This window comes from Oryx dammah, unplaced genomic scaffold (assembly GCF_014754425.2).
Source record: "Oryx dammah isolate SB20612 unplaced genomic scaffold, SCBI_Odam_1.1 HiC_scaffold_25, whole genome shotgun sequence".
In the NCBI taxonomy this organism is placed as follows: Eukaryota; Metazoa; Chordata; class Mammalia; order Artiodactyla; family Bovidae; genus Oryx; species Oryx dammah.
In genome coordinates this window covers 25661091-25912686 of record NW_024070209.1, presented here as the reverse complement: position 1 = coordinate 25912686, position 251596 = coordinate 25661091, and the positions used below count along the sequence as shown (strand labels likewise).

Genomic DNA, 251596 nt, shown 5'->3' with positions numbered 1-251596 from the left:
ATATATATATATATATATATATATATATATATATATGCGTGCATGCCAAATCACTTGAGTCGTCTCTGACTGTTTGTGATCCCATGGCCTGCAGTCCACCAGGCTCCTCTGTCCATGGGCTTCTCCAGGAAAGAATACTGGGGTGGGTTGCCAGGCCCTCCTCCAGGGGATCTTCACGACCCAGGCATCAAACCTTCCTCTCTTATGTCTCCTGCATTGGCGGCGAGTTACCACTAGTGCCACCTGGGAAGCCTGTATGTATATATACATGTATATTCACATATATATGTGTACATAGATATACTGTTCTATATAGACATATATACACATATAGCCCGCCAGGCTCCTCTGTCCAAGGGATTCTCCAGGCAAGAACACTGGGGTGGGTTGCTATACCCTTCTCCAATATATATACACATATATAACCAAATCACTTTGCTGTACACCTGCAACTAACACACTATTGTAAACTAACTATACTTCAATAAAAATGTCACAGGGATGTAATGTACAGCCTATAGCTAATAACACTGTAATAACTTTGTATGGTGACAGATGGAAACTAGACTTATCTATCAAATTAAAAATAAAAAAAGAATGCCATGAGTCTTGAATGTTAGTGAAATCACAGACCTGAAAGCAGGGTCAGCACAGGCCTGAGCATTTGCTTCCTGGCCCTCTGCAGTCCTTACACTCAGAGCAGGAGCTTATGTTTGATAGAAGCTTGCATAAAGCATAACCTCCCAGGTTTGGGACATCTGAAAGACCTTACAACGTGAGCCAGTCCAAGGGAAGCTGGAGACGTTTCTGACTCCCATACCGGGACAAAGAGGTGCAATGCCCCTCGGCACTGCCCTGCAGGGGTGTTGCAATGGCCACAAATCATGAGATATAGATCCAGTAGACCCTGATCCTGATCTCACTGCAACTGCAGACAAGCAGGTGAGTGTTTCCCAATCAGACACCTCTTCCCCTCACCTCATACGGAGGGTTGGTCACATTTTCCCTTTGGGGCCCACTAGATCGGCTTGGAATTTGTCAGAGTGTGTGGCTGCTGGAAGCGGACCTGCCAGACAGATATTTCTATCTAGTAGGTAAGCCTGCCATCTAGTGTCCATGCTTGGGTAGTGCAGGGGCAGATGTGCTTTCTTCGCGCTATGAGCTGCACTCAGTTCACCTCAGTTCAGTCACTCAGTCGTGTCCGACTCTTTGCGACCTCATAGACTGCAGCACGCCAGGCGTCCCTGTCCATCACCCACTCCCAGAGCTTACTCAAACTCATGTCCATTGAGTCAGTGATGCCATCCAACCATCTCATCCTCTGTCGTCCCCTTCTCCTCCCGCCTTCAATCTTTCCCAGCAACATGGTCTTTTCCAATGAGTCAGTTCTTTCCATCAGGTGATCAAAGTATTGGAACTTCAGCACCAGACCTTCCAATGAATATTCAGGACTGATTTCCTTTAGGATTGACTGGTTGGATCTCCTTGCAGTCCAAGGAACTCTCAAGAGTCTTCTCCAACACCACAGTTCAAAAGCATCAATTCTTTGGCACTCAGATTTCTTTATAGTCCAACTCTCACATCCATACATGACTACTAGAAAAACCATAGATTTGACTAGATGGACCTTTGTTGCCTAAGTAGTGTCTCTGCTTTTAAATATGCTGTCTAGGTTGATCATAGCTTTTCTTCCAAGGAGCAAGTGTCTTTTAATTTCATGGCTGCAGTCACCATCTGCAGTGATTTTGGAGCCCCCCAAAATAAAGTCTGTCACTGTTTCCCCATCTATTTCCCATGAAGTGATGGGACCAGATGCCATAGTCTTAGTTTTCAGAATGTTGAGTTTTAAGCCAACTTTTTCATTCTCCTCTTTCACTTTCATCAAGAAGCTCTTTAGTTCCTCTTCGCTTTCTGCCATAAAGGTGGTGTCATCTGCATATCTGAGGTTATTGATAATTCTCCCAGCAATCTTGATTCCAGCTTGTGCATTTCACATGATGTATTCTGATTCCAGCCCAGCATTTCTCATGATGTACTCTGCATATAAGTTAAATAAGCAGGGTGACAATATACAGCCTTGACGTACTCCTTTCCTGGTTTGGAACCAGTCTGTTGTTCCATGTCCAATTCTAATTGTTGCTTCTTGACCTGCATACAGATTTCTTAGGTGGCAGGTCAGGTGGTCTGGTATTTCCATCTCTTTAAGAATTTTCCACAGTTTGTTGTGATCCACACAGTCAAATGCTTTGGCATAGTCAATAAAACAGAAGTAGATATTTTTTTGGAACTCTCTTGCTTTTTGTATGATCCAACGGATGTTGGCAATTTGATCTCTGGTTCCTCTGCCTTTTCTAAATCCAGCTTGAATGTCTGGAAGTTCATGGTTCACATACTGTTGAAGCCTGGTTTGGAGAATTTTGAGCTTTACTTTGCTAGTGTGTGAGATGAGTGCAATTCTGTAGTAGTTTGAGCATTCTTTGGCATTGCCTTTTTTTGGGATTGGAATGAAAACTGACCTTTTCCATTCCTGTGGCCACTGCTGAGTTTTCCAAATTTGATCACCTCCACTAACTTTGTTCGTAGTGTTGCTTCCTCAAGCCCACTTGACTTCACACTCCAGGATGTCTGGCTCTAAGTGAGTTGATCACACCATCATGGTTGTCTGGATCATGAAGCATCTTTTTTGTATAGTTCTTTCGTGTATTCTTGCCACCTCTTCTTAATAGCTTCTGCTCTGTTAGGTACATACCATTTCTGTCCTTTATTGTGCCCATCTTTGCATAAAATGTTCCCTTAGTATCTCTAATTTTCTTGAAGAGATCTAGCCAGAAGCATATTCTTTGGCTGCTCTCCAAGAGGGCACACCACTCTGCTTTCAAAGTGGATTTGATTTTTTAGAAACAACTGAAAGTCACACTAAGCCAAACGGTTATTGGTGGGAATATAAAGAATAACACAGATTTTTCTCTGTGGTTTGTAACCACCTAAAGGCAAGTGACTATTATGAACATACATATATAAGATAAAATATATTTTTATATGTAAGAATATATATATATTTAATTAGTATCTTAAGAGAATTAAAATTCTCCATTTAAAAACCCAACAGTGTATACCACGAACTCCTCCTTGGGTATGTTTTTCTGTAGAATTTAAAATATATCCCTTAGGGATGAATGTTGGTGCCATTTTTTTTCCATGCAGGCTCAACTTCTAAAAGAAAAGAATAGTCCGTTTGTTTTATTTAACAGCTGAGGAGGGAGCTGTCTATACAACTTGATGGATCCCAGGCGCCCCTTATATCCTGCCTTCTCAGAGCTGAGTATTAAACCCAGAATTGGGTTCTGCCTCCAGGACCATTCATTCTGGAGCTTTCTTCAGAAGACTTCTGATGAGGGAAAGGGCTAATGGAGGGACACAAGGCAGGAGACCAGCTCTGTTCCTATTTCTCAAAGAAGATGTGGAGCCCAGTGTCTGTATCAGGTGAGGAAAAGGGCCCAGAGTCTGTCTGAGGACACAGAGAGAGAAACAGAAAATTAAGCATCAGAGACTCAGACATCTGGTCCCTGGGGCCAGTGATTGAATGCTACTGCTCCCTCGAGGAGCAGGAGAGCCAAAGCCCCAGACTGAGCCTGACTGGGGTGGAAGATGCTAAAGAGAGCCCTCCCCAAACCAGCAAGGCCAATCCCTGGTGGTCAGGTCTTGGGTTTTGAAAGTCCTTGAGCTCCCTGTGTCCTGGGAAAAGGCCCCCCTGCAATTCCTAGAGCCCCCTTTCCCTGGAGTACAAGGTAAACCCATGTCCTTGAATACTTGCTGACTTCAACATTATCAGAGCTCAAAGGGTCCCTTCGGTGGGAATGAGGTTGGAATTCAGCCCCGAGCACCAGAGAGTCAGAAGAGTTAACTGACCTTTTTCTATATGAAACAAGGCCAGGAAAATAGGACACTCACTTGGCCCTGAGCACTTGGCAATTCCATTATTGCTTTTGGTCAGCCATATTCTGGAGCTAGAAGAGTCCCAGCTAATAAAAGGAACAAAATAATTTTAAAAAATCACTAATACTCCAAATGAAATAATGGGTCTAGGTAGCAATCATCAGTGGATTCTAAGACCATCAAGGGAAAGGATGATGGAAACTTTGTGGACTGATACTACCTAAACCCCCTGATCAATCTTGGTGTCATTAAAAGTTGAAACAACCAGATTCTACATGCCTCATAGTATTAGCACCAGATTATGAAGCTGAAGCTCCAGGACTTTGGCCACCTCATGCGAAGAGTTGACTCATTGGAAAAGACTCTGATGCTGGGAGGGATTGGGGGCAGGAGGAGAAGGGGACGACCGAGGATGAGATGGCTGGATGGCATCACTGACTCGATGGACACGAGTCTGAGTGAACTCTGGGAGATGGTGATGGACAGGGAGGCCTGGCGTGCTGCGATTCATGGGGTCGCAAAGAGTCGGACACGACTGAGCGACTGAACTGATGAAGTATTTGTGCCTAAAAATATTGATATTGAATCTAATTTAGGACCTGGAGATAACTACCAGCTTATAGGAAATACGGAGGATAGAGGAACATATTACTTGATCCCACAAGAAAGCAATCAGATGAATACAGAACACAAGACAAATTACCTGGTTCCTCCTCAAATCAGTGTGAAGGTGGACTGCTTTAGAATAAAAGAAACCAAAAAGACATGGTCATGTGCAATATCTGGATTTTGAAAAAGCCAGCTCTAAAAGGATGTCTGAGGTAAGCAAGAAATTTGAATATGGACTGGGTTTAGATGAGAGTGAGAACTGTTGTTAATTTTGTTAGGTAATTACGACACTGTGGAATAGGAAAACTCTTATAATTGGAGATACAAACTGCAATATTTCAGGTGAAATGACAAGCTATCTAATACTTGCTTTGAAGCACTCTAGCAGGAAAAAATGGGAGGGGTAGGTGAAACAAGATTATAAAAATGTTGATAATTATTGAAGTAGGGTGATGGAGGTTCTTTTTATTCTACTTTTGAGTATGTTTAGAAACTTCCATAGTAAATGCACACACGCACACACACACACACACAGACACACACAAACTGTGGTGCCCTTAACCCCTAAGCAGATCTCAGTTCATACTGTATTATGTAAAATTCAGCTGCAGCTTGGGGTCTGAGAAGAACAGACTTACACAAAATAGGTAAGGAATACCCATAGAGAATTCTGTGAGACTCTTCCTTCAAACATTTGGATTTGCAAATATGACTTAAAACAACACGACGGCACTGCATGCCTATTAGAATGGCCAAAACCCAAAGCACTGACATCCTCAAAGGCTGGCAAGGATGTGGAACAACAGGTACACTCATTCATTGCTGGTGGGGATGCCAAATGGTATAGCCACACTGTATGATACTATAATGATGGATACAAGTCACTATACATTAGCCCAAACCCACAGAATATATTATACCAAGAGTGAGCCCTAATGTACACTATGGCCTTGGGGTAATAGTGATGTGTCAGTGTAGATTACTCAACCGCAACCAATGCACCACCCTGGTGGGGGATGTTGATAATGGGAACCTTATGTATGTGTGAGAGAAGGTGACATACAGGAAATGCCTGCACCTTTTGCTCAACTTTGCTGTGAACTTAAAACTGCTCTAAAATATAAAGTCTATTAAAAAAAAAGACAATTGAAATGATCTTTTTAAAAATATTCTATAGTCTCCACAATGGACAGAAAATTTCTATGTAAGAAGAATCTAAACCTCAATTTCTTGGCAATTTGGGGGACTGGCTACTAAGGTAAACAAAATAACCAGTATCTCCTACAGACAAACATGCAAAGATGTCTACTGGGCACATCAACAAGCCACAACACAGGGGACCACACAAACATATGTGCTGACACACCCCAGGCACAAAGGACACACACGTATACCACAGTCTAGCCACCCGGATGTGGGTAAATGTCCAGATACTCACAGGACACGAGAACATACTGCCTCCCACACAATGCTGAAATATAAATCCAAATCCAAACAAACACATTTAATAGTACTGAATATTAATGCATGGCTGGATAGAGAGGAAAATCTTTGGACATGAAAACAAAACTCTGACACCCTAGTACTCCTGGAAGATCTTTTTTAACTTGAGGGAAAGTTTAAAGTTGTGTCTCCCAAAAAAAAGGAAATGTCAAAAGAAAAAAGACAGCGCTTGACTTTCCTGTGCTTCATTCTTCTCACATCACACATTTCTTCTGGGAAATCTAACCCAAAGCCTCATTCAGTACCTGTGTACTAACCACTCCCAATTCTCCCTCTAGCTCACACCTCTCTCTAAGCGTCAGACCTGTATTTCCAACTGCTCATTGAACAGTGCTTCTTGAAAATTAAGGTACAGGCTAAGTTTATTTCTCTCTCATATGATAATTCAGAGGTGGATGGCCCAGAGCAAGTTAGATGGCTCTGCCATCTTCAACATATCTCTGCCCAAGGTGGCTATTTCACTTGGTATCTTTCAGCCAGTGGAAATGAGAAAGGAGTCAAGAGTGTTCATGCCCAATCCTTCTAAGAGCAAGACACACATCACTTCTCACATCCTATTGATCAAGGTGTGGTCACATGGCTGCTTTCTGCAAGGGAAGCTAGCAAGTAAAGTCTCTAGCTGAGTGGCCATGTCCAGCTAACACTAATCCTTGCAGAAGAAAGAAAGATATCAGGGGATAATCAAATCCGATATAAATAGAAGTCAGCTTCTCATCTTCTTGGGGCTTCCCACGTGGCTCAGTGGTAAAGAATCTACCTGCCAATGCAGGAGACACAAGAGGTGTGGGTTCGACCCCTGGGTCTGGAAGATGCCCTGGAGAAGGAAATGGCAACCCACTCCAGTACTCTTGCCTGGAAAATCCCACGGACAGAGGAGCCTGGGGGGCTGCAGCACATGGGTTAGCAGAAGAGTTGGGTGCGACTGAGTGACAAGCACACCTGCATCATCCCCGTGGCCCCTCTCCTACGTATATCTGTTTTTCTCCTTTGATCTTCAGATTGATAAATGACCCAACATTTATCCAACCATCCAAGTAGGTTTCCCAGATTAAATACAGGATTCCCAGTTAAATCTGAATTTCCATTAAACAAGAAGTTTTTAGTTATCAATATGTACCAATGTTCCATGCATTTTTATTTGCTAAAGCCAGCAGCTCTAAACCCAAACCTGAAGCCTTGAAGCCATTCTGAATTCCTCTCTTCATTGCCCATTTTCAGTTGTCTTCCAAGTGCTGCTAATTCTCTTCTATGTTTCTCAATCTGTCTCTTCCACCTACACTGTGCCTGCCATCACTTCCTCTCTCAAAGATTTCTGTATGTACTGCTTCCTTCATGGCCTTCCAATTTCCAGGCTTGCCCGCATCTAATTCAGGCTTTGCACAACAGGGAAACTGGTCTTTCTAAAAGGTAAACTTGACCACATCACTCCCCTGTTTAAAATTCTTCCATTCCAAGGAAGGTGAGTGAATGAGGAATCAACTACAATGTCGAGTCAAACGGACCCTGTGAGGTTCATGTCCTGGAAAGTGGAAAGAGCATGGCAGACTACTGGGAACTTAGAAAAGAAGAGGGTCTCAGGTCTCATGATAAAGCAACTATCCTATTGAAAATGAACATTTCAGCAGAACTGACACCAGACTGGAGCGGAAACTCCAGGGAAAGTGCCGCTTCCCTGTGCAATTCCAGGGAGGCTTGTCTGTGCAACCACAGATGTAATATTTTCTGACACACTGATATGGAAACACTGGATTTGATACTTGCTTTTAAGATTACAGAATTAAAATCTCCTTCATTCCTCTAAAAAATATTCTTCCATTCCATTGCTCCCCATAGCTTTCAGGATAAACTTATTAGCCAGGCTGATAAAAGTCCTGACCCTCTGGCTTCTCTCTCTCTACTCCCATATCTCTCAGCATATAATCCATCAATAGTCCTGAGAGAAGCTCTAGCTGCATCAAGTCTCTGGGAACCCTGTAAGACAGCCACTTGCCCCTTTTGATCATGTATCTTCTCCATCCAGCAAGAGTTTCTAACTCCTACTGCCATCCCCATGCACCCTACTCTTTGCCTTTCTAAATCTTACTCATTCTGAAAAATCCAACTAAAATGTCACTTTCCTCTTACTTATTGTTTTAAGCACATAAGTTTGCTCCCATACCTCTTGACACACACTGTATTGTAAGAGTTGACTTATCTGCATGTTTTTCCCAACGACATTTTAAGTTCCTTCAGGATGAGGACTGTGTCTTATTTTGATACATTCAGCAACTGATCAGCACTGCTGCTAAGTCGCTTCAGTCATGTCCGACTCTGTGTGACCCCAGAGACAGCAGCCCACCAGGCTCCCCCATCCCTGGGATCCTCCAGGCAAGAACACTGGAGTGGGTTGCCATCTCCTTCTCCAGTGCATGAAAGCAAAAAGTGAAAGGGAAGTCGCTCAGTCGTGTCCGACTCTTCGCGACCCCATGGACTGCAGCCTACCAGGCTCCTCCGTCCATGGGATTTGCCAGGCAAGAGTACTGGAGTGGGGTGCCATTTCCTTCTCCACTGATCAGCTCTAGTAAACAATAAATATTTATTAGTTAAATAAATATTTATTTGGCTTAAAATGGCCTTGCTCCCATTCCCTGCTGATCCAGCAGGGCTCAGTTGGACAAACTTCATTTCCAGATGTGAGCTCTTCTGTGCCAGTCCTAAGCTTGTTGTATCTTTGTCTGCACTGAAACTCTGCGCTTTGATTTCCCTGGCTCATCTGTGATGAAAAAGCTTCTTGTCCACTCCATTACGCTCCGACCGAACGGATGCTGGAATAAGGAAATGACACCTTACCGAGTGAGGCGCTGGCCAGTGCCCCTCCCGAGCTGAGTTTCAGATCATGATTCCAGCTGACATCAGGCAGCTGTTAGATGAGAGTTTTTCTCCTGCCCTCCCAACCCCCACGATCTGCCCCCAGCCCTCCCTCCTCCCTGGGGAAATCACTTCTCTTTTTTTTCATTTTGGGCCACATCAGTGTTTAGCAGGAGCAGGCAGCCGTGCCTTGTTGGAGCTGTGATCTAACACCAGCTGACAGGTGGGTTTCGGGGGTGTCTCTGGGGCCGTGGCCTGTTTCGTGGATTTACCACTCTAAACTCAATTACAGGAGACTTTCACGCTCCACAGGCAATTCCAGTCCCTTTTTAATAAAAACTCTGGTGAGTAAATAAGTCATGATGATGATAGGGGCCTGCCATTTAATATTCATTGAAGTACACGTGTTTGGAAATTGGAAGCAGAGTTTAATCCATTTTCATATTTATATCAACATGCAGCTTTAGAAAGGATCCCTCCTTTCCTCCAGCAATCTTGTCTATTTCTTGTTTGGAACGATAAAGGTAAACTGGACATCAATTTTGCTTTTTAAAAGAAATTAGAAATATCTGAAGTTATAATTAGGAAAGAGTGAGCTTCAGATCTGTTCATCTTTGACTCAGAACTAATTCCTGCTTTTCATGTGAACTCGTGGGAGAGGTAGGTAATAGATAAATCAAAGATGTTACCATTTGTGGCAGCTAGATTTTTTTGGATTTAACTTTGCTATGGGGGCTCAGGGATTAGAGCCAGCCTAAGGAAGGCAAAAGCACCCCACTTTATGTAAAAGTAAGATTCAGAAAATCACACTGTTCGTGGTTACCAATAAAGGTTATGGGACTGTTCATCAGGAGGGAGATTGAAAGCTGGGGAGAAAGAGTTAACAGTGAAGGGTGTGGGGCACTGTGGTGCTGCCCCCTCCTCACGCCTGCTTTTTTTTTTTTTTTTTAATGTGGATGAATGTTTAAGTATGGTGCTGTGGTTGAAGGCAACTCTTTTAATAATGCAACACATAGCTTCCTGAGGGGACAGCAGTTGATTTGGAAACTGAATATGGTGCACTCTAAATTCTCCTCCTCGAGGAGGGCTGACTAACTGATAAGTGCCATGAGCGAGCATGGGGACTCATTCTGTCAAATCAGCTTGCTGCAAAGGCCCCGTGCGGAACCCGCTCCAGTCTCTGGGAGCTAATACGAGCAGACACTTGTGACATTAGACAGTGCAGCAGGCCTGGCATAAAGGGAAAGTTCACCATCCGCTGACAAGGTGGTCTTTAGATGACAAGGATAAAGAAATCAGTGCAAATTTGTTAATGTAACAACTTGGAAAAGTATGCTTAAAAAAAAAAATCCCACCCTTATGGAGAGAGGATCAAAAGGAAAAGAAGGCAAGTGTAGTACTTGAAGCTTTTCTTGGGCTTTCTGCACCTTCAGGGCCATTGGCTTTTCTCTTGGTCCTTCTTCTAGGCTGGGGTACCTTCAGTTGAGCGAGTCTTAAGCTTCGTCATTCTATGAGCTGTTCTGAGTTGTTGTTGTTCAGCCTCTCAGTCGTGTCCAGCTCTTTGCGACCCCATGGACTGCAGCATGCCAGGCTTCCCTGTCCTTCACTACCTCCTGGAGTTTGCACAGATTAATGTCCATTGAGTCAGTGATGCTATCTAACAATCTCACCTTCTCCCATCCCCTTCTCCTCTTGCCCTCAATCTTTCCCAGCATCAGGGTCTTTTCCAGTGAGTCAGTTCTTTGCCTCAGATGGCCAAAGTAACAGAGCTTCAGTATCAGTCCTTCCAATGAATGTTCAGGGTTAATTTCCCTTAGGATTGACTGGTTGGATCTCCTTGCAGTCTGAGGGACTCTCAAGACTCTTCTCCAGCACCACCATTCAAAAGCATCAATTCTTCAGCGTTCAGCCTTCTTTATGGTTCAACTCTCACATCCATATGTGACTACTGGAAAAATCATAGTTTTGACTACACAGACCTTTGTCGGCAAAGTGATGCCTCTGCTTTTTAATATCCTAGGTATGTCTTCCAAGGAGCAAGCATCTTTTAATTTCATAGCTGCAGTCACCGTCTAAGAAAATAAAATCTATCACAGCTTACACTTTTCCCCCATCTATTTGCCATGAAGTTATGGGACCGGATGCCATGATCTTAGTTTTTGAATGTTGAGTTTTTAAGCCAGCTTTTTCAGTCTCCTTTTTCACCCTCATCAAGAGGCTCTTTAGTTCCTCTTCACTTTCTGCCATTAGAGTAGTGTCATCTGCATATCTGAGGTTGTTGATATTTCTCCTGGCAATCTTGTCCCAGCTTGTGATTCATCCAGCCCAGCATTTCGCATGATGTACTCTGCATATAAGTTAAATAAGCGGGGTGACGATATATCTCCTTGTCATATTCCTTTCCCAATTTGGAACTAGTCAGTTGTTCCATGTCCAGTTCTAACTGTTGCTTCTTGACCCAGATACATGTTCTCAGGAGACATGTTTAGTAAGATGGTCTGGTATTCCCATCTCTTTAGGAATTTTCCAGTTTGTTGTGATCCACACAGTTGCATCAAGCAGGGGCTCACTGCAGTGGCTTCTCTTGCTGCAGAGCACAGGTTCTAGGCACACAGGTTTCAGGAGTTTCCATGAGTGGGCTCAGTAGTTGCAGTTCCAGCGCTCTAGAACACAAGCTGAATAGTTGTGGCGCATAGGCTTAGTTGCTCCTTGGCATGTAGGATCTTCCCAGACCAGGGATTGAACCCATGTCTCCTGCATTGGTAGGTGGATTCTTTACCACTGAGCTACCAAGGAAACCTCAAAACAGCACGTTATCAAGTGGGATTGGCAGGAGGCAGAACTGTGCACGGTTAAAACACAGACACTACAGTTGAACAGAAGTGAAGTGAAGTGAAGTCGCAGTCGTGCCCGACTCTTTGCGAGACCTGGGTTTAAATCTATCAAACAAGTTATTTACTGTCTCTAAGCCTCAGTGTCCTCAACTGTGAAGTGGGGGCAATAGAGATATTTACCTTCTAGGCTTGCTACATGAATTAAACGAGGTGATGTCTGGCTGATGCATATATCCTAACAGAGGCGCTAATGTCTGTCAACAAATAATGACTTAGTTATTCTATTCTCAACTCCTCCACTCATTAAGAGACCCCGGGGCCTCCCAGGTTGGAGTAGAAGTTCGGCAATGGGAATCAGCACCTGTGGGCTTTACAGCACCCTTTGTGCTTGACTGAGAAGTTTGCTGATGGACATATGATGTGTTTACTGATATCACCACACATCCCTGTGCAGTGGCATGGTTCTTCTGTGAAAAACAACAGTAGCACACTTTTCCTACCCGCCTCTGGATTACTATGAGATCAGATCCCTGTTCTCGTGTCCATAGATTTTCTTAAGGTAAAAAGGCTTATAGCTTTTTTCCCCCCCGACTCTTAAACTTTTTATTTACAAGCTGATTAACAAGCAATGTTCTGATAGTTTCAGGTCAAAAGCGAAGGGACTCAGCCATATATATCCATGTATCCATTCTCCTCAAAACTGTTCTCCCATCCAGGCTGCCATATAACACTGAGCAGAGTTCCAGCTGCTATACAGTAGTCCTTGTATGTTATCCAGGCTTATAGCTCTTTCAGAAATAATTTATTGGATGCTATGGTCCAGGCTGTGTACTGGGTCTTACTTGTAATACCTTATTTTAATACTCACTATCAGGTGAATATTATTATACCTATTTTAGAGATGAGGAAACTGAAGCCTGGGAGGCCAGGCATTGCTAATTCCCCCAAGGTCTCATAGCTAATAAGAGCTAAGAATCAACTCCAAAGGTCTTAGAACCACTGTGCTTTAAAAACTGATTCCATTAAAATACATTTTAAGTTTGAGACTAGTATTGGCCATATACAATTCATCTCTCTACCAGGTTATACAGTTATCTTTCTTTTTTAAAAAAAATACTATTTTTTCTTTAAAAAATTAATTTATTTACTTTAGGACATGCCATGGGGCATGTGGATTTAGTTCCCCAATCAAGGATCCAACTGGCACCCCCTGCATTGGGAATCAGAGTCCTAACCACTGGACCACCAGGGAAGTCCCATACAGACTTCTTTCTGATATTATAAAATCCTTAACATGGACAGTGGCCACCAGTTAAATGAATAAAGATGAAGCATTGGGTAGAAAATAGAATGATCAACACAGAATCCACCCTCTTAACCGGATGATTATCTATAGGCACTGGCTAGTTGATTCCCTTTCCCTGTGACCCACGTGTATTTGCAATGATTATTATTATGATTAGCATATGTTTGAGGACACTAACTGCAGAAAGTCCAGTCACCTGTCTTAATTGAGCTCTACCTCCTGATTGTTCCTGGATGGCAAACTGACATGCACAGCCAGCAGCCTCATGGACTTCTGAAGTTGAGCAAGGTCTGTCAGAGGGGAAAATCCATATTAATGATATGCTATAAAACACTTTTTGTTAGTTACATATATTCCTTTACTTTCATTTCCCAAGAATAGCTCAGCTGTCAAAGCATTTCCAAGATTTCCATAGATTCGGCAAATACTGTGCGATCGAATTATTGCTCTGAGAGAAGCTACAATTAAAACACATTAATCACTGTAACAAAGGACCCTTATTGAGGCTGACAAAGATGGTGAAATCTGATGAATAATTGGTCTGGTTAATCTTTTAAAAATGAATTAAACTGCTAACAAGTTAAATCACTGTGATATTCAAAATAAGCCTCCAGGGTGAGCAGAGAATAGGAATATTATCATCACTTTTAAAAGGTATTTTCTTCCTCATTCTCCTCTCTGGGTTTGCGCTGGAGGTCCTGGATGAGAGCAGTGGGATCCAGAGGAGCAGCTGGGGAGAATGAGGCTGACCAGGCTTTCTCCTCCTGTGATTTTTCAATGTATCTAGGGAAGTCATACAGTGGATGGAAAAGGAACCTTGCATCGTGACCTTTAAATCTGATTCAGAACTAAGACGGCACCTGCTCCCCAGCCATTCCCCATGACCTCTGACTTCCGACTTCTCTCCCGCTGTACGCCGACCAACCATGACAACAGGGTCACTCTTGTATAACTTCCCCTTTTGCCCTTCCCTCTGGTCAGATGGCTTATTCTTCCATACAACCTTTTCATCTTGCATTGCAATTACTGTGACAGATTTGCTGTACTCAGAAATAAACTGAGATGGGCAAACATGAACTAATAAATCATTGGAAATGGACAGCAGGGGACAATAATCCTTTGGGATCTAGTCTTCACTTTGGCTGAGCCTCCATAGCCTTTGGGGATTTTAGTGATGCTGTGATGTATGGTCCAGGCCCACTTCAGGAAGAACTTATTTCTCCAGCTGCTGGGAGTGCTGCTGGAATTTGGCCCTCAGTTATTGGCCTTGAGTGAGAAAACTGCCCCTCCAAGGTCATGCTTCCTTCCAGGGACAGCTGGCAACTATTAATTCTGATCAAGGTGGTGGCATAAAGACCAGCCTGACTTGGGACAACTCCAAGGGTCATCCTGATGCCAGGGTTCCCTGTGGGGTTGGCTAAGGCCTTTGTTGGGAGAGTATCACAGCCCGATTTCTCCCTTATCCAATCCTAATTCTTCTTCTCCCTTCTGTAAGGACTAATCACAAGAGGACTCCCTAATAAATAAACTGACTGCCAAGCTGCTTCTCAGAATCTGCTTCCTAGAGGCCCCAACCATAAGAGAAGAGGTTACACTTGTGAGATGGAGGTCTCTGATGACTTCCCCCAAGGTCTCTCAGCTAATAAGAGCCAAGAATCAACTCTAATGGTGTTAGAACCACTGTGCTTTACAAACTAATTCCATAAATTCCATTTTAAGTTTGAGACTAGTATTGGCCATATACAATTCATCTCTCTACCAGGGTCTACAGTCATCTTTATTTTTTTTTAATGTTATTCTTTCTTTTTAAAAATGAATTTATTTATTAATTTATGGCTATTGATTTACAACTAATGATGACTATTAACCCAATAAAAGCAGGCGGGAAAAATAAATCAGGCAAGTTCCCAAATCAGCTGCCTCCGAGTTCTATACTGCTCCTCCAGCAAGAGTATTCCTACCAACAGGTGCTATAGGAGATGTCAAGGATCATTTTAAAAGTTCTACTAATTCCCTTCCAATGAAAAAGTCTATTGTGAGGATGCTAAGTCTTTCGTGACTTTTCATAGGAATAAACAAGACTGAACCCGGAAGAACTTTGGCTGGAATTACTGAAGAACACTGAAATCTTTAGAGATTAAATCAGGCTATGGTATATAAGTGTGAGGGTAAAGCGTCTGCTTGCATTGTGGGCGAACCTGGGTTCGATCCTTGGATCGGGAAGATCCCCTGGAGAAGGAAATGGCAACCCACTCCAGTATTCTTGCCTGGAAAATCCCATGAATGGAGAAGCCTGGTAGGCTATAGTCCATGGGGTCTCAGAGTTGGACACGACTGAGTGACTTCACTTTGTTCTATTTTTACACTCAAGATTGCTTTTTAAAATTTTGTTTTATAGCTATGCAACACAGTCATGTGGTTTCAAAGTCAAATCTGCAAAGCAATGTGTACTCAAAGAATTCTAACTGAAAGTCGGTCATGACTGAGTGACTAACAGTTACTACTGTTAATTTCCTGGCTGTTAAATCCAATTATCTTTTTTCAGTTTTTATTTAATCCTATTTCATCCTCTCCCTCTCCCCTAAGAAACATGTTCAGGTGTTTCCTTTGTTGTGGCCTATATCTTTTTAAAAATCTTTCTTCTTTTCACTCTCTCTTTCTCCCTTTTCACTCTCTCTTTCTCTTCACTCAGTTATCTATTGTGCTTATTATTCTCTTTTGTGTTTTCCTAATTTAGCCTTTATTTCTGAAATAAAAATTTCCCTTTAATTTGAAATTTTTCCTGGGTTTATCACCTCATTTCCAAAATTTTCTGATTTTGGAATTTTGGATTCTAAATTGTCATTCTTTTATATCTTCTATCAGTTTTGAATTTTTCTTTTAGCTTGTTTGAAATATTAGGACCTGTTTTTCATTCATCTCATGAGCATATTTTTCTAAGTAGCTTTAGTTTGGAGGTGAAAAGGGGAGCCTGGTGGGCTATAGCCCATGGGATTGCAAAGAGTTGGGTATAACTGAGCAACTAACACCCTTTATTTTTAAAAAGTAAGATAAACTGTGGGCTTCCCTTGTAGCTCAGTCGGTAAGGAATCTGCCTGCAGTGCAGGAGACCCGAATTCGATCCCTGGATTGGGAAGGTCCCCTGGAGAAGGAAATGGCCACCCACTCCAGTATCCTTGCCTGGAAAATCTCATGGATAGAGGAGCCTGGTGTGCTGCAGTTCATGGGGTTGCAAAGAGTCGGGCATGACTGAGCGACTAACAGTTACTACTGTTAATTTCCTGGCTGTTAAATCCAATTATCTTTTTTCAGTTTTTATCTTACATGAGCTCTATTTACTCTCAGACATCATTGAGCACTTCCTCTTTCCTGAATGCTCTCCTTTGCTAGTTTGCTTTCTTCGGTTTCTCGTTCCTCAGCCAACCACAGAAATTTGCTGTTCTAGGGATTCCATCATTGACCCTGGTCCATTCTCATATTGTGTGCCTCCCTGGGTGATCCCATTCACTGCCTCAGTTTCCACTACCACTCAAATGTTAATCACTTCCTATTTACTACTTACTTATTTACTTATCTGGGTTTCCCAGGTAGTGCTAGTGGTAAAGAACCTGCCTGCCGATGCAGAAGACATAAGAGATGCAGGTTTGATCCCTGGGCTGGAAAATTTCCACCTCTCCTTATTAAAAAATGAACTTAAGACATCTCACTAAGATATATAGTGAAAAAATTAAAGGAGAAAATCTAGGCAAAGGGTAGAGGTGGAGGGGGGAGGTGCTAAAAATAAGGTTGAACAGAAAATCTGGCTCTAAGATTTCCTGCAGCCAGTGCAAAAAGGAAAACAGAATAACATGTGTTTCACTATTTGGTCAATAGTAGTACAGAATTTACAGTTCTGAGACACAAGCATTTGGTCCCCTAAAGTCCTCATAAAGGGGACATTGCCCTGGGTTATGGTATGTTCTTACAATGTATTAGTATAGTAAGTACAACAATGTTTTTCTACAAGTTGCTTTTTTTTTTTAATGCCTCTCAATATTGATGAATTTGATTTTTTTTAAAGTAAACATATGGAGGCCAAAACAATATAGTCCAGGTACTCTGGTCTGTGATAACCAAGGCTAGTTTTTCAAATATTTTAACAACAGACTTCTTTGTTAGAAAGGAAATCTGATTTGGAGTACCAACATTTAAAACCAATTCGGTTGGAACAGTTCTGATTGAAAGAGAAAGCAGAGACCCATTCCCTCCATCTTCTGTCTACCCCCTCCTGCCTGACAGCCTCTAAGGTTCAGCAGAACAACTTCTGGAAGCCACCATCCTGACTTAGATTCAGGGGTAAATTCATCTTGAATGAAGAGCTTTAGACAGTTCTCTGTAATTCCACCCTGAGGCTAAACTTTGGATCAGCATTGACTAAGAACATGGGGCAACAATTATTCATCAATATACTAAGCAAATTAGCATGACTATTTTGGAAGACAGTTTGGCAATATTTTTAAAAAGTAGCAATAAGTCATAGTGAGTTCAAGGTTATATTCCTAAATATATGTAAGTATTCTAAGTTGCAATTTAAGGACAGATTCACATGATGAAAAGATTGGCCAAGTTGAAGACAGGATCAGGATTCTCTTAGGCAGTGGTTCTCAAACTTAAGTTGGTATCAGAGTCACCTGGAGGCTTGTTAAAACAGACTGATACCCTCCACCTACAGAATTTCTGACTTAGTAGGTCTGAGAAGGAGTCTGAAAATTTGTGTATCTCACAAATTCCTGGGTGATGCTGATACTGCTAGTCTGGGTACCACCCTTTGAGAACTACTGTTCTTAAAGAAACCTAGGGAAACCTCCAAGGTGGCTCTGCAGAGTATCTAGCTGACATGTATGTAATGTCCTCAAAATGTAATTTTGAGGGGACTTCCAGTGGTTAAGAATCTGCCTGCCAATGCAGATTCAGTCCCTGGTCTGGCAGGATCCCATAGGCTTCGAAGCAACTAATCTCGTGCGCCACGAATACTGAGCCCACGCTCTGAAGCCGCAGCTACTAAGGCCCTCGTGTCCCAGAGCCTGTGCTCCGCGACGAGAGAAGCCCCTGCAATGAGAAGCCTGAGCACCACAATGAAGAGGAGCCCCTGCTCGCCACAGCTTGAGAAAGTCCACACATAGCAATGAAGACCAGCAGCGCCTATGTATATATGCATGTATATATGTAAAATTTTTGAATACAATCTAACTCCTGTATAGAGCTATCAGGGCATTCATCCAAACTGTATTGTGCTATACAGAATGATCCAATTGTAGTCTTTCCTCCAAATAATAACCAGGTACCCGTAAGCTTTATTAAATTATCTACTATGAAGCTTCCCTTTTAAGGAAAAGGAAGAGATCAATATTTCCCAGAATTTCTGGCAAGAATTCCCTAAGGCACATATTAAAATATAGGTTCACAGGCCCCTACCCAGGTATTGTTTGAAAATCAATTTTTGAGAAATAAAAAATATTGAAGAAAAACTCCATTCTATCCTCCTCTTAGGTTCTGTGGCTAGGCCTAAGAACTAAACTGACCTAAGACAGATTAACAGGAGGAACGCATACATATTTTATTTAATATTTTTTATGTGCACACAGGAGTTTTTATAAGTAAAATGAAGACTCACAGAAGCAGTTAGAACTGAAATCTTATACACCTTTTAAACAAATAAATGATACATTTGTGGAGAGATGACAAGACAAAGAGGTTTGGGGTATGGCCAGTAAATTGTGGGAGAGTGACTAGGAAGTATATGAGAGAAACTAATGGAAGACCAGAGTTATCTTAGTAGCTTGTTTGTATAGATGCATTTCGGCACTGGCTCCCTGTCTCCTGGGATAAGAATGTCCTCTTCTTGGTACAGGGAGGACATCTCTCTCAAGAGTGATGTTATGACTTGCTTGTAGATACAAAGGGAGTGGTCAGAGAGCCCTTCCTGCATCTGCTCTTTTTTCAAGTGACTCCAGCTCAAAATAATCAATATGCCAAAGTGGAAGATTCAAGGGTGGTGTGTTCTGAAACCTTTCAGTAAACTTGCAATTCTAGATGATTACAGGGAGGGAAAGAGAAAAAGAACAGCCCCTGATTTCCAGGAAAAGACGACACAGTGGGCTCAACGTCTGACGCACAGATCTGCTACTGCTAGCCCATACTGTTCTCTTGTCAAACATAAACATCCTGCAGAATGTCCACTTCAGACAAGGTCACTATTCGACATGAAGCACCATCTCTCCCAGTCTCCTGGCTAACATGATTGACTGTCCCTATAGTGAAGTCGCTCAGTCATGTCCAACTCTTTGCGACCCCATAGACTGTGGCCTACCAGGCTTCTCCATCCATGGTATTTTCCAGGCAAGAATACTGGAGTGGGTTACCATTTCCTTCTCCAGGGGATCTTTCTGACCCAGGGATCGAACCTGGATCTCTCGCGTTGGAGGCAGGCGCTTTAACCTCTAAGCCACCAGGGAAGCGATAAGATTTATTGAGATGCCCCATTACAGAACTGCCCCACTTTCTAACAGCACCTGATCCAGAGTGAGCCCCTGCTTCCTTAGGCCCTCCCCCAAATTACCCAACCACAGCTTAAATCCAAACCAAATAAGGTTTTTAGTTTTCATTTGCTGTGCCGTGTGTCTTGAAGGATTTTAGTTTCCCAACCAGGGATGGAACGTGGGTCCCAGCAGTAAAAGTCCCAAGTCCTAACCACAGGACCACCAGGGAATTCCCTCAAATAGGTTCTTTTCAACACCCTCTTACTGAGACATCTTCACTGCAATGATAAACCCAACTTCTTCAACTACAATACAGGCGTGTTTCTGTCGTGTTAGGCTGAAAGGCTTTGATAAATTACAAAGCCTCTTCAGTAGGTCTAACTTCTAAATAATTGCTGTGGTATCTGTTGGATTTTAATAAAACATGCTACCTTCATATTAAGCCATTTTTATTACTTTTCTTTTGACAAGGATTTTATTATTCATGAAAGTTAATTTGGAATGTTCAATTACACAGTTGTGTCCCATGCATATGAATTCAACTTGCACATGCACATTTGTCTCAAGAATAAGTTTGTAGGACTTTCTTGGCGATCCAGTGGTTAAGAATCTGCCTGCCAATGCAGGGGACACAGGTTCAATCCCTGGTCCAGGAAGATTCCAAAGGCCGGAGCAGCTTAGCCCATGTGCCACTACTGCTGAAGGCCAGGCACCTAGAGCCCGTGCTCTGCAGCAAGAGAAGCCACGGCAGTGAGAAGCCTGCTCGCTGTAACTAGAGAGGAGCCCCCGCTCCCCACAGCTAGAGAACAGCCTGTGCAGCAACGAACGCCCAGCACAGCCAAAAAGAAATAAAGATTATTGAAAAAAATTTTTCTGATCATCTACAAGTGAAGAAATGCTGACAAATCTGGCTATACTGACTATTGAGTGGTAATGTGCAAAGAAGAGCCATTTTGATACTCATTGACAAAGACACAGAAGTTATATTTCAAAATCAGAAACTATAATATTAGCATTAATTCAGCTACAGACCAATAAGTAGATATAAGTTTTTCCTCTTTTGCAAGAAAAATACTTATCAAATTTTAAGTGCTATTTTATTATCTTTTTCTTTTTTGCATAATATATTTTTGTTTCATTTAAAGTTTTACAGGCATGATTATACACATGATAATTCAATATAAGGTTTTCACTTTGTACACTTTTCACTGGCCGTTTTTCCTGTGTGTGTGTGTCTATTGAGGTACAATTAATATATAACATTCATTTTAGGTGTACAACATGACTTAATACATGTATATATTTCTAAATGGTCACCACAGAAAGTCTAGTTAACATCTGGCCCCCATACAGAGTCACAAAAATCTTGTTCATGTGATGAATTTTATTATTCCTTTGTTTCATCTACAGTTATTACTGAATAATTGTGTTGAATACAGAAGGGAGTATTTAACAAGAACCTCTCTGAGTATCCAACATATGAGGGGTCTGCAGACCAGGCCCTCTGTTTTGGAATCTCAGCCTGGATTGCACTTTCTCTTCCTGGGTAACCTTTACTCATTCTCGGGCCTCAGCAAAAATGTTCTGGAAAAAAACAACTTTAAACCTTCCCCAAGTTAGGAGTTTTTGTATTTTCCCCTCTGAAGCTATATTTCCTTTTTCATATTGTCAGTGCTTGTTTCACTGTTTTTGACTTCAGTTAGCTTGTGAGCACCATAAGGACAGGGCTTGTATTTTTCCTGTTTGCTCAATAAATGTTTGCTGAGTGCATTAAATAATGAATCCCCCTCCCCTGACGCCTAAGGAAACAGAGCAAATAAGTAATTGGCCTGAGCTACTCAGCAAGTCTTTTGGTAGAATTCCCAAAGCAGGAAGTTTCTAAATAGAAAGTTTTCTAGGAGGAATTCCCACAACCAACTTGTGAGACTCAAAACGAACCACCTTCGGTTTTACCTTTCCTCTATTCTTCCAGTCCCTGCCTTTACCTATGCTTTAATTTCACAGAAGTTCCCCAGGAAAATTCAATGTAAAGATAAGAAGATATGTCTAAAAACAAAGAGAATATCAAGAGGAATAGGACTTGAGGGAAGGAAGACCAGGTATGTCCTCCATTCAGAATAGATCTGTGGGGAGCAAGTACTTCTCTCCTTTAACCCATGACCCTGGCAGGTATAACCTATTCAGAATTCGGAGGGGTGAAGGAGCAGAAAACTTGGGTCTCCAACAGCTGAGGCAAAACCCAGAGGAAAGAGAATAAGACTGATTCCTGGGGAGGGGATCAGGGAGCCTTTAGTTTTCCTGAGGATCCACTGCTAGCCGAGGCCAGCAGATACCAGGGGGCCGGGCAGCCTGGCTGAGGAAAGCCTTGCGTCCCCCTCTCTTTAACAGTTAAATTCAGGGTAGTAAGCACTCACAAGTGACTCATGCTCCCGAGAGCCCTTGGACCACTGTGTTCAGGATTGACACCCAATCCTCAGGATGGCTAACAGGGGACCTTGAGCAGTGCTGCAGCTTTGACCACCAGAGTTGCTCCAGGTATGATATGAGTACCCAGGGTTGATAGGAATGTCAAGTGTAAATAACTGAGTCTGCTTCCCCAGCAGAGAAACTCAGTATTCTGCACAGAGAATTGCTCTACTGATTAAAATGTATATTTTGAGGCAAAAAAAGATTCCCTACATTACAGTCAGACTGAGAACTTGCATGTCAGGCTGAAGCCTGATACAAATTAAACAAATGGGTAACAAACCCTTCTGGAGAGGAGCTTATAATGGAAACCCTGATGGGATATAATTATTATGATCTGGATTTTGATCACTACATTCTATTGAAGACACCTCTGGTATACAGCAGTTATGTAAAATACCTGTACACTGTTGTCACGTGGCATTTTAGAAAAGCATTAAGTAAAGTTGATTTTTAAGAGTCTCAAAAATCACAGTAATGATTAAATGAGGACGCTAACACTGTTTTCTCTTTGCTACAAAGGAATTCAAGAGAGGCAAGGGGAGGTGACTGGTGGGGATCTACTTAAGTCCTGTCTGTTTTTCCTTCTCTTCTAAGAGGTTCTCAGCCTTCAGAGTCTATTTTGAAGGTCTAATTTAAGGACTGATACACAAGTGTAGCCTGACAGAATTTTTCCAAATAATTAAACTTCACATATACTTATGGATGGCTTGTGGTGAAAGTGAAAGTTGCTCAGTCCAACTCTTTGCAACTCCATGGACTATACAGTCCATGGAATTCTCCAGGCCAGAATACTGGAGTGGGTAGACTTTCCATTCTCCAGGGTCTCTTCCCAACCCAGGGATCAAACCCAGGCTTCCCATATTGCACACAGATTCTTTACCAGCTGAGCCAAAAGGGAAGCCCAAGAATACTGGAGTGGGTAGCCTCTCCTTTCTCCGGTGGATCTTCCCGACCTAGGAATCAAACCAGGGTCTCCTGAATTGCAGGCGGTTCTTTACCAACTAAGCTACCAGGAAGGCTTGTGGTACATACGATATAAATCACAGTTCCTGCTCTCAAGGAATCTACCATCTAGTGGAAGAGAGAGAATCCAGATGCATGAAGCACCAACATGCAAAGCTATGCATTTTAGATACCATGGGGCCTTAAGGCTCCTTATTTAGTTGGGAGGTTAGAAAAAGCCTCTGAATAGTAAGGGCTTAAACAATAGACAAAATCTTCAAGAAGAGACAAAGGTGAGGAGTGTTTGGAGCATGGCAGGCAGAGGGGACAGTAAGAACTATGGTGTGGAGGCCCTAAAGTTCTGATGTGGGCAAAGCACTAGACAAGAGAAGTCCAGTGGGTGATAGGCATTAGCATAAGGTCAGCCCAGAGCAAAAGAATGGAAGAAGACCCCATGGGTGTCATGGTGAAGACTTGGAACAATAAGACTACTTTATGCATTGAAGATCTGTTAGATCAGGAAGAAGTCCCATCCGAGTCTAGCATCTCCAGTAAAAGCAAACCTGATAATGTCCCTCAGTGACAGAACTGCCCCTTTAAAAAAGAGCAGTTATGATTCAGATGCTTTTTATAGATTCTAAATCCATTTACACTTACCTTTCCTTCCTCTCTTAAGCAAAGAATACTATCCTGAGTCCAGCTTCAGATGTCTAACCTCAAGCTAAGTCTGATTGAGAAGTTTGCAGATAAGAATCAAGAAACTAGAAATAACCTCAAAATACACTCTTAGAATGAGGCCATGCAGCTTCTGCAGTTTTCTTGTCCTTTTCTATTCTGGGCCTCAGTAGGAGGCAAGCTGGGGACCTGAGACTAGAAAGGATTGACTGGTGTTAGGGAGCTGAATATGAAGGATAACTGAGTTCCATGTCTTGGTAATAAGGGAAAACTGAGTTCAGAAGTATAAAAAGTGCCACTACCCATTTTCTTATTCCAGGGTCCTTAATCTTTGTGAAAAGAATGAGTTTTCATTTTCTGAAAGCTTTGAGTTTTCTGTACATCTGTACACATCTATACATCAAGTTTCTATAGAGAGCACACGTGGGGCTCTCCTCTCCCAGGTGGGAGTCCAAAGAAAGAGAAGCTTGGTAGAAATATTCATCTTTGAAATTCCTGAAAGACTGCATTCCACTCACTGGTTTAGTACGACAGATACACTTCACCAAGGCTAAATTCCTCTGCCTGGAGACGCAGCACGCTGCCACAGCATCGCTGTCCATGGTGCTGACCAACCAGTGTTTCGCTTTGCTTAGTCGCTCAGTTGTCTCTGGCTCTTTGCAATCCCATGGACTGCAGCGTGCCAGGCTTCTCTGTCCATGGGATTCTTCCGGCAAGAATACTGGAGTGGGTTGCCATTTCCTTCTCCAGGGGATCTTCCCAACCCAAAGACTGAACCCAGGTGTCCTGCATTGCAGGTAGATTCTTTACTGTCTGAGCCGTAAGTAGACATAACTGTTTCTCTTATTTCTGAGACACTGATGATGATGAGTTGAAGGTCCTTCTGTACACTATGTTGAAATGGTCATAGTTGTATTTATCTTCTATTTTAAGGGCAATTTTAGTTTTTACAATGTTGCAGAACAAAATTATGGCTTATATTTCAATGTAGTATTTACATACACTGCAAGTTCTACCATGTTTCAGTTGATGATAAAAGATCCCCCTGTGGAAGGCAAATTGGCTATCCACTCGCCCCTCATACCTCTCTAGTTAAAACTCTACCTGGCTTTGAAAGTACTCTACAACCTGGTCACAATACTTGCCTAGCCCGATCTCCTTTCAGCATACACTCTCAAACAGCAGAGAGCAATTGCCTTTTCACTCCTCACACGTGACTATCAATCTCCTCTAGTTCTCAGTTCATTCTGATTCCCTGGCTGTAATTCCCCTCTGAATTTCCTTCTTTCTCATAAAAACTCTACCCAGATTTCAAGGTTCAGCTCCTACACTGCCTCCTCCATGGAATCTTCTTTGATAATCTAATTACCTCCTTCTTCCTCTTCTCCAGGCTTCCCTGGTAGCTGAGACAGTAAAGAATACACCTGCAATGCAGGAGACCTGGGTTGTGAAGTTCCCCTGGAGAAAGGAATGGCTACCCACTCCAGTATTCTGGCCTGGAGAATTCCCTGGACAGAAGAGCCTGGCAGGCTACAGTCCACGGGGTTGCAAAGAATCAGGCATGACCAGGCGACTTTCACTTTCCTCTTCTCCGAATTCCTTCAGAATTTGTTATTTGAAAAATTTGGTATTTCATCTTGGATCATAGCACATTTAGAAGGGAACCTCAACTTTAGTTGTGCCTATGCCAATGTAGTACAATGAAATGGGCATGTGTTTTAGTATCAGACAGTTCTCAATCTCAATTCTAACTCTCTCATTCCCTAGCTTGAGTTGAGGTACTTAACCTTTTAAAACCTCATTTCTTCTTCACCCATGAAGAAAAATGTTTAACCTATATATCATGAAATTATATATGCTTTATAAATTATTTGGCACACAATAGGCTCTCAATAAGTGAGTTTTTACTCTCTTCTTCCTCCCCACTGTAGCCATCACACTACCTAGCACAATGTTGAACATATGGTAAACGTGATTTTACTGAAATCATACAAAATTCAGTTTGTCTACTCAAACTTCCTGTGAAGTCTAGCTGCAAGATACCGGTCATCTCTCATCAAGCACATTTTGGACAGAGAAGTGTCCACAAAACTTGAGAGAGCAGACATCAGAGAGACCATTAGAGGAGATGTTAAATTATGTGGCTCTTGAAATAGCTACTGTGATGGTTAATTTTACGTGTCAATTTGACTGGGCTGAAGGATTCCCAGATAGCTGGTTAGATATTTCTAGGTCTGTTTGTGAGTATTTCCAGATGAGATTTCCAGATGATGAATGGGTAGACTGAGTAAAGAAATTGATTTCATCAGCGTAGGTGGGAATGATCCATTCCATTAAGGGCCTGAATAGAACAAAAAATGTGGAAGAAGGGCAAAGTAGCTCTCTATCTGAGCTGGGACATTCATCTTTTCCTGCCCTTGTACATCAGCATTCCTGGTTCTCAAGCCTTCAGACTCATACTGAATTATCCCACTAGTTTCCCTGGTCCTCTAGCTTGTGCATGGCAGATTTGGGGAATTCTTGCCTTCCATAATCCTGTGAGCCAAATCCTATAATATTGTCTCCTTTGTTGTTGTTGCTGACTTGTTACTTCCCAGGCAAGAATATACATATGTATATTCCTGTGGACACCGAAGCCTGACAGGCTACAATCTGTGGGGTCACAAAGAGTCAGACACAACTTAGTAACTAAACGACTATATGTATATGTATATATATATACACCCTATTGGTTATTTCTTTGGAGAGCCCTAACACAGTCATGTTCTCAGTCAACGTCTGATGACTGAGTGCAAAACTTATAGACGTGGGCACTGAAGAAGGATACGTGTAGTTGTGAAAAATCTGACTCCTGCACAACCTGTGCCCAAAACTCTTTAAAATTCAAAGTACAGTGTTGGAGGAAATTTCCACTCTCTACAATTCCCAAATTTTGACATTTTTTCCCCCTGACATTTTTATTTTCTCTTATCAGAAAGGGTAGAATTTCTTTTGAAAAAGAGAAGAAAAAGAAGATACATAGAATATCCATTTTAAGTGTTATTTTTGTTCTTGAAAAGGCTTCTCATAGACTTTAAAAGAAAGCTTTTTTCCTTCAGAGATTTATTTTGATAGAATTATCTGAGCCTTGTCAGGGAGAACAAAATTTTTGGGAGCCTACCATACCAGTAAAATGCCAAATTATATGCTGTAAGTTTTTTATTATCTCTGGGTCCAGTCAAAGAGAGAAAAGATTTTGAATCCAGAACTATTAGCATTTGGAGACAAAAGAGAGCCTTCACTGCAGCTGATACCCTGGGGCTTATTCCCTAGCCCTACAGACTCCATCCCTCAGGTGGGAAGATGCTGTATCCCCATCACACACACACACACACACACACACACACACACACACACACTCCTTTTCTGGAAATCCAAGGAGTTTAAAACAGGATCAATTTCCTTAGCAACTTCTTTGAAAAGCTTTAAGTTAACTTTATAATGAATATCAGATGAGCATACACACACACAACACACCCCTCAAAGTAACATTTTACTGAGGGCATTAAATCCACACTAGTTTATCGTGATCACAAAGAAGTAGCAGAATGCAGTGGGAAGAGTTTAGACTTTAAAACCAGACACACTTGGCTGTGAATCCCAGTTCTACTATTGTCTGGCTCTGCTACCCTAAGCAAATCACCCAACCTCTCTGAGCCTCAGTTTCTTTATTCGTAAAGAGGAGATAATAATAACACCTATGGTTAGAATTTAAAAATTATGTATGTAAAATGCCTTAGGTGTTGGCTTGCCTGTAGTAGGCACTCCATAAGTGGTATGCTGTTACTATAAATGAAACCTGGACTACAACATCTGAGAGACAAACTACACATGTTGGAGGCATCACAGGCAGGCTAGTTTGAGTGGAAAGAGGCACCAACAGAGAGCAAGTTGGTGAAGCTGTGAAAACAAGCAGGGGCCACATCAGAGAGGAGCTCATGTGACCAGAAGAAGGACTTTGGATTTTTGTTCTCAGTGTGATGGAGAAGCCATAAAGAGTTTTGATTAGGGGAATAAAATTACTCAATTATGTTTTTAAAATATTTCTTTGGTTGCGATGTAGAAAACAGACTGTGGCTGAGTGGTTAGCAGACTACTTTAGTAGTCTAGGTGAGAGCTGATAACTGTGAGAGGTGATGAGGCAGATGGCAGCGAGTGTTTGGACGTGCAATATGACACGATGGTGGAGCTGACAGAGCTTGCTGATAGGCTGGAGGCAAAAATATGATAGAGGGGAGGAAAAATATGATATTTAGGATTTTGCACTGAGGAATTAGAAGAATGGAATAGCTGTGAGACAGGGAAGACTGTGGGAGAAGCAATTTGGGTCAGAGAGAATAGGGCATGAAGCGTTCTGTTTTAGACGTGTGAAGTTTCTAATATCTAGTAAACATCAAGGGGGAATTGGAGACTGGACCTCAGAGGAGAGGTGAGATATGAATTTGGGTGTCATCATTCTAAAGATTGGTATACAGAGCCACAAGACTGGAGGAGATTGACAAGGTAGAGACAGAAGGAATCTGAGGCCCAGGACACTGCTTTGTTTAGAGGCTGGAAAAAGGAGGAAATCCAATAAAATAACACTTTGCAGGGAGAGTCACCCCTGGATTTGGCTACTCAACCATACTGGTAAGTGAAATGGTGGGAACAAAACCTGATATGAATAAGTTCCAGAATGAATGGAGTAAAGGGAAAAAAAAATAGTATAGGCAACTCTTCAGGAATTTTACTGTAAAGGGGAAAAAAAAAAAGAGAGAAGCTGGAGGGAGAGGTAGAGTCTTGAGGGTTTTTTTTTTTCCAAGATGAAAAATATACTAGAATGCATGCTGATGGGAATCATTTAGTAGAGAGGGGAAATTAACGGCACAGGAAAAAGAAGAGAAAATTTCAGGATTGAAGTCCTTGAGTAGGTCAGAGGAGGTGAGATCTGAAGAAAAGTGGGAGGGTTGTCCTTAGACACAGTGGATTGTAAGAGGAAAGAAAGCCAAGTTTATGGGCAGAGATTCAGGAGGCTGGCAGAATAATTGTCTTGCATATTCCTGAACAAGGCCTGGGCCAAAGCACATTGCTGGAGAGTACCCTATACTGGGCATTCTACAGTGTGATATTCCACAGCACAACACAGGGAAAGGTAATTTTGTTTTTCTCCTGTTTCCCTCCCATCGACCTCTCCTGGTTGTCTAACCAGACTCCAGCATGGACACTGCATGCTAATGAGACAACATTTGGTCCAATCCCAGGCCTTTCTTTCTGAATAATTAATCTGGCACTTTACCAGCACCTACAGCCTTGGTTTTTTTCTGATGATTAAATAAAAGGCCAAGGCTCTTAACAACAGTAGACAGGCTCTTCGGTGTGGTTTGGCTCCATGTCACATTAACCCACTAGGAAGTTTGGAACAATCTGATGAAAGGAGCACCCCTGCCCCTTTTCAGCCCTCCCCCAAACCGTAGCTCAGACAGCAGGGGTTCAGCTGAGTCTTTCCGGAAAGATGGAGGAGGATAGGCTGTCCTGCCAATTCCAACTGCACACACCCACTTCCAGCATCACCTGGGTACTCTGGCTTTCCTGAGTCCCTTCCAACCACTCAAGGGCCCTGTTTTTGCTTGCTTTCTGGCAATTCTCATGTCTGGCTCCTCTCCATACACTAGTCTTCTATTTCTCCTGAATGTGATCAATGTCGGCTTAAGTTCCCCAGACTATGTGACTCAAGCCCTAAATTCAAAATAAAAGAAAGTCTTCTTCCTATTGAGACGTGTAAAAAAACCCCTAACAATAACAGGTTTCTCTCAATTCAAGTTTGAAAATGCCCAGCAGAAGCCCCACCTTTTAAATAAGCTTTGAGATTTCTTCAAAGATGACAGAGAGGTGGAAGAGAAAGAGGATCGGGTAGCAACTGGGTTTTGTGAAGCCCTGCTGGCACTGCAGAGCCTCCTGAATTCACGAGGGGCATCAAAGGCACTGAGATGGCAGAGATCGTTGTGGCAGGAGCAACTGGAAAATGTCCTGGGACTGAAACACAGATAGATTAACATCACCCCAGTGGACACTAATGACTTGCACTTTGAAATGCCAGAGGCTCATACTGCCAGTTAAGACAAGGGAAAAACACATTTCTGGTCTCCAAAGACCTTAGATCTTTCCAAACTCTGCAGGCAAATGCAGCCGTCATGAATTTCTGCAGCTGGGCAGCCCCATCGTGCTGCTAGGGGAATCATTGCCAGAGTTGCTATGGGCAGGGTAGTCAGCAAAGCTGAATAAAACAATCACTGAAAACCTCTCAGAGGTGAAGTTTAGTAATGATTCAATTTATAATTCAATGCAATCAAGCCTACGGCATTTCCAAATACCATGCTTATTTTAGCGGTCCCAGGTAAAACATGATTTCCTCTGAAGGTTCACAGGCTTGACAAAAGGGTTTCCAAACAAGTTTTATGATTTACCATCGGCAGATAATTAGAATGTCTTTTCAATCACTTGCATCCGGATAAAGTAATTTTGTCCCAGCATGGGCATTTCTAGGAAGCAAACAAAAGTCAAAAACGAAAGAGCTTGCTGGAAGCTTTCTTAAAAAGAAAATCTTTCAAGAACTGCTCTCAGCTGCAGGAAGGGAACGTTCCCACACTAATGTGATTAGCAAAATAAATGGGGGCTTTGAACAGTGTAGATCAACAAAAGAATATCTGGTGTGACTCAAGGAAGGAAATCTCTGGTTATACATCTAAAACTGCAAATGGGTAGGGACCGATAAAATGAAATGTCCGTCTCATGAATTCAGCCCTAAGTGAGTCTAAAATTCACAGGTTTCTAAAGTCAATTTAGCATTTCCAAATCTGGCAACAAATAACTTTCTGATGCCCTGTACTAGGTGCCACAAGCAAGGGGAGATGAAAAAGTGGACCTGAGATCTAAATTTCTCATCCAGTTGAGAAGGCCAGACTAACAGAATGAAAGGGGCACGATCAAATGCCAAATTGTGCGATACTGATTTTAAGTTGAATATAAGTTCAGAAATAAGAGAAATCAGTGTTGGCTGGGGCAGAAGAGTTCCTGGGGGGCAGAGTAGCAAAAGACCCCAAATGAACCTAGACATATTCTTCTATTGGCCTGCCTGCCATTGTTGCCACTGCTGCTGGGTCTCTGCCTTGTGATTACTGTTTTAAAACAGTGTAGGGTAGTGGTTAGATACACACTGGCTTTGGAACCCACTTGCCTGAGTTTCAAACCTGACTCAACCACTTACTATTATAGCTCTGTGAGTGAGTGACAGATAGTGAGATAGGCTCAGCTGTGGGACAGTTGCTCAGTCATGTGGGATTCTCCAGGTAAGAATACTGGAGTGGGTGGTCATTTCCTTCTAAAAACAGCTGTGTGATCTTGGGCAAATTAGCTTTTCTATGCCTCAGTTTCTCATTTATAAAATGTAGTTACTAATAGATCCCATCTTACAGAACCGTTAAGAATGTTGAATGAGTTAAAGTATGTATTTCACACAATGAATTTAAAATTTGTGCGCATCAGAATTACTTGGGGAGTTTATGTAAAATATGGAGTCTGTAGAAGCTAAAGAAATTAAGCTCCCTAGTGCAGTTAATTATATTTGGGAAGATGGTGGGAGAAGTGTATGGAGATTTCTCTTCTTTGAGTGTCTTATGTACAAGCCACTTGATCAGCAGACTATTTCACCTTTGTTCTAGGGTGTTTCTCTTCAACTTCTTACACTATTTTGCTGTGGAGTATTTTTGGTGTGTTAGTTTCAATTTGGATTATATCTGATTTTTTTTTAAAATTTCATTTTTTGACTTCTTCCCTTTTGTTGAAACTTTGGAGTATAGCTTGGTTATGTTTTAATCTTAGGGCATTATCTTTAATTTCAGGGCATTATCTTTTTTTAATGTAATGAAATTATAATCAACAAAATGAAAAATGAGAACACAGAGAATGAATTAAACATTAAATATAATTTAAAAAGTCAAGTTATTGATGCTTACAGGAAGCATTCTATTAAAGAATTAAACCTTAAACTATCGTGGATAATGATCCCATCCAAACTCAGTATGTATTAAGTGGGCCTTTTTCCAGTGCAACAGCAAAAAACCTCTTTCAAACCAGCTTAAGGACAAAGGTGATTTATTGACTCATGTACCTGGGAAGTCCAGGGGTACATGTGGCTTCAAGCACAACTGGATACAGAAACACCAATGAAGTCATCAGATTTCTCTCCAGACCTTGGCTCTGCTTCTCTGTGTTGTTCTCATTCTCTCCTTCTACATACAGGTGGCTTTGTAGGGCAGGGAGAATGACCACCAGCAATTACTGCTTCCCATTTTCATGGCTGATAACTCTAGGATAAGATGTCTTTCCTACCATTTGCAGTTAGTAAATTCAATGAATTATGCCAATTGCCTTAGTTTGGGTCCCTGTCACTATAGCCCAAAGGATGGGATTCTCTCATATTCTAGGCTTGGCTCATGTGCAGATCCGTTTACCACTAGTGGGGGTGATATTGGAAATCAGAAGTTTGAATGTAGGGGAAAAACAACAACAAAAAATTCTGCCAGTCTCTTCCTTCTAAACATGCAGTGATACACAAGTATCTTTCTTCCCACATATAATTTAAAAAAGTACTTTAATTTAACATCATTCAACTGTTCCACACTTAACTGAAAACACACAACTCACTCTCCAGTGGGAGACAACCCCAGGACACACACTATTTCTACATCTTGCTTGCTGTACCACATTTCCAGGCGATCTTCATTCTTCCTGATCAGGCCTGGAAAGCAAAATGGGTAGCCAAGAACAACAACCATGTCAATATCTTTGCACCTTAATGCAATGAAAAATCCATAAATTCTCTACTAAGCACAAGTTAACTCTAGTAGTTTCCCTCTTCAAATTAAGCTGAAGTTATTAGAAGGTTGGTTGCATAAAAGTGTCCAACTTGCAAAAGAAATTATTTTCAAACCTTTAGACACATGCTAAAACAAAATTTCTCAGTACCTCTTGCTCTTAGAAATTATATTTTCTAGTTCCTTAAAAACAAACAAAAACAGTTATACAAAAAATTTAAGAGACCCATGTTACATTTTAGGAATTACCAATGACTGTTTAATAAAGACTTTCTAAAGTTCATGTTCAGCTAATACGAGGATGGTAACTGTTTTCTGTCTTGAAGGGACTCAGTTGTAGAGTACATTGAAATGACAGTTATGTTTGACCACTATGCTATATTGATTTATCCAGACACTATCCGCCCTCTGGGAAACACATAAACTTTCAGCCGTCACACATGGTAACACTGGGAAAATATCAGCAATAACCCCTTGTTGCCAGTGGTGGTTATTTCTTATAGTAAGTGACCCTGCATCTGTCTTCCTGGTTTATATGCTTATGAAAGAACTGTTGTTTGACAGAACTGTTGCTGAAGGGTGTAACAATGACAAATTGGACCTCCACTTATAATGAGAATCTCAGGCTGTGTGCAAATAAAGGTCTGAGCAGAATATTTTTTGAATAATTGGGAATTACATAAATGAATAAATTTGGCTATGAAGAATGTAGTCACAGATGGATTTAGCCCTTGATTCATCAGACAAGTTGCCTTAAGAGAAAATACGATAACTAAACATTAAACCTGCTGGTTAAAATATGTTAAGGCTTTTAACCAAAACAGGCTTTTAAACTCAAGGCAATCACTTGTTTCTTTGCTCATGCTAGTTTGGATGTATTTGCGTGAAAATTGAAGGTGTCTCCAAAAAGGCCAACAAACAATCATGAATGATCAGTTCCATTTTTTGATTCTTTTTGATTCCTCATAAATTGTATGAGGCCGAGAAAAGGTTAATTTGACCTAAGTGAAAGGAGATTAATGTCCACTGCCTTGTAAATTTTCCATTCAAAGCATTGAGTACCATACTTTTAGCTCAGAATTTTGAAGACACATTTTTTTTTTAAACTTTGGTCTTAAATGAAAATCTCTGTCTTAGATTGTATTGGCAACAATCTCAGATATTTCATATTTTGTGTAAAATGACTTAGCAACAACAGGTAGTGTTGGTGTTGGAGCAACTATTTGTTGGAGAAGTCAATCAACTCTTGTTCCCGTGAACAAATCTCCAGCTCAAGAGGTACAGCCTGATACATTTGTCTGTCTCCTGTTGTTTACCTTGCATTTATATTGACATGATTGAGTACAGTGCTTCTCAAACTCCAACTCATGATACAGGTGAATAACGAAATCAAAATATAACCAGAATTTAAGATCTTTTTCTTTATGAACACAATATCATCTACAAAGTAGAGAGAATAGTAAAATGAACTCCCATACACCCATCACCCAGTTTTAACAATAGCAAGATGTTCACACCTGCTTCTTATGTCCTGTTGTTCCAACTTTTACTCCTTGGGAGGTATTTTCGAGAAAATTCCAAACAGAATGTTAATTTACTTCTACATACGTCAGCATGTGGCTTCCCAGATGGCGCTAGTGGTAAAGAAGCTGCCTGCCAATGTAGGAGACGAAAGAGACATGGGTTCAATCCTTGGGTCGGGAAGATCCCCTGGAGGAGGGCATGGCAACCCACTCCAGTATTCTTGCCTGGAGAATCCTGTGGACAGAGGAGCCTGGCGGGCTTCAGTATATGGGGTGGCAAAGAGTCAGGCACGACTGAAGTGACTTAACATGCATGCATGTCAGCATGCTATCTTTAAAATACATATAAATATTTTCTTACATAAAAACAGAGTCCATTAATACACTAAAAAAAGCAACAATTCTTGAATTACGGAGTAGACCTCAAGTGTCTGAAAAATGTCTTCTTATAGCTAGTTTGAATTAGGATCAATCAGGATTTAAAAAAATAAAATAGAGGGATTCCCTGGTGGCCAGTGATTAAGACATTGTCTTCCAATGCAGGAAGAGGCTGATCCCTCCTTGAGGAGCTAAGATCCCACATGGCTCATGGCCAAAAAAACAAACCATAAAACGGAAGCCATACAGAAACAGATTCAATAAGACTTTTAAAATGTCCCACATCAAAAAACAACAAAATTTAAAAAATGAAACAGAAGAAGATAGATTAGTAGATATCTAACAGCATCACATGTATCAAGGTTAGTTATTATTTTATGAAATTTTTTGGTTATATATGTATTAGGGTCATTTATAAAATGAATTTTCTTATCATTGGTCATAGCCACAGAAGCATAAACACTGTTGGTTTAGTGATCCTCTCCTTTATTCAGCAGGCTCTGGGCAGACCTCTGTGTCCAAAAACATTCTGTGCAGTTTAAAGAGGGGTGTATGTACAGAAAGGAGAGCTCTTTATTTTTGCTCTTTCCCCTGCCTAGAAGTCCTCTCGCCACCGGTCTACTACTTCACATCCCACCCAGGCTCCAAGGGCTGAAACGTCGTTCCCACTACGAATCCTCCTTCTGTTCTCCTGCCTGGCTGTCATCTGGCTTGCCTCTTCTTCATTCTCCTCACCATGCTGCCTAATGTGGTGGTTATTTATGTATAGTATGTGTTTTATCATCTCCTATAAGTTAAGCTCATCACGTGTAGGACGGATAATTTCTTTGCCTGAGATGTAAATTGCCCCGTGATCTGCTTACACTAAGCATTTCACTGAATAAACTGAGACAGTAATTTGGGACAATGGCTATAGATTATTAGGCAGTAAAGATGCTGGTGTCAAAAACTGGACCCCAAGGAGATACTGGAGAAGAACCCACATTCATGAGGTTTAGACTTGATTACAAAAAGCAACAATAATTTTTCACAGTTTCCTATGCAAGTTCTAACATTCCCCAAAAATCCTGGGAGGAAAGAATAGATATCACCAGTTTTACACTTTTTTTTTTTTTTACACACACACACAAAACAAACAGTTAAGTAATTTTTCAAACTGTTAAGATTCTGTTCCAAGGCAATTCTATTAACTGGGGATGGGGACCCCTAATATTTTTTCCTTACATTTTATTTTTAATTAGAGGATAATTACAATACTGTGATGATTTCTGCCATACATCAACATGAATCGGCTGGTCATAGGTATACATATGTCCCCTCCCTTTGGGACCTCCCTCCCATCTCCCACCCCATCCCACCCCTTTAGGTTATCACAAAGCACCAGAGGCTTTGCGTTTGCTGCGTCATACAGCAAATTTCCACTGGCCATCTATTTTCTATATGGTAATGTATATGTTTCAATGCTACTCTCTCAAATCATCTCATCCTCTAACTAACAGTCAAATGCATTTTATAGTTCAGAATAAGCTAAGGGAGAAAACGAGGATGATCCACCTGGACTTCTCTTCCACAGCTTCTAGAGACTAAAGAAATCTGAGAATGATTTGGGAAGTCTGAACTGGTAAACAAGGAAAAATCCCTCATTCTCACTTACACACAGCATGTATGCACATATCTTGAGTGCATTAACAACTATTCATGCTTCAGATCTCCACTTAAAGATCCCTTTTAAAGGAAATGTTTAAAATTCCCAAATGAGGCACATTCTCTCAAGGAAACGTTTCTTTCTTCAGCACCCGTTTCAGTGTGTAACTCCTTGACTGTGATTATTTAACACCTGCCTTGCCTCTTAGAATGTAATCTCCGTAACTGTAGGAACCATGCCTGCTTTTGCCCATTCTATATTTTCTAGCACTTAACTTGCTGCCTCACAGAACTTAGGTATTTGTTAAAGAGTGGATACATTCATGATTGAATAGGTGAATGCTTAGACAAATTTCATCAGTATTGCCTCACACTTCAAGAGGATGACTCGCACAAGAATAGATGGAGAGAATGCTGGTTGCGGACTAAGGGTTTTAGAGCTAAAAGCAAGTAGAAGAGAATATCCATTTATTTTCACCACTACCTCTACCAGCCTCCCTGATTCTGCAGCCATATGCCTTGTCTTTCCTTCTGTGACAATGGCTGGACTGTCTGCATTCTTACCTAAAGTCGACCCCTTCACTTTTGTATTGGATTCCATCCCATCTTGGATAGTCAATGTACTTTCTCCCTCTTCTATATTAGCAATTTTTCACACCTTACTGGCGCACTGCCCAGTAGAATTTTCTATGATGATGAAAATGATAGCTAATGTGTGACTATTGAGTACTTGAATGTGGTTAATTACTATGAAACTTAATTTTAAAATTTTTGATTTAAAATCTTAAAATCTTTAATTTAAAATTTAATTTAAATCTTCATTCCCCCATCCTTCATGTATTCTTAAACTCACTTCAAACAATCGTTTGACTCAACATGTTACAAAAATAGCTCTTCTAAACATCACCACGGACCTCTGAGTTGAGAAATCCTATGGTCAATGATGAGTGCTCGTTTTACCAGAACAGCCACGTTTTACATGGCTGATAATTCCCATGATTGGAAGACTTCTCTCTGTTATTTGTGAACTCATCACTCAGTTCTTCTTCTACTTCTCTGGCTATTCTCTCTCAGTCTCCTGTGCTGGATTTTCATCTTTGCATTCTCTAAATACTGAAATGTCACAAGTCTCAGACCTTTGACGGCATCTTTTATCTATCCATATTTTCTTCCTAGGTGCTTTCATCCATTTCTATGGCTTCAAATATTAGATACAGAATTTAGACTCCAAGTGTATCTCTAGCTCTGAACTCCAGACTTATATGTCAAACAGCCAAACCCCTACTCAAACTTGACATTTAGATGTCTAACAGGCACCTCAAGAAGATTACTTTTAATATTAAAAAAATTAATTTGATTGATTGGAGAATACTTTACAATATTGTGATGGTTTTGCCATACATCAACATGAATTGGCCACAGGTATACATGTGTTCCCCCTCCTCCTGAACCCCCCTCCCATCTCCCCCTCCACTCTATCCCTCTGGGTTGTCCCAGAGGATGGCTTTGGGTGCCCTGCTCCATGCATCAAACTTGTACTGGTCATCTATTTTACATATGGTAATGTACATGTCTCAATGTTGTTCTCTCAAATCATCCCACCCTCGCCTTCTCCCACTGAGTCCAAAAGTCTATTCTTTACATGTGTCTCCTTTGCTGCCCTGCAGATAGAATCATTGGTACCGTCTTTCCAAATTCCATATATATGTGTTAATATACAGTATTTGTCTTTCTCTTTCTGACTTACTTCAACTCTGATTTCAACTTTTAAACCTGTTTTTCCCTCAGTCCTCTCCTTCTTAATCAGTGTCATCTCCATCTTTCTAATTATTCAGGCCAAAAATATTGGGGTCGTTTTTGACTTACATCCCACAGTCAATCCATCAGTAAAGCCTCTTGGTTCCATTATTTAAATAGAGTGAGAATTTGACTCTTATTATCTGACCTGCCAACCCCCTAGTTCAAGCCACTACCACCTCTACTTAGTATTATTGCAAGAGCCTCCTCACTGGTCTCCCTTTCATTTATCCTTATTCCCTTAAAATCACCTTTTCAAACAGCAATGTGTGTGATCCTTTAAAAATGCAAATGGATTCATATCACAACATACTAAACTTTCCAAGGTTTCCTACCTCATTCTGAATAAAAACCAAAGTCCGTATAGCCACTTACAACACTCTGCATGATCAGGGCCCCAGCTGCCTCTCAGATCCTCAAGCCCACCATCCCCTCCACTACCTCTTTGCTCTTTCTTCTCATCCTCACTAGCCTCACTGTTCTCCGAGGGGGTTAAGCATACCACCCTTAATTCCTTTACCCATATTTATTTGACATCACAGTTTCCCTCTGTCTTCCAAAACTAAACTTTGGAGCAAATCAAATCAAAGTCCAAACTTGCTCTCTATTGTTCTCTGCTATATCCGCATCTCAAATAGTGTCTGGCACTGAATATATGTTCAATGAGTGAGTAAATAAACCTTATGCTAATGCCTAGTAGCATCAGTTCAGTTCAGTCACTCAGTCGTGTCCGACTCTGCAACTCCATGGACTGCAGGACACCAGGCCTTCCTGTCCATCACAAAATCCCAGAGTTTACCCAAACTCATGTCCATTGAGTCAGTGATGCCCTCTAACCATCTCATCCTCTGTCATCCCCTTCTCCTGCCCTCAATCTTTCCCAGCATCAAGGTCTTTTCAAATGAGTCAGCTCTTCACATCAGGTGGCCAAAGTATTGGAGTTTCAGCTTCAGCATCAGTCCTTCCAATGAACACCCAGGACTGAATTCCTCTAGGATGGACTGGTTGGATCTCGTAGTAGTCCAAGGGACTCTCAAGAGTCTTCTCCAACACCACAGCTCAAAAACAATTCTTGGCCACTCAGCTTTCATTATAGTCCAACTCTCATATCCATACATGACCACTGGAAAAACCATAGCCTTGACTAGACGGACCTTAGTCAGCAAAGTAATGTCTCTGCTTTTGAATATGCTGTCTAGGTTGGTCATAACCTTCCTTTCAAGGAGTAAGCATCTTTTAATTTCATGGCTGCAATCACCATCTGCAGTGATTTTGGAGCCCCCCAAAATAAAGTCTGACACTGTTTCCACTGTTTCCCCATCTATTTCCCAAGAAGTGATGGGACCAGATGTCATGATCTTAGTTTTCTGAATGTTGAGTTTTAAGCCAACTTTTTCACTCTCCTCTTTCATTTTCATCAAGAGGCTCTTTAGTTCTTCTTCACTTTCTGCCATAATGGTGGTGTCATCTGCATATCTGAGGTTATTGATATTTGTCTCGGCAATCTTGATTCCAGCTTGTGCTTCATCCAGCCTAGCATTTCTCATGATGGACTCTGCATATGTTAAATAAGCAGGGTGACAATATACAGCCTTGATGTACTCCTTTTCCTATTTGGAACCAGTCTGTTGTTCCATGTCCAGTAATAACTGTTGCTTCCTGGCCTGCATACAGATTTCTCAAGAGGCAGGTCAGGTGCTCTGGTATTCCCATCTCTCTCAGAATTTTCTAGTTTCTTGTGATCCACAGAGTCAAAGGCTTTGGCATAGTCAATAAAGCAGAAATAGATGTTTTTCTGGAACCCTCTTGCTTTTTCAATGATCCAGCGGATGTTGGCAATTTGATCTTTGGTTCCTTTGCCTTTTCTAAAACCAGCTTGAACATCTGGAAGTTTATGGTTCACGTATTGCTGAAGCCTGGCTTGGAGAATTTTGAGCATTACTTTACTAGCATGTGAGATGAGTGCAATTGTGTGGTAGTTTGAGCATTCTTTGGCATCGCCTTTCTTTGGGATTGGAATGAAAACTGACCTTTTCCAGTCCTGTGGCCACTGCTGAGTTTTCCAAATCTGTTGGCATATTGAGAGCAGCACTCTCATGCCGGGAGCCGCCATGGGAGATCCCACCCATGACAAAGTCATGTGGAAGAGAACTGTTAAGCAAGGCTTCAGAACTCAAGGGGCTCCCTAGGCTTTCTTGAGCATCTACCCCAAAACCAGAATCTGTCTGTTTTACTGTTTCATGACTTTCACCAACCCCTCTGACATTAACAGGGGGCTAACCCTGACCACTTTTCTCTGAAGAAAATCAACTTAGGGTTTTAGCTAATAAGTCTCCTGGACATGAGAAGAATATTTCAAATCAAACCCCCTCTGTTAGCATTCTAGCTTGCTCGGCAGGTATATCCAGACCCTTACAGCTATGCATGTGATTATTTCCAGCCTCCCAACTGTGAGAGGCACGGAAAGCCTAAAACATAGAGCCTTTGAAAGAGTTAAAAGTTATTAGAGTAGTGCTAGTGCTGATGTAGGATTTCATTATTGGGCCAATGCTTGTTGCTAAGTTTCCATATCTCTTATCCACTGTGTACCTGGGAATGCATTAGTTAACATAGTGAGAATGCTAGAAAAACAAGTGTAGCCTTGAATTTAACCATATCAAACTTTTGAGCTAATTGGTTCTTTCTTATAACTCATTGCACCTTTGCTCTGTGAAAAACGTAACTCTGTTTGGTATTTTCTGAGGCTGACATAGATTAGAAATATAAAGGAAAAACACTTTCAGGGAAAACAAGTTTTTTGGTTGAGCAGCCTTTATCAAAAGAGGGTCATAAAATGTTCACAGGCCTCCAAGGCCAGAAGATACTGTACACAACATCTTTTGTGGAAAAGGTATGCAGAAAAATAATGGTTTCGATAAAGGCAATACTGCTGGAATGTTGGGCTGACTCTGTATGACCTTGCATCTTTCATCTCCTCTATGTACAAAAAAGGTATATAAGTACCATTTAAAAATGCTATGGCTCTCGCTCATCAAAGCAGCTTGATCTCCTCGTGTCAATCATTTTCCTCCTCTTACTCTCTCTTTCAGGCTAGTTCCCATCTGGAGTACAGAGATCCGCCGTGTCTACTTATTTGTCTGGGTTTCTAAGACCTGAACGGGAAGGCGCCCTGCGCCTTCACTCCCTCGGGAGACCGGGAGGGCACCTGTGGCCTCACGTAGACGGTGAAAGTCTCTTGTCTTGAGACTTTATTTTCTGTATAAACCAAGGAACTCCAGCCTCTTTTCTTCTCTCCTCTAGTTTCTTATCTACAACATTCTTGTCTATCTCTCTCTCTCTCTCTCTCTCTCTCAATCAATCGCCGACGCCGTTTCTCCTTCCGGTTTCCCTGGATCCTGCGGGGGCTGGACCCCGGCGCTCTCACAGCATCATCTTTTAGGATTTGAAATAGCTCAACTGGAATTCCATCACCTCCACTAGCTTTGTTTGTAGTGAGGCTTCCTAAGGCCCACTTGACTTCACATTCCAGTGTAGTATAACCCGGAGTAAATCATTTAACTTTTTCGTTTTTGGATCTTCTTGTTCTCACCTCTCAAAGGAGAAATGAGCTCGAATACCTCCAACACATTTATTCAATGATTAATGCTTCACTTCAGGTAGGCGCTTCTACTACTGGAAAGGGTCACACAGTTCCTGCTTTCAAGGAGCTCGAGTGCTGAAGGGAAATGATCCTTCAGGGCTCCCGGAGAAAATTTCTGAGCATTCAGTTGGGGATGCTTAGAACGCAGCTAGGTGAAGAGGGTGCTGGAGAGCTGGTTACACCTGAACCTAGTTCTTGGCTTCCCAAATATTCCTATTTCCCCAACAGATACTGAAAAGGGCAAAACTTTGCTGAGAAAGCTATTCCGAATTGTGTTGGAAAATACATAACTTTACTGTCACCTAAGTGTTTTTACAAACTAAGATGGCATGATAGCATAGTACTGTTTTAAAAGAGTTGTTTGAGTGGAAACCTTTGGGTAACTTAGAAACTTGTAACCAAAGTTTACATATACAATACACAAAATATTAAGTTGATATATGTGCGCAGGGGACCCTTCAAGGTCGTAAGGCCGGGAGACTCTTCTTTCCCCAGATTTGGCGCAGGACTCTTTTTTTTTTTTTTTCCTTCCAAGACTCAATTATACTGTTATCTTACCTCCGATGCTAGTGCATTTACTGAAGGAAGGGGCGGGTGGGAGTTGGGGAATATAATACGTTCACTTCCAGCACAGTGCAAAAGTTCTTAACGTTTTCCTGTCCCACACTTGGGGAGTATAGAACGTTCCTTTCGGTAGGCGCGGCAACCTGTGCTTGGAGCCGTAACAGACGGCCGCAAAATCCGCAGCGTGCAGATAATTGTCCCACACTCCTGGATCTTCATAATCGGCCCGTCAGGAGAATTCCGGGGGTTTCTGGCTAGTTGGCCCAGCCGCAAGCCCTTGCGCTAACCTGGGCGGAGTCGACCTTTTACGACTCTACCAACTGAAAAGTGTAGGGGTGGAGGGACTGAACATGCCGACATGAAGGAAAAAGGACCCAAAGAGACGCCCCCTAAAACTATAAATCAATTTATTTTATTGTATAAATATCTCATGGGGACGGTGTGTCCTGGGAGAAGCAAGGTCTCCCATCTCCTGATTTATAACAACAGATGCTTCCCCCTACGTCTAGCACGCCCAGTCGTTGGTCTCTTCCGCGCCGGGCAACCTAGCGGTCACGTGCCCCTCCTGTCCTTCTCGCTCGGCGTGCATCCTGCTTTGGGGACGACCGAGCCATGGCAGCTCTGCTGAGACCGGCCCGCTGGCTCCTCCGCGCCGCAGCGGCCCCATACCTCCCACTCTCCCTGCGCCTCCTCTCGGGCGGCCCGGGCCGGCCTCACGCCGCTCTCTGTCTGCGCGCCGCTCGAGCCAGGCCTGTTGCCGGGTGAGTTCCCGGCCGCTTCCCCCCGCCTTCCTGTATGCAGCTCTGCCGTCCCCCCGGGTCCTCCCCGGGGCGAGGGGCCCGGTCCTGCCTGTACTCTGTCCACACCCTTCTCTCGGCTCCTGGGCCTGGCGTCCCCGGGCCTCCGACCACACTCCCCATCCCGGAGGGGCGGAGTTTGGGTGGCGGGCTTGATCGCCTTCCGAAGGTCACGGGCACGGCATGCTTCCGGCATGGGTCCTAACTTTCGCTGTCTCGCACTTGGTCTGTTTGCTCTCGGGCTACGGACAGCCTAGGAAGTGGAGGGGGGCTTTGAAGGCTGCTGCGGAGAGTCAGGTGTTACTATTTAATCATTGAGTAGGTTGGTTGCTTTCCCACGTGCAAGCCGTATTGCACCAGCTAGGACTTAGGTTTCGAGAGCTTTGTTTTTGGGAGGGAGGGTATGTTGGGAATTTTGGGTGAGCTAGGGATAGCTTAAAGGTGGAAGTTTAATTATGACCCCTTAGGGGTTTTGCCTGCGTTTCGAGTGGTGTTTACCTCAGTGTTTACGAGGATGTGAGTTGGGTTGGGAGTTGTCACGGTACTTCAAACCCATACATCTCAAACTGGATTCATCACTTTACTGTACACCGGAAACTAATACACCCTTGTAAGTCAACTATATTTCAATTTAGAAAATTAAAAAAATATGTATCAAACTGGATTCATCTTTCCTATTGTATCTGTTCCTCTTGTGTTTCCTGTTTTAGTGAAGTTTGCTATTTCTATCAGTTTTCTAAAAGATTTTTCATTCACATTTCCTTGACACCTCCCTGTCCCCAACTCTGCTGCTGCTGCTAAGTCGCTTCAGTCGTGTGCGACCCCATAGACGGCACCCCACCAGGCTCCGTCGTCCCTGGGATTCTCCAGGCAAGAACACTGGAGTGGGTTGCCATTTCCTTCTCCAATGCATGACAGTGAAAAGTGAAAGTAAAGTCGTTCAGTCGTGTCCGACTCTATGCGACCCCATGGACTGCAGCCCACCAGGTTCCTCCGTCCATGGGATTTTCCAGGCAAGAGCACTGGAGTGGGGTGCCATTGCCTTCTCCGGTCCCCACCTCTACCCCTGTGTATTGATCGCAGAAATGATGTCCTATTAGGTCTGCTTCGTTTGGAATAATTCCCCACCTTCTCCCCACATTATTCTGTAGTTCCCATGATAATTTGATCATGTCATTGTCCTGCTTAGAATGGGACATGGTGGTGGCTCCCTGGTGGTGGTTCCAGGGTAAGGTGCTTCGTGACCTGGAGATGCCTGTGGAGCTGCCCTTCTTGTGAGTTCATTCCCATGGCATCCAGACTCTGCTTCAGAGTCCTTGACAGCAGGGCTTCTGAAACTATAATGAGTGCAGGAATTCTCGGGGGGTCTTGTGAAAGTGTGGATTCTGGTTTTGTAGGTATAGATAGGCAGGAGACAGATTCCGCCTTTTTAACAAGCCCCCGGATGATAAAGGTGCTGCTGACCTGGGAACCAGCAAGGCTTTGATGGGCCACGTTGCACCTTTTCTTGCCTCTGATGGTGATTTCACTCTTGAAATATGTCTCCTCTGTTAAATCTCTGTTGCTGGCTTCTCACTATTGACCACTCCCTTGTGCGGAATTACTAAAGCTTCAGTTAACACTATTGAGTTTTTTCCCACCAGCATCGCAGACTTCATTGTAAGCTCCTTGAAAGCAGGGGCTTTTTTTTTTTTGTCTTACTCTTTTTGTTTCCCCTCTTGTTTTTAACTTTGTGGCATATAGTAGATGTCAAATGTTTGTTGAGTAAATCAATGAAAATCTTAGACATTGAGGAAGGAATATTTGTGAGAGGCAGAGGAATTTGAAGGGGTACTCCCATTCACATAATCCATTGGATTGCCACAAATTCACCTTGATCTTGATTTCCAGGAATGTCTGAGAAGGACAGATGAGTATTATTGAGTGAAATTATAGAATTTTTTCATCAGTCCTTACGTGCTTATCAGAGGAAGGGTAAGCATTGCGCTAAATCAGTTTGGGTGGCAGGTCTGGATTGAGCATTATCTTAAAGGTGAAGAGCACATATTGCCTTATGACAGACTGTTGTGACTTCTAAAATCTAAAGGAGAGAAAAGTTTTCCTTGTTTACCTCGCATTAAAAAATACTTTTTCAGCAAATGTCAAAAGTCTGTCTTGGTTCCTTGGAGTTGCGATTCAGCCTCTACTTTTATCAGTTACAGAGGACAATGATAGGCATGTGTATGGCTTATTATATTGGTGTATGTGCTGTCCATAAGAGAGGAAAGTAATAATGTGGCATTTCAGAGACCAGAGAGTCGTGTTTGAAATGTTTGCAGTATGTTTGGCGGGAGTCATTTGTTTGGCGGTAGGGTATTGCTCGTGTTCAAGAGGACACTGGTAATGAGTAGTCAGTGTTAACAGAGGAAGAAATTGGGAGGTTGTACTTTTATCCTTTGTTTCTGTGGGGTGGTGGGATGTAGTGGAAGTTGACACTGCAAAGGCCAATCAGTTGATTAGAAAGTTGGTTGGAAGCCATTGGAGGGTTTTGAGAGGTACAGGTCTAGACTCTGGGAGAGGTAGGGACTGGGAATGGATAGACCAGTGAGGAACAACGTTTATGCTGCAGATCAGGGTTAATGGGGCCTCAACTAGGTGGTGCAGAACTGAGAAGGTAGATTTCTTTTCTGAAAGAATAGGAGCTTGGCAAGGATGTTAGAGTTAGGGAGAATTGAGTTGGAGATGAGGGTAAAGGATAATACCTTTGGTGTAGATCTTTACTATTGTCAAATTGTGTGTGTGTGACTATATGCCATATACATTTCATCTTCTGTGCATTGTTTTATTACAAATTAGGAAACTGAGGCTTAGAAGGGTGAAGTAATTTATCTAGAATCTCCACAGCTGGGATTCATCCCCAGATGCTGTGATTCTCAGTTCCCAAATGTTCTGAATATGTTGTGGTTTAGGTACTGAAGGGATTACTTATGGACATAGAAAGATTTTTTTAAAAGGCAGTACCTAATACATTATAAATTGAGGAATTAAAGGCGATCACAAGTAAGCACATGATAAGATCTCAGAATGTAAACTCTGGAGGAAATATGGAGAATAATCTAATCTATCCCACTCTTTTATAGATTCTGCAGAGTATCTTGCTCCACATCACATCGTAGGTCCCAGCCTGGTTAACTGATTTATCACTTATCAAAGCTGAGACAAAGGAGACCTCCCTCTGGACTGGAGGAGCCAGAGATAGAGGGGACATCTGGGTAGGTGGATAGGAATGGCATTGGCGTTTCAAGCCAGGAGGCTGTTATCAAGTGTAGAAGGGCTGCAAGTGACTTTTTTATTCTAAAATTCTGTGACTTACCATAAAACATAAAGCAGTGTTTGGGGGAACAGCTTAACTGGGCAAGACTTTCTGGAGAAATGAGGTCTTGCAAAATTCAGGGAGAAAATAGTGCAGGGAGAAAGTTCATTGTGACAGCTTTACAAAAGATTTTTTTAAAAGATCAGTCAGATAAATTGAGTTGTTGTTCAGTCACTAAATTGTGTCCAACTCTTTTTGACCCCATGAACTGCAGCACACCAGGCTTCCCTGTCCTTCATTATCATCCAGAGCTCGTTCAAACTCATGTCCATCGAGTCGGTGATGCCATCCAACCATCTCATCCTCTGTTGTTCTCTTCTCCTCCTGCCCTCAATCTTTCCCAGCATCAAGGTCTTTTCCGATAAGTCTGCTCTTCACATCAGGTGGTCAAAGTATTGGAGCTTCACTTCAGCATCAGTCCTTCCAGTGAACATTCAGGGTTGATTTCCTTTAGGATCGACTAGTTTGATCTCCTTGCTATAACTTAATTTTGTTTTCAGCAAGAATGTTAGAAAAATAAAGAGCTTGATGCAGTAGTTATTTCAGAATATTTACTTAAGTAAATAAAGCTGCAGAAATAGATCTTTGTCTACTTGGTATCCAGAAACATTGAATACCAATGGAACATTCTGTTCCTAACAGAAGTGCGACATTTTGGGAAACATTGTGTTATCTCTGTCTTTTTACATTGATTCCTGTTTGGTAAATGCTATTATCTCTGAGATTTTACAGGCTTAGAGTTGTGATAACTTGGCCAAAGTTACACGTCTTAGAAATGGCAGAGCCTGAATTCAGGTCAGTCTGTAGGACTCAAGCCCATGCTTTTAAAGCTGGTGTTTCCACTATGCCATGAAGGCTTCTGTTTTTGTCTCTAAAATTGATACATAATAGGCAGAAGATAAATTAAGTCTCTCAGAGTACATCATGAGAAACGCTGGACTGGAAGAAACACAAGCTGGAATCAAGATTGCTGGGAGAAATATCAATAACCTCAGTTATGCAGATGACACCACCCTTATGGCAGAAAATGAACTAAAAAGCCTCTTGACAAAAGTGAAAGTGGAGAGTGAAAACGTTGGCTTAAAGCTCAACATTCAGAAAACGAAAATCATGGCATCCGGTCCCATCACTTCATGGGAAATAGATGGGGAAACAATGGAAACAGTGTCAGGCTTTTTTTGAGGGGGGGCTCCAAAATCACTGCAGATGGTGATTGCAGCCATGAAATTAAAAGACGCTTACTCCTTGGAAGAAAAGTTATGACTAACCTAGATAGCATACTGAATACCAGAGACATTACTTTGCCTACAAAGGTCCATCTAGTCAAGGCTATGGTTTTTCCTATGGTCATGTATGGATGTGAGAATTGGACTGTGAAGAAGGCTGAGCGCCAAAGAATTGATGCTTTTGAACTGTGTTGTTGGAGAAGACTCTTGAGAGTCCCTTGGACTGTAAGGAGATCCAACCAATCCATTCTGAAGATCAGCCCTGGGATTTCTTTGGAAGGAATGATGCTAAAGCTGAAACTCCAGTACTTTGGCCACCTCATGCGAAGAGTTGACCCATTGGAAAAGACTCTGATGCTGGGAGGGGCAGGAGGAGAAGGGGATGACAGAGGATGAGATGGCTGGATGGCGTCACTGACTCGATGGATGTGAGTCTGAGTGAACTCCGGGAGTTGGTGATGGACTGGGAGGCCTGGTGTGCTGCGATTCATGGGGTCGCAAAGAGTCGGACATGACTGAGTGACTGAACTGAACTGAACTGAGGGTACTTTTATTAATACCTGAATTTTTCTCTCTTACATGGGAGTGAGAATTAACAAATTGTACTGGCAAGACTGGTTGCCTGGAATATGTAGTGAAATTAGGTGGGGGTGTCAGCTGTATGTACTTCTTTCCCATCTCCACTGCCCACCCTAAGTTTCTGTCCATCTCTCACCTGGACTACTGTAACAGCATCCTAAAATGGTATCTGTTTATTCTCACTGCCTTCTAATTTATTCTCCACCCCACAGCTAGACTGATCTTTTCAAAACAGACGTAGATCATGCCACAACCCCTGCTTACAAACCTTCAGTAGGGTTCTGATACAGTTTTGTACTTGAGATGACATCTGTACCTAGAATAATATCCAGACCCCTTATTTTCACAGTCCTCCATGTCTAGCCCAGCCTGCCTCTCCAGTATCATTCCATCTATTGTTCACTTGCTTGGTCTGCCAACTATTCTCGTTTGCTGAGAATACTCATCCTCTCTGTCTAGGCCAGCCTGCCTCTCCAGTATTATTCTATCTGTTGTTCACTTGCTTGGTCTGCCACTATTCTCGTTTGCTGAGAATACTCATCCTCTCCTATCTGTATGGCTGTTTTTTTTCATCCTTGGTTTAGAAATTTGAGTGTCATCTTGGTACATTTAATCCAAAGTAGAACTGTGCTGTTATTCTTTCATGAAAGTCCCTTGTTTATTTCTTTAGTAGAACTTAACACAATTGGTGAGTTTTTTTTTTTTTTTTTAAGTTTAATTGATTATCACGTTTATTAATACTTACTTGGCTTCCCCGGTGGCTCAGACAATAAAGAATCCGTCTGCAATCAGGAGACTGGGGTTCGATCCCTGTCCACACAAAACCTGCACACAAATGTTTACAGTAGCTTTGTTCGTGAAAGTGAAAGTTGTACCCAACTCTGGGACTGTAGCCGGCCAGGGTTCTCTGTCCTTAGGACTTTCCAGGCAAGAATCCTGGAGTTGGGTAGCCATTCCCTTCTCGGGGGGATCTTCCTGACCCAGGGATCAAACCCTGGTCTGAACCACCTGTCTGAACCACCAGGGAAGCCCAATATAGTGGCCCCAAATTGAAAGCAACTTAATGTGCCCTTCTGTAGGTGAACTGATAAACAAGTGGTGGTATAGCCGTACAAGGAAATGTTACTCAGCACCAAAAAGAAATGAACTATCAAGCCATGAAAACACACGGAGGAACCTTAAATGTATGTTGCTAGGTGAAAGAGGCCAATCTGGAAAAGACTATCCACTGTATGGCGTTTCAGAAAAGGCAAAACAGGACAAGTGAAAAGTGGCTGCTTGCTTGTTGAGGAGGAGGGGGAGAGAATGAACAGCTTAGACACAGGGCAGTTTTAATACAGTGAAACTATTTTGTGGTTCTGTAATGCATGTCATGTATTTGTGAAAACCCATAGCATGGATATGTACACACACAGAGTGAACCCTGTTGTAAACTATTGGTCATCATTTGTAACAAATGTATCACACTAATACAGAATGCTAATAGAGGAAATCGGTTGAGGGGAAAGAGGATATGGGAAAGAGGATATAATATATGGTAACTCTGTACTTTCTGAACAGTTTTTCTGTAAACTTAAAAATGCTGTGAAAAAGTAAGATATTTTAAAAAGTGACAGCCTTAATAAAGGAGTCCAATGGAAGCCTATGTGTAATGGGCTAATAGTTATCAGTCTAATAATAATCTAGCCCTTGTACATTTTTGAAATATGGTTGCTCAACTATAAAATCATTATGTTTTTGCACTAAAGGGTCAAAAATCACTAGCAGCAATTATTAAAAAACAGGCAAAAAAAAACCCTGAGAATTACTTTTTAAGTGCCAGATTTTGTCAGAAAATTCAGGGGTAACCTGGATGTTAGTAGTGAGTGCTGGAATCTCAGGAGGGAACCTGAGAAGTTTAACTTAAAAAATAGAAAGGAGCCATATATGACATGAGTGGCATGATGAAATACTTTTCCCTTATGTGTTTATGTCACTGGGTCCTCAGGATTTGGGAGCAGTGCATTTCAGCTGGTGCAGGCCTGATGTATAGGTTCCTGCCTTGCCATGGACCCAGCTTAATCCCTGCACGTGTTCTTTCCTTTCTGTTACAACATACCTGTTCTAGACTGCATGCATTCCCAGTTGCACAGTCATGTCTGACTCTTTGCGACCCCATGACGGACTGCCAGGCTTCTCTCCATGGGATTTTCCAGGCAGGAATACTGGAGTGGGTTACCATTCCTCCTCCAGGGTATCTTCCCAGCCCAGGGATCAAACCTGTGTCTCTTGCATCTTCTGCATTGCATATAGGTTCTTTACCACTGCACCACCTGGAAGCCCTAGCTACAAAATTCTTTTTCTTTCAGGGTGTGTTCAAGTGAATTTAAAAATAAATTGTGACTCAAATAAAAAAAGGTAGAAAATGCAGTCCTACGAGGAAACACTGGAGAATCCTTTTGAAGAGTGAAGAATCCTTCGGTTTAAATATGTAACCCTTCTCCCCAGTTTATTTTATAGCAGAGTCATATTTTGACTTAACTAAATAAAGCTAAACACACTTACATGTGAAAGAGATTTGACAGCATTAGAGATTTGTGAGAAAAAAAATAGCTTTAGAACGTTCGGTCTGCTGTGCTGGTTTATTAACATCTGTTTTCTGCCTGAATTTTGTTTGTTCGATGTTACATGTTAAAACTGCATTTTGAGTAGAGGTTTTATTTTTATGCTCCTCCACAGTTTATCAGGTTTGGCTTGTATAAAAAAAAAATTGACAAATACTACACTTCACTACAATTTTTAAAAACTGTTTATTTTTATTTATTTGGCTGTTCCAGATCTTAGTTGCAGCACTCTGGGTCTTTAGTTGTGACATGTGGGGTCTAGTTCCCTGACCAGGGATCGAACCCAGGCCCCCTGCCTTGGGAGCACGAAGTGTTTGCCACTGGACCACCAGGGAAAGCCCCAATTTTTAAAAGATTTATTTTTATTTATTTGGCTACTTGGGGCACACAGACAGGGTCTTCGATCTTAGTTGCAGCATGTGGGATCTAGTTCCCCTGACCAGGGAGCGAACCTAGGTTCCCTGCTTTGGGAACAGAGTCTTAGCCACTGAGCCAGCAAGGAAGTCCCTTCACTATGATTTTGAAATCTCTCTTATTTAGCTTTCATTGGTGAGCAGTATTTTATACTCATCTGAACCTGACACATTGTTCTGAGTGATTTAAAATATTTTGTGTTTGCCTAACTTGGTGATAGGTTATTAATAACTGATCTCGTAGAAGGGATAAATACATGTAGCAATATGTAGCAGTGTATCTTCTGTGGTTCATAGGTAAAAGCCCTAGTATTCAGTTCATTTAACTAACTTTAATCAATTGGCCATCTACAAGTGCTGATCATTAGATTTCCTAATTAAGCAAGATGACATTGTTTTTAGTTAGTATTCTGATTTTTTCCGTTGTTTTCCAGTCTGCTGTTTTACATTGGTGGAATCATTGATGGCCAGAGTGGTTGTGTTTTGTCCCGGGTCCTGGTGGTAGAATTTCTAGTCGGGTATTGATTACGGCCTCTGTGTTTTGCATAAACTTGTGAAACTACTGGTGTTACTTTCTTTAATGTAACATTAAGTTTTGTGATTGGTTTTTCAGGTTAGTAGCATAAGAAGTCAACAATTTTATTTTTAAACTCATGAGTATGTATTTACTTTGGTAATTGACTGTTCAGTTCAGATGCTCAGTCGTGTCTGACTCTTTGCAACCCCATGGACTGGAGCATGCTAGGCTTCCCTGTCCATCACCCACTCCCAGAGCTTGCTCAGATTCATGTCCATCGAGTTGGTGATGCCATCCAACCATCTCATCCTCTAATTGACTCTGGTTAAAAAAAAAAAAAAAGTGACATGTTAAAAAAACGTGATTGTCATCGTAAGGGCTTTCTTGAATTAATAAGTAGAGTGTTTTTACATTATTACTTAGTTAATATATACTTAGTGTGTATTCTTTAGTTATACTTACTGGCTACTTCTGAAAAGTCTAAGATATTTGGGAGTAAATGTGTAAATCTCTGCAAATTAGATGATTTTATGTGAGATTGGAATGTATAGGAAGTTCAGATTTAAAGATACATGACAGGGCTTCCTTCACACATAAGGATTATTTCTGTTTCATGTTTGTAAATCAGGTACAGCCTGTATTTCTACAGTGTGAAATACCTCTGATTTCATGTTTTGGCCTGCATGTTAGACCTGCTTTATTAAAATAAATGGTTTAAGGGTTGTTTGCTTTTTGTAAACATATACGCTAGTCTGACCTTTATTAACTTTTTTTTTTTACTTAAATGTTTCAGATTTATTTAGAAGGATGGGGAATACTTTTGTCATTAATGATCCTTTAAAAAACTACATATTTGGAAATGGGTCTTATTAATAATTCAATATCTACACCTAGAAAATGTTCAAAGAGTGCTTTAGAATTCTTCAGAATTTTAGGTATATTTTAGATCTCTTGTTCATTTGTAGAGTTAGAAAAGCTTTATAGCATAATCTTCATTTTTCTTCATTAACTTGGTTTTGGATAAGGGAGATTTAAAAACATACCATATTATTGTCTTAGTTTGAGATGATTCCATGTGGGAGGTTATCAAGAGACATTGTGAGACAGTTATTCAAGAGGTTACTTTGCATGCAATTTATGTGCTTGTGATTTTATTTAAAGCAAAGGTCAAAACTTTCTTCCCTACCAATTTATACTTCTGGACATTTTTGCTATTATGCTATGAATTTAGGTATTTAGTAACTAATAAAGAAGCTTTGTATAAATTTTACTCACAAAGATGACCTGTGTGGACAGTAGTTGACATAGTTCATTACCAATTATGTTTCATTTTGTAGAGGTCTACTGAGCCAAGCTAGGCTACATTCCATTGCTGCTGAAAAAAAGAATTATCTTCAGGAGGAGCCCACCTCTTCTCATAGAAGGAATGCCAGCCAATTTGATTGGGCTTTAATGAGGCTAGATAATTCTGTCCGAAGAACTGGCCGAATCCCTAAGACTCTTCTACAAAAAGTCTTTGATAACACCTGTCATTCAGGTATTTCAAGATTTTCTATTCAAAGAGTTGAACTTAAATTCTGGTTTGATAAGCTCATTACAGAGCACATTATTTGGTACTTTAAATTTCGTCATTTCTATGTGTGATTTTATGTTACGGTTGTTTTTTTTTTTTTTTTTCAACTCAACAGAGCAAAGTTTTGAGTGAAGCATTTTGTTTTGCATGTTTATTTCAAAATCAGCAAATAAAAATAGTCTTTTCCCACAGTTTATAAAAGAATCCCTTTCAGTGGTAAATTTTCTTGGAAGATACTAGTTTTTATCTTCTCTTGCATAGTGTCTGCTTTCCCTAAGATGGTCATGTATGAAAATTTCCAGAAAGACTGAAGACTGATAATCATTATTTCACTTTCATTTTCACTTAGCTGTTAACATTCAAGTCACTTATGCAGCTTTGATAATCTGATAGAAACTTATAGGCCCTCAAGTCCCCTCCCCCCAACCCCCCCAAAAAAACCGGACCACACAGGCTCACACAAAATCCTGCATTCAAGCCACACGTATAATTTTGTGTATAGTTTTGAGACCATTCACCAGCTTCCCAAAGCTCATCCATGATTTCAGTCACGTTAAGAATCTAATGATGCGGAATACCAAAGAAGTATCAGTAATAACTGGCATTTAAAGACAGTTTTTATCATTTTCTGCCTTTGATTTATTGATTTACATGGCTATCACAGCAGTCAATTTTAGAACATTTCCATCACCCCCAAAAGAAACCTCCACACCCCTAAACATCAGCCCTCAAACCTGCATCCCTTCTAGCCCTAGACCACTGCTAGTGTACTTTCTTAAAGGTTTGCTTATTCTGGATACTTGATATGAACAGAATCTTGGCAATAAGTGGTTTATTTTTGTTTTGAAATCAGCTTTTAGGGACATGTGGCTTAAGGGAGAAGGAAGTTAGTGTTCGTAAGGGATTGTAAACCTAAATTGAATATTCATGGATTTTAATTGGGCTGCTTTGTACTGTTTGCATAAGATATTGAGAACCATAGCCTTTCAGTTGCAAGAAGTAGTGCATATAAATTAGCTCTTTTGTATTTATGTACTCTGTAGTCTTGTAGATCGTATAGATCTCTAACCTTATCCCTAAGAAAGCAGACCACTTTTTAAAACTTTTGCTGACATTTTAAATACCTGATGATTGAGATAGGATTTTTCTGATTTATTAGGACCCTTTTAGTATTATCTTTAGTGAGGCAGGAAATTTTTAAGTATTTACAGATTTCAGTTTAGGTTTATCTGTTTGATACTGGGTACTGTGTTAAATATTAACCATTAACCTGTTTTCATAGGTAGCCCAGGTGGTAATCAAGCCTTGCTTCTACTGCGCAGCTGTGGGTCTCTCTTGCCTGAACTAAAGCTCTCTGAGAGAACAGAATTTGCTCATAAGATATGGGATGAACTTCAGAAATTGGGTATGATTGTTTGAATATATGATATGTATAAAGGGTGTGGATTTTTTTTCTTGTAGTAAAAAAGAATTTCTTTGCATAAATGTCATTCAGTTTTATGGAGGGGTTTACTTGATTCATATTTTTTGTGTGTGATATGACTTATTTGGTGAGTTACAGTGACATCTAGGGGCATTAAGAATAAAGTAATTCTTCCTAACAAGTAATACTTTACAGGTAAGTTAAAAAGAACAAAATAGAAAGACATTTGGTCTGTCAAAGTTACAAATGCACATACTGTTTGACCAAGTAGTTCTGTTTGTTAAAATTATTGACATATCAAGCATTTCAGTGTTTTAATATGTCTTATTTTTAGAAAATGTCTTTTGAGGTATACTTGGTTTACAAATTATTTTAACTTCAGGTATACAGCATAGACCATTTGTTAGCATTTGGGTAGATATACTCACATGTGCAAAAGGATATTCTTCATTGTAGCTTGTTTGCAGTGGTAAGAATTTGGAACCAACTCTAATGTCCCTCACTAGGGGCATTGGTTAAATAAATCAGAGTGCCCATAAAATGGAATATGGTGCAACCATAAAAAGAAAAAATGGAGTTCTTCATATACTAATGTGGGGTGTTCTCCAAAATATAGGTAAAATTAAGATGCAGAACACCGTGTATAGTTGGCTACTATTCTGAAGAAAAATGTTTACATGTGTCTGTGCATATAATAAAATGTTTCTGGAAGGGTAGTATACACTAGCTATAATTTTTACTCTACTTTTTTCTTTTAAACTATAGTTGATTACTCTTGGCTTCCCACGTGGCTCAGTGGTAAAGAATCCGCCTGGCAATGTAGGAAATGTGGATTTGATCCCTGGGTGGGGATCCCCTGGAGGAGGAAATGGCAACCTACTTCAGTATTCTTGCCTGGGAATTCCAATATCTTTTTATACTTTTTCAATTTGGGACTGTGAACATAGTACCTATTCAAAAAATAAAATAGTGTAAAAGATAATTTGATAAAATTCAATGTTCATTCCTGATTTAAGAAAATCTTCACAAACTATATATGTCTGTATGTTAGTCACATAATTTAAAGATGCATGTTGAACTAGAAGTATTTGTGAGAATGGGTTATATTCTCAAATAGAAAAGAGCCCTTACACTGTAGTCACGACATTTAATACTTCAATAGAAAGACATGTAGTGTTTTCTAATTTAACTTTTCACAAATACTTTTCCTCTACACTGTATATCCTTTGTGAGAGTAAAATTCATAGTATCTTTTTCTCTTTGCCAGTAGACCAGTGCTTTGAACTTACTATACTTGTTAAATAGTTGTTGAATTAATATTGTTAGAAACCTGGTAGGTTGCAACTGTGACTTGTTCGCAGACTTTTAAAGCTGTAAGAGATTTTTTTTTTGCCTTGTCACACAGCATGTGGCATCTTAGTTCCTCAACCAGGGATAGAGCCTACCAGGGATAGAGCCTATGCCTGTTGCCTTGGAGTACAGCATCTTAACCACGGCATCACCAGGGAAGTCCCAAGCTATAAGAGACTTTTTAAGCTTAGATAACATGTCCAGAGTTACAAAATGAGCTTTGAAAGAGCTGAGACTGGAACTGAGTTTTCTAGAGTAAAGGGGATTCTGGAGGAAACACTGGAAATGATAGGCTCTCATTTCAATGCCACATGTTAATTTTTTTTTTTTAATTTAAATTTTTTAAAATAAAATTACTTCTGATGTATTCTTGGCCCCATTCTCTTAATATGTCTCCTTAAGTTTTTTTGTTCAAGTTGTTTCATCTCTTTTAGAGTGTTATTTGTTTCTTACTCTTATACTTTTCAAGCTATAATTTAAATCCCTCCAATCTAGAGTTTTACTTGCAGTCCCAATTTGTGTTTCATCAGTTGCCTGCATTAGAGTTGTCAATTTGTCTTTTTAATATTAATAAATACTCTTCTCTTGGCGGCTGATGATCTTATTCATATTTGAATCTTCATCATGAACCTTCCAGTGTTTTGCATATGTTGGGTACTAAAGTAATAATAGTTGAAATTACAGAAAATGAACTTCAAAAAAATTTAAATTTTACTTCATTAAATAGTGAGACTTTAACATGGTTCAATTTTGAAAAGCTCAGTAAAGTTTATAGTGAAAGGCTTGGACCGATGTTCCCCAGGCACCCAGGTCCACTCTTGTCAGTCAGTCAAATCTTAACTTAAAAAAAATTCTCTAAGATAATAATCACATTTTGGAAAAGGGTAGATGTAATTTTTTTTAAAATAAAACTATTTTCTTACAAAGGCTATTTATTTGAAACTGCAAAAAAACTTTGATTACTAGAGCTCTGATTTAGAGACAAAGGTAGGGATAAAAACTGCTCTGCACAAAAAAGCACAAACATGTTTTTAAGTATAAGTATTAGGGCAGGTCCACATTTAATACAATTACATAATCTTGATGAAGGGAACTATATAATGACATTCAAGTCTCTCTGTTTTTCTTGAGTAGTAGAATGCCAACCTAATAAACCTAACTGCACATAAAAGCCCTGTGAGATGACAGAAAAGTGTCAGACCTTTACTGTGGGCAAGTACAAGGTAATACATGGAGGAGAAAATAATTGTCCAGATTACACCAATGGATGAGTGAGTGCTAATCTAGCAAGAAACCTGGCTTCTATCTAAAATAGTAATGTTTTAGAATATTCTTTTGAGTTTGACCAAAGTAAGTTGAGGTTAATTTGTAAAATTATTACATAATGAGATTGAACAAGAACATGATATTGTGACATTAAAAGTAATGGGCAGTACAGCCAGAGCCAAGAGATAGAATTAAAGGTACACAGGTACATGGTAAGACACATAAGGACAAGCTGTTTTATAGCTTTTTATTATTAAAGTAGGATGCTTTAGGATGTTGTCCTGAGTTTTTAGTGTTAATTTTAGACAGTTAAAGACTTTCTCAATTCACTCTATGAAAGATAACAGTATTTATTTTTTAAAAAAATTCTCTTTGAGAACTGACCCATGAAATTAACTAGACATAACAGTAAATATGGGGATAACATTTTTAATGAAATTCACAGAAATATTTTTGTCATCTGCAGAACTATGTTATTGTGACAGAAATAAAAAAATGAAACCTAGTAGAGTTATGTTAACTTTTAACTTGACCATAAAATCTTCCTGAAAAACCACAGTAGATGTCAGTTACCTGGATTTTGAGCAGTATTCTCAGCTTTTCCAATATACTAGAGGAAATATTTTTTCTAGAGGAATATTAGAGGAAAATGCACACTAGGGGAAGCAATTTCTGACTGGAAGGGAATACTATGCTTCATAAGTAAGAGACCTTTTAATGCTTGAGTAGATGGTTGCATGTAACTGTCCATTAATTCAGTAGTTACTCTTGTATACTTAGTTTGCTCTGTTCTGACAGAATTTCTACATAGATGAGTCTAAATATGGGGTAAAATTCTAAAATTCTGAATTGATCATTTTATCCTTGTTACATTTAAGTGCACATATTTTAGTTGTGATAAAGGGTATGACTTTACTCTTCTAAAAATTTTATATAAATTTCACTTGTAGGAACTGTGTATGATGTAAGTCACTATAATGCTTTGCTTAAAGTCTACCTTCAAAATGACCATAAATTTTCACCAACTGACTTCTTGGCAAAAATGGAAAAAGGAAACATTCAACCAAATAGAGTAAGTAGTTGCTATTACAGGTGTGTTTATTGGTCATATCAACTTTTGTTTTTAACCAAGAAAAAAAATTATTAAAAAGTATTTACTGGCCCATTTCTTTGACAGGTGACGTACCAAAGGTTGATTGCTGCTTATTGTAATATGGGAGATATTGAAGGTGCCAGGTATGTAGTTTTATAAATGTATGTTTAAGCAAACAAATATGTAAGTCTTGTAGACCTAGAATATAGTCACTTAAAAAAAAAATTTTTACTTAGTAAGAAAATTGTTTCAGAAGGATTTTATCCTAGCGAATTTGGTCATATGACTTAGATAAAATACTAAATTATGTAAAAGGGGAAAGATAATTGAAAATTACTATTTTAATTAAAAGTATAATTTACTGGAGCAAAAGTTTAAAATTGTTGGGTTAAAAACTGGTTTTACTTTTTTTGTTCATTAAATTGCTGTTTCCAAAAACAAATGTTGATAACCATTTACATTGTATTCATTTATAAAACTGATAATATTCTCTTTATTTCACAAATGTTTTATATAAAATCAGTTGTGACATTGTTCATGTATAGTTTATTCCTACTTTTAGATGGAGGGTTTAGGAAATAAGGAATAAACTGAAATATACAATCTCATTTTTTAATGAAATGAATCTTGTTAAACTTTATGCTTTTTGAAGGTTAATTAGTAGTACAGAAATCAGATTTTTAAAATTTACCCTCTGTCTTTAACAAGTGTACTTGAAAACTATTGATACAACTTCAGGGAATGGGATTTTTGTATGCACATGTTGTAAAAAGTGTTTTTCACGTATTTCCAAGAAGTATTTTTATTTCTCTTTTCTTATAGCACGATTCTTGGGTTCATGAAAACTAAGGATCTTCCAGTCACAGAGGCAGTTTTCAGTGCTCTTGTCACAGGGCATGCAAGATCTGGGTAATGCTCAACCTAGGGATTTCCTCCCAAGTGAGGTTTAATTTATAGGAAGCTATTGTAGAAAATTCTTAAAACTATGTTTAACTCTCAAAAAACTCTTTTGAGTCTATGTGGTAGAATATGCACATCTTAATATAAGTTATTCTTAAATTATCTGTTTCATTAAATTTTTATTTGAAGGTTTTCAGTTTTAAAAACTGAACTTGATCCAAAGTAACTGACTTTGTAAAGTTTATTAACTGTTTTGCTAGTGCCCTAGAAAATATTTTTATTTTTGAAGAATATTTTACTAAATGTTATTCTTTCCTAAGAAGATAAATTTGAGGCATAACATACCCAGTGGAAGAGGGCACATTATTTAATGTCTGTAATTATTGTATAATTTGGTTTCTCTTTTGGAAAAGTTACCTATAAAAATTTGAGATGTTAAGGATCTTTATTATTTTGGAAACCTATTACTAGTTTAATATGTATTTTTAATACATGTTAATACATATACATTTTTATAATATATATCTAATATGTATTTTTCCTTTTTTGATGTTATGCTTCTAAATGTTTGTACTTAAGAATTTTTAATAAGTAGAGGAAATATATTCTAGATTAAATGGTATGACATTTGGCAGTATTATAGTAATCTGTTCTATTTTCTTTGAATTAATGTACAGAGATATGGAGAATGCAGAAAATATTCTCATAGTAATGAAAGAGGCTGGAATTGAGCCTGGTCCAGACACATACCTAGCACTGTTGAATGCATATGCCGAGAAGGGTGATATTGACCATGTTAAACAGGTGTGACTTACATAAATAAACATACTTTTAAATCATTTGTATAAACTCTTCAATTTTGTGCGATATGGGAAAGTGTAGTATATATCTGTTTTTAATGATATCTCTTATAGGCAGTCTTGAAGGAGAATTCTTACTATAGTTCAGTACTTTGCTGCTGATGTAACAATTATTGCTGAAACAGAATATTTTCTGTTTTACAAAAGAAGTCTTAAACCTTGAGATGGTGTGTGTCCTCAGTCTCTCAGTCATTTCTGACTCTTTGTAACCCCATGGACTGTAGCCTGATAGGCTCCTCTGTCCATGGGATTTTCCAGGCAAGAATACTAGAGCGAGTTGTCATTTCCTACTCTAGGGGATCTTCCCGACCCAGGGATTAAACCCATGCTTCTCTGAGTCTGCTGCATTGGCAGGCAGGTTCTTTACCACTGTACCATATATATAAATTTTAAAAATCTTGGTATTTTAATTTATTTAGATTTAATTTAAAAAATTTTGCATCTCACTTGTTCTTTTAATTTCTGGACCTACCTTTAGACCCTGGAGAAAGTGGAGAAGTCTGATCTTTACCTTATGGATCGTGATTTATTGCAAATTATCTTGAGCTTCAGTAAAGCTGGGTATCCTCAATATGTCCCAGAAATTTTGGAAAAAATTACATATGAAAGAAGATATATTCCAGGTAGTTTTAAAGTTTTTATTTTCATACTTTTTCTAAAAATAAAATTACTTTTACATGACGGAATGGACATTCTCTAGCAATAGGGTATTGTGGTAGATGAACATAGGATTCTTTTAAAGCTTTAATAAACTGAAAAAATTGAGTTAATGAACACATGGGAATATTTTGATTTGGAAGTATTTGTTATTTAGGCAGATAAATCCTTTTTGGTATTTACAGTTCATAAGTTTGTCTTTGATGTTGATATCAATGGGAAAACAGTCACAGATTTTGTTTAAGTCAGTAACAAAAGATGTCTTTGTTTTCTTTCCAGATACAATGAACCTCATTTTGCTTTTAGTCACTGAAAAATTGGAAGATACGGCCTTGCAGATTTTATTAGCATGTCCTATATCAAGGGAAAGCAGTCTGAATGACTTTGGCAGTTTCTTTTTACGACATTGTGTGACTATGAATACGGTATTCAAATAGTCCATTTTTACTTTGTAGACAGTGTAATCGGCAGTGAAATAAGATTGTTTAAAATAGAAGAACATACTATGAGACTAGATCAACTATTAATATAAATGTTAAGAAAACTTTGTTTTGGGGTTGGAAGAGTTTTGGGAACAAAGAGGATGAGGGGTTCACATTTTTCTTTTGTCTCAAAAGCAGAATATTTGCAGAAGGTCAAATGGTAGGATATTTGCAGATTAAACTGATGTGTAGTGTCTTTCTTTTCTAGCCTGCAGAGAAGCTTAAAGACTACTGTAAGAAGTTAAAGGAAGCCCAGCTGCACACATCGCCTTTGCAGTTCACACTCCATTGTGCTTTAGTGGCTCAAAAATTCGGTACTATATTCTCATAATTAGAACTCACATGAGTAAGTTTTGCTGAGGTAGCTTTGATATATTTTATGGTATCTCTTTCAGATTTGGCAAAAGTTCTGATGAAGGCTTTGAAGGAAGAAGGTTTTCCTATTAGAACTCATTATTTTTGGCCGTTGCTAGTTGGACATCAGAAAGAGAAAAATGTTCAAGGTTTGGTTTTACCTTTTACAGATATAGTGGTTCAGATGTTTCTGTACCCATTTAATTGAATTATTTGACAAAATATACTTATTAAACCTTATGAGGAAATAGAATTGGTTTAAGTCATGGTAAAGTATTAGGTAAAAGCTTAAAAGACAAACAGAATGGATTTCTTTGATCTTAATTTCATTTCTTATTTCATCTCTAATCTTGGTATTCAAACTTGTGATTGTGGCTTTAAATAGTTGATCATTTTTAAGTTCTTCAAAACATTCTTTAGTTCTTGATTTTACATACATATAGTGTTTGAAATTAGTTTAACTTTATTAAAGTCAAAGTTAATGTACCGTACAACCAGACCATTTTCTTTCTGGACCAGTCTGTTTTTCCTTTACTGAGCTGTTACAATAATAGGAAAGGCAAGAGAACTTTTATTGCAAAATAAGTGCTCATGGCCTGACAGCCTACTGATTGAAGGACAGAAATGTTCATTCTTTCAGGTTCTTAAGTACGTTTAAGCATTTAGCATACTTTTCCCTGTACACATGGGATGTCTATAGGATATGAATAAGAATTGAACAAATATTAAATTTTAGAGTACAGTATCTAATTCCTTGGTTTGCATTATTGGTAATTCAGAAAGAGTAGTCTCATAAAAAGATGCTTTTAACAGAAGTACTTCCCCCTTGGGGAAACAAAAAATGGTCTTTTTCATTTTATCTTGCTGTATAATGTGCTTTAGAATGAGATGCAGGGTTGTTAGTATGACATTGGGTGACAAACAAAATGCACAAACAACAAAAAAGTGCTTTTAGCAGACTTTCATATTGCAATTTTGTTTTAAATATATAGCTGTCTTCTGGTTTAAAGGAAATAGTGAAACAAGTATTCCCTAATTGTTTCTGGCTCTAAAAGTATCTAAATCCTTTTTAGAAAAATCTTTGGGAAAACAATGTGTTAGTTGATTAACTCTTTGTGTATCCTCCAGTTCTGAAAGCTCCAAGAGGTATCCTTTAACCTAGTATTTTTGAACCACAGAAAATCTACATCATTCCATGAAAATCCTTGGGCATATGAGTATTGTCCACTGTACACAGATAAGAATATAGTTGAGTACTCCCACTGAAACCTTTGTTTGTTCATCAGGTCAATTTTTTTTCCTCAACCTATCAGAGTATCTAGACTTGAATTGTTTACCACATTTTACTACTTAGTAAACATGAAAGAATTCAGATAATTTCTTTCCATAGTTGTATCTCAGACTAGTAGAGAAGTGGACTCTTATCTCCTGGCCCTCTTTTCTTAGACTCTTAGGATCAAAGGTACCTTTTTGAAAGTTCACATTGTATTAATGAAGGAACTGCGAGCCCAGAGAGAGTCAGTGAATGGTCTTAGGTTCTACATGTAGTTGTCAGTAGTGCTTGGATTAGAACACACTTTCTGTCCTCCTATTTTAAATACTCATTGTTAATACCTTAACAACTCCATATTCAGACATTGATGAATATACTGTATTTGTTTTCTAAAAATTCTTAGCTATTGGTTAAAAATTAGGTATTGATTTTTGAATTAAGGACATTTTTAAAAAGTGGTACCAAGTTATTTTAATCAATGAAGATTTTTAACTGGAAAAATAAGAAAACTGAGGAAGTTAGCCTGAGACTACAAGAGATTGTCAGCTGGTTTATAGTTTTTAAAAACTCATTTCTCCCTTGCAAGTAGTCCTGAAAATAAAGTATGTATTCTACAGACTTTTCTTCATGTAACAGGTCAATGACTGTATATATTTTATATATTTATATAATATAATATAATATATATACAAATATATATAATATATATAATTATATATATTATTATTTATATTTATATTTTATATATATTTTTTTTCGTTCAATTCACTCGCTCGTTGGGTCCAACTGCAGCATGCTAGGTTTCCCAGTCCATCACCAACTCCCAGATCTTGCTCAAACTCATGTCCGTCAAGTTGGTGATGCCATCCAACCGTCTCAGCCTCCATTGTCCCCTTCTCCTCCTGCCCTCAGTCTTTCCCAACATCACAGTCTTTCTAGTGAGTCAGTTCTTTGCATCAGTTGGCCAAAGTATTAGAGCTTTAGTTCCTCCAATGAATATTCAGGACTGATTTCTTTTAGAATTGACTAGTTTGATCTCCTTGCAGTCCAAGGGACTCTAAAGAGTCTTGCAGCACCACAGTTGAAAAGCATCAATTCTCCAGCACCCTGTAAGTTAAAGAAGTAACATTCTTACTAGTGCAGTGACTTTATCTTTTGGGGAATGTCATATGTAAACTGGTAGAAATAAAATAGAAGACAGTAATGGCTGCAGAGATGAGGATGTAGAGGAGTATTTTTCATGAGGAGAAAATAAAACTATTTAGGAAATCAAAGAAAGGTATTCAGAGCTCAGATCAGACTGAACCAAGTTTTCAACTGTAGCGTGATCAAATGTTTATTGAATAGAATTTTTCTGGCTGCAAATTTGGCCATCACCAAGCCCTAAAAAAGATTCTTATAACGACTTCCTCATGGCTTATCTTGCTGGTGTTCTCTGTGGCGCAAATGGAAAAATCCTCTCTTAGAATTTTAGTGGACTGGCCCAAGTGAGAGGAAATAATGCAGAATGATTAAGATCTACATGCCGTGGTATATTTTTAGAAACCTGAAAATAAGAATATAAAAGAGGTAAAATATGAAAGGAAAGGCTGGTATGAAAGCTTAAATACCAGTTGAGTAAAATGGTTGAGTAGGAGGTACTTTTTATTTTTCTTAGTAAAATGTTTTTTATTGAAAATCTAAACAAACAAATAGAAATGCATCTATGTGTGGTTTCATTGGAAGCAATTTACCTTTTTCCCCCAAATGGCTTACAATAAGTTTTTTTAATTTGAACAAAATCTGTACTTTAGTTAACAATACTGTATCACACATTAATTTCCTGTTTTTTTTTTTTTTTAATTTTTAAAAAACATAGTATTTTCTCTATATTCTCAGAATTGGATTAGAAGCTTCAAGCCTTGTTCAGTTTTTTTGGTTTTAAAGATCACTAAGGTAATAAATTTTCTAGACTTTTAGCAGTAAATACTTGATGCCAAAATACGTGGAACTATATCAAAGTTTTGAGTGAATATAAATTAGAAAGCTAGCTTTCTATTCATACTAAGTCAAACAAGTAGAATAAAAAAGAATCCTTATTTTAGGTGGTACTTTTTAAAAAATAAATTCCCTCCTTGTAAAGTGAGTTCTCTGGGTAGAGTCTAAAATCATGTGGCGTAAACAGCCCTAGTCAGTGGGATTTGTTCAGAAAACTCATGTATCTTTCCCAGTAGTTTGTAGTACTTTAATTCCTTTAAAACTTTTGAATGGCGACTTCCCTTTCGCTTTATAAACTATATTGTGCTTACATTTGAAATGCTGTGCACTAGATCATTTAGATTTTCTAAGGTCACAGAGGTTTGGGGCCCTTTTTATCTAGGTTAATATATGAATATTTTTTAAAAATGTGGATTGTATTTTTGAGGAAGATATATGTAGGTATGTCAGATCATTCACCTTTCTTTCTTCTTATTGAGAAGTGTTTGCATCTTCCTGTCCGACTATAGTTACTGAAGTGAATATCCTTGACTGAACTCATCTGAGCAATGATGGGAATCCAGGTTTTCATAAAACTGCTTTAGTTTCAGTTGGAAAGATACATAAGTTAAAAAATGGTACCAATGCAGGTCATCTAAACAGGCAGAATGCTCTCTTCCTGACCTGAAAAGCATTATTAGAAGATTGGAGAATTAAGAGATTAAAATATATTTGAGGCATTGATGATGAGAAGTGTTTGTGTATAGGACTCTTCTTTCTGTAGTCAGTTTGTTGACCTGTTTGCAAGAAAATGAAATAGTTATGCTATTAGAGTATTTTAAGACAGCTAAAAAAATTTTAGTTGTTGTTACTATTAACATTTGTTTAGTATTTTTAGGGTTTCACACAGATTTTAGTTTCAGTGACCACCCTGAGAAGTAAATATGGAGCTTTATTATCATTCCTGAGTCCAAAAGGACTTGATCTTAGGTCCTTCTGATTGGAGGGGAAAGTGTAGGTTTTTCCTTTTTTGTAGTGTTTCAAGCACCTACCTGCAGTTAGGAAACAATGTTTCTATTTTAGGACATGTCTTTGACCTTGAAGAAAATGCTTACTTTAACATTTTTGTTAAAATAAAGATTATTGGACTTCTGGAGGCATTTCCAACTTTATTTAAGTAGAGAAATCTATACTCTTCCCCCGAGTAGGCTTCTTAATATAGAACTTTATATACTGATCAACTGAGTTGCAATACTGGGATTCTTTTTGTTCAGTCTGTTTTTTCAGTTGTCCTCCATCTTCCTGTAGGCCTAGACCCCAAGACTTTGTCCCATACCTGTGAGTAATGTTTGCAGTTTTGATACTTTGCTTCCATCCATTTAATAGGCTTGGACTCTTACAGGTCAGAAAATTGTTCTGTTTATTGAGTGCCTTGATGTATTGCCTTTCTTATTACATGGATAGTAGGTAGCAGGATCAAGTCAAATGTTAAATGTTAAATTGTTGTTATGTGTTAAAATGTCTAGAAGGCACAGTTTGGGTATGTTGCCATTTCTAGTGTGTAAGCTTAGAAATTATGGCCCCGTAAAGTGGAGTTTTTCTGAATGTTGAGCTCAAAGCCAACTTTCTCACTCTCCTCTTTCACTTTCATCGAGAGGCTCTTTAGTTCCTCTTCACTTTCTGCCATAAGGGTGGTATCATCTGCATATCTGAGGTTTTTGATATTTCTCCCAGCACTCTTAATTCCAGCTTGTGCTTCTTCCAGCCCAGCATTTCTCATGATGTACTCTTCATATAAGTTAAATAAGCAAGGTGACAATATACAGCCTTGACTTATTCCTTTTCCTTTTTGAAACCACTCTGTTGTTCCATGTCCAGTTCTAGCTGTTGCTTCCTGACCTGCATACAGATTTCTCAAGAGGCATGTCAGGTGGTCTGGTATTCCCATCTCTTTGAGAATTTTCCACAGTTTATTGTGATCCACACAGTCAAAGGCTTTGGCATAGTCAAGAAAGAAGAAATAGAAAACTAAGATGGCATCTGGTCCCATCACTTCATGGGAAATAGATGGGGAAATAGTGGAAACAGTGTCAGACTTTATTTTGGGGGGCTCCAAATCACTGCAGATGGTGATTGCAGCCATGAAATTAAAAGACACTTACTCCTTGGAAGGAAAGTTATGACCAACCTAGATAGCATATTCAAAAGCAGAGACATTACTTTGCCAACAAAGGTCCGTCTAGTCAAGGCTCTGGTTTTTCCAGTAGTCATGTATGGATGTGACAGTTGGACTGTGAAGAAAGCTGAGCACTGAAGAATTGATGCTTTTGAACTGTGGTTTTGGAGAAGACTCTTGAGAGTCCCTTGGATTGCAAGGAGATCCGATCAGTCCATCCTAAAGGAGATCAGTCCTGGGTATTCATTGGAAGAACTGATGCTAAAGCTGAAACTCCCAATACTTTGGCCACCTCATGCAAAGGGTTGACTCATTGGAAAAGACCTGATGCTGGGAGGGATTGGGGGCAGGAGGAGAAGGGGATGACAGAGGATGAGATGGTAGATGGCATCACCGACTCGATGGACATGAGTTTGGGTAAACTTTGGGAATTGATGGTGGACAGGGAGGCCTGGCGTGCTGCGATTCATGGGGTCGCAAAGAGTCGGACATGACTGAGCAAGTGAACTGAACTGAAAGTGGAGTTACTCACATTTACTCTGCCATTAAGTGCCAGAACCAGAGTTGAAAGCTAAGTCTCTTTAAACTGCAAACCTTGCTTTTTTGTTTTGTCACTTCACTGTAATGTCGTACCTGAAATTTAGAAATTTACTTTAACTGTGCTCATGAAAGTAGTCATTACTAGCCAGAAGATACATTGAGGACATTAGATTAGCACAGGTCTATTACTAGTAATTGAAAAGCAGCTATGTACTGTGCCAAGTGCTTAGTAATTTTTGTGTATGAAGAAGAGCCCAGTGTGACTTGCCATTTTTATGATAGATATAAAGGTTATTAGTACAATTCTCAGAGAGTTGTTGGAGGAATAGCTTCCGATTTTTCTTGCAGTTATTTAGGCTTGTGTGTGCTGTAGGGACCAACTTGACATGCGTGTTCTCTTTATATGTAAGCACATGCTTTGTCTTTTGGGGTTTTTTTCCCTGTGTTATTTTTACATCTTGAAAAATACATCTAATTAAGGTTTTGAAAATACTGGGTAATTTTAAATATAATGAATTGTTTAAAAGGTTTTGATCCATAATCTGAATTTTATCTAAAAAATGTGCAATATTCGTAATGTAGTCAGACTTGTCTTCTGACTTGCAATTCTGTATTCAGTGAGAATTTATAGTCAAGTTTTTGTACTAGAATCTATTACATAAGAAACTTAAAGAAATATAGCTTTTATGTAGATAATACCATAGATCAAAAGCAGGGATTTTTTTTTAGGGGAAGTTTTAATAATGTGAAAGTAATGAAGCTAAAGAAGTAAATTCTAAAGAGAAGTAAATTCTAAAGAAGTAAATTCTAAAAACAAATGAGGTCTTTCTTAAACTTGCTTCTGTCAAAGCAGGTAGCACCTGAGTAGTTTGACAATATTCTAGAGCTAATTGGTCTAATTTAAAGAAATCAGTTTGTACTATTTGAAGCTAACCATAGCTTTTGAAAACATGAACTGTCCTTTTGAGAAGTTAATAAAAGATGTTTTTATGAATGGGGGAAATGAAAGAACGAACAATTTACTAGATTCTTACAGTGTAAAATACAATGAGACTAGCTCATTAGAATCAATTATTCTTTCTTGTGTTATTAAATAAGAATTCACAAGGTAGTTATTAATACAATAAGGGAATTCTTTACATACGTGCTTAACTCTAAAACTTTTGTCTCAAACAGATCTCCTCTCACCCCACTCCTCTAATCCCTTGTCTCTGATATTTATTCATGTCAAGTTTTATTTTATAGATCCATCAATGCTGTGTGATAGCAGTGATGTTTTATGATCTCTGTTCAGTTGGGATACTGGAAATTATTAAGCACCTGGCTTAATTGTTTTCATTTTTCTTATAAATTCTGGAGTATTTCCTTACTGTTTACTCCTGAATTAATAGGGAGAGATGAAGGAAGGAGTAGTTTAATTTTTTTCATTTAGCGTGTTATTACCCAGTTTTGTTCTCTGTCAGACAAACAAAATGCCGAGTACTTTTCCTACATTACAATTCAAATAGATGAACTGAACTTTTCATCTTTTGTTAATGTATTCTAAGTCTTCATCTCTGTGTTCTTAAATTTGATCTTACAGGTGTAGTGGAAGTCCTCAAAGGAATGCATGAAATAGGAGTAACTCCTGATCAGGAGACCTACGTTAATTACGTGTTTCCGTGCTTTGATAGTATAAAGTCAGTTCGTGCTGTTTTGCAGGTGAGCACAGTGTGGCTTTAATTTCATAACTGAAGAGAGCATCTTCCCTCCCTAGTGTTTTGTGGTAACCAAGGGAAAAAGTCACTGAGCTGAGGACTAAAATGATTATGTTGGTATATAACTTTCTAAAGCTTTGTGAAAATATTGATGAGTGTAACACCTGTAAAGTTGTTAAACTTTAAAATAATTTTAAAAGGGAAAGTAACATTTGTCTTGTGTTGAAGAGAGAACGTGCCAATATCACACAAAATTTAAATAAAACAATTTCACTCTTCACCCCGCTCTACAATGTAACTGTACCTATGTTTTGAGTAGTACTTTTCACTTCTCTATGAATTTTCATAATAAACTCTTAATAAATTTACTATTCCGTTTTTTTTTTTGAATAATTTTTTGTTTGACCCCAAAGCTTTATTTTCCTACCAGACACATCCCTGTCCTCACCAGAATAAGCAAGACATTCATAAAAGGGCCTATGAAAAATTAACTTGGATAGTGCACTGGCTCAGCAAATGGTTGCACTTTGATTTTCAGAATAAAGCACTAGGCAATTAGGAACAACTCTGTAGAGTACCACATACTTGAAGAAGTAGTATTTTGCTCAGAAGACCTGTTTCTTAGGTGGTTATTCACATAATGCCTTTATTTTTCTATGTTGTTAGAGTATCTTTTCTTTTAAATAATTTCATAATTACATTCCTCTTAAAGATACAATTTATGTCTTGAGTGTCTTTAGCTTTCTTCCCTGAGTCCTTAACAGTGTATTTTGAGACTATGCTATCCATATTTATCTGTTAAAAAAATGGATTAAAAAAGGTAATTTCCTCACATATTCTTATTTCCCCAAAACTTATTCTTCTCACTTGGCACCTTTACATTATAGTATGTAATTCCACAAATTATTTTTTATGATTAAATGTCTTATTGTATATTATACCAAAATATATCTTTATTTCTTATTATTGACTAGTTGATTTTTAATATTGTGCTGTTATTATAAAGTGGTTCAGGGAATATGTTCAGCTGAATTTCAGCTCATTTACTTAAATTATTAAATATGATATTGAGACAAGTAATTACCATTTGGAGTTAAGTAAAAATAAATTTGACCTGTACCTCATTATATGCCTTAAAATATCATTTTGGATCAATACATTCTTTGTTTTGGATTAGTACTGTTGTAAATGAGAGAGCAGTTCTAATGTCTTCAGTAGTGAACTCTCCCTAGAAGGAAGGCACTCTAATAGTAACAGATTATATGAATTTGAAGATAAACATTTAATTTAGGATGTTGAAACTCCATCTCATAGCTTTTGCTATAGTTTGTTTATTCAGTTTATTTGTATTTTAGAAAATGATCTTTTAAAATGAAAGGTTATTAGAGTTTCTGATATGAAGAAATTTGAATATTTTTAGCTGAGGTATATTATCATTGAAATATGCTTTATCCCTAGGAAAATGGATGTCCACATGATGATAATGTATTTTCTCAAGCTGAATTGAGAAGTAAAGCAGTAAATGGAGACTTAGATTATATTTTATCATTTCGTAAGTATGCAACATAAGTAGTAGACTTGGCAGGTGTTAATTTCTGTGACTTTTGAGAGCATACAGGGTAGTCCATGCCCTCACTCTCTGCCTCGGGTAGTTCAGAGTAATTTCCGTGAAAGGGAGGAAGTTTTTGTAAGTTTAAAAAAATTATCCTTATAAGACGGTTTATGAATTGAAATTTATAAATAATTTGGAAGTAGTTTTAAAATTTAAAGGACCTTGGAAGTAGCATGGTGTAAGGTTGGAATGGGGACCTGAAAGGCTTGGATCTTATTTATGATGAACTGCTGATTATGGGATCAGAAACAAATCTCTCTACCATTCTTTTGTTTCAGTTTCATGAAATGGGATTGTATTGCTTGTCTCTCTACCTTGTGGGAGTTACGAAAATCCTATGAGATGTGGTTTCTGAAAGTGTTTTCTAAACTAATGCTATTATGGCCCTAGGTTATGTGAAGCTAGCTCCCAGTCCTCATTAATGAAACACAGCAAATGTTTACTAAACACTTATAAATGATAGAGTGCTTTACAGTGTTCATCACATATTAATAAATTCATCCACTGATAGATGAAGAGAGGCTTAGAAAGATTATATGATTTGGCCAAAGTTGGTGACTGAGTCAGACCAAGATCGTCTAACTTTAACCTTATTTATTATTTTTTTTTTTACTATCAGACATTTTAATTTTAATAAATTAGAGATTTTTTAATTAAAAATTTTTTAACATTATCTGTGGCATTAATTTGACAGTTTCAGGTCTTGTGAAAAGACACCATTTAAAAACAAACATATGAACGTCAGTATCTATCTAGCCCACTAAAATGTTAAAAGCTAAGCTTTGATTAACATGTATTCAAATTGTATAAATGGAAGCTTTGTGAAAACCAGATTGTTGGTACATATCACCTGTGTCTACATTATTTAAAATAGAGCCTCTAATTCAAAATATGCACAAATTGGATTTATTTATTTTATTGTATTATTGTAAAGGGAAAGGTGAAATGTCAGTATGAAAAATGGTGATTGTTAGAGGTGTAGTTATTTGAGTGTAAGGTTGGGTATTAATGCAGGCTGCTATCCGAGTGTATTGATTTTGCCTCCCACTCTATATAATATATAGATTTTTCATACTGACAAGTTGAAAACAGAGAAGCATTAATAGGAATCTGGGCACATAAGGTGAATACAAGAGAGATGCCTTTCCCTTTATCATACCATCCATTCCACTTCATTGTCAACCTCTTGATTTGTTTTAGACTTGTTTGTTGCTACGGAAACTAGATGTTTTCAGTCAGCAGCTTTCCAGCTGGCTGAAATGTTTCTGGTGACCTTTTTAATTAATAAAAGCTTGATAATATTCTGTAAAATACTAATTTGAATAGTTTAGAAATAAGTTTTCAAGAGGTTGTTTATTAAATGTGAAAAAGAAAATTGCCATGAACTTAAAGACAGAAGATTTCAGCTCACTCCCATCAGTGTCCTCCCTTACCCTTGAATTACAGGTCTTTGAAGAGCAGTTAGTTCTGTAATTGCTGGTATTTGCTTGTAGGCTGCTTATAGAGAGGCACTTTAGGTTACTACAAGGAATGGCAAGTAGTAGCGAAAAGTAAATGGATTGTCTTTTTTTTTAATTAGGGTGTAATTGACATAAAAGTTTCAGGCATATAATAGAGTAATTCAGTATTTGTATGTATTGGAAAGTGATCACCAAAATGAGTCTAGTTACCATCCATCCCCATACATAGTTATGAAATTTTTTTTTTTCTTGTGATGAGGACTTAAGATCTTCTCTTAGCAACTTTCACATACGAAATACATTATTATCAACTTTAGTCACCATGCTGTATATCCCAACCCCCTGACTTATGAAATAGCTAATCTTGATCAAGTTTGTGGAACAGTAAGAACCATTTCTCCATTTGAGTTTGTAGGCATGGAAATTAATGTGATCAAGCGAAATTCATGGTTACCAGAAAGCATGTGGTGCATCCACTTTAAAATTCCTGGAGCGACTAAATTCAGGTCATTTCAGAGACAGGTTTTAGAGCTAATGTCACATGAAACCTCTGAGAAACTTAGGCTTCCTGTTCAAGGATCTGACAGTTGGTCTCAAGTAATTCTGCTTATGTGTGTAGGTTAAATTTTTTTTCATATTTAGGGAGATGAACAAATATTATTAAAACCTATGATGACTTTTCCCATGAATTTTTTAAAAAACTTAACCAGGTATCTAAAATGTATTTATTAATTCTGTCTTCAGAATTTGCCTCCACAGTGGGTTCCTACCTATTATAATTCTGTCCCTGTTTAATCTGTTAGTAGCTAGCTACTTTACATATGTACTGAAAAGATGAAAACAATTACTTATAACATGGCACCATTTTATATACTTATTTTATATAAAATAACTTCAGGAGATGCTCACCATGATTCTGTCCCATGCTTGTTATGACAAGGGTTATGTGGGGCATCAGGTCTTATGCATTAAAGCTTGATTCTTACACTAAGGCAAATTAGGCTTAGACTGTCAGCATTGAAACATGCAAGGTTTCACTGAAACATGACTGTTAAATGCCAAAATGAATAGTAGAGGAAATAAAATCATCAGAAAAGTGAAAGATCGATATAAATCAGTTATTTAACAGAGATCAAGAGGTTATTATGACTTTAGCTTGTCACTCTTGCGTGAATGCAGATTATAGATCATAGTGAAAAGTAGAATGAGGAAATGTGAATGGTTCAACCTAATCCTACACAACTCTCAGGAAAGAGCCTCCCCTCCCCCGCGCATCTTCTGTTTTTAAAAGGTAGTTACACTCTCTCCCTTCGTAATGCCATGTTGTCCAATAACATACAGCCTTGGTATATGTACCAGGCTGACTTTGAGTACGCTGTTAGATTAGTTAATGTAGTTATACAGAAGAATATTTATAAATTCATTAGTTGTATAAATTTATGTAAATGAAGTAAAATGTTTTTAAAAGAAAGCTTATATTGCCAATATGTATTATTGTAATTTTCTAATTAACTTTGTATCAAAAATTTTCCATTTTTAAAATAATACTTCCCAAATGAAAACTGAACTGATATTGGTATAAATGTCTTTCCAAATATATTGATAATGCAAGTTTTGGTTTTTGTCTGGAATTTTATGATGATAATTTTCTTTTGCAGTGGAATCAAATACATTGCCTTTCTCATTTTCTTCATTGAGAGGCAGCCTCATTCTAGGCTTTAGGAGGTAAGACCTTATATGATCTTTGTCTAAATATGGACTGATTTCTTCTGTCTTTTTGACCTACTATTCGAGGAAAGAAGCAGATACTCTTATCTTACAATATGTTAGTTACCTGAAATAACCTTATCTGTTTTTTGTTTGTTGGTTTGGATCTGTTTTATTCTTACTAAGTAGTTGAATTGAGTTTAGGCTGCCTTTTATATCAAACATTTCCAAGAAATGCATACTGATCTGGTAAAGGTCTTGTTTGGAAAAAGAAGGCACTCTGAAAATGGCAAGTAGAAGGTATAGACAAATTCGCATATATATTTGATTTATGCTTTGAGTATTTAATTACAAGATGACTTTTTTTTTTTTAACTGTAGGTCTTTGTTGGTTATCTATTTTAAATATAGCGGTTTGTACATATCATTCTCAAACTCCCCATCTATTTCTCCCTCCCCTCTCCCCTGCTGGTAACCAACCATAAATTCATTCTCTGTGAGTCTGTTTCTGTTTTGTAAATAAGTTCATTTGTATCTGTTTTTTTTTACATTTCACATACAAGCAAGATCATATGATACTTGTTTTTCTCTGACTTCACTTAGTATAATCTCCAGGTCCATCCATGTTGCCGCAGATGGCAATATTTCATTCTGTTTAGTGGCTTAAGTAATATTTCATTGTATGTATGTGTGTGTTTAGACACGTACCACATCTTTATCCATTCATCTGTCGATGGACATGTAGGTTGCTTCTGGTTTGTGGTGGGCTGGGAAGTTAGATAACCAAAGTCATCGTAGTTTGGAAAAATGAAAGCCTCTAAATAAAGGCATACTATATCTTATTATTTTTTATTTTTTGCTCTTATTTTGTGACAAAGATTTTGTGATAGCTGTTTTGATTATTAGAACATAAGCTCCATGTTTGGTTTATTGCCCTATGTTCAGCACATAGATATTAATACCTGGCACATAATCAACACTGTTGATTTAATTACCGAGGCCTTATTTATTCTGTGTTTCTGCCTCTGTTTTTGAGCAATCCCTTTTATTCAGCAAGTATTTATTGTTGAGATTGGAGACATTGATTAGGATCAGATTGTAAAATATATATTTTTTTTTGATTGTAAAATATTTTAAAAAACATGAAGGAGCTTGTCTTTTATTCTGAAGAAAGTAGACTAACTTATACTGTGCAGAGCTTTGGCTAAGGCAAAGATACATCTAGAATGTATTTGAATCTCAGACATTATATTTTTCATTTTGGGTTTTTTATTTTTTCAATTTATGCCATGTCTCCTTAATATATTCGTGCTTCTTTCTTCCCTCTTCTCTGTATGGAGATATTAATGACAGCTGTCCTTGCCTACTAATTTTCTTAAATTTTTGTTCTTACTATGCATCATACATTTGTGCTTGTTTACAATTTCTGACTGGATGCTTAGTTGTGAATTTTATGGTGGGGAATTTTTTTTTTTCAATTCCTCTAAGTATTTTTGAGCTTTGTTCTGAGATGATCTTGAATTAAGTTACTTGAAACAGTTTTCTTAGTGCATGCATGCTTCTATGCTTTGTGTGTGTGTGTGCACGCACTCTGTCGTGTCATACTCTTTTTGACCCCACAGACTGTAGCCCATTAGGCTGCTCTGTTCATGGCATTTTCCAGGCAAAAATACTGGTGTAGGTTGCTGTTTCTTCCTCCTGAGGATCTTCCTAACCCAGGGATCCAACCCACGTCTCTAGCATTCTATGCTTTGTAGGTAGGATTTGTGCAGCTTTTAGACTAGTATTGCCTGAAGTTGCTCAGTCGTGTCCGACTCTTTGCGACCCCATGGACTGTAGGCTACCAGGCTCCTCCCTCCGTGGGATTCTCCAGGCAAAAGTACTGAAGCGGGTTGCCATTTAGACTAGTATTTTTCCCACTAAATGAGTTGAGCCCTGCTATTAAGGTAGTATCTCCCTGATCCTGATACTTTACCTGCTAACCCGTGTATTTTGAGATCATTGGAAATGTGAACTATTCCAGTCCATGTGTGAGTTCTAAGAATCTAGCAACTTTGGAATTGACTGACTGAAAGCCATTCTGAAAACAGAACTGATGGATATCACCAGTAGAGCCCTGCAGCTCCTTAAGGATTAGCATGTAAGAGATTCACTTAAAGTTAGAGTTATTCTTTAGTGGAAATAATTACTCATATTTAACAGAAATGTAGTGAATTATAGAACAGTAAGTGAGATACCCTAGTCATTTTAGCTAGTCCCCTAAGGGACATCATCTTTCAGGATTTGAAATAGCTCAACTGGAATGCCATCACCTCCACTAGCTTTGTTCCTAGTGATGCTTTCTAAGGCCCACTTGACTTCACATTCCAGGATGTCTGGCTCTAGGTGAGTTATCACACCATCGTGATTATCTGGGTCGTGAAGCTCTTTTTTGTACAGTTCTTCCGTGTATTCTTGCCGCCTCTTCTTAATATCTTCTGCTTCTGTTAGGTCCAGACCATTTCTGTCCTTTATCGAGCCCGTCTTTGGATGAAACGTTCCCTTGGTATCTCTAATTTTCTTGAAGAGATCTCTAGTCTCTCCCATTCCGTTGTTTTCCTGTTTCTTTGATCACTGAGGAAGGCTTTCTTATCTCTCCTTGCTCTTCTTTGGAACTCTGTATTCAGATGCTTATATCTTTCCTTTTCTCCTTTGCTTTTTGCTTCTCTTCTTTTCACAGCTATTTGTAAGGCTTCCCCAGACAGCCATTTTGCTTTTTTTGCATTTCTTTTCCATGGGGATGGTCTTGATCCCCTGTCTCCTGTACAGTGTCACAAATCTCATTCCATAGTTCATCAGGCACTCTATCTATCAGCTCTAGTCCCTTAAATCTATTTCTTACTTCCACTGTATAATCATCAGGGATTTGATTTAGGTCATACCTGACTGGTCTAGTGGTTTTCCCCACTTTCTTCAATTTAACTCTGAATTTGAAAATAAGGAGTTCATGATCTGAGCCACAGTCAGCAACATTCAGAAAACGAAGATCATGGCATCTGGTCCCATCACTTCATGGGAAATAGATGGGGAAACAGTGGCAGACTTTATTTTTTGGGGCTCCAGAATCACTGCAGATGGTGATTGCAGCCATGAAATTAAAAGATGCTTACTCTTTGGAAGGAAAGTTATGACCAACCTAGATAGCATAGTAAAAAGCAGAGATATTACTTTGCCAACAGAGGTCCGTCTAGTCAAGGCTATAGTTTTTCCAGTGGTTATGTATGGATGTGAGAGTTGGACTGTGAAGAAAGCTGAGTGCCAAAGAATTGATGCTTTTGAACTGTGGTGTTGGAGAAGACTCTTGAGAGTCCCTTGGACTGCAAGGAGATCCAACCAGTCCATCCTAAAGGAGATCAGTCTTGTGTATTCATTGGAAGGACTGATGCTGAAGCTGAAACTCCAATACTTTGGCCACCTCATGTGAAGTGTTGACTCATTGGAAAAGACCCTGATTCTGGGAGGGATTCGGGGCAGGAGGAGAAGGGGACGACAGAGGATGAGATGGCTGGATGGCATCACCGACTCAATGGACATGAGTTTGGGTGAACTCCGGGAGTTGGTGATGGACCAGGGAGGCCGGGTATGCTGCGATTCATGGGGTTGCAAAGAGTCGGACACGACTGAGCGACTGAACTGAACTGAAGGAAAATATGGATGTGCAATTCCCTATTGGAATACAGTGTTTGGAACAGTTATCTCCCTTTAGTATAACCTGCCCTAGTGGCAGAACCCTTGGTCCAAGTGGCAGTAGTTCCTTCAATGTGTTCTGTCACCTGTTTGGGCACAGATTGATTTTTTGATGCCATCCCACAGTATTTCGGAAAGACCAACACTTCTGTACATATATTCTTAGAGTAGTGTTTAAGTAGCAAGCTAGTATTTCTGTAAGTTGATAAGCTCAGGAGATGGTCATTGAATACCAGTCAAGTGTAATGCATTCCCAAAGTTTCCCAATATATAAACTAAATTGTCTGTTAACCTATGAATGTGAAGTCACCTATATAAAAATGTTTAAAATTCAGTACTGCTTATTAGTTAGGGATTATTCAAGGTTATTAGGGAGTTTTTACTATTACTTTTTTTTTTTTAACTACTTTTAAAGTATTTTAAAGGATATTTACTTCTGACTGATAAAGTTAGTGAATTCTTCTGTCAAATCCAAGGCAAGAGGATGTTTAGTATAAGACTTTCTTTCCTCTTAACAATACCCCTAATTGAACAAAGTTCAAATGAGAAACAAGGCCGCGTATATTTTCTATATTACTGAAAACTCTACCACCAAAAATATTGAGTTCCTTCTGAGAGACAAAATGTCATTGAAGATAGTTCAAACTTCTGTTGACAATGCAACATACCAAAAACAAATGTTTCAGAGCATTGAAACATGTATATTACCGTATGTAAAATAGATGACCAGTGTAAGTTCAATGCACGAAGCTGGGCAGTCAAAGCCAGTGCTCTGGGACAACCCAGAGGGATGGGGTGGGGAGGGCAGAGGGTGGGGGTGGTTAGGATGGGGGGGCACATGTGCACCCATGGCTGGTTCATGTTGATGTGTGGCAAAAACCACCGGAATATTGTCATTATCCTCCAAATAAGAGAAATTATTATTATTTTTTAAAGAATTGCCTGGGAGGCATTTAAGGCTTTATAGTCCATAGATAGAGTTCTGTGATATAAGGAGAGATTTTCTGACCTGGTGGCAACAGTTTGAGCTTGAGAAATGGGACTCTGCACCACTGAACAGTGGGGCCTTTCACATGTTAAAAAAAAATCAAGTTTCTGACATTGCTGCTGCTGCTGCTGCTAAGTTGCTCCAGTCGTGTCCGACTCTGTGCGACCCCATAGACAGCAGCCCACCAGGCTCAGCAGCCCACCAGGCTCCGCCGTCCCTGGGATTCTCCAACTGAAGTCAACCAAGTTAAGTGCCAGATGTTAAGTTCCTTTTTTCAGTCAGCCAATGAGGCTCCCACTCATGATGTTTTTACAAGGAGAAGGAAAATACTTCATGAACTATAGTTTGTGAGTACTCAGGAAATCTAACTCTTTTTAGTGTGTGCTTAGGTCTAGACTGCGAGATAATAGGTAATTCAAGGATGAACAGGAATCTTCTTGCCTTCAACTTGTTAATTAGTTACAGACCAGAAAGTAAGAAAGCAATTGCAAACTAGTCTTGATACTTATGAACGTGTAGAGGAGAAGATGCTATCTCCTAATGGATAAAGAAGATGCAGTGTATACGCACACATACACACACACATGAATATTACTCAGCCATAAAAAAGAATGAAACTGTGCCATTTGCAGCAACATGGATAGACCTAGAGATTATCATGCTACGTATGTGAAGTAAGTTAGAAAGACACTTAGATGTGGAATCTAAAATATGTTATAAATGAACTTATTTACAAAACAGAAACAGACTTCAGTCGCTCAGTCATGTCCGACTCTTTGCGACCCCATGAACCGCAGCACGCCAGGCCTCCCTGTCCATCACCAACTCCCGGAGTTCACCCAAACCCATGTCCACTGAGTCAGTGATGCCATCCAACCATCTCATCCTCTGTCATCCCCTTCTCCTCTTGCCCTCAATCTTTCCCAGTGTCAGGGTCTTTTCAAATGAGTCAGCTCTTCGCGTCAGGTGACCAGAGTGTTGGGAGTTTCAGCTTCAACATCAGTCCTTCCAGTGAACACCCAGGACTGATCTCCTTTAGGATGGACTGGTTTGATCTCCTTGCAGTCCAAAGGACTCTCAACAGTCTTTTCCAACACCACAGTTCAAAAGCGTCAATTCTTCAGCACTCAGCTTTGTTTATAGTCCAACTCTCACATCTGTATATGATCACTGGAAAAACCATAGCCTTGACTAGATGGACCTTTGTTGGCAAAGTAATGTCTCTGCTTTTTAATATGCTGTCTAGGTTGGTCATAACTTTTCTCCCAAGGAGCAAGCGTCTTTTAATTTCATGGCTGCAGTCACCATCTGCAGTGATTTTTGGAGCCCCCCAAAATAAAGTCAGCCACTGTTTCCACTGTTTGCCCATCTAGTTCCCATGAAGTGATGGGACCAGATGCCATGATCTTCGTTTTCTGAATGTTGAGCTTTAAGCCAACTTTTTCACTCTCCTCTTTCACTTTCACCAAGAGGCTCTTTAGTTCTTCACTTTCTATCATAAGGGTGTTAAGATTTACCAAAGGGGAAAAGGGGGGGAGGAATAAATTAGGAGTTTGGGAGTAGCAGATTGTAACTACTGTAACTACTGTATAAACAGTAAGGTCCTACTGTATAGCACAGGGAACTATATTCAGTATCCTGTGATAAACTGTAATGAAAAAGACTATGTGTACAATGTAGGGCTTTGTAAACATTTTTCTCCACTTACAAAATACAGGTTCATTTTTTTAAAAACTTTTTCTGAATGTATTTTAGTAGGAGGAATGATTTTATCATAAGGCAGAGGATTCTAGCAGGGCATGGAACACATTTTATTTTTTGTTTTGAAATAATTTTAGAGTCACAGAAAGTTGCAAGGGTAAGACATAAATGGCCTATATACACTGTACCCATTTTTCCCCAGTGGTTGCATCTTATATAACTACAGTGCATTACCAAAACTGGAAATTTTACATTCATACAATGTATGTGTGTAGTTCTGACAGTTTATCACATACATAGACATGAGTAACCATTACTGCAGTGAAGATATAGAACTATGCCATCACTACAAATTCCCCACCTCCCTGCCATTACCTCTTTAGCTTCCATTGACCATCCTTAATCTGTGACAACCACTGATTTGTTCTCAGTTTTTATAATTTTAGTTTGCAAAAGGTACATAAATGGAAAAAAAGTTACATAAATCATATATTGAGATTGGCCTTTTTCCAGTCAGTGTGTTGCCCCCAGATCCATCCTCGTTGTCGTGTGTCAGTAGTTCATTTGGAATGTTTTTAAAGTAAAAACAAGTGCCTTCTTAACTCACTTCTTAACTTACCAAAACAGTTCACTCTAAACTGCTCAATCTCAAGTTTAAAGAGGCCTGTGAATTTTTGTGGGTGCTGATTTTAAGAGGTCTGTAAGTTTTGTGGGTATTTTTACAGTGTAAGTATAATATACATAATTATAGTAAATATATACATTATATTTGCATTGTAATATTATCATTAAAACACATAACTAATCTTCTGAAAGTAGATTCCATGTTTGAATTAAATATACAAAGCTTATAGACATTAAGTTTACAAAGCTTACAAATAGCCTAAGACTTAGTGTTCATTGGTTACCCAGTTTTGTAAATAATTTTTCCTTTAAACAGCCACAATGTGAGTGAGCTATTCTATTTGCTTTCCTGAAATAATTTCAGATTTATAGCAAATTATAAGAGTAGTACAGAGATCTTTTACATACCCCATTTATTAACTTTTAGCATTTTGTGAAATTATTATACTTTCCGTTTATTTACACACACGCGCGCGCACACACACACACACACACACACATAAATAAATGTTAATTTTTTGGAGCTGTTTGGGCTTAGGTTGCATATGTCATGATGCATATGTCAGTATATGATTCCATCAGTTCAGTTCAGTTCAGTCGCTCAGTCGTGTCCAACTCTTTGTGACCCCATGAATCGCAGCACGCCAGGCCTCCCTGTCCATCACCATCTCCCGGAGTTCAGTCAGACTCATGCCCATTGAGTCCGTGATGCCATCCAGCCATCTCATCCTCTGTCGTCCCCTTCTCCTCCTGCCCCCAATCCCCCCCAACATCAGAATCTTTTCCAGTGAGTCAACTCTTCGCATGAGGTGGCCAAAGTATTGGAGTTTCAGCTTTAGCATCATTCCTTCCAAAGAAATCCCAGGGTTGATCTTCAGAATGGACTGGTTGGATCTCCTTGCAGTCCAAGGGACTCTCAAGAGTCTTCTCCAACACCACAGTTCAAAAGCATCAATTCTTTGGCGCTCAGCCTTCTTCACAGTCCAACTCTCACATCCATACATGACCACAGGAAAAACAATAGCCTTGACTAGACGGACCTCAGTCGGCAAAGTAATGTCTCTGCTTTTGAATATACTATCTAGGTTGGTCATAACTTTTCTTCCAAGGAGTAAGCGTCTTTTAATTTCATGGCTGCAATCACCATCTGCAGTGATTTTGGAGCCCAAAAAGATAAAGTCTGATACTGTTTCTACTGTTTCCCCATCTATTTCCCATGAATTGATGGGACCAGATGCCATGATCTTCGTTTTCTGAATGTTGAGCTTTAAGCCAACTTTTTCACTCTCCTCTTTCACTTTCATCAAGAGGCTTTTTAGCTCCTCTTCACTTTCTGCCATAAGGGTGGTGTCATCTGCATATCTGAGGTTATTGATATTTCTCCCAGCAATCTTGATTCCAGCTTGTGTTTCTTCCAGTCCAGCGTTTCTCATGATGTACTCTGCATAGAAATTAAATAAGCAGGGTGACAATATACAGCCTTGACGTACTCCTTTTCCTCTTTGGAACCAGTCTGTTGTTCCATGTCCAGTTCTAACTGTTGCTTCCTGACCTGCATACAGATTTCTCAAGAGGCAGGTTAGGTCGTCTGGTATTCCCATCTCTCTCAGAATTTTCCAGTTTATTGTGATCCACACAGTCAAAGGCTTTGGCATAGTCAATAAAGCAGAAATAGATGTTTTTCTGGAACTCTCTTGCTTTTTCCATGATCCAGCGGATGTTGGCAATTATAATTCCATAGAACAAGGATATTCCCTTACACAACCAGGTGGTTCAATGGTAAAGAATCCACCTGCCAGTGCAGGAGATGGAAGAGACATGGGTTTGATCTCTGGGTCGGGAAGATGCCCTGGAGAAGGAAATGGCAACCCATTCCAGTATTCTTGCCTGGAGAATCCCATGGACAGAGGAGCATGGCAGGCTACAGTTGATGGGGTCACAGAGAGTCAGACACGTGTATAAGCACATACAGATACACACAATTCCACAGAACAAGGATTTTCCCTTATACAGCCACATCACAGTTGACAAACTCAGGATATTTAACATTGATGGCATATTTTTATCTAACAGAGCTCATATTACCAGTTCTGTCAAGTATTTTCACTCTTTTTTTGGAGAAGCCCATATTTTCCTCCCGCCTGTACAGAACCCCTGGTGGCTCAGATGTAAAGCATCTGCCTGCAATGAGGGAGAGCTGGGTTCAGTCCCTGGGTTGGGAAGATTCCCCTGGAGGAGGAAATGGCAATCCACTCCAGTACTCTTGCCTGGAAAATTCCATGGATGGAGGAGTGTGGTAAGGTACAGACAATGGGCAAAGAGTTGGATACGACTGAGCGACTTCACTCACTATACAGAATCCAGTCAAGGAATAGATGTTAGTCATCTTTTCTCTTTAATTTTCTCTAATCTGGAACAGTTCTTCAGCCTTTGTCTTTTATGACATATAACAGATTTGGAGAATACAGGCCAGTTATTTTCTAGAATGTTCCTCATGATGGTTCCTCATGTGTAACTTCATGTTACGTTTCTGACTGGAATACCACAGGAATGTTGTTCTGTTTTTCTCAGGGAATCAAATCTAAAATGTGTCAGCACCTCATTAGTGATGTTAAGGTTGATCACTCAGTGAAGATATTGGTTCATTTTCTCCACTGTGTTGTTACTGTCTTTACCATTAAAAGTAATAAGCAGTCTCAGGCAGATCCTTTGAGACCATGCAGATACCCTGTTCCATCAAACTGGGACCCCAAGGTTTAGAGATGGTTCTTAGTGATTTGTGTCCAAAGCACTCTTTATTTTGAGGGTTCAAAATAAGTCAATCAATCTTTCTAAATTATCTTGCCCTGAAAATTAACTTTGATTTTGGAAACTTTTTTTTTTTAAGGCTTTGATCTGTATGTATTGCATATAATGATTGCTAGTGTATTTTAATGTTTTTTAAACCTCTGGGTTTATTTTTAATCCTTTGCTGCCCCCTGCAGGTCTATGAATATAAATCTTTGGAGCAAGGTAAGTATTCCTAATACTGCAAATCATAGTGTGATAGGTAAAAAGCAAGTTATAATAGCTTTATACATTTATCATGCATCACTATAAGTTAATGAATTTAGAATCTTGAATTGGTACTTTTAGTTTTAAAACTACCTTCCTGGATCATGAAATTTATTGTTGAAGTGACCTTGAGTTAGTCCTAAATTCTTAAGTTTTCAACTTCTCTAAAAAATAACTGTTAACATTATGGCAGTGATCATACATATTTAATTATTATTTTTAAAAATATATGCATGTTATAGATGTTAAACATGTTTGTGTAAGTGTACCTATCTATACGTGCTAAGTTGCTTCAGTCGTGTCCGACTCTTTGTGACCCTGTGGACTGTAGCCTGCTAGGCTCCTCTGTCCAAGAGATTCTCTAGGCAAGAATACTGGAGTGGGTTGCCATGCCCTCCTCCAGGGGATCTTCCTGGCCTAGGGATCAAACCTGTGTCTCTTATGTCTCCTGCACTGGCAGGTGTGTTCTTTACCACTAGCGCCACTTAGGAAGCATCAAGTGTATACATCAATATGTATATCTATATGTGAATGATAAACAGATCCGTTTTTAAACTACTGTCTTTTTAAGAAATTAACTGCTTTTATGCAGGAAGTACAACAATCCTTATGTTGAATTACAAGATATCTGCCTGTAATGCAGGAGGTGTAAGTTTGATCCCTGGGTTGGGAAGGTCCCCTGGAGAAGGAAATGGCAACCCACTCCAGTTTTCTTCCCTGGAAAATCCCATGGACAGAGGATTCTGGTTGGGCTAAGGTCCATGGGGTCGCAAAAGAGTCAGACATGACTTGGCAAATAAACAGCACTATCAAAATGCACATTATTGATGGGAATTCCCATTTTAAATATTTCTTAAAATCTTATTTTCATTCCCTTCTGTTTTTAGTATTAAACTGCCATTCATGCTATGTAAGTCAGTTAGGTGGTTAAGATATTTATAAGTAATATTTTTGGCTATAAAGACTTTTTCATTGGCTTATTAAATGTGTCTTTGTTCAAAATTAGGTTTTAATGTGGCTGTCATGTCTAATGTATGGCTACAACTTCTGGTAGAATTTATTGTCTATCTTCTACACGTCTGGGTTGGTTAAAAAAAAATTGTAGATAGGATTGTTTTGCTTTGCTTTTTAATAGTTTCTACCTTAACTATCCTTTGGATTGTTCTTACCACCTCATGCTTTCATTGTTGAATGAAGTGGCATATGATCAGGTTTACCTAATTTTCCATATTAGAAAATATATAGTTAAAGAAGTAACTGTAGTTTGAGTTGTTAATACTTATGCTCTGGCCAGACACTATCTTGAAGAAAGAAATGGCAACCCACTCCAGTATTCTTGCCTAGAGAATCCCCTGGACAGAGGAGCTTGGTGGCTACAGTCCATGGGGTCACAAAGAGTCGGACACGGCTTAGCAACGGAGCAGACACTATCTAAAGAGCGAATAAGTTCAGTCGTAGTATACACGTGAAGTAATTGAGAATTTGTAGCTCATATCACTTCAGAAACCTATGCTTCCTTTCTTACTGTCTCCAGGCTGTTGATATATAGTCTAATACTGTGTTCAAAAGTTACACGTCAGTATTGTAGGTTTTTGTCATCAAATACGTTTGGATTTTTTTAATTGAAATTTTGTGGGTAGAATTAATATTGAGTAAGTCTTTTAATTTCTGTGTATTCAGTTGATAAGAATCAATGAGAACAAACATATTACAACTTTTGACCTCTTTTTGTTTTAAGTAAGTAAGCGTTAGTTGCTCAGCCCTGTCTGACTCTTTGCGACCCTGTGGACTGCAGCCTGCCAGGCTCCTCTGTCCATGGAATTCCCTAGGAAACAATTCCTGGAGTGAGTTGCTATTCCCTTTTCTCCAGGGAATCTTCCTGACCCAGGGATTGAACCCAGGTCTTCTGCATAGCAGGCGGATTCTTTATCATCTGAGCCACCAGGAAAGCCCCCATTTTGTTTTAATGCCATTAAAATGACTGGCAAAATGTTGAAAAACTTTAAAAAAAAGATTATTTAGTGTTTCAGGATATTTTACTTTCTTACTGCTGTAAAACTTCATTTAAAAGGAGGAAACTGGTTGAATTTCAGCAAGACCAAAAACAGTACAATGGCAAATAACATTGGTTGATGCTTCCTGTAAGCTGTTTTCTACAGGGACAGTTTATTTAAAACAATATATAACTAGAACAGTTTAGAGGTTTTCTTAGTGATGTATCATGAAATACTGCAGTTTTCCTTCATCATGGGTTTGTTTTGTTTTTAAAAGACTAACCTGTTATTTAAAAACGAAACAATCTCCTTGGCAAGTCGGGGTGGTGTTGAATTACTGTGACATAGAGTAATACCTTACTGGGGAGAGGCTTTATTATTTCAAGAATTCAATTTCAGATTGTGTTTGTTCTAGTTTGCTTCTGTTGCTGCAATGCACGCATTTTCTGTCTTACCAGATAACAGAACTGTTGTACAAGGATGGACGTTATTGCCAGGAGCCTCCAGGACCAACGGGTACCGTTTCAATTTCGATGATTGTAACTTATCCACAAATCCATTCTTCTGTGTAATGATGGGCTAGAAGGATTACAGCAGTAAACATTTTGTTTTTGAAAGTGAAATTTGAAAACATTTGTTTATAAATGTTTACATTGATAACCGCATCATTTTGAGATCTATGAGGTGTTTGATATTACCATAATTGTTTTTCTAAAGACAGGGTTGGGAGGGTTTTTCTTTTCAGATATTGAGGAAATGCTTGATAGCATCCATCAAAATAGCCTTAAAAATCAGTAATCTGTAGTGTTTATGTGATTTTAATGTTCTGCAGGTATAATTTAGACATATAAAATAGTAAAGAGGTCTTGTAGATTTTTCCACTATTTATTACCCAAAATACATTATTTTGACATTTAATGATTTTTGTTTTCATGTAATAAAGCCTAGCATATGTGGTTTTCTGTTAAAACACACACACACACACACCCCCCACACCACACCCCCACACCTCCCCCCACCCATATGGTATCTTTCTTGAAAGTTCGTATTTTACTATCCTATGTATTAACACATGGCCCTATACATTTTATGCTTGGATGCGTAGGAAAATTACTGTTGTTACGAAACATCTTTGTTAATCTCGGTTTTTCATTGGCTGATAGGCAGCTCTACACTGGCATATTACATCTTATTAAAATTATTTAACTTTCTATACTCAACATTTACCAATCCTCTAATTTTATGTTTCCCTAAATATTGCCCACAAAAAAACTAATATAGAAATATATACGAGGCATTTATTTATTCTCACTATTTGTGATTTGGATAGGAAAGGGGTAAGGCCTTGGGCAGGACCACTTCTGTCACAGAGTGGTAGAAAAAAATAGATTGAAGTAAGATTCAGTACCGAAAAGCTGTCACTTGGTCTGAAAATAATTAATATTCCTTTCACTCACCAGTTAGATGTGTGCTCCCAAACCACATAATCTCTATGCCTCAGTGATCATTGTTGCCATTTCAGAGCCTCTCATCAGGGTGACATCTCACACCAAAATGATTTCTTATAAATTAATCTTGATAACATGACAGTCTCAGTAATTTTAGTGGAATGCTTTCTCTTGTTTTTTTCCACAGAAGCTGTTGGCTATTTTCTTTATAACTTGATTGACAGCATGAGTGACTCAGAGGTACAGGCCAAGGAGGAGCGTTTGAGACAATACTTCCATCAGCTGAAGGAGATGGTACCATTTCATTTTTTGCCATATAATGCCTGTCCTGTCTGACATGTATCTATTAGATTTGAAATTGCTGCTTTTAAGTACAACCAGACCACTTCTCAATGACATACATGAGTTGGAGACTTAAATTATGTCCGAGATAATTTCTGTTAGACAAATTTCAGTTTGGTTGTCTAAAACTTTTTTTTTTCCTTTTCCTCCCTACCCTTTGCACAGAATGTAAAAATTCCTGAAAATATCTACAGAGGCATTCGTAATCTACTGGATAGCTACCATGTTCCTGAATTGATTAAGGTGTGTGTGAAATAATAATCAACTTCTTAAAATGCTTAATTTATATATAGAGGCATGTCAAAGTTTTATTTAAATATATTGCTTTTGGCCAAAGTTTATTTAAATGATAGCCTTTAAAACAAGGCTTTTTATTGATTATTGGTGAATGCTGTTTATATATTGAAGAATGTATTTTAAAGTGTTTTTTATAGTGGTTATAAAGTCTGAAGAGAATTTCAGGAATATTTTGGGAAATGGAAAAATAAAAAGAAATGAGACTTCCAAAATTTGCTTTTGACATTTGCTAGTATATTTTCCATATGTTTTCTAATCCTAATTTAAATCCTGATTTTAGGATGTTAATATGTTGGTTGAAAGAGAGAAGACAGACTCTAGAAAAGTAAGTATGTTTTTTGAGTAGATTCTCCATGCTGTAATAACCTCATTTAATGAGAGTTCTAGATTATGTCCTTTTAAAACCGGTGGTTCCTAACATTTTTGCCTCTAGCATAGTTCTAAGAAGTTGGTCAAAGCCATTTACCAGAAATTATATCTAAGAACTCTGCATAGAATATCAGGAGCTTTATAAACCCCTCGAGTCCATCCCAGATCCCACATTAATATCCTTGATAGCATTTATGACATTTCGGAAAGGGCAGTTTAAAGAGAAGAGTGACAAAGGGTGCATTTTCTTTGTAGTAAATTTCTTTTTTTCTTTTTTGTTCCCATTTCTACTTCTCAGCCTTCATCATCTGATTTGGAGTCTAAACTTGAAAAGCTAAAAGCTGAAAATCAACCTATAGGTGATATCCTAAAGCAGCTCATATTAATGCTATGTTCAGAAGAGGTAATGTTTGTTTAAATACTTTAAATGTGCTATTAAGGTAAAAAATTCTTCACAGATAAAAGTAAGCAAAGCCCAATATGAAATTTATTATTTTTACAATTGATTATTATACATCATGTCTGCGAAGAATGCAATTAAATGAGAGGTTAACTAACTTCAGCTACACCTTGAATGGCATGTTTTCGGGTTGCCGTAGTTTGTTTACGATAATCTGCAAAGTGAATGATAGTAACAGCCGTGATAGGTTTATCATACATGCCAAATGTCCTTTCAAGCCATGGCTCCGGTCTCTCATATCTAGATTGTCAAGCAACTGATACATGCAGTAGTCATTTGCAAGTCAAATATTACTAGGTTGTTAATGCAGGGATTGAAATTCCATTTTCCTGCTGGAAAAAAGCTCTTTCTGAGATAAAGGGTCTCTTGCCTTTTTTCAGCAGGCGTCCAGCTGTACTTCGTGTTCATTTTAGTGTGTGTCTGCAATTGGGGTATATCACTAGACTTTTTCAGTTTCTAGTTCAGTGTCATTTGGTCATATGCCTGTGTTTTTAGGGGAAAAAATACAGCTGACTTTAAGGTTATAATATGGCACTATTAAATTCTAAAATATTTCCTGCACATTACAGACTGTGAGGAACTTGGCAGTGATATATATTTCTGTGCATGGAAATTGGACTCACTTGGTACATATTTAATCTGGAAGTCTTTTTTCATAATACAGTACCCAAACTTAAAACATCAAATTTAGCATAGTGATCAGTTTTGCCGCGCAGATAACAAATCTTTTGAATCCTTCATATATATCTTTCCTGCTTTTTAGAAGGTGGATTAAAAATATCAGGGAGCAAGATGAAGTTAATAATGTGTATCCATTTATTTTAAAAGTAGTGTTAACTTTTTCTACACTCTGAACATGGAAACTAGAAATTTTACACTTTGATATTAATTTCTTACTTCTTTTTCATTTCCTTCCTTTATTTTAGAACATGCAAAAAGCTCTTGAATTGAAGGCAAAATATGAATCAGATATGGTTGTCGGTGGCTATGCAGCTTTAATAAATTTGTGCTGTCGACATGATAATGCAGAAGATGCATTGAACCTGAAACGAGAATTGTGAGTACCCTGGCACTGAAACAAATCATCAGCATTTATGCTGCTATACAGTCCTTGGTGGCTCATGTAGAGTGAATACCACTCTGATATAATGTAAAATTTAAAAATTCTCTTTTGTGAGTGCTTTTGAAATTTCATACTGTAATACTCTTTGATTAATTATGGCTTGTTTCAGCAAGAAGTCTTTGTTTAAGTGTGATAAGACATTCTATTCCTTGAAGCCAAGGTTTTTTCCTCTTGATTATAGAACTGCATATCACAACAGTGATGTAACTATGATATAAGGCTTGTTAAATATTCCCCTTTCTGTACTGTAGTGTAAACAGAATTCTGTCCGTTTCTCAGGTATCCTTGGCTTCCCACTGATAGATTTACCAAATAAAAACGTCTCTTGGGAGTATTTCAGTATTTGCAACAAAGTGAGAATCACCTAAGTGCCGTGAAACAGAAGCGTTCCTTACTTGTATTGTTTGCAGATGGAAAGATGTAGTATACATGTAGTATTACATTTTTACTTCTTAGAATATAATTGCATGTAGGTTTGTATATGGCCCCCAAAACAAACCTGAACTAAAAGGTAGAAGCCAGTGTTAATAAAAACGCAGATTCTGAGATTTTTGGAAAAGTGATCAAGTAGATAACTGCACTGCTATTAACAGTTAAACAACTTCTAACATTATATAAATATGGCTTTAATTTTTAGTGACCGTTTAGATTCTTCTGCTGTCCTTGACACCGGCAAGTATGTAAGACTCGTTAAAGTATTGGGAAAACATGGCAAGCTCCAAGGTAAGCATCAGCACATAAAGGAAATGTGTGATGCAAGTATCTTGCCACTGGAATAACATGTGAATTGATATTAATGGTATATCATGTCCATCCTGCAAAGTGCTTGAACACTTTGCATACAAATTTGCATGTGAATCCAACCAGAGCTGCATGGACAGTGTAGGCCATTAGTTTTAATGGATTGGCAAGCTTGTCATTTACATTTGCACAGCTCAGTGCTTTTTGCATTTCTGAAGCTAGTTTTTATTAGCATTGCTGTTTGGGTTGAGTTTGAAGATCATGACTTATGGCACAATTTGCCTATATGCCTGCACTAATGGCTTTGTTTTTGCTTAAGAACACTGGAAGGCTGAGCATAAATCCTGTAAATATAACCTTTATTTAAGAATATGAATTTTGCAGGTGTCTTTGTCTTCACTTCTAATAACATTAACAAAATGTATACTTCAATAAGATTTCACATAGAAGTTTGCAGGGAGAGCCTAACTGATTATATAGTTGATGTGTATCCTCTAACTTTCTTACAGTTGGGATAATGCTAAGCCTAATATAATTATACTTAATAATTTATTCTTAACTGTTTATTTCTTAACTTTCTCATTAGGCTTTATTTTGAAACTATAAAAAAAAAACTCCCTGTCTTCCTTTTATTCCTAGAGAAGATTTTTTGTTTTTAAATCATTATAGTGAAAAATGTATGTATAAAGTATTTGACTTGATTGTAGAATTTTTCCCTAGGAAATTTTTCTAACACAGACAATCCTTTATGAAGATTAGCCTGCTTTTTAAAATCACTTTCTATAAAGCGGTCAAAACATTTTGTCTGTGCAATAATTAATAACAACATTATAAAAATGCACTTATTCCATATCCTAAAATGTTTGTTTCTGCCTTCCTAATGAAGCTTAATGAATCTAATGTATTAACATGCAGTCTTTTGGAAAGCTTTCATTGGCTCTGCTTGGCTAATTAGTATCGACATAGCAAACAGGCCCTATCGGTATCAGACCATTAGTCTGGCTGTATATACAGTGTAAACACATCTTTATTATCTGGCCTCCTGACAAGCCATCTGCTGAAGAAACAATGGTGTGATTTAGCAGATGTTAGCTCTGAACGATAAAAGCATCCATTTAGGAGGATCTTACAGCTATAGGGCAGACCGTACAGGGTTATGTGGTGCAGAGTGGGCACACAGTCCCTATCTATAATTTGTAGTCAAAGTTGCAGGGAAATGATAAAACCATGCTATTGTGGATTTATAATTGTAGTCTCGTTTAGAAATGCAAGTAGTAATTAACTTGAAATCGGCATTATACACTAGAATTTACATTCCTGCTGGGCTTGAAATGCTGTTTTAATAGCAGTTTGTTTTCCCTACATGAAATTACCTAAGGGTCTTTTGTGCTACTTCATTGTAGATGCTATTAACATTCTAAAGGAGATGAAAGAGAAGGATGTTCTTGTCAAAGATGCAACAGTGTTGTCCTTTTTCCACATCCTAAATGGCGCAGCTTTACGAGGCGAAACCGAAACCGTGAAACAGTTGCATGAAGCCATCGTGACCCTAGGGTTAGCGAAACCGTCTACCACCTTAAGTTCCCCACTGGTCACCCTGTGTCTGGAAAAGTAAGTGAATTGAGTTTTCAGGGTTTAATGTTGGCATCGAAATAATGGATCTAATCATACAGGGATTACATTTCGTAAGTTTTCTGCGATGCTGCGGAAGCCTTATTTGCCACAGAATAAGAGAATGTCTGTGGTGTAGGTGACCTTTAAAATTGCCAACCACCCTGTGGTCCTATGGATTACTTCTCGGTGGAATGACCTTTGTTGGTTTTTTGGGTTTTTTTTTTTTTTTTGGGTGGGGTATGTGATGATACTACATGGAACCAAATCTAGTTTTCCCCAGTTTTGAGCCTTATAAGTGTTAATTATAATAAATGTAAGAAAGGATTCTCTGGGGCTTTTGGTCATGCTTCCTCACTGTTGTTCATGTTGTGATGTGGCAGTGTCTCTTGAGGGATCCTTTTTTCCATGTAGTGTTTTAACTGCGTACACCAACACAGGAGTCACTGGAGCTTTGCTAAGTTATTGTAGAAGATGTCTCTGTGTCTTGTGGCAAGAAGATGAATTTTGTTAATAGGGTAAGGTTTATTGAGTTTGAAAATGTCTGTATTTGGAATGTTCATGTTAGTGCCCAATTTAAGGTGTTTTTTTCAAGTGTAAATCATAAAGTCAACCTACGTTCTAGTACAGAGTGAAACATTTTAGTAAGATCATAAAGCATCCTTTATTACCTTCTTTTCCTCTAGCATTTGTTTTTCTTTTCTGTTTTTAAAAATTTCTCAGATTTTACCCCTTTGCCATTCCCTTCCATGACTTAGCACAGTTTTCTAATCTGCTTATTTTGTGATTGAGGTTTTCTCATTTAGTTTGGATGTTGCTGTATCAATGCCAGGAGAAAAGTAAATGATAAATCTTAGTGTATTCATATTCTTCCCAAATTTCTGGTAGTTTTCCTTTATTTGCTAAGAGCACAATTAATTGAATATAATGAATGATTTAATATTGAATTGAAGGTGTGGAATAAAAAACATCTAATATGTTATGTTTATACATATGTATATATGTGCACACACGTTCGTACACAAATGTTTTGTGAAATAATTTCTTTGACATCCAGTCAAAAAACAGTTTATCAACTTCGCTATTTGGCTAAGTCTTTAACCTCCACAATCTCAGCATTACATCTTTTTAAAGAATAGTGATTCAAACAGTTACTGTGTTACTGAGTTCTCGTGTTCACAGCCAACTTTATATAGAAATCCTGTAATTAATATGCTTCCTCCAAGAATTTTTTTGATGATCTCAAAAGACCCATCTCTGCAGATTGCATGTGGAGCTCTGCATAGGGGTTTGAAAGAAATGGGCCCAGTGCCCAGAAGAATTAGACCCTCCTCCATCAGTGGGCAAAAATAAAATAATTAACAATGAAAATGAGGCCATGGTAGAGAAGTATCTTACAAACAGAAATACCGTGAGACAGAAGATGAAAAGTTTTCCCAGAAAGGTCTGCAGATGGGGCTCATGAACCAAGGAGAACTTCCCCCAAAGGAAAATGGAAAAAGCTTGGGATTCAGATGTTAACGTGGAGCATACTTTGTGCTTCTGATTTAATAGTACAGAGATTTGTTTGTCTCAGTTAAATTTGACTGTCCCTGTTAATTGGGCTAAAGAAATGTAAATTAGTACCTTTTATGATTTTTTTTTTTTTACTGCTTTCAGATATAAAGAGAAATTGTTACCTTCTATTTTTATTTGCCTAACTTTTTTGTTTTTTTTTGCTGTCTGTGCTTTGCAGAGGCTTTTTCCCTGACAAGATCTTTCAGTTTCATCTGTCATGATAAAAACTTTCTGTCGACTCTTTAAGAGTTAGAAAGAAGAAATTAAGGAGATAAAGGAAATTTCATGTTTTGCAGAGAACAGTAGTAGCACTCCTAGTTGGGGCTAAGTTGCAGGAAAACATGGATTTTGAAACTTATTTTCAATTGTTTTCTCCCAAATGATGGAAGATAGCTAATTATTCAGAATCATGACAAGTGCAGTACTAGGATTAACTACACTGGCCTCCCCAAAGTCTACATATATTTGACTTGATTAAATATGTTTGGTCTTCAATAATATCATGTAACTGGCCTCAGCAGGTATAAGCTCATCTGGATAATGAGCCTTTCATTCAAACTTGAGGTCAAATTAAGAGAAACATTTCAAAGCATGGTACAAAATCTTAATCCTTTCCTTTTTGGAAAATCATTGCCAGACTGTGAAGAAGGCTGTCACTTACATACTGTAATTCTGGAACAAATCTGTGAGGTTGAATTCCTTAGAAAGGTGATCTTTAAGATTCAGTAGATTTTAATTTTGAACTGATTTTTCCAGCATCAGGTAAAAAACACAGGAGAAATTTAATTGTATCTGTTTGTTACTGGATAGTGTATAAAATCCTTATTGTTATGAAAAATAATACATTTTGTTTTATTCGTTTGCTCAGGGAAATCCAAAATAACGACAGGTTTGCAAAATTTTGAAGTTGTTTAATCTGATTTGTATTATCAAAATAATGCTTGTACCGAACAGAAAAGAAACATGGTAAATTGAACAAAATTTTCATGTGTTTCGTTTACATTGGGGTTCTATAAGCCACATGTCTACATGTAGTCCACATGAACGTTAAACATTTTCCTTTGTAACTACTTAAAAAATATTTTTTTAATTGAAATCATGCTGGGTTCAGAAAGATGACCTGGATGCTCCATATTAAGAAAGAAAGAAAAATGTTTTAAAGTAGGTTAAAAGAGCTTTTGATTAGTCTTTATGCTATGGTAAAGGAAATAAAATTAATGAAATCTGGCCATTAGTTTTAAAAGCCTAAGAATTTGTATGATGCAGTTTCAGATTCACTTCTTGTATAGCTGATCCATTTTGGTTTCATTGCATATGAAAAATATTTGAAGCTGTTTAACTGGATTATTTAGTGCAAATGATCAAAGAAACTTTAATTTCTGCTTTCCATTAAGGATTTTTCTATGCTGATTTGTGCTATAAGCTGTAGATACCCACATGCATTTCATTTAAGTGAATCATGGACTTTGTGCATATAATCCTGCCAGAATTCTTGCCATGTTAATCTTGAGTTCTTCATAAAGGTCACAGTTTCTGTAAGATGAACCTATGCCAGTACATTTTAAAACTCACACACTGTAACACTTCAGTGTGTTGCAGAAGTGGAAATGTACTTTTTTAAGATGGTGGTTATTCTGTCATATACACTCCCCTTTAATTTTGGCATCTTCATTTGTACTGGATACTTTTATTATTTATGGGAATGCTTGCCTTCTAGAGTAAAACTCTTCATGTGCTGAAAGGAAATTAAGGAGGTTTGGCTCTTTTACTCCATTATTGCAATTAAGAATTTAGCGTCATCCGTGCCAAAGGACAAAAGTGGTTCATTTGCCCTAGGGGAACAGGACAGTGATAAGATGATTTTTCGTCAAGGATCATTGGGTCGTAATTAAGTTACATTCATGGCTATTGCTTTTTGAAGGATGATTGGTAAATGACAGGCTTCATGTGCTTAGCACGGACAGTGTTCAGTAGGGTTTTTTCTCCCTCTGTCAGAAAATCCTGTTGAGCCTGATAATGTAAATGTGGCATTTTATTCTGAACAAAAGAGCAGGGAAATGAGCTATCTTGTCTAATCATTCAGTTGTTTAACACCGACTTCCAGTTTAGACTCAATTGGCTGGAAAGCACTTGACATGTGAAGTTAGTGCTGTTCCGAACGCATGTTTGAGTAAATTTTAAAGTAAGTGACAGCTAAATTGTACCTAGGGAAATTACAAAGCCTTCAACACAGTTAATTTTTTGGGGAGGATTAGTTGTAATTGCAACACCAGTCTCCTTGAAGATTCCTCATTTATAGATGATGAACAGAAAAAAAAAAAAAACATTTAGTTCTTTCAGGGACTGGTTCTCTTAACAGAATAATTTTCGCAAAGTCTGTGGTTTCTCCTGGAATGATTTCTTTCCACACTGAACATCTGCTTAAGATTTATAGAATAGTCGGTGTTAAGAGTGTTAAGGTGTTTTTTCCCCCCGCTCCCTTGTTTTGAACTTTTTTCTCCCCAATGACCTTCTTTTCTCTAGTGATTTCAGATTTTGAGAGCTTTTCAGTTCGTAAGCTCTTAAGGTAAATTGCCACTTCACCAGCACTTTATGCATAATGTTGAAGTACTTTATTCCAATTAAAAAATCAATATTTGTCATTTAAAATTTTGATTAAATTAAGTATGCTCTCTGAATTGGAAGTTATGGGTAAGCAGACTAAGTTTAAAGCTATCGATAGGTAAATAGATAGTTATCACTGATTGTTCTTGTTCTAACAGTTCAAGTTTGTATGAGACACATTTGTGAATTTTAGTTTATTTATAAAGAAATTTGATTTAGGAGGGATTCCTTTTCTGGTATCATTATAAAATCTTTCTTCTATTCTGCTTTTATTTCATCGGCTTGTAGAATTTTGATTAAAGTCATATTGAGTTAATTTGCATCAGTCACAAATACTTTTAAATGATTGTTTACTTTTTATTAGCATATATTTTATTTATGAAGATTACCTTATGTATATCATTGAAATACTTTGAGGGGTGTCTAGTCATTGAAAATAAATATCATAGTGGATTTTTCTTAGAGATAATAGTATGTTAGAGTTGGTTTTCACCTAGTATTATTTGAGGTTTCTGAAAGCAGTGGCTAAATTTTTATTTCTATTTAGAGTAGAGTTTTAAATCAGTTCTCGTGTTTTAAAGCATACAGAGGAAATCTAAGTTGTTTTAGGGTATAGAATTACACTGATTACTTAAATCTTCTCCCACGTTTTGGGTGTAAAGCAGTTTCAGCCTTTTTCCGTTTGATATTTTGCTGCACTTACTGATGGAATCCTGCCTAATACAAGTAGTAGTCATGTGATGGTTTTCTCTGCTGGTGTGAAACATTTGAGATGATGAACCTACTAAGCTCAAGTTCATAGAACCTCACATTAGAGTATTCGAACTAAGAGGAGACCCAAAGATCCTTGAGTTCAACTGTTGTGATAATCTACTTTTTATCACCACTTCTTGAAATGTGTCACATTGTTGTAGCCAAGCTGTGTGTAGTACTTATCAATTAGGATTGAAATTTAAAAGTCCTATGAGTATACAACTATTTTAGCAGTGTCAGTTTTAGATACTTTCTCATATTTTTAATTTCCATAACCAGAATTTTCAGGCTTAAATAGGAAAGATTAATGATGACATCAAATTATATGAGGAATGGACATTTTTGTCTCTTTCTTAAAGTTACATGATCCAGCCAAATGCAAGTCAGAATGTAAATAGGAAATGAAAAGAAATGACTAGTCATTAATTATTTCTATCTATGAAATGTTTCATTACAGATTTTTAATTCATTTTGTTGGTAACCTGGGATCAGTGACATTGTTATTTAAAATTACTAACAAATATATATGAATTATTTCCATTTTGCTATCCTTGTCTTTTCTGTTGTTGTTCTGAGCCTGTGTAATCTTCAGAAGCATATATTTGGAGACCAAAGACTATTAGCGTTTCTGTTTGATTGACCGAACAGTTATTCATTCATTTATTGAAAGCTTTGACCTAATGTAGGGAAAATATAATTGAGATACAATACTATTCTAGTTTGGGAATTGACCTGAAAAACCAAATCATCCTGCCTTTTAAAAATCTGTTATGTGTTAGTTTTTCTTTTGAAAATATTTTGGTAGTTTTTTCCTTAAATGGAATTGTAGAAAGGTAATAACTGAATTTGTATCTGAAGCAAAGGAAAATACTGATTATATAAATCTTTATATCATATGTGGTAGCTTCTGTAGCATTTCCCTTGTATGACAGTAATCTAGCCTGCAACATCTACTTGCAGTTTTGAAATTAACCTGTAATTTAGTCTTCACCCCAAATGACAAAAATTCAAATGACTCTGTGGGGTACCAGAAGATGCACTGTAAACAGGGCTCAGTAAGGGGATGAGGTGGAGTTCCATTCCGATCGGCTCATTTTCACCGTGTCAGTATTATTGCAGTAAAATTAACGCTTCTTCATGGTATTGTACTTTTTAGTACAGTTTAAAATCTTAATCTGGATAAAATAGTAATTCAATCTAGGGCAACATAACATTTGTATAATGAACCAAAATGTTAGGGCTTCAGCGGAAAATTTTAAAAGGCTTTTCTTCCTTTCAAAAACTGTTGCACGTATGAGAGAAATATGTTTTCTCCACAAAGATTATCACTAGCTATACTTTTTGGTCCATACCTGTAATCATTTGTTTTTTTGTTTGTTTTCTAAGTACATTTCATACTTTCTTTTAAAAAATCTTTTAAATTTATTATTCCAAATTATATCACTGTATTAGGCTAAAGGAACAACATTGCTTTTTAATAGGGCATAATGTATAATTAGATGTACTCTGAAAGGGGGAGTCCAGTGACCTGATGGCAGTGCCTTCCCAGTGGCCTTAGGCTAATCAGTCAGTCTTTAGAGGCCTTGATTTCCTCATCTACTTAAAAATAAAGGAAAGTGGCAGGTAGACGTGGATCACATTATCTAAACAGCTTTCCCAAGGCCTTAATAACTTCTTATACTGTTGTTTCCCAAAGGATAAAATAGGTTTTGAGGACCCACAGAATATATTTCCATACTCTTATTTAATAAATAACTTAATGAAAATATCTTTTTACTTTAATAAATTACATACACACCTACTATGAGTCCTGAAGTTATTTCCTCCTTATCTGGAGAGGCAACAGTTTGAAAATTATGATGAGAAAGGTGAACGTGCTTGAAAAGTTCTTAATGACCATTGATGCACATTTAGTAAAGTTTCCCAAATCTGAAATTATTGAGAACCATAAACTGAAGTGGTTGGAAAAAATATTTGACTGTAGCCCTTGTTTGTAGAAATAATGCATTCTTATAGCAACTTCTAAATAATATGAGGAAATGTCTTCGTCTTTTGGACTCTTTAAAAAGTGCCGTTTAGCAAGTGAAATAATAAAAGATGAAGCAGAGGAAGCAAGGAGCCACCAATGATGTCTGTACTCTGAACATTGATTTCTATATAAGGATTATTTCTTGTTCATTTGTTTGTTTTTTCCATTTTGGCTTTGGGGTAGTCTACTTAAGTAAAAGCTGCCTGTGTACTTTTTGACTGGTCATTGTGTATCTCTCAGATTAATTAGATATATTTTTTCATTGTTAATATTTTGTTGTTTCCAAGGGATGACTTACCTGCTGCTCTTGAAAGCACCATTGACTGCTATGAAAAGTATAAAATCCTGCCAAGGATTCATGATGTCTTGTGTAAGCTGATAGAGAAAGGCGAGACTGAGCTAATTCAGAAAGGTTAGTCACCTTCTAATATCTTAGGGTTGTTAGTCATTTTTTTCCTCCTCTTTCTTGCTTGTGTAATCTTAATGTGTTGCTGTGAGGAGAAAATTTAACAGGAAGACAAGCACATCCAGAGAAACTTTTGTTGCACTTCTAAGTTGAAGAGGAAAATATCAGGTAAATTTTTTTAATATTACAGATGTCCTTGTTTTTAGTAACTGTTCATTTTGAAAAGTTGCCCTTTGTTATTTTTTTTGCTCCACTTCTTGATGATCTGCCTTTGTGGGGATTTTCATCCTTAATCTCACCAGTTCTCTTTGAAACTAGTCATAAGTGCTTAATGTCATAAATATATGCTGTTAGGTAAAGAATGTGACAGAAAATTGTTTCATATAGCTATAAGCTTTAAGTTATTCTGAATATTTATTTTAAAGGTTTCTGATATTCAGAATTCTTCAAGTGATACTGTGTTACTCTCTATTTTTTCTTCTAATATATTTTCTTCTTTCCTCTCTAGCAATGGACTTTGTGAGCCAAGAACAGGGTGAAATGACTATGCTCTATGATCTCTTCTTTGCCTTCCTACAAACAGGAAATTACAAAGAGGCCAAGAAGATCATTGAGGTATGATGTTAACTACAGTATTCTAATTGTACAGCTATTTAGACTCTTAATTAGAATATGTTTTAAAATTTTAACCTTTAATTACACTTTTTTTGATTCATGTTAATATAATTCAGTCCCAATAATGTGGGGTTGTGGGGGAGACTCGGCCAGCTTCTTTATTGTATGTAATTACAGTTCAGAAAAGGCAGCCTGGTTGTATATTGAATTTGTTTCTTCACTTTGTTAAATTCACTGTTATATATCAAAATGACATTTGCATATTAAATCTTGGATTGTGGAACAATTAAATTAAACTGGCATTCCTGGGTGTAAAGTTGCTAATCCTCTTTGCCAAGGAATTCTTTGTTCTTAAAAGCAGTGGAATTTAATTTGCTGCAGACCATGCTCAGATTTATTTGTAATGCTTGTCTACAAGTTAATCAGCCAAACAAGTGCTGTCTGCAACTGTTTGGCATTTAATTTAAAATTTCTTCTTTTTTTTTTCACTATGGTAAGCAGCTTATGGGAAATGGTAGGTGACAAACCTGGGCTATTTAGGATTAGTATGTTTTATCTAGGCTTGATTGAAATTTTGCTTACTGAAATTGATAAGTCAAAGGGCAACTATGAAGTCTGTCCAAATTGTGATTAATTTCACTATTAAAACAGTCCTGTGTCCCCTAAAAAATCATTTCATAGAAGATGGACACATCATCTTAGATATTGCTTAATGTGTGTAAAATAAACTTGTAAATATATCAGTCATCATGTTTCTCTCAGATATACCTTACTGCTTGCTACCCATGTCTTTTCCCAAAAGTGCCCATGATGGATGAGACATAGAGGTAGTATTTGGCCTCCTTGCTTTTATGTTGATGACTGCATATAATGGATTTGAAAATACAGGCACACAACCCAGAAAATTATTAGTTTCTCTTGACATTTTTCAAAGAAGAGAAACGTCTAGCATGAAAAAGGACTGTGAAATTAATTCAGAACTTTTCTTCTTTTTGCCTCTTTAATCCAGTCTGTCCTTCTAGCAGAGGGAAATAGGGTGTACTGTCTCAGACAGGTGCCTTTGTAGCTCAAGTAGTTCATTTGTATTTTCTGGGAAATGGTATAAATTCTCTCACTTGAAAGCACACAGCATAGGTATCTGAAAATGAGGGAAGCTGTCGGCCTGTTGAGTTCTGCTACTCTGTATCCATGTTATCAATATAGTAAGGCACCAATCAGAGCAAAAATAAAACTCAGGTATTCAGACAATAGCGATTAGAGGTTCTACAGCAGGAAAGCAGGTGCCTCTCTTTGTGTAATAAGCAAGACATAATAGGAGCAATAGGCTTAAGAGAGGGTTCTCCTTTTGTCGTCTACTTCCTATTGTGATAAAGAACAAGTTACTAAACCTTGTTAAGCTTCCTCATCTATAATATGGAATATAGTATCTTTCTTTAAGATTCAGTCACATAATTTAGTATATAAAGCAGCTTGCATGTTTCTTAGATTATGGTAGTAATCAATAATATTAGTTCTCTTTGCCCCTAAAAGGTAGAGACTCTGTTGTCTTCTTCACCTCACGTAATTCACAAAATTATGCTTAGGGTAAGGTACATTCTTGTCACGTGAATAGGCAAGAGAAGGAGGCTGCCTCTTAATTACTTAAGGTTTTGCCAGTGTACAACAGTTAATTGAGTGTAATCATTTAGGAATGGCTGTATACTGATGGCAGAATTTTTATAGTGGAAGTGTATAGAACTGCTTAAAGGATAAAGAATAGCTTTGCAGAACCCTTCTGCAGTACCCTAGGGTAGGACGGCAAGGTGTGCAATATATGGAAATATTTGAGGCACATTTTTAACTGCTTATTTTGTATTAGAGTATAGCCAGTCAACAAACAGTGTTATCAGAGTTTCAGATGAACAGCAAAGGGACTCAGCCATATGTATACACATACATATATCCATTCTCCCTCAAATTCCCCCTCCCATCCAGGCTGCCACTTAACAGTGGCAGAGTTCCATGTGGTATTCAGTAGGTCCTTGCTGGTTATCCATTTAAATATGGTTGTGTGTACATGTCCATCCCAAATTCCCTAACTGTCCCTTTTCCTCATTCTTCCCCCAGCCCCAACAGCAACCATACGCTTGTTCTTGAAGTCTGTTTGTTTTGTGAGTTCATGTATACCATTTCTTTTTCGACTCCACATATAAGGGATGTCAGACAACGTCCCTCCTCCTCTGGCTGGCCGACTTCACTCAGTATGGCACTCTCTAGGCCCATCCATGTTGCTGCAAATGGCATTTTCCATTCTCTTTAATCACTGAGTGATATTCCGTGTATATACATACGTTCCACATCTCCTCTGTCCGTTCCTCTGCCGATGGCCGTTTAGCTTGCTTCCATGTCTTAGCTATTGTAAGCAGTGCTGCAAGGAGCACCAGGTGCATGTATCCTTTCGGATCGTGTTTTTCTTCAGGTACATACCCAGGAGTGGGATTGCAGGGTTATTTGGTAACTCAGTTTTTATCTTTCTAAGGAACCTCCACACTGTTTTTCATAGTTACTGTACCAGTTTATATTCTCACCAGCAGTGTAGGAGGGGGAACACTATATTTTGATTGTTAAAATTCAAGGCCTGGAGTTCTCCTTTGTGATTTTGTAAGGATTATTGAAAATCTTAAAAGTAATGAATATTAATAAACGAGGACAGTACCAGCATATGAAAGAACATAAAAAATACTGAACAACATTTTTATCATTCCCCAAAATGCAACAGTGTGTTATCCAAGGGTAGATTCACTAGGGTTGAATTTCCAAAGTAAAATATGCAATAAAGCTTCTTTGTATCCTAACCACTGTGGGAGATAAGATAAACCAGTCATAAAAATGCTCTCATTAAATTAGAAGACCAAGACAAGATTTGGTGTGTTATATGACCTGTGTTTTTAAAATGAGTTGGTTTGCATATATCATAAATGTATCATGTTTTAACATAGTTTTATATTTCTAACCATCATTTATTGCAGAAGAGTGGAATTATAGCTGGTATTTTGCTGTATACTTTTCTGTATTTTCTTGAGTTTTCAGTAATGAAGATATATATATATATTCTTATTCTATATATATTGAGAAAGAGTATTGTTTTCCTCTACAAGAAAGGCTAAGGGAGAGAAAAGTAAATCAGACCTAGATTGATTCTCAAGGAATTAATGTGAAGCTTCTTGAACACAAGATTAATACATGAAGATAACATCTGTATTAGACTGACAATTGTTAACTGCTGTAAGAAAAATATAAATGGTTTTGCGAGTTCAAGAGAAACTTTTTCTTAATGTAGGAAATTAGGTGACTTTACTGATAATGGGGTTTAGGATTGATGGATATGGTAGTACTTTTCACATTTGTGAGTTTGATGGGGTTGGAAGTGTGTTAAAGGTATTAGAGGTAGAGCAAAGAAGTAGAAAAGGGAAACCTCTAAATAGTTCCTTTTCTCCTCCAACTTCATTGAGATAGTAGTAACACTTAACAGTGTATAACTTTAAGGTGTACACCCTGTTGATTTTGATATGCTTACATACTACAAAATGATTACCATAGTAGTGTTATTTAACAGCTCCGTTACCTCATGTAATAATTACCCTTTCTGTGATGAGAACATTTAAGATCTGTTCTTGGCAACATTCAAATATATGAGAGTGTGTGTGTACATAAGCTGTATTATTAGGTTTAATTGCGATGTTGTGCGTTAGATCCGCAGAACCTATTCATTTTAGAACTGGGAGTTTGTACTGTTTGACCAGCATCTCCCTGTTCCCCCCACCCCCAAGACCCTGGCAACCACCATTTCATGCCCTGGTTTTAGGAGTTTGGGTTTTTTAGATTTCGCATATAAGTGACAATCATAAAGTCCTCCCCCTTTTCTGACTTACTTTCCTCCGCATGATGCCTTCATGGCCGGCCGTGTTGTCGCAAGTGGCAGGACTTCTGTGTGCACGAGTGTATGTGTGTGTCATGTGTCTGACTTAAGTCTTATAATTTTCAATGTACAGATCTATCATAGCCTTGGTGAAATTTATTCCTAGGGTTGTTTTTTTTTTAAATCATTTTGATAATCTTATGAATTAGGATTGTTTCAATTTTTTTTTCAGATATTTTGTTCCTAGTGGATAGCAGTCAAACTGACTTCTTTATGTTGATTTTGTATCCTGCAACTTTATTGAATCCATTGATCAGTTCTAATAGTTTTTTTGGTGGAATCTTTAGTATTTTCTACATATAAGATCTTGTCATCTGCAAATAAAGCCAGTTTTATTTTTTTTCCTGACTTCCTAAATAAATCTTTCATCCTGGGGTATAGGATTTAAAAGAAATACCTTGTAAGGGTAGGTTGTTCCCAGAGACCCTTCAGTATCTGAATAAGCAGGCTGGAGTTCATTCAGAAGACAGTCAACTCTCAGCAATGTTAGAAAGAAGTTTATACTAGCAGAAAGATGTGTGATAGATGAAAGGAGATTTGGGACACTAAGATTAATAGGATTTGAATTAGGATAGTGGTTGTGGGGATTTTCAGGACACTTTACTCAGTCATTTTAAATGATATGTAATAGTAGATATCTCAGTACTAGTGCCCTTAATTAGCAGAAAGTATGGTGGAGACTGGGAAAGACTTGAAGGCAGGAGGAGAAGGGGACAACAGAGGATGAGATGGTTGGATGGCATCACTGACTTGATGGACATGAGTTTGAGCAAGCTCTGGGAGTTGGTGATGGACAGGGAAGCCCAGCGTGCTGCAGTCTGCGGGGTTGCAAAGAGTTGGACACATCTGAGCTACTGAACTGACTTATGGTGAATTAAGGGCTTCTCAGGTGGCTCAGTGGTAAAGAATCTGTCTGCCAAGCAGGAGACACGGGAAGATCCACTGGAGAATGAAATGACAATCCACTCCTGTATTCTTGCCTGGGAAATCCCGTGGACAGAGGAGCCTGGTGGGCTATGGTCCATAGGATCGCAAAGAGTTGGACATGACTGAGCAACCAAACAACAGTGATGAATTAACAGAGGCATAAGATCATCTAAGCTCTGACTTGAGATACTTTGAGCTCTAACTTAGATCTGACAACAGCACCTCCCATTATGAACCTTTATAAAGTTGGCATTGGCAGATTTCGTAACTTAAAACTAGGTCAAGTCCTTTAACTAAGGTGGTTGATAAAATTTGCGTGGCTTCTCAGTGTGATCAATTTCCCCTCCATTTCTCTCTTCCCTTCCTTCAGTAAACAGTTATGGATCACATCTTACAGTCTGTCCTAAAGATAGACTTTAGAAAGATGAAAGTGCAATAATTGTTTTATTGTAACAGAACATGCTATAAAAGTATCTATTTCAAGACTAGATAGATTTTTTTGAGGAAGTTATGTTTGGGCTGAAAACTAAAGGGTGAACTAGTACTCTTGCCTGGAAAAATCCCATGGATGAAGGAGCCTGGTGGGCTGCAGTCCATGGGGTCGCTAGGAGTCAGACATGACTGAGCGACTTTACTTTCACTTTTCCTGTCATGCATTGGAGAAGGAAATGGCAACCCACTCCAGTGTTCTTGCCTGGAGAATCCCAGGGACAGGGGAGCCTGGTGGGCTGCCGTCTATGGGGTCGCACAGAGTCAGACACGACTGAAGCGACTTAGCAGCAGCAGCAGCAGGAGCAAGGCACATAATGAGTGGAAGCAAAAACATCTCACTCAGAGGACACTCCCTGTGCAAAGGCCCCAGAGCAGGACAGGACTTCTTTTCTTTATTCTTGTTCTTTCTCTTAAGGCTCTATCAGACAACACTGCTAAGACCACATCTAGAGTGTCTGGGACAGTGTTAAACACTGCATGTTAGCTTTATGCTCTGCTTTCTCTGTGATGTTCTTTCTTGTGTTGAAGTCAGACCCTTTTCTCTCGTCTTCAGTCTCGTCCTCTTGTTCCTTCCAGTATTCTTCTGGCACATTCTGGAATGAAATGTGCAACTGGGGAAGTGTTCACAAATATTTTTGTAAATGTATATAATAATATCAGATAAATACACTGTGTTGTATTTTGTCTTCCCAGTGATGGTGGTCAACCTGATTGTTTCCCCTGTGTATGCTGTGTTGTGCTTAGTCATTTCATTTGTGTCCAATTCTTTGCAGCCTCCATGGACTGTAGCCCATGAGGTTCCTCTGTCCATGGGGATTCTCCAAGCAAGAATACTGGAGTGGGTTGCCATTCCCTTCTCCAGGGGATCCTCTCAACCCAGGGATCACAGGTCTCCCACATTGCAGGTGGATTCTTTACTGTCTTGAACCACCAGGGAAGCCCATGAATACTGGAGTGGGTAGCCTATCCCTTCTCTAGGGGATCTTCCTAACCCAGGAATCAAACTGGGGTCTCCTGCATTGCAGGCGGATTCTTTACCAGCTGAGCTACCAGGGAAACCCTCCGCCGGTGTATAGATTCAAGTAAAGCTTAACATGTGTTACTGTTTAAAATACACCAAGTTTATTAAGACTCACTATCAGTGCCACTACTTATCTAGTCATCTTTATAGGTTTTCTGTCCTTTATTCAATGCATATTTCTTTTGTATATACTTGAAATTGAATCATAAAGCTTACATAATACTTTCTTCACCCTACATCACTGTCTCTGCATTCTCTGAATGTCAGTAAGAACTGTTCTAAAGCATTAATGACTACATTGTTCTTTTGTATAAGATTATTTGCCCATTCCTCTTTTGAGAACATTTTTCACTATTGTAAGTAGTCATCATAATTCACATCTTTACCTCCTAGCATATTTGTTTTTCAGATTATTTACTTAGGATCATTTCTCAGAAGTGGATCATATGTCATTATTACCATTTTTAAGGCCCCTGATGCATAAAGACAAAAATTTTGTGTGTTGATAGATGATACCTCTTTCATGGCTCACAGTAGCAAAGATTGGACTAAAACCCAGGCCTCCTGAGTTCTAGTATTTTAGTCCCATACTTCTTTTGCTACATATTATGATAAAAGGGTGGTATTTCTTTGTTTAGAGAAAATGACTTCATTTTAGTCAAGTTCATTCACCTCCCAGGAAAGAAGTGTTGTGGGTCATTTAAATAAATTAACACTGTTTAGATAATTCATTTTATGTTTTTAAGATTGCAGCTTAAGTCCAGGGAGAGATGGTACAAACAAGTACAGAAAGTTAAATAATGACATGAAATGTTAAATAACTATATTCAGAGTTTCTGTAGAGAATTATATCAGTTTTATTCTTAACCCTTTGAGCAGCTCAGTAATTACAAACACAAAGATGAGTAAGAGTCTACTTTAAACTTGCTTAGCATTTCTTTCTCTAACCTCGTCTCTTGCGGTTCAAACCTAGATTACAAGCTAAGCAGTATAACCAATATTAGTAACATTTTAATACTTCTGAAATGATTTTCATGTACATCTTCGTGTGAGCCTCACAGAACAACTCTGAGAGTAATTAGGGTGGTGAAACTTCAGTTCAGGGTGTGAGTGTGGTTGTCATGGATTTGGAAATTACATCCTGATTTCAGATTTTCTGTTGGTTCCCTTACACCATTTCTGCCTCTGCTTCCATGATCACTCTTTTTTAAAAATTGAGATAAGCTATAATGTTTCATTAAGTTTAAGGTGTTGGAACTATTGATTTGATATATTTATATATTCAATATAGGGCTTTCCTGATGGCTCAGATGGTACAGAATCTGCCTTCTATGCAGGAGACTTGGGTACGATCCCTGGGTCAGGAAAATCCCTTGGACTAGGGAATGACAACCCACTCCAGTATTCTTTCCTGGGGAATTCTATGGACAGAGAAGCCTAGTGGGCTACAGTCCATGGGATCTCAAAGAATCAGACACGAATGAGCAACTGACACTTCACTTTCACTTTCTTTTTCATGTATTCAATTCAGCCTCCATGATCTCTCAACCTTTAATATCTGAACCACCAAAACAACTTAAAATTTCTCCAGAATTTCTCTTTCTTGAATTTTCCCTCTCTCTTTCTCTGCTATTACTCTTCCGTAACATTTCAGCCAGAGTAAATTTGCTATCTTCTCAGGGGGCATATCACTTCTTTTTATGACTTTGCCTTTAGGACTAAAATTTTGGATTATAGCAGTCTCCCAACCTTTGTTCCTCCTCTTTGTTCTTTAACAGATCAGATTCAGGGCTTTATTCTAATTTGCCTTCCTTAATAAGCCAAAATGGATCTCATGTATAAAGAAGGGATTTTAGAGCTAGCTCACCCACTGTGTGCGTGCGCGTGCTCAGTCGTGTTCGACTTTTGCAACCACATGGATTGCAGCCCGCCAGGCTCCTCTGTCCATGGGATTTCCCAGGCAAGAATACTGGAGTGGGCTGCCATTTCCTTCTCCAGTTCCCCCACTTCTGTCCCCCAAATTTCAGGAGATGTCAGTTCTCGTGCCGGTTCATACTCCCTCTCTCCCACAAGTTACTTAGCATCTTCTGTAACAGTGGGATCATATTTAGTTAATGATACTTAGACTGTTAGTTTGACTTGCTCAGCCATATTTTCCTCCTTACTAGACATGGTCTTGAAGTCTGTCTCTGGAGAGTGTAGAGAAAGGGCAGATGTTGGAAGGTTTAATAATTACTGTGATGCCCTTTTACTCCTTGCTGTTCTGGCTCTGGGGATAGACAGCTGGGTTCTCACTGTTCTTGTTTGTCCCATCCTCCTTGTGCATTTGATTTTCCTCCTACTACTTCAGCTAGAGGACGTGAAGCCAGAGTGGTGGTTTTCCGTTTTCCATTTCTAGCAGTAATGGAAACAAAACTCAGAACAGGTAAAAATCACTATTTTAGTTAAATTTAAAATGATTTCCTTTGAGGTGCAGTTTGAAGTAGAAGAATCTTCATCTGTTTTCACTTCACAATGATAATTATTAATATTATACTTGATATCTGTTTCTACTAATATACATAGAAGCCTGTTATGATAACAGCAAATTTATATCAGTGATGTAATGAAGTTAATGAAAATTATTTTTTAAATTGGGATTACTTTTTTCTAATACAAGTGAATCTAGTTCTGAATTGCAGCTGCACAAAGTGTGTTTTGAAGCACAGTAACCCAGGTGGAAACAAACATGCTGTTTGTTTGTTTGTTTTAATTATAATAATTACTTTATCCTGTCTATTAAATAGATTGTACATAGGAAAAACAGGAAAAATTAGAGATGAGTTTATTGTTTTAATTAAGCATTAACTGGTTTTGGGTAAGTTATATTTAGCATCCCAGTTAGAATTCTTTTCTCCATGTTTTTGTTACATTTTCTTTTCTTTTTTTTTTTGTTTTTTGCTTTCAACTTACAGTGTTTAAAATTCAATAAGATGTTAAGAGATAAGCCAGAAATGTAGACTGTTACAGAAGCCTAGGAGATTTAGTTAATCTGACCTAGATGTTCTTTTGATGATTGAGATTCATTTGGGAAAACAATCCTTAATTTCATAATGAAGCATAGGAATATCTGCCATATAAGTCAGTTGTCCTGCCAGTGACAGGCAGATTAATCGGCCACAAAAAGGAAGAGTTTACCTTGAAAGTTGTGCTATTTAGATCATTGCTATTTGGATGAGCAGTAATATTGAAAGTTGTAAGTGAATGTAGCCCTTACATTTTGCCATGTTCTAAAGAGGATTATCTAGTGTTTTTTTCAAGGGCTTTCTGTGTACATTTGATGTTGGCTTCATTTTCATTGTAATGCACGTGAAACAGAACAGATAATGTGAGAACATCCTTGAGTAGAAATTGGATGCGAAAGTAAATATTAGTGCTATTTGAGAATATATATATATATCTCAGCAGTTAATTTATTCCACATTTATTTCTTGTAACCCAGAATCTGGGTACTTGCACGGTTAGAATGAGAACACTTAATTTACAAACTTCTATACCAGTCTTTTTCTTGTTCTACCAAAGCCCTGAGATGTTGGTTCTTGCATCAGCTTTTAATTTAACATTGTACGATATTATTTTAAGAAATAAAACATAATGAGAACTTAGAAATGAGAGATCAGATTTGAGGATTGCTTGGTGTAGTCTACAAAACTGAGTGAAGAAAGCAGTAAAGGTGTGTCCTCTGGACTGGAGCTGCCCGGGTGCGTTGTTTTCTTGTCATAATGCTGTGATCATGTATTAAATAATGTAGTGTTTCCATAGGGAAGCCCTCGTAGATGGTGAAGATGCTGTAGGTAGAGGGACAGGTCCTTGAGACTAAATATGAAGCGATTTGTCTTTTATTCAGTGTCCAAAATTGTAAAATAATTGTTTTGAAACCAGAATTATTGACTAATTATTAGTTATTCCTAATTTGAGGCTATAACATACATCTCAATTATTGAAATAAGCTAAGACTATGAGCTGAGTACTTGGATTGTTTTTAGTACCTAGCTCTTGAAACATTTAGTTTTCGATGCTAGGCAAGCATGTGTGGTAATCAGAATACTTTCATCACTAAGTTTTACAAGGCATGTCTCTTTAAAAGCCATTGGTTTATCATTGTGATAATTATTAAGTCTATGTAATGTATTAATTTTTGCTTTCTGAGTCTATTGGGATCTCTGTAAAGTGTGTGTATGTGTGTCTAATTTGATATATTTTGGAGTTGATTTAGTCCATCATTTCAAGGTTTCTTTCTCTTTCAGCTACAGAATGCTTAGCTGTTTTTAATAATTATAGATTTATGGAATTCAAATTGACCTACAGAGTAGCATTTTGAAATAACCCGAATCTTCTAGACATTGGTTAAGTATAGGTTGTTCTAATCCTAAAGGTCCTTGATAACTGCGGGATTAAGTTATAGATTTCTTTTAGTATATACATTTGGGAAGGAGGCAGCCAGGATCATTGGAAGGAAAACTATCCTTGAGGGGAAATTAACATTTGGCTAAAGCCTTACCTTGTGTGCTGTATGATTGATTGTTTTATTTTACAGACTCCAGGCATTAGAGCTCGGCCTACAAGACTTCAGTGGTTCTGTGATAGATGTATTGCAAATAATCAGGTTTGTGTTTAATTTCTGGTCTCCCTCACCCAAAACTGTGAGTAGAAAGCAAGTGTCCTCCATGTCCTGTGAACATTTGGGGATTTCATGAGATGCAGCTTTGGTTACCTTGGTTGTTTTCCAAATAAGCAATCACTTAATTCTGGTTCCTGAGGTCTACAGAATCCCTATAAATAATAACATGGGCTCTGAAAATTTCAGCTGGCTTCATTCTGCTTGTTGGTTTGAGCAGGGCTCATGTTCCCTTGGCAGCTGAAATCTGCTTCAGTCGTTAGTGGCCAGAGGAGATGCTTGAGGGGAGCCCAGTGGAGTTTCTACTTTACTCCAGCCCAGATGCCTCTCACATCGTGCCAAGAAAAAGCCACAGGGAAAGAGGAGTATGAAGTTGGGGTGGAAGAATATTCCTGTTAACAGATATAGATGTACTCACTGAGTCCTCCACCCTCAGTATCTTTGAATTTTCCAAAATGCTCCTCCGTGGAGGTTTTCTCAACTAGAGAATCATTCATATGTATTCTTGTCTCCAAAGAATGCTTTAGCTCTTTAGTTTGAAATTGTTTTTAATTGTGATAAAATACATACAGCATCACATTTATCATTTTAATTATTCTTAGCATATACAGTTAGTGGCATTAGGTACAGTTGCATTCTTGTGTTCAGTCCTTCAACCTTTGAAGTAAAGTTAGCCTGCCCTTTGGGTAAAGCTGATTTGAAGGATTATTCAACTGTGACTTGTCAACTATAAAAATATATCCTTTATACAATCTGGATCCCTCTGTTAATCTTATTTTTAAGGTTGAAACTCTAGAAAAATTAGTGGAGCTGACACAGAAGCTATTTGAATGTGATAGAGACCAGCTATACTACAGTCTGCTAAAACTATATAGTAAGTAATATGACTCTTTCTCATGCTTTTATTTTGAGACATTTATTCTGTGGAAAGCAGTGCCTGGAAAGGAACATTAGGCCCTGAGGAAGCTCCTGGGGGTTGTCACTTGTCTTCCACAGAGGCTCAATGAGAGGCCAAATTGAATTTATATCACAAAATGTTGTGTTGTTTCACTAGACATCCTACAGTCTTCCCTGACATTCTTCCTGCAATAATGAGAAAGTGAGAAAATTCTTCATCAGAGCCACAGAATTTAATGGGAGTTTTTGAGGAGAAACTATTCTTTTTTTCTTTTAAATTCTTTAGTAAATTGATCAGTCAGTTCTATAAGTAATCATTGACATATTCATGTGTCTAGATATTTTTCCAGAAAAATGCATATTTATATACAGACTCATTGTAAACAATTACTTTTCAAAATGTGATTGTATTGTAAGATAGTTTTGACTCAGTTCTATATTACCAAGCTTTTTTTGCACTTTATCACCCACCAATGACTATATTGAACAGATACATTAGAATTTACTCTAGTCTCCTACTGCTAAACGTGTGAATAGGTTTTAGTTTTCCATCCTATAAAACACTACATTAGTTATCTTTATACCTTAATCTTTGTTCACAACCTTAATTGTTTCCCTAAGCTGAATTTGTATTTGCGCTAAGGGTTAAAAGTGATTTCTGAAACTTGTGGTCTCTGTTGTTAAACAGTTCTCTAGTACGTTTATGCAAGTTTACACATCTGGAACTGTGCAGTCTCTTAAGGTATTTTGTAGAGAGGAACAGTGGAACAGTCGGTGACCTTTCTTCCTTCCTTTCGTACATAAGATATTTGATCTCGATATATTCTTCTTTTTCCTTTACCAAACATAGCAGTGAATAAGTTGATTCATTTGTCTTTTTGAACTTGTATTTATTATCCTTGGAAGCTTTGTCTTACATCTTGATGGTATGTATTAAATATGCTATAAATTTTACATTTCATTCATCGGTTACATTGACATACAGTTCACATGTAATTCTTAGAACTTTTCACTTGAATGATGATCAAATTCTGGCACCCAGTGCTAAGGTTGTTGTTGAATGTATAGAATTTTAAAACTTGGGTTTTAGGCATTTAATCCTTAATTAGTGGATTATTACCTGTACTAAAGTGCTAATTCTCCCCACTCCCCCTGCTTTTTCTTACTTTGAGAGAATTCTTTCTTTCTTAAGTTCTAATTTTTTGCAAACTAAAAATACAGAAGTGATACATCTAAATGGGTTTTCAATCTTTAAAGTCATCCCCGTAGAAGACTTTCATTCAGAAATATCTCTGAAGTCCACAGTGCTAGCATTGAGGTCGGCACTGCAGATAGAAAATGGTGTTCTTCAAAAGAGTTAGACCTGAACCAGGACTGACAATACCTTGGGGTGAAAGAACAGCTGCAAGGATACATGAGGTACATCCAAGGAAGGATGAGAGGCAGCCAGCTTTACAGACTTTTTCCTTCTGGAGCTGACCTTTTGCTATTGTTTTTCTAAAAAGGAAGAAAAGGAAAAACAAGTTTTAAGTTCATCTTAAAATTTCCTTTAGGGATAAGCAGGAACTCTTACAAATAAACTGAGGTTTATTACCATTTTCTTTAATCTCCTCTGTCTATTCTGATGGACACCGCCTCCCAGCTCTGTATTTGAGCCAGTAGTCTGAGAAACTCTCCTCTGCTCAGCCGAGGAACCTCTGAGGGTAAGATAGCATGCCAGCAGCCTCTCATGGGACTGGAAGCCAGAGGAATCACCATAGGGAAGTATATACTTTTTAACCCAGTTTCTGTCATGTTATGAATCAATAATGTGGTTGTGGTAACCCTCAACCTTCCCTTTCTGAAGAAAAAGCAAGCTGTTTCCTCCTGCGTGTGCCCCGCCCCGCCCCGCCCCCCGCCGCCGCCCTTTTTGCCCTCTAACTTGGGCCACTACTTAAATACGTTGAATAATTTATAAAGCACAATTTATTTGAAAAGGAACATGTAGTATGGAATGATATACGGAATGTGGCCCTGTAACACATGAAAAGTCCAGACTGGATTTCTGAGAAAATAGTTTGTTCAGTGTATTGGAATTTTTTATGAACTCAATCTTTTTCATAATATAATTTTAGCCCTTGAAGGGAGTTCATTTAATTATTTCGGGCTATTTGTTAAAGGGCAGTTTTGCTTGTTTATTTTAAAACAGTGCCTTTCACACACACATACACACTTACTTTGTTGTGAATTACAGCATACTGCAGAAGCATGCACAAGACAGAGATACACTGCTCCATGGTTTTGTGACACCCAGCCTCCATATAGCTATGATGGAGAGTAAGGAATAAAAAACGTAACTCTTTTCATTCCTTTAAATACTAGCTCTACTAAACCAGCTTTCCTTTTCTACTTAATAATATGATGTTCATAGGTGATCTGTTATAGGAATCTGCCATAATTCAAACTTTAGTTCTCTCCTTTCTAATATATTTTGACTTTACTGTGATAGTCTCGTGAAATTAGCTCCTAAGCCCTGCAACAAACATTACGTGAATGAAACAACTCCCTCACCAGCATATATATTATTATTTTAACGTTACTAATAAGGAATATTCTGTTATTTCTAAAGGACAGTTTTTTCTCCTTCTTACAGTTTTACTATATTCAAAACACTTCAGTTTCTTTACATATACAAAGAAGAGAATTTATTCTTTGTATATGTAAAGTACTCTTGCCAAAACTTGAGCTGCCTTACAGTCATAATTTTGCAATAAAAGTTCTTTGAATCTATTTTTAAAGCCCTGACATTTAAAACATGAACATTTATGGGACTTCCCCAGCGGTCCACTGGCTGTGACTCCATGCTTCCACTGAAGGGGACCTGGGTTTGATCCCTATTCAGGCAACTAAGATCCCACGTGCTGCATGGCACAACTGAGGGTAGAAAGAAAACAGGAAAACCACCCTGAGTATTTATCCTAAGGTGTTATTTACGTGCTATTATCTTTACCTGTGACCATTGACATTTCTTTTTCATGCTGTATGGTCTTCCCTCCTCCATTATTACACACACACAACATGAATGTATTCTAAATTACTGAAGGGTCGAGCCACTATAGTAGTATACAAAGCAAAACATCAAATGTTGTGTCCACATAATACCTGAGTTAACGTGTCCGTGGCCATCCTTCCAAATCATGGATACATTTGTATCCATGTATTTTTTTGCATATACACCTATTATTATTTTGATTGTTTAATGCTCTACATGTTTTGTGTGCTGTGTTCTGTGCCTTATTTTATTAATATGAAATAAATTCATAGGAAAAGATACATGCTTGCTTTTTCTCCCTTTAGTTAACCAGTTTTAAATGCTGCTATCCCTGGAACCTCCTAAGTTGATCATTAAACATTTTTTTAATGAGTTTATGAACTTTTTGGTACATTGATGTTTCATTTCCTTGCAGTCATTATTCTTTTTGGTGCCCAAATTGTCCCATCTTTGGCCACTAGGAACCTCTTTACATCAGCTCCCTGTGTCATTTGACATACTGCATTAGTCTTTGTTGTTATATATATATAACAACCTGCATTAGGTTGTTATATTTAGGCCAAACAAGACCATCCTGGCTTATGTGGCATAATTCCTGTCCAAACCTTATTTTAGAGAGGAATGATATTTAGAGACCATAATCAGGTGATTGACACATGGGAAATTTAGAAATTACCCCATCCTGTCAGTAATACATAAAAACTTGACAACTTTATAATTAAAACTCTGAACTCTAGAAATCTTTGTCTCTTAGTTTAACACTATAGGAGCCATGTGTGAAGTGCCAACTCTTGTTACATGCTAACAGATGGCCCCACAGTGAAGTCCCACAGCTATGTTCCTGTAAAATTCACTGATAGTGTCAAAAATTCCTTGGTTTTTATAGTTTAAGAGTTCCCAGATCATTTAGTACATCAGTGCTCTTGTTCTTTAAAGAAGGAACCATGAGTTCCAGGAACGTGAAGGAATTACTGAGGCAGTGTCCATTCCCTGGTTACAGCCAAGTCTGTGGGCTGTTTGATTTTTCGGATAACAAGTATGATTGTTGTTGTTTTGGTTAAAGGAATTTAAAGCCCCCAGGGTATATTATGAAAGGCTTAGCCTTTCTGTGTCTTGGTGAGAGCATGGCTACAGATTTTGGCAATGACCAGTTTGATTGCCTCAAATTTTTGTTCTGTATTCTGTGATCCAGGTACATTTCCAAGATAGAAATTGCGTATATCTCAGTTTCATGCTGGCTAGTTCTCACCTGTGTTTTGAAATATTTTCTTGTTGTAAGCTGTTAGTCCATTTGAACAGGTGCCTCTCTGTTGTATCCTGTTCTACCGAAGTGAATTATCTTCCCATACTCCTTCCAGTCTGAAAGCATGGTACCTCATCCATCTCTTCACTATCTGAAATAATAATTATTAGCTTAAAAAAGTGCCTTGGTGGTTCTGTTCCCAATGGGTGGAACCTCTGCCTGTGTCCTCCACAGTCCATAGTACCCTTTGGCATGAAACAGAAGTGGTCCACCTTTCCCTTTCTACAGAATTAAAGATTTGGGGGCTTGGGTTTTTGTTTTTATTTAATTAAATAAAATGTATTTGATAACCTTTATGTATATAAAGTTTTATATATTAACATACTTGAAAAATTACTGTTGAATTTTACATTACATGAAAACATTTTAATGAAGGAAAAGCATAATTAGCTTATGAGAATCTTGCTTTGAAAATTGATTGTAAATTTAGTAAGGATTTTATGTTAGTTAGGCTGATTTTATTATCAAAGTATATAGAAAATCACTCTGAACTTTAGGTTAATTTCTACTGTTTGGTTCACCTCTTAGTATATTCTGTATGAAAATTGGGCTGCCATCTATGTATGACTCCTAGGAAATTTTCTACTTGTTTTCTTTTTCTTTATTGCACGTTTCTGATGGAGTGTGAATGTGTTTCGTTTTTGTTCTTTGAGTTTTTTTACTTTGAAGAGTCCATTATCAAAAAGGTTGTTAGCTTTTCAATTTTAGGGTGGGAGGAAGTCTAGGAAAATTTCATGTGTTTTGGTATTTTGATACTTTTGAGAAACAAACATTCTTATGTTTTCTGGAACATTCGTGTCCTGAAACAAACCCTCTTCCTGGAGCTGGCCGTACACCACTGAGATATTTCTGATTCATATTTTCAAAAGGCCGCTTTTAAAACAATATTTCTTTATGTGTAACAGGCGTATTGAACTAGTGCCATAAGTTTTTCATATTTTGCTCTAACTTTTCACAGGCAGAAACTTAAATGACTTGCTCGTTTTTCAAAATTCATAGAATGTTTAAAAATGAAGTCTTGATTCTTAAGTTTTTGCTATTTGTGAAGACCAGGTTATCACACAGAAGAAACTAGATACTTTGTTATGAAGGAAATCTGCTGGTTTCTTTCTGATAACCTTCCTCTCCCCCTGTAATCTTACTTAAGTCTGTTGACATTATGAGAAACATATTACACACTAACATAGAAGTTCTTAAGGTCAACAGAAGAGACAGAATTCTCCCTATTTAACTAAGCAGAAAAAATTTGTTGATTTGTCACTTTTGACAAAGATCATACATTTGTACATTTTCAATCACTGTAGCTGTGTACTGGACTATATATGTGCATCCTGTCATCTTTCCAGAGTCTACTGCTCATAGTTGAGAAGTTTTTAATGAAGTGTGGTTTTTCTTTTCTTGTGTTTTAATAGGTAAGGACTTTCTATGGTTGAAACTTCAAAAGGTACAAAAGGTATACAGAAAGAAGTCTTCTCACTTTTGGTCCACAATTACCCTGGTCCTTTCCCTGGAGGCAGTGTTTGGAATACTTGCTTCAGCAGCAAATAAAAAGTTTTAAATATTTTCATGGATTCTGTTTAGTATGTTCATTAGTTTCTATTTATTTTTACAGAAGTAAATGGTGACTGGCAAAAAGCTGATGCTGTCTGGAATAAAATGCAAGAAGAAAATATTATTCCTCGTGAGAAGACATTAAGGTTATTAGCAGAAATCCTTAGGAACAGTAATCAAGAGGTTCCATTTGATGTACCCGAGGTAATTTGTTTTTAACTATAAATATAACAGATTTCTGTTGTCGTTATAAATTTAGGTTATAGATTAACCCAGCTTTACATTGAAAAGGTTGCTGTATTTACCACTTTTTTAACTCAATAATTTTATTTTTAAGTTGTGGTATGAGGAAGAAAAGGATTGCCCAACTTCATTACCCTCACCTGTAGAAGTTAATCTTCAGCGAGAGCTATTGAATGCCTGCCGCAGGAGGAGAAACAAAGGTAAACGTGTACACTAGGATCTCCTTTTTGACAACAACGTGGGATCTGAGCCCAGCAAATTAGTAGTGATTTAGGAAGAGATGGAACTTAAATTGTATATATTCATTATTTTCTTTCATTTAAGTTAACAAAGACATTTTGGTACAGTTGGGAAAATTTAAATGTCGACTCAGTAGTAGGTAATTAAGGAATCACTCTCATGTTTATATTAGAGAGAATAACAGCTTATGATTTATAGATGTCCTTGAATTTTGAGATCATTAATGAAGTATTGAGAAATGAAAAAACTGAAGATTTCTGTAATTCATTTTAAAATACTTAAGCCTTAAGCTGTAAAATATTTAAGTCAGGAGCCATGTGTTTAAAGGTTAAACAGATCAGGAAACATGTTGCTTATTAGATGTAGGCAGTGGGTATATGGTGGGGGTCATTATACTATTCCTTATATTTTTCTGTACACTTGAAATTTTTCATAATGAAAATTAAAGTAGATGTCATTTTATCAAAAATTATACTTTGAATATAACATGATCATGAATTTTTTGACAAATGTATTTGTTACATGTTTTGATTTTACGTGAAAGCAAAAAACGATTAGGACTTTAAGCTAACATCTCAAGGTTGTAGGCTGGATATGAGACCCGTTTCTTGCTCTTCCCTATTTTCAGTGCTAATATTTCCAGAAGGTGTGCCTACCTCTATTAAGACTACTTTAAAATTTCTATGACTGTCTTGAACCCTCTGATACAAGCTTGCCTTTCACATTCTAGATGTTTTCATTTTGACTTCATTGTACTCTTCCCAGATCATACACTGCTTCCATTTCTTCGCTTAAGTTTTCTCCGTAGAATGCTTGTTATCTCTAATTTCTCCAGTTTTTATGTAGATCTCCAAGTATGCTTTATGATAATTTAACCTTTATGCAGCAGATTTGATTTCATTCTAGTATTGACAGTTTTGAGTTCTCTTCCATAGAAAGCCATCAGTTTAGAAATTTATAGAACCTCTTAACTTTTTTTTTCCAAGAGGGTATTAAACTTTTTATTGATCACACGTGATAATAGATGATACACAAGCTTCATTCTCATCTATAACTTCATTGGTACCATAATTCAATTTAAATATATTGCATAGGATATGCCAACAATCATTAATAACCAGAAAACTCCATGACTTTGCCTGGGTGGCCCTTTTAACAGTGAACTCCAGGTTACAACAAAGTAACTACACCAAGGTTCTGAAGACAGTAGCTTCTCCACCAAAGCAGGTTGTAAATAAATTTCAAATGGAACCTGACATCACCCTGAAGGAACTCTAACTTCACACTGTTGGAGTAGTTTACCAAAATGGCTTCAGAGTAGACTAACTTTACATAGCACCTTAAAAAAAAAAAAAAAAGACATTTATTCAGCAGTATGAGCAGACTGTTGCATTTAGCAGTCAACGGCATGGGTGCAAAAAAAAAATCTACATTAAAAACCCTTTGTTGAAAAAAAAAAAAACCCGTTGTTGGAATGCTTTACACTTTCCACAGAACAGAAACTAAAATAATCTGTTATATAATTAGTCACAAATATAGTCCTTGAGTTTTTTGCCCATACACATGAGTCTAAAACATGTCTTCTTTGTAGCAGCTAGGCCCTGCCACCACTGTGCTTAGCTGAGTTCACAAATCTGTTGTAACCTGTAGCTTCCCTGTCATTTCTCTGGCTCTCCTCTCCTGCTAAGCTTTGTTTCCTGGCAGTAATTAGAACCTTCTGCCACTGCCATAGCTCCTGCTGCTGCTAGAACCACCATAGCCACCTCGATTTTGTGGTTTGGCAAAGTATTGGCCTCCACCACCATATGGGCCAGAAGTTTTGCCTCCAAAGTTTCCTCCTTTCATGGGTCCAAAATTTTAAGATTGATTGTTGTAATTGCCAAAATCACTGTAGCTTCCGCCACCTCCAGAATTGCTTCCATCATTACCAAATCCATTGTAACCATCCCCACTGCCACCATATCCGCCACCACGATTGGCTGCACCAAAGCCACCTTGGCCACTGAAGTTTCCTCCACGACCGCCATCAAAGTTTCCAGAACCACTTCGACCTCTCAGGCTGGATGAAGCACTAGCCATCTCTTGGTTAGAGAGGGCTTTTCTCACTTCACAGTAGTGGCCATTCACAGTGTGGTATTTCTAAATGACCGATCTTATCTACGGAGTCATGGTCATCAAAGGTTACAAAAGCAAAGCCTCTCTTTTTGCCACTGCTTCAGTCAGTCATGATTTCAGTCATTTCCGTTTTCCCATACCGTTCAGAATAACCCCTCAGGCGATGTTCTTCAGTGTCCTCTTTAATGCCGCCAACAAAAATCTTTTTCACAGTTTAGTGGGCACCAGGTCTTTGAGAATCTTCTCTTGAGACGGCCCCCTGGTTCCACAACTCTTTGTCCCCCTTGTGTGGCCTTGCATTCATGGCCGCGTCCACCTCCTCCACCGCGCTGTATGTGACAAACCCGAAGCCTCTGGAGCGCTTGGGGTTTGGATCCCTCATTAGCACAATCTGTGAGCGTGCCCCATTGCTCAGGATGCCTCAGAGCTCAGTCCTCCGATGAAGCGCTTCCGCAGCCGTTCGGGCTCTCAGGGAGACTCTGACCTAGACGTGACGGCAGTGGAGACGGGGGGACGTCAACGATGCTTTCTGGGCGCCGTCCACGGGCAGAAAGGAGTAACCTAAGGAACATATCTCCCTCTTAATTTCTTAACTAGAAATTTTGTGACAGATTTTGTGACACAGAGACACAGTGTCTGAAGTAGGAATTAAGCTAAACTTTTAAGCTTTCTCAATCCTGCAGAATAACTTTATTCTTTCTGAGTTACTTTCTTTTGCTGCGTATTCAGTCTAATACATCCTTGAGTCTTTCGCCATGTATCTCTTAAACCTAAAGTTCATTATTATCAATACTGTTTAAATATTCTAATAAAATTTTGATTTAACTGAAATGAATGTACAGTTAGTGTATACTTCCTATTTTAAGATTCCAAAACTCCATATATTGCCTTTTTTTAGTTGTTGTTTTTATTTAAGTAAAAACATCTAACCAGTTAACTAAATATAATGGATTATAAATATAAAGATATAGCCCTGCTGTAGTTTTAATTTACCATATGCATTTATCTACTTGGTTTCATTCTGTTAATTCAAGAGGTTTTAGTTGCTTCTGTGTAGAAATGCTTGGCAAAATGTGAGTACTTTGAAAACTGAATTCAAGACTACAATTTTAGAAAACAACTAGTAAGCTTTTCTATATTACGTTGTTGATCTTAAATACTCAGACTGTACTTACTGTAAATATTCCCTTAGCAAAGTAGTGAACCTGTTGTATATGCTTGTTGGGATGTAGCCAGTAATTATAATACATCATAATTTCTAAGCTTCCTTTAAAGAAAAATATATTCATTATATACTGAATGATAGAGTCTGTCTTTTAGTTAAGATGCAAATATTAGTGTCATATCTTTTTTTCTTGTTTTCTCAGAATTTAACTTGAAAGGTTAAGTTTTTGGTATTGCCTCTTCAGTTTAATTGAAGGGCTAGTTCATGCTCCCATAACTTGTAAACACAAGCATAATTTCTGCTTGGGTTTTCTTTTTTTTCCTGCTTGTTTAGAAACGTCTAAAGGAGCGCAGAATATTCTTCTGAGCTTTAATATCATGTTCATTCTTAGTTATGTGTTCTGTATTTCTTTACATGGAGCTTTATATCCATAAAAGGTCTTGAGTGATAGTTCAGTTATGCCCCACCTTTTTTGTGACTTGTTTATACAAAACAGAGTGTGGATTATAGTTTCAGTTGGATGTTTATAGCCAGGCAATTTTATTTCAGAAAAGTAAATGACTGAAAAGTGTAGTTACTTCTCTTTTGGTAACATCTTTTCATTCACTGACAGTTATTGTGAACAAGTGAAATAAAACTGTTAATCAGTCAAACAAATGTTGCTTAGTTTACTTGTTAGATATCTGTATGTTTGAAAATTGTATGTTTTTGTATAAGTCCTGTCGTAGCCAAATAATTTGATCTCCTAATTTTAGAATTATAGGCTATATTCACTTTAATGCTATTGTGTTGAAATGTTAACCATAGTAACCACCCACTTATAGATTAAAGATTGCTTTAAAATGAATCTTTTGCTCCCCTCAATCTAAATTATACCCCTGGTTTATTTGGACTTTAACACACATTTTACGGTTTATTTTGAAACTGAGATCTTTTGACAAACAAATTCAGAAGAGCTGTGCTCTGTTTTTATTGGCATGAAAATAATTTATTGACTTTAGAGAGCTAGTATGAAAAAATCATTGTAAAAGGAAGCCCTTTCTATTACCATCTGCTGAAATTAAGTAGTAGTTTCCAAAACTGTCCCTTACTTTTTTAAAGATTAGAACAGTGATGCCATCTGCTTTCTTGGTCAGTATGTATCTCTGTAGACTGGTATACTGGGTGAATATTAAAAGAAGCAGAAATATGAGGGGTTGGGGCTTTGCTTCAGGGGTTTTCCCCCTCCTTTTTGCCATTTCAGAATAATGTCATCTCATTTTTTGTTTTCCTTCATAGATGCATTTAATATTTTCCTGACAGCAAAAAAGCAAAACATTGTGTTTGACAATGAGGCTTATGCCAGGCTTATAAACTTACTTTTGATGAAGGATAACTCTACGCAAGCAATGCAAGTGAAAGATTTGTAAGTATCAGTTCATTTATTAAACTTCACACTCAAAAAAGAAAAACCTATCATTAGGATTTTTCTAATGATGTATTATAGTAACAGTTGCTTAATTGTCTTCAACTACCCATAGAAATTATATGAAATGGTTTTCTAATTTTAAGGGGGTTTTTAAACTATAAAAGATAAAACTTTTCTTTGTCTTGCACACTGCAGTATATTTTATTTTACCTTATAGAATCTCACAACTCATGTATGTTGTTCATATACAGAAAAGTAGTTTGGTTTTTTTGGGGGGTTTCTGTTTTGTTTTATAGGTGTCTGTTTTATTTCTTGTTTAGCAGCTTGATCTGTGTACCTTTTATGGTGGAGGCAGCCTAATATGTGAAGGCATCAAGGGTTTTGAACTTAGGCAAGCCTTTGAATCGTACTTGAAAGCCCTTTGGAAAATTTGTTCCTATCTCTGAACCTCAGTTTTTCTTCTCTGTAATGAAATGATAATAAATCTTACATTAATTGTTTCTTCTAGGCATTGAAAGACATAGGATAAAGCAGGAAAAAATATATGGTACTCAGCACATTTTAAATACCTTTCTCTGTCCCTTCTTGTTTTGTAACCTGTTTTGTGGTGTTGTAAGTGGTAATGGTTTTCTCTCTCTGACTAGTTCCCTAGAGTAAAATACTTTTAAAATCAGAACAAAAGTAAAGCTTTCTTCCCTGATGTGTTAGTTAACTGACTCAGTTGTCTTATTCCCAAGGAGTTAACTTCAGAAGTTAAGTAAATAATCAGAAAGGGCCTAGAAAGGAGTGGATCAAGGTTACCTGCCCTGGAATGTAGACCTGTCCTGTTAATGAGTCAATAGCTTTATTTTTCAATGGCAAAAGTCAATGTTTTCCTAGTATATTGTAAGTTTTGAAATGATGTTTCCTGGCTAATTTTTGGCCTTCAAAATTTTTAAGTTGCAGCACTTTTGGAATATCAGAATCCTGAATAGAAGACGGTTGTTTGCCATTCTTGGAGTTAACTGGAAAACCTGATGTTAACATTAGTGTTATGTTAAAGTTATGCACCGTAGGGCCATATTTACTATTTATATTTTGATACATTTTGAAAAATATGTTGTGTGTGATTGTACTTGTCTATGGAAATATATCTATATCTCTGTATATACACACATGCCGTGTATATATATATTCATAATATGTACATATAAGTGCTATGTATATGGATATATCCATATATATCTATGATCTTGAATCATTTGTATATCTTGATATTGAATAGTCACACTAAGACTTAAGTTTAGATTCTGAATGAATTATGTCTCATTTGTGTGTTTATTCAGTTGCTGTTAATAATTAAATTATCTATCAGGAATACTCAGTATATGCTCAATTAGTGACTTGAAAAATTTGACATTGAACAGCATCCTGTCATCTACAACCATTGAAGTCATCCAGGAGATGCAGATTTTTTTCCCACTTTTCTCAAAAAAGTATTGACTAAACACTATGCTCAATTATCAAAGATATTTTTGAGGCAACAGGGATTTGGGAGGAAGGGACAGCAGGAAAAAAAGAGGGACATTTTGTGTTGAGAATTGGATATTGAGAATTTTGTGTTGAGATTATCTGAGGAGATGGAAACAAAACTTTTTCAAAAGTCTTTTAATCGTGAGGTTGGCCACAAGGACCAATACTTCCCCAAAGCACAGATTATAATTCTTTCATTTTAATTTGGCTTCTTCTTGAATGGTGAACCTCACATTCTGGTAGCACAGGTTCCTCTCCACCCACCCTAGAAGTTCTGACTCACCTGATCTAGGGTAGGGCCTAAGAATCTGCATTTTACTAGACATCTCAGCTGATTCAAGAATCTTGTGTCTTAAACATTTTGATCGCATACCGTTCTCAGCTCCACTACTGTATGATATGTAAGTATGTTATAAAACATATTCCAAAATTAGAAATTTTTCAGAGGATAAGATTTAAAAATAGAAGCAAGCGTTTTCTTGCCTCACCCTAGAGCATTCTCACAGTGTGCATACCTCTTATTGAAGTCCCCTGGTCTAGAGTCGTTTTTCAAATTGTATTTGTAACCAGTTAGTAGGTGATGAATTTTATTCAGTGTGGCAGAATCAACAGCTTTTTTAATCAATAGAAAATCAAAGCACTGCATGTAGTAAAGATACTTTGTGAACGTTTGCCCTCTGTTATATGTGTGTATGTATATTAGTGTGCTGGTTTGTAGTGTTAACACATCATTGTTTACTATGTCTGACGGAGAATCTCCATCAAACAAGTGTGAAAGCTGTTTACCTAGAAGGTGGTTATAAGCACAACCCATCTATTTCCACTTACGTCCACAGCCTGTAAAATGTAGGTTTATCTTCTTTCCTCCCGTCCCTCTCTCGATTTTCACGAAGCCTTGGTGTACTTCTGAGGTCACTTTCATCTTCGCTGTGTTACGTTTGGGTAGTGTTTTGTAGATGGCTTCCCCATGTAGTTGTGTGAGCCAAAGAGAATCCTAGGTGCACAGTTTTCGAATGCCCAGAGGCACTTAATCTAGGAATCTCCGCACATCCTTTTCCTTGAGCCAATAAGATGTTGTATCTAACTATGAATAATTGTAAGAATTGTATCTTGGGTTAGACTTGCATTGGGTAATATTGAAAATACCTCTGGACTGGGAATTCAGAAGTGGAAGTTAGAGTTCCAGTTCTCTGTTACCAAGGGAATGTCCTGTAACTTCCCTCGATTGGTTTCCTGGTTTATTACCAACATTCCACTAGGTCATCTTTTCCACTTCCAGCGCTGCATCAGTGATCAAAATGAAAAATAATTGTTGCTTTTTTTTTTAGAGCCATCATTATTTTAATATGATATGACCAAATGAGCCACTGTAGCAAGTGGCTGTACCTCTAGGATTTTTCTGGCACTATTACTCTCACTTTACTCCATAAATAGCAGTCTGTTATAGTTACCTACATGATGCCACTTGTTCATTCTTAAGAGCAGTTGTTTCCCCTTTGAACTAATGCAGTCATTGTTTTTGCTATACCTTTGCTGTCTCTAATGTGTTACAGATTCACTTGACTACTTAGTAATGAGATTTCTTCAGTTTTATTAAGAAGGTTATTTAACCTTCCCAACAAGTAATGAAAGCTCAAAAGTAACAAATGCCTTTAAAAGTTTTGAAAGAATGATGTTCTTTCATTTTTCGTTAGAAATGCATTTCTTCATCTTTCAAAAAAAATTTAGGTATAGTGAATTTTTTCAGAGGAGAACTAGTTATTCATAAAACAGTAAGGGTTATATAAATTGTTATTTTAAATCTTTGTTAACACTGAACTGTATAGTTATGAAATTTGAGAATCATGTGATAACTCTGCTTTATCTTTGGAGACTAGCACTTTTCTTTTGTTCCTACTAGCTTATTTATTCTGTCTAAAAATAATGTTAAATCAATCACTGATGCTTTTTACTGGATTGGCCAGTTTTTGTTATACAGAGTAAGATAAATTCTGATCACTGCCTAATGCCCCATGGGCATGTTATGTAAGTACAATCCATAGACCAGTCATTGCTTTGAAATCTCTAAGATGAAACTTTCCCTGTCATATTATCTTCTTTGGTTAAGACAGATTAACTTTGCAGTTGATTGTAAGTTAAAAGATTGATACCCCTTTCTCTCTGTGATTTTTTTTTTTCCTTTATTTTGGCAGCTCTAAAAATGAAAATATCTAGAATTCTGTGCTGTCCAATCCAGTAGCCACTAGCTATAACTGCCCACTTAAATTTAAATTACTAAAATTAAATATAATTGAAGTTTCCATTTCTCCACCACAGTAGCCAGGTAGCCACCATGTAGCTTGTGGCTACCCTACTGGGCGACATGAATAAAAAATATTCTCATCATCACAGTAAGTTTGATCTGACATCTCTGTACTAGATTTTTTCCCAAAAGGAAAGATCAAAATTAAGAATCAGAAGTAAGCTTCTCTTATTTTATTGTATTAGTGAATCCATCGCAAAGTTACCAGTACCCTTTGTAGTTTTTCTCCCTTGTCGGTTTGAAACATTTTGGTTGTGATTGGTCAGTTTCTATATGTAAAACGTGTATGTATTCAGCATATAATAGACCTGGGGAGAGTTTTCTTCCTGTTTATCCCCAATTTCAAATTTGTATTGAATGCATACCTTCTTGAGATAGGAAGAAATTATTAAAAGAAAAATATTCTGTGTTTTGAGATTTTCAAAAGGTTTGACATCAAGTGTGGTGTCAGAAGTTTTGTTACCTTGTGGTTTTAATGAATTTTAGTTAATATTTTCAAGTAAGTATCATATAATACATGTAATAATGTGGGCATAAGAAGTGAGGTTAATTTTAATAGTGTTTCCTTGTTTATTTAATCATGCTAGAGATTGAGAACGTAAATCCTTTATTTTCTGCAGTTTATAGTCTCATGCACGAGTTGTTGACTTAAGAGCTTTGACAGATGGGACAAAGGAAACAAGTCGAACTGAGCAGTGGGTGCTTTGGTGGGATTAAGAGGATCGTCGGGGGAATAAGAAAATCCTGCACCCGGGAACTGCAGGGGGGATCCCCAGAGGCTGGAAGTGACTGAGAGGATGGGCGCATCACGGTGTTTGGGAGGATTTTCTTGGGATTGATGAGAATAATTTAGCAGTGACCCTGCTTTTCTCGCAATCTGCTCAGCTTAGATGTTCATGTGGGCAGGCCAAGGTTGTTAGCAGCCAGACCATCACTGAGCTTGAGAATGCGAATGGCAGCAATTGCTTTTGCTCCTTCTGACCTTTGGAGATTTCCTAATCAGGAGATGAACCCCAGGGGCATTAAGGATGCTGAAATTTCAATACAGGTGATGCACAGTGTAGCAAAAGGTCATCTCTGGCTAGGGTTTTTTTTTCCTTCTTTTTAATAAATCATTGTAGGTTTTAGTCATAAGCAAGTTTTTGCTCTTGGGTTTTAAAAAGTTGGGGGATTACAAATTTAAGGCCGGGACAAGATTGTGTGAAATTTTACATTTTACTGTAACCGTGGTTTTAGTTCTACAGTAGGTTCACCTTTAGAAACTATGTGTGTAAATGACAGAAATTTGAAAATTAATCAACTGAATGAGATAGTGTTAGTAATAGGCTTTAGTTTATATTTAAAATATAAAGTGCTGAAAATAAATGCTCATTTTTGTTGCTGAAAGACTAGTTTTACATTTTATAAATTACGGTGAGTTGTAGGGAAAAAAAGGAAAAAGTATCCCGCTTAGGATACAGCAGAACAATGCAGGGCATGCAGTTATTTTAGTCATCTAATATGTCAGCATTCAAGAATCTGAACCGATTGTTTAAAAAAAATCTTGTACTTTGTTTCTTTTGTTGCTCATTTCCAACTTTGTCATCTGTCAGAATGCAAAAAAAAAATTATCCTTCTATAACCATTGACAGGATAACACAAAAGCTGTCTCCAGGTCGATATTTTGCAGCAATATTTTTAACATACGAACAGTAGTTTTTATAATTTCACCTTGGTGCTCAACCATTTATTATCGTATCAGAAGCATGTCAGTAATTCCTTTCTAAATGTCTGCTTCTTTTAGCGCTGAGACCCACATCAAGGGCTTCACACTGAACGATGCTGCCAACAGCCTCCTCATCATAACGCAAGTTAGGCGGGATTATTTGAAAGGTATGTCACAATGCTTGACCTTTACGTCACATTAATGCCTCTGCAGATTTTTCTTGTAACGCCCTTCGAATACTTGGATAAAGGAGTCCATTTAGCAAATTACCTGCTTATCAAGAGCCTTTTGTGGTAGCTGAGAGACGTAAATTACTGTACATGCATTTATAATACAGCTTGAATATGAATGTACTTGTCATTTGACCACTTAGTCCAGTTTCCATTCCATTTAACACAAGATGGGTTTTCTTAAGATGAATCACAGCTCTTCAGACATGCAAAATTTGTGTTCCAGAACGAGGGAAAGTACAGGCTTTCAAGTGCGTTAAAATTCACAGCACAAGTCATTTTTTGCTTTGGAAATTAACATACTTTAGAGCATCTGAAACAATTCCCAGCAGTTGTTTCTTGCATATTGTGTTGGTTGTGTGTGAGATAGCAAATGAGTTAAATTGAGTGTTAAATGTGTGGGATTGTGCACCAAATGATTATAATATTGATTTTTAAAACTTAATCTAATACTTTTTTAATAGTTCATAATACCAACAGCAGTAAGATACCATGTTTATTTGGAACTTGGAGTTTTTAAATGAATATTAAGAGGATAACACCAGAGAAATTGGAGATGACTTTGGGGAGAATTGGGACATGGGGCCGTTTGCTTGGCAGAGGCTGTTTATGGGTTTGCAGAGGGATGGATACGGATGGGATGGGCTTATGAATGAGCTCCCAAGGGGGAAGAATGATGATTCTCTTAAATTTGGATAAGCATCTGTTCATATTTAATTTTACATTTGAATTTTAGTCAATACAGTAACACCACAGTTTTTGCCAATGTAACAAAACCTACTTAGGAACTCTTTAAGGAAGGTTGAAACAGCTTTTTAACTGTTGAATATGTATATTACCTAGTTTTTTCTTCAGTCTGTGAGAATGGTATTCCTCACTTGCATGCTTATAATAGAATTTCACATCTCTGAAAGTTGCTGTCTAATTGTGCACCTTTAATGTTACCTGTAATGCCTAGAGGTATTAGACTATGGATGTCTTCCTAGTTAGTGACGAATGAGTATGTAAGTGATGATTTCTGCCTTCGCAGAATTGCTGCTTCAGTATTCTATAGGCAGGACCAGCACATTAAACAGCCCAGGCTTTAGTCATAACAGAGTGTTGCAAGGTTTGCTATTAAAACTTTAAAAGCTTTCATTTTCAGTAGCAAAGGCTTTTGGGCAAGTTGCTTTTTAAATGCAGAAATGATAAGTTTTTTCTACTTCTTATATTTTTATTTTATTTTTTGGCCATTACACCCAGCATGTGGACTCTTAAGTTCCCAAACAGGGATCGAACTCCATGCCTGCTGCAGTGGGAGTGTGGAGTCTTAACCACTGGACCACCAGGGAAGTCCCTGATAAACAGTTTTAAAACATCAAAAAATTAAATTTGCTCCTCATATCAATAAGCTCATTTTTGTAAAACGCTTATATTTCTGTAGACATGGAGATGATGTCAAGATGGTGGCAAGAAGGTGTTGGCATTATCCATATTACCCTATTTGTGCTCTATGGCTGATTAGAGCTCCCAATTAAAAAAAAAAAAATTTCAGGTTTGTTTTTCTCAGTTCCATCTAAAGCAGGAAGAAAAAGCCAATTCGGTTCTTAATCTAATTTAACTAGCTTATGATGTTGTGGAATATTAATAGCTGATACATCACAACTTGGCCATATAATGCGTATTCCTCGGGTGGACGGTGTGGGTGGGAACCACTTTTGATGTCTCATAAGTCATGAATTGTAGGCAAATTCATATGGGAATATGATTTCAGTTCCAAGGTCCCCTGCTTCCTTTGGGTAGACATAAGGTGATCTGTTTTCGATCCTTCACTCTCTGACAAACACGTGCACCTGTAGATGCAAGCTCCAGTGTGGTTAAGTTCTTGGGTTGGTGTCTAACAGTATGACCTTAAAAAAATGAAGGAAATTATTTAAATTGTCTGTACCTTAGTTTCCCTTATATAAATTTGGTACCTCAGAAGGTTAGTTGTGTGACTGCTTAATCTGTGTCTGGAGTGTAGAAAGTGCTCAACACACGTAGTAAAAGCTTGATAAATGCTAGTTACTATCTTCAACATGATTATCTTAACTGTTATTTGATCTACTTGTAGGAAGATCCTTCTTAGCTGACAGTATTGCTGGCTAATATGAATATTCCAAAGTTGATTATCTGTGTATGACCACCAGTTAAGAAGATTTTATCAAGCCTATTTTCTATAGATAAAAATTTTTATTTCTGTATGTTCATATGTAAAATTTTACGGAATATACCTTTTAACCTTTTTTTCCCTTTTCCCCATTTAAGAATCACTCGTTTAAAGTATAGATTTGGAGTAATAATAAATTTTTTATTCAGTAATACTAAATTCGTGATGTCTTTTTCGTATCACTTATAGCGTGTTTAATTATTACCCTTTCCCTGTTCTTCTGTTAATGATGGACTGTTCTTATTTGGAAAGCTGCTTTGAGAGTCTTAGTTTTGTGTAGGTTGCATTGCCTTAATTGCTAGAGAGCCATGAAGTTTTCTTTGGTAGCAGTGATTGTTAAGTATTTCATGTTCCCTCCAGTCCACCACTGTATTTAGTTTAATGATTTTGCTACTCTGGCACTTAAGTCAGTAACTCAGAAGGATATTCCATATTTATCCATAATCAAATACTTGTAAGTTTGATATTAAAAAAACAAACTCCCGTGGAGAGTCTTTCTGGGAACCTGATGAGCTTTCTTTTCTCTGAAAAATCAGTGCAAGAAAATATCTGCATGGTATTTAATCATGTAAAATAAATTTGTCTCTGTGTGAGCTGAATGTTCCAGGTAGGCTGTTCATCTTGGATGATCAAACCTTTTTTGATTAGAAAGAGATACTGTTTTCAAGAAAGAATCTTTGGGATATTAGAAGATTTTGATAATCATGAATCTTTTGAGTGTAATAAAATCTGGGGAAGTATGAATGTGGGTAAAAGTTACATAGTTTTGGAAAGTCTTTAATTTTTAAAATTCTTCCTTATTTATATTTCTCTAAACTTGTCCACTTCCTTGAAATTAGTCACTAAATGTTGTCCCTGAATGGAACCTGCTTTCTATCAGTAACATTTGCATTTTCTGTGTGACTTAAAGAAGACATTTCTCTGGTCTCTGATATAGTTAAATAAATAATTTTTTTTCAGGCTTCACATAAAGTATTAATATTTTCTATAATATAGAATAAAAGCATTCATAGCTTTTTGTGTATAGTCATTTGGTGCTCATATTTAAAAGCTAGTTCTCAAAATGCATTGTCAGTACATTTCATATAAGAAAAACTGTCACTTGCTTTTCTATTATAGATGCTCTGACAACACTAAAAACAGCCTTAGATCTGGACCAGATACCTTCTCGATTAGCAGTGACCCGCCTTATTCAGGCATGTGCTTTGAAGGGTGATACAGAAAGCATACATGCCATTCAGAAGTTGGTAAATGGACTCGAGGACTCAATTGGACTTTCCCGTATGGTTTTCATCAATAACATTGCTTTAGCACAAATAATGAAGTGAGTATCTTCAAACTTGCTTTTCTTTCACTGAATACACTGGAAGGAACGTTATCTCAAATACCACCTTTTAAAAACTAGGCAGGCTATTAGAAACCATATCAACTGTAGAGAAAATAGTGATGCCAGTTGCTGCCTATTTTATAATTGTCAGGGAATAATTTTGAGTTACAAAATATGTTTTAGCTGTAAATTGTAAACAACTGATCAAAGTTTTCAAATTCATAAAATTTGCCCCACAGTTGATAACTTTTCTCATTCATATATGCCAGGCCCTTGTTGAAACACTTCTTTACGAAACTGAAAAATAAGTTCATTTGAATGTCAGCAACACTTGGAGGTGACACTCTGCCGGAACACCATGAAATGGGGGGCCCAACAAGCTTGTGAAAAATACGCCTTTCTATTTTGTCCACTCTCCTGCTCATCTACCCCTGTCAGCACACACCCACACAAAGGGAGGTATTTACAGGTGATTCTCTTAGCCCCATTTCTAGATTCCTTATTGAGAATCACTATTCTAGAAATAAATAAGAACTTGATTTTTATTAGCCTCACTGGTGAAATTAAAGATTCATGTGGGTAATTATGAAATTGACATTCTTCATGCTTTTAGGGAAAAAAGTGTTCGTTAGCAGTTACTCTTACATACATGTAATGGGTTGTGATACTGTAATGTCTTATTGGCTTTTACGGGGTTTTTGTTTTTTCCTCTTTCTTTGGACAGAAGTTGTTTGGTTTTTCCCCCTTTTAAAACTGTTTCCCCATATAGAACTTTTAACTTTCCCTTTAGTAAGAAAATGTGATTATTATTTTAAATTAGGAGATTCCAGAAAATTATTCAAGAAAGATCTGGATGAATTTTAAATGTTACCATATAATCAGAGTTTTATATGATATGGAGATGTTTTTATTAACTATCAAATATAATTGACTATTAAATAATTCTCTAACTAAAACCCTTAAGAAAAATTGATTGTAATGGGGTTCATTTTTAGAGAATTCTTGTTTCAGGTGATAATTCCAACATAAAATTGATTATTTGGATTTGGAGTACCATACCATAACTGTAAAGTATCAGTTAAAGAGCACCTTAGCCAAAAAGTTAGTCATAATTTTCATCATAAGTTGTTTAATAAGGCCATGTAATTAATTTTTTAAGAATGAAGTATGAAGATACTTTGTTCAGAGAACTTCGATATAAATTGAATATTTTTCAAATGTTGTGTATCACCTGACAAGAACAAATTGTTGTGACTGTGGGTTGAGAGACGTGAAAATGTACCTTTTGCAGACATCATCAGCATTTTTAAGAATCCTGAGAGTAACATTATCTTTATTACTTCCTGCAGTAGTGACCAGTTGTAGATTATAATGCCAAAGTTATAAAAGATTTCATTTTATATCCAAACAGCTGCAAAAACAAAACTTTGAAATACAATAATTTTTTTAAGTTACCATCTTTAATTCTTCTCTGTATAGTTGTTTGTTCTTTTCTCTAGAGCAGTGTTTTAAAATAAGCAGCTACTTCAGTTGTTTGTTGCAGCATAAAGCACCCAGTGATTGTCTTTGCCACGTAAATGTAATTTGGTTCAACTTGTATAATGTTTTTTAATCTGGTTAATTATAAATATATTGTCTTTTTTCCCCCTAAAGGGCTTGCATGTGTAAATACTAAATTACCTGTACTGAAACTGCCTGCAATGTTAATATAAAAGCAAATGTTTCCTTATAATTTATTTTACTTTCTTTTACAGTAATAACGTAGATGTTGCAATAGAAAGCATTGAAAATATGCTTACTTCAGAGAACCAGACTGTGGACCCCCAGTACTTTGGCTTGGCGTACTTATTCCGAAAAGTCATAGAGGGACAGCTGGCACCAGCACTTGAAAAGCGTAAGTCAGCTCTTCTGGTCGAAGAGCAAAGAAGCACTTTCTCTAGCCTGTGTGGACTGACTGTCTTTGGTGAGTTAGTTATACCGTTGTTTAAATGAAAGATTTTTCTTACTTGTCATTTTATTTTTTCAGTAAGCATCATGGCGGAGAGATTGGCCAATCAGTTTGCAGTTTACAAACCTGTAACTGATCTTTTCCTTCAGCTTGTGGATTCAGGCAAGGTGGATGATGCCAGAGCTCTCCTACAGGTAATGACCCATCACATGTGGAGCAGTGAGGCTTTGTGACTTGTGTGAAGTCAGCTGAGAAATTACTAGGGTTAGGTATGTGGTGGAAGACTGGAAGTGAAGTGCAACACTGCTAGCACATTTAAATTCAGTGTAAATCAAGGTTACATGACAAGGACTGGATTGTATGTTACAGGTTGCTGGTTTTAAAGATGCCAAATTGGACTAGAAATGTCTTTAGAGTTAAATGGGGGTGGAAAGAGACATGTTTTGCCAAAATGATTTAAAGACCAATGTTTCCATGCAGATAGGTATTGCAAAACAATTCCTTTGATTTCCTAGTTTAATTTCTCCGGCGCTCTAAATACCATGTGTCACTATGGCAACACAGTTTGCAAACAAAAAGTAGGAAATGTTTGCTTTTCAAGTACTGCTTCTCTTGAATACTCAAACACTCTTGGTGCCTTATTCAAGATTTATTAAGAGTCAAATTTGCTTTCTATTCACCTGTGTGTCACAGACACATTAAATGACAAATGCAGGTCTCTGTGGCCCGCACTCTCAGTTAAATTAGCAATCTTCAGGGAAGGAGACAACTTCATTCATGCCATTTTAACAGCACTAAATATAAAGCCGCGCCAAGTGCCGACAGAACGGTGGGTGATCGGAGCTGCCACTGGTAATGTACACAAACAGGCACCGCCAGGGAGCCCCTTCCCAGCAGGTGGCAGTCAAACAGTCACCGTGATCCCGCCAACGGCTGTGTTTGTGTAGACTCCCTGTGTCAAATTGAGGCCTGGGACCAATTTCTGATAGTAAATAGTATTACATTCACTTACGTTTTTGCTAGCTGTGACACATCTTAGGTAGCAGATAGAGAGGGGAAAGTGAACTCACCAGCTTGTGATCCTGAAAGGTCATCCAGTTCGAGAGTGGAATCCAAGCCATTTGTAAAAGGAGTTCCTGAGAAATTTCTCTGTGTTAACAGTTTTGTGAAAAGTGTAAGTTGGCACTGCCTCTAAAGCTTTTTTTACTTTTGTTCCTGGAGAGAGAGAAATACCAATTATTTGAGAATTTTCTTGTTTACTTTTTTTTTCCCCTTTAAAAATGTTTTTTTGAAACAGAAATGGCAATTTATAATGGGGATTCAGGAATCTTTTCATTGTTCTATCTTCTTGCCTTCTGTGTTAAAAGCTTTATCTTGAAAAGAATAAATTCCCATATTTTATCTTTGTATGGTACATACCTAAGTGTACCTACTCAGGTACATGCATGTCTAGCTGAGTATTCATTCAGCTGTGACACATTATTACAATAGCTCTTTAGAAAGATGCACTTGGTATTTCATTTACAAGCTTTTTCCGAGCCATGGTCATCGAGGCTCTTAGTGGCCCAGGGTGGGAGGCACTGGGGATGTGATGGCTGCCCTCAGAGCTGCATGTGCCCGCAGCAGCCTGTCCAGAGTGCTTTATGGCAGCCAAGTGCTGCTGCAACAGCGTCTTTGCATGTTTATTCCTTCAATAGACTGTGGTTTCAGATGGTAAACCCTTCACTCATTCTTTACCTGCTTGCCAAACAGTTAAAGATTATTCTTACTGTAGTGAAGAATACGGGTTATTCACAGATGTCGAAAGCATCCGTTTATAGTGTGAATGTTCTGTGTGTCCCCCAGAGTTCTTTTTATGCTAGTCGTTTTAGTATTGACAGTGTTTTAAAGCTTTGAAAGAGCAATGTGCTTTTAGAAACTTAAGAGAATGACATCTGCGATGAATGTAAACTAAAATATTGTCTTGCCATATTTGATTTTACTGTAGCATCTGAGATGGGATAGACACTTGATTTATCTGGTCTGTCATATAAACTTTTTTTTTTTGAGTTTAACTTTTGTCTCTTTCTCAAGCACTGGCTGTCTGTTGCAATGAAAGCCTTTTATAAAATAGAGAGATTGAAATCAGTCCTTTTGTATGCATAAGTGTAGGTAATTATACTTTAAAGAGAACTTGCTTTGTACATTTTAATTTTTATAAAGAAACGAGCAGTTATCTCCCTGACACCTTATTAAATGTATAATTAACCTTATGATCCCTAGCTCACTTGTGAATGCTTGGCAGTATAATTGGAGAGGCATAGTGTTTCTTTTTTCCCTCTTTCTTTGCAGTCCTAAACCTTATTCTGTGGTTGTTGAAGCATTAGTTTAATTTTTCCCTTTTCTTTTTAAACAAACTTTATACTTGCAGTGCCAAGGACAACATTCACAAAAGCTTGGCAGAGCTTGCACTTGTTTTCTTTTTTTGCTTTGAAAAAATTGGTTGACTATTAGGCCTTCCTGTTAGTAATGATACATTACTATATTATTGTGAACTTTCTTAATTGGAAATATTCACCTTGGTCCTCTTGTTTATCAAAACCGTCACTTACTGAATAATGTTTCGATTTTTAGAGGTGTGGTGCAATTGCTGAACAAATCCCGATTCTCTTGGTGTTCTGTATTAGGAATTCTCAGAGATCAGGAAAGGTAAGGTGCTGTACTTGCTGCCAAGGCAATAATGCTATGAGCTAGTCTTGTTCAAAGGTATTGAGTATCATAGAAGAGCTTTTTGATTCAGGACCTTTTCTAAAAATGCTACAGAGATTGAACACTTGCTGGCCTGAACTTGTTTACTTTTTTAAGATACTGAGGCAAAGTCAATTCTGGCTCCTTGGTTGTATTGGAAATGCAAAACAGGTTCATGCAGTGCATTGAGCCCCAAGAAAGGCCCCTTAGGAATGAAAGCTACAAATCCCATTGCTTGGGTCACTGGGTGAGCTTCCGAGTACAGAGCCTGAGGGAGCTGCCTGCTGCAGAGCGCCTCTTGTCAGGTCACTCAGGGAGAAACCGCCAGGTGGAGGAGCTCTTTAGCTTATTTCTACTAAAAGTGTGTGTGTGTGTATGAAACAGAACCAAGTCTTATTGATGTTTATTTTTTACAAAGAAAAAGAATAAAAGCATATTTCAAAACTGTCCTTTTAGATTCGATTTTACCTGTGAGTGGGCCCCGGAAACCCTGTTTTTAGGTTATTTGGGCACATTATGAAGTTCTAAACTGAGCACCAATTGTAATGTTTGTTTTATATGAAACATTTAGGTTATTTCCAACTCTGGAAACTAGTTTTCCTTAATTTTCACATAAACACACTTTTTAAAAGAAAAATACTTACCTAATCGCACTTTTCTCTCTGACTCATGTATTTAGTTATATCAGGCATCATTTAGGAAGTATTCAGTTTTTTTTCCTTTCTATGAGATTATATAAAATGATGTATATTTACATATAACCTACCACTCATTACCTGTAGATGTTAAATCATCCCTAGATTACTGACAATACCTAATATAGTGTAAATGCTATTTGCTGGCACCCAGAAAATTCAACATCTGCATTTTTGGACTTTCTAGAATTTTTTTTTTTTTTTCCTGAATATTTTTCGTCCAGGGTTGGTTAAATCCACAGACTTGGAACCCACAGGTTACAGAGGGGCTGACTATACTAAGAGATACAAAAGGGAATAGTCCATTAAATTGAGTAGGCAGTTCTACTGTATTATTGTTAAATTTCTCTGATATAATGTCCATATATCAGTGTCATATTTCACTGTTCTTTTGCGTTGTGGTGATGTTACCTATATTTAATTTCCTAGGCACCAGTTATGAAGTCTTTGTTAGAATTGATTCCTGAATTAATTGACAAGGAAGAAGCATACACTTGCCTCATGAAAAGCTATGGTAATAAGTCTCATGTAACTGCATTATTTAAGTGATTTAAATATTTGTAGTATAGTCAATAAGTCTTCAGCTCAAAAGCAGTAATCCTAAACATCAGATAATTGCTTATGGTATAAATAATTTATTTAGCCTTGGGATATGTTGTAAAACTATATTTAAGGGGGTTCCCTGGTGGCTCAGTGGTAAAGGATTTGCCAGGCGATGCAGAAGGCATGGGTTTGATCCCAGATCTGGGAAGATCCCCACATGCCTTGGGGATTAAACTTATGTGCCACCACTATTGAGCCTGCACTCGAGAGCCCAGGAGCTGCGACTGCCGGAGCCCGTGTGCCGTAGGCCTGTGCTCTGCATCACGAGGCGCCACCGCAATGAGAAGCTTGTGCACCACCACCGGAGAGTAGCCTCTGCTCGCCACAGCTAGAAGAAAGCCCATGCATCAGCAAAGATCCAGCACAGCCGAAAAAGAAAAAAAAGAAACCCTGTGTTTAAAAAAAAATTCTGGAATTATTCTTATAGGTTAATGTAAACCATCTCTGAGCATCTTCTGAGGGGCCCTGCTTTGTTGAGTTACGATCCAGCTTCCTGGAAAGACTTAGAAGTCCACTTGGGTGTACATTCTGGGAACCAGTCCTGCCCCTCCAAGGGCCTGGCGCCTGAAATAGAGTGTAAAATGGCTATATGGTTAAGACTTCACTTGCCTGTTTGCTCCTTCAGTGGCCTACTGACCTCCTCTTGGAAATAGCAAACACCTTTATTAAAAAGTGGGCCCCAAGGTTTTACCTGAAGTCACAGCTTTGAAATTGTAGTCTTTTAAGCAGTTTTCTTCCCTGGTTGCCAGGCGACCACACATGGAAGGGAACCAGTCTAAAGTTTCCTCAGTAATTAAAATGAATGTCAGCATTTGTAAGTTATGATCAGCTGTCCATCTGACACCCGCTGATTTGTTCACTTGAGCCAAAGGGTAAATAAAGAGTTGCTTTGTGGATTTGATTGTTGGCAGGACACCAGACTTAGCAATCAGAATTCTCCATTTTTATACCCTTATGAGCAGAATATGAAATATTTTGAAATAGTGCTGTAATCATAAACTTTCTTAAGGTTACATTTGCAGAATTGGCAGGTATTAGTAGTATGTAAGATGAAGTAGTGTAAAACAGCATGACTATACTACGAAATTGCATGACAGTTGGGAGGGAGAAGAGCAGGGAGATCAGGAAATAAGGAAAGAGAAGATAGTGTTTTGGGAGCAGCTCCCTAGAAGATGGTAGAGCTTGGGTTGAGCCCTTGGCAGTGGAAGGAGAAGCCTTTGGTCTCTTAGGGAGGGGAGCAAAGGATTCACCCAAACTAAAGATCTGTGCAGCTTCAGTGAGAGGTGTCCAGTCATCCTCAGTCCCTTTAGGGAGATCCTTGATTGATCCCTGAACATCCCGCATCATCCTGGAGGCTCACCTTGGTGCTGGTAGAGTTGGGGTTAATTATTCAGTGTCAGTGTAGGGTAGATGTTAACAATCTAATGCAAGATCAAAGAGTCACATCACTAACAATTCTTAGCAGAGCCTGTATAATTTCAACAGTGAACTTAAAAATATTTGCATAAATATCTGCCACAAGTAGAGAGCCAGCTGAACTTAGCTCCTAGGCTGCTACGTCATCCAATTACATGAAATATTAGTATAGCTTGTTACACAGATGTATGTAGTTTTTTTTAATGTATATTAATAATGTATATAAATTTGGGGGGACCACTAGCTAACTATATGCCTCACTTGCATATTTTAGAATAGGAGAGTATATTGAAAGTCTTCTGGTGTTGTTTAGCAGCTGATCTTGATGTAGATACAGACTTCCACATTACTTATTTTACATGCGCCTCATCACAAAAGTCACTTGAATTAGCCTGATTTCAAAGTGTGGTTTTATAGAGAAGAATATTGAATGGTATGTGCTTACTCTATGATTGAAGACTTCTGTTTGTGGTCAGTTGAACTAGCATGGGTCTTTTAAATAGCTGTGTTGTCATTTTCCTTCTCTTTCATAGTGGGTAATGCTGAATGAGAGGTGTGGGGAAGGAAGACTGGATTGTAGATCCTGGATATGGTTTTTTTGTTGAAGGTAGTTGAGTATTGGTTTCGTTTAGGATAAAGGGATCCAGGTTATCGATGAATGGCTAAGTGTTTGGGAAAAACAAGAAGATAGGTTGACTTTATCTATGATTAATATCTTTTTTTTTCTAGTCTTCGACAATGATGTCGCATCTGCTAAAGCACTATATGAAAGTTTGACTGCAAAGAATGTAAAATTGAATGACCTGTTTCTAAAGCGTTACGCAGTTTTGCTGAAGAATGCTGGAGAGTCTGTCCCTTTCACTGAACCTCCTGTGAGTGTTTCTTAATTAAGAGGGGGGAAAATACCTCTACAGATTTGTGTATGCTTCATAATAATGTGTGAAAAATAAGGTGAATACTTAATTACATGAGGATTAGATCTCTGTAAAGGACCCTCCAGGGAGGGCTTCAGGAACTAAAGTTATGCTATGGGTCTGGCTGCTGCAGAACAGCCCTCTGATACCGAGGTTTTAAATACAAGGTCACTCTCAGACCTTCAGCTGTAGGTATGAATTTATCAAATGTCCTTGGGGCAGTTCTCTCTTCATTTCAACTTGAAATAGGATTTAATGGCCTGTATTTCAATAGCTGAGCATATTATGTCACTGTTAATTACTTGTTCATTTCCATTTTTAAATAAGTTGGTTTTTATTTCTTTATCTAAGGTTTTTAATTGAAGTATAATTGACATAGCATTATATTAATTTCAAGTGTACAAAATAATTTGATATTTGTAGATATTGCAGAATTATCACCACAGTAAGTCCAGTTAACATTGGCCACCATACATGGTCAAATATTTTTTTTTCATGTGAAAACTTTCAAGATCTGCTCTCTTAGCTGCTGTCGAATGTGCAGTACAGTATTATTAACTATATGTGTCTGTGTGTGTGTGTGTGTGTGTGTGTGTGTGTATTATCTCCCCATGGCTTACCCATCTTCATCCTTCCCAACCCACACCCCTGCCTGCCTCAGGCAACCTTGGCTGCTGCTGCTGCTGCCGCTAAGTCGCGTCAGTTGTGTCCGACTCTGTGAGACCCCATACATGGCAGCCCATCAGGCTCCCCCGTCCCTGGGATTCTCCAGGCAAGAACACTGGAGTGGGTTGCCATTTCCTTCTCCAATGCATGAAAGTGAAAAGTGAAAGTGAAGTCGCTCAGCCTGTCTGACTCTTAGCGACCCCATGGACTGCAGCCCACCAGGCTCCTCCATCCATAGTACTTTCCAGGCAACAGTACTGGAGTGGGGTGCCATTGCCTTCTCCGCAGGCAACCTTCAGGCAGCCACTAATCTAGTCTCTATCCATGATCTTTGTGTTTTTCAGATTCTAAATATAAGTGAGATCACACAGTGTTTATCTTCTTCTGTCTGGCTTATTTCACTTAGCACAATACTCTCGAGGTCTGTCCTTGCTTGTTGTTGCAAGTGGCAAGATTGCGTTCTTTTTAGGGCAGAATAACATTCCTGTGTCTGTGTGTGTGACATTTTCTTTCTTCATTGATCCATCGATGGGTGTTTAGCTTGTTTCCTTGTCTTGGCTCCTGTTAACTCTGCAGTGAATATGCGGGGAGCATATATCTTTTTAAATTAATGTTTTCATTTTTTTGGATAAATACCCAGAAGTGGAATTGCTAGATCATATGTTAGTTTTAGTTTGGATTTCGTGAGGAGCCGCCATAGTTTTACTTAGTGGCTACACCATGTATGTTCCCACCAACAGTGCACACGGGCTCCTTTTTCTCCATATCTTCACCAACACTTGTTATTTCTAGTCATATTTTTATAGTAGCCATTCTAACAGATATGAAGGGAGATCCATCTCAGGGTGGTTTTTGTTTGTATTTCCCTGATTGGTGATGTTGAGCAGCTTTTCACGTACCTCTTGGCCATCTATAGTTCATTTTTGGAAACATGTCTGTTCCATTGTTGCTGTTGAGTTATATAAATTTTTTGTATGACAGTTAACCCTCATCAGATAAATACCTTTGCAAATAGTTTCTCCCATTCAGTAGGTTACCTGGGAAATTTTGTTTCACTTGGCTTTGTTTAATGAGAGAAATCATATGTGCAGAATTCCTTTTTACTGTTTCACTGAACTGGAAGTGGCTGAAACATGTTTATTTCAAACCTCTTAACCTTCCCAAGGGAGACTGCAGAGTCTCCCAAGAGTTAACACCTGCACACACAGAGGAGGGGCTCCTGGTGCTTGACTCTGACTTGGGGGCTATTGGATAGGTGATTTCATGAAACAGAGCAGAGTGCTGAAGCCTTGAGGGGATGGCAGCTATCATGGGCCCAGCAGTCTGTCCTGCCAGTTGGCAGTACTTTATGATTTCCAAGTTTTGTGCCATCATCTCTTGCTGGTAACTCTTATCTGTAACTTCCCTCCCTTTTTTCTTGTCTACAGGAGAGCTTTGAATTTTATGCAAAGCAGCTAAAGGAGTCAAAGGAAACCCATTTGTGAAGCAAGCCAGTACTATTTTATTTTGTGTGTATTTGTGATTCTGTGTCTAAATATTATTTTTTAAATGTGTTTTAGAGGACAAAATAAACAAATAAAAGGTGACTTTGTTTATGTACTTTTATTTATTCATAATGTTGATAATGTTCACCATCTTACTGACCATAACTGTGTATATTAAGTCACTGGACATTTCTGGGTTTTGCCTACACTGTCAATCTGTGGCATTTTCTTTAAAGCTCCTGGTGTATGAGGCCATAGTTGTTTGGGGTTTTTCTCCCCGTTGACTTTGCAGATCCTCTGCCGTTTTGTTCCTTTAGTTGACCTGGTTGTCAATATTGTTTATCTGAAAAATTTTGGAGCCAGACAAAATGATGCTCAGTGGGCCCTCTGATGCTTAATATTCTATGAAATTCTTTACTTACACACCCCACGTACTTTCAGGTTTGTAAAATGTTGGCTCCAGAAGGCACCTGACGTGTCATCAAATCCATCGCTTGTCATTTCCAGTGAGACGCTAAGACTCAAAGAGACTTGCTGGTTCGGGGTGCTCCCTCCAAGCCTTCCCTCCTACCACAGCAGCTCCCTCAGACCTCTGTTCACTGAAGTCTCCGATCTGCATCTGAGTCATGAGTTTGATCGTGAAGTAGAGCGATACATTTCCATTCATCATGGTTTCAGGTTTTTGTCAGCATAAGCTCTACCCTACACTGGACTTGTTAACTTCATATGCACTTCTACTTCATACGCACACCCAATGAATACGTAAATACGTATATGAAGGAGTGAAATCTTGGTTTGTATTCAGTTTTACCAAAGTTGTCCTCAAATAGGCCTTCATGCCTGTTAATATCTACACTGTAAGTCATTACTATAAAAGAATTTAAGGCGGGGTAGTCAAGATAGTCTGTCATTTTACTATGTAATGTCGGCCTACTTGGGGATTATGGTATTATTTAAAAGTTGAAAATGCTTTGAGACTTATCCCCATTTGGTGTATTCCTTGTTCATTTGAAATCATTGATTAGCTACTGTTTTGGTTTCCATGAGGTTTCTCGGTTCCCACCACGTACAAGAAGGGGGACCTTGCCTTGGTGGGAAATACGCCAGCCCCACGCTGTTTATGCTGCTAACTTGTGTGTCGTTGGGACCAACCGTCCTGCATCTAGGGCCTGCAGATGTCATGAGAAGGGAGTGTTGACAGAGAAAAGCCAAGGAATAATGTTATGGTGGCACCAGCCATACTTTTCTTCATCTCTGCTCTGCAGAATTAGACCTAAGGAGTGGGGCGCGCTCAGTGCTGAGTCCCAGCCTCCAGAACTTAGTCCTGAGCTTCCCTTTGTGCACTTTTCAGGTGCAGGACCTATGCGCGTTGTTCTGATGATCCCTGATTTGCCATGAGCCTCACTCCATTTGGGATTCCCCTGAAACAGGCTCTGTATTTTGTAGTTATGCCCATCATAGGTTAGTTAAGCTAAATTTTATTAATAGTCATTGACATAGATTTCTAAGATGAGGAACAACCTTGGGGCAAAATCTGAACTTCCCAGTCATTTTTACAGAAACTCAGAGTACAATCTCATTTACATAAAGTGACTCCAAGCCAGCCTTGCATATGGACTCTGGTAGAATGTGCGTCTAGTGCAGAGGAGGTAGATATAAACAGCTTGATGAGCTTTTCCTGCTTAATAACATTTCTAGCAAGCTGAACCATTAAATATATTTCATATATTCAAGAACTATCTAGTCATGTATCTGTAGCACTGTATTGGCTTCCCCTTTTAAATGTAAACATTTAACATATAACCATGTATATTCTAGATGAGCTTATGAATACTTTTAAAATATCTATTAGCAAAGTTGAAATAAATGGGAATGTAAATACAATTATAGCAACACTCAGTGGTATCTTTTAGACTCAAATTAGAAACATACAGGTGATTCTAAAAAGTAAATGTCATAAACCTTGGAAAAGTATAGCGTTTTATAATACAATTGTGTGTGTATTTAAACCTAATATTTTAATGTGAATTGCTTTGAATAAATTGTGTTCCGGCAAACTGTGTGCTTGTTCATTTCTATCTTATCAAATTTTTATATAACCACTTTAAGCCATTTCAAGGACTTGAGTCTTAAAATTTTTAATTAAAAATTGTGTGGTGGCCTCTGTTGTGGCCGGAATTTCCTTGTCAAATGATGCACAGGTTGTGCGTATGAAGTCACTGCTTACCTGTTTTAAGGATGAACAGATACTTGAGATCTCCAAGGTCCATGGTTGGTGAGAATTAGAGTTGAATGTGTGGTCAATGACAAGACAAGGGGGCTTGAAGTGTCAGACGAAGCATTTTAAAGCTGTACAGTGGGGTGGGCTCCACTCCCCAGGGCTGTGCTCACTCCTGTCTTCCGCCTTCCCTCTCCTGTGCCTCGTTTGTGAGTGCTCTCTGAGGATGCTTCAGTGTCCCTGCCCGCCTCCCTGCTCCCCAGGGCCCCCGCAGCTGCTGGAAAGCAGCGCGGGTGCCAGTCACACAGGCTGTGAGCTCCCTGAGAGTCAGTGCTTTGTCTCCTGTCTGTATTACATTCCCCAGTTGTCAGTGGTCAGTTTTGTGGGTTCTACCATGTGTCACGCCCCCCCTGCTCAGGCAGTGAGGTGCTTACAGAAGTTAATTTGCCCAGAATCAGCAATATATAGCCAGGACCCTGGACAGACGTGTACTTATTACTATGAGAATACAAAAAAAAAAAAAAAATGCAATGCAGCTTAGACTCAATTAAAAATCAGATCAAAATCTCTCAATATATTTTTAAAACCTTTCACATCCATGCAAGTGTTCCCAGACTGGACAGCTTGCACTATAAAGGTATTTTCTTCCATCTAATCTTCCATTTAATCAGCAGATTTTCACATTGCAATAAATTATTAAGCTTTATATTGCAAATTATTCTTCCTGGAACATTTTATTTCTTCAGTCTGCCATGTGGGTGCTTTGCACACTTTTTCTCACGTCTTCAAGCAGTTTTCATTTAATATTTGTCTTTGACAAACCAACCTTGTAGAGTTTCTATAAGTGAAAGCAACATGCCTGAAGTATGGTCAAACTAACAGCAGCAGGGGGTTACAAATCATGATCATTTATCTCTTGGCTATTATGCAGTCATACATGTGAGTGTTTCCATCAGAAACACACCCTGTTTTCAGGCCTGCAGACTTTTACATAGGCCACATTATGCAGCTTTAGTATTAGTAAGGAAAATGGCTATATTAGCAAATTGAAAATAGGCACTTATCAGGGGTTTTTTTGCATGAAAAAAAGCAATGTCATCAGGTCCAAGTAGAGCAAAAACACTTAACTGGCTTCAGATCTACCACCCTGCACATGTGTTTGGACTCGGATCTTCAAGAGATCAATAACAGATCTCACCAACCCTGCCACTGCCCTGCACTTGCTGAGATTCTCTTAATCATTTACTTGTTCTTGTGGTTTTTGCCCCCCAAGAACTTAGGCTCTCCCAGTGCTCTGGGGCCTCACCATTCTGGCAGTGGTAGGTGCCCAGTAAGCATCATTGAGTGAAATCAACGGGCACCTCACTTGTCCCCCTTTCCAAGGCATGTTGCTTTTGAGGTTTATGGTTTCTGTGTGCTGGGGGGTGGGCGTTCTTCCCTGCACACCTTTTCATAGGAGATAGAGGCACCACCTTTTAGCTCAGAACTAGGATCTTGGGGTTGACACCCAAGGAATTCTCTCAAACCCTGTGTGCCCGCAGGTAAGCATTTCAAGGTTTGCTGCCAGGAGGAAGACAGCTCTCAAATGTGTGATGAAATCAGACAACCTCCAGCTGAGCACAAGCACAGTGCAGGAGTGGACTCAAAGAGCTTCGTTGACATGGGACCATGGGGCTTTTTAGCAGTTTGGGGGAACACAACACAACGATAACTGAGCACTATCACCTAGAAAGCTGAGAAGTATCCAGTCTTCGAGTTGGTGAGTATTTAAAAATCTCAACCCAGTGCTTAAGACACGATTGTTTAAATTATTGGCTGCTAACACCACATGCAGGGCTATTTCCGGGCTGCCACTGGAAAATGGGCTGTGCTCCATCTGCCTGCCTCCTTCCCTACCCAGGCGGACTATGGGATAAAGACAGGCTCCATACCCTGGCCACTTTAGAAGAACCAGTCATTTTATCAACACAGATGACAGATTATTTGAATTACCTAGTTTAGACTATTTGCAAATCAGGATGCTCTCAGGCATGAGAACTGGATGTAAATAAGCAGAGATCAGCCAGCAAGATGCTTCCTTACTCCTGCATACCAGCATCCCAAGCCCTTGCTCTCCTTCGGAGCCTGCTTGGTGCTCCAGCTCCCTGACTGGGCCTAAAGGAGAAGGGCCCAGGGCAGCTGTGCTAAACTCTGCCCAGTGACTAATTTACATCTCAGTAGAACCCCCTAGCCCCAGGTTTGTAGTTCACACTTGGATTTGGTACAGATTTAAATATCACTGCTGCTAGCTGTTTAATCTGGGATCAAAACAAGAAGAAAGTGGGAGGAAAGAAATGCAAGATCTACTTCTATGAGCCTGACCGAGGAGATCAGCTTGACCGAGGGAATGATTGCCTCTTAAATAATCTTTCTTTATAGGAACGAAAGCAGTTTTTACAAATCTCATCAGGAAACATTTCAGTCAATATAAAGGTAATTATTTTCTGCTTAATTAAAATTTCCCTGTCAATAGCACAAGTTGAAATCAGAGGGCTTAAAATGCAAATTTCAAACCCTTTACCTTTTGATCAAAGGTCTGCAAACTACAGCCTCAGGTCAAATCTGCACGCTGCCTGTTTTCGTAAATAATGTTTCACTGGAACACAGCCACACCACCCAGACTTCAGAGACCTCTGTGGCGCCTTTGCACTGTGACAGCCAATTTAAGTAGTTGCGACAGACTGTATGGCCTACAAAGACAATTATTTGCTATCTGACCCTTAAAGGGGAAAGATTGCAACCCCTGCTTTTTTTTTTTTTTTAATTATAGCTGATTTACAATATTACGTTAGTTTCAGGTGTACAGCAAAGTGATTCAGTTACATGTATACATTTTAAGTTTATTTTCCATTGTAAGTTATTTGTCGTCGTGACGTCGCTCAGTCGTGTCCAACTCTGCAACTCCATGGACTGTCGCCTATCACGGTCCTCAGGTGACAGTCTATGGAGTTTTTCAGGCAAGAGTACTGGACTGGGTTGCCATTTCCTTCTCCAGGGGAACTTCCCGACCCAGGGGTCGAACCTGGATTGTAAGTTATTACAAGATAACAAATATAGTTCCCTGGGCTGTATAGTAAATTCTTGTTGCATCTCTATTTTATGTGTACTAGTTTGTATCTGCTAATCCCATCAGTTCAGTTCAGTTCAGTCACTCAGTCACATCCGACTCTTTGAGACCCCATGGACCGCAACACACCAGGCCTCCCTGTCCATCACCAACTCTGGGAGTTTATTCAAACTCAGGTCCGTTGAGTCAGGGATGCCATCCAACCATCTCATCCTCTGTTATCCCCTTCTCCTCCCACCTTCAATCTTTCCCAGTATCAGGGTCTTTTCAAATGAGTCAGTTCTTCACATCAGGTGGCCAAAGTATTGGAGTTTCAGCTTCAGCATCAGTGCTTCCAATGAATATTCAGGACTGATTTCCTTTAGGATGGACTGGTGGGATCTCCTAGCAGTCTATCAAGAGTCTTCTCCAACACCACAGTTCAAAAGCAGCAATTCTTCGGCACTCAGCTTTCTTTATAGTCCCATACTTGAGATTCCACGTGTGTGATATCACATAATATTTATCTTTTTCTGTCTGCCTGACTTGACTTAGTATGATATTCTCCAAGTCTATCCATGTTGCTGCAGATGGTACTGGAGTGGGACTCTGTCCAAGGCCAGAGAGTGGACTCTTGTTTCACACTAGGAAGTAAACTGAGGAGACACACAGACTGACCGAGCAAAAGGCTTCATGGGAAAGCGGCACCTACGTGGAGAGCAGCAGGGTCAGGGGGCAGCTCTGCCGTGTGACACGGTGTCAGGTTTGACAGTGATGGGATGAGCCTTCCAAGTTGTCTTGGCCAATCATTCCTGTGCCTATATTTGGTCCTGTGCCTTGGGGTCCTTTCTGGTAGTGTGTGCATCTGTCAGCCAGGATGGATTCCAGAGTGAGGGTTTCTGGGAGGTTGGCAGGACATATTATGGGATGGCATCTCCTCCCTCCTTTTGGCCCCCTCCTGAATTCTCCTCAGTTTTTTGTGGTAGCACTAATGTTTTTTATCAGGACCTCCTGTTGTGAGACAACTCATGCAAGTGGTTATTATCATGCCTGGCCAAGCCAGGCGGTTTCACTCAACAGTTTCCTGGCACACGTGTATTTCATTCTTTTATATGGCCGAGTAAAATACTTTGGCCACTTCATGCGAAGAGCTGACTCATTGGAAAAGACCCTGATGCTTTGAGGGATTGAGGGCAGGAGGAGAAGGGGACGACCGAGGATGAGATGGCTGGATGGCATCACGGACTCGATGGACGTGAGTCTGAGTGAACTCCGGGAGTTGGTGATGGACAGGGAGGCCTGGCGTGCTGCGATTCATGGGGTCGCAGACAGTGGGACATGACTGAGCGACTGAACTGAACTGAACTGAATATTCTGTTTAGTGTATGTATGTATATATGTATATATACCCCACATATTCTTAAACCAATCGTCTGTTGATGAGTACTTCAGTTATTTTCATGTCTTCAGTGTTGTGAATAGTGCTGCTGTGAACACTGGAGTGGATCTACCTTTTCAGATTAGAGTTTTATCTTTTCTAGATATATGCCCAGGAGTGGGACTGGTGGATCGGCCTGTAGCTCCATTTTTAGTTTTTTGAGAAACCTCCACACTGCACCACACTGTTCCATAGTGGCTGCACCAATTTACACTCCCGTGAACAAGTGTAGGAGGGCTCCCTCTTCGCCACACCCTCTCCAGCATTTATAATTTGTAGACTTTTTGATAATAGCCATTCTGACTGATTTGAGGTGCTACCTCATTGTATTTTTTATTTGCATTTTCCTAAAAACTAGTGATATTGAGCATATTTTCATGTGCCTGTTGACCATCTGTATATCTTCAGCCTATTTTTTGCTTGGGTTTTTTAAATTACTGGTGAGTTGTATAAATTGTTTGTATATTTTGGATATTAACACCCTGTCGATAGCATCATTTGCAAATATTTCCTCCCGTAAGTTGTTTTTTTCCTTTTGTTGATGGTTTCCTTTGTTGTCCAAAAGGTTTTAAGTTTGACTGGGTCCCATTTGTTTTTGTTTTTATTTCTTTTGCCTTGGGAGGCTGACCTAAGAAAATATTGCTTCTATTTATGTCCAGTAATGTTTTCTATGTTCTCGTCACAACCCCTGCTTTTAATAATTACACAGAAGCAGATCTCTACCCTTTTAGAGCAGGGAGGGCTCACTGAACTGTGTGCATGCCTCTAGAACAGTGGTTCTTCTCCCTGGCCTCCCATCCCCTGAAGAGCATTTTTTTAAAACAGACCAGTGGAACAAATCTCTGAGGAGGTACATCCACATTGGTATTTAGTAAAGCTCCAGGATACAGAGAGAGAGAGAGAGAGAGAGAGAGAAAGAGTTCTGCTGGAGTTTCTGCATCTCTCCTGCCTTGGCTCCTTGCCCGTTGTTCCGTGACCCCGCAGTCCTACACTCCATAGCCCACTGAGTTATTAAAACCTTTTGCAGAATGAAATCACATGATGTACCTTAGTGACTGTCAACTCTCCCTGCATGCTGCAATCATTGGGGAGTTAAAGAAAAAATCCAGTGGTCTTGCCCTTTCTCCAGTCAGGCCTAAAGCCACTAAACACCGCAGCCTGGGTGTTGCGGGGTGTGGGCTGTCAATGAGGGTGGGAGAGATGTGTGATGGGCCAGAGCAGGGTGAGAAGGGCATCTCTGCTGACTTGGAGACAGCTTGATTTGGGAGTTAGAGTCTTAGCAGGGTATCCACACAGGCGAAAGAGTGCAGTGTAGTTGGGAGACTGGTTATATATAGGAGATGAACGAAATGAGCGAAAATATTAAGGTTAGTGAAAGCGAGGTTTCTTACAATGGGAGGAGGGAGTTACAATTGTGAAGAGAGAAGAATCCGCTCTGTGGTGGTAGATTGGAATTGGATGTATCGGTGTGGGAGGAGAATATTAATATATATAAAAATTTGGACAGAGGCTTCCCTGGTGGCTCAGACGGTAAAGCGTCTGCCTGTAATGCGGGAGAACTGGGATCCATCCCTGGGTCGGGAAAATCCCCTAGAGAAAGAAATGGCAATGCATTCCCAGTACTCTTGCCTGGAAAATTCCATGGATGGAGCCTGGTAGGCTACAGTCCATGGGGTCACAAAGAGTCGGACACGACTGAGCAACTTCACTGGTTCACTGGTGTGTGCACACATATACATGTGCACATATATACCCATGTATATATTCCCACTGAGAGGGCCTGGAAACAGTGACGCCCCAATGGCAATGAGCATACTTATCACTCATATCTTGGCTTCTAATGGCTTCTAAATGCCATTTTCCCCTAAAAGGAACCAAGATTCTTTCAAGAAATGTCTGCTTCCATGATTAGGGGTGGGAGGTGGGAAAGTACAAGATGAGGCTGAAACAGTTGCAAAAGTGTTTAGAGAATGAGGGGGACTTATCACAAGGAGGCAGAAGCAGCTTGAAGAGGCTCTCAGGGCCACATCTGAGACAGTTTGAACATCTAAATTAAGAATGATAGTAAAAGATTGTAAAATGATAGTAAAAGATAGCCCACTGAATAAAGTAGAAAACTACAAGTTTATACTGATACAACTTTTTAAATGAATTAATGGAAAGTTTGAGGAGCAGTTTCAAAATACCTACCTACAAATGCTTATTAGTAATTACAAAAGGAGGGAAAACTGTTGACTATGTGAAGCCTGGCAAGTACTCCTTTGATCAGGTGATCAAAGTTAACATCAGTTCAGGACAAACTGAAATCGTGTGCCACTGAGAGGATGCAACGAGAAGGGCACAGTCCTCTGTGATACTCCTGCCAAAGGGGCATGACCCGAATTCAATCATAAAAACGTATCAGACAAACCACATCTAGAGGCATTCTACAAAACGCTCATGTGTCAAGGTCATGGATGTTAAGGAAAGTTGAGGACTATTCTAAACTAAAAGAGACCAAAGTGAATTGACGCCTAGGTCCAATGCTTGATCCTGACCTGGCTCCTTTTGCTATGCAGGACACTGTCAGAACAGTAAATGGGTCTTGAGTGGGGTCTGCCCTTTGGATGGGGGCAATGTAACAATGACGCGTGCGGTGTTACAGTGACGCATGTGAAGTGTTACAGTGTAACACGAATATCCCAAGTTGGACGGAGGTCTTATATAAGGGAAGTGTGCTAGGCACTGCTCTTCAAGCCTGGATGTACATAGAGATCACCTGGGGATCTACTTACTTGCTTTTTGCCGGGGATATATATATTTTTTCATTTACTTGTGGCTGTGCTGGATCTCCATCTCTGCATGTGGGCTTTCTCCAGTTGCAGCAAGCAGGGACTGCTTTTTGTTGGGAGTGCGCAGGCTTTCTCACTGCAGTGGCTTCTGTTGCAGAGCGCGGGCTCTAGGTGCATGGTCTTCCGTGGTTGCAGCATGTGGACCCAGTAGTTGTGGCGCATGGGCTTAGCTGCCCCTCAGTATGGGGGAGCTTCCTGAACCAGGAATCAAACCTGAGTCCCCTGCATTGGCAGGAGGATTCTTAGCCACTGGACTACCAGGGCAGCCCGGGGGATCTTTCCAAAATACAGATTCTGATTCAGTGGGTCTGGCTGGTGCCTGAGATACTGACAGTCTAACCAGCTCCCAGGCAGGACCCATGCTGCTGGCCCAGGGCTCACACTTCAAGTAGTGATGGTCTAGGAAACCCGAGGAAAACATTCACTGTTTGCCTCCTAACCATCTACCTTGCCCCTTCTTGTTGTTTCAGACTCTGGTTTTCCTTTGAGGATAACTTCCTCCGTACTTTCTGTGTACCTGTTTTGGGTCAGCTGGTCCTCAAAGCTCAGACTGGAAACACACGACTAGGGCCATACCAGTCACTGCAAAAGGTTCCAGGCTGGTCTGAGACTCAGCCAGACAGGTGAGATGCACCGTGAGTGGCCTGGCACAGTGTCCATAGACCTCTTCATCTTCTGGAGCCTTCCTGGGCTTCCAAGCCTTACAGTGGCCCAGGACTTGCCTTCTGCCCGCTAACTCCTATAGGCCTTTCTGACCTCACGTGACTCCACCACATATTAGGCCTGTGACCTTACTTAGTAAACAGCTAGTCTGTGCCTCTGTTTCTTCATCTATAAAATGGGATACCGCCTACCACAAAGGGTTGTTTTAACAGAGAACTGAATAACGTGATACACATAAAAAAGTGTTCTGCCCTGAATCTGGCGCAGAGCAATTGTTCAATAAATATTTGTTCAGTTTAACTTTTGGAGCACATGACCTCACACAAAAAGAAGAGATGGCATCTCGCTGGTATGTTTTAGGTCATTTTCTGTATTGAGAATGGCTCAGAGTTTGGGGACCCTGGAAGATGAGGCCAAACACTCCACTAGCTATTATGTTAGTTTTTCCACATGGCCTAACGCCTCGATTCATACCTAATTTGTTCCCATCTTGTATTAGTTGCCTATACAAATATATACATCAAAAGGAAATAAATTAATGACATTGTAGGTGGCCCCCAGGTATGGTTTTCAGGTTCCCAGTAAACTCAAGCTCCAGCTGGAGATCAGAAATCCCTTTTGACTGTCTTTATTCTACTGCCATCCTGTGGCCAGCCTGTGCCACTGCAGCAGTGTGGACCGGATGTAGCAGAGCTTTGTCCTGATCCTCCCTGTGCCTGGGAAGGGGCTCCTTGGGAGGAAGGGAGTGCAGCTGAATGGCCTTCTCGAGTCCCTCACCAGCAGGCAGGAGTCTGGGCGTGAATCACCAGTCCTGACTTGATTTCTGTTTGATGAACCTTAAGGACAGATAGTAGAGGATCACGAAGCCACAACTGATGCCAATGACAAAGAAGTAGATGGCGTAGAGCGGATAAGAGTTCAGGCCCATGGAGTTGAGGATCTGGGGACAGAGACATCGGTGAGCTCATTAAGAACATGCTCAGAGCGCTGCTGTCTATGTACAGCCATGGCCTGGGCTACTTACCAGGTCTCCCGGGATACGGATGGTGATGTTGCCAGCTTCCATGTAATAAGCGTGCCCACCAAACTGGATCTTCATCAGCCCTTCAAAACACCATCGGAGGAAGGACACTTTGGAAATCAACGCGGGCACTGCAGAGAGTGAGAGTCATGTTATTCACAGGGTCTAACCACCTGCCTCTTAGGAAATGAGTCTGCAGAGATGCCGTGGTGGCTCTGACCCAGCGGCAGCAAGTCCCCTGAGGGAGCTGAGAGCGGGGGAGAGAACCAAAGGGTGAAAGGGCAGAGGGGAAGCTGGAGACATGGACTGCTGGGACAGAGGGGCTGAGTGGCTGCAGAATCACCGTGCACTTGACCTACAGTAACTACTCCACAGAGCAATTCATTAGGTGTCCAGCACGTGCTTGGCCTATAGTAACTCCAGAGAGTAATTTCATTAGGTGTCCAGCATGTGCTTGACCTATAGTAACTCCAGAGAGTAATTGATTAGGTCCAGCACACGCTCAGCTTCACAGAACCTCTGGACTCTGGAGTCTCAGCAGCCCCACACCAGAGATTACAGAGATGACTGAGTCTGTACCCTGACCCCACGGAGGCATCCTGGCTCAGGGAGGAGGAGGAAGCAGTGAACCCTGCCCGGCTCATCAGGAAAGGCCCATGGAAGGTGAAGAGCGGTGATCCACAGGCTCAGTTGTGAGGGCATGGAGCGTACTGGGGGCTTCAGAAGTCAGGTGGAGGCAGCCAGGAATGAGCAGCCCTGGGCCCACTGGGACAAAGCAGTGACTGGCTCTGCACCTTAGGGAGCTAGCGCTGCAGGGGTGAGGGTTCAGATGTGGAGGAACCAGGGTCATAGACACCAGACTATCACAGTTGGCCCAAGATCAGGTGATAGGAGCCAGGGCAAGGGATAAGGCAAGAGGACATTTCAGAAAGACATGGGCGGAAAAAGCGATTTGGCTCACTGGTGATGTAGGGAGGGAGAGTCAAAGGTGGCCCCTGGGTGTCAGCTGGGCTGTATGAGAAGGTGCCATCTGCCCCAACCCACCATGGAGCCCTTCCTTCGAATCTGCTCCCAACTCTGATTTGGACCGAAGGGATGAGCTCACAACACCAGAGGAAAGCAGACTGATCCAGCCACAGAAGGCCTCAAAAACCTTGAGCAGGTGAGGAGAGCCGACCTCACCTGTCCACAGATTGTCCAAGCTTATCATGAAGCCCCCGGTGAGGTAGAAGGAGTTGTAGAGAGCGTTGCCGAAGAAGGAGGACATGTGAAAGGTGGGGAGCAGGGCAGCGGCGGCCAGGGCCATGACCCGGCAGCAGAAGACCACCAGCCACACCAGCAGGAAGTGCAGCAGGAAGGGCTCGAGGCCTGGGCGCAGGTTGGCCAGCCAGTAGATGGGCATTCCATAGATGATGATGTAGACACAATGCTCAGGAAACTCCCCCAGGATCTGCAAAGGATGTGAGCCAGCGCCTTTAGTTGCCGCTGATCTTTCAGTGTTCAAAGGCAGCAGCCCCCAACGTCCCTAGCCTTCCCTCCTGGTGGTGACCAGGGTTGCCACCGGAGGGTTAGTGGGCACAGCTGTGTGGGACCGACAAGCATGAACTCACTGCTGACTTCACCCTGCAGGTGCTGTGTGCTCCCTCTGGGACAGTTCAGAGCTCTGGAAACCTGGTTTCAAATCCCTACTCTGCCTACCCAGACATGGTAGCTGTGTGACCTGGAGGCAGCCACTTAACTTCTCTGAGCCTCCACTTCTTTGAAATGAGGACCATTAAACCTTCCAACCTGCTTTCCAGAGACGTGGAGAGACTGGAGAGGTGAAGGACACTAGGTGTAGGTGTTTCCCACCTCTTCTCTGTTAGGTTTCTGGTGGCCAGAAAAATGTCATTCCTGGTCCACGATCCTGGCCTTCTGATAAACGTTTGAAAAATTTATCAGAGACTCATCAAGTCTCTGAAACTCTCCTAAGGATTGTGGTGTCTGCAACCACAGATGATGCTCAGCCCCACCGCTGAGCAAAATGCTTCCCTGTAACTTCTGTACAATGTGGAGAAGATTCTTCTGCCCACTCTTCCATGTGGCACTCACTCTGAAGCCTGACCAGTCACCTTAGCAAAGAAATACGGCCCCGCCGTGTATAGCCCATCTTCTAGTTCATAGTAGAGCAGTGCCCTCTCTGAGTGACCTAAAAAGGGGAGAAAAGGAGAATGAAAAAACGAAATTACAGTGTTGCTGTTTGAGTCTCTCTTTGTATAATTAAAACTAGTTTTATTGCCTCAATGTCATATATTTTTTAAAAAAGGCAATTTTTGATCCTAATTTAGATGTTTATAATTCTGTGACTTGCGCATTGCTGTCAATATAACTCCTGCTAGGAGAGAAAAGCCTCAGACTCCTAGGTAATTTGTTCTTATTTGCATACTGATATTAATATATGAAGTTTAAAAACAACCCTCAGCTTTTATTTAGCAGTCATGGTGAAATTGTTCAGCAGACCTGTCTCCTCCAGGAGCTATGCGGAACTCAGGCAAGCCCTGGTCCGGTTCAGAGCATGGCTGACACGGCTCTGCATGTGGGTCACAGAGAGCAGGCCACACTCACATTTGGAGATGACATCCAGGATCACGTTGAAAGGGACAAGAGCTCCGATCATGAACAAGAGGGCTGCTGTGTCCGTCAAGGAGAGCTGGACAGCCCCGTGGCCGTAGTAAAGGAACCCGATGATCAGGGACATCAGGCAGGCCTCCGCCCCGTGGATGAGGAGGGTTGGCAGGTCTCGGAAGTCGTTGGAAATCTGACGACTTAAAAAACAGAAGAAAGAGGTGCCGAGCGAACACCAGACCCCAGCCCTTTGACCTTGGCAATGTCCTGTAATCTCTGTAAGCCTCATTTTTCTCCTCTGTAAAATGGGAAGAGTGGTGCCCACCTCATAGTTACTGTGAGGTTCAAGTGAGGTGACTGATGAGCCCATCTGTCTCACAGTCAGTACTCAGGAAATGATTGTGACTTTTACCAACGCTGTGTTACCTTGCAATTTTATTTAAAGCAGTCATCCTGAGGAAATAGCCAATCAGACATATAACAGTGTATGTATAAGGAGACATAAGACTTCTATCCCTGGGTCAGGAAGATACCTTAGAGGAAGTGGCAACCCACTCTAGTATTCTTGCGTAGAAAATCCCATGGACAGAGGAGACTGGCAGGCTACAGTCCACAGGGTCACAAAGAGTAAGACACAACCAACGTGACTTAGCAGGATCTCATTTATATATTAAAATATTTATGTGCATGGAAACATCTTGGACTCACACCAAACACCCAGATCTGGTTTTCTGTGAGGGCTCACATAGAGGGAAACTTCCCTTGTCCACTTGAAGGTCTCTTGTATCGATTTAATTCTTTACAATGATTCTGGGTGACTTCTACGAGCATCTGGCTAGCAAGGAAATGTTGATTTTGTTTAAAAAATCAAAGGAACAGGAGTTCTCTGTATCACATGGAGGGCTGGTGCTGATTTTTTCAAATGAACCTACCTCTTCAAATTAAATTCCTCCTTCAAATTCACTTTAGCTTTAAAGGGCTTAATTTGATACAACTAAGACTTTGGGGGCCAAGGGGGTGATGAAATGGCAAATAATTACCGGATCAGTATGGCAAACTGCTGTAGGGGGCCGGGCAGCTTAGTGGGAGCCTGGAATAGGTTGGTGTCAGGAGCCAGGCTGTCAGGAGACAGAGAGTGTCATGAGGGTGTAGGGACGGCCACTTTCTGCAGGGTGCTCTCCCCTCAGGACCACCCACTGCCTTACCTCTGCACACAAATGCCCATACCCTGCTTCCTTGACTCCGCTGTCCATAGAAAGTCATCAAAGCCACGCACTTTTTCTTTAAACAACGCCGCAAGGGACCGAGCCTTCTCCCTGGTGGCCACTTCCTGTTCTTTGCTTCGTCTGTCAATGCTGGTCAAGTCCACTGTAAGCAGCGGGAGCGGGGCCATGGGTGACCTGGGTCCCACAGGTACTCATGGCCCACGATGCTGTCAGAGGGGACCCTGGGACACGCTCCCCACCCTCTGAGAGTGGACCACAAAGTGATGATCAGAACAGACAGAGGCAGAGAGATGCCCAGGGGGAATCACTCTTCACCTCTCTGCCTCTTTCCTCTTCCCATTTTCATGACACATCTCAAGGCAGGAAAACATCTCAGAGGGGCCTTGTAAATCATGAAGGGCCCCCTCACTGTGTGGGGCCATAGCTTCAAGTGTCAGATTCTCTGGGCACTGCCAGGCCATGCCCTCAGATTTGTGAGGCATGAATAATACAAAATTAAGAAAAAGATTTGTTTTTCCACATGTGAGCACCTGATTTCTGCCAACTTCTCTCTAGGGTTACAGTATGTTGCTTTCAGTGGCCAGGCTGGCAGATGCCCTCTGCCCCCTTATCTGGGGATGACCAACCAGAGGATGATACACTGGCAGGAAGCCAAGCTGATATCTGAGCACAGGGAGATGGATGACCTCCAGGTGAGTTCACAGTGTGAGTGAGTGCAGAGGGCGAGAGCTGGTGGGTCAAAAAGAGTGGCCTCTTAGAGGGTCCTCTTAGAGGGTTGGAGGGTGGATACTGGGAGAAGGGTGTTCCCTCCTGGGCACTGGAGGTGAGAGGCCCATTTCTGCACCTGACTGCAAGGACTCCAGTCTTCTCATCTGTAAGGACGAAGATGACCGTGGCCTGGCAGGGCTGCAAGGGTCAAAGGGACACCTCTGCAATGTCTGCCCTCAAGGACCTGGTCCTTACCCACAGGTGTATTGGGAAGGCCCCTGCTACACCAGGCCATCCTGGGAGGAAGGCTGGGCTCCAGGTGATCTATGTCTGGGACAAACCACAGCTGCTGCTCTCCTGGCCCTGGTACAGACATGCAGCCTGTCCAGCAACCATGGTGCTGCTCAGCACTCAGGACCCAGGGCCTGCTTTCAAGGTGGGCACCCGGAAAGACAACTGTCTCCGCAAGAACTGAGGGCCATATGCTGAGGTCTCAGGATCCCAAGCAGGAAGGCATCTCTGGTGCTGACAGCAATTTTCATATCTAGAGATTCATGGGTCAGGACCCCCAAAAGGCACTGAACTGGTCTGTGCCTTGGGCCTCCCATCCACAGCCTCTGGGTTTCCTGCCTTTGTGGGGGAACCAGGGGGCGGCTTTAAGATTTCCTAGTGGCTTCCAACTCCAAATTTCCTGTTCTTCCTATGGAACCTGAATAAAGACCATAATTCCAGAAACTGATCTAAACTCTCTTGGATTATATCTCCTCTGGTTTGGAGCTCTCATGAGGTTCTTAATAGTCACGCGCACAAAGGTGTGCCATTCCTAGCATTTGATGCTGGGTAAACTGGAGCCTGTAATACACCCCATCTCCTCCCCTGCCTCCACCCTTGGTCCTATTCCCCTGAAGCCCCTGAGAGTTTCTCTCCTGGCAGGGTTGGGGTCGAGGGGAACCCTGTTCCATGCCTCTGGACTGGCTGACTCACCATAGTAGTCAGCAGGGTTGCTGTACCGGGGACAGGGGTGGCCGACTCCGGTGAAATACTGAACCATGTGCTGGGCTGCCCCGAGGTAGATGGTGGTTCCAGATGTCATCAGGAGGACCAAATCAAACAGCCCGAAGATATCGGAGCGCGGCTGGTGGATGGAGATGAGCACTAGTCTGTTGCCTTTGGCCAGCCTGGACAGTGTTTTCACCAGGTTGTGGGCCGTGAAGCTGTCGAGCCCAGAGGTGGGTTCATCCAGGATAAGGATTCCTTCCCAACAGAGAGAAGCCTGGTTTAATGGGCAGGACTCCAGTTGGACTGGATTAAGCCAGGCGGCTGACCGCGGGCCCCTCCGGCCTCACCTGGGTTCCACAGCAGCTGCACTCCAATGCTGACTCTGCGCCGCTCGCCGCCCGACACACCCCGCATGTAGATGTTGCCCACGCGCGTGTTGGCGCATTGCCGCAGCCGCAGCTCGGCGATCACATCGTCCACCTGGATGAGAGGGAGGGCGGTCCTGGGGCTTTAGAGAGGCTGCGCGGGCCTGCTCTGGGCCAGGCAGATAGGGCTCCAAAGACGCCTGAGTTTAAGGCTCTGGCCTACATGTCCCTGATGCAATGTTTTTTCCTGGATTCTGTCAACGCATCCGGAGCAGTTCCCACTGCTGAGCAAGGCACCACTTGCTGGCACTGTGGCCATGTCCCGGCTCCCTGCCAGCACGGAGAACCGGAAAACAAGCAAATATTTATCCCACATTTGGGGCTAAGATGGGACAATGTGGGAAGGAAGGCAGGGCTGAGCATTTGGACTTTTCCTGATGGACAGATGGTGAGCCGGCTTGCTCACAGTTGGCCTGGAATGGCTGGACCCTGAGGCAGGAAGGGAAGGATGGGCAGAGGAAGGGTGTCATAGCTTCTTGGGGTCACTGGGATTAGTTAGTTACCCTTTTGTCGCGCTGGGCCTGGGAGAAGTTTCTGGGCAGACGCAGCTGGGCAACGAAAGCCAGGGTCTCCCGGACGGTCAGGTTGGGGAGCAGCTGGTCATGCTGGCGCACGTGGGCCACACACTTCCTCACCAGCTGTGCTGTGCTGGGCTGCCCATTGATCCAGATTTGGCCTGACTTAATCTTGCCGCCAGGGCCTCGCCCAGTGATCACATCCAGCAAAGAGGCTCTCCCACAACCTGAGAAACCACCAGAAATATCCCTGAGGGGCTTCCCTGGTGGTCCAGTGGTTAAGAATCTGCCTTCCAATGCAAGGGACCCAGGTTCAGTCCCTGGTCGGGGAACTAAATCCTGACCCAGAACTAGAACACTCCTCACTCTCCCCACCCTCACAACCTCCCCCCACCCTGACCCAGCCAAATAGATAAATATTAAAGAGAAAATATATTCCCCAAGAACGGAGCTTCTGCAGGGACCAGGTTGGAAGCTTCTGCTGCCCACACACCCTCCAGCCACCACCTTCTGCTCTGTCCTTCCCTAGGGAAGGTGGCACAGCCCTCTGACCTGCATGGAGCAGCCAACTTGAACATCCTTGGGAATCTGGGGTGTTCAGGTCAGGCTGGCCTGTGGCTACGTGATAGAAGGCTGGAGTCCTGGTTGTCACAGGACTGCCTGTGCCCAGAGTGTATGTCCCCTCCCCCAAGCAGGGCTGGTGTTGATTGCACTAGGAAGCTTAACTATATTTGCCTGGCAAACCTGCCAGCAACATTTCATCATTCCCCATCATTTGGCTCAGAAGCTGGCATTGTGGGAAAGACTAGTTTTGCAGAATTAATAAGGTATCTTTTAAAAAGGCAAAACTGGAACCTGTTTTCAGAAAGGGAGAAAAAATAGAGAAGTAATAGATGTGGAAATGATTTTTAAACTATAGCACAGTAGTTCTGAATTTCTCTACACTCTTATTTTTATCAGTATTACTTTCCACTTTCTCTTTAAAAAAATAGATCTATTACATACAAATTAACGCCATCCACTTCTGAATGACATAGTAATTGCTATCAATTTGGGGAAATGTCCGATTGGATCACGTTCCATGAGATTCTGTGAGACTCTTTGATGGCCATTTAAACTGCAAGTCAAATAGGGCTTAGGGTCTAGGAAGGCGTTCTTAAACAAAGCTGCCGGGAACAGCTCAGTCCAATTCCCCCAGGCAGGATTTTGGTTTCCTTATTGTAAATTCCTTTTGGAGTGCAAAATTTCCAAGTAGTTTTTAAACAGGGAAAGCACCAACACACAGATGTAACGACTCTTCCTTGCCACATTCCCAGGACTTCTGCAAGCAGCCCCCTGCCCACAGCCCCACGTCCCCTTTTATTTGTGCATAAAAGCAAAAATCAAGTAGCCTCTTCAGTCATCCTTCTGCTTCTGGACCAGAGGTTTTCAGTGTGGAAAGGAACCTGTTTACTGCCTCCTGGGTGCACCTCATTCAAGAGAACTTAGGAGGCACAAAATAGCCAGGGGGGAAGCCAGAGGGAGGGTTCTGGCCCTACGCCTGGCTCAGCCTGGACATCATTGGATCCAGGCTCTGGAAGCACAGGGGACTTTCACAACACAGGGACCTTAGGAATCTCAATCAGGGGGCAGAAAGACCATGTTTCCTGAACAAAACTGTGAGAGGTGTGGGTGGTCTTTCCAGGGGAGATTGTCAGGATATGTTTGGGGAGATCCTCCGTGAATCAGGAGAAAACACCCACAGGCATTCAAGACTCTTTGCCAACTCAATAAATTCATTCATTGGAAAAGCACCACTGCTGATTCTATAGAAGCTTAAATGCCTGGGGCTGTTTGAATTAACTTTATTTTACTGTTATAATTTTGGTGAGCAGAGTATGCTTCCCTCCTGGATCAGATGGTAAAGAATCTGCCCGCAATACAGGGGACGTGGGTTTGATCCCTGGGTTGGGAAGATCCCCCGGAGAAGTGAATGGCAATCCACTCCAGTATTCTTGCCTGGAGAATCGCATGCATGGCAGAATATAAATCACAGGTGGTATAACTGATAACCTTTCTAAAAAATCATTTAAATAATTTCAGCCAAGTGAAGTGAAGTTGCTCAGTCGTGTCCAACTCTTTGCGACCCCATGGACTGTAGCCTACCAGGCTCCTCCCTCCATGGGATTCTCCAGGCAAGAGTACTGGAGTGGGTTGCCATTTCCTTCTCCAGGGGATCTTCCCCACCCAGGATCGAACCTGGATCTCCCAAGTAAACCTGTAGCTAAACAACACTAGCCTAGAGTCGAAAATCACACACTCAGTGTGATTCCTGCTTGGCCTCTCCTGACTTCCCTTTCTTCAACCACAAATCAGGGATTCTAACAGCTACAGGGCTGTGGTGGTCAGGATTAACTGTGATGACTCTTAGCCTGAAGTGCCTAGTTAGGCCCATGTGTTCCCTAGATCCTCAGTTCATGAAGAAAAAGCAGGTGTAACCAGAAAAGCCACCAGGTGTTAACAAACAAAATTGGCCCGTGAAGTTTCCACATTTTTCTTGTTAGATCAGAACTGCAGGGCCAGGGCCAGCAGTTGGCAGGACTTGACCTGTGGGTGTTGTTTCAGTGACAAAGTTCATTTGCTCATATCCTCTCATTTGATCTCTGGTTAGACAGTAAACAGAACTTCCCCAGCAGAAGACTAAAAGTGTGGAGCAGATGGTCAAAAAGTTGAGTAATCTCTACTTCTGGAAATGATTAATTGGAAGGTACAAAGTGCTCCCTCTGACACTGTGTAAGGGAGAAATGCCTTTGATCTGTGTTTAACAAATAAACAAACCCCAAGTGGAGTCAGCTTGTGCTAAGCCCCATGTCCCCAGCCTGAGATGTAATACCTAATTTAATTATAGTTTCAATCTCTCCTGGGAATAGAATCTTAAACCAGCCCATCTGAAATTGCCTGGTCAGCACTGATAGACCCCTACTGTCCCCCAGAGAAAGGTGATCATGCCTAAAACAATCAGCCCTTTGCTAGAATAACTTCCTTGTCCTACTTTGTTCTGCCTGTAAAAATCTTTCATTTTGTGCAGCTCTCCAGAGCTTTTGGGCTTCCCAGGTGGCACTAGTGGTAAAGAACCCACCTGCCAACACAGGAGATATGGGAGACATGGGTTAGATCCCTGGGTTGGGAAGGTCCCCTGGAGGAGGGCATGGCAACCCATTCCAGTATTCTTGCCTGGAGAACCCAATGGACAGAGGAGCCTGGCGGGCTATGGTTCATAGCGTTGCAAAAACAGTCAGACACAACTGAAACAACTTAGCACGCACACCAAAGCTATTGGGCTGGAGCTAACATCTTATGGAAAAATCCAAATAAACTTTCCGGTCCACACGATACTTTCTGCCAGGTGGGATGCTGCCCAGTTCATGAATTGTTGAATAAAACCAATAAGATCTTTAAAATTTAATCAGTTGAATTTTTTTTTAAACATCTGAGAACCAGGAGACCAGAGTTCTAGTTCTTATTCTGCATTAAATATATGTCCTTAGGTAAATCATTCCTCTTTTCTAAACTTTGGTCTAACTGTTAAATGAAGGGGGAATGATGCCGGGGCAGGAAGACCTCGTCTAAAGATGTTTTCACGGTGGTCAAGAGAAGGAAAGGTATACTGTGAAGGGAACAGAACTCTATTCTCCAGGCCCCCTTCCAGCTCGTTCTACACTTCTAAGTCTGGCCTGTGGAAATGACTTTTTGAAGCACTCCAGAAATGTGAATTTTTGCCGATGGTGGAGGGTTGAACTAAGACCTGGGGTATCCAAGACGTGAGTTGTGGCAGGGGCTGTGCCTACCCACTGTCTGAAATAGGAATCTGATGGGGAGGGGAAGACAGTGATGAGTGTTCCTTATGGGGGAGGAATCCCCTGGAAAGAGCACTCAATTCCAAAGCTGCCTGATGCCTTCATCCTATATAAATGACAGATCAGAGCTCTGGCTGCAGCTGTAAGAAGCCTGCTTGTGATTCATGAAAGCTAGTAAATAGAGGAGCTGAGATGTGAACCCAGCTCTGTTGGACCTGGAAGTTGTGCTCTCACAACTCTGCTGTATTGTTCTCTTGCTCAGCAAAGTTCTGTGAGGAGCGTCCATTTGTTCGAGGGACTGCCCTGCATCCCAGGAGAGAGAGAACCCATTGCCCCACTATTTGCCCCTAGTGATACCTGAGCTCCCTATGACGGCCAGCATCTGTCCACTCCTCATTTTGAAGCTCAGGTTCTGAATGCCCTGCTCACAGGAGTCCTTGTGAGATGTCCAGGGCATCTTGAAGTGAGCCAGCTGCTTAAACCAAGGTACCTGGGAGGCCGTATCCACCTGTGGGGAGACATAGAAAGGTTCCTCAGAAAGCTTCACCTTCTGTTCAGCTCCCTTCAAGAGAATTCCTCCTGCCAAAACACAACAGGCCGGAGGGGTCCCCCACCCAGGTTCTGTCAGATATGGAGGCAGGCTCCACCATGCTGAGAACCTGAGGCTGCCATTTCCAAGTCTGAAGAGAACAGTTGGGAAGCATGTGTAATAGCAGAACAGAAATAAAAACACAACATGGGGCAAAGTGATGTTTTCACTCAACAGTGATTTACTAATAACTTATCAAGTGTTTACTGTGTGCAAGGCATTGTGTTCATCTGTTTATTATGTCCCTTATCTCATTCAATCCTCACTGCAGACCTATAACGTGTACTATTATTAGAGTGGCTGAAAATTTCATTTCATTTGGGCTTTTTCATAACATCTTATACAAGTCTGTAGTTTGGTTAATAGTATTATTATTTTTTGTTTTTTGTTTTTTTCTCATTTTGCCTCTTTTATTTACAGGTTTCACTTAAATATCTCTCATGGTGAGAAAATCAATGTCAAAAAAGAACATTGGTATACAGTTTACAAATATCAGTAAATATTAAAGAACATGGTTAATTTTTCCAAGTACATGCTTGATACAAAATATTTTCCAGGAGGCTAGTTAAATGAGGTCTGTATGCTATTGCTAAGTCACTTCAGTCGTGTCCGACTCTGTGTGACCCCATAGACAGCAGCCCACCAGGCTCCCCCGTCCCTGGGATTCTCCAGGCAAGAGTACTGGAGTGGGTTGCCATTTCCTTCTCCAAATGGTTAATAGTGTTATACTGTGGTTAATGTCTCAGTTTTGATCACTGTGCTATGGGTAAGCAAGATGTTAACATTAGGGGAAGGTGGACAAAGGGTATATAAGAACTCTGCCCTATTCTTGCAGCTTTTTCAGAAGTCTGAAATTATTTCAAAATATAAAGTTTAAAAATAAGTTTTAGAGATTTTTTTTCACACCGAGTCACATGGTTGGCTTTATGTTTTAACAAAGGTCTCATTCTCTTTTTCATGCCCGTCAACCTCAGCTCCAATATGTGTCGTTGAGGGAAGTCTCCATGGTGCTTGCCCCCAACACATGAGGCATCAGTGTAGCCTGAACTCCGTCCTTAGGGGCGGAGGGTCCCCAGCTGGGACTCACCCTTCCCTTCTGCTTGGGGGACTGTTTGGCCCTCTCTGCTCCTCCCACCTGTCCTCAGCTGTGTCTCTACCTGGTAGCTGAGATCTCGGACTTCCAAGGTGTTGGGCTGGCCACTGTAGGTGAAGTACAGGCTGTTGTCGCTTTCGGAGGAGAACACGCTGTCCCGGAGGCCCTGCTGGGAGACACGACAGGTGAGGAGCTTCTTTAGAAGGAGGACTTGGGAGGGAGGGGATCCGGAGAGGTGAGAGCACAGCTAGTGTGGATGGGATCCCAAGTGGGCAAAAGATGGATTTAGGCAGGAGGAGCCCAAGGGCTCTGAGAAAACGGGAGCACCCATGAGGGCAGGGCTTCTTTTCTCTGCAGAGAAAACTGTGGGGCTTCCCTCCAGCTTCTGACCCAGAGAAGCTCAGTCACAGGTGCTGGACCCTGATCCAAGTAACCTGTCATGAACAAGACCCAGACCCTGGACTGGAGAGAGCTTTGTGAGCCTCTGTGTTTGGAAAAGTCCTTTTAACTTTCCCTTTCTTGAATCTGGCTTAGTATGTCATCCCAAACAGACTTTCTGTACCTAGCATGTGAGAGGAAAACAACTGTCAACAAGCTAGTGCTCAATACTTGTGAAGACATTGCTCTTAGAAAAGTTGCATCTTATCTTGATAAGGATTTTGCACAACAAAGCTCTTCAAAATGCGGTTGGGAGATTTTAGAGTAAGTCCCTGTCATCACTGTTGCCATCATCCTCTTCATTGTCATCTTGCCAATGATGTTATTTTATGTAAGTCACAAGCCATGTTGTGTTCACATAAACATGGCTGCTTTATCTGTGCTGTGCTTAGTCGCTCAGTCGTGTCCGACTCTTTGCGACCCCACGCACTGTAGCCTGCCAGGCTCCTCTGTCCATGGGATTCTCCAGGCAAGAATACTGGAGTGGGTTGCCATGCCCTCCTCCAGGGGATCTTCCCAACCCAGGGATCGAACCCAGGTCTCCTGCATTGCAAGTGGATTCTTTACTGTGTAAGCCACCAGGGAAACCCGTGAATACTGGAGTGGGTAGCCTATCCCTTCTCCAGTGGATCTTCCTGACCCAGGAATAGAACTGGGGTATTCTGCATCGCAGGCAGATTCTTTACCAACTGAGCTATCAGGGAAGCCCGCTTTATTTGAATATACATCGAATAAATCAGTGTTTCATGGTATCAGCTGATAATGTGAATGATACTCACTGCCTGCAGATCTGAATTCCTTCTGTTTTATCAGTTCAATCATTTAAATAGCTGAGGCCCAAACAAGGAAAAACTTGCCTTAAAAGATTTCCACTTTTTAAAAAATGCATTCAATATTTGTTTCCTCGAGGCAGTGCAGGGAAAGTATGCATTCATTAACTAGTTCCTGTTGATTCCAATCTTCTCCCCTCAGGGCTGCTATTCCCCCACTGATACGTCCCCTCGATCAGTCAATCAAGCATCCAGCAAACACAAGGAGGCCCACAATATGCTTTAGGCTTGGAATTTGGGGTGTGACTGTGCAAAAGACAGTCTTTGGGAAGCTTAGAGTTTAGAGGGCGAGACACTGAGGATGGAGCAACACGGACCGGATGCAGAGGCATAATGTCCTTGACATGCCTGATCAACGTGTATTTTCACTGCACACACAGTGCCCATGTGTGCTTTATGTGAACATAACACAGCTTGGGACTTCCGTGAAAATAATACCCAACAGTCTTTTTTAAAGCACCCCTGCAATGGTAGAGGTAAGAGGCCCTGAAAAATGACATTGAGCCCAGTGGAGGTGTGGGAAATAAATATGGGTGATGGTCTGCTGCAAGCCCACTGTGAGTGCCCCCAGAGTTCTGGGAGAGTGTGGAAACAGCCAACCAGATCTACTTACCTTGTATAATGTTTGAACCAGTACAGTCAAGGTCGTATATTATACAGAAAAACATTGGAAGATAAACAGCTAAGTCAGCAGGATTGTCTTTGGGGTATAGGAGGGAATACAGCCGGGAGAGGTCACTGAGTGGGGGAGAGAAGGTCCTGGGCAGGTGCGGGGGGGGATGACTTTCAAAGCTATTGGTAAGTTTATGGATGGGTGTGGGAATTCACTGTTCTTTAAACTGCTTTGTCTGAAATATTTCAAAACATGTTTTAAAGCTGAGAGAGGGTGTCCATGAGGGGAAGTCCAGAGTCCTCCGAGCTGGAGGTGGAGGAAGTGAGGGGGTTGTGCCCTCAGAGATGGAGAATGAAGCTCCTGGGGAGGTCACGGGCAGCTCTGGGTTCTGGCAGGTCAGCCCTGACCCTCCCTCCCCACCTCTGCCACCAGCATTCCCACCGCCTAGTTTTCCCATTTTATTTGGTTAAACCTTCTGAAAGTTGATCCATTACTGAGAGACTCACTTGGGCTAACATGCATTCTGCTTTTTTTTTTTCTTTTACAGATTTTTAAAATGTGGAGCATTTTTAAAAGTCTTTATTGGACAATATTGCTTCTGTTTCATGTTTTGGATTTTTTTTGGCCTCAAGGCATGTGGGATCTTAGCTCTCTGACCAGGGATCAAACTTGCACTCCTGAATTCGGAGTGCGGAGTCTTAGCCACTGGACCACCAGGAAGTCCCTACTTGCTTGTTTTTAAAAGGTAAATGTCTGCAGAAGGGATGTTAGTTGGTATAAGGAATGAGTTAACTCCACAATGAACACCTGGGCCAGAAGCTCACCGGGTTACATTTTGGAGGTGGAAGAATTGCTGAGAAAAGGTTGGACTTTTTGGAGTCTGGAGCAAGTTGTGGTGGTGACCTTAAGCCTAGGGGGTTCCACTCTCCAGGCGGGAGCTTGGAGGAGGTGAAGGGTGATGGGGCCCTGGGGAAAGAGGCATCAGGATGAGAAGACAAATAAAAGAAAGGAGAGAGGCATGTGCTGCTTGCTCCTGGGCTCCTCCAACCCCTCTCACCCTGGGCACAGTAGGCAGGCACAGGCCAGGCTGGGGTCCCAGCCACCACAGGCAGCTCAGCGTTCAGAAGAGAACTCGTGGCTGGGCGGGGGCTGCCTCTGTTCCATTTTGAAATATTTTCCTTGGCTCCTAGGAAGAATTTGTTAGACTCTTCCTGAGGTTTTGACAAACCCTCTGCATTTTTCCAATGCTTAAATATCTATTCGGCTGACACCTTAATCAGTATGACTGTCAGATCATCACTTGAATTTCTGACAGGTGACATGGAAAAAAGCAAAAGCAGGTTTATTTGTAGGTAACCAGCTCAGCTCCTGCTGGGCTACATTGTAATTTCTCCTTGTATTAACTTCTGATCAAATTCCTGAGTCAGAAGCATAGAGTAGAAGGAAACTCAGGGCGTGCAGAGCCCAAGTTCCTTGTTCTCAGATGCAGAGGCTGTGCCCTGGGAAAGCAGTGATGTGCAGAAGACTCTGCACTGAGGCCTGGGCCTCTCTTGTCTTCCTCTGGCCAGGCTTTTGCCCATGGACTGAGGAGTCTGTGGGCCGAGGGCATTTGTCACTCTGGGTTCGCACTACCCCCAAATTCCCAGATGGCCTCAGGCCCACTCCCAGGGCTGTGTGAACCTTGTGTGCCCATCCCTCGGGGCACCCCAGGTCAGAGGGGCATTTGTCTGTGTAGGGGTAGATGTGATGTGGGTGGGCAGGGTGGGGTGGCCATGCACGGGTGTGTGAGATCATGTGTGGTGCTGAGCATGGACAGAGAAGGGAGACAGGCTGTGGCTTGTGCTAGAAGCCACATGTCCTAGAATTTCTTGGTTTACATCTGGCCTTCCATGTTATGAAGAAGGTATGTTAACTTAGGAGAACAGAAACTATTTTATTTAGTAGCTTTTAACTTGACTGATAATTTTTAAGTATCTAGACATAGGATACAGTTCCACTGGAAAAGACCCAAAAGATTGAGGGCAGGAGGAGAAGGGGGCGACAGAGCATGAGATGGTTGGATGGCATCACCGACTCAATGGACATGAGTTTGAGCAACTCCAGGAGTTGGTGAAGGACAGGAAAGCCTGCCATGCTGCAGTCCATGGGGTTGCAAAGAGTTGGACACGACTGAGTGACTGAACAACGACAAAGACATAAGATACATAGCCCTTGGCCTTTTGTTCTGGGCACCATAAATGTTAGACTGTCACTTGGCACCTTGAGGAACAGGAGTGAAGGGGAGGAAATTGGAAATGGCAGGGCCTGTACCACTTCCTGGATGTCATATTCGGGCAGTTCTTTGCATCCCAAGCTGTGGCGTCTGAATTATCAGACCTTCTAGAAGGTGTCCTTTTCAAAATCATTGGAGATTTTGTCTCCTATTCAGGCTGTGCACACTGCAGTCACGGCTCCCAGGAATCCTTTCCTGGCAGACGTTGGCTCCCTGGGGTATTCCCAGAGCACAGTGGTTACCTGCTGTGGCTGAGAGCTGACTGAGAGGGTGTGTTCCTGGGGCCTGGCTGGTCAGGTGCTAGCAATTCAAGGCCAGTCTGGGTGGCCCGAGGCCCTTCCTATGGTGTGGAGTCCTCAGTCCTTCAGTCTTTCTGTCTCCACCCCTCACCCCTTCATAGGCAACCAAAGACTGATCGAACAGTGGGGTGGGTGGGGATGGAAGGTGGGGACCTGCTTCCTCTCTGTGTTCTGATTTCACCTCTTGCTTCAAACCCTGCCCACATCCTGATTTCAGTCAAAGGCCTTTTTTTTTTTTTTTTTCTTTTTAGGCAAACATTTCTCATGTTAAATGAGGACAGAAACCCTGGACCTATTGGTCCCCTGGCGGTCCTCTGTTCTTCCAGCTCTCTCCAGGGTCTTACGACTGCCTGCTGTAGCTGTATTTGGGGCATAGGTTCTGATGTTCTCACAAGGTTCTCTGCCACCCTGTCTCATCAGTTTGTTGCCACTGAGTCTCTGAACTTGATGGCCACAGGGACAGAGGAGACACTGCAGTGTCCCAGGCCATGTGAGCACGTTTCTGTGTTGGAAAAAGTGGAAGTGTCAGCCACTTAGTTGTATTTGACTCTTTGTGACCCCGTGGACTGTAGCCCACCAGGCTCCTCTGTCCATGGAATTCTCCAGACAGGAATACTGGAGTGGGTTGTGATTTCCTTCTCCAGGGGATCTTCCCAATCCAGGGATTGAACCCAGCTTTCTCACATTGCAGGCAGACTTTTTACCGACTGAGCTACCAGGGAAGCTCTTCTGTGATGGAGCCGCGTTTAAAAAAGAGCCAGATCGGCCCAAGTCACAAACAATACATCATTTCCCTGCAGGAGCCACCTTCAGGCAGGAAGTGACCTCAGAGGCCCCCACCAACCCCTGACCCCACTTCCCTCAGCCCTTCGATGCCCAGGAAGCAGAGTCCTGCTGCTTGTCGACCTAGTGGTGAGTTAGGAACGAAAGTTCCTTAAGGAGGAGAGAAGCGTGTGATTTGCCCTCCACCCACCAGGACTCTTGTGACCCACCATCACTCACCAAGTCATCCTGGGGAGCAGCGCTTTTCTCTAGCCTTGTCTTCTTTGGGGCCTCCTCTGCCATGGGGCCCTGCAGTTTCCTTTGGGCTTAGCTGCTGCTGACCAGGGCCAGTGTTGTCTGCTTCCCAGAGCTGGGCAACCTCTGGTCTGGCTCCCAGCATTCCTCCCTGGCAAGCCCTCCCACAAACACGGGCTGTGTGTTCTGCCCGCTGCTGAGATAACACAGAGAGACACACTGGCTAAAGGTACATCAGATAACGGCATCCACGACCAAGCCCAGGCCTGCCACAGGGAAGTCCTGAGGAAGGGCTTCAGAGCCAGGTGAGAAGCAGGCAGGGCAGTCTGCCACTGGCTCCTTGGCGGAGGCCACTCCAGGGAGGGTTAGGCCAGAAAATCCACCAGTCTCTGCTTCTCGTTGGCCATGGGTGAACTCCCCTTTTTGACTCTTGGGGAGTCCTCAGAACTCCAAGTAAACAGAAGCTCCCAGTGCTCTCTAGAGGAGGTTCCTACAAAGCCTCGACACAGCCTGGGCATTTCCCATGCCTCGTACAGTGTCCGGTAAGGAGTGCCTCTTTCATCCGCCGGGAGCTTTGAGCTGCGGTCAGGGGCAGCTGTGGCCTGAGGGGAGTGGGCCTCTGCCCTCTGCTGGCTTTCCCCACTACTGGGAGGCATGCACGGAGGCTCAGGCTTCCTCTTCAGTGGGTGGAGGTGGAGAGAGTAGAGGGGAAGGGCTGCCGGAGGGAACTTAGGCGCCACTGTGAACGGCCCCTCCTCCAGCCCCACAGCGGGACTGGAAGCCGTGCTCTGCCTCCTGCGCCTGCATTTTGCCCCTTGCCCCTTCCCCTCGTGTCTCCCTGGTCTATAACCGGCCCTATTCAGATGATGAGGGCTTGGGAAATGGGGCTACTGCGAATACGAGTTGTAAGGGAACCGGGTGAAGGAACGCAGGGTCAATGGAAGGAATAAACAGTGTCCTGTTTGCCATCTGTCATCCAAAGAGAGCTGGCATTCAGAGCAGCTGCCAGAAAAGTCTTTACAGAGGTGCTCTTCTGTCAACTACCTGCCAGGCTCTACAGAGGACACTGAGGCTAAGCCACACTTAGGAGCCTGTCCAGAGAGAACTTGGGCTGGGCAGAGCTGGGACTGGTGCTGGGGGACAAGGGTCTGGAATCTTCTATGCTGCCTTTCCCCTGTGTGGTTTCCTTCAAAGCCACCATGTGGGGCCCTGGTGGGACATCGCATCTCGCCGGCAGAAGTGGACCAGGCAGATCCTCAAAGATGTCTCCTTGTACGTCGAGAGCGGGCAGGTCATGTGCATCTTAGGGAGCTCAGGTAAGCTGCGGAGGGAGTGCCCTACATTTTTCTCAGAAGAGGCTTTGGCTTGTTTTGAACACCACACTAAGGAGACAGGTTTAAGTTGTAGCAGGATGGCCAGAAATCTGACATTAAGAATGAAATCTGATGGCATGTCTGACTATGAATAGAACCTGGTTGTTGTTGTTTAGTTGCTCAGTCATGTCCGGCTCTTTGTGATCCCACGGACTGCAGCACTCCAGGTTGCCCTTTCCTTCATTATCTCCTGGAGTTTGCTCACACTCATGTTCATTGAGTCAGTGATGCCACCCAACCATCTCATCCACTATCACCCCCTTTTCCACCTGTCCTTAATCTTTCCTAGCATCAAAGTCTTTTCCAATGAGTAGGGTCTTTTTCAATGAGTAGGCTCTTTGCATCAGGTGACCAAAGGATTGGAGCTCCAGCTTCAGTCCTTCCAGTGGATATTCAGGGTTGATTTCCTTTAGGATGGACTGGTTGGATCTCCTTGCTGTCCGAGGGACCCTCAGGAGTCTTCTCCAACACCACGGTTCAAAAGCATCAGTTCTTCAACCCTCAGTCTTCTTTATGGTCCAACTCTCACATCCATACACGACTACTGGAAAAACCATAGCTTTGACCTGTGCCAGCAAAGTGATGTCTCTGCTTTTTAATATGCTGTCTAGATTTGTCATAACTTTTCTTCCAAGGAGCAAGTGTCTTTTAATTGCATGGCTGTAGTCATCATCTGCAGTGATTTTGGAGCCCAAGAAAATAAAGTCTTTCAGTGTTTCCATTTTTCCCCATCTATTTGCCATGAAGTGATGGGACCAGGTACCATGATCTCAGTTTTTGAATGTTGAGTTTTAAGCCAGATTTTTCACTCTTCTTTTTCACCCTCCTCAAGAGGCTCTTTAGTTTCTCTTCACTTTCTGCCATTAGAGTGGCCTCATTTGCATATCTGAAGTTGTTGACATTTCTCCCAGAAATCTTAATTCCAGCTTGTGAGTTATCCAGCCTTGCATTTTGCATGATATACTCTCATGTAAGTTAAATAAGCAGGGTGACAATATACTCCTTTCTCAGTTTTTAATTGCTCAGTTCTTCCATGTAAGATTCTAACTGTTGCTTCTTGACCTGCATACAGTTTCTCAGGAGGCAGGAAAGGTGGTCTTGTATTCCCATCTCTTTCAGAATTTTCCATAGTTTGTTGTGATCCACATAGTCAAAGGCTTTAGCCTAGTCAATGAAGCAGAAGTAGATGTGTTTTGGAATTCCCTTGCTTTTTGTATGACCCAACAAATGTTGGCAATTTTGTCTCTAGTCCCTCTGACTTTTCTAAACCCAGCTTGTACGTCTGGAAGTTCTCAGTTCACATACTGCTAAAGCCTAGCTTGTAGGCTCTTGAGCATTACCTTGCTAGAATATGAAACGAGTGCAATTGTACAGTAGTTTGAACATTCTTTGGCATTGCCTTTCTTTGGGATTAGAATGAAAACTGACCTTTTCTAGTCCTATGACTAGTGCTGAGTTTTCCAAATTTGTTGTGCAGCACTTTAACAGCATCATCTTTTAGAATTTGAAATAACTCAGCTGGAATTCCATCACCTCCACTAGCTTTGTTTGTAGTACTACTTCCTAAGGCCCATTTGACTTCACATTTAAGGATGTTTGGCTCTAGGTAAGTGACCACACCATAGTGGTTATCTGTGTCATAAAGACCTTTTTATAGTTCTTCTGTGTATTCTTGCCATCCCTTCTTAATCTCTTTTGCTTCTGTTAGGTCCTTGCCATTTCTGTCCTTTATTGTGCCCATCTTTGCATGAAATATTCCCTTGGTATCTCCAGTTTTCCTGAAGATATCTCTAGTCTTTCCTAGTCTATTGTTTTCCTCTATTTCTTTGCATTGTTCACTTAAGAAGGCTTTTTATCTCTCCTTGCTATTCTCTGGAACTCTGCATTCAGTTGGGTATATCGTTCCCTTTCTCCTTTGCCTTTCCCTTCTCTTCTTTTTCAGCTATTTGTAAGGCCTCCTCAGACAACTGCTTTGCCTTCTTGCCTTTCTTTTTCTTGGGGGAGGTTTTGGTCACCACCTCCTGTACAGTGTTATGAATCTCCATTCATAGTTCATCAGGCACTCTGTCTACCAGATCTAATCCCTTGAATCTATTTGTCACCTCCACTGTATGATCATAAGGGATTTGATTTTAGTCATATCTTAATGGTCTAGTGTTTCTCCCTACTTTCTTTAATTTAAGCCTGATTTAAGCCTGAATTTTGCAATTAGGAACTCATGATCTCAGCCACAATCAGCTCCTGGTCTTGTTTTTTCTGACTGTAAGGAGCTTCTCCATCTTTGGCTACAAACAAAGAATATAATCAGTCAATTTGATTTCAGTATTGACCATCTGGTGGTGTCCACGTGTAGAGTCGTCTTTTGTGTTGTTGGAAGAGGGTGTTTGGTATGATCATTTCATTCTCTTTGCAAAGCTCTGTTAGCCGTTGCCCTGCTTCTTTTTGTACTCCAAGGCCAAACTTGCCTCTCACTCCAGGTATTTCCTGACTTTCTATTTTTGCATTCCAATCCTCTATGATGAAAAGGACATCTTTTTTTGGTGTTAGTTCTAGAAGGTCTTATAGGTCTTCAGAGAACCATCTAAAGGTTTAAAGAATCTTTAGAAAGATCCTTGAATGCTCAGTAAACACAGTTTTCCTTTCTGGAGATGGGAATAGGAATTGAATAAGCACAAAGATACTGTTTACCCCCCATGTGCACTGGTCTTTGAAAAATTATGATGTACTTTAAACACACAGATTGGGGAGATCCCCTGGAGAGGGGGAAAGGCTACCCACTCCAGTATTCTGGCCTGGAGAATTCTATAGACTATTCCATGGAGTTGCAAGGAGTCGGACACGACTGAGCGACTTTCACTCACTTCACTTAAACACACAGACAAGATAGTTAATAATATTTCAGTCTTAACAACTAGCTTTATAAAATCTTAACTTTATACCATATTTACTTTGAATCTTTTTTTTTTTTTTTTAAAAACCACCCTAAATATTATAGATTCTCCTGAGGCTATTTACATGCCCTTTCTCTACCTTCTTCTTCCCCTCCTCTTTCCCCGCATCAGCCAGTCGCTGCGGGGGAGGGTGCAGCCCTTTGGGGCTGGGGCAACGCTCTGTGAGGGTCACAGCTGAGGATGCACAGCTGTGGGGGAAAGGGTGTGTTGGCCCTGAAGAGGGCATCCATGTGGCACATCACAGGGTCCATTTTAAGTTTGAAAGATTCTGACAAATTTGCTTCCCAGGAACCTGTTTTGATTGGGTTCTTGCTTGCAAATTGTTGACACTTTCAGCTATTCTCCACTTGCACTGCTCTTTTCGATAGAGGTGGGCAGTGTAATTCTGTGATAGAAGTTAAGCGTGGTCAGCCTGTTTTGACTCAGGGAGTTATATCCACAGCCACTCTCCTGCTACAGTCAGGGGCTGGGGAGAACAACTGGATGGTAGCAGTAGTGCTGTTAAGATGAGGTGAAAGGAATTCATTGAGGAGAAGGGTTACACTTTCCTGAGATCTCCGTTCATTTTGTTTTCTCTTGGCCCATGCCACATAGCTCATGGGATCTTAGTTCCCCAATGAGGGATTGAACCCACGCCCTCAGCATTGAAACATGCTGAGTCCTAACTACTGAACCACTAGGAAAGTCCCTCCTTTCATTTTCTTTTTTCAATTTTTAACCATTTCTAATTGTGTGCATGTACCATAACACCCAGGGTCATCCTAATTTTCCTTTTGATAATTATACTTCTTTAAAGAGAAAAGCTGAGTTATTCCTATAATATTGTGTCACTTGCTGCCTTCTCTGTGTAGGATAAAAGGGGTGGCATGTAGCACAACAAAGAATTGAACCCATTTCTTGGAAGAGTGCCCCACAGGCCAGTATCACGCTTCATACACATCTCAGCAGAACAGGGTGGGGCCCCCTGTTCTAGGGGCTCATGGGCTGGTTTCTGATGATTGCTTACCATGGTTTTATGACTGTCCATCCTTTTGTACTGAACATGAATTCTTGGTAGACTTCAAGTTCCATGAGGGTAGGAGCTTAGTCTTTTTTTCCCTGATGGATCCTCAATATCTAGGACAGGGCTTACCACATTAGTAGGTGCTTAATAAGTATTTGCTGAATAAATGATTAAGCAAATGAATTAATTCTATGAGTGTTTCATAACATTTCATTGGTGTCTTATCTAAAGCAGTATTTTTATCAAATCTTTACTAGTGAGGCAGAAGATGACTTAGGTGTTTACAGTCTCACTAGAGAATGGTCTAATGCAAGCCTGCCTATAGTCAGCCACTCTCTGGGGGAAGGTAATTTTATTCAACTCATTATTATCTATCATGTAATTCTTAGACTCTAGGCTGCATGCTCCTTTGCAGAAGACTAGTTACAGATGACTTTTGTCCTTCTAGAAGAGATAATCCTGAAGGTCATGGTTTTATTGCCCTGTAGGGCATTAATCTTTATTTTTTTCCTTTTCCTTATTGTGGTAAAATATGCATAATATAAACTTTGCCATTTTAACCATTTTATTTGTCAATTTTTTATTGAAGTACAGTTGACAATGTTGTGTTAGTTTCAAGTGTGAAGCAAGGAGATTCAATTATATATATGTTCTTTTTCAGATTCTTTTTCATTGTAGGCTATTATAAGATACTGAGTATAGTTTCTTGTGCCATACAGTACATTCTTGTTATTTATGTATTTTATATAAGTAGAGTGTATGTTTAATCCCAGATCCTAAATGTATCCCTCCCTTGCCCCCATTGCCCCTTTGGTAACCATAAGTTTAATTTTCTATGTCTGTGAGTCTGTTATCTATTTTGTAAATAGGTTCATTTGTGTCATTTTTCAAGATTCCACATATTAGTGGTATCACATGATATTTGTCTTTCTCTGTCTGACTTAATTCTGTATTTAATTCTGATTTAATTAGTATGATAATCTCTCAGTTCCTGTTACTACAGATGGCATTATTTCATTCTTTTTATGGCTGAGTAATATTCCTGTGTGTGTGTGTATACATAGATATATGTAAACATATATCAATATCTATACATACCTCTGGAGAAGGCAACGGCACCCCACTCCAGTACTCTTGCCTGGAAAATCCCATGGATGGAGGAGCCTGGTAGGCTGCAGTCCATGCTAAGGGTCGGACACAACTGAGCAACTTCCCTTTCACTTTTCACTTTCACGCATTGGAGAAGGAAATGGCAACCCACTCCAGTGTTCTTGCCTGGAGAATCCCAGGGACGGGAGAGCCTGGTGGGCTGCCGTCTATGGGGTCACACAGAGAGTTGGACACGACTGAAGTGACTTAGCAATAGCATACATACCTCATTTTATCCGTTCATCTGTCTGTGGACACATAGGTTGCTTCCATGTCTTTGTTATTATAAATAGTGCCACTATGAACATTGGGATGTGTATATCTTATTGAATTAGAGTTTTCATCTTTTCTGGACATATGCCCAAGAGTGGGATTGCTGGATTATGTGATAGCTGTTATTAGTTTTTAAATGAGCTTCCATAACTGTTTTCTATTGTAGCTGTAGCATTTGCATTCCCACCAACATTGTAGGACTGTCCCCTTTTGCCACACCCCCTCAATCGTCATTTATTACACAGACTTTCTCATGATGGCCATTCTGACTGGTGTGAGGTGATACCTCATTGTAGCTTTGAGTTGCGTTTCTTTAAAAGTTAGTTATGTTGAGCATCTTTTCATGTGCTTGTTGGCCATCCATATGTTTTCTTTGGAGAAATGTTTATTTAGGTCTTCCACCTGTTTTTTATTTATTTTATTTTATTGAGCTGTATGAGCTGTTTGTATATCTTGGAAATTAAGCCCTGGTTGGTCACATGTTTGCAAATATTTTCTCCTAGTCAATAGATTGTCTTTTCAGTTTGTTTATGGTTTCCTTTGCCATGAAAAAGCTTATAAGTTTGACTAGGTTATTTGTTTATTTTTGCTTTTCTTTTGCCTTGGGAAACTGACCTAAGAAAACATTGATATAATCTATGTTGGGGAATGTTTTGCCTATATTATCTTCTAGGAATTTTATGGTGTCATGTCTCATATATAAGTTGTTAAGACATTCTGAGTATTTTTTTGTGTACCATGTTAACCATTTTTAAGTATACAGTTCAGTGGCATTAAATGCATTCACATAGTTGTGCAAACATCACTGACATCCATAATGCACAACTTTTCATCTTGTAAAGTGGAAACTATATTCCCATTAAAGAATAACTCCCTTTCTGTCCTTCTCTCAGTCCTGGCAACCATCACTACACTTTCTGTCCTTATGAAAGTGTACTTATGTCCCATACTACTCTAAGTACCTCGAATATGTGGAATCATACAATGTTTATCTTTTTGTGACTAGCTTATTTCAGTTACCATTGTGTGTGCAGTGTTAATCCAGGTTGCAGCATATTGCAGAATCTCCTTAATTTTTAAGGTTGAATAATATTCCATTGTATGTACAGCCCATAATTTGCTTATCCATTCATCCATTAATGGACACTTTCCTTCCACATTTTAGTTATTGCGAATAATGCTGCTGTGAAAAGGGGTGTACACATATTTCTTCAAGACCCTGTTTTTCTGTTCTTTAGGGTATATACCCAGAAGTGGAATTGCTAGATCATATTCTATTTTCAGTTTTTATAGAAGCCACCATACTGTTTTCCACAGTGGCTGTACCATCTTATATTCCCAGCCACAGTGCACAAGGGTTCCAATTTTCCCACATCTTAGCCAACACTTGTTATTTTCTGTTTTGTGTGTTTGTTTTGATAGTAGCTATTAGGTGCGAGGGGATATGATTTCTGTTTCCCTAAGTCCTTTACCCAGTCTTGAATCAGGTGGTTTGTTTGTTTGTTGTTGAATTTTAGAAGTTCTCTCTGTATATTCTGGATATTAATCCCTTATCAGATATAAGATCGGCAAATATTTTTCTGTCCTTCTGTGGACTACCTTTGTACACTATGAATAATGTCTTTGTTGAAAAACATGGGTTTAAAATTTTCATGAAGCCCATCTGTCTATTTTTTCTTTTGTTACCTGTATGTTTGGTGTCACATCCTAAGGGATTAACCATGTAACTTTGCAATTTACTCCAATCTTCTTTTCTTCACTGATTGTGCATACTAGTTTCTCATACCCTTTTCTGCTTGAGCTTTGTTATCCTCCTGGTACCCCCAGAAATGAGTTAATAAATATTTAACACATGTTTAAACAAAAGACAGTTACCTATTTTCATGTTTAAAAAATACCCAGACTAAGTGACTTAAAATAATAAAAATCAGGTATTATCTCTCAGTGTTTCTACGAGTCAGAAATTTGGTATGCCTTGGTTGGATACTTCTGTCTGCGGTCTCTCATGAGGTGTAGTCAGATGTCAGCTGGGGCTGCAGTTGTCTGAAGGCTTGAATGGATCTGGAGAATCTCCACCTAGAGCGGTTCCCTCACATGCTGAGAAGCAAGTAGTTGCTCACCATTGCTCATTGAGGATGTGTGGCATGAGAGGAACCCTGAGGGTCACCCATAGGAGGCTGAGAAGGAGCAGCCAGACGGACAGGATTAAACCAAGAGGATGAGATGGCACTTGAGCCAAGAGAGAGATTTACAGAAAAGGGCAAGCAACAGCATCACATGCAGCTGAGAGGTCAAACAACACTCAGAGAAACTAGCCCCAAGAAGGAGGCTAGTTGTGAGGTAGTGGTGGAACTGGAATCTGGGCTTTAGGCTGTTGGAGGGTCTATTAGAGTTGAGATAGGATGCTAGAAATGTAAGGCTAAGGGAGCTCCTAGTTAGAAGAACACCACACAAAGCTTAATATTGTGACTGAGAAACTTCACGGCACATTCTGAAAGACAGCCCCAGTGAAGTCACATTTTGTTTCTTTTCAATCACTCTGCTCCCTTCCCCACGCTGATCTCTACCTGAGCACACGGGCTGATTCTGAGCTTTGTCAGTCGTGGGTCAGATAAGAAAACCAGTGTTCCAGGAGCTTGGCTTTTCATCTTTTCACCCCTCAGAGCAACCAGCGGTTTCTTTAAAATATTTGAACAAAAGATCCTTTCTTTTGTTTTGCACAGGTCGTCACATCCTCAGTAGAATTCTCTTGCCGTCTTCTCAGAGAGCCCAGAGCCTCCTGATAATTTCCTCTCTTACTCATTCTAACTTCTTAACAGCCTTACTCAGGAAAGGCCTGGTGACTCCTGTTCCTGTCCCTATTAACTGGGCCCATGTAAGCTTGTGTCCAACAAGAATGGGAAGGGCCAGCTGGTGTCTTACCCTAAGAAATCACTCTAACCCTAGACAAAGCAAACCAGGAGAAACCTCACCTTCCAATCACTCCAGTACAGGGAAGTTAGTTCCTCCCATCTCGTGGGAAAGTTCTTAGCAACAACCTGCTGGGTTATGCTCAAGGCTCTCAGTGTAGGCTGAGGCCAACTTGGTTTTTACTGAAGAACTCACTAAGCTAGTGCTTCTCACACTCGAATATGCATGACAGCTACCCAGGCATCTTGTTAAAATGCAGAATCTGAGCTAGGAGTTGGAGCCTGAGATTCTGCATTTCTGACAAGCTCTCAGATGGTGCTGATGCTGCTGGTACTCAACCACACTAGCAAGGCTCTGGGCCGAGTCCCTTACATCCAGGAACCAGCAGAGGATCCCAGGGAGTCACAAAAAGAAATTCAAATGCCCTAGAATCCAAATGCTTCCAAGAGCCATGGTTTTCCTTTGAGTCTGATCCTGTGTTTTCTTTTTCAGCCTCAAGCAGCTTTAAAAGAGAATAAACAGGCAGACAGAGCTCCTCCAGCTCAGACCTGGAGGAGAGAAACAGCTCATCCCCTCTCATTGAAAGGGGACAAGCTGGAAGGACTCATTCCAGCCATGAGTCTGGCCCACGAAGCCAAAGGGAGAGCAAGTCAGGGCTGGACAGCAGGTTCACCGAGGGTCTTGGGAAGTTCCTGTGAGGCCTCGTGCACGGCCTCCTCCAGGCCCTCTCTTGTCGCCTCCCAGGCTCAGGGAAAACCACGCTGCTGGACGCCATGTCTGGGAGGCTGCGGCGCACAGGGACCTTGGTTGGGGAGGTGTTCGTGAACGGCCAGGAGCTGCACAGGGAGCAGTTCCAGGACTGCTTCTCCTACGTCCTGCAGGTGCCCGCATCCTGGCCCGCCCGCAGGAGTTGGGAGGTGGTGGGGGGCACCTTGGAAGATGCTGACAGGTCCCTCCCCGCAGAGCGACACTCTGCTGAGCAACCTCACCGTCCGCGAGACGCTGAACTACACGGCGCTGCTGGCCATCCGCCGCGGTTCCCAGGGCTTCTTCCAGAACAAGGTGGGTACCGCCCTGGGGCCCCCCAGGGCATCACCTCACTGTGGCCTCATACCCGCCTCGTCCCTCCATTTGCCCATTCCTCCCCATCAGTCTTCACCGTCTGAGTCCAGAGCTGCTCTGTACACTGTGGCTTCGGGGCACTTAATGTGGCTTCAGATGTGGGACTTGAAGTGTGGCTTTAGTCGTGTGGCTTTGGGGCACTTGAATCGTGACTAGACCTAATTGAGATGTGCTGTGAGTGTAAAACACACACCAGATTTTAGAAAATTAGTCTGGACTCACAGAGCATAAAATATCTCATTAGTAATTTTTAAAATATTGATTCTTGGTTGCAATGGTATTGTTTTGGTTGTATAGGATTAAAGAAATTATACCACTACAATTCATTTCTCTTGTTTCTTTTCACTCTCTAAAATATGGCCAGCAAAATGTTTAAATGCTAAATATGGCTTGCATTATATTTTTAGTGGATGGTCCTGTCCTGGGAGCTCTCTATTTGAATGGATATGGTTGTTTTCCTCATTCACTGCCCTGCAGTCCTGTTGAGATTTTTCACAGCTTTCTTTGAGACATCTTGAATGTGCCTTATCAAAACTGAATTGTCAGCTCTTCCTAGGTTTCAATGGTTCCTTAAGTGGACCCAGTTTGGAAGTAGTTGCAGGTAAACTCACAGGGACCTCACCTAAAAATATTGTCTTATTTCTGTCTGGACTGGAAACATACAAGGAACCGAGAACAGGTCAATGTACCACTTGCAGAGCAGGCACAGTTCCCTGGGAAAGAGGTTCCTGCCCATGATATCTGCCTCAGAGACTTCACCACCCTGAGGCTCAGCGAGGTTCCTCCTAGGCACACATATTAAATTTGCACTTCAGTGGCCAAAGCTGATCTTTCTTCAATGCCATTGAGGCTCTGAGGAAATCCTCCATCTCAGCTGAAGGGGCAGCAGTCACACCATTTTTATCAGGCCCCTTTGAACCTGTCATCAGGGAGTTACTCTTTTTGACCCAAGTGCTGGACTCTCAGACAGGGCTTGGTGAGTGGAGCCAGGTCTGAATGGTGTCTGGAGTACCAAAAGGCTTGCTGTTATAATGCTGGGTCAGGAAAGGGCATTAATCTGTTTCAGAGTCCTAGACGCACCGCCCTGGATGTCCTGGTGCATAGCTTTCACTCCAGAGGAACCTTCAAGAAGAGCCATCAGCCCCACAGCGTGAGGGCTAGCCCTGTTCCTCCCTGGAACACTAGTGCTCAGAAGGCATTGTACAGTTCCTGCTATTCTCCCAGCGTATACTCTGTACTCTCACCCTTGGCTGACATCCATCAGACCTTGTTCACACAGTATCTGATTTCATTCTGGCATCAGCTCTATGAAGGAGGCATTGCCTCTGTCTTTAAGCTCAAGAAACTGATCCCCAAGGAGACTGAGATCAGGCACCTCAGACCGGCAGAACTGGGACACGAACCAGGTTCTCTGGCTCCATCCTGCCTCCCTGGGCCCCATTGTGGTTGGAAAAGATGGAAGTTAGAGTTCATTCCACGGGGAGCCACAGGCATGTTCCCATGACTTAGCCCCCCCTGACAGTGGCAGACGAGCCCTCTGCAGGCTTGTCTCCCTGCTTTAGTATTTTTTTTCTCTAAAACGGGTAGGAGAAGATCTCATTGGTATTTGAGTTGGAGAAAGGAAGTCATAAGCAGGTTCTTTTGAGATGGTGATCCATTTACATCACATATCCCAGGGAGAGAATCTGAAAAAGCCACTGAGCTTTCCCTCCTGAAAATGCATATATAGGCACAGATACTCAGAAAATTCAAGGGTATCCGAAACTGGTCAACGGCAAATTCACTTCCTGTGAATGGTCCCTCTTCCTGGCACTTGCAGCCCCTAAATGTTCTTCAAACTTTCCTATCATATTATTCTCCCTACCTGAGGATACTTTCTAAGCAGATACAGTCTACAGGATGTAAAATCTTGACAAAGTAGTTTAGGGAGAAGGAATTATCTATGATAAACAGAGCAGTCAGTCAGTTCAGTCACTCAGTTGTGTCTGACTCTTTGCGACCCCATGGACTGCAACATGTCAGGCTTCCCTGTCCATCACCAACTCCAAGAGCTTGCTCAAACTCATGTCCATCGAGTTGGTGATGCCACTCAGCCATCTCATCATCTGTCGTCCCCTTCTCCTCCTGCCTTCAATCTTTCCCAGCATCAGGGTCTTTTCCAATAAGTCAGTTCTTCGCATCAGGTGGCCAAAGTATTGGAGTTTCAGCTTCAGCATCAGTCCTTCCAATGAATATTCAGGACTGATTTCTGTTAGTATTGACTGGTTTGAACTCCTTGCAGTCCAAGGGATTCTCAAGAGTCTTCTCCAACACCATTGTTCAAAAGATCAATTCTTCAGTGCTCAGCTTTCTTCACAGTCCAACTCTCACATCCATACATGACCACTGGAAAAACCATAGCTTTGACTAGACAGAGCAGAAAGTGCAACAGATCTGCTTCTGTCCTCTGCAAATCCGAACTTAAAGCCGTGATTAATGTGGGCAGACTGTGCCTGTCCTTACACTTCTTGGACCACTTGAGAACCCACATGGTTTGCTCTCAGTCCCAGCTCTGCCATTTGTTAATGCTGTGACCTTTGGCAGTCTATGGACTTTTCTTCCCTGTAATAGATAGAGTAATGACGCATCTTTCCTGGAGCTGATATGAAGAATGAATCAGTTTATGTGAAATCACGTAGCATGGAGAGGATTGGTGATCCCAATGATCCTCGTGGGTCCCTTCCAAGACTCTGAGAATTATTCTGTTCTCAGTGCAGTTTGCGAAACATAGGAGAGGCTTCTAGCCAGAGACATGTGAAACAGATTTAGTAAACGTCTCCTCTCTCCATCCCTTCTGAGCCAGAAGGGGCAAGCTTTACTTCTTTCTTGCTGTTGTAGAGCAGATGGAAGTGATGCTCAGAAATTTGCCCTGGCTGATGCACGTGTAAACCCTGCCATGTCAAGTGAAACTCAATTCCAGGATCCTTCCACTCTGATGGCAAGAGAACACCCTTCTTTTTTCCAGTACAGATCATACTGGCTTGCTTACGCGTTTTTAACCACCTCATTATTCCTTTGTGTCTGTTTCAGATGTGTCTTTTCTTTTGGTGAAAGCTTCCTGTGTTGCTCTGACTCCCTGTTTCCTCTGGAACTTTGTTCCATAAGTTATTCTCTCCCTTACTCCAGTTTAGTTCATTGTTGTTGTTATTTTTTAATGTGGTATTTTGTTTCTTTTTTCATTGTAAAAGAAACGCAATCTCATTAGAGATGTATGGGAACAAAACTCATTGCCTTATATATAAGTATTCTCAGTCTCTTTCTATCTGCTTTCCCCAGGGTCTAATGCAGAAAAGGGTACTCAGTCGAGGGGGAGCCAGAAATAGAGATTTTTGAAGGGTCTCTGGAGAGGGGATAAGCTGAGGAAGAAAAGAGGGAGAGGGAGGGAAAAGGTCAACTTTCTTGATTTGAGAGTCAGTGAAGAATTTTTTTTTACTGGTTATTGTTTTAGGGAGTTGAATAAGGAGAGGGTTTCAGGGAGCTGTAGGGAATAAGATAAGCAGGGTGACAAGAATTGGGAAAAAGGGATTTTTTAAAGCGTGGCTGGAGATTATAAACTAGGTCCCTTTTAAAGTCCTTGTGGCTGGAGATTATAAACTAGGTCCCTTTTAAAGTCCTTAAAGAGATTCAAATAAAGATTGGCTTTGTTTTTAATTATTTTTGATAGCTGGATTATATTTGATCCAAAACCACAGTGAGATTGGATCACATGGGACTCCAGGACTTATTTGGGTTACAGAGGAAAAGTGTGGTTTAGTTCAAATGAAATTGAATCTTTTCTTAAACATATGAAACATTTATTATGATAAAGTTTCAAAAACCAAAGATTAAAAAATTAAGCTATATCATAACTACGCCTTTGGGGGTTTTCTTATGGGCTGGACTAACTGTAGCATCTGAAAACAGGAGTTCAACAAAATCTCCATTGTTTCCTACTGAATTTCCCTGAAACTAATAGAAGCAGTTTTTGTTGCTCTAAGGTCTTTCGGGGAAAACAAATTCAAATTATTTATTTTAATCCAATTTGTTGTTTAGTTGATAAGTCGTGGCTGACTCTTTGAGACCCCGTGGACTATAGCTTACAAGGCTTCTCTGTCCATGGGATTTCCCAGGCAAGAATACTGGAGTGGCTTGCCGTTTCCTTCTCCAGGGGATCTTACCAACTCAAGGAGTGAGCCCACGTCTCCTGCTTGACAGGCAAATTCTTTACTAATGAGCCACTGGGAAACCCATTGTGATTTAAACCAAATTGGATTCTTCTGTACTAAGGGTGCTTTTCCTAGGATGTGGTGAGTCTTAAAGTGGCCCAAGTACTCAAGAGAGGTGTGTTGCCTCTCCCCTGCCATCCTCAGCCTATGAATTGGAACAGCAACCCAGCAGTGACCAGCCTTCTTGGATGTTATGTCTTACAGGTAGAGGCAGTCATGACGGAGCTGAGTTTGAGCCACGTGGCAGATCAACTGATTGGCAACTACAGCTTTGGGGGAATTTCCCATGGCGAGAGGCGCCGGGTCTCCATTGCAGCCCAGCTCCTTCAGGATCCCAGTAAGTGGGACCCAGAACTGCTACTGGCTGCTGCCTGGCCTCTTCCACACGTCTACAGACATTTTCAGCCCTTTCTTCATAAGTCTCCATTTGGAAAGTGGGTTGTGTTGAACTGAAGCCACTGAGGTTTTCAAACTGGGGAGCCAGTTTCTTTGGAAATACTATATAGTTCCTAAGGTGATTCCATCATCCAAGTATAAAGCAGCTCATAGACTTGGAAGCACTGCTTCTGTGTTGATGTTCAGTTAAGGTCTTCCTTGAATATGGACCCTATCCTATCCATCCTCACTTCTTACTAGGGTAGTGCCATTGTGTCTGCTCTGGAGAGGCAGTGAGTTTTGGTATGACTAGAAGTATTTATGAAATGGTAGGAATTAAAATAGAACTTTGAGTGATATATGAGAAAGTATGTATACTGGAGGAAGGGCCACCGAGCTGAGGCGGCCATCTTTCCTTCCTGCCTTGGTCATTTTCTCCAATACCTGGGGAAACCTTGTCACTTCTGTACCCTTGGAAGGAGATATAATAGATCTGCATACTTTCTTTACACTGGGGTAGACCAAGACTGCCTGCTCTTCAGAGCAAATAAGAGGGATGTTCTTAAGAGCCCCCATACTTCTTGGGTAGAAATAAGCTACAATTAAACCCTCTAAAGAACTCAAATCCCTGCCCCATCTTGGACTTTGTTTCATGGGTCAGAGTTTTTTTGCAGTGCGAAAACCCAGTTGGTATTGGAAAGTGCTAGACACGAAGTGAGCTTGTGTCTTTTTAAAAATTTATTTTATTCAAGTATAGTTGCTTTACAATGTTAATTTATGCTATACCTGAAAATGGTTCAGTATTACATATATACATTCTTCCTTGTATTCTTTTCCATTATGATTTATCACAGGATATTGAATATAGTTCCCTGTATTATACAGGTAGACCTTGTTTATCCATGTATATGTAATACTTTGCATCTGCTAATCCCAAACTCCCAATCCATTGCTTCCTACATCCCCTCCCCCTTGGCAACCACCGGTCTATATCTGTGGGTCTGTTTTGTAGATCAGTGCATTTGTGTCATATTTTAAATTCCATGTATAAGTGATACCACATAGTATCTGTCTTCCTCTGACTTACTTCACTTATTATAATTTTGAGATTGTGTCCTTTTAACCAGCCTCTTCTCAGCCTTTCAGAGAAGGCAATAGCACCCCACTCCAGTACTCTTGCCTGGAAAATCCCATGGACGGAGGAGCCTGGTGGGCTGCAGTGTATGGGGTCGTTAAAAGTCAGACAGGACTGAGCGACTTCACTTTCACTTTTCGCTTTCATGCATTGGAGAAGGAAATGGCACCCCACTCCAGTGTTCTCTCCTGGAGAATCCCAGGGACGGGGGAGCCTGGTAGGTTGCCATCTGTGGTTTCTGGGATACCCTAACCTCAGATGGAGCCAAAACGGTCCATAGTGCCATGTGAGAGGACTGATCTGGTTGCTGCCTTGTCCCCGCAAGGATTGAGGCTGAAATGTGCTCAGGAGTTGGGAGTTGGGCCCTCCCAGATCAGTTGTTTTCTCTTGGGCTCTGGCTGCATTCGTTTGGGTGGGACAAGACAGCTCAGTAAGAAACTATTCAACTTTCTGAATCTAGAGCACAGAGTGCAGGCTTGGCAGTGACTCAGATGTTTGGCCTTTCTTTGCCCGCAGAGGTCATGCTGTTTGATGAGCCAACCACCGGTCTGGACTGCATGACTGCCAATCAGATCGTCGTCCTCCTAGCAGAGCTGGCTCGCAGGGACCGCATCGTGATCCTCACCATCCACCAGCCCCGCTCTGAGCTCTTCCAGGTGAGGGCACTGTCTCTTGTTCCAGCTCCACTCGTCACGGGTGGGTATATGTGTGCTGGGCTGAGATCTACCTGCATGCAGGCGTGCTAAGTCACTTCAGTCGTGTCCGACTCTTTGCAACCCCATGGACTGTAGCCCGCCAGGCTCCTCTGTCCATGGGATTCTCCAGGCAAGAATACTGGAGTGCGTGGCCATGCCCTCCTCCAGGAGATCTTCCCACCCCAGGGATCGAACCCGCGTCTCTTACATCTACCTTCACTGGCAGGCAGGTTCTTTACCACTAGTGTCACCGGGAAGCAGGGATCTACCTAAACCAGAGCAATTGAAGCCAATAGCTCTGGATTTGGGAAGGGCAGAGGTTGGAAACTTAGTTCTTTCAGCACCTACCATAAGGTGCTAAAACAACTGCCACGTTCCAGACAGCGTCTATGCACTAGCTCATTCAATCCACGCCACAACGCTTTGAGGTGGATACCAGTATTTTCACTTTACAGAGGGAAAGAGTGAGACTTGGAAATGATACGTAATGGAGCCAACATCACAGTTAATAAAAAGCTGGAACTGGCCTTCATATTCTACTAATAGTAGGCTTTCAAGTCTGTGTTTTTCCTCTAAATCATACAGGTTTCCTATCCAGAAATCTCACCTTAATCTCTCAGGATCCTTTCAGGGAGCTATTATTTGACTTTTATAGATGAAGATCTGAGATTTTAAAAAAACTTTGTCCAAGGTCTCTCACTTAGGGGCACGGTTGGGACTCAAACCCTGGTTGTCTGACCAGGTCCATGAATTGCTTTCTATCCTAGACTTGATGCTGGGTGCAAGCTGGGAGGCTGCAGGATCCACAGTGGCAAGCCAGGCTGGAAAGAGTAGGGATGCGTTTTGAGTGGCTCCGATGGCCGCAGTATGAGTACTCATGAATGGCTGAGACACTCGAAGGACTGACTGCTTGAGACTTGTTTTCTGTAAGGATGAAGTTAGCTAATTACATACTGAGACTGTCTGTTGTTCGATCAGCTCTTTGACAAAATCGCCATCCTGAGCTGCGGAGAGCTGGTTTTCTGTGGGACACCGGTGGAAATGCTTGATTTCTTCAGTGGCTGTGGTTACCCTTGTCCTGAACATTCAAACCCTTTTGATTTTTATAGTAAGTTTTGCTTTCACATTCCTGATCATAAATGTTTTTAAAGCCTTCTCATCTCAGCTTCCTGCTTGAATGACACCTGTACAAGTAGATTTTATTTCTGCTTTTGTTCTGGTGTTTTTACTCTTCAAAATATTAATTTGGCCGAGTCAATTAACTTGCCATAGATGACCTGTCAAAATGAGGTGGGGGAATCTCTCTTGAAATGGTGGCCTTCCACTTGATCAGAGGAAAACTAGCTGAACTTCTGGATTCTCCCAGACAGGCCTATGGGGATCCTCATGGCCCTGCTGATAGCTTTAAAATACTGAAAAAGATTTTTATAGGTGGGCATTAATAACAGGTATTATTTTGATGAGATGAAGTATTATGGCTAGAACTCCTAAATCAATGATGAAACATACATTAGCCATTGTGTATATATATACATGCATTTAAAAGCACATGTGTTTTTTGTGTGGCAAAAAAATTTCAGTGGACCTGACATCAGTGGATACCCAAAGCAAAGAACGAGAAATAGAAACCTACAAAAGAGTCCAGATGATTGAATTTGCCTACAAAGAATCAGCAATGTATCACAAAACCTTGGAGGCTATTGAAAGAACAAAGCATCTGAAAACATTACCAAAGATTCCTTTCAAAACCAGAGATTCTCCTGGAGCCCTTTCTAAACTGTGTGTTCTCTTGAGGTAAGAGCCTCACCCCATTTTAGATGGATAGACATCCACCCATAAAAGAAAAGCAATTGAATGGGGTTGTTTGGCTTTCAGGAGAGTGATGAGAAACTTACTGAGAAATAAGCTGGCGGTGACGATGCGTCTCACTCAGAATATGATCATGGGTCTGTTCGTCATTTTCTTCCTTCTACGACTCGGGAAGGATGTGCTGAAGGGTGCCATCCAGGATCGCGTGGGTCTCCTGTACCAGTTTGTGGGTGCCATGCCATACACAGGCATGCTCAACGCTGTGACCCTGTGTGAGTGCCTTGCCCAGGAGGTGTGCCCCCAGAGTGAGGGTGGGGGCTTCTCTCTCCCTGAATATCTCCTTTCTCCAGCTGACACCTTGCAAGACTGCACCAGCATAAGGGTATTCCTCTGAGCCAACCTGGCCCTCTCCAGGTTCTTTCTCTGGGAAAAGGTAACTTGTGAATTGCTAACACCTCAGTGAGAATTCGGAGAAGGCAGTGGCACCCCACTCCAGTACTCTTGCCTGGAAAATCCTGTGGTTGGAGGAGCCTGGTAGGCTGCAGTCCATGAGGTAGCTAAGAGTTGGACACAACTGAGTGACTTCACTTTCACTTTTCACTTTCACGCATTGGAGAAGGAAATAGCAACCCACTCCAGTGTTCTTGCCTGGAGAATCCCAGGGACGGGGGAGCCTGGTGGGCTGCCATCTATGGGGTCGCACAGACTCTGACACAACTGAAGCGACTTAGCAGCAGCAGGAGTGAGAATTAGGTCACCACATGGATCTCCTTGAGGCTTTCTGAGGATCCAGGCGAAACAGGAAGTTATGAGGAGCTGATGGGGCAGCTGATGGTGGCGGTTTTAGAAGATCAGCTCTGGTATCCTATCTTAGCCAGGAGGAGGCGCAGCTCACCAGGGCCCGGATGCCTGGCCAACTTTGCACTGTTAACGTTTTTTATGGAGCCTAGTATAGGACAGCCAGCATATGGTTTTCAAACTCAGTGGGAGTCCAGAAGCAATACCTAGCCTGATGTTCAGTGCTAAGGCCCTGCACAAAAAGAGGACACAGAGCCTCACATCACTCATTTGTGTCTCTTTTGCATGTGTATTCTTGAGCTGGTGACACCCCTCCTCCACTTTAGAGACATGGAAATAAATGATCCTACTGTAATCCTACTATAGTTCAGGTAGAATGTATGTTTCCGGCGGGGAGGGGTGTCCATAGTTCTATGGATGGCAGTCCCTTCTCTCCATCACTGGGGAGCTCCAGCTGGTCCTCACCACTCAGTGCTGATAGACCTCAAGTTCAGCCTGGGCTTGCACCACCCCCTGCCCTTCCACCCCTCCTCCACCAGCTGTGTGGTGACCAGCTCTTCTGAAACCTGCCTTCTGTGCCCAGTTCCTGTGCTGCGTGCCGTCAGTGACCAGGAGAGCCAGGATGGCCTGTACCACAAATGGCAGATGCTGCTGGCTTACATGCTGCACGTGCTTCCCTTCAGCGTCATCGCCACCCTCATATGCTGCGGTGTGTGCTACTGGTAAGGAAGAGGCTGTCCAGAGGCCTTCTGTTCTCCCAAGTCATGTCTCCCATGGCCAGTGGGACCAGTGGAGCGAGAGGCCAAGGATAAACCGCTCTCCGCTCTGCAGAGTCTGTCTTTGCCCACTGAAGTCTTGTACAACGTTCCGTCCTTCAGGGCAAATACAAGAACTCCTCTGGGGGCCACATGGGATCTGAGAGCAGACCAGTAAGGCTACACATACCAGGGAATAGCCTGTCACACATTCACTGACCCAAGCAGAGGGCTCGGGAGTAGCTGAGACCAGGCCGCCCAGGCCGCTGTGAGCTGGAGCAGCAATGCTGCCTGAGGTTTCAATGACCGACCTGGGGCATCGCAGTTGGTTGGGGGTGATGGGGGCTTGAGGAATCAAGAGTGACTTTGGGAAGAGGGCTTTGAAAAACCATGAAGCACCCCTGTTGCTTCTGATGGATGGTTTGTAGATGATGCTTTTTATTTCATAGAACTTTTAACAGATATAATCTGAAAGTATGTAGAGAGTCGTTTGTTGATTTGGTGTGACAGAGAGATGTATCTTCCTTAATCCCTGTGACTTTCCCCTAAGATAGGGGAATCACGTGGTATTCTGTGACTCCAGCAGTGAGAGGCGCCCAGCCTGTCATCCCAAGAGAGGGCTTCAGGCGGTCCTGGAGACACTGTCTTCAGGCCGCTGCATTCCTGTGCTGTGCTGCTACTAGTAGAGAGACCCATGATATGCTATGTGAATAATTATTACGAATCAAGTGAAATACAGGTGGAGGGTAAGCAGCAGCCTGGTTAGTTTGAGCTCTAAGGTGAGGAGTTGGAAAGGCTTTCTGCAGGCTCTTAGATGTCAATGTCAACCTGGGGAGTAACAGAGGCAAAGCTGCTTGTTCTGGTGAGCAGGAGGGCGGACTCTCACAGCCGAGGGTGTGCCAGGGACCGCGTGGCCCTCCTTGCTGGTCCTGAGGAAGCCTCTTTATCCTCTAACACTCAGGAACACGCTGAATCGCTGACCTGTGATGTAAACTACAGGCCCAACCCATGTGTGCATCCTCAGTCACGTCTGACTCTCTGTGGGGACTGAAAGCTGGAGTTTTTTCTGACTCTTAGCAGCATATCAGACCTGAATTCACTCAGTAGCAAAATCTGATCGGAACCAACATGAGGTTCTTTGTACTTTCCTAACAGTAACACTTCTGTTTCATGGAAATACTAATGTGCTTGAATGCACCTGAAGTCCTGAACCCCACTTTGGCAAGCATGGTCTATGCAGTATGACACCTTCCGCAAATCTGTAAATTGCCGCATTCCAAAACACATCTGCCCCTAAAGTGTTTCAGATGATGGATTGTGGACATAAGCAAATCTCCATATGACTTTAATTCAAGAAAGCATAAGATTAATATAAGCAATGTTAATAAAATATTATTATTATAAAAAACCACTGTGTTGAGGCATATAATGACTAACATTTTGAGTGCTTGCTTTTATGTCAGGCACTAAGAGGTTTAAATATATCATTTCATGTAATCCTGGTCACCATTCTGTAAAGATGGCATTATTCATTATTCTTGTTTGAAGATGAGGAAGCTGAGGCACCAATGGGATATGTCTCTTCCCCATCATTATCCTAGGGAATTACCCAAAGGAGACCAAGGGTCCATTTGGTTGGGCAGGGAGAGGGCATTTATAAAGGAGGCTTTATAAAGGAGAACTTGAGAGATGAGCAACATTTGAACAGATGGAAAAGGAGCAAGGGTATTCCAGGGGAAGAGAGAGAAGGAGCATAAGTTTAGAAGCAAAAACACACGAGACTTTTTCAGAGAAAAGGTTCAGCTGTGCTGTGGGAAAAGGAGAGCTGGAAGGAGCCGTGGAAAATATGACTGATGGCCCTGGAGCCTGGTGGGCGGGGTGCTGAATGCCAGGCAAAGGGGCTGAGGTGGACAGATATTGGGACACAGTGGAGGATTTCAGACCTCAGGGAGTGACTCATATCTGATTGACTCAGGAGACTGAGGTCCACATCACTTTGGTTGCAGATTGGAGCTAGGGCAGCGGCACTGGCCAGCCCAGTGAGGAGCCGTGGCAACTGTCTGGGAAGGGCAGAGCCCCTGGTAAGGAGAGTATCAGTGGCAACGGAAAGTGGGGGGAGGCATCACTTTGAGATGTTGGGAAAGTAGAATTGAATGAGCTCAAATGAAATGGATTTGTTGGGGGGGGGGAATAAAATCATGGATGATGCCTGCATTTTAGCCACATTTTCAGCCTGGGACCATGGGAAGGTGACAACCTCCTTATCGAGTTTGCCAGGAAAGAGAATTGATTTGGTTTTGAACACACTGCATCTGAGATGCTACAGGACACCCAACTGGAGATGTCAGTCTGAGGTTTGGGTGACAGGTTGGTGTAGGAAAAAAAAGGCGAGAGGAGTAAGAGTCAAGACCTGGAAATGGATTCTTTAGGAGAGAATGTTAGAAAAGGAGGAAGCATTCTGAGTATAATATCTTAAGAAGAACATTCAGAGAGTGGGAAGAGGCAAGTGACTCAGTGACAGAGGCAGAGAGGTGGTCAGAGGTGGAAGGAGAAGCAGGATCAGGTAGCATCAGAGACACCAAGAGAGGAGAGAGTTTCAAGGGCGTATAATAAATCTGTCAGTGCTGCAGATGTTCAAGGGGCTGTATCATAAGATTAAGGAGGTGTTGGTGCTCTTCCTCAAAAGAGCTTTAGCAGAGTGGTGGGGGTGCAAGGCAGGTTTACAAGAGAAGAAGGAGTGAGATGGAAGGAGATGCTGTTTGAGAAGCTTGCTGGTATAGGATAGAATGAAGAGGGGGAAGTTGCTTAAAAGGTTAGCAGACTCAAGGAATGGTTATTTTATGACATGTTAAGTAAGACCATTGAGAAAAACCACTAGATTGAGAGTAGATGAAACTATAGAAAAATTGGATATTTCACAGATCAAGTTTCCAGATTAGACCAGAAACAGGGAAATCAGGTTAACATAGAACAGTTTTAAGTAACAAGTAACATTTAAATACAAGACCTGGTGAGTGATCAAGATTAAATGGGTGGAGTCAATGGAATTGATCAGGTTATGTAATTAGGAGGCACTGATTTGATGAATTATCAAGATTAAAGACCTTGAGGATAATAATAATGGACAGGAGTGCAAAACTGACCCTGATCCAGAAGCTATTAAAGCATGAAAGGTGAGGCAGTGCCTTAAAAGGGGCATAAAAGTGATAGTATAAGCAAACTTCATGATTTGTATAGGAGGAAAGGCAGATGACCTTGAAGAGTGGTAGGGAGGGGTGGATGTTCTGTTCAGTTCAGTCGCTCAGTCGTGTCTGACTCTTGTGCGACCCCATGAATCACAGCACACCAGGCCTCCCTGTCCATCACCAACTCTCCGAGTTCACCCAAACTCATGTCCATCAAGTCAGTGAGGCCATCCAGCCATCTCATCCTCTGTCATCCCCTTCTCCTCCTGCCCCCAACCCCTCCCAGCATCAGGGTCTTTTCCAATGAGTCAACTCTTCGCATGAGGTGGCCAAAGTATTGGAGTTTAATCTTCAGCATCAGTCCTTCCAAGGAAAACCCAGGACTGATCTCCTTTAGGATGGACTGGTTGGATCTCCTTGCAGTCCCAGGGACTCTCAAGAGCCTTCTCTAACACCACAATTCAAAAGCATCAATTCTTCGGCACTAAGCTTTCTTCACAGTCCAACTCTCACATCCATACATGACCACTGGAAAAACCATAGTCTTGACTAGATGGACCTTTGTTGGGAAAGTAATATCTCTGCTTTTCAATATACTATCTAGGTTGATCATAACTTTTCTTCCAAGGAGTAAGCATCTTTTAATTTCATGGCTGCAGTCACCATCTGCAGTGATTTGGAGCCCCCCAAAATAAAGTCTGTCACTGTTTCCACTGTTTCCCCATCTATTTGCCATGAAGTGATGGGACCAGGTGCCATGATCTTAGTTTTCTGAATGTTGAGCTTTAAGCCAACTTTTTCACTCTCCTCTTTCACTTTCAACAAGAGGCTTTTTAGTTCCTCTTCACTTTCTGCCATAAGGGTGGTGTCATCTGCATATCTGAGGTATTGATGTTTCTCCTGGCACTCTTGATTCCAGCTTGTGCTTCTTCCAGCCCAGCATTTCTCATGATGTACTCTGCATATAAGTTAAATAAGCAGGGTGACAATATACAGCATTGACGTACTCCTTTTCCTATTTGGAAACAGTCTGTTGTTCCATGTCCAGTTCTAACTGTTGCTTCTTGACCTGCATATAGGTTTCTCAAGAGGCAGGTCAGGTGGTCTGGTATTCCCATCTCTTTCAGAATTTTCCACAGTTTATTGTGATCCACACAGTCAAAGGCTTTGGCATAGTCAATAAAGCAGAAGTAGATGTTTTTCTGGAACTCTCTTGCTTTTTCGATGATTCAGCAGATGTTAGCAATTTGATCTCTGGTTCCTCTGCCTTTTCTAAAACCAGCTTGAACATCTGGAAGTTCACAGTTCATGTACTACTGAAGCCTGGCTTGGAGAATTTTGAGCATTACTTTACTAGTGTGTGAGATGACTGCAACTGTGCAGTAGTTTGAGCATTCTTTGGCATTGCCTTTCTTTGGGATTAGAATGAAAACTGACCTTTTCCAGTCCTGTGGCCACTGCTGAGTTTTCCAAATTTGCTGGCATATTGAGTGCAGCACTTTCACAACATCATCTTTCAGGATTTGAAATAGCTCAACTGGAATTCCATCACCTCCACTAGCTTTATTCATAGTGATGCTTTCTAAGGCCCACTTGACTTCACATTCCAGGATGTCTGGCTCTAGGTGAGTGATACACACCATCGTGATTATCTGAATTGTGAAGCTCTTTTTTGTACCGTTCTTCTGTGTATTCTTGCCACCTCTTCTTAATATCTTCTGCTTCTGTTAGATCCATACCATTTCTGTCCTTTATTGAGCCCATCTTTGCATGAAATGTTCCCTTGGTATCTCTAATTTTCTTGAAGAGATCTCTAGTCTTTCCCATTCTGTTGTTTTCCTCTATTTCTTTGCATTGATCACTGAGGAAGGCTTTCTTATCTCTTCTTGCTATTCTTTGGAACTCTGCATTCAGATGCTTATATCTTTCCTTTTCTCCTTTGTTTTTCACTTCTCCTTTCACAGTTATTTGTAAGGCCTCCCTAGACAGCCATTTTGCTTTTTTGCATTTCTTTTCCATGGGGATGGTCTTGATCCCTGTCTCCTGTACAATGTCACGAACCTCTGTCCATAGTTCATCAGTCACTCTATCAGATCTAGTCCCTTAAATCTATTCCTCACTTCCACTGTATAATCATAAGGGATTTGATTCATTCAGGTCATACCTGAATGGTCTAGTGGTTTTCCCCACTTTCTTCAATTTAAGTCTGAATTCGGCAATAAGGAGTTCATGATCTGAGCCACAGTCAGCTCCCGGTCTTGCTTTTGCTGACTGTATAGAGCTTCTCCATCTTTGGCTACAAAGAATATAATCAATCTGATTTCGGTGTTGACCATCTGGTGATGTCCATGTGTAGAATCTTCTCTTGTGTTGTTGGAAGAGAGTGTTTATTATGATCAGTGCGTTCTCTTGGCAAAACTCTATTAGCCTTTGCCCTGCTTCATTCCGTACTCCAAGGCCAAATTTGCCTGTTACTCCAAGTGGAAAATCCCACGAGTGGAGGAGCCTGGTGGGCTTCTGTCTATGGGGTCTCACAGAGTTGGACACGACTGAAGTGACTTAGCAGCAGCAGCAGCCAAGTGTGTCTTGACTTCCTACTTTTGCATTCCAGTCCCCTATAATGAAAAGGATATCTTTTGGGGGGTGTTAGTTCTAAAAGGTCTTGTAGGTCTTCATAGAACTGTTCAACCTCAGCTTCTTCAGCATTACTGGTTGGGGCATAGGGATGTTAAGACATGCTAACTCCTCCTCCTTACTTTACAAATGGAAGAAAGAGCAGCCATGTCTGAGGGCTGTTGAGCGCATGCTATCACCAGGGAAATGTTATTTGGTGAAAGGAATATAAGGGGTTATAAGGGTAGCTTGTTTACAAGAACATGAAAGTCAAATCAGTGAAAGGGTTTGGTAGAATAAGACAAGAATGGAATGGAACAGGCCGGGGGAGGGCTAATTCCCTCCCTAGAAAAGTGGAGGAGGATTCTCATACTGGCAATAACCCCAGGATATAGAAATGAGGCGCTCAGAGGAGGGGCTGAGAACCAGGTTTTGTGAGTCCTTGGCATTAGGGTGGGAGCAGCATGGGCCAGGCAGAATGTGGCTGCTTATGGAGAAGCCTGGACACCTCAGTCGTACTCACTGCAGCGAGTTGTGACCATCCTCTAAGCGTTGGTGGTTTTCTGGGAGAGCTGAGGAGCTGTGAAAAAGGAAAAGGGGGCTCAGTTGACTTGGGGCCCACAGAACAGTTCGCAGGACAAAATGGCCTCAAATGCTGGCCCTGTTCCCAAAAGGCCTTTCAAAGGGGAGGTTTGGCTTGCCTTGCAGACTCTTCCCACTCATTAACTACCATGGATTTATTCCTAGAAGGCAACTGTGCAGTTTTTCTTATGTGATAACCCTTGGAGAGGAACTAAAGACCTTATGTTTTTCTAGGACTCTGGCCTTATACCCCGAGGCTGCCAGATTTGCATATTTCTCTGTTGCTCTCTTGGCCCCCCACTTAATTGGTGAATTTCTGAGCCTTGTGCTGCTTGGCGTGATCCAAAACCCAAATGTGGTCAACAGCGTGGTGGCCCTGCTCTCCATTGCTGGGGTGCTTATGGGCTCTGGCTTCGTGAGGTAAGATCTAACGATACCAACAGATTTAGACTGGTGTGGTTTGATGTTAATGATCACCTAATGATGATGATTGTAAGGCATTCCAGAGGAGTGTGGTGATACTCTTATCACCTTACAGTCCAGAGTGTTTATGGTGCTTACTAATCAGTATTGCTCAGACTCTGAACTGAAAAGGTCTTCAGAGTGAGATTCAGGAAATGATGATTTAGGTATGTTATCAATATGATTCATATGTCATAAGCCATTACAGCAAAAGGAGAAAAACCAAGCTATCCTCCAGAAGCACAGCCTATTACAGGCTAACTAGCATGCATGGAGAATCCCAGGGACGGGGGAGCCTGGTGGGCTGCCGTCTATGGGGTCGCACAGAGTCAGACACGACTGAAGTGACTCAGCAGTAGCAGCATGCATTTAGTCCATTTCTTCCCCTGGCACTGTTGAGTTTCTAGTCCAGCTCTCAATTCCTGGGTATTTCAAGGAAATTAGAATAGTCAGATAAGAAAAGAGGTACGAGAAGGTAAGAGACTGCTGAAGGATCAGGACCAGAAGGACATGCACCAAATGTTAACAGTATTATCTCTGGGTGACATTCATTTTAATTTTTCTTTATATTTTCCTCTATTTTGTGAACTTTCTATAATGGACAAGCATTATTTTATAACCAAGAAAAAAATACACATGCACACATACATATATTTTAAAAAAGTAGTAGCAAGAAGGGTGGAAAATTTTAGGAGGGTGAAAGTGGTTCCTGGTGGGTGATGTGAGTTGGATCCAGTAAGCAAACTATGGGTCCCTGAGAAAATGTGAAGATGGCTATTTCTCTGACTTAGAAACCAGTCAAATAAGCTACTGAGCAGCTATTACATGTAATCATATTTCTTTGTTTACTTATTTAACTCAGAGCAATCGATGTTCAGGTAAGAAAACTAAGCTCAGACTTGACTTTGTTCTGCTCACACTGTGAAGAGCCTCTCAGGAAGCATGTGGCTCCCTGAAGTCAGTCTTCCTCCTACCACTCAGCTGCCAAGTGACCATTGGCAAGTCGATTTTCCATCTTAATTAGTTTCGTTTATAAGATGGAGATAATGATCTCAGCCCCCTCTGTCTCAAGGGAACATGAGACTTGAATTAGGTCATCACTGTGGAAACACTTCATGAACAGTAGGGACTTATAAAAGGTGAGATATCATGAAGCAAAGTGAGCTAGGTTTTGGGCAGTCAAGGAGATATTTTTGTACAGGGACACCATGACATTGTATTTGCCTATGTGGCTGAAGTGGCTTGTTTGCATCTATGAAAAATGCACGGATCCAGTCACCCCAATGGCATGAAATCAAGCCCGCAGGTTACAGACCCAACCTTCAGCAGCATTTCCTCTTTCTTATTTGAATTGTTATATGTTTGGTTTATAGGAAGAAGGGATTGGTTGTTCTTAAGAGGGAGGCAGTGGCCAACATTAGCAAAATGCTCTTGGGTTCTTTGCAAAACCTCAGTATCCCAAGGCTTCACCTGGGTTCCACTGCCATCACTGGGGTGAAACTACTCCTGAAGGCCACATCAACGTCACAGTCATCGGGTTTATATTTTTCCTTCAGCTCATCTTTCCTGACTGACTGCCTACAACATTTGCACTTTTGGGTCCATCTTCCTTTAAACTCAAGTGGAAATAGCTTTGTTCTTTCTCCTTACAAAAGAATGCAGGTTCTTTGGGGGAAAAATATACACAATGTAGAAACATATTAAGTAAGTTATTTACCTGAAGTATCACATCCCAGAGTTAAATTTTGTTGTATATTCTGCTAGACTCTTATGTAATCTTTAAATAAGCTCATACTGTTGTGAAAGAGTAAGGTATGCATGCTTTTCTCCCCCTTGTGGAAGGTCCCATGTCAATAAATTTGGGTCTGTGGTTCCTCCCTCTTGGATGTATTGTGAGGATTTCTGTATCACTGCCTGGTTTTCCTTCTGTGTCTTTCACTGATCAATTCATCCCCCTCTGTGCCTGCACAAAGCCTGCCTGCCATTGCCTTGGCAGGACAAGCTGTCTCTGACGGGCCCCTTTGTTAGGTTTCACTGCTCATGTTGAAGTCTTTCTTAGATAGACTGTCAGCATCTTGAGAGAAGCATTACAGCTTCTCTCAGCAGCTGGCCCAAGGCCTTTAACCAATTAGGTTTGCAAAAAATATTTGGACTGAGGGCTTCCTTGGTGGCTCAGAGTTTAAAGCGTCTGCCTGCAATGCGGGAGACCCAAGTTCGTTCCCTGAGTCGGGAAGATCCCCTGGAGAAGGAAATGGCACCCCACTCCAGTAGTCTTGCCTGGAGAATCCCATGGAGGGAGGAGCCTGGTGGGCTGCCTGGGGTCGCTGAGAGTCGGACACGACTGAGCGACTTCACAAAAAAAATTCACAAAATAAATGAATGACTACTCTTTTCTTGGACTTACCTGTACACTGGATCAGTGACCAGATCACCTTGGTTTTCTTCCCCGCTGTCAAATCACAAATGCACGTGGAGCCTTTGTGTTTGCCCTGTGGGGTGCAGTACAGGACAAAGACACACAGTTCCTACCTCCTGACGCTCCAGCCAGCTGGGCCGCCGTCTTCTCCTGGCCGTCATCCTGTCCCAGGCCTTTGTCATCTCATCCTTGCACTGCTGCTGTAGCCTGCTCCCTTTATTGCTGTTCCTCCTCTGTCCTTATTCTGGTCCATCCTACTTGCTGGTGCCACATTAATACTCTTAAAACACTGATTGACATGTGATCGTTCTCATGGTCCTTCAATGGCAAGCCCCTACAAGGCCCTGAAAACAGCTGGTCACGGCTAGCATTCTCAACTCATCTCCCACTGCTCCCAGATCAGGTCCTCCGCTCGAGCCTTTCTGGCCCAGCCAGTCGCACAGGCCTGCGCTCATACTGCTCTGCCGTGCTAGAGTTCTTCCTCTTCCCCAGACTCCCATCTATCTTTTCCAATTAGCCGCCTCTCAGTGTGGCTAAGTCAATTTCGTGCCTCAGAACACTGTCAATCACTGAAAGTCATGGAGTTTGGGGATCACGTGGTGAAACCATAAATACTAAATGCAAGAATATCATGGACACTTGGTACTGTTTTTCTATACTTTCTAAGCACAAATGGTTCACCACTGTGTATTTTTATAGTCTTAAGGATATATAATCTATGTCTTCCAACTCCATTATGAGTCCTTAAGGGTAGGGTACTTCTTTTGAATTCCTTAAGCACCCTGAATTGCAAACAGAAAGAATTTAATGCATGTTTATTGATTGATAGAAGCTATAGAGTGAACCGAGAAGGGCACAAGGCCGGCATGAGGTTTCTCCTGAAACAGGTTTCACAGTGAGTGTCTGCTGGTTCTCCTCATCCCTTGTGTTACAGTCCAGTTCTCACTTCATACTCTAGCACGCTCAAGTCTATTTAACCACAAACCTCCTCCTCTAATGTGATGCGTTAACGTTATTTTCTTTTATGTTTATATCAATGGTGCCTAACAATAAAATTAAATACCAGTCCATCGTCAGGGGTGTGTTACACTAAGGTTTCTTCTATAGTGGACCACCAAGCTGTGATTAAAAATGGTGCAGTGCTATGCTTACTGACTTGAAAGGCTACCTGAGATACACGTTTGTTTGAAAAAGCCGGTTAGGAAAGAGGATGAGTAGTTTGATTCCATTTACGTAAAATGTCATAACTATATGTATTACATATGTCACTAAAATGTTAACAGCAGTTATTTCTGGGCAGTGGTATTTCTCTATACTTCTCAGTGTTGTTTGAACTTTTTGTAGTAAGCATAATTTTTATCATGAGAGTTGAAAACCTATGTACATTCCTTTTGGGAAATATAAGGGTTGCCTTTCTTTTCATTTGGTAGGACTGTTACCAAAGCCTACTGAAGTTTTTCTTTCTTTCTTTTTGCTTTTTCTTAAGAAACATACAAGAAATGCCCATTCCTTTTAAAATCCTCGGCTATTTTACATTCCAAAAATATTGCTCTGAGATTCTCGTAGTCAATGAGTTCTATGGACAGAATTTCACTTGTGGTAAGTATTCTATTTTGGAATTTATTTTTACATATTCATTTGAAAACACAATTTCTTGAGGGAAATGTATTTTTTTAAGTAAAAAACTATTGTAAAAATGTAATAGATTTAAAACTTTGTTTTGAAGAGTATAACATTTTCTCTGATTTTTAAAATAGTAAGCATTCATCAAGCTATCACTTGTCAAAGGCCAGCAGCTTAGGGGCATTCTGATGTTCTTAGAAAATGACAGATTTAACATACACTGAAGTAAACTCTAATATATTCTGGATAGAATCAGTTTCTATACCTACTGAACAGGTTGAAACAGGCTGCAGTGGCTTCCTGTTCCCCCAAATGTACAGAGTATGTAGCTGAGTGCAGCCATATTTGGCACACGTGTTCCCTAATCCTGTGAGAGGGCAGTGGGAATACAGCAAGGCCCTCCTAGCCATTGGAAATCCCAGGCCACTCTGTGAAGTCAACAAAAGAACAAGACAGAATGTCATAGTTGTTTTAAATCTCTCTAGGTGATAACATTAGTAACCTTGGGATACTCAGTGCTAAGTGATCATAATTTTTATCAGTACTATTCATTCATTTGGGTAATGGATATATACCCAAAATGGGAACAAACCCATTTTCATCTTCAAGGCTCCCAACACTCACTATTGCTTCATCTAATAATGAATTCTGGGCTCTCTAAAAAGTCCTGTGTATCTTTATGAAGAAGGGTACTTAGCAGAATACTAAGCATTTAGTGGGCATTTGGTAAACACATGTGGATTAAATTATCTTGGAAGTACCATATCTAACACTGTCAATCTTTTCCCTGGCAGGCAACTCAAATGCTTCTGTGTCAACTAACCCAATGTGTACCATCACTCAAGGAGCTCAGTTCATTGAGAGAAACTGCCCAGGTGCAACATCCAGATTTACAGCAAACTTTCTCATTTTGTATTCATTTATCCCAGCTCTTGTCATCCTAGGAATAATTGTTTTTAAAATAAGGGACTATCTCATTAGCAGATAGTAAAGGACACTGCTACAAAATGGAACTTAAGCTCCTAGATATACATGACTGCTTTGAATTTCTGAAGTAAGAATGCCACATGATTCTCAGTAGTACATTTAAGTCTTTTAACCATTAAGATGCCATCTGTTCCCACTGGATCCATGCAGGCCTGGAATGCTATTCCAACTTGGAGGGATATGTGTTATTTGGAAATTGTGGTGGAGCAAGTTCAAAGATGTAAATAATAATTCATAAAGTTATGGGAGACTAGTGTGACTATTTGTCTTTGTTTTAGACAGAAAAAATAGGTCAAAGATTATGCTTATATTTGATAAAGGGTTTGGTAAAAAAGAAAATATTTGATTATCAGCTGTAAGTAACAGAAAAAGAGTTGTTTCACTGAAGCAAAGCATCACACAGAATTGGGTAAGAATGGTTTCATTATCATTTCAAAACCCATATTTATGTGTCCAAGTCCAGATAAGTTACCTAGTCACATGGAGAGGATGTTGGATAGATGGTGAGTGAAGACTCCCGACACAGAGCATCTGCTGATTTTATGGAGGGTTAAAAATGAAAAACGGCAGGATTGGGCTGAACTGAAAACAGCACACTAGACAAAAATAGTTTACTATTTTTCACTGTCAACTTAGATTACTTACAAAATTAAATGTTACTAGATAAAGTGTATGCATGATCTGAGAAGTGACCTTTTTAAGGTTAGAGAACAGCTGTTATTTAAAGTCCACATAGAAAAGATGCTCAACTGACATAACACTTACACTAAGAAGAGCAGAGTTACATGCTAGGGATTCATGTTCTTGAATTAAAAGAATGCTGATCAGTACGTATTTTTAAGGATCAAATGATGTATATAGATTATTAAAAGTGGGTTCTGGACTAAATGATGGATTATCTTTCTGATCTTCAAGTAATTCATGTACAAGTCTGAAATGAAACTGTCTCCATGTTACCATGGTAACTTTGAATGAGACTATCTTACAGAGTACATGAACTTGCTCAGTTATTGTAACCTAACTTGTAAAGAATGATAAATTATAGTATTTGAGATATCTCACATTATAGTGAGAAAGATCATTTTATTAAGGAAATCTTGGTAAAATTCTATTTCTCAGAACAGTATTCAAGAATCTGGAGACATTGGTAAATTACCAAAATAGTATTGTCAATTTTTATAAAAAGTCTTTGACACTGATGATTATGGTATAATAGTTACATAATGCCTTACAGATTATATATGTCACATCAGTTATAGACAGTTCTAGAGATGATAATCTATTAAAGCAATTCAAAGAGAGTCCCACAGGAACCTCTTTTGAAATCACTGATTTCAACTTACTAAAGATATGGGTGTACAATCTAAGTGGAAACATTTTTCTACTATTCATATGCAGATGGAATTTCATTCTAGCTCAGAAACATTTGGAAAACTGACATAGCATGTGACTTCAAGCTATTAAATGTTAGTGATACTATCTTAGAAAAACACAATGACTTTCAACACGTGACAGTTTCTCAAGTTAAAAATGGACAGTGATGTGTAAGAAAATCAAATAATACAAAATCCTGCTTCCACCAAGTCAGTAATATTTCTGAGATCATAACATTCAGTGTTAAAGGGAGCTCTTTGCAGCACTCAAGAAAGGTGCCTGTCTGTTTCTATGACTGTAGTTCCTTGGAGACATGGTGAAAATTCTGTTTTCCAAAGGACTGGAACCATATGCATTGACTGTCACTAGTTTAGGAACTTATATTTCATTGCTATAACAGGCTAGTTTGCTATCCACTCTGATACCGCTTGTCAATCTTTGTGTTCTTAAAGTTAGTAAATGCTTATTTAAAGCTGGGTGCATGGCATAATAAAGTTAACATATTTTATAGTGGAAATGGAAGAACATGGGATAACTTACTTTCCTGTTTAATGACAGCAGTTATGCTTACTCCAACTGAACTTGGCTAGCAGATATGTCTCCAGAAGTTAGAAGGCATCTTAAAGGCTATCCCACCTTGGAAATGATCTTGGTTATTACCAACTCATACAGTTTTGGCCTGCTTATTGATAGAATATTTCCTTAAATTTGTGTGTTCTTCGAAAAGTTGTACTCTAAGTATGTCAGAATCACCAGAGGTACTGATGAAAAATGCAGATTACTAAGCTGCATTCCAGACCCACTGATTGAGGATCTCGGGCTGTGGGGATTCAGAAATGTATTTTCTTTTTTTAAAAAAAAGATTTGTTTCATTTTTTGGCTGTGGTGGGTCTTCGTTGCTGCACATGGGCCTTCTCCAGTTGTGGTGAGCGGGGGCTGCTCTTCATTGTGGTGTGCAGGCTTCTCCTTGCGGAGCAGGGGCTGTAGGGCATGTGGGCTCAGTAGCTGTGGCACACAGGTTTAGTTGCTCTGCAGCATGTGGGATCTGGAACCTGTGTCCCTTGCATTGTATGGCAAATTCTTAACCACTGGCCTACCAGGGAAGCCCAATTTTATTTTATTTTTTTGACTGAAGTTTAGTTGACTTACAATGTTGTTAGTTTCTGTTGTACAGCAAAGTGATTCAGTTGTGTGTGTGTATATATACATATATATATTAGATATGGTGCGTGTATCTTCCTAATCATAGTTTTGTCTGGGTATATGCTCAGGGATGGGATTGCTGAATCATACAGGAATTCTTTTAGTTTTCTAAGGAACCTCCATGCTGTTCTCCACAATGGCTGCACCAACTTATATTCCCACCAACAGTGTAGGAGGGTTCCCTTTTCTCCACACCCTCTCCAGCATTTGTTATTTGTAGACTTTTTAATGATGGTTATTCTGATCAGTGTGGAATGTTACTGCATTGTTTTTATTTGCATTTCTCTAAAAATTAGCAATACTGAACATCTATTATTTGTAATCTGGAGCATTTACAAATAGCTGTGAAAAGAAGAGAAGTGAAAAGCAAAGGAGAAAAGGACAGATAGACCCATTTGAATGCAGAGTTCAAAACAATAGCAAGGAGAGATAAGAAAGCCTTCCTCAGTGATCAGTGCAAAGAAATAGAGGAAAACAATAGAATAAGAAAGACTAGAGATCTCTTCAAGAAAATCAGATACACCAAGGGAATATTTCATGCAAAGATGGGCTCACTAAAGGACAGAATTGGTATGCACCTAACAGAAGCAGAAGATATTAAGAAGAGGTGGCAAGATTACACAGAAGAACTGTACAGAAAAGATCTTCATGACCCAGATAATCACGATGGTGTGATCACTCACCTAGAGCCAGACATCCTGGAATGTGAAGTCAAATGGGCCTTAGGAAGCATCACTATGAACAAAGCTAGCAGAGGTGATGGAATTCCAGTTGAGCTATTTCAAATCCTAAAAGATGATGCCGTGAAAGTGCTGCACTCAATATGCCAGCAAATTTGGAAAACTCAGCAGTGGCCACAGGACTGAAAAAGGTCAGTTTTCCTTCCAATCCCAAGGAAAGGCAATGCCAAAGAACGCTCAAACTATTGCACAACTGCACTCATCTCACATGCTAGTAAAGTAATGCTCAAAATTCTCCAAGTCAGGCTTCAGCAATACGTGAACCGTGAACTTCCAGATGTTCAAGCTGGTTTTAGAAAAGGCAGAGGAACCAGAGATCAAATTGCCAACATCCGCTGGATCGTCGAAAAAGCAAGAGAGTTCCAGAAAAACATCTACTTCTGCTTTACTGACTATGCCAAAGCCTTTGACTGTGTGGATCACAACACTGTGGAAAATTCTGAAAGAGATGGGAATACCAAACCACCTGTCTGCCTCCTGAGAAATCTGTGTGCAGGTCAAGAGGCAACAGTTAGAACTGGACATGGAACAACAGATGGGTTCCAAATCAGGAAAGAAGTATGTCAAGGCTGTATATTGTCACTCTATAAGCAGAGTGCATCATGAGAAATGCTGGGCTGGATGAAGCACAAGCTGGAATCAAGATTGCCAGGAGAAATATCAATAACCTCAGATATGCAGATGACATCACACTTATGGCAGAAAGCAAAGAAGAACTAAACAGCTTCTTGATGAAAGTGAAAGAGAAGAGTGAAAAAGTTGGCTTAAAACTCAACATTCAGAAAACTAAAATGGCATCTGGTCCCATCACTTCATGCAAATAGATGGGGAAACAGTGGAAACAGTGACAGACTTTATTTTGGGGGGCTCCAAAATCACTGCAGATGGTGATTGCAGCCATGAAATTAAAAGACGCTTGCTCCTTGGAAGAAAAGTTATGACCAACTTGGACAGTATATTAAAAAGCAGAGACATTACTTTGCCAACAAAGGTCTGTCTAGTCAAAGCTATGGTTTTTCCAGTAGTCATGTATGGATGTGAGAGTTGGACTATAAAGAAAGCTGAGCACTGAAGAATTGATGCTTTTGAACTGTGGTGTTGGAGAAGACTCTTGAGAGTCCCTTGGACTGCAAAGAGATCTCCAACCAGTCCATCCTAAAGGAAACCAGTCCTGAATATTCATTGGAAGGGCTGATGTTGAAGCTGAAACTCCAATACTTTGGCCACCTGATGCAAACAACTGACTCATTTGAAAAGACCCTGATGCTGGGAAAGATTGAAGGCAGGAGGAGAAGGGGACAACAGAGGATGAGATGGTTGGATGGCATCACCAGCTCAATGGAGATGAGTTTGAGTAAACTCTGGGAGTTGGTTATGGACAGGGAGGCCTGGCGTGCTGCAGTCCATGGGGTCACAAAGAGTTGGATGTGACTGAGTGACTGAACTGAACTAAGCATCTATTTATGTGCCTACTTGCCATCTGTATTTCTTCTTTGGAGAAATGTCTATATTTTCTGCCCATTTTTTGGATTAGTTTGTTTTTTTGTTGTTGTTCAGTTGTGTGAGTTGTTTATATATTTTGGAAATTAGGCCCTTGTTGGTTACATCTTTTGCAAATTTTTCTCCCATCCTGTAGGCTGTTTTTTCATTTTGTTTGTGGTTTCTTTTACTAGTCAAAAGCTTGTAACTTTGATTAGGTCCCATTTGTTTATTTTTGTTTTTATTTCTATTGCTTTGGGAGACTGACCTAAGAAAACATTGGTATGATTTATGCCAGAGAATGTTTTGCCTGTGATCTTTTCTAGTTTTATGGTGTCATGTCTTATGTTTACGTCTTTAAGCCATTTTGATTTGTGCGTGTGTGTGTGTATGGTGAGAGGGTGCATTGTAACATTAATTTACATGTGGTTGTCCAACTTTCTCAACACCACTTGCTGTAGACACTTTTTCCCATTGTATGGCTTCTCCTGGAGGAGAGCATGGCACCCACTCTAGTGTTCTTGCCTGGAGAATTCCATGGACAGAGGAGCCTGATGGGCTACAGTCCATAGGGTTGCAAAGAGTCAGACAGGACTAAAATGACTTAGCATATACACACGCCTCCTTTGTCAAGATTAATTTGCCATAGGTGTATGGGTTTATTTCTGGGCTGTTTTGTGCCAATGATCCATATTTCTGTTTTTGTGGAATCAGCTGTTATGTTTCCTTTTTGATTTCTTAATGTGCTTATTTGGGTTCTCTCTCTTTTTATCTTGGTGAGCCTGGCCAGAGACGTATTCATCTTATTTATCCCTTCAAAGAACTTGCTCTTGGTTTTATTGATTTTTTTTCCTACTTGTTAAGATCTTTTATTTCCTCTCTGATCTTTATTCCTACCTCTGACTTTAGGTTTTGTTTGTTCTTCCTTTTTGATTCTTTTAAATGGTAGACTAGGTTACTTGAGATTTTTCTCTTTTTTTCCTTTGGAAGGCCTGTATTACTATGAACTTGTCTCAGAACTGGTTTTGCTGCATCTTATTGACTTTGTATAGCTGCGTTTTCATTGTCATTTTTCTCAAGATATTTTTTAATTGCTTTCATTGACGACCCATTGGTTTTTTAGTAGCATGTTGTTTAATCTCCATGTAATCTTTTTTTCTCATTTCTTTTTCTGTGGCTAATTTCTAGTTCTATGTTTTTGTGGTCAGAAAAGATGCCTGAGATAATTTCTATACCCTTAAGTTTGTTGAGGCTTGTTTTGTGCCCTAGCATGTGGCCAGAATACTGGAGTGGGTAGCTATTCCCTTCTCCAGGGGATCTTCCCAACCCAGGAATGGAACCCAGGTCTCCTGCATTGCAGGCAGATTCTTTACCAGCTGAGCCACCAGGGAAGCCCAGTATGGTCAGTCCTAGAGAATGTTCCATGTGCACTAGAAAAGACTGTATATTCTGTGGGGTTTTTTTGGATGTAATGCCCTGATAATGTCAATTAAGTCTAACTGTTCTATTGTATCACTTAAGATCTTTATTACTTATTTTGTCTAGAAGATCTGTCCATTGATGTGAGTGAGGTGTTGAAGTGTCCTACTTATTGTGTTCATGTCTATTTCTTCCATTATGTCTGTTAGTATTTATGTATTAGGGTACTCCTACATTAGGTGGATCTAGGGTGACAAGTGTAAAATCCTCTTGTTGTACTGATCCTTTTATCATTATCTGGTGTCCTTCTTTTTCTTTATGGCCCTTGTTTTAAAGTCTATTTTGATATGAGTATTGAGACCCCTGTTTTCTTGTCTTTTCCATTTGCATGAAGTCTTTTCCCATCCGTTCACTTTGAACCTATGTGTGTTTGTTGCCCTAAAGTGGAACTCTTGTAGGCAGCATATTGTAGGCTCATGTTTTTTTATTCAATTTGCCACCCTGTGCCATTTGATTGAAGCATTTAGTCCATTGGCATTTAAGGTAATTATTGATGCATATGTATTCAAGCTATGTATTTACTGCCATTTAAAACTGTTATTATTGACTATATTTCTTTTCCCTTTTTCCTTTTATTTCTTTTGTATTATACTTATGTGCTCTTCTTTTTGGTATTTTATGAATCTGTTGTATGTTTCTAATTTGTGGCTACCCCATTCTTCAAGTATGTTAATCCCTTTCTATATCTACTTGCTTTGGATGGTAGTCATATAGACTCAAACACATTCTAGGGGAAAACAAAACTATATGTTCTTACTCTCCTTCCCCACATTTTATGATTTTGATGTCCTCTTTTACATCTTCATGTTCATCCTTTTGCTGTTCATTGTGGTTATTACTTTCATAGAATTTTAAAATTGTGTACTGGATTATTTAAGTGATTTACTTTCCAACTGTGATTTTCTCTTTCCTACAGATTCTTACTTCTTTTCTATTTAAAGAAGACCTTTCAATATTTCCTTTAAGATAGGCTTAGTATTGCTATATTCTTTTAGATTTTGCTATCTGAGAAATTCTTTCTCTCCTTCTATTTTAAATAATAATCTTGCTGAGCAGAGTATTCTAGATTACAGATTTTTCTCTTTCAGTATTTTGAATGTATCTTGCCATGCCCCTCTGGCCTGCAATATTTTTTTAATTTTTAATTGGAGGAGAATTACTTTACAATATTGTGATGGTTTTTGCCATGCATCATCATGAATCAGCCATACGTGTCTTCCCTTTTGAACCCTCCTCCCACTTTCCTCCCCACCCCATCCCTCTAGGTTGTCACAGAGCATGGACTTTGGGTTTCCTGCGTCATACATCAAACTCCCACTGGCTATTTGTTTTACGTATGAAATGTATATATTTTAATGCTATTCTCTCAAATTATCCCACCCTCGCCTTCCCTCAATGTATCCAGAAGTCTGTTCTTTATGTCTGAGTCTCCTTTGCTGCCCTGCAAGTAGGATAATAGGTACTATCTTGTCTAGATTCCATATACATGTGTTAATATACAGTATTTGTCTTTCTCTAACTTACTTCACTTTGTATAATAGATTCTAGGTTCAGCCACCTCACTAGAACTGACTCAAATGTGTTCCTTTTCATAGCAAGGTAATATTCCATTGTGTATATGTACCACAACTTCATTAACCATTCATCTGTCCACAGACATCGAGATTTCTTCTATGTCCTAAGTATTGTAAATAGTGCAGGAATGAACATTGGGGTACATGTGTCTTTTTCAATTATGGTTTCCTCAGGGTTTATGCCCAGTAGTGGGATTGCTGGGTCGTATGGTAGTTTTATTCTAGTTTTTAAAGAAATCTCCATGCTGTGCTCCACAGTGGTTGTTATTGATCTGCATCCCCACCAACAGTGAAACAGGGTTCCCTTTTCTCCACACCCTCTCCAGCATTTACTGCTTGTAGACTTTTTGATGGTGGCCATTCTGACCAGTGTGAGGTGATAGTTCACTGTAGCTTTGATTTTGGCCTGCAATATTTCTGCACAGAAATCAGCTAATAGCCTTATAAGGGTTCCCTTGTAACTCTTTTCCTGTTTTTCTCTTGCTGCCTTTAGTATTTTCATTATCTCCTTTTTGAAATTTGTGTCTATTAGACTGCAGAGGCCTGTTTCATTATTTATTCTTTCAGGAGAATTCTCTTGATCTTTTACCTGGGAGTGGTTCCTCTATGTCTTCATTTTACTTGTATTTCTTTTACTCTGAGTTTAGAAGAAACAGTTATCTACTGTTGTCTTGAAGGGCTATTTATATGTTGGCCTGTCCTTGTCTAGCTTGTGTGGATTGCCTATATTTGGTACGAGGGCTGTTTTTAGTGTGGATGCCTGTTGTGTCTTTCCTCAGCATGTGTTGGTTGTTATCACCTTGATAGGGAGTGTGCAGATGCTTCAGCCGGTGCCCAGTCCTGGGGGTCTTGGTGGTGGTGGTGGCTTAGATGTACCCCTGGAGCATGCAATGGGAGTGGAGGCAGTTCATGATCACTGCTCGAGTTTGCAAGGGAGGTGGTGGTGGTTTGTAACCAATCCTGGAACCAGTGCAGGTGGGGTCCTGCCCTCGGTGAGTCTGTGCACAAAGAAAAAGGCTACAATGGTGGATCTCGCCCCCAGAGAATGACACCTGGCCTCTAAGATGGCCTGGGCTTCCTCCATGTACCCCCTCAGTTGTGGTCACACCATCTCCCAGGCTGTTTCTGCATAGCCAATCTTAGTCCTCTCTCCAGGTCTGATGTCTGAAGCCTGAGTTCTAATACCCTCCCTGCCCACACCAGCAGACCGGTGTTTCGGGTTGCCACCATGACCATCTATACAGTTTTTCTTCTACTCTGGCTGCTGCATTCTCCTTTGAGGCTCTGAAGCTCCCCTTCTGTCCAGGCAGATCTCGCTGGTGAAGGGGCTTCCCAGGGTGCAGGAACCCTTCCTCTTCCACAGCTCCCTCCCAGGGGTGCAGGTCCTTCCCGATTCCTTTCTCATTTTCCTTTTAATCTCTTTCCCTATCCGGTTACCTGGAGATTTTCTTGCTCTTTCAGCAGTCTGAGGTACTCCGCCAGTGTTCAGTAGATATTCTGTAAGAACCCTTCCACATGTAAATGTATTTTTGCATTTGTGGGAAAAGGGGAGCTTCACGTCCTGCTACTCCACCATCATAACTGCTCCTCAGGTATGAGCCTTTTAAATAAATACTTCAGATGGTTCTCGTGCCTCACCATTAATTAGAGTAAAATGATGATACCTGTGAAAGTGACCCCAGTTCCACTTTCTTACCAGACATAGCTGAGAATGCCTTAGAGAAGGAATGTGTCTAATATAAATGCTTAACCTTATACCTACAACTGTTACTAAATGTTCCTAATTTCATATTCCTGAAAACATAAGCAGAAACTTATAGATGCTTTAAGTATACACTACTTAAAAACATGTTAAAGGTAGGTCCTGATTCTTTTTATTTAAAAAATATACAATTATATGTAATTATACAATATGTAATTATACAATTTTATTAAGAGACTTAAAAGTATCTCAGGAGTTGCACTAAGACAAACAATTCCACTTTTCCTTTAATAAATTACACATCTAAACTTTCCTCCCTTATTACTGTAATATTAACTAATAAAATAGTACTTGTATTTGGAAAAGAAGAAATAGGTTACATTACAGTTGAATTAGGTTCAGGAATCAAGCTCAATTTGTTTCCAAGACTTGGAAGAACTTCTTTTGTACTGTTCCAGTTCCTAAAACAAAAACATGTTTTACTGGTAAAAAAACCTTAAAATTTAAACTAGGAGTCTTAAAACCGCCTTAGCATTTTTGGGGTGTAACGGTGTATCCTTTATAAAAGTATTAACACTCTCAAAATTTCTTGACAACTACTTTACAAATGACTATACTCGGGATGTATTTTCTAGAAACGTAGTTTTTAGAGTATCTATGTAGCCTAAGTAGCACTTGGAGATGAATTAAAATTTTAGACAAAATTATATTCTAAATAGTGCATACACATTGTTTTTCAAGTAACAAAATTAGGCATTGTTATATGCATGCTTTGGGCTTCCCTGGTGACTCAGCTGGTACAGAATATGCCTGCAATGCGGGAGACCTGGGTTTGATTCCTGGATTGGGAGATCCCTTGGAGAAGGGAACAGCTACCCACTGCAGTATTCTGGCTTGAGGAATTCCATGGACTGTATAGTCCATGGGGTCACAAAGAGTCAGACATGACCGAGTGACTTTCACATTCATGCATGCTTTAAGAATATAAAAATGATCTTATTTTTAAACATTTGCTTGTTCAACTCTTGTCAAATTGTGGTTGAAGTTAGCAAAGTATCAATATTTAAAATGTACATATCTTTTGACCCAGTGATTATACCTTTAGACATTCATCATATAGCACAATAGAGAAGAGCAGAAGGATATTCACTGCACTATTGGCATGCAATCGGAAATGGCTTAGATATCTCGCAGTAAGGATTGATTAAATACCTCAGTGCTCACTGATGCCTGACTTTGTAGGCAGCCAACAAAAATAATAGTGCTGTATGCGCCAAATGAGAAAGGCAACTAGGTGGAGAGAGGGCAGGACACTTCCATTTTCTATATTATATACTTCTATGTCTTGATTTATTTTTCACCATGAGTATGTTACTTTTATAATTCATAAAATAAAGATAAACTTTATGGAGGTGGGAAAACCTGCATGAGACAACTAACATGCAAAAGGGACCATCTAAGGAGATTGTCTCTTGGCTTCTTATATGTTATTCAATGTCTAAGTGTACAAAGTGTATCATTGTTTCAGATAAGCAAAAAGTGGTTACTCTGCAAGATAAGGCAACCCCTGCCCTTTGCCTAATGTAAAACTGAAGTTCATAGTTGCTAGGAAAAGAAAATTGCATTCTCATTTTCAGAAAAATGGCAGATGATCTCTTTCGTACATATATTCTAAGTTATTAAAATTTAAATGTTGAAAGTTTCAAAACACTATAATGACTTGGAAGAATTTTTTTTCCCCATAGTATTAACTCCAAAGTAGTCTTTATAGCTTGGTTTATTTTTAATGACATTAACTCAGTTCACCAGTTATCTTACCTGTAACTTATGGTTTCAAGGATTGTTAGCTCATAAAGAATAAACAGTAATCAGTTGCCACAAACGTTGCCTTTAATGGGAAGTGCTGAATTATTATTATTTTTTTTTACCAATGGTAATGGTGAGGGCATTGCTTTGAGATTCTGTGCTAGTAGTTTCTCCCTTCTGCAAGGTGTAAAGTGACAGAACTGGACTGGTCCCCCAGCCATGCCAGAAGGAGGATGGAGAGTAACTGGTGTGATACAGAACTCACTGTGTTCACTAGCTCTTCAGTACTGCTCTCATGCGACCTCAACATTATGTGATGATGTTTTAAAGGAACAGCAACTAAGAGGGCTCTCTCTGCACTACAGTTCTTCATGGCCACTCTAGAGTCACTTTAAAAGAGAAAGCAAAACCAAAAGGGTTTCCACGCTGCTTCTTAAAAGCTTCTAGTTTTCAAATATAAATATATATAATGCTTAAAACACCATCTTCAATAGAGGACAGTAAAAAACATTTCCCCCCAACATGTAAATCAATCAATGTAAATCAATCCGTGTGTGTCTGTGTTTAAATTATAGGCCTAGGGATTATAGAGGTTTTTGAAAACAGGATTCAAAATGCATATGTATGGTTGAACCAAGAAGACCTTAAAAACAACTATTTACCCAAACCTTTTCCTTTTTTTTTTTTTTTTGCTTTGACAATAAAAATATAGAAAAGAGGTAGAAGGGTTCAGCAAGTGCTTTCTATACTTGACTCCCTTAAAATCAGGAGTGCTTTAAAACTGGAAGACTTTTAAAAAATAGTAAATAGCAAGGAACTATTTTCTGGTGCTTATGTGAAGTCTGACTAAAGAGAGCTAATTAGGAAAGACATTTAGTCTGCAGAAAAGGTGAAAAGGGGTCTTAAGGTTGATCCTCAAACCAGGGGGACTAATTTCAGCCTCTGTGAGGATCTTCATGCATCAATGGGGACTGGGAGCAAAAGGGATTCTGGACAGTGATCATCAATGACATGTTCTACTATCAAGAACTTGAAGCATTATGGAATACTGTGTCTCAGTGCCTCCCCCCTCACTGGCAGGATAATGTAACGGAAGTTTGGTTTAAGTAAAGTGTGGTTTAAAGGGACACATCTTTCTTGCCTGATGATTCTACATGACTTGGGCTTTGTGAAAGGCTCAGTATTAGAGGAACTGAACGGGACTCATGAATTAGCCTATCTTAGAAGTGGTGTGCTCTGATTTCATTGCCAAAGCTTACGGGTACCAAACTCTTTGTTTGATGCCTGATTATTTAAGCCACTAATAATGAGACTTGGGGGTGGGAGGGAGTCACATCTGGTGACTGGGTGTGGAGGATCACATCTGGTCTCAGACAGGCCCAGGGCCAGCCCTCTACTCATATGCAACTGGATTATTTTCAGTGAAATAGTATGTCATCTCTCTTCCTAAGAAGTACAAGAATCAGTAACTATTTGGGTTGAAGGTATGCAGACACATAGTACACAGTATAGACGTCAAGTATTTACCAGTTGCTTTTAGGTAGGGACATAATTTTGTGTGATTATGGAAAACCTTAAATGAGACATTTCTTTTAGATGGATATTATTCTTCTTCTAAAAGGCAAATCAAATCTAAAGATTATAATGCTATTTTCACTGAAAAATGTCAGTGTAGCAATAATCATTAAAAGATCAAGAAGGCAGTGTTTTTAGAAAGAGCTATAGACTAGATTTTCACCTACAGCAGATGAATTCTTTTATAGGCTATGTTAATAAAAGTGGCACTGACTATCTTGCCCATATAAAAAATGAAAATGTATTGTTAAATGTTTAGTAGGAAATAGGGGTTTTTCAAAATTAATCAACAGAGAGTTTTCTCACACATAAGTTAGCTTCTGTGTTTATCAGTAGACAACTGGAAACAATGTAAGGTCCTGAAATGGCTTTGGAAGAATGTGAAAGAATATATAAAGTTTTGGATATTAGAATGTTAAAATTTGGAAGTGAACATCTATAAAATAATTGAGTATCAACTGCTAATCATTAGCATGACTTTTAAAGCAGAGGTGGGTACTACATGTGCAAACCAAAATCAATTCATCTACTAAAATACCATGAATGAAACTGCTTTAGAGGCAAAATTAGGACATTATAACTTTTCAAGTGAGTCTAAAAAAAAATTTGTCCAGAGAATGTGGTAATTAGTGAGGTACAAGGGAAGAATGATACAGGTATTGTGGGGCTGCTTTCCAGTTCTACTCAAAACTCATATGGTTTTAGGTCAGTTAGGGATGATGGATTTGAATGTGAAACCTTAAGATGCTCAGAAATACTCTTGCCCTTTAATAATAAATGTATAAAAGGGAACACTGTATAATATAAACAGATAATCTTATCAACAATGGCAGTTAGTCACTAACTCCTAGATAAATATTAATTCAGAGATGACTTCCAACTAATCTCTATAGCCAAGCTGCAAAACACAATAAGGGTTACATGAGGTCATTTTAGTGTTCCTGCAACATGCCTCTCACTTTGCTACAGCTACAACACCCACTAAATATTCATGACATGTTTTTCCAGAAGTCTTCTGTACTTAAAATGTTTTGCTTACTTATTCTAGGGCCCCAGAGGGTGAAAGGTGACTGCTGAGAAAAAGACCCTGGTCCCTGCTCACGGTGGGTGGTTGTGTTCAGCTTATCCTAGCAACAGTTACACAGCTCTACAAATCCCACCTGAGAGGTGGTCAGGGCATTTCATTTACTGTGCTTATTTATATAAGGTTATATTCTTCACAATGACTCATTTTATCAAACTAAAAGGAGATCTGGGAAAATCTCAATATTGGATCATGATAAAAATTTACCAACTCTTACATTCTTATATCAGGCTGTGTATCACAAATGATGCTATCTGGGCACATATATGGAAAGCAGTCTCCACTTTTAATCACTTTCATGAGAGTTCCTGGGTTTTGCCTACTGTGTGCTTTCAGATTAGGCAGTCCTTCATCTTTCTGATATGAGAAAAGTATGTGTGCTGCTGTGCTTAGTTGCTCAGTCATGTCCATCTCTTTGCAATCCCATGGACTGTACCTGCCAGGTTCCTCTGTCCATGGGGATTCTTCAGGCAAGAATACTGGAATGAGTTGCCATGCCCTCCTCCAGGGGATCTTCCCAACCCAGGGATCAAACCTAGGTCTGCTGCATTGCAGGCAGATTCTTTACTGCCTGAGCCACCAAGACAGGTATGGATATATCTAAATGTCCTAATAAAAAATAAAACCTTCTAAATAACCCCACAAAAAAAAGAATATTATGGAAGTGTCTTCCCAACAGCAAGGTAAGAATCACTACCCATCTTCAACATAAAGTATACTGGAAAGTCCAAAAAGCATATGTGAACACTAAGTCACCTGTGGGTGGTAGAATGTTATATGATCTTTAGTTCCTCCTTTATGCATATCAGAATTTATATATATATATATATATATATATAGCAAAGATATACTATTTAAATAATTTTGAAAGGAAAAAGTAAATAAGTTGAGAAAAACAGAATTCCAAGTATATTTCTGTGATAAAACTCAAGATGAAATAAATGTTTAGGATAATACCTGATCCTTCTGAATTCTCATCTCATCAACTTCACTTTCAGCATACTGAGGGTCTTGTGCAGGGTCCTTGACATCTTTTAGTGTGTTGATACTCTGAAATCACAATTTGTTATGTCATTTCATGCCCATAACCAAAATCCTTCAATGACCATCATCTACCTCACAAGCCAAGTTCCTATTTCTTGGGCAGCCAGTGAAGGCTGATCTTTTGAGCCTTCACCACCATTGAAGGCCAATTCAAATTCCCCAGGTTCTCCATCCCTCTTGGATACTGTTTCTCCCTTCTCTAACAACCAGAAAGAGCTCTGTTTGGAAGCAGAGTGAGAAAAGTGTCTTACCCATGTTTCAGCCCCATGGGGTCAGACATACAGGAGATTTTAAGCAAGTGTTTAATTGATTTGAGCATGTAAGTAAAAAACAAAGTTACTATAATAGGCCTGTTTGAACATTTCCCAATAACTGATAAATAACAGCAAAGCGAAAAAGCGAAAATCGCTGTCATGTCCGACTCTTTGCAACCCCATAGACTTTTCAGTTCATGGAATTCTCCAGGCTAGAACAGTAGCCTTTCCCTTCTCCAGGGGATCTTCCCAGCCCAGGGATCGAACCCAGGTCTCCCGCATTGCAGGTAGATTCTTTACCAGCTGAGTCACAAGGGGAAGCCCAACTGTTGAATAGTGCTGAAAATTCTTGCTTTAAAAGAATGAGAAATAGATACCTTTGGTGGAAAGAGCTTTTCATACACTTTTTTCCATAGATCCATTGGTGAACGGGCATGAAACTTTCCAATGTCATTATCAGGAAGAGGAGGGGATCCTAGAATTGGAAGTTTTAATTCAAATGACTGCATTGACTAAAACATTATAAACTATTACTATCAGTAAAACAGATGATACTTAGATCACTCATTTCCTTTTCTTCTATAATCACTGTTAAAATTTACCTCAACCCAGTGTAACAAGGCCACTGGGACAGATTCTAGTACCAGAGGGAGAGGAGACAGAGTAATGAGTAAATTGTAATTCTCTTTTCATGCACTTAAGTAGATGTTCAGGAAAAATAGAAAGTATGACATTCTCATGTGTTTGTGAATGTTTAAGGAAACAGATGTTCTTATGTGCTGTTGAACAGAATGCAAATTGCAACAGCTATACTGGAGGGTAATATGGCACTAGTAAATACTATTAAAATACTAAAAAAATCACATCCTATTAACCAGAAATTCTAGTTTTGAGTGTTTATCTTAGAAATACCTGCATACATGCATTAAGGATTTCACAGAGCGCATTATTTGTATTAGTGAAAAAAATGGCCACAGCTGAAATGCCCATCAATAGAGGTACAGTGAACTAAACTCCCATGCATAGCCATGCTCCGTAACACTATCTAGCAGTCAAAGTTCCAAACAGACCTATATGTAGCATTAATATGGAGAAAGCACTAAGGTGTACTGAGTAAAAAAGGAAAACTTCAGAATGACACAGAATAATACAATTGTATTAAAACAAATAGTTTTTTTTCTATACCACATTCACATGTATAGAAAATGGAATATTAAACTTGATCATATATATACTATTTCAAGATTTATAAGGAGAATGTCTTTATGCATTGCCTGGATAATTTAAAAATTAATGTGAAAAATTTGAAAATACGCTGCCACTTCTTAGACATTTTCAATGCATAGTCTGAGATTTCTCATTCTTTCTATGCTAGCATCTACACTGTTCACTGTTTCACTCTATCTTTCAGGGCCTCCTTAGACTTTGGTGCGTAAGATAGTGATCAAATCCACCACTCTTATCCAGATTTCCCAAATTTCTTCCTTGTCCTCACTTGTGTGTGTATTAAGTTGTACACAAGTTTATCACCTTTGTAGGTTCATATATCCACTACCACAGTCAAGACACTGAACAGTTTCATTCCCAGAAAGATCCCTTGTGTTGCTCTTTTATAACCAAACCCACCTCCCTCTCGATCCCTCTCCCTCCCTCCCTCCCCGCCTACAATTCTGTCCCTAACTTCTGACAACCATTAGTCTTTCCTATATTTCTAAAATTTCTTCATTCCAGAATTTTATATAAATAGAATTGTATGTAACATTTTCTGATTGGCTTTTAAAATTCAGTATAATTCTCTGGAGAGGAAACCAAGTTGCTGTAAATATCAATAGTTTGTTCCTTTTTATTGCTGAGTAGTAAGTATTCCATGGTATGGATATACCACAGTTTATCCATTTACCTGTTGAATGATGTCTGGGTTGTTTCCACTTTGGGGCTATTACAAATAAAGATATCATGAACATTTATGTACAGATTTTTATGTGAACATACATTTTCATTTCTCCAAATAAATGTCAAATAGTGCAATTTCTAGGTCATATGGTAGCTGCACGATTAGTTTTATAAGAAACCATCGAACTGTTTTCAAGAGTGGTTGACCAGCTGCTATGGAGGTTCCTTAAAAAACTAAAAATAGAGCTATCATATGACCTGCAATCCCACTCCTGGGCATTTATCTGGAGAAAAACATGATCTGAAAGGATACATGCACCCTAACACTGTTTACAAAAGCCAAGACATGGAAGCAACCTAACGTCCATCAAAGAGGGATGGATAAAGATGTGGTGTGTGTGTATACATATATATATTACTTAGCCATTAAAAAGAATGAAACAATGCCATTTGCAGCAACATGGATGGACCCAGAGAATATTGTCATACTAAGTAAAGTAAGTCAGAGAAGGAGAAATATTGTATGATATCCCTTATATGTGGAATCTAAAAATAAATAATGCAAATGAACTTAGAAAACAGAAAGAGACTCACAGACAGAGAATGAACTTATGATTGCTGGGGGAAGGGGATAGTTAGGGAGTTTGGGTAAGTCATGTACACACTGCTATATTTAAAATGGATAACCAACAAGGACCTCTTGTCTCGTACATGGAACTCTACTCAGTGTCACGTTGCAGCCTGGATGGGAGTGGGGTTTGGGGGAGAATGGATACATGTATATGTATGGCTGAGTCCCTTTGCTGTTCACCTGAAACTATCACAACATTGTTAATCAGCTATGCTCCAATACAAAATGTATGTTAATGTATGTTAAGTCACTTCAGTCATGTCCAACTCGTTGTGACCCCATGGACTGTAGCCCACCAGGCTCCTCTGTCCATGTGATTTTCCAAGAAAGATTACTGGAGTGGGTTGTCATGCCTTCCTCCAAAATACAAAATAAAAAATTCAAAAGGAAAAAAAAAAGAGTGTCTATTTTACATTCCTACCAGCAATGTATGAGTGATCCAATTTCTCCACATCCTCTCACCAGCATTTGGTGTTACCACTATATTTTAACTATTCTGATAAGTGTGTGGAATATCTCAATGTAGTTTCAGTTTGCATTTCCTTCATGTAAAAAATGTATTAAATATCTTTTCATGTTCTTATTTGCCATTATTGTATATCCGTAATGAAATATCTGGCCATATCTTTTACATATTTTCGAATTGGATTTTTTTTTACTGTTATATATTCAAGATACTAGTCCTTTGTAAAGCATGTAGTTCGAAATTTCTCCCAGATTGTAGCATATCTTTTTATTCTTTTCACATGGGCTTTTAAGAGCAAAAGTTTTTTAACTTTGATGAGGTCCAAGCTCCATGATTTTTAAATTCAGTATTTTTCGACCCTTTTCTGACCCCTGACTACTTACAGCGGCAAAAGATTTCCATCAGCATTTCTATCATTACAGTGATTCTCACCGCTAATGAAATTAAGTTGGCAATTATAATAATTATAATTATAAAAATCAGTCTTTATAATCACTCATTAACACCTCTGTTCTTTTCATTCCAATTCAATCTATAATCTCATGACAAAGATCTCTACATTTGAAGTCAACTTCAGCAAGTAAGAGTAATGAGGGGTGGGAAAAAAGAAAACCACTGTCCATTAGTGTTAAAACCAAACTATGCCAACCCCAGAGTACAGAGTTGCTAGGCCCCAAAATCTCTACAATGAAATTACTTCTGTGAGAAGACAGGGAGCTCGACCATATAAACCCTTGAAATTTCTTTTGCTTCGTGAGTCTAGGGATAAGTATAGGAAACATCCCATTAGATAAAGTATTTACATAACAAAAAATTAAGGCATACCTAGTTAACGCAACTGTGTTCTTTTTGAGTTATTCCAACACTTGAATCTCTTATATTTTTCATCATTGCTTATAATATATAGCTTTGAATTTCCTGACTACTCTATCCTTCTGATATTCTTCTAAAACCAAGGAGCTAAAATTTAAAAGTACCTGGAAATCAGTGAGGGAAAGGAAGTACATGCAATTTTTTTTTAGTGGTATAGAGATCAGAAATCAGTTGCTCATATGTCAACATCCCTTTCATCACAAATATATCAATGTGATGCATTCTGCATCAATACAAGGTATACAAATAAACACAAGATATAACGACAATAATAATGAAACCAGAAATGGTGGTTAGGGTTAGGAGATGTTGGAGATGAAGTGAACAGGCAGTAGGATAAAATCAATAAGCAATTAAAACAAATGGAACAATCTTAATAAGTTCACCAACCTATCTGACTTAAAGAATCCAATCCTGCTGTGATAAACAGAGGTTTATTCTGATCCACACATATTGATTTGCTACACGGATAAGAAGAAAAAAGAATCTAATTTAGTTTAGCAATCAAATATCCTGCCATTCCCTACTGTAAATACAAGAGCCAAGTTTTATATCTACCTCCTATGAGAGCATTTCTCAAAATGAACGAATGATTATTAATGTAACCAATTCAAAAAATAAAGTATAGCTCTAATAAAGATATAAAAAAAAGACCCAAACTACCTTAAATCAAAACCAAGAAAGATAGCAAGGTTAAGAAAAATACTTACTAAAATGATCAATTCTATTTCTAATATAAAAAAGTGATAATAGTGGGAGAGCTACTAAAATAAGGGGAAAGAAGTAACAGGATCAAGGAAACAAGTATAATAGTATGATTATTTTATTCTAGTTTCCAACTATTATATAACATTTTAGTTGTAAACTATGATAAATATTTAAATAATATAAGAAGCAAGAGATAATATGAAATTATCTAAGAACAGTCATCTGAGGCATTTTTCCCAGTCAAGAAACAAGAGACGTGTGAGAACAATAATCAGATGAGAGAATACCAAAATAAAAAGTAATTAAAAAATATTTTAATAGTACCTTTTGTTGATACCAAATGCCAATTGGTTAATAACTCCACGTATTTTTAGTAATAGAGCTTCTGATTTACTGGTAAACTAAAAAGAAAAAAATCATGACAATAAATTACATGCTCGGCTTTCAAATCACAGAAAGAGGTAAGTAAAATAAACATGGCTTTCAACAAGTACAGACTGCAGAGAGAATTACTATTTATTTGCTCAACAAAATCTCCTGTTTGAGTAAGCAAAACAAATAAAGAAAAAGAAAGAAATCTCGATAAATTTGTTTTAACTCACTCTTCAAATTTCATGAATGCATGATATATTTATTGTATGTACTTGTGTTTATGCACTAATCATTTCAGCTACTCCCACAAACGGACCGTAATCATTACCAAAATGCAATCTGGTTGGTTAAAAAACAGAGGTATGTATCATAAATAACTTTTCCATCCAAACGCATACTGCTGTCCTCAAAGCAGTTAATGTGGGAGCTGCAGACTAGTCTAACAATACTGATACTCACTAAAACAACTTTAAAACTTCTCTTCAGATTTGCCTTTAGAATTTGCAAAGTAAGCTACCGACTATTCTCAGTGGTGGTCTATAACCAAGCGATCATAACCAGAATATTTTAGAAGAATGAAACCGCATGGGTACTATTAATCATTAAGCTGAGAAATCAGATGAAAACCAGGACATATGGCTACCCTACAAAACCTTTTATGAATAATTTTGAATGTTTGGAAATACCAAGGTCACCCAGCCAAATCAGAATGACTAAGATGTATGAAAGTAGGAAAAACAATCTTGAACCAAAATGAAATGTAATTATAAGGTAAAAAGATCAGTGTTCAGAATAAGATTCGTTCAAGACCTGGGTTTGATCCCTGGGTTGGGAAGATACCCTGGAGAAGGGAAAGGCTATTCACTCCAGTATTCTGGCCTGGAGAATTCCACAGTCCATAGTGGGGGGGTTGCAAAGAGTCGGACACAACTGAGTTTCACTTTCACTTTTCAGATTAAGAACAGGCTTCCAGGGAAAGGGCCTCCCTCCCTGGTGGCTCAGAAGGTTAAGAATCTGCCTACAATGTAGGAGACCTGGGTTCAGTTCCTGGATTGGGAAGATCCTCTGGAGAAGGGAATGGCAACCCACTCCAGTATTCCTATCTGGAAAATTCCATGGACAGAGGAACCTGGCGGGCTACAGTCCATGGGATCGCAAAGAGTTGGATACGACAGCGACTAACACTTAACTTCCTGGGGGAAACTATTCAAGGGAGAACTCATGTGAATATATAAGATTTGATACATTTAAAAAATTAAAACAATTTTATGCTTCTATTGAGACAATATTCTAATATGAAAACTTCAGTTGAGTTTTAAAAACACAACTTTTTATCATCACCATTGTATTCTCTATTATGTTCCCTATATAAGATTTGATACATTTAAAAAATTCAACCAATTTTATGCTTCTATTGAGACAATATTCTAATATGAAAACTTCAGTTGAGTTTTAAAAACACAACTTTTTATCATCATCATTGTATTCTCTATTATGTTCCCTATATGGTGAGGAAAAAAAACCTCATCACAAGTGTATTTCCTAGGACTACAGGGCTGGGAGGACATGAGAAGTTTTTCTAACTCAACCCCATCCCTACCCCTATCTGCTGCATCAATTGCCTTGAAAATATCCTCCACAAATATATGTAGAGTTCTACTTATGAACTCAATGCCTGGGAATTCATGATCTCCAAAAGCAACTCACTGCATTTTCAGATAATGGCAGTATTAGAAATTTCTTAATTTGAATTAAACCCCATTGATTCCTTGTTCTTGACTCTTAAGAAAGCATACATTTAACCCCTTTCCCATGGATCAGTCTTTCAAATATTTAAAGACTGTTATCACATTCCAAATGCCAGAATATCATTTTATGCTGTTCCTCATATATCATAATTTTAAGTTCCCTACCATCCTGGGGTCTCTCCACTGAATCTGGTCCTATTTACCAATGTTTTTCTCTTTTTTATTAACTTGATCAGATTGCTCAAATTACTGAATTAGTATTCTTGACTGAATTATAAAGGATAAACTATGTTTAAAACAAAACAAAACAAAACTGCTGTATATCATTGAACCTTGGAAAGCAGGAAGTACCAAAGTCTGGACTCTAGGGTCAGAGTGGAAGTGAAACTGAAAGGTGGGGCTTTGTTAGCTCTGGCCGCTCTCTTCTGGATTTGGGAAGCTAGAAGAGCTGTATGGTTTCCACGGTGGTCCAGAGTGCTTTTCTACAACCAACCTCTGATTTACTGACAGCTGAGATGAAAGATTCTCAGACCCTTTCCCTAGTCCCTGGACTTCTAGGGTCTTATGAGCCATGATTAATTGCAGGTCTGCTGTGGCCTGGGTTGATCTGACTTCACCTATTATTATATTCTTACTGATAAGGCCAGCCTGGGCACTGATGGATCATTAAATGTGACCTGTTTCTAAACAAAGAGAGGGATTTTCCTCAGCTAACTAAACAGAAGTAAACGTGGAGCTTTATCTCGAAGCGAAAGTAAGAAACTACAAGGTCCATGATCTTTGCTTCTGTACCCTGAATGAGTAAGCTAGTTTGAATTCTCCATATCTTTTCAAAACAGTAAAGAATATTTCCGTGGTTGCCAAGGCAGAGTAGAGAGGGTGAGGGAAAGTTGGATTGCGAGTTTGGACATAGCAGATGCTAATTATTATATACAGAACAGATAAACAAGGTCCTATTGTATAGCACAGGGAACTATATTCACTATCCTATAATAAACAATAATGGAAAAAATATGAAAAATAATTTTTTTAAAAAGAATATTTCCAAAATACTTGTCAACCTAATATGCAAGTAGGTAGATACAATACAAACATAAAAGGTGATGATTTTTAAGAAAATACATAATAAAACATATTTGGAGTATTCTGGAAAGTATAAGAATTTTAAATACAGATCATACTTATTACTTTCAGTCTTAATATACTAGCCATGAAAGCTGGGGACTGGGCCATGTTGTCTACAGGTTCCTCTGAGCACTTTGCTTTAGAGGGCAAAAGAGAGCATTCAAATGGGAAGAATTTTTAAAAAAATAAAAATGCTTTTTTTTTATATTTTATTGCATTAGAGGATATCTAGCAACATTTGGTCTTGCTGTGGAAGAGATAATGCTAACAGTTACAAGAAATAGCCTTTATTGAGATTTGTGTCAGGCCCTGTGCTAAGGGTTTCAGGGTTTCAGGTATATTCCTGCTATTAACCCTCAAAACAACCCTATGAAGGTAAGACTATTTTTGTCCATTTTATCCTGGAGGAGACTAAGGCTTCAGTGAGGTTAAATGATTTATCTGAGACCCCATATCTAGTAAATGGTTGCCCTGAGATTTGAATCCAGGCAGCATGACTCCCAAGTTCATTATTTTTAACCTCTACAAGAAATAGCATTTTTCAAGCTTTTATGAAAAAAAAAAAAAGTGTTAGTCTTTTTTTTTTAAGTGAATATAGATTCTAATTCTTAAAGGAAAACTAAAAGATGAATAGATAAATAACCAATTTATCTCTAAGACGGATGGGGATTTATGGCTATTAAAAATGTAGAACTTTCACTTCAAGGAAATGGTAGGCTATCTAGCAGTGTGTATTCCAGAAATACATTATAAATGCTCTGTTAACAAGAGGCTTTGAGGGCAGTGGGAATGGAAAGGAGAGAATGACATGCATTAGTAAAAGTATCCACATTCATTATTCTGCATGAAGCTGGTAATCTTTCCAAATTTGTTACTGTCTGTTCAAACCCAAAGGATAGGAAACATACAAACCATTAATGATGCTCCGTAATAATGTGCAACAAATCGAAGTGTCTTGCATATTACCTTCCTCTTCTCAGAGTCAAAATCCTAAAGACGTATGTTATTAAAAAGAAAAAAGTTGAGAGAACTAGTATCTGTAGCAGAAAAGTACAAATTATTAAATACAGAAATAGATTCTTCTTTATTTTTTGAAATGTACCTTGAGTAGAATTCCATTACCTTGGCATTTGGTTCTGTAGAAGCTGAACAATAGCTGCAGCCTTCTAGAGCTACACTGTCAGATCTTTCCTTGTTTAAACACTTAGCCCAATAGAATTTAGATACAAGCACACATTTTATCAAGTGGAAAACCCCAAGGATTCTCTGACAAGCAAAGATAAGAAGAAACCAATTTTCTACTTTCTTCAATTTAAAAGTTGGGACATAAGTCCTGTCCCTGGGTGACTGGACTGGATTCAGTTTCTAAATCCTCTGCCTTATCCCCATCATTCCACTGTACTTACTGTTCTTCACCTATTTTCTCTTTCCCAACTATATTCTCTTTTCCAAAATCTTTAAAATGTGTGACTCCTTGACTTCTCCCTTGCCCTGAGTCATTTTTCTCATTTCATTATTACTTTTGCTTCTCTCCTATAAAGGCTAGACAAGCATGTACCACAAGCTCAACTAGAAGTGGAAGAGCTCACCTGAAAAATATCGTATTTACTTCCGATTATGACCAGAGGAATTGGAAATGGGTCAATTAATTCACGATCCTGTTAACAAACATATTTCATTGATTCACTGTAATTGTTTTGTTTACTACTATGTATTCAGCAATTTCTATGACTTAGGTCGTTTTAAATCTGCCCACAGTGTTAACATTGTTGGATTGACAGAGGTTGCTCCAGTGTTTAATTTTTGAAGCTACATTTCTCAAGCATAAAACTAGAAATGACAATTCCCTAAGCTACCATATTTATTCTTCATGTTCTGTTATTTTCTTATATGTTGCCTTCCTTTTTTTAAAGTTATTTGTATTAACTGTTTGTTATAATAACATTTATACTGCATATATGGGAACCATAACTACCAGTTTTGTTTGATATTCCTTTTGTAAAACACACTCATATAAACTTTGGGCAATATAAAATACCTTTCTTAGTTTTCTAGATGATGACATTCCTGACTGTACATAAAAGACTTGTGTTACCATACTGCAACTTGATAGTTTAATTATCAGATGATAAAAAGATACTGATTATGTGACAGACAATAAATGAATGTATAGAATGACAGTACAGGCTGTTGAAACTCTATTCCTTGCTTAAAACTGTATTCTTATCTGGTCTTTGCCAGGTGACATTTGTACAACCTGGTTTTGTATCTTCATTTCACAGAGATTATAAAATCAGTATCAAACTACTACTTTAAAACTCTGTTCCTTTTGATTGGTGTAATATGCCATAACAATCACGGAAGATGTCTAACGAGAAGACATATGAAATCTTTTTCCTTGTTTTGCTCCGAGGTTTTATTAAATTGCTGTAATTTTCCAGTGAACAGGTTCATCCACATCAAGTGAATTTCAACTCATGCATAAAAATCTAAAGAAATTGTTTGTGATGTTATCTTTAACTATGTGTGGGGCTAAGAATTCCAAGAATAATCCCAGCAGCAACTCACTGGATGGTCCTTCTGCATATTGCTCCACACCTTCTGTCTCATTTCAGAAGCCGCTTTAGAATTCTTCTTCCCCAGTTTCATTATCACTTTATCTATGTTAAGTTTTGTGGCTTGCAACAGATTTTCCATGGTGGGCCAAAGGTCATTAGGTTTTGAAAGATCCAAAACAAGGACAATAGAAAACGTCCTAAAGAAATAAAAACATCTTTCAGGAAAAAAAAAAAAAAGAGACTCAAAATAATTACCATTTGAAACCCTACTATACTGAAATGTATTTTCTAAGAATAACACTATAAGAAAAAAAAACATGGCAATTTTCTAAGAAAAATATGCCAAAATTATAGCCTTATTTATTCCAGTGCTTTTCCCTAGCAATATTTAAGTGTTACAACCAAACTTTTGTTTGAACTAATAATAATCCAGTTCACACAATGTGCAATTGGATCCAACAGTGCCGTGTTTAGATTCAGTTTTGCTGTGTGTTCCAAAGAAGGGAAGCAAAAATAATAATCACAGCAGCAGCAGCAATACAACAATGTGGTAAAGGAGAAGAAAACATTTACTGATGGACCTTGCCTGGAGTCTATCTAGCTTATTTCCTCCTAACGATGGCCATTCTATGGGTCAGAAATCTGAGGCACAGACTCATATAGCTAGTGAACTGTAGAGCTGGTATTTAGACCCAGAGCCACACGGTTTTCTGCTTGTACCGTGCTACCTCTCTGAAAGGCCTTGCTACCTCCCTCCAGGCCACCACACACTCCACCACCATGACCATACGCACATGTTCATGTATATCAAACATAAATCTAAACTCAGCAACAAACAACCCAATTTAAAAATGGGCAAAGAACTCCAATACACATTTCTGTATTTAAAGACATACATATGGCCAGTAAATACAGGAAAAGATGTCCGGTATTATCATTAGAGAAATGCAAATCAAAACCACAATGAGACACCACTTCTTGCCCACTAGGATAGCTACAATAAAAAACAAAAATAAAAAATCCAGAAAACAATAAGTGTTGGAAAGAATAGAGAAAAGCTGAAACCCTGGGGCATTGCCAATGGGAATATAAAACAGCGAGCAGACAGTGTGGAAAGCAGTACAGTTGTTCCTGAAAAAATTATAGGAGGATCCAGCAATTCCACTTCTGTGTGTTTTGACATCAGGGACTCACACAGGTATTTGTATACCAATGTCCATAGCAGCATTATTCACAATTGCAAAAGAGTGGAAATGACCCAAGTGTTCATCAATAGGTTAACGGGTAAACAAAATGTGGTATATGAATACAATGAAATATTATTCAGCCTTAAAAAGGAAGGAAATTTTGACACACGCTACAACATGGATGAATCTTGAAGACATTATGCTGAGTGAAATAAACTAGACCCAAAAGGATGATTTCATTTACATGAGGTAGCTAGAGTAGTCAAATCAGAGAGACAGAAACTAGAATGGTAGTTGCCAAGGGCTGGCAGAGGGGCAAGTAGGAAGTTATCGTTTACTGGGTACGGGTTCAGTTTGGGAAGATGAAACGCTCTGGAGAGGGGTGGTGGTGATGGTGCCTAAGCAATGTGAGTGATACAGAATGTCACTAAACTGTACACTTAAAAATGGCTAAGATGGTGGATTTTATGTTATTTTACAATAAAAAACAAACACAAATCTAGGAGTGTTACAGAGAACGGTTATAATAAGTCTGTACAGCCATAATCATGGGCCAATATACCTTTGATCAATAGAGCAAACATTCTGCTAGTGGAAATAGCAAGGAATTATAATAGATGCTGGCTATAATATAGTCAAGTTATCTGGGCTTTCCTGGTGACTCAGTGCTAAAGAATCCGCCTGTCAAGGCAGGAGATGCAGGTTCAATCCTTGGGCCGGGAAGATCCCCTGGAGAAGGAAATGGCAACCCACTCCAGTATTCTTGCCTGGGAAATCCCATGGAAAGAGATGCCTGGTGGGCTGCAGTCCATGGGGTCGCAGAAGAGTTGGACAAATTAGTGACTAACAACAATTATTTTGTTTAGTCTGAGCAAATCACCTATTTTGTGTAAAGCAAAACAATAGCTAAATTCTATACTATAGGTCTAAATCCAGAAAGTAGTCTTTTTAGACATTACCTAAGATTTTCTATAAAGTTATTATGCCATTAAATTGTCTAGCCAACCATATCTTTCATTTGAATAAGCTCAGAAACAGCTTTTCTTAATTATAATGTATGTGCGTGTGTGTGTATATATATATATATATAAAGGAAACTAATTTTATTTTCAGAGTTTTAGCATGATTAATGTTAAAAAAAAGACCATGGTTTAGCTTTTTTTTTTTTTTTTTTTTACTGTGGTAAAATATATATAAGTGTATTATTTTTTCCAAATGAAAATAACTTTGTTTTAACCAAAGGGAAAATGGATTATTCAACTTTTTTCTAAGGTTAAAATTTATGTTTCCACTGCACTGTAAATACTTCTGTTACTTTTGCCTTCATAGCAAATGACAGCTAAAAAATTCTTTTATAAAATACTACCTCTGAAAACAGCGAAGTGGACCACAGAAAATGCTCTCTTACAAATTATCTAAGGTCTATGGAAATGTTTAATGCATCTATAATTATTCTATGAACAGTCATTTTAAAGAAAAACAGTATCTAACAGCATTTGGTAAGGTTGCTGGGCTCTGTCCAAGTCAAGGAAATTACATGTCGAATTAATTCCAGTCACAAAACATTCTGAGATTTGCGACTAATGAGGAGTGAAATGTTTTCCATGAATTCGTCAACCACTCAGCAAGCTGCTTTGGACCCAGGCCTGTGGCGCCCCTGCCCTCTGTTCATCATCTTGCTGACCCCTCTTCTCTCCTAAGGCAGGCTCCAACTGCTCTGGGATTCCATGGAAAGAAGACCAGAAACTCACAAAGCAAGGCAGTGAAGAAACTGTGGAAAGATTTGGCTTCCTGCAGAAACCAGAATTTCTACAAGCCCATAAGGTCTAGAGAAGGGAAGTGGGTAATACAGAAAGGTGACGCGACAGCTCACAGTCTGGGAAGAGCTGCTCCCAGCCTTTTCCCTCCTGTCTGCCTCAGGCCAGGCTGGCCGGCAGCTCTTGTTCCTTCAACTGCTCCCTGCCCCTGTCATCTCCTCTCAGCCATACCACCATGAGTTGCCCTAATTCCCAGGCAGCTTCAATTATTTGTCTCTGTTAAAGGAGGACAAATGAGAACTACACAGCTGTAAAATCCCATGATTCTAAAAAATAATGTTGGGGGAAATGGTGGTTTTAAGTGAAAAAGCAGGATCTAAATGTGTATACCCAATAGCTCATACCTGTACAAAGTATATTGACAACACTGAAAACACTGAAAGAAATACCCCTGTATGTTGAGAATAGTCCTTTTTCATGTGATCACAGATGCTTTTACTTTTCATGTACGTTTCACTATTTTTCCAAGTTTTCCTTATGAGCATAAAACTTTTTTGTGATAAGTAAAAGACACTAAATTTTATTTCTTTAAAAGAAAAAAAAATCACTGGACAAAGAAAGCCAACATTACTAGCTAGTTATGGAAAAACAATTATCCTGTTAACAAGAAAAAATTCTAACGATCTTAATGGCTGAAATTTGACAAATAATTGTCAAGCCCTTTGTATCTGGTCCAGCAGCAATGGTGTGTGTTAAACTCTGACAACAGTAAGATATTTCAGATTTTTTAATTTTGTTTTCTTTGGCTAAGATGGGTTCCCAGGAACATTGTGAGAAATGTCACAATTTTCCACATCTGATTTGGCCAACATGTGGGAATCATTCTCAGGAAAATACCGCCAAAGAGCTTGAGGTTTTCCCCCAGGTTCTTTTTCTTTAAGGTCAGCAAATAGACACTTTCTTCCTCTTCTAACGCATAAATTTCATTGCATGAGGCTTTACTGGTGTGTGTGCGTGCTAAGTCACTTCAAGTTGTGTCCAACTCTTTGTGACCCTATGGGCTGTAGCCCTCCAGGCTCCCCTGTCCATGGGGATTCTCCAGGCAAGAATACCGGAGTGGGTTGCCATGCCCTTCTCCAGGGGATTTTCTTGACCCAGGGATCTAATCCGTGTCTCTTCTGTCTCCAACACTGGCAGGTGGGTTCTTTACCACAAGCGCCACCTGGGAAGCCCCTCAGTGATATTAACTTTAGTATTAAATTCATATTAAATTCAAGTGTGTGTTAGTCACTCAGTCATGTCTGACTCTTTGTGACCCCATGGACTGCAGCCGGCCAGGTTCCTCTGTCCATGGAATTCTCCAGGCAAGAAAGAATACTGGAGTGGGTTGCCATTGCCTTCTCCATGGGATCTTCCTGACCCAGGACTGAACTCAGGTTTCCTGTATCGCTGGCACCTGAGCCACCCAGGAAGCCATTAAATTTAAAGGAGACATAATATCCAGTTGCAGGAAAAACTCAGGGGCTGAATTAGCTCATGCTTGGATGGGTATTAAAAAGACTTGAGTTTTCAAATTTATTTTTTGAAGGTTTGTTTTTTTTTTTGCCAAGTGAATATACTGCCCAAGTGTTATTTGACATATTTTGTTTGTAGGCTTGCAAAATATGTTACTAGTCAGATGCCAACTATCTCACTTCAGCACAGGCCAGAACCTTCAGTTCAGTACAGTCGCTCAGTCATATCTGACTCTTTGCGACCCCATGGACTGCAGCATGCCAGGTATCCCAGTCTATCACCAACTCCTGGAGTTTACTCAAACTCATGTCCATTGAGTAGGTGATGCCATCCAACCATCTCATCCTCTGTCATCCCCTTCTTCTCCCACCTTCAATCTTTCCCAGCATCAGGGTCTTTTCCAATGAGTCAGTTCTTTGTGTCAGGTGGCCAAAGTATTGGAATATCAGCTTCACCATCAGTCCTTCCAATGAATATTCAGGACTGATTTCCTTTAGGATGAACTGGTTTGATCTCCTTGCTGTCCAAGGGACTCTCAAGAGTCTTCTCCAATACCACGGTTCAAAAGCATCAATTCTTTGGCACTCAGCTTTCTTTATAGTCCAACTCTCACATCCATATATGACTATTGGAAATACCATAGCTTTGACTAGACAGACCTTTGTTGGCAAAGTAATGTCTCTGATTTTTAATATGCTATCTAGGTTGGTCATAACTTTTCTTCCAAGGAGCAAGCATCTTTTAATTTCATGACTGCAGTCACCATCTGCAGTGATTTTGGAGCCCAGAAAAACAGTCTGTCACTGTTTCCACTGTTTCCCTATTTGCCATGAAGTGATGGGACCAGATGCCACGATCATCTTAGTTTTCTAAGAGTTGAGTTTTAAGCCAACTTTTTCACTCTCCTCTTTCACTTACAACAAGAGGCTCTTTACTTCTTCTTCACTTGTGGTGTCATCTGCATATCTGAGGTTATTGGTATTTCTCCCAACAGTCTTGATTCCAGCTTGTGCTTCATCCAGTCCAGAGTTTCTCATGATGTACTCTGCATATAAGTTTAATGAGCAGGGTGACAATATACAGCCTTGACGTATTCTTTTCCTGATTTGGAACCAGAACCTTGGTTCTTTTAAAATCCCTGAGAGCACTACAGTTTAAGCACAAAGAAAGGAAGTGAAGGTAAACCTTCAGCAACATAAAACTGTCCCTGCAAATTTTGATTCGCAAAAAACTCACGTTCATCCTGTGGCCTCCACTGGATACTTACTAACCGCTATTCCTCACTGGCCCCACTTACCGTAAGGTGTCACTTGTGATTGGTATGCTGATTAAGTCCAGTAAAGATGTTCCTCCACCTAGCTCCCAAAAGTGAGCAATATCTTTTGGCTGAAAAAAACAGGTTTTTTTCATATTAATATTCTTTGATGTTTTTACATTTTAAATAGTTCTTATAGTTCATTAGCACCAGCCAGTAATAATTATGGATACAAGATATTATAGTCCTCAAGACCCTTTGTGGCAGTCAATATTTTCTCCTTTATTGATCCCATCCCTCAAAATACACTAAAACATCTATTCCAAAGAACAAAGATGAAACATTAAGAATATACACGGGTACTAAATGCCCTGATTCTACCCTAATTTAATAGAAGACATTAAAAAGCACCCCAACACTGTATAAATATCACAGGTAGCAAACACTCACATTAGAAATAAAATTAACAAATTGAACACATTGGGAATTATCTTTGTGAAAACAGTTATAATTTTAGGTAGAAATAAAACAATTGAATGGGAAAACATCCTAATTGAGGGAGAAGACAAAAGCTCACACAACAAATCAGATATAAAGACAAGACAAGAGGAAACGGGGAGGACAGACGGGAGTCTGAGCTGCAGATCAGGATCGCCTGGGCAGAGGTATGAGCAGCTGGTCTGGGCCTGACATCCCCGGGGACAGTGACAGGCCGGCACTGGCAATACAAGTGGTAGGCGGGGGACACGGACTCTCTGCAATTGCTTCCCTTTGCAGAGAACTCAGGCTACAGGGGGATTGAAAGGGCTGGGCAGCCAAGGAGCTTGGAAAAAAGACCATCTATCCCATGGCAACTGTCCTAGACTGCTGGCTAGCTGATGGCATTTCTCCTTCCACCAGATACTGAGAGCCTTCAAGATATTATGATTGTGTGAGGAGCTGATAAAGTTCTTCCAGTTAGAACTCTTAGGAGACCGTCAATCTGAGAAAGATGTGAATCTTCTAGAATGGATACAGAAAAGCCCAACTTGATAGTGTAAAGTTTAGCAGAAACAAACAGGTGAAAAAGAAACCACGTGAGTTTTTATGTGCCCAATACCATGAACTTGAAAGAGGCAATGTCATTACAGCAGTTTTAGATAAATATATTTTGCTTTTTGACAGGTTATCATCTCAACCATTGAAACTGTTTTGCAGTTGGTATTTGAATCTCTAATGTTTGTGGGGAGAAATAAGTTTTCAATGGATAATCTCCCTTGATTCACAACTGGATGAAGAAAAGCTTTTAGAGCTTTTCTCAAAAGTTAAGCTTATGAAAGTTGACTCAGAGTCTCCCACAACCAGGTTAAGCAAAAAATTTATATGATTCACAGAAATAAAGTTCTCCCACATCTCAATATATTGTTTTTTCTTTTCAATTTCATAGTTTTAATAACCAAGTTGCACTGGTGAATCCAGGAAGCAGCGACAGACAATTTTAACTCTCTATACACTGTCTAATGATCAAACACTTAGACTGGATCAATCTATAAAAATTTGCCTGTGTTATGGGAGTTATGGGAGATACGGGACCTTCTTTATTCTAGATTGTTCTCCACACACCTAACTTTATTTAAGAAATGACCTCTTCCTTATGGGAACACCAAAAGAGAATTCTACTTAGAATTTTTTATTCTCCTAACATACACTATAAGTTCTCCCTCTATCCTGAACAATTTCTAACTATCCTCTACAGATAAACTAACACAAGTGAAAATAGGATTATGGTCAGTTAGGGCCTGTGGTCTCAAATAGGATTACCAACTTTAAGATGTATTTGTAAAAATGCTAATAATCTGGATTTTAAGCAGTATATTTTCATAAATATCCAACAGGTCAAATGTATATTTTTAGCAGATTTTTTGGGGAGACAAGATAACTCACAATGTTATTCTCATTTGAAAGAAGAAATATTCCCAAAGCCTGTACACTGAAGTTACAGAGTAATCCTATTCAAGCATCTTAAGACATAACAAATGAGAAGGCCAAAATATTTTCACAGTTTGGGTGGCTTCCTCTGGGCTGAGTTGCATTTGACTTTAAAAGTATTACATAGCTAGGAAGTGTACTCCTGGATATGTTTACCGATTGTGGAAAAGATGGAAAATGTAAAACAATGTCAGCATCCTTACTTCTCCATACACGTGTAGAGCAACATCACCAAAAAGACACTCACTATGTTATGTCCTTTTGCTCTTCTTCCATAAGTATATTCCAAAGCTAAGGTTGGTTTTGGTGGCTCATCCCTGTACAGTGAAGACAAGCATTATTACCATCATTTTCTTAAGCTATCATCTTACCTTATTTTTGCTTCTTAAAAACTTTATTAGCAGAGAAGTTACGCTGTGTATAACACATTGAGATAAAAATGATTAAGAATTTATACAAAAATAAGCCTTCAAAAAAACATCTTAACGGACTTTAGTAGCAACTGCAGAGGTGAGTAATGGCACCTGCGTGCAGTGGCAGCGCCTAGTGACACCACTCGGGGAGCAGAGAAGGAGCTGGCCGTGTTGGTGGCTGTGTCAGCGCATAAGCTCTCGGCATCCAGGCCACGTGGGAAGCAAAGACAATAGGCTTATGCTCAGCCTCAATGTGAGGAGCTGGGAATGTAATGACTTTCAATTTAATGGAGATATCATTAAAAGATTTTTTATACAGTTCTCAACTGAAATCATGGCTCAAACCTGGGCATCATTTAGCTAATGAGAGCCGCAAACCAACAAGACTTTCCTTACCAAAACTTCCTGAAACATGTACCTTAACCTGGTGGCATGCTTCCACGGTAAAGAAGGCTACGAAGTCCATAAAACAAATGGCAACAGGTATAGTTTGATGATCAATAATGTGCTTCAAAAGCATACCCATGAGCAATTCAAAGATTATAATGTTCAAATGATCATGAACTAGATAAAATTAAAAAGTTTAAATAGCAGAGTAGCATAGCCAAAACAAGAAAGTACTATCTATTACAGATTGAGTAATTATGTTAATTTCTTCCCCCAAATAAGGAAATCCATTATTAATCCTATATAATTTTTTTTCTGCTTATTGTTGGTTTCATCTTTAAAGGAAGACTGAAAAGCCATAATATGGATTCACAAGAATTAGAATATTTTGTTTAGGTCGCAAAATGGAAATATGTCTTTTAGATTCTAACTTGCCTTACACAACAAGAATAAGCAAAAGTGTACTCTAAAGTTTAATATAACACTTACCTGTCAAGACACCTTAGAATAATAGTAGTCTTTCCCTAGAAATTCAAAAAGAAAGAATACTATGTTAATGTCATCCACATGTAAAATTTTATTATTGTTCATAATTGTGGCCCAAAATAGCTTTTAATCACTTGAATGATAAATTACCTGGAAACTAGAAACTTTCAGAATTGCTCCTAAGTTTGATAAGTGGAAAAAGTTAACTGTCAACTTTCCATCAGAGTGTAACTACACTGCTATTATTATAATTATAAAGTACCACAGATGACAAATACTAGAAAATCAAACCTTATTTTAGTGGTCAACTTGGCAGCTGTCTTAAATTTTCTCTCTACTCGTTAATGCTAATTACTGGTTAAGCTGATGATTAGTGTCTTCTAAAATGTTTTAATTCCAATTTGTTGAAGTGGAAATAAAAAAGGATAACACACAAATATAGGACATGTTGAAGACATATTCCAAGCAAGCAATCCAGATACCAGTTAGAATACTTTTTTTTGGTTTGTCTTATTTCTAGAAGATGTACTTCAAATTTCTTTTTAGGAGTCAGGAAATAGAGGTTCTGGTCCCATCTCAGCCACTAATCATGAAACTTAACCTCACATCTGAGCCAGGGACTGGTTTAGTGGTTTAAGTCACTGTTTTTTTTTTTTTTTTTTTTTAACAGTGAAGCTTTACTTTTTTAAGACAACTTTTTACAGGAATATAAATAAAAGAGCAGCAGGGAAAGTTTACCAAAGGAGACCTTTAGGATTCAAAGAAAGCAGTTTAGAAAACTCTGGACTACCAAAAACACAGATTATTTCACTATATACGTGTCTTTTAAAGCCAAGGAACCTACAATACTTACCCCCAAAAAGATAAACTGTGACTCCAAATTACATCTGGGCTTTGATTAAATTGAATGACTTTTTTGGTAGTAAGATATATAAATAAATAATTGGAATAGTACTAAAATACATAATTGAATGATATTTATTGGTAGGTGTTATATCAAAGTGAAAGATCAGAAACAATCTAAATTTTCCAAATAGGGGACTGACTAAATTATGACCATCAATATAATGAATAACATGCAGATCATAGGAATAATGTAGGAATAGACATATTGACCTAAATCAAATCCCTTATGATTATACAGTGGAAGTGAAAAACAGATTTAAGGAGCTAGATCTGATAGAGTGCCTGATGAACTACGGGCGGAAGTTTGTGACACGGTACAGGGAAACAGGGATCAAGACCGTCCCCAAGGAAAAAAAAATGCAAAAAAGCAAAATGGCTGTGTGAGGAGGCCTTACAAATACCTGTGAAAAGAAGAGAAGCAAAAAGCAAAGGAGGAAAGGAAAGATATTCCCATTTGAATGCAGAGTTCCAAAGAATAGCATGGAGGGATAAGAAAGCCATCCTCAGTGATCAGCGCAAAGAAACAGATGAAAACAATAGAATGGGAAAGACTAGAGATCTCTTCAGGAAAATTAGAAATACCCAGGGAACATTTCATGCAAAGATGGACTCAATAAAGGACAGAAATGGTATGGACCTAATAGAAGCAGAAGATATTAAGAAGAGGTGGCAAGAATACACAGAAGAACTGTACAGAAAAGACCTTCATGACCCAGATAATCATGATGGTGTGATCACTCACCTAGAGCCAGACACCCTGGAATGTGAAGTCAAATAGGTCTTAGGAAGCATCACTATGAACAAAGCTAGTGGAGGTGATGGCATTCCAGTTGAGCTATTTCAAATCCTAAAAGATGATGTTGTGAAAGTGCTGCACTCAATATGCCAGCAAATTTGGAAAACTCAGCAGTGGCCACAGGACTGAAAAAGGTCAGTTTTCATTCCAATCCCAAAGAAAGGCAATGCCAAAGAACGCTCAAACTATTGCACAACTGCACTCATCTCACATGCTAGTAAAGTAATGCTCAAAATTCTCCAAGTCAGGCTTCAGCAATACGTGAACCGTGAACTTCCAGATGTTCAAGCTGGTTTTAGAAAAGGCAGAGGAACCAGAGATCAAATTGCCAACATCTGCTGGATTGTCGAAAAAGCAAGAGAGTTCCAGAAAAACATCTACTTCTGCCAAAGCCTTTGACTGTGTGGATCACAATAAACTGAAAAATTCTGAAAGAGATGGGAATACCAGACCACCTGACCTGCCTCTTGAGAAATCTATATGCAGGTCAGGAAGCAACAGTTAGAACTGGACATGGAACAACAGACTGTTTCCAAATAGGAAAAGGAGTATGTCAAGGCTGTATATTGTCACCCTGCTTATTTAACTTATATGCAGAGTACATCAGGAGAAATGCTGGGCTGGATGAAGCACAAGCTGGAATCAAGATTACCAGGAGAAATATTAATAACCTCAGATATGCAGATGACACCACCCTTATGGCAGAAAATGAAAAAGAACTAAAGAACCTCTTGATGAAAGTGAAAGAGGACAGTGAAAAAGTTGGCTTAAAGCTCAACATTCAGAAAACTAAGATCATGGCATCCGGTCCCATCACTTCATGGCAAATAGATGGGGAAACAGTGGAAACAGTGGCTGACTTTATTTTTTGGGGCTCCAAAATCACTGCAGATGACGACTAGAGCCACGAAATTAAAAGACGCTTGTTCCTTGGAAGAAAAGTTATGGCCAACCTACACGGCGTATTAAAAAGCAGAGACATTACTTTTCAAACAAAGGTCCGTCTAGTCAAGGCTATGGTTTTTCCAGTGGTCATGTAGGATGTGAGAGTTGGACCGTGAAGAAGGCTGAGTGCCAAAGAATTGATGCTTTTGAACTGTGGTGTTGGAGAAGACTCTTGAGAGTCCCTTGAAGTGCAAGGAGATCCAACCAGTCCATCCTAAAGGAGATCAGTCCTGGGTGTTCATTGGGAGGACTGATGTTGAAGCTGAAACTCCAATACAATGGCCACCTGATGCAAAGAACTGACTCATTTGAAAAGACCCTGATGCTGGGAAAGATTGAAGGCAGGAGGAGAAGGGGACGACAGAGGATGAGATGGTTGGATGGCGTCACCGACTCAATGGAGATGAGTTTGAGTAAACGCCGGGAGTTGGTGATAGACAGGGAGGCCTGGCGTGCTGTGGTCCATGAGGCTGCGAAGAGTCAGACACACTGAGCAACTGAACTGAACTGAACTGAACTGAGACACACTGACACAGTAAGACATGCATAATAGATTACCATGACCCTATTTTCAGTTAAAAATCATCTCTTCCTTGAGATGCATATACACACACATACAGATAGAGAAACAAACAGAAATCCAGAGAGACGTCACGTGTTAATAGTGAATGTTTCCAGGTGATAACGTTACAGGTAATTTATTTTCTTAAGAAAATCAGGATTTTCTAATTATCCTACACTTTACATGTATCACATGCAGTGTATTTTTAACTTTTTAAAATAATGAGGACTGTGACACCTAAAAATAAATGTATTCAATGTGCAGGAAAGTATACAGAATTACTGTATTTTAGAATTGGTAGGAATCTTAGATAATATCTAGCTAATCTCAAATTCTCATCGTTCCATAGCGGTGATTTAAATTATTTTTATTATAATTTCATATTAATGTATAAGACTACCTGGTGGAATTTCAAATAAAAACAAAACTCAACTCTGGGCACTGAAATCAGCTTTTAGATTACCATTAAAATAACAATCCAAATTTTAAAAATTCACTAGTAAACTGTTGCCCTTTGAGAAGGCATCCACAGACTCCTGGGTTTCCAAGTCCAAGAAGCACTGATATAGTACAAGTTCACTGAGTGACTATCAGAATGAATCCCACATTCCCTTCCGTTAGTCCATCACAGCAGAAGTCCAGCCTCCCTCTGACTTGTCATCCTTGCAACTCTAATTCCATAATCCTCTACATATCCCTTCATTGGGCATAATAATCTCCTCCCTTCTAAAACCCAGCTGCCCTGAATCCTGAACTTCTTCTTCAGAACATTCTATCTGTTGGCCTGCACTAACATATGACTATCTCTTGAACACTTCCTCTGCCATTCTATTTAAGAAGGCTATTTGTTCATCACCCCCACACACTTCAGGGCCCTCCCTGCTCTCCAGTGTCACCTAGCGGCTATTACTCTACTTCTCTCCTCTTGCAGGAATCTTAAGGGGCTGGTATCAGCCTACCCTCTTGGTTGTCACCTCTTCTGGCTCAGTCTACCTTCCCCTCTCAGCTACTGTCATTAGTCTTGTTCACTTCACCCCTACATGGGCATGGGCAACCCACCTATGACCCCGACCTCAAGGTGCCCATTGCCTCAAGAGACTCTTTCCTTCACTCCACTTCTGCCACATGTCACTTTCGGGGTTCTATCTTGAACCATTTCACTACTGGAAACTGTACCACTCCCAAAATCACATGCACAAACAACACATTCTCTAAGCACTTTTTTCAGAACTTTACTTTTTTCAGCTTTACTGAGAGGCCTCCAAAGTCCATGCATCCTTCTGGGATACAGGCCAGACACAGAAGAGTGCTCTGGCTACCTGGGCACTGGCGCTGCCTGGTAAAGATATGGTCTCATTGACACAGAAGTTAGTTCCTAACTTCTGTTAACATGCCCTTCATGCCCTTAACATGAAGCACAAAAATAAAATAGTGTCATAAATACAACAACTATCTCTATTATATATATATAAGATTATATATATCATAAGATAGTCCCCAACTTAGGATAGTTCCATTTATGATTTTTTGATTTTATGAAAGTGCAAAATTGATATATACTCAGTAGAAATTGTACTTTTCCCAGGCTAGTGATACGTACTAATAAACTCTTCCTGTGATGGTGGGCAGCAGCAGTGAGCTGCAGCTCCCAGTCAGCCCCTCAATCATGAGGGGAACAACCAGTACACTTACAACCATTCTTTTTTTCACTTTCAGTATGTTATTCAATTAATTGCACAAGATATTCAATACTTTATTATAAAATAGTCTGTGTGCTAGATAACTTGGCTCAACTGTAGGCTAAGGTAAATATTCTGAGCACATTTAAGGTAGGCTAGGCTAAGCTAGGAGAAGGCAATGGCACCCCACCCCAGTACTCTTGCCTGGAAACTCCCATGGACGAGGAGCCTGGTGGGCCGCAGTCCCTGGGGTCACTAGGAGTCGGACACGACTGAACGACTTCACTTTCACTTTTCACTTTCATGCATTGGAGAAGGAAATGGCAACTCATTCCACTGTTCTTGCCTGGAGAATCCCAGGGACGGGGGAGCCTGGTGGGCTTTTGTCTATGGGGTCGCACAGAGTCGGACACGACTGAAGTGACTTAGTAGCAGCAGCAGCAGGCTAAGCTATCAGGAAGATCCCCTGGAGGAGGGCATGGCAACTCACTCCAGTATTCTTGCCTGGAGAATCCCATGGACAGAGTAGCTTCGCGGGCTATAGTCCATGGGGTTGCAAAAAGTTGGACATGACTTAAGTGACTTAGCACACAAGCATGTAGGCTGACCTATGACATCGGTTAGGTCAGATGTGTTAAATGCACTTTTTGACTGACAATATTTATGGGGAGGTAACCCCACCATAAGTCAAGGAAGGTCTGTAATATAAACCCCAAATAGGATGAATATCAGCATCTTGGATCTGCAAGTCTTGACCTTTTTTAGACAGTGTCACCAGCAGTTCTGTGTCTCTGGCCAGAACTTTGTAATCCAAGCAAAGCTGCATGAAAATATGATACATCTGTTCCTGCTCTGTATGGCTACTTCCAAACCCTTTTTGCATCCCTGGCTAAACAACAGAAACTTACAGTGAGTGGGACAGGGTCTCTGGCTACTAAGGTGTTCTGATGGATATGCTGTCCTTTTCCCCCTTATTTTTCACAACAATAAATAACCCTTTGAAATCCTGTGACAGACATCATTGCGTGTGTTAGTCGCTCAGTCATGTATGACTCTTTGCGACCCCATAGACTGTAGCCCACCAGGCTCCTCTCCATGGAATTCTCCAGGCAAGAATACTGGAGTGGGCTGCTATTCCAGGGGGTCTTCCCGACCCAGAGATTGAACCCTGGTCTCCTGCACTGCAGGCAGATTCTTTACCATCTGAGCTACCACAATTCAATTATTCCTTAAATGAAATTCCTAAAAGTGAAGTAACTGAATTTAAAAAATGAATATTATTTAAGATAATGCCTTATTGACTTAGATGCTGAGTTAGATATTTAAATGGATCCTGGCTTTTATACTCAGTTGAAGTAGAAGACCTTAATATTGTCCAATTATGAAATAAAAATATAGTTAAAATATTTTAAATTAGATTTACTACTATAATTTTTCCTAGATCAATTCACACTAAATATGGTATTGTTGTTCAGTTGCTAAGTCATGTCTAACCTTGTGACCCCATGGACTGCAGTGTACCAGGCTTCCCTGCCCTTCTCTATCTCTTGGCATTTGCTCAAACTCATGTCCATTGAGTTGGTGATGCCATCCAACCATCTCATCCTCTGTTGCTCCCTTTCCCTCCTGGCCTCAATCTTTCCCAGCATCAGGGTCTATTCCCTGAGCTGGCTCTTCACATCACATGCGCAAAGTATTGGAGCTTCAGCATCAGTCCTTCCAATGAATATTCAGGGTTGATTTCCTTTAGGATTGACTGGTTGGATCTCCTTGCCGTACAAAGGACTCTCAAGATTTTCTCCAGTACCACAATTTGAAAGCATCAATTCTTTGGTGCTCAGCATTCTTTACGGTCCAACTCTCACATCTATACACAACTACTGGAAAAATCATAGCTTTGACTATATAGACCTTTCTAGGCAAAGTGACATCTCTGCTTTTTAATATGCTAAGTTTATTATAGCTTTCCTTCCAAGGAGCAAGTGTCTTTTAATTTCAATGGCTGCTGTCACCATCTGTAGTGATTTTGGAGCCCAAGAAAATAAAATCTGTCACTGCTTCCACTTTTTCCTCATCTATTTACCATGGATCAGATGCCATTATCTTAGTTTTCTGAATGTTGAAATATGGTATTAGCTAAGTATAAATTTAGCTCATTAACTTCAAGTTCAATGGTTCCATGACCATGAATTTGCACAAAATGTCTAAATATTATTTTCAAAATGTAATTATCCTAATATTAGGTGATAAAAACAATAATAACTTATTTTATATGTAAAATTCTTTCACCTGGGTATTTTCCAATCATGTCGTGGTGAGAACATTAATGTTATAGTCAACATTCTTCTTAACTAACTTCCCCTTATGGTATACAATACTTAAATTTCTCAAAAGATATAATGTGGTATTCTATGTGAAATTATCTCTCTGTTGATCTTAAGGGTTTGCTAAACCTGTGCACATAGCAACCCATGGATTTTGGCTGACTTCTGCTAATCTGTGTGGAGATAACTGACACTACTAGAGGAAGAAATGACAAACAGATTTTATCTCAACTGCCAACACTTTCCTGGAATACTATAGATCAGATGTCATCTTCAGGATCAGCAGAAAAGGGGAACATAATTTATAAAATGTGTGTGGAAGATATGTGCCTACTATTTTCTATCCCTTACAGAACCATGGAAAGGATCTGATGATATGGAGAACTGGAAAAGCAAAAGCATGGACGTCTAAATAGCTTCCTTTCCTCTTTTCTGCCACCTAGAGATTGAGGTTTAGGGTGAGAAAATGAGCTCTGGGAAGTGAAAGACTAGTCAGTGATAAAGTTTTCTGAGCCACAGTCTAAGAATCGTAGCATGATTAACCCTTTGAAAAAAGTTTTTCTGCAACCTTTATTTTTTTCCTTTTCCATTATGGTTTATCATGGGACACTGAATACAGTTCCTGTGTGATACGCTAGGATCTTGTTGATCCATTCTGTGTATAATAGTTTACACAGAATGATTATACCTTGATAAGAGGTGAAACATATGTCAGGAGGATCAGAAGATCATGCCTAAAAACTTGACAATCCAATGAGATTAGAGAAAACAAGAGAGAAAGGTCCAGATAAACGGAGATGTCATTAGGTATGACATTAAGAAAAAAATTTTAAGAGAATAATGGAAGAGGGTCCGTGTAATTCACAGAACAAAGCAGCTGAGACAAGGCCTTAGAACAATACATTACAGCCACAGATGCAAAACTGTGCAAGTAATAATAAGTGCAATATTGTCACAGAAAAACAAAATGACCTCATATATATTACCAAAGCCTGTGGCATGAGTAAGTGTGATACATCACTGTAAAGAATTAAAAAAGGAGGAAAACTGCAGCACACTTTGTGAGTCTGTATGGTAACCGACAAATATGCAGGGGGTGGCAGCATAAACAAATGCATTTGGATGAAAATAAATGAACACGTGAAACTTGTGACAGTATACAGGAGATTGCAGCCTGACCATAAGCTATCTAATGGCACACATCACAAGAGGAATACAGATAAAGCATAACAGTGTAGGGGATATCAACTATTCAAGATAGTGTCTAACTCAGTTTGAATTGAGTTTTCAGTCACTCCTAAAAGAGATAATAATAGACTCACACAGAAACTAGGGTTAGAGAGAGGTTAAGTGACTCATTCCAACCTGGAATTCTATACCTAGATAAACTTTCAATCCAGAGTGAGGGCGAAATAAAGATATTTCACATGTGCAAGGTCTCAAAAATTTTACTTCCCATGTATACTTTCCCAGGAAACTACAAAAGAATGTACTCCATAAAGACATACTTTAGTAAACCAAGAAAAAAGAAGACACAGGATCCAGGAAACTGGAGCTCCAACACAAGGATGCAAAGGGAATCCCCAGTATGTTAGGGAGGGACAGTAGCCATGCAGCTACTTGTGAAAAAGACACTTAAGTTAACCCTAAATACTGATTTAGCTCAAAATGATAACCACAACGTTACTGGAAGTGCAAATGTGAGAGAGATGCGGAAGTAAATAGTCTTCTATCAGAGACTCAACAGGTAATGTCTAACATTGTGTTTATGGAAATAGCCCATAAACACATTATTCAGAAGTAAAGAAGTACAATTATAGAAGAAACAGTAAAAGATATGAAAATGGTGGCTTTCAGGAGAGATTCTGAACTGTGTACAGAGGTTATTTTGCTTTACACACCTTTGGATAATCTTTTGGATAATATTAAAAAAAAATGTTAAGTGTATTTTATTTTTCTGCCATGCCAAGTGCAGAAGTATGATTGTTTCCTTTCTCAAATAACTTTTCCCCAAAGTTTAAAACTTCTTTGTTTTTTATTTGCTTAGTCTTTATATGTACCCTTTTTTTTTTTGGCCATAGCCATGTGGCCTGCAGGATGCCAATTCCAGACCAGGGATTAACTCATCCTGTTGGCAGTGAAAGCAGAAAGTCACAACAACTGGACTGCCAGGGAATTTCCTGTAGCTTTTATGTGCATTAGTTATCTATTGCTACATAGTAAATTAATCCCAAATTTATCAAGTTTTAAAACAATAGCTATTATTTCACCCAGTTTCTCAGAATCTGGAATCTGAGAGTACCTTAGTTGGATGGTTCTGGCTTAAGAATTTTCATAAAGCTGTAGTCAAGATGTCATTTGGGATGAAAGTTATCTCTTGGCTCAACTGAACTGGAGAATTATTTTCCAAGCTCCTTAACATGGTTGCTGGCAAAAGGCAATCAGTTCCTTGCTGGCTCTTGGATCCACAGGCTTTAGTTCTTTGCCATGTGGACTGGACCTGCATAAAACATGGCAGCTTGCTTCCTCCAAAGTGAAAGATCAAAAGTGAGAGGTTACCTAAGACAGGCTGCCTTGTGAAAGACAGCATCCCCATTGTTGGAAATATTCACACCTAGACTATACAACCACTGTCTGGAATGGCTCTCAACCTTTTGATGAGGTACTAAAACCCTGGGAAACCTAATTTCCCATAAAAAACACCAGTGCACACACACAATTCTGCATACATTTCTAGGGAGCTCATGGACCCCAAAAAGTAATTCCATGGATCTCAGGGTAAGAATCCTGATTGCAGAAGACCAGACTATCTCTAGGGTTCTTTCCATTTCTGTGACACTAGTTTAAGATAAGTGAAAGTAAACGTATTATACTCTATATGGTTCAAGTTTTTTATATGTGCTTGTTTTAGCTATAGAAGTTACCTATAAATATGACCATTAGAATAGTATTTATGGTGCTTTTGTGCAAACTGGGAAAAGATGACTCCTCTGGGCTGTCTAGTCAGAAACAAGTACCCCTTCCTCTGGGTTCCTGTGGCCCAGGTCAGGACACACCACTTGACAAGAAGAGGCAGGTTGGGTGTGTTAGTTCCCACCCTTCCATGAGCAGGGCCCAACCAGATTTAAAGTAAACAGCAGGCTGGAGCTTGGTCATCTGGTTAAAGAGTTGAAATACCTAAATTTTTACCAAAGTATTAAAGTAAATGTTACCATTGGCTATTAAATCATCACAATGCTTGCGGTGAAAAAAGTATGAGCAAATGCATTACCCCACTTTTACTGCCAATGAAGAAAACAGACTTTTCTCCAGTTTCAACTCCATCACCTTCACTTTCACCACTTCTCCGTTCTTCCACTTCAGCTTTTGCAATTTCCCAGAGAGTTTCACTATATGAGAGAAAGATAACCAAAATTCAGAAAAACAAAAAGAATCCTTACAAAATTTCTCTCCAGCCCACAGAAATTTCATTTCAATCAGATTTATAAAACAAACCAATATCATTTGTGGGGGAGGACAATGAGCTGGTAAAACTTTGGAGGATTAGTCATTTTCTGTGTACTAGATGGAAGAAGAAAATGATAAACAGAGCCTTTACTGCCAAGATCTGAAGTTGTCTTACTTTGGGACTCCTGGCCAGGGCTGAAAGCTGTATGTGTTAGCCTCTCAGACACACATGAAGGTACAATGCCTTTTGGAAACATACAACTGGAAAACCACCAACATCTAGCAAAAGGGGGAAACATGTAAAACCAGTTTACCACATAACCTTTGCTACCTGAAATAGTTTTAGTTTTTTAAAATTATACATTTTTTGGCTCAATATTCCTTTTTTAAAATATAAAAGAAGGGAGAAAAATCACCTAAAATTCCTTTTGAAAATCATCCTTTCATTTCACCTCTCTACACAGATAAGATTTTTTTTTTTAAAGTAAAGCCTAAATAAATTATGGAGTACTGAACTAGAAAATATGAGTAAGATTTCATGTTTTATCCACCTGAATCTACTACTTTCTGCACAGAGAGTATGCCAACTTGAGTAAATTACCTAACTGCTCTGGATCCTTCATTCAACAAATATTTATTGAGCGCCTCGTATACTCACATTTCTGTGCTAGTCCCCAGGCTCACTTTTGTTTCTTCTCTAACTACTGACTAAAAAACACCACCAACTTCATAGGACTGCCATGATTGTAAAATGTGATAATTCATTTAGGTTAGGGCCTAGCCTATATATAATCATCTAAAATTAGTGAGTGTTTATTATTTTTCAAGAACCAGAAATGGAAAAGGGGGGTCTGCACTAAAATTCCCACATTTACTTCACAGGTGAGCCCCTAAGAACTCAGTCTGGGCCTGTGTGCTCTTCAGTTACACCCATTTCTTCATAATGTGATTGTCTCCTTTCCAAGTTCTCAGCAGTAAAGAGAAAGAGGTGTAACCGTTTACGATGATGGGAAGCTTAAGGTTCATAAACTCAACAGAGATCACACAGCCAATCCACAATATGAAAAAAAAAAAACAAAACCCAGAAATCTCTGTGATGGACTCCAGTACCCCACTCTCTCCCTGATGTCTTTACAAGTCGTTCAGGGAAGTTTTAGGCATGATCTTGAGAACAAGTAACTAAAATAAACATCAGAGAAGAGTTAAAATGTATCTGATAGGTGATTAAAATCCCACCCCCTCCCCTTAAAATGTGACCTTAGATTTTTCAGTGTCTTCACTAGTTTCCCCTCTTTTATCTTTGTCTTAAACCCCTGCACCCGGGCAGGAGGTCCCCGAGGAAGTGGGTTTGTGGTCTGGCTCACCGCCTGAAACCCTGTTCCTAGAACATTCCCGGGCCTTCAGAAAACTTTTTGAAGAAATGAATGATTGGAGTTAAATCATCTTTCAACATCTCTTAACTTTTCCACCTCTGGAACTTTTCTACTAGTACCTTGACAAACCTACAATGGGACTCGCTGTAACTCCTCTCCCCACATATTCTGGCAGCGGCCTCTCCCTCCACCGCCGCTCCCCGCCTCCACCCCATCCAGGCGGAGTTGGGAAAGAAAGGAGGCTCTCGAGAGTTGCATAAACCAGGCTCAAGCAGGGTTGCAGGGATACCTGGGCATCGTGGCGTGGCCGCCCCAGTGTCCTGGTCGCCGCGTGAGGCCCAGCCTAGAATCAGCGGCTCGGCGAACTCGGAGAGAGGCCGGGTTAAAGCAGGGTATTGCGTTGCCATGGTAGCTACGTCACAACCATGGGTTGCGTGCAGAGTAGAGGCATCATGGGAAAGGTAGTTTTCAGCGTTCTTTTCTCGTCTCGGCTTCAGCCGTTTTGGATGGGAGAGGAGACTCGTGGCAGTAAATCTGGGACTTAAAAAACTCTGGGCCGGAAGTGTTCTTTTATTTAAAAATATTCTCCTGAGTACCGACTATTTATATGCCAGGGGTCT

General features: G+C 39.8%; 4 protein-coding genes and 1 pseudogene across 7 annotated transcripts; 2 read left to right on the top strand and 3 right to left on the bottom strand.

Annotated features, from left to right (window-relative positions):
• Positions 1-42518: 42518 nt before the first annotated feature.
• On the top strand, positions 42519-145168 carry LRPPRC (leucine rich pentatricopeptide repeat containing). 2 transcript variants are annotated; one of them, XR_005718397.1, is made up of 38 exons: positions 42519-42837; positions 52901-53100; positions 54419-54541; positions 58126-58247; positions 58353-58411; positions 59091-59177; positions 59846-59972; positions 60507-60651; positions 60965-61110; positions 61376-61481; positions 61563-61670; positions 69049-69167; positions 70622-70715; positions 73894-73960; positions 83965-83992; positions 86487-86544; positions 87664-87770; positions 87984-88061; positions 88396-88440; positions 88783-88887; positions 89871-90001; positions 90705-90790; positions 92212-92419; positions 99650-99774; positions 100277-100383; positions 111358-111426; positions 112222-112312; positions 118282-118424; positions 118558-118663; positions 123262-123388; positions 128989-129077; positions 132448-132652; positions 134410-134553; positions 134682-134797; positions 137217-137291; positions 138455-138539; positions 140774-140916; positions 143052-145168. XR_005718397.1 is itself a non-coding variant. In XM_040224716.1 (38 exons), exons 1-38 carry the CDS (start codon positions 42689-42691, stop codon positions 143106-143108), a joined length of 4176 nt encoding a protein of 1391 aa, XP_040080650.1. In that variant the 5' UTR covers positions 42519-42688; the 3' UTR covers positions 143109-145168. The 2 variants fall into 2 exon arrangements, 1 of the variants encoding a protein (XP_040080650.1); XM_040224716.1 differs by having other exon boundaries at positions 134410-134549.
• Positions 120271-121575, bottom strand: LOC120851782 (annotated as a pseudogene).
• Positions 145169-153613: 8445 nt separating the features above from the next.
• On the bottom strand, positions 153614-171982 carry ABCG8 (ATP binding cassette subfamily G member 8). Of its 2 annotated transcripts, none has more exons than XR_005718396.1 (13): positions 171814-171982; positions 166424-166525; positions 165035-165185; positions 160830-161068; positions 160249-160381; positions 159887-160156; positions 158174-158336; positions 158009-158086; positions 156969-157168; positions 156456-156552; positions 155547-155814; positions 154368-154495; positions 153614-154283 (listed from the first exon to the last, which is right to left on the bottom strand). XR_005718396.1 is itself a non-coding variant. In XM_040224715.1 (13 exons), the coding sequence occupies exons 1-13, from the start codon at positions 171874-171876 to the stop codon at positions 154146-154148; spliced, it is 2010 nt and encodes a 669-aa protein (XP_040080649.1). In that variant the 5' UTR covers positions 171877-171980; the 3' UTR covers positions 153614-154145. The 2 variants fall into 2 exon arrangements, 1 of the variants encoding a protein (XP_040080649.1); XM_040224715.1 differs by having other exon boundaries at positions 156476-156552; positions 171814-171980.
• Positions 171983-172205: 223 nt separating this feature from the next.
• ABCG5 (ATP binding cassette subfamily G member 5) lies at positions 172206-204547 on the top strand. Its single transcript, XM_040224714.1, has 13 exons — positions 172206-172370; positions 173023-173144; positions 182232-182368; positions 182451-182549; positions 187058-187190; positions 188880-189019; positions 190037-190166; positions 190639-190852; positions 190934-191139; positions 192249-192387; positions 199035-199220; positions 203165-203277; positions 204096-204547. Exons 1-13 carry the CDS (start codon positions 172234-172236, stop codon positions 204287-204289), a joined length of 1950 nt encoding a protein of 649 aa, XP_040080648.1. The 5' UTR covers positions 172206-172233; the 3' UTR covers positions 204290-204547.
• Positions 204548-214049: 9502 nt separating this feature from the next.
• DYNC2LI1 (dynein cytoplasmic 2 light intermediate chain 1) lies at positions 214050-251386 on the bottom strand. 2 transcript variants are annotated; one of them, XM_040224712.1, is made up of 13 exons: positions 251266-251385; positions 249428-249545; positions 238948-238982; positions 237906-237975; positions 235733-235821; positions 229987-230173; positions 229008-229076; positions 228331-228408; positions 224498-224574; positions 223856-223926; positions 219980-220077; positions 219262-219354; positions 214050-214300 (listed from the first exon to the last, which is right to left on the bottom strand). In XM_040224712.1, exons 1-13 carry the CDS (start codon positions 251271-251273, stop codon positions 214238-214240), a joined length of 1056 nt encoding a protein of 351 aa, XP_040080646.1. In that variant the 5' UTR covers positions 251274-251385; the 3' UTR covers positions 214050-214237. The 2 variants fall into 2 exon arrangements, with proteins under 2 accessions (XP_040080646.1, XP_040080647.1); XM_040224713.1 differs by lacking the exon at positions 229008-229076 and having other exon boundaries at positions 251266-251386.
• Positions 251387-251596: the final 210 nt, after the last annotated feature.

Excerpts from the sequence above, each read along its gene's own strand:
- DYNC2LI1 (XM_040224712.1), bottom strand. Across the intron at positions 230,174-235,732 it reads ATCACAAGTGACACCTTACG|GACGTTTTCTATTGTCCTTG; the intron begins GTAAGTGGGGCC and ends TTATTTCTTTAG. Across the intron at positions 228,409-229,007 it reads GTAAATACGATATTTTTCAG|GATTTTGACTCTGAGAAGAG; the intron begins GTGAGCTCTTCC and ends ATACGTCTTTAG.
- LRPPRC (XM_040224716.1), top strand. The coding sequence starts at position 42,689 with ATGGCAGCTCTGCTGAGACCGGCCCGCTGGCTCCTCCGCGCCGCAGCG. Across the intron at positions 123,389-128,988 it reads GCAATGCAAGTGAAAGATTT|CGCTGAGACCCACATCAAGG; the intron begins GTAAGTATCAGT and ends TGCTTCTTTTAG. Across the intron at positions 132,653-134,409 it reads GCTTTAGCACAAATAATGAA|TAATAACGTAGATGTTGCAA; the intron begins GTGAGTATCTTC and ends TTTCTTTTACAG.
- ABCG5 (XM_040224714.1), top strand. The coding sequence starts at position 172,234 with ATGGGTGAACTCCCCTTTTTGACTCTTGGGGAGTCCTCAGAACTCCAA. Across the intron at positions 190,167-190,638 it reads AAACCCTTTTGATTTTTATA|TGGACCTGACATCAGTGGAT; the intron begins GTAAGTTTTGCT and ends AAAAAATTTCAG. Across the intron at positions 191,140-192,248 it reads GCTCAACGCTGTGACCCTGT|TTCCTGTGCTGCGTGCCGTC; the intron begins GTGAGTGCCTTG and ends TTCTGTGCCCAG.
- ABCG8 (XM_040224715.1), bottom strand. The coding sequence starts at position 171,876 with ATGGCAGAGGAGGCCCCAAAGAAGACAAGGCTAGAGAAAAGCGCTGCT. Across the intron at positions 166,526-171,813 it reads CTGCTCCCCAGGATGACTTG|GGCCTCCGGGACAGCGTGTT; the intron begins GTGAGTGATGGT and ends GTCTCCCAGCAG. Across the intron at positions 155,815-156,475 it reads GGCCGTATTTCTTTGCTAAG|ATCCTGGGGGAGTTTCCTGA; the intron begins GTGACTGGTCAG and ends CATCCTTTGCAG.